Consider the following 288,358-nt stretch of genomic DNA (forward strand, 5'->3'; position numbering starts at 1 on the left):
ATAAATATTAGTCTCTTATAATTTTCCATTATGCCGGGGGTCTTGTTTTACAATTAACTAATAAAAACTGAAGAAAAATAACATTTCCCTTTGCTCTTGACCTGGTATATCAGGTAATCAGACTCAGCAGTCATCATTTGAAGTTATACTTATCAGTGCTGAATCTGCAGACAGGCATCGCAGCTCTCTGGGTAACTCCCAGCTCTGCCCTAGACCTTCTGCCTAGACTGTTTGGATAGCGCCAATATAGTTGGGATCAGGGTGACAGCACCTGAAAGCCAGAGAAGTACCACTGGAGATCAGGCTCTAACCTTTCACCAGATTTTCACTGTTCAGTGGTTTAAAATCATTCATTAGGCTCCAACCTGACAGTAGAAGCGCTTCCACATAACCACACACTGAAAGGCAATGCCCATTTTTATTGAATATGCAGGAGCTGAAATCACCTTTGAAAAGAAAACTTTACAAGTAAGGCCCTAGCTATATCTTTGTAGGGAGTGTCCGAGTCATATTTGATCCTTGGTATACGGCATATATGGCGAATAGTTGGCGAACGTAGCAGCAGGTTGTGTCCTAAGCCCACGCAGCTGGAGGAGACCCAGTACAGAGCCATAGACTACAAAGGAAAGAAAAACACAGTCAGTTATTCAGCTGCACTGGTAAGGCGGCTCAAGCCCATGGACTTTCTTCCTCCTCAGTGAACCAAAGGATAATAGGCTGCCAAGTCTTCAAAAGCATCCAAGAGACATGATTGTGTCCCTGAAGGAAGGAAAAGGCCCCAGCGCTCGTTTCTGCTCTTGACCCTGAAGCTATCTATGATCAGAATGAGCTCAGAAAAGAACACAGTGAAATGAGGATAAAACGTGTGTGTGTACACGGTGGAGGGGGGTTTACATAAATGATAAGAAATGGCACTACCACACCTGGGACAGGGGCAATCTATTATTTAAATTACTCTTACTGTGTTATCACTTCCTCCATACTGTGCTATTGTCTGCATGCAGCGTGTGACATTTTCACTGAAGTTAAGCGTCAAGGCCAAATCATTTAGGCCTAGATTCTTTAAAAAAACCCTGTTATAAAATCACGGGCTGCAATCTCAGCCATTCTGGTAGCGAATTTAAAAAAGTGAGTCATTCTCAAAAAAACACTCATGTAAATAAGATTGGCGGAGAGTAGTGAAGACTCACTAAATTTGCATGTGTCCATCACTAGTGATAGTGATGGGCACATGAGCAGAAAAAAATGCAACTCCCCCCCCCCCAAACGCAATAAAAGTGGAAGAGATGTTCAATCTCTCCCGCTGCCAACCAACACCCCCCCTTTGCTGCAGGAGAGATGCCCACTCCCATTGCCAAGCGAAACCTCCCTCTGCCTCTGACCCCTCTTCCCCGTACTTTTAATTAGATGGCTGACCAGAGGGATGCCTACTCCCTCCGGCCAGCTGGCCTGCCTCTTCCAAAATGGGCCTTCCCCTCCCTGGTGAACCAGGAAGGGGCCTAAGGCTCTGATTGGGTTGGACACCTAAGGCCCCTCCTATGGGGTGTACAGGGGAGGTGTCATTCGGCAGAAGGAGAGAGTTGGCAGGGGGGAATTGTGTGGCAGTGGGAGAGAATAGGCATCAGTCCCGCTGCTTGGAGGGGGGGAGAGGAGCGCTTCTCAAAACGGCTTTTCTAGCAGTCTCCAACACTGCTATGCTGGGGTTTTAAACAGTGCTGTCACTGAAAAAATCAGTATAGCTTGCCGGGCCTATGTTTCCAGACAGATTTCTAAGGGCATCAGGCCGCCAAGTGGTACAAATTAATATCTTGAGTATTTAAATAAAAACCCAAAGATATTTGGAGCATTGAGATAAAGCAGCAGATTTCTGCTACTCAGTGGCCACGGATTTGGATTTGGAGGATGAGATCTACAGCGCCAATATCTATGAGAAAAACCTGGTTCTTTTTGTTACATAGAATTTTTTGGACCCCAGTTCATTTGCAAAAGTTGGACAGTTCAAAGTCTAATAGATGCTGCCACTGTCATCTTGAAATAGGGACACTGGATCATTTGTTGTTCTATTGTCCCTTGATACTCAATTTTTGGAAATCAATATGGGGACAAATTAATTTGATACTGGAATCTTCGATTCCGTTGTCCTATGAGGTGGTCATCTGTGGGACATTGTTGTCAACTAAACCTTCGTCATTATAACTGGGATAGCCATAGAACTGGAAAAATTGGGACAGACTTAATTTTTCCTTTTGATGGGAAACTTCATGGTATAAATATGAAAAAATGAATTCAGAAATATCGTGTCATCATAAACTATTTAAATTAACATGGGGTCCATTGACAAATTTTGTTAACTCTGATTAGTTGGATTAGGCCTTTATTTCCTATTTGATTTGCACATTCAGGGAGGGGGGTAATATATTTTGTGGTATTCATTAATCGAATCCAAGTGTTGTTTTATGATATTAATTGTATGCATAATTTAAAGCACTTTGCTTTTGTTCTCGAATTAGGGGGGGGGAAATTTTTATAGTATTCTTTGATCGATTGTAAGTGCTGTCTATGACGTTAATTGTATGTCTATATTTAATGCACTGTTCTCAAATTGAAAATTAATAAAGATTTATAAAAAAACAAAAGACCCAAAACAGTGCTGTCACTGTACCAGCACTCCTGGACCATTTTGTCGCCCAAAGCTGACGTTGTTCTTGGAGAATGGCTCGGTGATTTTAAAGAATCCACCGGAGTGCTCATTTTGATGTTGAAGAGCCCATTTGCATGTCAGTGTTGGAGACGACCAGAAACCTCGCTAAAAACAGACAAATCCGTCGCTAAAATGCGTGCAGGCTAAACCGTCGGAAAACAGTTTAGCGACAGCGTTCAACTTTTGAGAATCTAGGCCTTAGACTTCTATTTAGAGAAGCTTCTCTCAAAACTGAGGTGCAACAAAGCAAGAGATGGAAAATGTGCCATGTTCAGAGATGCAAGCCAGTGTTCTCTCTGAGGTATTCAAACAGCGGAGCACATCTGCCCTGCACACACTCCCATTGCCCTTGCATGTGCAAACCACATCTGCCCTGTGCACTCTCTCAAGGCATTCGCAAGTGCAAATCACATCTCCTGCCCTTACACATAAAGCATATCTCCTGCCACAGTTAAGTAACTAGGACTGTAGAAGTAGATTTAAAACATTTCTTCACTCAACATGTAATTAAACTCTGGAATTCATTGCCAGAGAATGTGGTGAAAGGAATTAGCTTAGCAGGGTTTAATAAACAGATAATTCCTAAAAAGAAAACATCCAAAAGTCATTATTAAGATGGATTTGGAGAAATCCACTGCTTATTCCTAGGGTAAGCAGCATAAAATGTATTTCATTCTTTGGGATCTTGCTTGGTACCTGTGACCTGGGTTGGCCAATGCTGGAGAAACAGGATATGGGGGTTTGAGAGATCTTTACCCCCTCTTCTACGAAACTGTGCTAGTGGTTTCTAGCATGGGGAGCCACATTGAATGGCCCACGCTGCTCCCGACACTCATAGGAACTCTATGAGCATGAGGAGCAGCGCGGCTCTAGCGCGGTTTCATAGAAGAGGGTGTTAGTCTGTCCCAGTATGGCAATTCTTATGTTATATTACGTTAGGACTGAATGGGCCTGGGGGGAGAGGGGAAATTAAGATAGACCCTCCCTATAATACCAAGGAGAATGGAGGAAGGGGGGTGGAAGAAGAAACCCCTTCAGATCTAGTATTCAAACCCTGCAAAAAGCAAACACATTCCAGACCTCTACAGACAACCTGACACAGTAATACAGACTGAAATCCAAAAGAGATGCACATTTCCCAACATTACTACTACTATTAATTATTTCTACAGCGCTACTAGATGTACGCAGCACTGTACAGAGTTACGAAGGACACTATCCCTGCTCGAAAGAGCTTACAATATAAACAGACAAAACAGATAAATGCGGCATTCGACTTAGTGGATCACAACATCCTTCTACAGATCTTAGATGCAATAGGCATCTCAGATAAAGTATACTCTTGGTTTGAAGGATTCCTAAAACTCAGAACCTACAGCGTAAAATCAAACAAAGAAAAGTCAGAATCCTGGTCAAACCCCTGCGGCGTACCACAAGGATCTCCACTATCCCCCACCCTCTTCAATCTCTACACTGCTTCTCTAGGAACGCATCTGGACAATATGGGCATAACCACCTATAGTTATGCTGATGACATCACCATCCTCATCCCATACGATCACTCTAAACCTACCATGACAGACAAACTTCACCAAACACTTGAAACAGTCACAAACTGGATGAAAAATCACAAACTTAAACTCAACCAAGACAAAACCAAATTCATCCTTCTCGAAAATGACAAGATCCAAACCACAACCAACTTAGACATAAACACAATCAAATATCCCATCCAAACCACCATAAAACTACTTGGCATGACCATAGACAGATGCTGCACTATGCAACCGCAAATAAATAAAACAATTCAGAAATCATTCGCAATCATGAGAAATCTGAGACAAGTCCGAAAATTCTTTGAAAGAACACAATTCCAACTTATAGTACAATCCCTAATACTAGGGATATTGGACTACTGCAACATCCTCTTCCTTCCTTGCCCTGCAACTACGATTAGACAACTCCAAACGATCCAAAATACAGCTTTGAGACTCATCTACTCATTGAAAAAACATGACCACATCACTGAAGCCTTCATCAACTCACATTGGCTTCCAATCCAAGAAAGAATCCAATTCAAATTCTACTGCATACTATTCAAAACACTACACGGAGACAGTCCATCATACTTGAACAATCGCCTCATACAAGCACCCACTACAAGACAAAGAAAAACGCACGCCCCATTCATACCCCCCCCAATCAAGGAAGTAAAAAGAACAAAACTACACGACGGCCTCCTAGCCACCCAAGCCGCAAGGCTGGACAACCAGATCTCCAACCTCTTGATGACCACCCCAGACTATAGGACGTTCAGAAAAGAAATAAAAACCACACTTTTCAAGAAATTCCTGAAGCAGCAATAACATCACGACCGCTTATTAACTCTAAAACTGACACTTGATCTACCCACTACTGCACTAATAATAACAAAAGAACTCCCACTATGACCACCTATTAACTCTTTTACAAACCACCTCACCCTCAACAACCTGCTAAATGTTTATAAGATCTACAACTTACCTCTCTAGCTAATCATTGTAACTCTGTTTTTTTTAAACTAACCTTTTGTAATCCGCCTTGAACCGCAAGGTAATGGCGGAATAGAAATCCCTAATGTAATGTAATGTAATGTAATAAATGGGATGCCAGGGTGGGGGTGTGAATCTGCTTGTTAGGGTGGTGAAAAGAGGGGAGTGGGGAGTAGGGTTATAGATTGAAGGCTAAATCAAAAAGGTGGGTTTTCAGTCTGCTTTTAAACAAGGTAAAGGAAGGGATGTGTCGGAGGAACTCGAGTAGTTTATTCCAAGCATAGGGGGCAGCTAGATGAAAGGAACAAAGTCTGGAATTGGCAGTGGAGGAGAAGGGTACAGATAAAAAAAGCTTATCTGAGCAACAGAATTCCCGGGGAGGCGTATAGGGAGAGAGAAGAGGAGAGATACTGAGGGGCTGTGGCATGAACACACTTGTAGGTTAGTAATAGGAGTTTGAACTGTATGCAGAGTCAGTGATGTGATTTAAGGAGAGGGGTAAGGTGAGTGTTTGGCAGAAGATAAGTCGTTTAACTGAGTTTTGTCTGAGCCTTGCTTTGGGCCCAGTATCTCTTTTCTGCTTCTCTGTTTTTCCTTAACTTTCTTTCCAGGATTTTCTGTCCTGACATTTCATCTCTGTCTACCATCCATCTGCTTCTTGTGTACTTCATCCATCCTATTCTGCATTTCCCCTTCTAGTTTTTGTCCTTATTTTTCCTCCTATGTCCAGCAATGCCCCTCTGTGTCCTTTTCCCTGTCCTGTGCTCCCTTCCTCCTCCCTGCAGATCCAGCAATACCCCTCTATGGCCCTATGCTTTCTCCATACCCATCATCTCCTCTGTGTCTCTTTTCCTCCTATGTCCAACTTATCCCTTCTCTCCCTTTCCTCCTGCCCCTGTCAGCATCTCTCTCCCACAACTTCTGTCCTCCCTTGCCACAAACACAGGGCTAGTATCTTTCCTTGTCACACCCTGATCCCCCCCTCCCTCTGCAGTCCAGCATCTATTGCCCCTTCACCCCCTCCTTTTGGTCTGATTGGCATCTATCTTTCTCTCTCTCCATTGCTCCCCCCCCCAGATCTCACCCTCTCTCTTCCTTCCCTTTTGGACCTGGTCTCACTCTGTCTTCCCTTCACTTCTCCACAGGTCCAGCATCTCTTCTCCTCCTCTCTCCACTTCCACCTCCATGTGGGTGCATTATCTCCCTGATCCCCTGCATGTAGGTCTGACATCTGTCTCTGCTGTTCTTACAACCCCCTTCCCCTGTGCAGACCAGCATCTCGTTCTGCCCCCCATCCCACCTGCTTGAGAATCACCTCTTCCCCCAGCTCCCTTACCAGTTCTCCATTTTGCTTTCTCCTGCTCCCCCTCCCCTCCATAGGTCTGGCATCTCTTTTTCCCTTCCACCTGGCAGTCCCTCCACAGTTCGAGCAGGTGACAAATGAAGGCAACAATGTAAACAGGCTACCTGTGGCCAGCCCTGCCAGTTCTTTGTAGCACCTAGCCACAGGAAATTTCATCAGCAGGAAAAGCCCTGGCAGTCTGTTTACATCATGGCCAGTGCAAATCATCAGCTGGGATTCTGGAAGATTGCTATGGAGGTGAGGGAGATAAAGAGATGCTGGACAAATGGTGGGGGGAAGAGATAGGAGAAAAAGAAATGGGGAACAAAATCTGTATGTGTGGTGGGTGGAAGCAGCGGAAAGCGACACCAGACCCACATGGCTGTAGAGAGTGGAAAGAGTGTGTGGGGGTGGGGTGCAAGAGTAGGAAGGAAGACATAGATGACTCATAGCAGGAACAGAGAGTACCAGGTGGCCCCTACCATTCGGCGGCCCTAGGTATTTTGCTGGATTCACTTGCGGGGAATTCATCAACTGACACTAAACATCAAGACACTCATCAAAATATAATGGAGCTTCTTGGCATTTAGCACGTGCTAACATGATTAACGTACGCTAAATCGCTTAGCACCCATTGGTGAATTCCCCCCTCAATGACAGCTCTGCCTTTGCTTGTTCAACTGACCTACACACACTCCTACAGCCCTCACGCATGCAAAGCACATCTCCTGCCCTGCATTTGTTTCCAAAGCCTTATAGACTTACAGAGGGGACTGTTGCAGCAATGGGGATCATCAGGACAGAAATCACTCTGATTCCGTTGGTCACGTACTTCTGGAATCTTGACAGTTTAACCTTTCGCACAGCAAAAATCTGGTGAAGGACGAAAAAGCATGAAGACAAAATTTCAACCCCTCATGGCCAGCAATATACTTCATCACACATCAAGTTTCTAAGTTTAATCAATATTTGATATACTGCCCATTCGAGAATCCATTCTGGGCAGTTTACATTATTCTAATTTAGAAAGCAGAGAGAGGACAAGAAGTTACATCATGGATATATGAAAGTGAGGTCTTAGCTACCCACCAGTGGGTGGCAAAAGTGAGGATAATCAATGTTAGCAAGCTATATTACATTATACTCCTTAGGCTTCCTAGAATAAAAATGTAAGGCACCATCTGAGATAAATACCAAGTTATTCCCATCTACACTATTTGATGAAGGAGTGATGTTACTTTGTACTGAAGAGAACAAAGTGCAATCATAATACAGGTTTTGGACAAGTTAGTTCAAACTCTGATGGACTCTAAAGTGCCCCGCCTGCCTGAAGACTGTGCTTGCCAAGCTGTTTGAAGTGGCACTGCTCGGTGGTGTCTGCGAAATTTCCACAGGTACCGCCCTGGGCATGGGACTGCTCCCTACCCAACCTCTGATTTTGCCCAGGGTTATTTCTTTAAGTGAATGCAGTCCTATCAAGGGGCCTGTCGGGGAGTTGGGAATCCCTCCGCTGGTTCCCCCGCTGTCCATCCTGTCCAATGACTTTGTGGCCGTGCCCCCTCTGGTTCTGATGGGTGCTCGGCTGAAGGTGATTCGGCACAATTTCTGCTCTGCAGTTGGCCCACTCCCTGCAAGATCATTTTCTTGTTTCTCCTTGTCAGGCAGCATGGAAGATGCAGGTTTTTCACCAGATCCTTCAAAGATTGCTAGATCTCTAAGCTGCTGTTCTGGTTCCCCCTCAAGAGTGTAGCACCGTCAGGTACTCGATTTATTTTGTGGTGCCCAAATTACAGTGGTCCTTTCAGCTCATCTTAGTTTTGAAGGGGGTCAACGGGGCTCTCAGTGTTCCATCTTTTCACAGGGAAACACTGCAATCTGTGATTCTGGCGGTTCAGCCGGGGGATTATTTAATCTCTCTCACCCAGTCGGAGGCCTACTTGCATGTTCCAATTCAGGCCTCCTATCAGCACTTCAGTTCTGTGCGCATTTGGGCGAAGTCGTCTCAGTAGGGCACCCAGGTCATGGCTCGGGTGGTGGAGTTTCTGCAGTCGCTGGGATGGGTGGTCAACTTTTCCAAGAGTCAGTTGGCCCATCTCAGCACCTGGAGTACCTTGGGGTTCTGTACGACACCTTCTTGGGGAAAGTTTTCCTCCCAGAGACCCGGCTAAGCAAATTGCAATCTCAGATTCGCCTGCTTATGGCATCCCGGTGTCCTCGGGTGCATGATTTCCTCCAAGTCTTGGGGTCGATGGCGGCTTCCCTAGACATAGTGAGGTAGGCTTGGGCCCACATGCGTCCTCTCCAGTATGCTCTGCTTTGGAGGTGGTCGCCCCAGAGGCGCAATCTGGATCTCCCTGTTCCTCTGAGGGGCTTGGTTCGCTACATTCTTCGTTGGTGGCTCCAGACCTCCCATCTTGTTCAAGGGACGAGTCTGGATCAGCCACAGTGGACGGTGCTTCTCACGGATTCCAGTCTCCTCGGTTGGGGAGCTCAGTATCTAGGTCATTCAGCTCAGGGCACCTGGTCCACAGAGGAGGTGTCCTGGTCGATCAATGTTCTGGAGACCAGTGCTGTCCATCTGGCGCTGTTAGCCTTCCGCTCCTTCTTGATGAGAATGTCAGTCTGGGTTCTGTCGGACAATGCCACGGCGGTGGCCTATTTCAATTGTCAGGGGGACACCAAGTGCACTCAGGTGGCACAGGAGGTGGCTCTGCTCATGGTCTGGGCAGAATCTCATCTTCAGGACATCTCGGCCTCCCACATAGCCAGAGTGGAGAATGTTCAAGCAGACTTCCTCAGTCATCACGTGCTAGATCCCGGAGAGTGCAATCTAAGCCACATGGCCTTTCATTTGATTGTGCAGTCTTGGGCTCAGCCCCTCATGGACCTGATGGCCACAAGTGTCATCACCAAAACACCCCGCTTCTTCAGTCATCACAGAGTCGGTCAAGCCGAGGGCCTGGATGCTCTAGTTCAACCATGGCCAATGAAGGGGCTGCTATATGTGTTCCCTCCATGGCTATTAGTGGGCAGAGTACTACTCCGCATTGTTCATCAGGCCTGGTGGTTCTGGTGGCTCCAGATTGGCCCCGACGTCCATGGTATGTGGATTTGGTAAGGCATCTAGTGTCGGATTCTCTTCCTCTGCCTCTTTCCGCCGATCTTCTGATCGGCCCCATTCCCCTGTTCAATCCGGCTCCCTTTTTTGTCTTAAGGCTTGGCTCTTGAAAGGGAATACCTAGGTAAGAAGGGGTATTCAGATAAAGTGATCTCCACTCTTTTGGGGTCCTACAGACTTTCCGCTTCTCAGGCTCATGTGTGGGTTTGGCGTATATTTGAGGAGTGGTATACAGCACGGGGAGTGGTCTCTTCTCTCGTTTCCCTGCCTAACATCTTAGAGTTCTTACAGCATGACCTGGACAGGGGCCTGGCTTAGTCTTCTCTCCGGGTTCAACTTGCGGCCCTGTCAGCCTTTCGTGGGTTAATATGGGGTCAGCGTCTGACTGCCATTCCTGATGTCATTTGCTTCTTGTGGGCGGCCAAGTTGCTCAATCCTCCCTTGCAATCATCTGTTCCCTCTTGGGATTTGAATCTGGTTCTGTCCGGGCTAGTGTGCCCCCCATTTGAGCTTCTGGGTGCCTCTTCATTGAAGGACCTTACTCTTAAGGCGGTCTTCTTGGTGGCTGTTACTTCTGCTAGATATATTTCAGAGCTGCAGGCTCTCTTGTAGGTCTCCCTTCCTGGAGTTTTCTAGGGAGCAGGTTGTATTAAGGCCTGTTCCTTCCTTTCTGCCAAAGGTAAACATAGAAACATAGAAATAGATGGCAGATAAGGGCCACGGCCCATCTAGTCTGCCCACCCTAATGTCCCTCCCCTACCTTCGCCCTGTGAATAGATCCCTCCCCTACCTTCGCCCTGTGAATAGATCCCATGTGACGATCCCATTTGGCCTTAAAATCAGGCACGCTGTTGGCCTCGATCACATAGAGTGGAAGACTATTCCAGCGATCAACCATCCTTTCTGTGAAAAAGAATTTCCTGGTGTCAGCTCGTAGTTTCCCTCCCCTAATTTTCCACGGATGCCCTCTTGTTGTCGTGGGACCCTTGAAAAGGAAGATATCTTCCTCCGCCTCTATGCGGCCCGTGAGATACTTGAACGTCTCGATCATGTCCCCCCTCTCTCTGCGCTCCTCGAGTGAGTATAACTGCAATTTGTCTAGCCGTTCCTCGTATGGGAGATCCTTGAGTCCCGAGACCAACCAGGTGGCCATTCTCTGAACCGACTCCAGTCTCAACACATCCTTGCGATAATGCGGCCTCCAGAATTGCACACAGTATTCCAGATGGGGCCTCACCATGGATCTATACAATGGCATAATGACTTCTGGCTTACGGCTGACGAAACCCCTGCGTATGCAACCTATGACTTGTCTTGCTTTGGATGAAGCTTGCTCCACTTGATTGGCAGCCTTCATGTCCTTGCTGACGATCACCCCTAAGTCGCGTTCTGCTACCGTTCTTGTAAGGATCTCGCCATTAAGGGTATAAGTTTTGCATGGATTTTGGTTGCCCAGGTGCATAACTTTGCATTTTTTGGCATTGAAGCTGAGTTGCCAGGACCTAGACCAGCGCTCCAGTAGGAGTAGGTCGTGCATCATGTTGTCGGGCATTGAAACATCATCTATTGTGCATTTGCCCACTACATTACTTAGTTTGGTGTCATCGGCGAATAATGTTATTTTACCCCGAAGCCCTTCTGCCAAGTCCCTTATAAAGATGTTGAATAGGATTGGGCCCAAGACCGAGCCCTGTGGCACTCCACTGATCACCTCCGTCATTTCAGAGGGTGTGCTGTTCACCACCACCCTTTGAAGCCTACCTCCAAGCCAGTTCCCAACCCATTTCATCAATGTGTTGCCCAATCCTATAGAACTCATCTTGCTCAGCAACCTGCGGTGTGGTACGCTATCGAATGCTTTGCTAAAGTCCAGGTACACGATGTCCAGGGACTCCCCAATATCTAGCTTCCTCGTCACCCAGTCAAAGAAACTGATCAGGTTGGATTGGCACGATCTCCCTTTAGTAAATCCATGTTGACGGGGATCCCGTAGATTCTCCTCATCCAGGATCTTATCCAATTGGTGTTTGATTAAAGTTTCCATTAGTTTGCTCACTATCGATGTTAGACTCACTGGTCTGTAGTTTGCTGTCTCCATCTTGGAGCCTTTCTTGTGGAGTGGAATGACGTTAGCCGTCCGACGGGACGCTGCCTTTCCTTAGGGAGAGGTTGAAGAGCTTGGACAGTGGCTCCGCCAGGACATCACACAGCTCCCTTAGCACCCTGGGGTGTGGTTGTCAGGCCCCATTGCCTTGTTAACCTTGAGCCTTGATAGCTCACTGTAGACACTGCTGGGCGTAAACTCGAAGTTACTAAACGGGTCAACTGAGTCAACCCTTGTCTGTAGCTGAGGGCCAAGCCCCGGCGCTTCTCGGGTGAAGACTGAGCTGAAGTATTCATTTAATAGTTGGGCTTTTTCCGAATCCTTTTCCACATAGTCTCCATCTGGTTTCCTAAGATGTACAATCCCGCCTGAGTTTTTACTTCTGTCACTGATATACTTAAAGAAGGATTTATCTCCCTTCTTGATGTTTTTTGCCAGAGACCCTCCATGTGGAACTTAGCCTCCCTGACTGCCGTTTTGACGGCTTTTGATTTGGTCAAGTAGTCTGCTCTAGAGACCTGTTTCCCCGATTGTTTGTAAGCGATGAATGCTTTTTTCTTCTCCTTGATAAGGGCTGAGATCTCCACAGTGAACCACTTCGGCTTATTGTTCCTTCACCGTTTACTTACTAATTTAACATAGCGGTTTGTCGCTTCCTGTATGGTGGCTTTCAAAGTCGACCACATTTCTTCCACACTATCGGTTTCTGCTTGTCCTTGTAGCGCCTGGTGAACAAAGGATCCCATGTCCTGGAAGTTTGTGTCCTTGAATTTGAGGACCTTGGTCAGTGTGGTAGGTTTAGTGAAACCTTTCCTAAGATTGAATCATACCATGTTGTAGTCACTGGAGGCCAATGTGTCGCCCACTGAGACCTCTGTGACACTTTCTCCATTGGTAAGTAATAGGTCCAGTATTGCCTGATCCCTTGTTGGGTCCAATACCAGTTGCTCGAGACCAGCTCCCTTCATAGAATTTAATAGCCTCCTGCTGCTGCCGGAAGCAGAGGTAAGTGTATCCCAATTCACATCAGACATGTTGAAGTCACCTAACACTACTGTGTCCCCACTCAAGGTGATATTTTCTATATCACTGATTATTTCCATATCCAGGTCATCATTTTGTCTTGGGGGGTCTGTAAATTACGCCAAGATACAAACATTTGTCCTTCCCTCTGGCCAAATTAACCCAAAGGGATTCCCCAGTGTACTGGACATCTGAGATTCTTGTGACCATAATGTCATCTTTAGTATATAATGCTACACCTCCCCCTATTCTGCCCTCCCTGTCCCGGCGAAGCAAGTTGTAACCTGGTAAGACCATGTCCCACCCGTGGGAGTCTGTGAGCCAGGTCTCAGATATTGCCACCACATCCAGGTCGGCATTCCTTATTTCCGTTTCTAATTCCAGGATCTTGTTTCCCAAACTGTATGCGTTTACGTACATAGCCCTCCATGTTGTATTTTTGTTATGTCTCAGTGGGGATATTCCTGCTTGAGCTACTTGAACACCTTTAGCATTGTTTGTACTCTCCCTAGACTCAGAACTACAATGTGTACTCCCCATGGACCCAGAATTACAATGTGTGCTCCCTCTAGACTCAAAATTACAATGTGACCCATAATTGTCATATGAACCTACCCCTGGTTTTGAAAGTGTGCGTACTCGCCCCTGACCCAGACCCAGAATTACAGTGACTACTTTCCTCTGCCCCAAAAAAGTATTGGCAGTTTAGTTCGCCAGGTATGTTGTGTGTGCCTGTACCCTCCCCCGACTTACCTAGTTTAAAGCCCTGTGAAGTAGGCGGGCTAGACGGTGTTCAAGGACATTCTTTCCTCTTCCGGTCAGGTGTAGCCCATCGTGTCCCTGTATTCCTTGCAAAGCTTCTCCATGGTGCAGGAACCCGAAGTTCATCTCCTTGCACCATCCTCGCAGCCAGTCGTTCGCCCTCTGTATTCGATCCTCTCTGGCTCTGCCCTTGCCCCTCACTGGGAGAATCGAGGAGAAGACTACCTGTGCATCCATCCTCCTCAGCTTCTCCCCCAGGGCTTTGAAGTCTTCAGATATGCTGTCTGGGGTGCTCCTGGCAGTGTTGTTGGTTCCAATGTGGATTAGAATCATGGGGAAGTGGTCTCGGGGCTTGATGAGTCTGTCAAGGCAAGCGGTTACATCCCGGATCCTGGCCTCTGGCAAACAGCAGACCTCTCTTGATTGTAGGTCTGATCTGCAAATTGGTCCCTCGGTGCCCCTCAGCAGCGAATCTCCGATGACCACTACTCTGTACTTCTTAGGGGTGGGCCTTACTGTTGATTCCGGAGCTGGAACCGTCTGCCGAACAACTTCTTGAACAACTTCTTGTACTTCGTTCTCAGGAAGTTGTTCAAGAAGTTGTTCGGCAGACGGTTCCAGCTCCGGAATCAACAGTAAGGCCCACCCCTTAGAAGCGCAGAGTAGTGGTCATCGGAGATTCGCTGCTGAGGGACACCGAGGGACCAATTTGCAGATCAGACCTACAATCAAGAGAGGTCTGCTGTTTGCCAGGGGCCAGGATCCGGGATGTAACCACTTGCCTTGACAGACTCTTCTTTTTATGTCACTCAATCGGTGGTCCTCTCGGAGCTAGGTAGTTGAGAGGGTTCTTCTGAGCAGAAACAGTTGCGCAAATTGGATGTTGGGCGGGTCCTTCGGGCCTACGTGCGGAGGACCCAGGAGATCAGAAAATCAGATCATCTTTTTGTCATTCTAGCGGGTCTTCATAAGGGGGATGGTGCTTCCAAGGTTCCCAGTGCGTGCTAGGTTAAGGAGACTATTACTTCCGCTTACCTTCTTCAGAAAAAAGACAGTTCCAGAATTTCTCAAGGCTCATTCCACTTGGGGTCAGGCTGCTTCTTGGGCTAAGTCTTTGCTGGTGCCTCCAGTGGATATTTGTAACGCTGCTGTTTAGTCTTCATAAGAACATAAGATTTGCTGCTGCTGGGTCAGACCAGTGGTCCATCGTACCCAGCAGTCCGCTCAAGCGGCGGCCCTTAAGTCAAAGACCAGTGCTCTATCTGAGTCTATCCTTACTTGCATATGTTCTGTTCCAATAGGAACTTATCCATCCTTGTCTTGAATCCCTGAAGGGTGCTTTCCAGATTTCTACCACTCTGGATGAAGAAGACCTTCCTTACATTTGTACAGAATCTTTTCTCTCCTAACTTTAGCGAGTGCCCTCTCGTTCTCTTCACTTTGGAGAGGGTGAACAGTCTCTCTCTACTAAGTCAATTCCCTTCAATATCTTGAATGTTTCGATCATGTCCCCTCTCAGTCTTCTCTTAAGAAGAAGAGGCCCGGTTTCTCTAGCCTCTCGTTACGGCAACTCCCCCAGTCCCTTATCCATTTTTGTCGCTCTTATCTGGACCCTTTCAAGTAGTACTATGTCCTTTTTCATGTACGTCGACCAGTGTTGGATGGAGTATTTCAGGTGGGGGCATACCATGGACCGGTATAACGGCATGATAACCTTTTCAGATCTGTTTGTGATCCCCTTCTTAATCATTCCTAGCATTCTGTTTGCCCTTTTCGCCACTGCCGCGCATTGTGCGGACGGTTTCATTGACTTGTCTACAAGTACTCCCAAGTCTCTTTCCTGGGGGCTCTCTCCGAGTATAGCACTGGACATTCTGTATTTGTGCATATGATTTTTGTTACCGACATGCATCACCTTGCACTTATCCATGCTGAACCTCACTTGCCATTTCGCAGCCCATTCCTCAAGCGCATTTATGTCTCTTTGTAGGTGTTCGAAATCTTTCTGTGTCCTCACTACTCTGAATAACTTTGTATCGTCCACAAATTTAATCACCTCACTTGTCATGCCAATTTCTAGGTCGTTTATAAATATGTTGAAGAGCACAGGCCCGAGCACCGAACCCTGTGGCACTCCACTCGTGATGCTTTTCCAGTCCGAGTATTGTCCATTCACCCCCACTCTTTGTTTCCTATCCACCAACCAGTTTTTAATCCATGTGAGTATATCACCCTCAATTCCATGGATCATAATTTTTCGAAGTAGACGTTCATGCGGAACCTTGTCGAACACCTTCTTAAAATCTAGATATATGATGTCAACCGGGTCACCCTTGTCTGTCTGCCCATTTACTCCTTCGAAGAAGTACATTCCTTTGTCAGACACTACCATATGGACGTTCAGGCATGTCGGGATGCGGTGTTCGCTGAGCGTGTTCTGATGTCGGTCATTCGGGAGTCCCACACATGATGGAGACTGCTTTGGTACGTCCTGCTTGTAAGATTAACCTATGCTGGTCTGGAGAGTTGCTAAAGAAGGAGAAATTAGGTTCTTACCTGCTAATTTACTTTCTTTTAGCCTCTCCAGTCCGGCATAGGACCCCACCCTGTATCTTGTTATGTTGTTCTTGTGGGTGTTGCGTGTGCAGATTTTGTTTTTTTCTACAGGTTCTAGTATTTTTCTAGGGCCGGGGAGATTAAGAACAGTGGTTGTGGCTTGGCTGGCGTAGCTAGCGAGCTGTGGGGACCTTTGCTATTTGCATTTGCTCCTTTGCATTTTCTAACAGCATTCCAGGCGGTTCACAGCAAGAAAACTGAGACATATCAGCGAAGAAACAAAATACAGTAGAATTCAGTGGATTACAATACAGTGAAATACAATATGATGCAGTACAATGTAATATAATATAAAATCATCGCATAAATTTACCAAACAAATAGGTTTTTATCGATTTTCTGAACTCAAGGTATGATTGGGATTGGGCAATTAGAGGACACAGCCAAGAGTTCATTTTTCCCGCTTGAAAAGCCAGAGTTTTGTCTAAGAAACTTTTAAAACGACAGGCTTTCAGAGCAGGATACATAAACATACTCGAGTTTCTTGTGTTCTTATTTGAGGAGAATAATTTTAGTTGGGTGGATAAGTATGATGGTAGTAGTCTGAAGAGTGCTTTATAACAAACTAGTTGTTTAGCCTGTTACATTAATGGGTGCTAGCAGCCCTTCTCCCTTACTTTTACCTCCTCCCTGTCCATCAGCACCCCCCCCTATTCCCTGCTCCCACTATATAGCAGTAGCTCTTCTCCTTTCTCCCTTACTTGTACGTTCCCCACTGTCCATTAGGAACCCTTCTCCCTTATCTGTAAACCATGCAGGTTTACAGATAAGGGAGAAGGGTTCCTAATGGACAGTGGGGAACGTACAAGTAAGGGAGAAAGGAGAAGAGCTACTGCTATATATTACATTTTAGAAGTCCCCCACCCCATTCTGACCAGCTCCCTTGCAAAATTTCAAAGCCGCAGGCAGCGGCGGCTCCTCACCCGATCCCCGCTTACAGCGGCCCCACACTCGCGGTCTGGTTGGCTCCCTTGCTGGAGCTTTAGAAACATAGAAGATGACGGCAGAAAAGGGCTACAGCCCATCAAGTCTGCCCACTCTGCTTACCCACCCCCTGTCTATGCCCTAATGACCCAATTTCCTTATCTTGACCCTCTTAGGGATCCCACATGGGTATCCCATTTATTCTTAAAGTCTGGCATGCTGTCTGCCTCGATCACCTGCACTGGAAGCTTGTTCCAATGATCAACCACTCTCTCTGTGAAGAAATACTTTCTGGTGTCGCCATGAAATTTTTCGCCCCTGAGTTTGAGCGGGTGCCCTCTTGTGGCCGAGGGTCCCTTGAGAAAGAAAATATCATCTTCCACTTCGACACGTCCCGTGAGGTACTTAAATGTTTCGATCATGTCTCCCCTCTCCCTACGTTCCTCAAGAGTGTAGAGCTGCAATTTGTTCAGTCTCTCTTCGTACGAGAGACCCTTGAGCCCCGAGATCATCCTGGTGGCCGTCCGTTGAACCGATTCAATTCTGCGCACATCTTTACTGTAATGTGGCCTCCAGAATTGCACACAGTACTCCAGATGAGGTCTCACCATGGCCCTGTACAACGGCATTATGACTTCAGGCTTTCGGCTGACGAAACTTCTATTGATACAACCCAATATCTGCCTTGCCTTAGATGAAGCCTTCTCCACTTGATTGGCAGTTTTCATGTCTGCACTGATGATTACTCCTAAATCTCGTTCTGCTGAAGTCCTAGTTAAAGTTTCTCCGTTCAAGAAGTACGTCCTGCATGGATTTCCGCTTCCGAGGTGCATGACCTTACATTTCTTAGCATTGAAGCCTAGCTGCCAGGTTGAGGACCAACTTTCCAATGTAAGCAGGTCCTGCGCCATATAATTCTGTAAACTGCATTCACTTACTATATTACATAGTTTGGCGTCATCGGCGAATAGTGTTATTTTACCTTGAAGCCCTTGAGTCAGATCCCCTATGAATATGTTGAAAAGGAGTGGACCCAGGACCAAGCCCTGCGGCACTCCACTGGTCACCTCCGATGTTTTAGAGAGGGTACCATTAACCACCACCCTCTGAAGTCTGCCACTCAGCCAATCATTGACCCATGCAGTTAGTGTCTCTCCTAACCCCATCGATTCCATCTTGCTTAGCAGCCTGCAGTGTGGGACACTGTCAAAAGCTTTACTGAAGTCCAGGTACACGACATCCAAAGACTCTCCCAAGTCCAACTTTCTTGTTACCCAGTCAAAGAAGCTGATGAGATTGGATTGGTGAATCCATGCTGACTGGGATCCCGAAGATTCCCTTCATTCAAGATCGTGTCCAATTTGCTTTTAATTAGTGTTTCCATGAGTTTGCACACTAACGACATTAGCTAATTTCCAGTCCAGGGGAACTTTCCCCTTACTTAGGGAGAGATTGAATAGCTCAGCCAACGGTTTCGCCAGGACATCGCTCAATTCTCTGAGCATTCTTGGGTGCAAATTGTCTGGTCCCATGGCTTTGTTCACCTTGAGTCTTGCCAGTTCACTGTAAACTTCACCTGGTGTGAACTCAAAATTCTGAAACGGGTCTTCTGTGCTTTGTGTTGCCTTCAACTGGGGACCGTGTCCCGGTGCCTCACAGGTGAAGACTGAGAAGAAGTATTCATTCAGTAGTTCGGCTTTTTGCGGTGTTGTCTCCTCTTGGGCTTCTCCAAGGGCTGGCTCCCATGAAAATGTTGTGTTGCTGTTCGGGGCCACGACAGCGGCTTCTCTCTGGAGGCGCACCGGCGTCGGAAGCCTTGTCTCTGACGTTGTGACATCGGAGGGGTTTCCGACACTGGTGCGGCTCTTGGGGGGCTGCCGCTGCGGCTTTGAACAGAAGGGTAGCATTTTCATGGGAGCCAGCCTTCAGGGAGGCTTTGGATGCGGGGCCGGATGCGGGATGCAGGAGGAGCAGCCATCGTGGGGGGCTTTGGTGGGAGAGCCAGCCGGACGCATGGACCGAGCAGCTCGGGCCTCGATGACCTCAGAGGCGTCCTCCGAGCCCCGGGAAGAGACGCAGCGGGGCGACTTGTCCGGTCGGTAGAAGGGGCGGATTTTAACCCTCCATTCGCCGCTCCCCCTTCCTCACTCGCTCCACCATTTGCTGGGAAGGACTAAAGATCCTTGTAAGCGCGCATGCGCATTCTTGTGGCCACATCCCGACAGATCAGGACTCAGGGAACACGGGATAAGAGTGCGCATGTGCGCTTAGCATTTTATTAGTATAGATGCAGCCAAATTTAAAAATAACTCTAGTTTTGAAAGGGAGCCAATGAAGTTGCACGTAAAAAGGGCTTACATGGTCAAACTGTTTTAATCCACAGTTCAGACAAACAACCGCATTTTGAACCAGGCGAAATCTTCGCAATATTTTCTTGGTTGACCCTAGGTATGTGATATTACAGTAGTCTTAGATAGATAGGATGGTGGATTGAACTCGGATCCTAAAGGACTCCATGTCAAAATATTTTTTTATGGTTCTTAGTTTCCATAAAATAGAGAAGCATTTTTTAGTCAAGTTGGTCCAAAGTTTTGTCTCAGTCTCTACCTGCTGGTCATGATGAGATATAACCCGCTTGTAAGATTAACCTAGGCCAGTCTGGAGAGGCTAAAAGAAAGTAAATTAGCAGGTAAGAACCTAATTTCTCCTTCTTCCTTACTTTCAGTTTTCAGTACGTTACATAGTGCAGCAAGAATGTTTAAAAGACCCCAAAATCACCTTACCTCTACAATGAGCAGATTGAGGAGTCCCAGAAAGATAGGTAGAATCCATGTTGAGTCTGGCAGAGTCAGGTCTGGAAACCACAGCAGTCCACCTGTCGCCATCTGCATGTGCACAGCAGAAACTGCCCCCATACCCCCCAAATAATGCATTCATTATTCACTCGCAAAACAACTATAATTTCATAATCACAGGCACAGATTAGCTAGAAACTGCCTCAACCGCTATACAGGCTCTTACTGTGCTCAGTTTGGCTCTTGTACAGCATCATCTTCAAACCTGTTAACATAAGAACATAAGAATAACCTTACTGCATCAGACCAATGGTCCATCAAGCACAGTAGCCCGTTCTCAGGGGGGGCCACTAGTACCTGACCAAAACCCAAGGAGTAGCAACATTCCATGCTACAGATCCATAGAAACACAGAAATATGATGGCAGATAAAGGCCAAATGGCCCATTAAGAGTCAATGCACCTAATCTCACCAGATGCTGCTTAGTGTATATGTTTTATTGTCATGTCTATATTGTAAATTATGTCATCTCTGTCCTGTCTCAATTATATTGTGGATGTACTTTGTAACCCGTTCTGGGCTCCTTTGGGAGGACGGGTTAAATAATTGAATGAATGAATGAATAAATAAATAGTCTGCCCATCCGCAGTAACCATTCTCTCTTTCTCTCTCTGAGAGATCCCACATGCCTATCCCAGGCCCTCTTTAATTCAGACACAGTCTCTGTCTCCACTACCTCTTCCGGGAGACTGTTCCAGGCAAAACAGTGGCTTCCCCCATGACTTTTCCTCCAGGAAATTGTCCAAACCTTTCCTAAAACCAGCTACGCTATCCACTCTTACCACAACCTCTGGCAAAGCATTCTAGAGCTTAACTATTCTCTGAGTGAAAAAAAATTTCCTCTTATTGGTCTAAAAGTACAGTATTTCCCTGTAACTTTATCGAGTGTCCCCTAGTCTTTGTACCGTATTTTTCACTCCATAAGATGCACCCTAGATTTAGAGGAGGAAAACAAGAAAAAAACATTCTGAACCAAACTGTGCACCCAGCCTCCCTCACTCCCTGCCAGGCTCTGCACTCAACCCCTCACTCAGGCTCTGCACCCTGTCCTCCCTTCCCTGCCAGGCTCTGCACCCTGTTCCCCCTCCCTACCAGGCTCTGTACCCTGTCCCCCCATTCCTTTCCTGGCTCTGCAACCTGTCCCCCCCTCCCTGTCAGGCTCTGCACCCTGTCCCCCCCTTCTCTGTCAGGCTCTGCACCCTGTCCTCCCATTCTTTTCTTGGCTCTGCACCCTGTCCCTCCCTTCCCTGTCAGGTTCTGTACCTTGTCCCCCCATTTCTTTCTTGGCTCTGCATCCTGTCCCCCCTTCCCTGTCAGGCTCTGCACCCTGTCCCTCCATTCCTTTCTTGGCTTTGCACCCTGTCCCCTCCTTCCCTGCCAGGCTCTGCACCCTGTCCCACTGCCCTGAAATGTAACCTGCCCCCCCCCTCACCTCTGGTGGTCTAATGGTGGGTTGGGACAGGAGGGATCCATCCTAACTGACTAACAATTTTTTCCTCCTCCCCCCCCCCCCCGGTACCTTTTTAAAACACCCAGATCGTCCTTTTAAAACACCCCCGCCCCCATAGTACCTTTTTTTTGAAATGCAAGATATCAGAGATGTTTATTTCCAAAAGCTAACATTTAAATTAATAAATGCAAAATAAAATACTTTTTTCTACCTTTGTTGTTTGAACACTTTTTTTGGGGTAAGTGACTCCATGTGTCACTTTTCTGTTTTTATCTGTTTCTTCTGTTTGTGCAGGGTCTCCTGTCTCTCTGACATTTCTTCTATTCCCAGGTCCACCATCCTTGTTCCTTCTGCACCCCTATTTGCCCTATCGAGCAACTTCCTTCTCTGTCCCTATCCTACCTTCCTGTCCCCATCTGCCCCTTTTCCAGGACTGTCCCTCAGTGTCCTAATCTCCTCCCTTTTCCAGCATTGCTTCTATGTTCCACTGTTCCTACCTTCTCCTAATTGTCTACCATTGACAGTCAAATTTATAGGTTATATCGCTTTATATAAGTGAAAGTTTGTAACCTCTTACTTCAATTATAAACACATCTATTTAACATTTAATAACATTGCAAAAACTGCTATATTTCTTCAATACCATTGACAGTCTGCATCCCTGAACCTGTAATCCCTCCTTGCCAGTGACGCTTCACCGGCAGGAGAAAGCCGCGAAGCAGCCAACGCTACTGGAGGGAGGTTTGCTGCTCTCGCTGGGAGGGTTGGAAAGATTCACTTGGGGGGGGAGTGGAGAGATAGGAGGGTCAGCGGGGGTTTGGCTGGGAGGGGGGGAGAAGCGGTCTGCCTCGGTGCTCCATTACCTTCTTTGGGCAGCAGCAGCTTTTACAATTTGCTGCTGTTGCCGGCTTCAGGCCTTCCTCTCTGCCGGGTCCTGCCTACTTCCTGTTTTCATGAAGACAGGACCCGACAGAGAGGAAGGCCTGAAGCCGGCAACAGCAGTGAATTGTGAATGCTGTGCTGCCCGATGAAGTTCAGGACACCACGCTTTGGGTGACAAAAGGAGGAAAGGGAGCAGAGGGGGAGAGAATTGGGGAGAGTGTTGCTGTACCCAACTGCAGGGAATGAAAGGAGATGTCAGAGCTTGGAGGGAAGACGAGACGCCAGGGCATGGAGGGAAGGAGGAAGGTATGCCAGATCAAGGGAAAAGGAAGGGGGAAAGGAAGGAGGAGATGTCAGAGCATGGAGGGGGAGGGAGAGATGGAAGAAAAGGAAAGGAGAGAGATGCCGGGAATCAGGGAAGGGATGATGCCAGACCATGAGGTGGGAAAGAAAGAAAGGAGAAGAGAGAGATGCCAGAGCATAGGGGAGAGGGTGGTGACAGAGAGAGAAAAACGGAGAGATGACAGAGTTGAAATCAATCATGTACAAAGGAGAGAAGGGGCACGGGATAGATAGTTTATGGAAGGAGCATAGAAAGAGGGAAGATGCCATATGGAAGAGAGAGAGAGGGCGCACACTGGATACAAAGAGCACAGAGAGCAGTGAATGGAAGGGGCAAGATAGAGGATGAACAGTAGATGGAAGGGGTAGAGAGAGGGAAACAGACACTGAATGGAAGTGTGGGGGAGAGGAAGGACAGCTGCTGAATGGAAGTGTGAGGGAAAGGGGGAGCAGATGCTGGAAGGAAGTGGGGAGGAAAAAGAAAAAAAGGGCACATGCAGGATTGAGGGAAGAGGATAGAGTTAGTTACTGGAAGGGGTGAGGGAAAGAGGTGGCAAGCTATAGGTAGACACAGTGAAAGAGGGAAATTGAGGACTGAATAGTAAAAAAGAATTTAGACAGAGGCAGAAAATAAATTGAGAAGGAAGACCAGGGAAGAACAGGAGGAAGGGAGCGGAGAAAGAGATGCCAGAGCAGGGGGGAAGGAGAGGAGACAGATACCAGACCAATGGGGGTGAAAGGAGAGATGGAAGGGGGAGGCATACAGTTTCTGGAAGGGGCATAGAAGGAGAGAAGATGCCATATAGGGGCAGAGATGGCAGACAGTGGATGGAAGGAAGAGAGTAACAAGAAGATGAGGAAAGCAGAAACTAGAGAAGACAAAGGTAGAACAAAAATTTTCTATTTCTTTATTGCTTTGGGAGACATATAAGAACATAAGAACATAAGAACTGCCATCTCCGGATCAGACCTTCGGTCCATCAAGTCCGGCGATCCGCACACGCGGAGGCCCTGCCAGGTGTACACCTGGCGTAATTTATAGTCCACCATATCTTTATATGCCTCTCTTAAGGAGATATGCATCTAGTTTGCTCTTGAAGCCTAGGACGGTCGATTCCTCACTGTTTATGTGGTATTGCATTGTATGCAGAGTCCAGGTTCTTGCTGGTTCAATTTAACCTTTGTCTATGTATTTCTATTTTATCCCCTCTTTTACAAAACTGTGGAGCGTTTTTTAGTGCCAGCCGTGGTGGTAGCAGCTCTGATGCTCAGAATTCTATGAGCGTCAGAGCTGTTACCACCGTGGCTAAAATCCACATTACAGTTTTGTAAAAGGGGGAGGGGTAAGTTTGTGATAACATTCCATACTAGACGAAGGTGTTTTCTGTGTTCTGTGTGTTCGAAAGACATGGTTTTCTGTTAGGATTGACTGCAGGATTGATCTGTACTAGTCTGGCTTGTTTAGTTTTACAATGGGTGTATTGCTGTTGTACTTCTCACTGCAGTATGTAAGATGCTGCCTTTTCCTAGGTACTCATGTGTGGTGTGTGGCTTGTTACTAAAAATCATGTTTTTCGTACAGATGGGGGGGGGGGGGTGCCAAAAAATGATGGGCCCTGGGTATCACACATGCTAGGTATACCACTGCTCCTTGCTCAGCATCTCTCTTCTATGTTCTTATCTCTCCCCATGTTATAAGAACATAAGCAATGCCTCTTCTGGGTCAGACCTGAGGTCCATCGTGCCCAGCAGTCTGCTCATGCGGCGGCCCAACAGGTCCAGGACCTGTGTAGTAATCCTCTATCTATACCCGACCGCACTTAGAATACTGTGTCCAACACTGGTCTCCATACCTTAAAAAAGATATAACTCTGCTGGAAAAAGTGCAGAGGCGAGCCACGAAACTTATCAAAGGAATGGAAAATTTGACCTACAAAGATCGACTCAGGAAGCTGGGGCTGTTTACCCTTGAGAAGAGAAGACTAAGAGGGGATTTGATAGAGACTTTTAAAAATATTAAAAGGATTTGATAAAATAGACCAAAAAGAAGCATTACTGAAATATTCTGATGTGACGAGGACAAGAGGACATAGACTGAAACTGAGTGGCAGCAGGTTTAGGACAAATGTCAGGAAATTCTGTTTCACACAGCGCATGGTGGGTGCTTGGAATGCACTCCCGGAGGAGGTTGTGGAGGAGACTACTGTTCTGGGATTCAAACGCAAGCTGGATGCACACCTTCTTGCATATCATATTGAGGGATACGGTAAATCCGGGTCTCCAAAAAGGAGTACCTAAATGGGCCGCCGCGTGCTGCTGTTGCCAGCTTCAGGCCTTCCTCTCTGCCGGGTCCTGCCTACTTCCTGTTTTCATGAAGACAGGACCCGACAGAGAGGAAGGCCTGAAGCCGGCAACAGCAGTGAATTGTGAATGCTGTGCTGCCCGATGAAGTTCAGGACACCACGCTTTGGGTGACAAAAGGAGGAAAGGGAGCAGAGGGGGAGAGAATTGGGGAGAGTGTTGCTGTACCCAACTGCAGGGAATGAAAGGAGATGTCAGAGCTTGGAGGGAAGACGAGACGCCAGGGCATGGAGGGAAGGAGGAAGGTATGCCAGATCAAGGGAAAAGGAAGGGGGAAAGGAAGGAGGAGATGTCAGAGCATGGAGGGGGAGGGAGAGATGGAAGAAAAGGAAAGGAGAGAGATGCCGGGAATCAGGGAAGGGATGATGCCAGACCATGAGGTGGGAAAGAAAGAAAGGAGAAGAGAGAGATGCCAGAGCATAGGGGAGAGGGTGGTGACAGAGAGAGAAAAACGGAGAGATGACAGAGTTGAAATCAATCATGTACAAAGGAGAGAAGGGGCACGGGATAGATAGTTTATGGAAGGAGCATAGAAAGAGGGAAGATGCCATATGGAAGAGAGAGAGAGGGCGCACACTGGATACAAAGAGCACAGAGAGCAGTGAATGGAAGGGGCAAGATAGAGGATGAACAGTAGATGGAAGGGGTAGAGAGAGGGAAACAGACACTGAATGGAAGTGTGGGGGAGAGGAAGGACAGCTGCTGAATGGAAGTGTGAGGGAAAGGGGGAGCAGATGCTGGAAGGAAGTGGGGAGGAAAAAGAAAAAAAGGGCACATGCAGGATTGAGGGAAGAGGATAGAGTTAGTTACTGGAAGGGGTGAGGGAAAGAGGTGGCAAGCTATAGGTAGACACAGTGAAAGAGGGAAATTGAGGACTGAATAGTAAAAAAGAATTTAGACAGAGGCAGAAAATAAATTGAGAAGGAAGACCAGGGAAGAACAGGAGGAAGGGAGCGGAGAAAGAGATGCCAGAGCAGGGGGGAAGGAGAGGAGACAGATACCAGACCAATGGGGGTGAAAGGAGAGATGGAAGGGGGAGGCATACAGTTTCTGGAAGGGGCATAGAAGGAGAGAAGATGCCATATAGGGGCAGAGATGGCAGACAGTGGATGGAAGGAAGAGAGTAACAAGAAGATGAGGAAAGCAGAAACTAGAGAAGACAAAGGTAGAACAAAAATTTTCTATTTCTTTATTGCTTTGGGAGACATATAAGAACATAAGAACATAAGAACTGCCATCTCCGGATCAGACCTTCGGTCCATCAAGTCCGGCGATCCGCACACGCGGAGGCCCTGCCAGGTGTACACCTGGCGTAATTTATAGTCCACCATATCTTTATATGCCTCTCTTAAGGAGATATGCATCTAGTTTGCTCTTGAAGCCTAGGACGGTCGATTCCTCACTGTTTATGTGGTATTGCATTGTATGCAGAGTCCAGGTTCTTGCTGGTTCAATTTAACCTTTGTCTATGTATTTCTATTTTATCCCCTCTTTTACAAAACTGTGGAGCGTTTTTTAGTGCCAGCCGTGGTGGTAGCAGCTCTGATGCTCAGAATTCTATGAGCGTCAGAGCTGTTACCACCGTGGCTAAAATCCACATTACAGTTTTGTAAAAGGGGGAGGGGTAAGTTTGTGATAACATTCCATACTAGACGAAGGTGTTTTCTGTGTTCTGTGTGTTCGAAAGACATGGTTTTCTGTTAGGATTGACTGCAGGATTGATCTGTACTAGTCTGGCTTGTTTAGTTTTACAATGGGTGTATTGCTGTTGTACTTCTCACTGCAGTATGTAAGATGCTGCCTTTTCCTAGGTACTCATGTGTGGTGTGTGGCTTGTTACTAAAAATCATGTTTTTCGTACAGATGGGGGGGGGGGGTGCCAAAAAATGATGGGCCCTGGGTATCACACATGCTAGGTATACCACTGCTCCTTGCTCAGCATCTCTCTTCTATGTTCTTATCTCTCCCCATGTTATAAGAACATAAGCAATGCCTCTTCTGGGTCAGACCTGAGGTCCATCGTGCCCAGCAGTCTGCTCATGCGGCGGCCCAACAGGTCCAGGACCTGTGTAGTAATCCTCTATCTATACCCGACCGCACTTAGAATACTGTGTCCAACACTGGTCTCCATACCTTAAAAAAGATATAACTCTGCTGGAAAAAGTGCAGAGGCGAGCCACGAAACTTATCAAAGGAATGGAAAATTTGACCTACAAAGATCGACTCAGGAAGCTGGGGCTGTTTACCCTTGAGAAGAGAAGACTAAGAGGGGATTTGATAGAGACTTTTAAAAATATTAAAAGGATTTGATAAAATAGACCAAAAAGAAGCATTACTGAAATATTCTGATGTGACGAGGACAAGAGGACATAGACTGAAACTGAGTGGCAGCAGGTTTAGGACAAATGTCAGGAAATTCTGTTTCACACAGCGGGTGGTGGGTGCTTGGAATGCACTCCCGGAGGAGGTTGTGGAGGAGACTACTGTTCTGGGATTCAAACGCAAGCTGGATGCACACCTTCTTGCATATCATATTGAGGGATACGGTAAATCCGGGTCTCCAAAAAGGAGTACCTAAATGGGCCGCCGCGTGCTGCTGTTGCCGGCTTCAGGCCTTCCTCTCTGCCGGGTCCTGCCTACTTCCTGTTTTCATGAAGACAGGACCCGACAGAGAGGAAGGCCTGAAGCCGGCAACAGCAGTGAATTGTGAATGCTGTGCTGCCCGATGAAGTTCAGGACTTTTTAATGGCATTCGAAATAATGGCGGTAGCGGCTGGCTGGCCGGAGCAACAATGGGCAATGAGGCTGATTCCGTGTCTCGTTGGAGGTGCGTTAGCGGCATATCAGACTCTCAGCCCTGAGTTAGCTAATAACTACCGAGCCATTAAGAACCATGTCCTCGATTACTTAGGGTACACAAGGGAACACTACCGTCAGGAGTTCAGGGGTGCCCAGTTGAGGGACAAAGAGAGGCCCAAAGCACTTCTTCATAGGCTTAGGAAGCTAGTGGAAAGGTGGCTACAGCCCTGTCTCTTGGACCCACAGGCCATGCTCGCTGAAATTCTATTGGAGCAGTTTTTGGAGGCTCTTCCGAAGAACCTCAGAGCCTGGATTCAGAGACAGGGAAGCCGTCCACTAGGACATGTGATAGAGCTTGCAGAAGCTTATATTGATTCCTCTACTTCCGTAGGACCTGAAGGGAGCACCCATGGGGGTAACTTTGGCTATAAGGGACCTATAACTCAGACGGGAGGTGGCCGCAGATCCCAGGAGACTATTCCCAAGCCTACAAATGGGGCTTTGGATTCAGAAACACCTGGGAAGAAACCTGTATCTTGTTTTAGGTGTGGTAAACCCGAACACATGCAGAAACAGTGTAGGGTTAAGCTGACACTTACTACTTTTCGGGAGGAGGGTAAGAACTCTACCAAGCCTTATGAGATAGCGGTTCACATAAATGGCTATAGGGTTAAAGCCCTGCTTGATACAGGGGCAGAACAGTCGGTTATGTCCCGACCTTGTTGGGACCGAGTGAAACAATCTGGCTACTTTCCCAAGAGCTCACAGAAAGTCCCTATAGTTTGTGTACATGGAGACAAGAACCCTTATCCTCAATATAGGATCCCTATAAGATCTAAGGGGAAGGTAAGGTGCCTGGATGTGGCAGTGATTCCCAATGCTCCTGTTTCCCTTATTTTAGGGCGTGATTGGGCAGGCCTTGGGGAGGGCATCCAGGAAAAGAAACCCCTTAGAACCCAGGGTAAAGAAGGAGGATACAGATGTGCCCTTATGGCAAAGGAAGGTTCGAGTTGGAGGCGCAGGAGAAATAAGTCCAACAACTGTTATCCTCAGCAGGAGGGAAGGGCTTATTCTCATTGGCGTCCTACAATTCGATGGGCCCCTTTATCTGAAAATGCCCATGCTCTGACACAGGCCTATGATAAGGCAGCGGGATGCGATATCTACGCAGCTATGGATATAGTAGTGCAGAGTGGGGGAAGAGTATTGGTCCCCACTGATATCCAAGTATCTCCGCCACCGGGGTCTTATCTTTGGGTGGCCTCACGTTCAGGGCTAGCTTTACAACATTCCCTGGACGTAGGTGCTGGAGTTATTGATCCTGATTTCCGGGGAAATGTTTCTGTTCTTTTAATAAATAGCGCAGAAACGGACTACCAGGTTAAGAAAGGGGACTGAATAGCGCAACTCATTTGTGAACGAATCTACATAGTAACATAGTAACATAGTAGATGACGGCAGATAAAGACCCGAATGGTCCATCCAGTCTGCCCAACCTGATTCAATTTAAATTTTTTTTTTTTCTTCTTAGCTATTTCTGGGCGAGAATCCAAAGCTTTTCCCGGTACTGTGCTTGGGTTCCAACTGCCGAAATCTCTGTTAAGACTTACTCCAGCCCATCTACACTCTCCCAGCCATTGAAGCCCTCCCCTGCCCATCCTCCTCCAAACGGCCATGCACAGACACAGACCGTACAAGTCTGCCCAGTAACTGGCCTAGTTCAATCTTTAATATTATTTTCTGATTCTAAATCTTCTGTGTTCATCCCACGCTTCTTTGAACTCAGTCACAGTTTTACTCTCCACCACCTCTCTCGGGAGCGCATTCCAGGCATCCACCACCCTCTCCGTAAAGTAGAATTTCCTAACATTGCCCCTGAATTTACCACCCCTCAACCTCAAATTATGTCCTCTGGTTTTACCATTTTCCTTTCTCTGGAAAAGATTTTGTTCTACGTTAATACCCTTTAAGTATTTGAACGTCTGAATCATATCTCCCCTGTCTCTCCTTTCCTCTAGGGTATACATATTCAGGGCTTCCAGTCTCTCCTCATACGTCTTCTGGCGCAAGCCTCCTATCATTTTCGTCGCCCTCCTCTGGACCGCCTCAAGTCTTCTTACGTCTTTCGCCAGATACGGTCTCCAAAACTGAACACAATACTCCAAGTGGGGCCTCACCAATGACCTGTACAGGGGCATCAACACCTTCTTCCTTCTACTGACTACGCCTCTCTTTATACCCAGAATCCTTCTGGCAGCAGCCACTGCCTTGTCACACTGTTTTTTCGCCTTTAGATCTTCGGACACTATCACCCCAAGGTCCCTCTCCCCGTCCGTGCATATCAGCTTCTCTCCTCCCAGCATATACGGTTCCTTCCTATTATTAATCCCCAAATGCATTACTCTGCATTTCTTTGCATTGAATTTTAGTTGCCAGGCATTAGACCATTCCTCTAACTTTTGCAGATCCTTTTTCATATTTTCCACTCCCTCTACGGTGTCTACTCTGTTACAAATCTTGGTATCATCTGCAAAAAGGCACACTTTTCCTTCTAACCCTTCAGCAATGTCACTTACATACATATTGAACAGGATTGGCCCCAGCACCGAACCCTGAGGGACTCCACTAGTCACCTTTCCTTCCTTCGAGCGACTTCCATTAACCACCACCCTCTGGCGTCTGTCCGACAGCCAGTTTCTGACCCAGTTCACCACTTTGGGTCCTAACTTCAGCCCTTCAAGTTTGTTCAACAGCCTCCTATGAGGAACTGTATCAAAGGCTTTGCTGAAATCCAAGTAAATTACATCTAGCATATGTCCTCGATCCAGCTCTCTGGTCACCCAATCAATAAATTCAATCAGGTTCGTTTGGCACGATTTACCTTTTGTAAAGCCATGTTGCCTCAGATCCTGTAACCCATTAGATTCAAGGAAGTACACTATCCTTTCTTTCAGCAACACTTCCATTATTTTTCCAACAACTGAAGTGAGGCTCACCGGCCTGTAGTTTCCTGCTTCATCCTTGTGACCACTTTTATGAATAGGGACCACATCCGCTCTCCTCCAATCCCCAGGAATCACTCCCGTCTCCAGAGATTTGTTGAACAAGCCCAGCGCCATTTTTTATGTGCAGACGAACACTAAGTCGCACTTTTTCAATGACATGACCCCTGAAGAAGCCATTGTATGTGGTGAAACGGGTCCCGTAGGGCGTTCAGCCATGTATTACTACCTTTGCTAACCACAAACCAGCTTTCACAAGATAAGTGCAAAGAATTTTTTGATATACATTTTAAACATTTATTACATTTAGCACTTTATAAGAGCTTGTAGAAAGTTTGCAGTTTCTGCATTGATTAATACCGGCTCAATGAAAGATACCATTTACCTGTCAGAGTGGTTTTAAAACACTGCTGTGTTCTACCATCACAGGTCTCTGAGAGCGGTATTACAATAAGAACAAGAATTTTGTTTGAGTTGGTCTTCTATTTTGGATAGTTGATTTTGATTTTTGTAAGAAGACTTTGCCAAATATAGTGATTCAGTTCTTTCAATTTCACCCTGTAGTCCTTTCTGCTCTCCTCTTCTTTGGTTTTTTTATATTTCATGAACGCCAACTCTTTCGCCTTTATTTTCTCAGCCACTAGGTTGGAGAACCATATCGGCTTCCTTTTTCTCTTGTTTTTATTGATTTTCTTCACATAAAGGTCCGTAGCCATTTTTATCGCTCCTTTCAGCTTAGACCACTGTCTTTCCACTTCTCTTATGTCCTCCCATCCTAACTGCTCTTTCTTCAGGTACTTTCCCATTGCATTAAAGTCCGTACGTTTGAAATCTAGGACTTTAAGTATCGTGCAGCCGCTCTCCACTTTAGCCGTTATATCAAACCAAACCGTTTGATGATCGCTACTACCCAGGTGAGCACCCACTCGAACATTAGAGATACTCTCTCCATTTGTGAGGACCAGATCCAATATCGCTTTTTCCCTTGTGGGTTCCGTCACCATTTGTCTGAGCAGAGCCTCTTGAAAGGCATCCACAATCTCCCTACTTCTTTCCGATTCCGCAGACGGAACATTCCAGTCCGCATCCGGCAGGTTGAAATCTCCCAACAGCAGAACCTCCTCTTTCCTTCCAAACTTTTGGATATCCACAATCAGATCCTTATCAATTTGCTGCGATTGAGTCGGAGGTCTGTAGACTACACCCACGTAGATAGAAGTTCCATCTTCTCTTTTCAGAGCAATCTTTTTATTTATTTATTTATTTAGATTTTTATCCCGTCCTCCCAATAGCTCAGAACGGTTTACAAATGAACATACACAGTGGGGAGCAACTAGACATATAAGTGGTACAACAGGTTTAGTGATTGGATTTAGTTTTTGGAGAGAATTTAAATACAGGGAGAGTAAGCAGAGAGAGAGAAGGGGGAAATACAGTAGTTTGGTTTAAGGAAAGTTATAAGCGTATAGGTTGAATTTGTTAGTGGATAGAGTAAGAGAGGGTCATACTGGAATTTCGGGAAGGTGGTAGGAGAGTGGAGGGTGGGGCCTAAGGGGGGGAGAAGACAGAGGAGATCTTTAATTGAAGAGGAGGGTCTTTACCGATTTACGGAATGTTAATAATGAGTTCTGTTGTCTAAGTTGGGGGGGGAGTTGGTTCCAGAGGTGTGGAATGAAGTGGCTGTAGGATCGTTTGTGGGCAGTTTCTGTGAGCAGGGATCTTCCCGGGGGGGTGCATAGGCGTATCTCTGACTTTGAGCGGAGGGTGCGAGTGGGGTTATAGATGGGAAGTTTGGATTTTATGTAGGAGGGGGTGGTGGAGTAGATTCTCTTGTGGGCAATTGTCAGGGCTTTGAAAGTACAGCGTTGGCTAATTGGGAGCCAGTGTTCAGCATGGAGTGCCGGGGAGATGGAATCGTGGTAGTTGAGGTTGTGTAGGAGGCGGATGGCTGCATTTTGGACCCGTTGGAGGCGTTTGATATTATTTTTGGTTAGTCCATTAAATAGGGAGTTACAATAATCCATTCTGGAGAGGACATATGCGTATAGGAGTTGGGCGAGGTCTGGTGTGGAGATGTAGGGTTTGATCCTTTTCAGTTGGCGAAGGTAGTAGAAGGAGGTGGAGACTACTTGGGATATGTGGTTGGATAAGGATAGGTGTCCGTCTAGGGTTACTCCCAGGCTGCGAACTTGATCTGCTGCCGTTAGTAGAGTGGAATCCCATGTTAGTGTAGGTCGTAGGTATTTGGTGTTTTTGTTTCTGATCCATAGGAGTTCGGTTTTGGAGGCATTGAGTTGAAGCTTGTTGTTTGACATCCAAGTCTTCATGTCAGTGAGGCAGAGTTCGAGGTTAGCAATTTGGGATGGCCGGTTTTCGCCTAAGGGGAGGAGCAGCTGGATGTCATCTGCATAAGAGTGGATTTTGATTTTATATTTTTGCGCTATATCGATGACGGGTTTGATGTAGAGATTGAATAGGAGGGGGGATAGAAGGGCGCCTTGAGGAACGCCATATTTGATGGGCTTAGGGTTAGATTTATGTGTCCCTAGTAGGACAGTTTGGGTCCTTTGGTGAAGGAAGGAGGTGATCCATTGGAGGGCTGTGTCTTTGATTCCGAGGTCTTGGAGTCTAGATGTGAGTAGGTGGTGGTCAACTGTGTCGAAGGCAGCGCTAAGGTCAAGTAGGACTAGTAGGGCGTCATTGCCTTTGTCAAGTATTGACCAGCTGTCGTCGATGATATCAAGGAGAACTGATTCTGTGCTGTGGCCCTTACGGAAGCCGGATTGGGCTGGGGATAGGGCAGCTTGTTCTTCAATGAAAGGGTGTAGGCGGTGGAGTACAATTCGTTCAAGGAGTTTGGAGACAATTGGGAGGTTGGAGACTGGGCGATAGTTGCCAGGTTCATTAGGATCAAGGGAGGGTTTTTTGAGAGTGGGCTTGATAATAGCTGATTTCCAGCTGAGGGGGACAGTTCCAGTAGTTAGAGAGGTGTTAATGATGGGGAGGATGGATTCTGCCATGGCGTCTCCGGCAGATAGCAGGAGGCTGGACGGGCAGGGGTCGAGGATGGTGTTGGAGGGTTTGAGTTCTCTCAGGGTTTCGAGGACCTCCGCATGAGTAGCTAAATGAAATTGGGAGAGAGTGGCGGAAGGGGGGGTATATGGAGTTGGTTGGAGCTGAGTAGGAGTGTGTTTGGTGTTGAGGTCGAGGTTAGCTCGGATGTTTTGTACTTTGGACTGGAAGAAGTCCGAGAGAGTTTCGCTATCGAGTTCTGTTTGGTTGATTTGATTATTCCTTTGGGCATTGGTGAAGCTTCTTCCTCTCCCCAGGTCCCTTGCATTTCGGTCGCTTGGATATTGATCTGGCAACCAAAGTTGGAGAAATGGAAGCAGTTACTACCCACACGTAGAGGGACAAAAGGGTTTGGTTCCTCTGATGTTCTTTTGGAAAGGAGCATAGTATCTCTAGGCCCAACGATTTCCCAGTCTGACCAAGACTCTCTGTCAGTCATAGAAAAGGCTGTTGAACAACAATTCTGTAGACTGCAGCGAGAATTAGCTCAGGGTCAGGAGGGCCACAAACAACAATGGCAACAAGCCGTCCAGGAGGTGGAGGGGAGTTTGGGTGATAAATTACAGCAGGCTCTTTTACTCCAGGACCAATTATTAAGGTCTACTCTGGAGGAGAATTTCCAGCAGTGTCAAGAAGATCTGCAATCTCTAAAAGAGAATACTCGAGATATAAAAAAACAGATTGAGCATGGTGAATGCCACGTAGTAGAACAGCAAGATCCTAACTCAGGGATATATGACATTGCCTGTGCGGTTAGCCAAGTGTGTGAGGAAGTTAGAAAGGTCCAAACACAAGTGAAACAGATAAGTGGTGAAAATCTTAAAAAAGTGAGTGAGCTTATCTCAAGTTTTGGTACCAGAATAAACTCCTTAGAAGAAGGGTTAATTCTGTTAACTGATCCAGAGGCCATAGCTCAGGCCCAGGAGATACAACGGAATGGAGGTTTTTACACTACAGAACCAAGTCCTTCTTTGGAGAGGAAAGACTACAGGAATAGGAAACGTTAACCTATGTTTGCTGACGCTTTATCCCGTGTTGGGGAAAAGGACCCGGAGAGGCCTAGGTCCATCCCTAGCAGTCAGTTAAGGGGAGGGGTATGTGGTAAGCAGACTATGCCTGCTAGGAATGTCCCAAGAGCAGTGCACAAGTCAGGTTTAGGCTCCACACAATTACCTACTTTTAAAACCCAATTTCAGTCAGTGAATGAGTTTCCTTCTGTGTCCTGTAGAGGGAGTAGGAGGGAAGAACTGCAGGATTCCCATCCCCCACACAAGCCTAGGGTGATTAACAAGAAATCACTTCCTCCTGAGGGTTTGGGGCGGGGCTGCAGACTCCTTAACTTGAAGTACCAGTTTCTTGAGAATCAGAAGCAGCAGACACTTGGAGAGGACAGGTTCCAGCGCTCAGGGCTGAGAGCGCTGAATGTCAGCCAAACTCCAGAAGCTATGGAGCTAACAGAGGCTGGTGAGGACATGTCTCTTAATCTACTGCAGGAGCCTCAGGATATGGAACTGGAAGCCAATGCTGAGTCAATTATTGAATTGCCTGGTGAAGATATGGAGATATACTGTGTGAGAGGCAAGTGACTGACTATTGCATGTTTTTTTGAAAGTTTGTTTTGTTAATGGCTTGCCTGTGCTGGCTACTTTAAGTCAGCTGAAGAACAAGAGAAATTATCTTTTGAACTTGGTGAAGGACTGAATTTTTGGAACTTGTTTTCCTTGTTTTTCTTTGGGAGAAGTGATCTGTTCCCAGTCCCAGACAGAGGGGTTAGCCCTGTGTTCATAGTGGTGGGATAGAGGGCCAATTTTCATGGCAGATTAACACCACACGGAGCACTCTGTCTGGCCAGCACTCTGATGCTGAAGAAGCCAGTGTAATTACACTGACTTATTTGGAATTGAGATAACTCTGAAGATTGTGTATTTTGAGGTTTTTTTTTTCTTTTCCTTTGGATACATGTTGATGGACTATGAGTTTGTGGACTTTGGCAACTTATTTAGTTTTGCCTTATGGATATTGAGTCTGAGTGATAAACAGAATCATCCTGACAAAGCTTGATATTTATTTTTACTTTAAAGATTAAAGCTAAAGTTTATTTTGAAAAGAACTTACCTGGTGTGGTGGTGTCCTTAGCTAAACGCTATATTATTTTCCTTGTGCTGTCCGTAGCGGCTCACAAGAAGTTTTTCTTGTACCGGTGGCCCAAGACACCTTGCCCTGAGGCTGCCGGTTACAACACTCCTCCTGAAACGCCCCCGTTTAGCTTTGGTCGTTCAGCAGCACTATGAAGGCCTAGGTCATTTAGAAATATGTCCAAAACCCATTTTTATTATCGGCACTTGGACATATTTGGACAATGTTCGTCCAAGTCCCGACTTAGGCCGGTTTTTGGATGTTTTTCTCTTTCGATTATGAGCCCCCTATTATTTTTCTTTCACATTCGGCTCATAGTTCAATAGTCATGGGCAACAACAGAGCATGATTACTTTCTTATCCCATACCTTATTTGTAATTATCCCTTTTCCCCAAACTGAGATGAAATTGTAACCAATCCATTTTTTCTTTCCTTAAGTTTCTTGATATGTTTGTACAGTCATAATTTGTTAACTTGTTTGTGCTTGTTTCTTCTCTTTCTTATAATTTTATATTGTAAACCGTTTAGGTTTTATATTTGCAGTATATCAAATAAATTAAACTTGAACTTACAAAGTCTAGGGGACACTCAATGAAGTTACTTTTAAAACCAATAGGAGGAAATATTTTTTCATTCAGAGAATAGTTAAGCTCTGGAACACATTGCCAGAGGATGTGGTAAGAGTGGTTAATGGAGCTGATTTCCTGGAGGAAAAGTCCATAGTCTGTTTTTGAGAAAGACATGGGGAAGCCACTGCTTGCCCTGGATTGGTAGCATGGAATGTTGCTACTTTTTGGGTTTTGGTCAGGTACTGGTGACCTAGATTTGCCACCGTGAAGACGGGTACTGGGCTTGATGGACCATTGGCCTGACCCAGTAAGGATATTCTTATATTCATACTGAGTTGTTTTTGGGTTTGCTTGTTTTTTATGGGGGGGGGGGTAACCAAAACCAAATCTATGACCGCAATTTCTCACTCTGTTTCAGTCAAAACAAACCTATCTCCCTCACCTAACTCTCACTGGTTCTCTAGAGGTGCCATCAGGATATAAGTGATTCTCAGTCACTCCTGCCCATATGGCTGTGTTGTCAATGGCTGCCACAATCTCTGCTTGCAGTCTCAAAAGTCTACTGCTTGAGGTTGAGCAGCCATTTGACAGCGGAGCAACTGGAGATCAACACCACCATGAGGAGTCTTGGAATAGGGGGAAGAGGTGAAGGAGTTAGGGAGCTAGGGGACACAGCACAAAGTTTTGGTTCCAGCTGAAAACACACTGGGATTTTCAGCCTAAACCAAAACAAGACCAAATACAGATTTTGGGCCAGGTTTGTCACCAAAAAACAAAACCAGAAAATTCAGTCGGTTTCAAGTCTTGGGCAGAGCCACATATGGCTCCCAAGCATTTTTGTCACTTTGGAAGTGCAACCACATCTCAGCAATAACATTTTGTCAAATTTATTCATAAGTACTTTCTCACTGAAAGCTCAAAATAATGGTTATTTTTAATGGTAATTTAAGAGAGAAATTCTCCATTCTCCAGAGGAAGAGGTCTGGCAGTGTACTGCTTCTTACCCAGACTCCTGCTAAATGGGGCAGTAACAGGCAGTGCCAAGCTCTGTGTCACAGGATATCCACACCAAAAAATCATTGGACATTATTGACATATTTTGCAATGCCAACCAGTCTGTGATTTTGAAAGAACCTGGAAAGTGTAGCTTAGTGGTTAGAGCTACAGCCTCAGCATTCTGAGGTTCTATGTTCAAACCCTGCACAGCGTCTTGTGAGCTCCAGATCAAGTCACTTAATCCTCCACTGCCCCAGGTACATTAGATAGGGAAAATGCTTGAGCACCTGATTTGTAACCCATTCTGAGCTCCTTTGGGAAGACAGGCTAAAAAAAGAAATCGAATAAATCAATTCATTCCAAAGAACTGCATTTTTGGCAGAGCGGAGCAACCAAAATTTCCATTATTACCATCTCCTGAATGGAGCGTCCCCATACTCAAGTTACGCAGAGCCATGGACATGAAGATCCACATGGGAATCTGAATCCACATCAGCAGGCTGGCCTTGAAGGGATGGCAGTTATCTCGCACGTACAACCCAGAAATGATTCTCTTCAGATTTTTTCTGAAATGGAATCTAGGGCAAGAGAGAAACAAATTTACAAAGACTCCAAGTAAGGGTAACAATTCCTTACTGCCTGAAGCCAAATGTATGTGAAGCATCCAATGTCCTCTGGCTCTAATTTGAGGAAACTTTTTTCCAACGTGTGAAACCTCTTTTTAATGCAGAAAAGAGATTTTAGGTAATTGTGTAGTTGTATACATGTGTGCAAATACGTATGCTGACAAGACGACATGAACTTAAATATGTGACATGCATAAACATTCTCGACGTAATGTGGGTACAGAAAGGTTCAAAGAAGAGCGACCAAGATAAAGGGGATGTAATTCCTCTTGTATGAAGAAAGGCTAAAAGGTTAGGGCTCTTCATCTTGGAAAAGAGACAGCTGAGGGGAGATATAATTCAGGTTTGAACAAGTTCCTGGAGGAAAAGTTCATAATCTGTTGTTGAGACTGACATGGGGGAAGCCACTACCCGCCCTGGATCGGTAGCATGGAATGTTGCTACTTAACATAGTAACATAGTAGATGACGGCAGATAAAGACCTGAATGGTCCATCCAGTCTGCCCAACCTGATTCAATTTAAATTTTTTTTTTTAAATTTAATTTTTTTAAATTTTTTTTCTTAGCTATTTCTGGGCAAGAATCCAAAGCTTTACCCGGTACTGTGCTTGGGTTCCAAATGCCAAAATCTCTGTTAAGACTTACTCCAGCCCATCTACACCCTCCCAGCCATTGAAGCCCTCCCCTGCCCATCCTCCACCAAACGGCCATACACAGACTGTGCAAGTCTGTCCAGTGTTCTTGTGGTTTTTGTCAGGTACTGGTGCTGAATTGGCCACTGTGAGGATGGGCTACTGGGCTGACCCAGTAAGGCTATTCTTATGTTCTTGTATCAATTTCAGTCCTGGCCCTCCAAATCAACTCTCACCTATCTGTGCAAGTCCAACCATAACCTCTCCAATTCTATCTCCATTCTTCTCCTTCCTCCCTCTTCTCTCCCTTTCACATCTATTCTGTCTCCTAAAGCTTGCTTACATTCACAGCCTCTTTCTCTCTCATGTTCTCCATCTTTTTGCTTTCAGACTTGGCTTCTCCCTGAAGACGGTGTCACAGAGGTTACCTCTCCCCCCCCCCCAAACACCTTCCACAGTTGGCTGTGGTGGTGGTGGTGGACTGCTACTCACACCTTTTCTTCTGCCTCAGTCTCACTGCTTTGCTTCCTTTTAAGTCCACTCAATTTGCCTATTCACTCCACTACATCTCCAGGTAGTGGCCATTTATCAATCCCCTTACAAGTCTCCCTTTTCTTTTCTCACTGATTAATGGCTTAAGCAGAAAAACAAAGCACACACTCACCTGGCAACTCTTTCAGACCATCCTTTCTGCCTGCCATAAACAGAAACTTCATACCGGAGCCTTTTCACAAGGGTTTCAATTTCAGGCTGTAAATTCTCTACCTGAGTAAAGAAAAGGAAGAGGCTGAAAAATACCCAGCTGATTCCAAACTCTGCTGCCACTCCTCTTCTCTCTGCTCAACTCGCACATCCCTTGCCCCTCCCACCTCTTCATCCTCTTGATTCCATGCATCATTCTGTCCCCCTTCACTGTTCTGATCTTGCACCTCAATCAGCCCCCCTCTTCGCTTTCTAATCCCATACCTCAGTCCTCCCCCTTTGTTTTCTAATCCTATCCCCTATCTGTCCACCCCACACTTCAGTCTGCCCCCCATGTTCTCCTCATCCTGCACCTGTCTGCCTCCTCACGCACCTCAGTTTGCCTCCCTCTTCACTCTCTATTCTATTCTCTTCTGCTGTCTCATATTCTGCCCTTAACCCAAGCTGCAGAGTGGCTTACAACAAGATGACCTTTTCAATTAGAAGGGATGTCACAATAAATTGGTCGTTTGGAAGTATTAATTTTAAAACAGGTAAGCTTTTAAAGCTTTTCTAAATTGAATGTAAGAAGGAATTTGCCAAATATAGGTAGTACATATAGTTGCACTCTGAAAAGTACAAGATTGTTCCCAACTATATTTTAACCACACAAGCTTAATTGACAGAAAATTTAAATCCCTCTTGTGCCAATCTCTGGTAGTATGCCTGTGTGCAGTAAATGACGTGCTCTGTAAACTAAACAGGCATTAACCCAAGGGTACTCAAGGAACTAAAAGACGTAATAGCGGAGCCACTTGACAGATATACAACCTATCCTTAAAAACCGGAGAGATCCCGGAGGATTGGAAAATAGCAAATGTCACGCCCATCTTCAAGAAGGGCGCAAGGGGGGACCCAGGAAACTACAGGCCGGTGAGCCTGACCTCAGTCCCGGGAAAGATGATGGAGGCACTGATTAAAGACGGCATCTGTGAGCACATCGAAAAAAATGGGCAGCTAAAACCAAGTCAACATGGCTTCTGTAAGGGTAGGTCATGCCTCACAAACTTATTGCACTTCTTTGAGGGAGTGAACAGCCAGGTGGATAAAGGGGAATCTATAGACATCATTTACCTTGACTTCCAAAAAGCCTTCGACAAGGTGCCACACGAGAGACTGCTTAAAAAGATATGGAACCACGGGGTACAAGGGGAGGTCCACCGATGGATCAAAAACTGGCTGGCAAACAGGAAGCAGAGGGTTGGCGTAAAGGGCCACTACTCAGACTGGAAAGGGGTCACGAGCGGAGTTCCGCAGGGGTCGGTGCTGGGACCGCTCTTGTTCAATATCTACATAAATGACCTAGAGGCGGGAACTAAGTGTGAAGTCATTAAATTTGCAGATGACACCAAACTATACAGCAGGGCTCAAACCAAGGAAGACTGCGAGGATCTCCAAAAGGATCTAACGCAGCTGGAAAAGTGGGCCGAAAAATGGCAGATGAGCTTCAACGTGGGGAAATGCAAGGTCATGCACGTGGGGAAAAAGAACCCGATGTTCACATACAAAATGGGGGGAACACCACTAGGGGTTAGTAACCTGGAGAGAGACCTGGGAGTGATGGTAGACGCAACACTGAAGGCATCGGCGCAATGCACCACAGCCTCTAGGAAAGCAAACAGAATGCTGGGTATCATTAAGAAGGGTATTACGACCAGGACAAAGGAAGTTATCATGCCGCTGTATCGTGCAATGGTACGGCCGCATCTGGAGTACTGTGTCCAGTACTGGTCGCCGTACCTCAAGAAAGACATGGCGGTACTTGAGGGAGTACAAAGAAGAGCAACCAAACTGATAAAGGGAATGGAAAATCTCCCATATACCGACAGATTGAAGCAGTTAGGACTTTTCTCCCTGGAGAAGCGAAGACTTAGAGAAGACATGATAGAAACCTTCAAGATCCTGAAGGGCATAGAAAAAGTAGACAAGGACAGATTTTTCAAATTAAGGGGCACCACAAGCACAAGGGGGCATTGGGGGAAATTGAAAGGGGACAGGTTTAGAACAAACGCTAGGAAGTACTTTTTCACTCAGAGGGTGGTAGATACATGGAACGCGCTTCCAGAGGCTGTTGTAGACAAGAAAACACTAAATGGTTTCAAAGAAGGTTTGGATAGATTCCTAGAAGAAAAAGGGATTGGGGGGTATAGATAGGTATAGACCATTGCTCAGGCAATGGGCCTGATGGGCCGCCGCGGGAGCGGACCGCTGAGCAGGATGGACCTATGGCCTGCCTCAGCGGAGGCAACTTCTTATGTTCTTATCTTGCACCTCAATCTGCCACCCCTCTTTGCTCTCCTGATCCCTGTCCTTACTTTGCCTCCCTCCTCCCCACCTTCCCTCTCTTGGTCATACTCTTCATTCTACTGGTTTGTCCTTCTCATATCCATGATGAATTGCCAGCAGTCATGATGTCTCAAACCAGTCTGGTCTTTGAGGAAATCCATGATGAATATGTATGAGATGGCTCTGCCTTTCATCTGATCATGGGGGGAAGAGGAAGAACCACATGCCTCAAGCCCTCTGGAGGTCCAGACACAGGACAGGAGGGGCACAGAAGGTACCAATAGAAGAAAACTATTTGCACAAGAGGACAACTGAACCCAATAGAATTTTGAACACATTATAGCTTAATATTTAACTCAGTTTTTGATCCAAATTTCATTTTAGGATGGAAAAACTTTAGCAATCAGGTCTTAAATGATATTACACCTCTGAAAGAATGCAGGAAAAGACATTATCAGACAGCTGGTATGATACTGATTTAATGGTTTTAAAGTGAGAATTACATAAATTGGAAAGAATATGGTATAAGATGAGGACAGACTTATTTGGCGACTAAAGGTTAAAGAATACAAAAGAATGATCAAAGAAAAGCGTTGCAAACATTACTCTCAAAAAATTAATTCTCCTACTTTAAATAGTAAGGAACTTTTCAGAATAGTCAACTCTTTGTTTGATATTGATTTACATAAACATTCTAATACAGATGTTCTACCTTCTGCTATGAATTTAGCCAACTATTTTGCTACAAAAATTCTTAATTTGAGATCGTCTCTTGTAGGTTCAAACTCAGATTTACCAATCTCTCTAATTCCTTTAGGAAAAAAGTTCAGCTGTTGATATGATCTGGAATCATTTTGAAAATCCAGACTGGAACCAATTCCTCAAGCTGTATTCAAAATATGTAAAATCAAATTGTCCACTGTATAACTGTCCACCGACTATTATGAAATCAGCCCCTATCTCCTTCAAGGCAAATTTCTGGCGGAACTTGGTCATATCCCCTTGTGACTCCTATTATTAAAAATTCTAAGGAGTCTGTTTCCTTGTCTGCCAACTCCAGACCTATTGCCAACATACCATTTTTTCTTAAACTAATGGAAAGATTGGTTAACATCGATCTCATGAAATACTTAGAGAAGTTCAACATCCTACACAACTCTCAGTCTGGTTTTCGCACTTCTTTGAGGGAGAAAACAGGCAGATAGACAAGGGCGACCTGGTCGACATTGTATATCTGGACTTTCAGAAGGCATTCGACAAAGTTCCGCATGAACGACTACTTCGGAAAATTGCGAGCCATGGAACTGAGGGTGAAATACTCACCTGGATTAAAAACTGGCTGGAGCATAGGAAACAGAGAGTGGGGGTAAATGGACAATACTCGGACTGGAAGAGTGTCACCAGTGGGGTGCCGCAGGGCTCAGTGCTTGGACCTGTGCTCAACATCTTTATAAATGATCTGGACATAGGTACGACAAGCGAGGTGATTAACTTTGCGGGCAATACGAAGTTATTCAGAGTAGTGAAGATGCAGGGGGATTGCAAAGATCTGCAACATGACATAATCAGGCTCGAGGAATGGGCATCAACATGGCAGATGAGGTTCAACGTGGATAAGTGTAAAGTGATGCATGTCGGTAACAAAAATCTCATGCACGAATACAGAATGTCCGAGGCAGTACTTGGAGAGACCTCCCAGGAAAGGGACTTGGGAGTTCTGATCAACAAGTTGATGAAGCCATCCACGTAATGTGCAGCGGCGGCGAAAAGGGCGAACAGAATGCTAGGAATGATAAAGAAGGGGATCATGAACAGATCAGAAAAGGTTATCATGCTGGTCCCGGAGACTTCGTGAGCTTCAACTTCTTGATCCCCTGATGAATTTCCTCCAGAAATATAGGACCATTCAGCTGATCTGCCTGTGCCTCGGAGAGTCGTGGTACAAAAATATCCCCAAAAAAGTGATCCCTGTCCGCCTCCGAGAAATCCCTCTGCGCATAGAGAGCACTATAAAACTCTACAAATTGTTCCCGTATTTGGGCCTCTTTGATAAAACACTCAACCCTAGTATTCTTCACCAATTTAATGAGTTGTTTTTTTCCAAAAAGGCCGTACCAAATTAGCAAGAAGTTTGCCTGCCTTACCACCCCACCGATAGAGACAAAATTTCTGATAGAAAATATCCTGGCGAGCATGGAGATCCAAGATCTCATCAATCTGAAGCCTGAGAGTTTTAATTTGCTGACCATCCTCCCTCTCAAGACCCACCCTATGACGCCGACGCAGGGCTGCCAGCTGCTCAGAGAGAGACAAAAGCTTCTCCCCCTGCTGTTTCCGTTTAGTGGCAACATACTGGATGATGTGACCCCTCAACACCGCTTTAGAGGTGTCCCAAAATATGGCAGGGTCTACTTCAGGAGTGTTATTGTATGAGGCATACTCCAGCCAGCGGGCCTGTAAATATGCCTGAAAATCCTTATCAGAATATAAAGCAGTGGGAAATCGCCAAATCTTATCTCCCCCCTGATCCGTAACTCACAACTAGCATCACAGCTGAATGATCTGAGAGAGGGGTTTTTTCAATAGTAACTTTGTCTACCCGCGCAAAGATCGTGGAGGACACCAAATCATAGTCTAGTCTGGAATACAGAGAACGAGGGTTAGAGTAGAACGTGTATTCCCGTTCAAATGGGTGGAGAGTCCGCCACGCATCTACCACTGCTAGATGGTCACACAAGAAGTTAACCCCCAGTCGAATAGAATTCCGGGACAGCGGCTTGGCAGGAGAAAAGTCAACAGTAGGGTCAGCTGTGATATTAAAATCCCCCCCACAATCAATTGATATGTAGGGTATTGCGCTACAATGCCTAACAGCCCAGAGTAGAATCTGTGACTATACACATTTGGGGCATAAAGGTTACAAAAAAGGTATTGGGATCCCCAAAACTCTCCCAAAATTATAATGAAGCAACCTTCCTTGTCCTGAATGGTCTTATGAATGCAGAGAGGGATCTGTTTATGTATTAAAATGGCCACTCCTCGCTGTCGACCATTGTAAGAGGAGTAGCGCACGTCTCCTACCCATTCTCTGCGCAGCTTCTCATGTTCAGCATTAGTCAAGTGGGTTTCCTGTAGGAAGGCAATGCCAACCTGTTGTTTCCTAAGCCAAGTAAGGATTTTCTTACGCTTGATTGGAGAGTGGATACCATCGACATTGAGAGTGAGCGCAGTTAAGTTAACCATAGCTGCTAAGCAAAAACAGCCACCACTGTGCCCAAAAGATGAAAAAGAAAAAACAAACCAGAGACCAGGACCCCCAGCTAGGCCCGTCTCCAGGAAACAGTAGCACTCCCACAGTCCCCCTGGCCCACCTTCTACTAGAGCCCTCCCCCCCACCCTGCTGCTGAACAAACCCCCTCACATTCATCCACATCCACACTACAAACATACTCCCAAACTTACTCCCCCTCCTTCCCATCCCGGAAAGTCCTCCCCAAACCTTCCAATTCCCCGTACCCAAGAAGGATTGCATACACTCAGCCCCCGAGCCTCTCTCCTAAACCCGGGTGTAGGAAAATGAGACCAAGGGATCCCACCGAACCCTAGTGCCCCCTCCACCCAGTACCTAGTCAAATCAAAGACTACTGGGTCAGAGATAGAAAGTGACCCCAACCCGAATACAGCCCTCAACAACCAACAGCCTCACAACAAATCCCAACTAATCCCCCCCACCCCCAGCTCCCCAAGCCACCCACTGTCCCCCCACCCCTGCCGTGGCTCTATCACTCCCGTACCTAACCTGGAAATCTCCCTCCCACCGGGACTATGCAAATGAAAACCCACAGCACTAAGAACCAGGCCCCCCCATCTCCCCTACAAACCCAATAGGGGGGTGATACAGTGAAACCGGGGCAGATGCAGAAACCTGCTGATAAAGTATCCAGAGTTGCCATAGAGCAGGGCAAATAACCAACAGAACAATATAGATCTACTGTACACATAGGGAACCTGAACGAACAGACCCCGCAATAATAAGGGGAGACCATCCATAGCTGGAATGAGGAGCTCGCCCGTGTCTCACTACAACCCACACACCCACCCATCCCCCCTCTGAGAACTGAAGCCAGTGTAGAGAAAGGGGAGAAGAGAAGGGGAGAGCTGAGAAGAAATCCGGAGTGCCGGACCATAAAAGTCCCCGGTACGATCGCAGCTGAAAGTAATAGCGAGCCCCATGTGCTGCGGATCCTGGTGAAGAGAAGAGAATACCCCCAGAATGAGGGAAACAATAAAGAGCAAAGAGCAGAGCAAACAAGGCCCACATACAGGGCAGGGCGCCAGAAGGCTAGAGAGAGGAAGCAAAAGGGAGAGGAGAGAACGAGAAAGCATAAGAAATAAAACAGCAGCCAAGAAAGAAAGATAAAAGAGGTAAACCAGCTGAACAGAGAGCCGCTGGGGTGCATTCCAAATCAGGAGTCACGCTCATCGGGAGGTCTCCCGATCGGGCTCAGGGCCTGAATTGCGGCATGCGGAAGGCGCCCAACGTGGCTCTTTTCGGCAGAATGGCATGAGGCCCCTCCCATATGTTTGCAAGCGGAAGTCCCTCGCTCGGGGGGCTGCTTCAGGGCTCCAGATTGGAAAAGTTAGAAAAGAGGGAATAGACTGCAAAGTACAAGGGCTAGGCAGGCCCCGCAGGTACCCTATTCAATATGTCAGCATGCTGGGGTAGGGAGGAGAAGGGAGAGTAAAGAAAGAACAACGAGATATAAAAGTCTCTATTCCAAGTCCCAGCAGGCAGAGTACTCAGCAGTTACTAGATGAAGGCAGGTCCAGGCGCTCTCGGGTCCAGTATGGGGGTGGCGGTCCACGGATTTCCCAAGCGCTGCATGCGTAAGGCAGTCAGCCCGGCAAGCCCTCCAGAAAGGTGCGTACCTCCGCCGGGGTGGAGAAATAGAGTGCTTTGTTGTTGTGGTGCACTCAAAGCTTAGCAGGATATTGCAGAGCAAAGCGAAGCTGGTGCTGGTGGAGTTGGGTGCAATACGGGGCCATCGCTCGTCTCAGCTCTGATACTTGCGGAGAATAGTCCTGGAACAAAAGTATTCTATGTCCCTCGTAGGAAACAAAGCTCTTCGATTTGTATCTGGCCATGAGCTGTTGCTTATCGACAAAGTTAAGAAACTGAGCAATCACCGGGCGCGGTCTTTGGTCTCCCTCCCGGCGGATCCCCAGTCTATGCGCCCTCTCAACCAGCAACGGGAGGCCTCCAGCGTCCATACCCATCTCCTTAAGCAGCCAAGTGGAGACCAAACAGGGCAGCTCCGCAGAGATGATAGACTCCGGCAGGCTTATAAGCCGAATATTGTTCCGATGGCTCCGGTTCTCCAGGTCTTCTGCTCGTTCCTCCAGCCGACAGCACTTCTCCTCGAGTGACTGGGCCCCTGCCTCCAAAGCCACAGTTCGGTCTTCTTGCGTTGACACCCGATCTTCCATGTGCTGCAGACGGGTGGCTTGCCTCTCCACCATGTCTTTTTATACCATCAACTGTAGATTGCAGCCGGGTAAGTTTATCATCCAAAAAAGCCGTTAGGTACTTTTTCAGCTCTTTAAAGACATCGGCAGGCAGGGTAATCGTCGGGCTGAGTTGTACTCATGTGGAGGAGGGCGCCGTCGCCATCTTGGCAGGAGTCGATGGGCCTCTAAGATTTTTAGCAGCCTTCGAGATTTAAGTCGGCATAACGGGTCGCCCCCGCAGAAAACAGGAAGAGCAGACAGCCTGCAACTCTACCTAGCCGACAAAAGCAATTTCAGGTCTCCAGTGCTGGGTTAGGCAGGATAAAGCAGATAATACAGCTCTAAGGTTGGGAGAGGTGGCTAGAGACGTCCATTCAGGCTGAGTGTATCAAGTGACGCCCCCTGTCATTCTCTAATAACAAGTTCATTCCCAATTTATCCGATCATTTTGAATTTCCAGGCACAACTTGTACACGTAGCACCTACTTGTTCGCCTTTCCATCCTTGAAGGGCTGAACCTACAAGAGATTTCTTGATAGATCATTATCATTCCAAGAAGGCAAATGGAATAAATGTTTAACCAACTTTATCTCAAACGCACTTTCTTACCAAACTTTTAGGAAGTCAATCAAAACTTATCTCTTTGATAAATTTATCTGATTCCACTTCTGCCTTGATGTACTTCTAAAACACTTCCAGGAAAAATGTGATTAATCTTACCATGCTAATGTAATTTTGAAAGTTTTTTGTAATATCGCTGTCTGTATACAGTCTCTTCCTCTGTAAACTGCTCTGAACTGTTTATGGTATTGCGGTATATTAAAATAAAGTTATTATTATTAACTATACAGTAACGTACCACTCCCCTATCTTATTTTACACCCCGAACACCCCCAGAGTGCAACTTCATCACTCAGAAAGCAGTGCTTAGGCCCTCATAAGGGCCCTCTCAGTCTAAGAGCCATACAAAGAAAGTGAGCAGCGTGTACCTGCATTAGACACCTCCACTTTACTGTGTGTGTGTTTCCAACCCACCTTGGCTACGATGTACATCTGATACACAGCTAGAGGTAAGGTAATAGCTGTCCTCAGTGCCACTGTGGCACAGATAATATTTGCCCACCAGGGCAACCCAGATGCATCCTGCAGACTGGTCAGCAAGTTCTCTGCCAGGTGAATTGGAGCCGAATCAGCAATGCTCTCGTACCAACCAGGCCTAATGCTGTTGTCAGGAACCGATGCTGCTGAGCAAAAGGCCAACATCCCAGTGTTTCTCTGCCATGATATTGGCATGCAAAGCCCAGTCGGGCTTTTATTAAAGGCTTTAAAAGGAAGAGTGGATGAGCTAGACAAAGGGTTCTCCTTTCCCCGAGTGGCAAAGACTGCAGATAAAGTTGAAGCGTTCCAAAGCACACGTCTCTGTAAAATGATGCCAAGTGCATGTGGACGACAGACATTGCGGAGTGGAAGGGCCACCAGTCTTCCAGACTTCCAGTACATCCTAGGAAACCTGACAAGCAAATTGTAAACTAGTTACAGAATGCACAGCAGAACAAAGCTGCAAATATCTTTCAAGTGGTTAATTCTGTTCAGACAGACATAAAACAAAAGCAGAGAAAACACTTTTACTGAAATCACAGATTTAATAGCACATCATTTTCTGAACTGTGTAATTAGATGCTTTGTGAGCTCCCAGGGATTGCCTGGTTTTCTTGATGTATGTAATCCACACTGAATTTGTAAGGTATTGTGGCAGGGTCCACACCCACCAGCAGGCCAAAGCCCAGCCCTAGCCATTAGCGCAGGGGTAGGCAATTCCAGTCCTTGAGAGGCACTGGCAGGTCAGGTTTTCAGGATAGCCACTAAGAATACATACGAGATGGATTTGCATGCACTGCCTCCTTGAGATGCAAATCTATCTCATGCATATTTATTGTGGATATCCTAAAAACCTGACCTGCCTGTGGCTCTCGAGGACTGGAATTGCCGACCTCTGGACTAGCGTCTTTGAGGTGCCAGTGGAAGTTATGCAAGTATTTTGACTGAATTTCAAATAGCCACTGAGCCTTTCATTCACGCAAAAAGAAATCAGCAATTTCATGTCAATAATATCAACTTGGTCTCGGGGTTCCGCAGGGATCACCACTTTAAATGACGCTCTTTAATATCTATTTCTCTTCTCTCGGGCCAAGATTGTCAAATTGAGGTGCTAAATTGTTCAGTTATGCTGATGATATTACAATAGTTCCCTGTAAAACATCATTGAGTAGTATAATCCACATTATTGAGGCTATCTGAGACTATAGAAACTAGGATGTCGGAGTTCAAATTAAAGTTGAACCCCGACAAGACTAAATTCTTTTTTGCCTCTCCTCAACAACTACCCCACGATTCATCTATATTCGTCAAATCTTTGCAATATACAATCCATTTCACAATCAAAATTCTGCGTGTTACCCTTGATTACAATCTAACTGTGAAACATCAAGTTGATACTGTGATTCAGAAGAGTTTCTCCATGCTGTGGAAATTGCGTATACCGAGATCCTATTTTGAAGCCCCAGTATTCAGATTTCTGGTTGTCTTTAATTCTAAGCCAACTCAATTACTGCAACATAGTAGATCTTGTAGAAACCAAGAAAAATGCTAGGAAATACGATCATGTCTCACCATTGTTAATAGATGCTCACTGGCTTCCAATTGGTCATAGAATCACCTTTAAAATAATGCTGCTCATCTTTAAAACTCTAGCCTCCAACGAACCTCAATTTATATCTAGACTATTAATACCTCACAGTTCTCAACGCTCACTCTGCTCTTCTGGTCAAAATCTCCTTACAGTCCCCTCTCTGAAAATTATTGGAACAAGAAGAGCTGACATATTCTCTGTGATAGGACCTCAATGGTGGAACGCCCTGCCACAATACATTAGAAATGAAAAAGACGTTACAACATTCAAAAAACTTTTAAAATCTTATTTATTTAGAGATGCTTTCAATATTTAAATGTTTAGTGAGATTCCAAATCATGCTGTGGTTTAACTTCCCCTTCCCCTTTTGTTTTTGCCATTCCTTCTACCCTAAATTGAAAATTGTAACTTTTATTCTTTCCCTCCCAACTCATGTTTGTTTTTGATGAAAGTATATTGTTAAATGTTTGTTTCTTTTTATTATACTCTATTTTGATTTTGTACAGCGCTTAGTGATTCTAATAGGCGATTTATCAAATTTATTAATAAACTTGAAAAACATCCTAAGAATGTGAATTATTCAGAAACTTATATATAATCAAAGGAAGTAGGTCCGAATTACTCCACTGTATCAAGAGCTGCATTGGCTCCCAGTGGAGGCGCGTACTGTATTTAAGCTGGGCTGTTTCTATTATAAAGTCGCTACTGGTCAAGCTCCACAATATTTGTCTTTTCAACTCAGAAAAATCCAAGAAAAACTCACACTTGATTTGTTTTCTCTTAAGTACAAAAAATTTCATGAGCGACAACTTTCAAGTTTTATTAAGAATTTGTTATCCCGCCTTTTTAAATTACAAAGCGGCTTTACAATAAATAAAAAACTGAAAACAGGGCGTACAGATATAGTAAAATTAGTAACTAATTTTTATCCAATAAAGACATCTACAAAGTCTCACAAATCAAACTCACACGAGAGGAAAAAGGGTAGAACGACAATAAACAGAAAGAAAAGAACAGTTAAAGGCAAAAAAACAGAAGGTAAGGGGTAAAAATTTAACCTGTATTGCTATAATTGCCACAAAAGCTGGGCTAAATATCAATTTAAATGTCCTTCAAAGGACAGTCATAATACAAACGCATCATTAAAAAGTTGCATTGCATGATAGTAACTTTAAGAATCTGTTCAATTTAGAAAGCATTTGAAAACTCATCTTTTCAAAAAATTCATAGGCAACTAATTCTTTAACTATTCATCCTGTACAAATTATTAATCTTTTGTAAACTGCATTGAACAACCTGGTTCTGTGGTCTAGAAATGGATTTATTGTATTGTATTATTTTCTTTACATAACATCTTGCATAAGGCCATTAGCTCCTTATTTCACCTTTCTGTACACTTTCAGTGTCTGCGACTTAGGAAATCAGCTTTCACATTGTCCACTGATACTCGTATTCCTGTTTACAGGAAAGAAGATTAGCAAAGATAGAACCTAATCTTCCCATCTAATGCAACAAGAATATCAGTCTTGGCTAGTGGGATATACCAAAGTAGTCTCCAGTGCCTAGGGAGGGACAAGTGGACCTGCTGCTAGTACCACAGAACTAAACGCCTACTGAAGAAACTGTGGAGTCACGGGGTGGAAGGGGACGTGCACAGATGGATCAAAAATTGGCTGGCGGACAGGAAGCAGAGGGTAGGAGTAAAGGGGCACTACTCTGACTGGATAGGGGTCACAAGTGGTGTTCCGCAGGGGTCAGTGCTGGGACCACTGTTGTTCAATATATTTATCAATGATCTAGAAACGGGGACAAAGTGCGAAGTTATCAAGTTCGTGGATGACACAAAACTCTCCAGAACAGTCAGAAATGTTGAAGAATGCAAAGACCTGCAGAGCGACCTGAACAAACTGAGTGAGTGGGCAAAAAAATGGCAGATGAGCTTCAATGTGGAGAAATGTAAGGTCTTGCACATAGGGAAGGGGAACTCCAGGTACAGCTATACGATGGGAGGGAGGGTACTCGGGGAAGGCAGCCAAGAAAAAGATCTGGGGGTATTGGTGGATAACACAATGAAGCCGGAGGCGCAATGTGCAGCGGCCTCAAAAAAAGCGAGCAGAATGCTGGGCATTATCAAAAAGGGTATTACTACCAGAACGAAGGAAGTTATCCTGCCACTGTATCGAGCAATGGTGCGCCCACATCTGGAATACTGCGTCCAATACTGGTCACCATACCTCAAGAAGGACATGGCAATACTCGAGAGGGTCCAGAGGAGAGCAACGAGGATGATAAAGGGTATGGAGAACCTCTCATATGCCGAAAGGTTAGACAGGCTGGGGCTCTTTACCCTGGAAAAGCGGAGACTGAGAGGGGACATGATACAGACTTATAAAATTATGAAAGGCATAGAGAAGGTGGAGAGGGACAGATTCTTTAAACTAGCAGGGGCAACTAAAACAAGAGGTCACTCAGAAAAGCTGAGAGGAGACAGATTCAAAACAAATGCAAGAAAGTTCTTCTTCACTCAACGGGTGGTAGACACCTGGAACGCGCTTCCCGGAGAGGTGATAAGCCAGAGTACAATTCTGGGGTTCAAAAAGGGACTGGATGACTTCCTGGAAGTGAAGGGAATAACGGGGTACAGATAGAGGTTTACCTCACAGGACATTGAGCAAATAGGATATGGACTTTTTAGGTTAGGTAGGGAACATTTTCAGGTCATGGACCTGGAGGGCCGCCGCGGGAGCGGACTGCCGGGCGCGATGGACCCCTGGTCTGACCCGGCGGAGGCAATGCTTATGTTCTTATGTTAAACTCTGCATCCCATATGGCTGTTACATCCACCCTGTAAAACTTACTAAAAGTGTGTAGTCAAGACCTCATAGCTGCTCTACAAATTTCTTCAAGCGAGACAGTTCTAGCCTCCACCCAGGACGACATCACCCCTCTGGTGGAAATGTGCTCTTACTCCCATGGAAAACTGTTTTCCACTCCCAATATAGGCCAAAGAAATTTTCGGATGAATCCATCTTGAAATGGTCACCTTTAATGCTGACTGCCCCATTGTGCTGCACCCAGGAGCACAAAGAGATGATCGAACAAGTGACAGTCATTCGTCATCTCTAAATAGCGAAGATCTTAACTTCCTCCTTTGCTCCGAAGGGCAAAAGGCCAGGAAATACACTTTCTGTTTTTTGTGAAAACTAGGAACTACCTTCAGTAAGAAGGAAAGTACTGTTTGAAATGAGACACCAGTCTCCGAAATCTTGAGGAAAGGTTCCCTGCAGAACAGAGTTTGCAATTAAACTAAAACTTAGTTTTATAGACTAGGTCATCAACCAAAAGGAGCTTGACTCAGTTAACAGTAATGTAATACATAATACATAAACTTGACAAGGAAAAGTAGACTAGAATAGTTAGTTTCCAAAATATTTAGCAAACAAAAAGGTTTTCAGAGCTTTCCGGTATAAAGGAAAAGAACCTAAACTTAATATAAGCGGTAAAGCATTCCAGAATTCGGTTAATTTAAAAGCAAAAGAATGACTAAATCTCTTGAAGGTTCTAGCAAGATAAGACCTATGCACATTCCAGTCTAAAGGAATCAAAGTGATGAAAATGCCAAATAAGATCTTAAATGCAATACAAATGCACTTGAATTGAATTCTGAGATACACTGGGAGCCAATGTAATTCCTTGAGCAGAGGGGTTACGTGATGGAATTTACTCTTACTGAAAATAAGCTTAGCTGCAGTATTTTGTATTAGTTGAAGTCTCTGCAGACTAGCCTTTGAAAGGCCCAAATACATTGAGTTACAATAATCCAACCTTGACAAAATGATTGATTGAACCAATACTGAGAAATGTTGCTGATGAAAGAGTGCTCTCACTCTTCTCAGAACACGGAGGCTGAAAAACTACTTTTTTACAAGCGAACTTAATTGTTCTTTGAATGTAAGTGATGAATCGATGACAGTACCCAATATTAGCAAGGAAAACTCAATTTTCAAAGATTCTCCTCAGTCTAAGATCACAGCAGAAGGAAGAGAGTCTAACTTTAGGCCAAGCCATAAAAGCTTAATCTTGGCAGCATTTAATTTCATCTGGACCATCGTCACCCAGGACCAAAGTTTGGCAATACAGTAGTTAATATTGAGTATCAGATCATCGAGCTGTGGGGTCAACCTCAAGTAATATAAAAATATCATCAGCGTATGTTAGTAAAGTTTTTCGGGAATTCAAATCGTAATATTTCAATGTGCTCATGTAAATATTAAATAAAATTGGAGACAATGGAGAGCCCCTGGGGAAACCACAAAGGGCCCTCCACGATTTTGAGTTGGAACCTTCCATATTAACTGAATAAGAACGGGAGGATAAAAATTTAATGAATCAATTTAAGACAGTTTGGTTAAGGCCGATTTCTGAAAGCAGGTAGTGCAGAATATTATGATTAACTATGTCAAAAGCTGAAGAGAGATCAAACTGAAGTAAGATAGCATGTTTCTTACTGGACTGTAACTGTTGGATCTTAGAAAGGAGAGGAACCAGAAGAATTTCTATACTGAAGTTTAGGTGAAACCCATGCTGAAAAGGCAAGAGATTAGAAAATTTCTCCAGATAACTTGAGAGTTGGGTGGCAGCAATTGATTCCATAAGTTTAGTTAAGAGGGTTATGTTAGCAATCAGTCTATAGTGGGAGGTGACAGTTGGATCGAGATCTGATTTTTTCAGAAGGAGAGTAAGACTTATTATACCCATCATATGATGTGAGAAAAATCCTGTTTCCAAAGCATAATTTAATAGTATAGTCAACCAATTGATCGCTTAAAGAGGAATATTGGCAAAAAGATAAGAGGGAAAAGGATCAAGAATACATTTACATCATCAATTTTGCACAAAGTTTTGAGACTCAGATACTGAGTCAAATGAATACAAAAAGTGATCAGCTGGCGTCAGCATTGGAGTCCCTTAGAGTCCCTTAAAAAGAGACCAAGGTTCACTACAGAAAAAGAATTCCTAATAGTAACAACTTTATCTTCAAAAAAAGAAGCAAGAGTGTTTGCTGTGAATAATGAAGCCTGAGAAGATGTATGATCATAATTGGTCAATGTATGCCAGAGTCTAAATAAGGTACAACTTTGATGATTAGAATTAGCAATTTTACCTCCATAGTAGTTTTTTCTTGCTTTCCTCAACTCAGTTACATTTTCTTACAGTAAGCCTCCAATTAAGTTTATCTAAGTCTGAAGTAGATTTCTTCCATTTTCGTTCAAGTTTCCTACATGTTTGCTTACGTTCTCTATGATACCCTTCTGGCCAAAGTCACAGCCACTAAAAACACAGTCTTGACTGTTAAGTCCATGAGCAAGGCCTCCTCCATGGGCTCATATGGAGCCCAAGTTAGTGCCTGCAGGACGGGATTAAGATTCCATGATGGAAAAGGGTGGCGCACAAGAGGGTGAAGATGCAATGCTCCCTTTAAAATCCTGGACATATCTGGATGAGAAGCCAAGGTTCGCTACTTGGTCTGCCTTCTAAAGCAGGAAAGACATTACATTACATTAGAGATTTCTATTCCGCCATTACCTTGCGGTTCAAGGCGGATTACAAAAGAGATTAAAAAACAGAGGGTTACAATGGAAGAACATTTGTCCTTTCTAGAGAGGTAAAGAGTAGGTTATGTAGTTTCTGTGTGGCGGGAAGTATGAAGTTATGCTTGTTTCAGGAATTTCTTAAAGAATGTAGTTTTTATTTCTTTTCTGAAGTTATGCCTGTTTCAGGAATTTCTTGAAAGACTCATTATCTGTACCTTGAGTGAACCTAATACAAGGCCTTTATTGAGCCTTCCTGAAGACAGGCTAAGACCATGGCAATTGGGGCCTTGGTCAGATCTGCATCAGCTCTGGAAACACTTCCAAACCTTTTTATAGGCTGCTAAAGTGGATTGCTTCTTAGATCTTAGCACGGTGATTATCACCAAGTCTGAATAGCCTTTGCACACTAAAACTTCACACTCAAGAGCCAAGCCGTAAAAACAAAGTGATCTGGATCCTCCAGGGCAATGAGCCTTGCAAGATAAGTTCCAGATGACAGGGAAGCCTGAGCCCCTTGCCCCTCTGTAGATGCACTAGGTCTGCTTACCACGGCCATCTCAGCCAGTCAGGGAGAGTGTAGCATCGTGCTTAAAGCTATAGCCTCAGCACCCAAAACATAGCAACAGCACGCAATCAGTCCTCCTATAATTCCACATCTCAGCAGCATTCGATGCCATAGGCCATTCACTCCTAATATTCAGACTCAGTGAGTTAGGCATACGAGGTACTGTTATGAAATGGTTCATAGTACAGTATTCTTCTTTACCAGAACCCATGAAGTTAGAAAAGGTAATGACATGTCTCAGACATGGAAGGCATCCTGTGGAGTTCTGTGGTATTCACCTCTGTCCCCTGCCCTATTCAACATATATTTATTTATTTATTTCTAAACCACCTATAACTAAGTGGTTACTAATTAAAACATTCACAATTGTTCAAGTACAATACAGTTACATCATAATCACATAGTAATTTAGTCCACTTTAAGTTATGTCAAAAGCTCAACAAATATACATATTATCCATCCCAACTAAATAAGGTGCAGTAATAACAATTCAGGATTCTTAACAAATATGCCTACTAGCAAAGTTTCAGAGGAAAGCCTCCACATACAGTTGTGTCTTCAACATCTTTCTAAACTGTAAATGGTCAGAACAAGTCCTCAGAATGCCTAGGTAGGAAGCTCTCAAATCCTCAAGTTCACCTATGCAGAGGACATCTTCCTACTGTGCCCAGCTAAAGACACCTTCAATGACACCACAGCACATATAGGAAGATTAATCAAAGAACACCGTGCACAGGCCATGATGAACTTTCTCGACCTGGTGCTGACAACTGGAGAAAAACTTAAAATAGAGAGGTGCTCAAAAGTACTGAGAGTAATCCTAAATTAGATCTCATCTCCATGGACCAAATTAACACACTAGTCAAGAAATTCTTCCGACTCAGGCAATTAAGAGCTACCAGATCTGTACTAAGCCAACAGAACTTCAGAACAACTAGAGAAGTGGTCCTCCTCCCCTACCTGGACTACTGTGACTCCTTTTACAGTGGTATTGCAGAAAAAGATTGAAACTCTTCCAAAACACAGTAACCAGACTAATTTCCAATGAAGCAAATTCGGCAGCGCCTCCCCACTCCAGAAAGATTTACATCGGCTCCCCCCCAAAAAAGATGGTACAATACAAGATAGCTTGCAGTCCGCAAGGCCATCTCCACAGGATTAATCACAAAACTCACAGTCACTCGTTCCTTCTTCACTGCCAGATCACAACAATGGGTCAAACTAGCATTCCCCCATCCTGCACGAGTATTTTGGAAAAAGCTGTATGAATCCATGTTTGCATACCAGGGACCCAAGGTATGGAACAACCTCCCACTTCACCTGTGACAAACATGCAAAGACTGTATCTCCTTGAACCAATAACATTACCACACTCTTCTCAACCAACCTTCAACCAGTGTTCATGTCCTCTAATCAAAAATCTTTTAGAAAGAGATAATGGTTACTGCGGATGGGCAAACTATTTGGGCCATTTGGTCTTTATCTGCCATCATATTTCTATCTTATCAGGAACCACATTACATCCTATTGTAAATCACAAATCTTATTGTGAACCGCATCAAATCTTAGTCAAAAATTGCAGTATAGAAGAAAAATGTATGGTATGGTTTCCTTATAATTCCTGATATTCTATTTGCTTTCTTAGTAGCTACCACACATTGAGCTGAGGGTTTCAACGTATCAACAATGACACCTAGATCCTATTCCTGGGCAGTGACTCCTAACATAGAACCCAGCGTCACATAGCTAAAGTTCGGGTTCCTCTCTTAAATGTATTGTTAGAGACTGGCTGGGTCGGGGAGGGGTAATTAACTGTGAAAGTTATCAGATGATGGTCAGAGAGAGGAAGAACTGTGGTGGAAAAAATTGTGATGGGACAAAGTTTGTACATCACAGGCCTTTCTAAATCCATATTGAGAAGGATCCATTCCCTAAACTTGATATACTCTTCCACTGTTGTTAAATACAGCCTTTTCAACAAGTTTCCCAGCCATAAGCAACATAGAAACTGGCCTATAATTACCCAGCACCTGTGGGTCAAGCTGACCAGCTTTGAAAATCGTCTATACTGTACCTAGTTTCAAAATATCTAAAATAATACCTATAATTAAAGAAGCATTAGACAATATTAAAGGCAGAGCCTCTGATCCACCTATAGCACTATTAAGCGTATTTTGGTTTGATATAACATATAACTAACGAGTGGCAGTCCAATATGAGAAGTTCTGTCTGAACTTAATGGTTTGTTACACTAGTTTATAAAAAGGGAAGAAACACGTGTTGCAATAAAAATAAAGTTAGTTTATTATTGAGTTGTTCTTTATATTGACAGCCATCAAAGAAGCATACTGCCATCACCCCATTGACGCTTGCTGGGCCGCCATTCTGTTTTACGTCATCTTTAAGCGTCCGACGTCACCGATGCGCTGGTAGTAACTTGAGATAGGGAGAAATAAAGTGATACCTTTGCATTGAGCTAACTAGAGCATTGCAGGATTAGCCTTCTTCAGATCTCAGATGAAACGGGGAAGGCCGGAGCATCGGTTCAAAGCGAGGAAGCCGTCTGAGGTCAGAGAGAGGCTTGGAACGCAGAAGTTTTGGGTCCAGAGCGAGGCTCGGAAGTAGTAAAGCGAGAAGAGTTGAGGGGCGGGAGTGGAAAGGTCCAGAGCGAGGCTCGGAACGCACTGTGAGGCGATGGAGAAGGGCCGCCCGAGGCGCGTTAGTAAGAAGCGTCGGGTGCGGGCGGCCGCTCGCTCGGCGTCGGGGCCCGGCTACTGGGTGCAGGAGACGGACGCGGACATGCTGCTGGTGGTGCGCAGCGGCAGCCCTGAGCGCGAGAGTCGGCCCCGGAGCAGCAGGACGCGGCTCGAGGCCCGGAAGCCAGCGGCGCCCAGAGGGGAGCCCGGGCCCTGGGGGGAGAGGCTGCCGCCGGAGCTGCTGCGCCGCGTCTTCCAGCTGCTCGTCGCCTCCCAGGGGGCCGTGCCCGTCCTCTGCAGGTACCGCCGGGGAAGGGGCTTTAGAGAATCGTGTCGCTCCGAACCCTCAAGATTCTTTAAACTGCGTCCATAGAATTGGGCTGATGGCAGCAGGAACCCCCAAAGCCCCCGCTGCCCCCTTAGGTCCCAGATTCACCTCCCCCTCTGGTCCTCTGTCAAAATCAGCCCTTTTCAAGCAATGTCCTATGTCTAGCTGTACATTTATGCCCCTCTCTCCCTATCAAGCATTCTGTGTCCCTCTATTTACACTCAGTCCCCATCTAAAATTTCTTCTCTCTTAGGTTCTTCTTGGTGTGTTGCATCTTCCGCTCCTGAGCCAGCATCTCTCCTTTACCCCATCATCTGCATCTCTCACTCATCCCTGAACCCCCCAGTCAGCATCTCATCCCTAGATCCCCAACCAGCATCTCTCATATCCCTCCAGCCAACATTTCTTACACTCTTTCCTATCTATCCCCCCTGAGCCAGCATCTCTCCTTTACCCCATCATCTGCATCTCTCACTCATCCCTGAACCTCCCCAGTCAGCATCTCATCCCTAGATCCCCAACCGGCATCTCTCATATCCCTGTCTCCTTCCAGCCAACATTTCTTACACTCTTTCCTATCTATCCCCCCTGAGCCAGCATCTCTCCTTTACCCCATCATCTGCATCTCTCACTCATCCCTGAACCCCCCAGTCAGCATCTCATCCCTAGATCCCCAACCAGCATCTCTCATATCCCTCCAGCCAACATTTCTTACACTCTTTCCTATCTATCTCCCCTGAGCCAGCATCTCTCCTTTACCCCATCATCTGCATCTCTCACTCATCCCTGAACCCCCCAGTCAGCATCTCATCCCTAGATCCCCAACCAGCATCTCTCATATCCCTCCAGCCAACATTTCTTACACTCTTTCCTATCTATCCCCCCTGAGCCAGCATCTCTCCTTTACCCCATCATCTGCATCTCTCACTCATCCCTGAACCCCCCAGTCAGCATCTCATCCCTAGATCCCCAACCAGCATCTCTCATATCCCTCCAGCCAACATTTCTTACACTCTTTCCTATCTATCCCCCCTGAGCCAGCATCTCTCCTTTACCCCATCATCTGCATCTCTCACTCATCCCTGAACCCCCCAGTCAGCATCTCATCCCTAGATCCCCAACCAGCATCTCTCATATCCCTGTCTCCTTCCAGCCAACATTTCTTACACTCTTTCCTATCTATCCCCCCTGAGCCAGCATCTCTCCTTTACCCCATCATCTGCATCTCTCACTCATCCCTGAACCCCCCAGTCAGCATCTCATCCCTAGATCCCCAACCAGCATCTCTCATATCCCTGTCTCCTTCCAGCCAACATTTCTTACACTCTTTCCTATCTATCCCCCCTGAGCCAGCATCTCTCCTTTACCCCATCATCTGCATCTCTCACTCATCCCTGAACCCCCCAGTCAGCATCTCATCCCTAGATCCCCAACCAGCATCTCTCATATCCCTCCAGCCAACATTTCTTACACTCTTTCCTATCTATCCCCCCTGAGCCAGCATCTCTCCTTTACCCCATCATCTGCATCTCTCACTCATCCCTGAACCCCCCCAGTCAGCATCTCATCCCTAGATCCCCAACCAGCATCTCTCATATCCCTCCAGCCAACATTTCTTACACTCTTTCCTATCTATCCCCCCTGAGCCAGCATCTCTCCTTTACCCCATCATCTGCATCTCTCACTCATCCCTGAACCACCCAGTCAGCATCTCATCCCTAGATCCCCAACCAGCATCTCTCATATCCCTCCAGCCAACATTTCTTACACTCTTTCCTATCTATCCCCCCTGAGCCAGCATCTCTCCTTTACCCCATCATCTGCATCTCTCACTCATCCCTGAACCCCCCAGTCAGCATCTCATCCCTAGATCCCCAACCAGCATCTCTCATATCCCTGTCTCCTTCCAGCCAACATTTCTTACACTCTTTCCTATCTATCCCCCCTGAGCCAGCATCTCTCCTTTACCCCATCATCTGCATCTCTCACTCATCCCTGAACCTCCCCAGTCAGCATCTCATCCCTAGATCCCCAACCGGCATCTCTCATATCCCTGTCTCCTTCCAGCCAACATTTCTTACACTCTTTCCTATCTATCCCCCCTGAGCCAGCATCTCTCCTTTACCCCATCATCTGCATCTCTCACTCATCCCTGAACCCCCCAGTCAGCATCTCATCCCTAGATCCCCAACCAGCATCTCTCATATCCCTCCAGCCAGCATTTCTTACACTCTTTCCTATCTATCCCCCCTGAGCCAGCATCTCTCCTTTACCCCATCATCTGCATCTCTCACTCATCCCTGAACCCCCCAGTCAGCATCTCATCCCTAGATCCCCAACCGGCATCTCTCATATCCCTCCAGCCAACATTTCTTACACTCTTTCCTATCTATCCCCCCTGAGCCAGCATCTCTCCTTTACCCCATCATCTGCATCTCTCACTCATCCCTGAACCCCCCAGTCAGCATCTCATCCCTAGATCCCCAACCAGCATCTCTCATATCCCTGTCTCCTTCCAGCCAACATTTCTTACACTCTTTCCTATCTATCCCCCCTGAGCCAGCATCTCTCCTTTACCCCATCATCTGCATCTCTCACTCATCCCTGAACCCCCCAGTCAGCATCTCATCCCTAGATCCCCAACCAGCATCTCTCATATCCCTGTCTCCTTCCAGCCAACATTTCTTACACTCTTTCCTATCTATCCCCCCTGAGCCAGCATCTCTCCTTTACCCCATCATCTGCATCTCTCACTCATCCCTGAACCTCCCCAGTCAGCATCTCATCCCTAGATCCCCAACCGGCATCTCTCATATCCCTGTCTCCTTCCAGCCAACATTTCTTACACTCTTTCCTATCTATCCCCCCTGAGCCAGCATCTCTCCTTTACCCCATCATCTGCATCTCTCACTCATCCCTGAACCCCCCAGTCAGCATCTCATCCCTAGATCCCCAACCAGCATCTCTCATATCCCTGTCTCCTTCCAGCCAACATTTCTTACACTCTTTCCTATCTATCCCCCCTGAGCCAGCATCTCTCCTTTACCCCATCATCTGCATCTCTCACTCACCCCTGAACCCCCCAGTCAGCATCTCATCCATAGAATCCCAACCAGCATCTCTCATATCCCTGTCTCCTTCCAGCCAACATTTCTTACACTCTTTCCTATCTATCCCCCCTGAGCCAGCATCTCTCCTTTACCCCATCATCTGCATCTCTCACTCATCCCTGAACCCCCCAGTCAGCATCTCATCCCTAGATCCCCAACCAGCATCTCTCATATCCCTCCAGCCAACATTTCTTACACTCTTTCCTATCTATCCCCCCTGAGCCAGCATCTCTCCTTTACCCCATCATCTGCATCTCTCACTCACCCCTGAACCCCCCAGTCAGCATCTCATCCCTAGATCCCCAACCAGCATCTCTCATATCCCTCCAGCCAACATTTCTTACACTCTTTCCTATCTATCCCCCCTGAGCCAGCATCTCTCCTTTACCCCATCATCTGCATCTCTCACTCATCCCTGAACCACCCAGTCAGCATCTCATCCCTAGATCCCCAACCAGCATCTCTCATATCCCTCCAGCCAACATTTCTTACACTCTTTCCTATCTATCCCCCCTGAGCCAGCATCTCTCCTTTACCCCATCATCTGCATCTCTCACTCATCCCTGAACCCCCCAGTCAGCATCTCATCCCTAGATCCCCAACCAGCATCTCTCATATCCCTGTCTCCTTCCAGCCAACATTTCTTACACTCTTTCCTATCTATCCCCCCTGAGCCAGCATCTCTCCTTTACCCCATCATCTGCATCTCTCACTCATCCCTGAACCTCCCCAGTCAGCATCTCATCCCTAGATCCCCAACCGGCATCTCTCATATCCCTGTCTCCTTCCAGCCAACATTTCTTACACTCTTTCCTATCTATCCCCCCTGAGCCAGCATCTCTCCTTTACCCCATCATCTGCATCTCTCACTCATCCCTGAACCCCCCAGTCAGCATCTCATCCCTAGATCCCCAACCAGCATCTCTCATATCCCTCCAGCCAACATTTCTTACACTCTTTCCTATCTATCCCCCCTGAGCCAGCCTCTCTCCTTTACCCCCTCATCTGCATCTCTCACTCATCCCTGAACCCCCCAGTCAGCATCTCATCCCTAGATCCCCAACCAGCATCTCTCATATCCCTCCAGCCAACATTTCTTACACTCTTTCCTATCTATCCCCCCTGAGCCAGCATCTCTCCTTTACCCCATCATCTGCATCTCTCACTCACCCCTGAACCCCCCAGTCAGCATCTCATCCCTAGATCCCCAACCAGCATCTCTCATATCCCTGTCTCCTTCCAGCCAACATTTCTTACACTCTTTCCTATCTATCCCCCCTGAGCCAGCATCTCTCCTTTACCCCATCATCTGCATCTCTCACTCATCCCTGAACCCCCCCAGTCAGCATCTCATCCCTAGATCCCCAACCAGCATCTCTCATATCCCTGTCTCCTTCCAGCCAACATTTCTTACACTCTTTCCTATCTATCCCCCCTGAGCCAGCATCTCTCCTTTACCCCATCATCTGCATCTCTCACTCATCCCTGAACCCCCCCAGTCAGCATCTCATCCCTAGATCCCCAACCAGCATCTCTCATATCCCTCCAGCCAACATTTCTTACACTCTTTCCTATCTATCCCCCCTGAGCTAGCTTCTCCTACTGTCTTTCCATAGAGCGATGCCGATTTCACTGGCAACCTGCTACCAGTTCTTCAGCTTTCCCTCCAGCCCACACTCGAAGCTGAAACAGCCACAGAGTAACAACATTCCACAATCTCAAAGGAGAAGCAAATGGTAGCAATATTCTTTACAGAATTCCCAAAGAGAAGTAGCAAGATTGCATGGTTCCAATCCCAGGGCAAGCAGTGGCTTTCCCCATGACTGTGCAGCGCTGCGTATGTCTGGTAGTGGTCTAGAAATATTAATACTAGTAGTAGCATCTCAGTAGCAGACTGTGTTAACCAGTGAACTGCTGCTGCACTTTTCATTCATGCAATGGTCTATGGTTTAATTCTTGTTAATAGACCACCTTTCATATGGACAGTGGCAAAGCAGTTTACAACAATTAAAACAGAAAGTGAGAGGAACGTCGTATATTAGATAGGACAGCGTACAACTCAGAAAGCAGAGGATACAGAACAGAGTGAAAAATACAAAACAACTGCGCTCCTTGCTATGTGATAGAAGGTTTAGAAAAAAAAGGTGTTTTCAGTTAACTTTTAAATTAAAGGAACAAGCAGATGTGTTGGAAGAGAATTCTAAAGAAGGGGTGCAGTATAGTCGTAGCCAGCCATATGTGTAGACATAAGTTGGGGACCCCCTGATGCAGTAGATGTCTGTTAATTAAGTGAACAGAGATCTCTAGGAGTAATGTAAAGGGTGAGGGATGCAGAATTCTTAGAAATGAATAACTACGCTGTTCTGACATTGAGAACGGTTGTTGATATTTGTTGGCTAATTTTGTTCTGAATTAACCTGTATTGACAACAAAACATTAGACAATCCAAAACTGATTTATTCACTAAACAAATCAAACAGGAGGATATTCTCTTATTTTTTTTACAATCATAATGGTTACCTGTTGAAACAAGAATGCTTAATTTTTACTGTTATCTTTATATAGTCTTTTTTGGATTAACTCCAATTTATTTTCATGATCAGTTTAAATTAAAGAGGGAAGATTGAGCTTCAAGGAAATTAAATAAAAACATTTTTCTGCTATCCTTCACCTAGAGCAGGGGTGCCCACACTTTTTGGGCTTGCGAGCTACTTTTAAAATGACCAAGTCAAAATGATCTACCAACAATAAAAAATTTTTAAAACCCCCACAAAGCACACTGAAAGGCAGAGAAAATGTTAATTATCATTCATATTCCGGGTTTTTTTCAAAGAGGTCAAGGCAGATGACTCTATGCAATGTCATCTCAATAACAACCATACAAAAATAGACAAATATAGCTCCTCCCTTTTTACTAAACCACATAGCAGTTTTTAGCGCAGGGAGTTGCGCTGAATGCCCCACGCTGCTCTCGACGCTCATAGGCTCCCTGCACTAAAAACCGCTATTGTGGTTTAGTAAAAGGGAGCCATAGTGCAAAATATAGACAGCAGATATAAATTCTCAAAACAGACACATTTTGATCACTAAATTGAAAATAAAATCATTTTTCCTACTTTTGTTTGATGATTTCATGAGTCTCTGGTTGCACTTTCTTCTTCTGACTTCTTCTCACTTCACTCTGGCTGCACTTCTTCTGACATCTTCTGATTTCAGCCCACTCCTTCTTTCAGCCTCCTATATGCTTTCTCTCTTCCATACCTCATTCTCTCCCCCAACTTTTTCTTTCTTTCTCCCTGCCTCCTGTTCTTTCTTTCTCTCTCTCTCTCCATGCCCACTTTCTTTCTGTCTCCCTGCTTGCCCCCTTTGTTTCTTTCTCCCTGCCCTCCCTCAAGCCACTAGGTTTGCCGTCGCCACCGGGGAACAGGCCTCCAAGCCACCGCCCCCCAAGCTCTGCATGCAGAAGCCTTGCACTGACCAGCATTCTGCTCCCCTTCAATTCTGATGTCGGAGAGGAAGTTCCGGGCCAGCCAGGCAGCGATTGGCTGGCCCAGAAATTCCTCTCCGATGTAAGAATTGATGTCGGGGAGAGGAATGCTGGTCAGCGTTAGGCTTCTGCAGGCCCAAATCTCTGGATCCCCAGGGCCGAAGAAAAGAAAAAAAGCCAGTCTTCCATGAGAGCCGTTCCAGTCTCTTTTTAGCAGGACACTCAACTTCACATTTTCAGGCTCAAGACGTCAGAGCAGCAGCAGCAGCTCCGGCATTTTTGGGCAGAGCACCTCCTGCTCCCGACCGCCTTTCTCCAGTCTGGCTTGTCAATTCCACCAGGGGCAGCCGGCGCTCAGCTCTCAAGGGTCGTGACTTCCCTAGACCTCCCTCCCGCCTTCTCCCGAAGGAAGTGACTTCATCCCCCAGTCGGAAGACGCAGTCGGGCAGGAAGGGCGCAGCAAGAATGAGTGTGCGTGGGGAACCTTGGGGAGATTCCGGTGGGGAACCTTGGGGAGAGGAAGGCTGATCGGCCGGCCGATTGGAACGGCAACACGAGATCGACTGGCGTTGCCTTCCCGATCGACCGGTCGATCGCGATCGACGTGTTGGGCACCCCTGACCTAGAGGCATGAAAAGATTAAAACATTTTGCACAACTATTATCCTACAAGACAGCTAAATTAAGTACTGAAATCACTGCCATAATTTGAGTCATCTTTGTCCTATTAGGTGTCATAGGAATATTAAAATCTATTTGTTTTAAGAAATTTGTTCTTTCACAATGATCTCATGTTAAAATTGTAGATCTTATGACTAATAATGCTGCATTTTAGATTTACATAGTTGTCACATTATTATAACTACCTGCTAATATCCAGCATGGACAGCAACTAGACGCCATGGGAGTGATTTGCGATTCTCGGTCAGCATTATCAGTTTCGGGCACTGCCCTTCGGCTTGGCCACAGCACGCGCATGTTTTCAAAAGTGATGGCAGTGGTAGCAGCATTCCTTTCCAGGGAAGGCATTCGGGTTCACCCCTACTTGGACGATTGGTTGATTCGGGCATCTTCGCGTCAGGAGAGCTTAAGGGTCATGCAGAGGGTGATTTCCCTGCTTCAGTCCCTGTGATGAGTCATCAATTTTCCAATTTTTCAAGATGGCCTGAAGATTTTGAACGATTCTGGTCCCAGCTAGCCAGTATCAGTGTCCCTCCCCGACGAAGGAGACGAAACTCGAGTCAGGGGGACGGAAAACGATGAGGACAAAGATAAAAGTTTTTGGATTTTAAACAACATTATTTTTGTTAGAGCACAGTCACCATTGAGACTTAACAAGACCAAATTCAACAAAAACCTCTCTATCCAGATAAGTACAAATACAATCGATGAACTGGTTTAAGAGCAATTAGGGAGGGTCGGGGACAGGTGGTTGCAATGATGGTCCCCTGTTAAACTCAAGATAGTGACTTCACTATTTATTGGGTTAATGGTCTGAGCACATCACCATAATATATTTATTTATTAAACGAAAAAGATATAAGAAATAGCAACTGTGAAATTAAGTAGTCATATAATTGAAAGTTGTTCACAGAATATCACTGCATATCTTCCTATTATTATCTAATATAGAGTCACTAACTATCTTGAGAAATTTTCAATACTTCAACCATTTCAACATGGATTTCATTCAAATTTCAGCACCAAAACCTTGCTGATCTCCCTACTTTCAAAAATTCAATAATTAAGATTACAAAACAAATATGCTATTTTGCTTCAGTTTGATCTATCTGCGGCGTGCTTTATTTACTTTTAGACATTGGTCTTAATCTAGCTGTTTTTTACTGGTTCGCCAAATTCTTATCGTCTCGTTCCTATTCAGTTAACATTAAAGGTGACATCTCAAAATCTGGCGGCCCCCTTGCGGGGTCCCTCAGGGTTCTTCGCTCTCCTCAATCCTGTTTAATCTCTATATGACTGTTGAAATAAACATTTTCACCAAAACAATAGAATGGATGTCACAAAAATCAGTGCTGCTGCAGTTTCAATAAAGGAAGTTTCAAATGAATGGAGGAAAAAGCCTCAGATTGGAACCCTTCCACCACCACAATGGTGGTCCAAGGTGGTTAACCTCCAGACCGACTCCCAGTAGTTGTAAACTTGAAGCAGGGCTGCTGTGCAAAAGGTATGTCTCTGTGGCTTCTTCTTTAGTTCTTTTTTGAAGCCGTGCAACTGTCCAGTTTATTAATTTAAGTTTTGCTTTATTATCCCAGGACAAGCAGGCAGCATATTCTTGACTGATGGGTGACGGCACCAACGGAGCCCCGGTACGGACAATTTTAGAGTGATTGCACTCTAAGAACTTTAGAAAGTTCTAGCTAGGCCGCACCGCGCGTGCGCGAGTGCCTTCCCGCCTGACGGAGGCGCGCGGTCCCCAGTTTCTTAGTTTCTGCGGAGCTAAGAAGACGCGTGTTTCCAACGGCTGTTGGAAATTTTTTTCACAGTTTTTCGCCTTCCCGCTTGCGCGTTTTTTCTCTTCGAGAATTTTTCTATTCCTTATTTTATTTTGTTCATGTTAAAAAAAAAAAAAAAGACTTTATTTTTGTTTTTTTGCGATCGGCCCTAGCGGGGCCTGTTGGCACCATCGAAGCCTCGGGCTTCGATTTTGCTACAGCCATTTTTCCATTCATGCCCCCGTCACCGGGTTTTAAAAAGTGCCAGCGGTGTGCGCGCCTTATATCTCTTTCCGACCCGCACAAGTGGTGCTTAGTGTCTGGGTCCGGACCACAGGGCTGAAACCTGCACCCGCTGTAGTTCTCTTCAAAAGAGAACTTTGAAAAACCGGCAAATACAACAGCGGATCCTGTTCGGTACCGCTATGGAAGTTCCTCCGGTATCGACGTCGGCAACTTCCTCCAAACCGACACCGATAGTTTTGGCACCACAAACTACATCTCCGGTGTCGCAACCAGTAGGTAAGCCGGCTAAGAAGCCTTCCCCTACTGTCCTTGGGCCGCCAGTCGAGCAAGCAGTGAGCCAAGTCCTGCAGACTGCGTGCCGGCTCCGTAAGCACTCCGCTCCCATTGAAGTTACTGCCTCATCATCGGCATCGACTTCACCCGAGCGTCGAGCTGCACCGCAGGTACCGAGCAAGAAAAAAGCGGTACCGGTGCCATCGGGACCAACGTTGGATGAGCGTATTGCCTCTATCCTTCAGGCCCAACTTAAGGAGCAACTGCAACAATTGCTCCTGGCTCTATTGACTCCGAGCCTTCCAGTGTCGGTACCTACTGAGCCTTCGGTGCCGATTGTCGATCAGCCTCTATTATCGGCATTATCGGCACCGCAGAAATCTTTATCCATGCCTATTCTATCAGCAGAACCAAAGTCTCATCGACGCACTGTTCCCTCAGCTTCTGATCCGGTACCGGTCTCTGAAACCTGTACCACTGTGCACTCACCAGGTACCGTATCGACCCGTTCGGGGAAATCGGTACGCAAGACCAAACATACTGAGACATCCACTCCACTCTCTCAGGGCCATCTTCAATTGATACGGGACCCTGACTTGTGGGACGACTCTGATGATCCCCTCGGTACCGAGGAAGATTATTCGTCTGATGAGGATGATCCATCGGTGCAGGATCCTGCTACTAAACCAGAGCACTCCTCCTTCACCAAATTCTTAAAGAAGATGTCAGACACTCTTTCTATTCCTCTAGAGTCTGACTCTAAAAAATCCAAAGCATTTCTCGATGCTTTGGATTTTGACCAACCTCCCAAAGAGTTTTTAAAGTTGCCCCTCCATGACATCTTGAGGGAAACTTTCTATAAAAATTTGGAAACTCCTTTGACAATACCAGGAGCCCCGAGAAAACTAGAATCTCTTTATAAAGTGATTCCTATTCCAGGGTTTGACAAACACCAACTTCCCCATGAGTCTCTGCTGGTGGAGTCGACCCTGAAGAAATCTACGGGAGCTAGTGTTTACGCCTCTGTCCCTCCTGGCAGAGAGGGCAAGGCCATGGATAAATTTGGGAAACGCCTTTACCAAAATGCGATGTTGGCCAACCGTTCAGGTAACTACGCGTTTCACTTCTCTTTTTACCTCAAACATCTCATCCAACAGGTGACCTCTTTTCAAAAGTATATTCCGGACCGTAAGCTTTCTGCTTTTCAGCAATGCACCTCTAGCCTTTTGCAACTCAGAAAGTTTATGGTCCGTTCAATTTATGATACTTTTGAACTGACCTCACGGGCCACTGCTATGTCTGTGGCAATAAGAAGGTTGGCATGGCTCCGAGTCTCAGACCTGGATGTGAACCACCAGGACCGACTTGCCAATGCACCCTGCCTAGGGAATGAGCTGTTTGGGGAGTCCATGGATACCACCACCCAAAAGCTATCTGCCCATGAAACTAGGTGGGACACCTTGCTAAAAAACAAGAAAAAACCTCCTCCTCCTCGTCCATTTAGACAACAATCTTCGTATCAGAGGAGATTTTCGGCTTGGCCGGCTCAGCCTCATCCTCCCCAACCTCGGAGGCAACGCCAACAGCACCAACAGGCTCGTCAGCAGCAACAGCCTAACGTTAAACCTGCTCCTCAACCTAAGCCGACACAGCCCTTTTGACTCCCTTCTCCAGGGCATTGCCAGTCTTCCTCCCTCCTGTTCTCTTCCTCAGCCCATAGGAGGTCGACTTCGAATTTTTCTCTCTCGCTGGGAAGTAATCACCTCCAACCAGTGGGTTCTTTCAATCATAGCCCACGGCTACTCCCTAAACTTCCAGACTCCTCCACCATTAGGCCTACCAAAAGAGTCTGCTTCCACCCACTCTCAGTCCCTCCTACTGGCTCAGGAGGTTCACTCCCTCCTTCTTCTCAATGCCATCGAACCAGTTCCTCAAGACCAACGAGGCCTGGGATTTTACTCCCGGTACTTTCTAGTACCCAAAAAGACCGGAGACCTCAGACCAATATTAGATCTCAGAGATCTCAACAAGTGTCTGGTCAAGGAGAAGTTCAAAATGTTATCTCTTACAACCCTATATCCTCTTCTCTCTCAGGGCGACTGGCTATGCTCTCTCGATCTCAAGGAGGCGTACACTCACATTCCTATCCATCTAACGTCCAGGCAATATCTATCATTCCTCGTCAACCAGCATCATTACCAGTACAAGATATTACCCTTCGGCCTAGCCTCCTCTCCCAGGGTATTCACCAAATGTCTGATTGTGGTCGTGGCTTATCTCCGCTCTCACAATTTTCAAGTCTTCCCTTATCTGGACGACTGGCTGATCAAGGCTTATTCTCCTCAGGCCGTTCAACTTGCCACCAATCAGACCATTCTCTTCCTTCAACTGTTAGGGTTCGAAATCAATCTACCCAAGTCGCATCTAATTCCAATTCAGCGACTTCAATTCATTGGAGCCATTCTGGACACACTTCAGATGAGGGCATTTCTTCCAACAAATCGCCTTCACAACATTCTTCATCTCTGTCAACGGGTGTTGCAGCAAACGTCCATCTCTGCAAATCACATGATGGTGCTCTTGGGGCACATGGCCTCCACAGTGCATGTCACCCCCTTCGCACTTCTCCACCTACGTACTCCTCAATGGACCTTATTGAACCAGTGGTCCCAAGCGACGGATCCTTGTTCACAACTCGTATCTGTGACCTCGTCTCTTCGGCAGTCGCTTCTTTGGTGGTTGACATCTTCAAATCTATCCAGAGGTCTGCTGTTCCATCTACCTCCTCATCAACTGGTCATCACCACGGATTCCTCCCTCTATGCATGGGGAGCTCACTTGAACGAGTTCCAAACTCAGGGGTTTTGGACCACCCAGGAAAAGAAACACCACATCAATTTCCTGGAACTCCGAGCGATGTTTTACGCCCTCAAGGCTTTTCAACATCTTCTTTTTCCTCAGGTACTACTCATTTGCACAGACAACCAAGTTGCAATGTACTACATCAACAAACAGGGAGGGACGGGATCCCGTCTCTTGTGTCAGGAAGCTCAAAGGATTTGGACCTGGGCGACAGCTCGTCACTTATTCCTGAAGGCGGTCTACATCCAAGGGGAACGGAATTGCTTAGCAGACAATCTCAGCAGAATTCTTCAGCCTCACGAATGGACTCTCGATCCCTTGACCCTCCAGTCCATTTTCTCTCAGTGGGGCACACCGCAAGTGGATCTTTTTGCAGCTCCCCACAACCATCAACTGCCCCTGTTTTGCTCCAGACTTTACTCTCCTCACCGTCTGGAACCCGATGCATTTCTCCTGGATTGGACCAATCTCTTCCTTTATGCATTTCCTCCTCTTCCACTCATGCTGCGCACATTGTTCAAACTCAAGAGGGAACAAGCCACCATGATTCTCATCGCTCCACGGTGGCCCAGACAGCATTGGTTCTCCCTTCTACTTCAACTCAGTTCCAGGTAACCCATACCTCTTCCACTGTTTCCTTCACTACTTACGCAGCATCAGCAAACTCTACTTCATCCCAGCTTACAGTCTCTGCACCTGACAGCTTGGTATCTCTCGGGCTGACTTCGGCTCACTCTCTCCTTTCTCAGCCTGTCCGTTCTATTATTGATGCCTCCAGGAAACCGGCTACTCTTCAATGTTACCAACAAAAGTGGTATCGGTTTTCTTCCTGGTGCCTCTTGCATCACCATAATCCCATGTCGATAGCAGTAGGACTGGTGTTAGACTATCTTCTGTCCTTATCTGACTCTGGTCTTAAATCCTCTTCGATAAGAGTTCACCTTAGTGCTATTGCAGCTTTTCATGAGCCGATTCATGGAAAACCCCTCTCAGCTCATCCCTTGGTTTCTAGGTTCATGAAGGGCCTTTTTAATGTGAAGCCACCTCTTAGGGCCCCTCCTGTTGTATGGGATCTTAATGTGGTTCTTTCTGCGTTAATGAAACCTCCTTTCGAGCCTTTGGCCACAGCGCATTTTAAATTTCTAACTTGGAAAGTGGTCTTTCTTATAGCTCTCACTTCTGCCAGGAGGGTCAGTGAGCTCCATGCACTGGTGGCTGATCCACCTTGCACTGTTTTTCACCATGATAAGGTCGTCCTCCGTACACATCCAAAATTCCTTCCTAAGGTTGTGTCTGAGTTTCATCTTAACCAATCCATCGTCCTACCTGTTTTTTTCCCAAAGCCTCATTCTAATCCAGGTGAACAGGCTTTGCATACCTTGGATTGTAAACGTGCTTTGGCTTACTATCTTGAACGCACCAAACCTCACAGATCATCTCCTCAACTGTTTTTGTCCTTTGATCCTAACAAGTTGGGTCATCCTGTATCTAACGCACCCTGTCCAATTGGCTTGCTGCTTGCGTTTCATTCTGTTATGCTCAGTCGGGCCTGACACTGGAAGGTTCTGTCACGGGCCACAAGATTAGAGCTATGGCAGCGTCTGTAGCTTTCCTCCGTTCCACTTCCATTGAGGAAATCTGCAAGGCTGCTACTTGGTCCTCAGTTCATACTTTTACATCTCACTATTGTCTGGATGCATTCTCCAGACGGGATGGACACTTCGGCCAATCTGTTTTACAAAATTTGTTTTCCTAATGGCCAACCTTCCCTCCGTCCCTCTTTTTGTTAGCTTGGAGGTCACCCATCAGTCAAGAATATGCTGCCTGCTTGTCCTGGGATAAAGCACAGTTACTTACCGTAACAGGTGTTATCCAGGGACAGCAGGCAGATATTCTTGCATCCCTCCCACCTCCCTGGGTTGGCTTCTTAGCTGGCTTATCCTAACTGGGGACTGTGCGCCTCCGTCGGGCGGGAAGGCACTCGCGCACGCGCGGTGCGGCCTAGCTAGAACTTTCTAAAGTTCTTAGAGTGCAATCACTCTAAAATTGTCCGTACCGGGGCTCCGTCGGTGCCGTCACCCATCAGTCAAGAATATCTGCCTGCTGTCCCTGGATAACACCTGTTACGGTAAGTAACTGTGCTTTCTGGTTCCAGTTTGATCGGATCGCTTTACACCCTGAGGCAGCAGATATGTGAAACGCTGGCCATCGTTGGTGTACCGATCAACTAATTAGATAAGTGGATATTTCCTCTATCTTTTGCACAACAGCCCTGCTTCAAGTTTACAACTACTGGGAGTCGGTCTGGAGGTTAACCACCTTGGACCACCATTGTGGTGGTGGAAGGGTTCCAATCTGAGGCTTTTTCCTCCATTCATTTGAAACTTCCTTTATTGAAACTGCAGCAGCACTGATTTTTGTGACATCCATTCTATTGTTTTGGTGAAAATGTTTATTTCAATATAATCTCTATATGTCTACATTGAACCTTTACAAGTTGTCAGCTTGGGAAACACTGTTCACCTATGCAGATGACATCTTTATATTAATTGAGATTGACTCAGATCTCACCAACCCAGCCTTTAAAATAAATCATTGTATCTTCAAACTCCAAACCTGGGCTATGTCTGTCCAGATGAAGCTAAATACTGCAAAACAAAACATTTATGGCTAGGCCCAAAATTGGACTGTCTTCCTCCAACTGTAACTTTGGATTCCGGGGTCTCCCTGCAGATCGAGTTCTCTTCCAAGATATTGGGAGTTCTCAAAGACTATTGTCTTATCTTTAAGGATCAAATAAACTCTCTTGTCAAGAAGTGCTTTTTTAGCCTTTGAATGTTGAGAAAGGTCAGAAATCTTTTCCTCCAACAACACTTCTCTGTTCTGGTCCAATCTATCATATTATCCCAGCTAGATTACTGTAACGCTATCTATCTCGGCATAACAAAGACCTGCCTTCAAAGACTCTAACTGATACAAAATAGCACTGCAAAATTAATTTTTGGAAAAAGTAAATTTGACCATGTCTCTCCTTTGCTTTTAAACCTTCATTGGCTTCTGGAGTATCTCAGGATTCACTTTAAATGTGCATGTATTACTTTTAAAATTTGATATGGTATCTTCATCCCTCTTGTCCCTTTATAGATTCTCCTATGCAAGAGGCACCCAACAATTCAAACTCTCCCTTCCTCCAGTGAAAGGAATCAAAGGAGTCAAGAATTTCAGTCAATCCTTAGTTTTCAAATTTTCTCAATTAAACACTTTGTAAACTAGTCATATTAATATTTTCTGATATTTACTTTTTAAAGTATTTTTTTAGTTACTGTTAACCGAGTCGAGCTCCTTTTTGGCTGAAGACCCGGTATATAAAGTTAAGTTTTAGTTTAGTTTATGTCACTGCTAGACATACACAGCGCTGTACATTAAAACATTCTAGAGATGGTCCCTGTTCAGTAGAGCTTACAATCTAATCAAACAGGACAATTAGGGGGATAGGGACTTTCTCAGACATGGGTGCTTTACAAGTGAGTGGAAATTAGGAGTTACATTACATTATATTAGTGATTTCTATTCCGCTTGTACCTTGCGGTTCAAAGCGGATTATATAAGAAGAGAGCTGGACATTTCCAGGAGGGTACATTACATTGGAGAATTTCTGGTACAGGTACAAATTGAGGATATAGATTAAATTACATTGGAAATTATTTCAGGTTACGTTACATAGAAAAGTATTCTACTTCCTTACATTGGTAGATAGTTGGTTTTGGTAGGAGATATTAAGTTCCAAGTGTGCCTGTGTAATGACTGATCACTGTGTATACCACAGGGTATCCCAGGTGTGTCGGCTATGGCACACGGCTGCTGCTGATCCGTCGCTGTGGCATGATGTGTCCCTTGGCTTTTGTTGGTTGGAACCTGGAAGAAAGCAACTGCCACAGTTTGAGAAGAAAGTGCGCAGCACAGCACAGTGGCTCATGGAGAACCGGTGAGGACTGGGTTTTCACATCCTATTTACATTTTTCTATTTCCTTCCAGACAATCTTGTGAAAGGCAGCAAGTGTTTCATTTTATGGCTGCAGGTGAATATACAGGAGTGTCATGCAAAAACTCCGTGTTTTACCAGGGGTTAAACCTTGGCTACTTCAGTGTCCCGACAAAGCAACCTCTTTGTCTCGCCTGCGCATGTGCCTCTACCTTAGCAGGACCTGGGATTATCCAGTGGTCATTCATCTAAAGTTTCAAACAGTGTTTTTAACAAAATGCATTAACAAGGAAAACAGCCAGTGCAAAGATTTAAAAACTGCAGAACTAAAAAAAGGTGGATTTTTACAGTTAATACTAATGCATTTTATGCTGCTGATTCTGCACAGGACTACTGGAATTGGAGCCCGACTTTGCGGGGTTTTTCCTGTTCTGACTGGCTGTGAGTGGAGAATGGGGCTACTACCAGTTCCAGGCTCCCAGTTGCTCCGTGGGTGAACATCTTCTCTAATCTAATCTAATTCTTAGTCTTATTTACCGAGTCATATCCTAAAAATGGGAGCTTGATTTGGTTTACATCTTCACCTTATAAGGAAACGTCCTGTGGTTTTTCCCAAGGAGAATGACCAAGCCTGTTTGTCATGGGGAGGATAGCACACCTTGAGCTCAGTTTGTATCAGAGATTGACTTAGCATGTGGTGTGCCAGAGATTTGGGTTCAATTCCTAGCTGTAGATGGAGGGGAGCCATCGGGGATATTTTGCAATTGAGAAAGGGGTGTCTGACAAAAGTGAGAGCAGTGCTATGAGTTGTGCTGTGATGAAGTGAAGAAGGAAGGAGGTGTTGAATGGAACAGCTGGTGCTGGGAATTCTCATCACTCCCCTTCCCTTTTTCTTCCTGCTCTTTGAGAGCTGAGAGCGAGGGAGGCTGTAGCAGCCTAAGATCATGCATTTTCTGCAGCTGCCAGTGAGGAGGGGAGGAACGGCAGATAGAGACCTAGAAAGGGGTTATTGCCAGGGGGGCAACAGAGAAAGCTACTCGGCTCCAGGGCATCCTTATCTGCTCATTAATGGCCACTGTGTGGTGGCATGGAGCTTGTACTGCCATGATAGACATCAGCATATTGAAATGCTTACTAAATAATTGATTAACCTATCCTGCCACATGCAGGGCTGTGCACTGAAATCTACCACGAGGGCTTAATGCCAAAACTACCGCCAGGTCTGAAGCTGGCGTAGAGCCCTCATCGTTGACCCCATTCCTGTCCCATTTGACCAAACTGGTTCCCTCCACCTCTCTCCTGTGATTAGGAAAAGAAAATTCCCCTGTGGCACCTCCTGACATGACCACCACCCTAGTGGCATACCCTGGTTTATTTGACACCCAGGACTGATCATTTTTAACACCCTGACTTCCTCCTACTCCCTTGAAGACAGTACAAAGCAGAGAGGACGGTCCGAAGCTGGCATGATTCCATCTATTCTCTACATTTAAGTGTGGTCGGGTCCGTTGAGCCTTTTACCTAGCATGCTTTCTTTTTCTTTATTGGACATGGGTAATTGGCATTGAAGACTCAGTTTGAACTTGTTTTATTTGGGGGGGAGGGTGGTGTGGGGAATGGGTTATATTGATGAAGTGTGAGGGCAGCAGGTAACTAATTTTACATGTTTGTATTTTGTTTTCCTCAGGTTTTCTCTTCTCCGGAGCTTTACTCTTAATCACTGGAAGAATAATGTTTCTTTTGTAGTGAAGGTGAGAAGGCTGCTGGTTTCACTGGAGTTATGGGAAAGAGTAAAGCTTAGACTTGATTAAAAGAGAAGAGGATTAGAGTTGAATGAATTATGAAACAAGCTTTGTTCTAAGTTAGAGAATGACACAGGGACAAATTTTCCCCCATCCCCACAGGAACTCATTTTCCTGTCCTGATGAGTTATTTGCCTGGGCCTGCCCCTGCCAGCTCTGTCCTCATCTGCACAAGCCTCAAACACTTCAAAAATCATAAGTGTTTGAAGCTTGTGCGGTTAAGGCAGAGCGTACAGAAATGGGATGGAAAACATGCGAAGGGATGGGATGGAGAAATTGAGTTCCTGCGGGGACGGGGGGAAAAATTTGTCCCCTTCACACTCTGTGTGCACAGGGTATGACAATTCATAACGAATGTGGTTTCCAGAGGATGCATCAAATGGACTGGAAACTGAAGGGTTCATCTGAATGAGCAAAGCACCAGGGTCATTGAGAACAGGTGGGAGAGTTTGGATAGAGGCTCTGAACAAAGAGAGTTGAGGATTTTGTATAAAGTGAACATAAGCAATGCCTCCACTGGGTCAGACCTGAGGTCCATCGTGCCCAGCAGTCTGCTCACGCGGCGGCCCAACAGGTTCAGGACCTGTGCAGTAATCCTCTATCTATACCCCTCTATCCCCTTTTCCAGCAGGAAATTGTCCAATCCTTTCTTGAACCTCAGTACCGTACTCTGCCCTATTACGTCCTCTGGAAGCTCATTCCAGGTGTCCACCACACGCTGTGTAAAGAAGAACTTCCTCGCATTTGTTCTGAATCTGTCCCCTTTCAGTTTTTCCGAATGCCCTCTTGTTGTTATATTTTTTGAAAGTTTGAAGAATCTGTCTCTCTCTACTCTCTCTATGCCCCTCATGATCTTATAAGTCTCTATCATATCTCCTCTAAGTTTCCTCTTCTCCAGGAAAAGAGACCCAGTTTCTCCAATCTCTCAGCGTATGAAAGGTTTTCCATCCCTTTTATCAACGTGTCACTCTTTTCTGAACCCTCTTGAGTAACGCCATATCCTTCTTAAGGTACGGCGACCAATATTGGACGCAGTACTCCAGATGCGGACGCACCATCGCCTGATACAGCGGCAGGATAACTTTCGTTCTGGTTGTAATACCCTTCTTGATTATGCCTAGCATTCTATTCGCTCTCTTAGCGGCCGCTGCGCACTGTGCCGTCAGCTTCATTGTCATGTCCACCATTACCCCTAAGTCCCTTTCTTGGGTACTTTCATTCAATAACCTCAGGTGGGTTGAATGGGAAGAGTTAGTGTGCTAAAGATGACTTTAGCTATATTTTTAAGATAGACATGAAGAGGTTACTAAGAGAGAACACCCACTCCTATTCATTATGCAGCTTCACGATCCTTTATCCGAAATGCTTGGGACTAGAGACTTTGTGAATTTTTCACTTTTTGAAATGATGGCCATAGCTGTATTTATTGATTGCTGAGGCCCTGCAGACTTCTCTCTGCTCTGCCTTGCCTTGTCGACATCACTTCCCCTTTCCTTCCTGGCTGGACGTGACAGAGAAGCCTATGGGATTGAGTGGGCAGCAAATATGAATCACTGTGGCCACCATTAGTGTGAGCTGAGATGAACAATTGAACTAATATCATCAGTTCTTTAAGATGACTTTGGGAGCAGATTTTACTTTTATGTTTAAATATTTTTATTAAATTTTCAATAAGAACAAACTAGAACATAAATGTACAGCAGAACAGATCAAATGCGTGGAGTGGTTCCTTTTCACGCTTCTTTGTCCAACATCTTGGAGTTCTTGCAGGATGGCCTGGACAGGGGCCTGACCTGGTCTTCTCTCAGCTTGAGAGAGTTCAGCTTGAGGCCTTGTCTGCTTTTTGTGGGTTGCTGCAGGGTCAGCGCTTGACCTCTCTGCCGGACGTGGTTTGCTTTTTGAGGGCAGCCAAATTGCTTTGGTCTCCGGTGCGGCCTTCAGTTCTGTCTTGGGATCTTAATCTGGTCCTGTCCGTGCTTTTACGACCTCCTTTTGAGTCCTTAGGTTCCTGCTCATTGAAGGACCTTACTCTTAAAGTGGTCTTTTTGGTGGCTATTACTTCCGCGAGACGTGTTTCAGAGCTGCAGGCTTTCTCTTGTAGACCAAGTTTCCTAGAGTTTTCTAGGGAGCGGGTTGTGTTGCGGCTTGTTCCTTCCTTTCTGCCGAAGATGGTTTTGCCTTTTCATGTCAATCAATCTGAAGTCCTCCCTATGTTGGGTAGTTGGGAGGGCCTTCGGGGTAGAAGCAGTTGAGCAAGTTGGATGTCTGCCGGATCCTTCGCTCATGTTCAGCGGACCCAGGATTTATGGAAATCTGATTATCTTTGTCATCTTAGCGGGTCCTCATGAGGGGAATGGCGCTTCCAAGGCTACCATTGCGTGCTGGATCAAGGAGACTATTGCTTCCGCATACCTTCTTCAGAAACAGTCTGTTCCGGAATTTCCCAAGGCTCATTCCACTTGGGTCAGGCAGCTTCTTGGGCTGAGTCTTCCCTTGTGCCTCCGGTGGATATTTGTAAAGCTGTGGTTTTGTCATCTCTGCATTCTTTTGTGCAGGCTCCGTGATAGACCCGCATTGCCTTTGCGTTCTACCTGCTTCCCGACACCGTAAAGAGAAACATAGAAGATGACTGCAGATAAGGGCCATAGCCCATCAGGTCTGCCCACTCTACTGACCCACCCCCAAGTCTACTATCCTAGGGATCCCAGTCCTGGTGACAGATTCCCTTGGCTTAACCCTCTAAGGGATCCCACATGGGTATCCCATTTGCTCTTAAATTCTTGCACGCTGTTTGCCTCGATCACCTGCACCGGAACTCGTTCCAAGGATCAACCACTCTCTCGGTAAAGAAATATTTCCTGATGTCGCCATGAAATTTCCCGCCCCTGAGTTTGAGCGGATGCCCTTTTGTGGCTGAGGGTCCTTTTGATAAAGAGAATCTCTTCTTCCATCTTGATACGGCCGGTAATATACTTAAACGTCTCGATCATGTCTCCTCCCTACGTTCCTCGAGTTAGTACAGCCGCAAATTTTTCAGCCTTTCCTCATACGATAGATCCTTGATCCCCGAGACCATTCTGGTGGCCATCCGTTGCACCGACTCTACTCTCAGCACATCTTTTCGGTAGTGTGGCCTCCAGAATTGCACACAGTATTCCAAATGAGGTCTCACCATGGTTCTGTATAATGGCATTATGACTTCAGGCTTCCGGCTGACGAAACTCCTGCGGATGCAACCTAACAACTGTCTTTCCTTAGATGAAGCCTTCTCCACATGATCAGCAGTTTTCATGTCTGCGCTGATGATCACTCCCAAGTCTCGTTCCTCACCCGATGTCAATTCTAACGTCGAAGAGGAAGTTGCGGGCCAGACAGGAAGCGATTTGCTGGCCCGGAACTTCCTCTCCAGCGTCAGAATTGACGTCAAGTGAGGAAGGTTGGTCGGCCGGGCGCTTCAGCGTCCTCTTTACGACGTCAGGAAGCGGGTAGAACGCAAAGGCAACACGAGTCTATCACGGAGCCTGGGATGGACTCCGCGATTGACTCGTGTTGCCTTCGCGATCGACCTTTTGGGCACCCCTGGTGTAGATGTTCAGGCGGGTTGGGATGTGGTGTTCAGTGAGCGTGTTCTGGTGTTGGCCCTTCGGGGGTTCCACCCATGATGATTACTGCTTTGGTATGTCCTATCAGTGTAGCTGTACCTATTGACAAAAAAGGAGAAATTAGGTTCTTTCCTGCTAATTTTCTTTCATTTAGACCCTCTAGACCAGTGGTCTCAAACTCAAACCCTTTGCAGAGCCACATTTTGGATTTGTAGGTACTTGGAGGGCCTCAGAAAAATAGTTAATGTCTTATTAAAGAAATGACAATTTTGCATGAGGTAAAACTTTTTATAGTTTATAAATCTTTCCTTTTGGCTAAGTCTTAATATTAATATTGTAATTTATAGCTAAAGAGACATATGATCAAGAAATTGTTTTATTTTTACTTTTGTGATTATGATGAACATACCGAGGGCCTCAAAATAGTACCTGGCGGGCTGCGGGTTTGAGACCACTGCTCTAGACCGGTTCAGCACCCCACCCTATCTGTTGTTGTGTTGTTCTTGTGGGTGTTGCGCCTGAAGATTTTGCTTTTTCTGTGGGTTCTAGTATTTTTCTAGGACCGGGGAGATCAAACAACAGCAGCTGTGGCTCGGCTGGCGTAGCTGGTGAGCTGTGGGGACATTTTACTGCAGGGGCCTATCCTATGCATTTTCCAACAGCATTCCTATATATTAGTTGTTACTCCTGTTAGTACTGTTGATAATTAACTTTTCTTAGTTCTGCTTGGCTATTCAGCAGACTGTGTAATATAGGGAGGGTCAGCTATTATGTACTATACCAAAGGTTTGGTCTCAGTCTCAGCTATTACCCATCAGTGAAGCTGTACTGGTCTAGAGAGTATAAAAGAAAGAAAGTTAGCAGGTAAAAACCTAATTGCTCCATTTTTTATTGAGCGCAAAGTTAGCTACAAGTTGTTACCAGAGAATGATAAAAGCAGTTAGTGTAGTGTACTTTAAAAGGATTTAGACTAATTCCCAGAAGAAATTGTTGTTAAAGTAGTCTTGGGGAAAGTAACTTATTTCTAGGAATAAATAATATGTAATCTTGCTATTTGGGGGGATTCTGCCAGGTATTTCTCACCTGGCTTGGTCTCCTATTAGAATTAAGTTACTGGGCTAGCAGGACCTTTGGTCTGACCCAGTATGGAAATTCTTATATCTCAGCCTTCCTCATACTAATCTCTGTCAATGATGGGATAAAAATGGAATCTCATGTGAGTGAGTGGCCTGGACTGTCTGGGATTGGTAACAGCAGGACAGCTGCATTTATTGAAGGTAAGGGAAAGGGAACTTGTATACCGCCTTTTTGTGGCTTTGGCATTTCAAAGTTGACGTGGTTGTGTGGGTTATGTGGTGCATCGGGGTTGTGCACTGTCATGTTCCATTTTGTTGTAGGCGAGTGCACAGTGTTTAAATAAAGAATTACAAACAAAAAAACAAAGTAGTGGGCACTGGAGGATTAAGAGCAATACTGGAATTTGATCTCTCAACCTCTGGATGCAGAGGCAGCAGCTCAACCACTCACCTACAGCCCTTTCTCAAGTTGGAAAGTGAACAGTTGGCTTGAAGGCAAACTTTGGGATGGAGGAGAAAGGTTGAGGAGAATGTGTAGGGGAGGTCTTGGGTTAGAAGGGATGGGTTCTAAAATCACAGAAGAGTAAACCGCTCATCTTCACTCCTCCAAACTCCATTTTCCTACCCATCTTCTCAATCCTCTCTCTCCTTCTGCCATTCCTTTTGTCATTGCCTCAATCTAACACGTTGCACTGCAGCTGTTTTGATGCCCTCAAACATATTGTAGTTACATCACTATTCGACAAGTAAATTAATGCAAATGCTACTAAAAGAATTCAGTGGCTGGCAGGATAGTGTTACTAGAGGCAAAAAAATCTAATTAATTTGATTGAAGGAGAGGACTAGATGTGGTGTATTTAGATTTTAGCAAAGCCTTTGACACTGTTCTACAAAGCCATCTTATAGATAAACTTGAGTGTCCTAACATAGTAACATAGTAGATGACGGCAGATAAAAACCCGAATGGTCTATCCAGTCTGCCCAACCTGATTCAATTTAAATTTTTTAATTTTTTCTTCTTAGCTAATTCTGAGCAAGAATCCAAAGCTTTACCCAGTACTGTGCATGGGTTCCAACTGCCGAAATCTCTGTTAAGACTTACTCTAGCCCATCTACACCCTCCCAGCCATTGAAGCCCTCCCCAGCCCATCCTCCACCAAACGGCCATATACAGACACAGACCGTGCAAGTCTGCCCAGTCCTGGCCTTAGTTCAATATTTAATCTTATTTTCTGATTCTAGATCCTTTGTGTTCATCCCACGCTTCTTTGAACTCAGTCATAATTTTACTCTCCACCACCTCTCTCGGGAGCGCATTCCAGGCATCCACCACCCTCTCCGTAAAGTAGAATTTCCTAACATTAACTTTGAATCTACCACCCCTCAACCTCAAATTATGTCCTCTGGTTTTACCATTTTCCTTTCTCTGAAAAAGATTTTGTTCTACGTTAATACCCTTCAAGTATTTGAATGTCTGAATCGTATCTCCCCTGTCTCTCCTTTCCTCTAGGGTATACATATTCAGGGCTTCCAGTCTCTCCTTATACGTCTTCTGGCGCAAGCCTCCTATCATTTTCGTCGCCCTCCTCTGGACCGCCTCAAGTCTTCTTACGTCCTTCGCCAGATACGGTCTCCAAAATTGAACACAATACTCCAAGGGGGGCCTTACCAATGACCTGTTCAGGGGCATCAACACCTTCTACCGACTACGCCTCTCTTTATACAGCCCAGCATCCTTCTGGCAGCAGCCACTGCCTTGTCACACTGTTTTTTTACCTTTAGATCTTCGGACACTATCACCCCAAGGTCTCTCTTCCCGTCCGTGCATATCAGCTTCTCTCCTCCCAGCATATACGGTTCCTTCCTATTATTAATCCCCAAATGCATTACTCTGCATTTCTTTGCATTGAATTTTAGTTGCCAGGCATTAGACCATTCCTCTAACTTTTGCAGATCCTTTTTCATATTTTCCACTCCCTCTTCGGTGTCTACTCTGTTACAAATCTTGGTATCATCTGCAAAAAGGCACACTTTTCCTTCTAACCCTTCAGCAATGTCACTCATAAACATATTGAACAGGATTGGCCCCAGCACCGATCCCTGAGGGACTCCACTACTCTCACCTTTCCTTCCTTCGAGCAACTTCCATTAACCACCACCCTCTGGCGTCTGTCAGACAGCCAGTTTCTGACCCAGTTCACCACTTTGGGTCCTAACTTCAGCCCTTCAAGTTTGTTCAACAGCCTCCTATGAGGAACTGTATCAAAGGCTTTGCTGAAATCCAAGTAAATTACATCTAGCATATGTCCTCGATCCAGCTCTCTGGTCACCCAATCAAAAAATTCAATCGGGTTCGTTTGGCACGATTTACCTTTTGTAAAGCCATGTTGCCTCGGATCCTGTAACCCATTAGATTCAAGGAAGTACACTATCCTTTCTTTCAGCAAAACTTCCATTATTTTTCCAACAACTGAAGTGAGGCTCACCGGCCTGTAGTTTCCTGCTTCATCCCTGTGACCACTTTTATGAATAGGGACCACATCCGCTCTCCTCTAATCCCCAGGAATCACTCCCGTCTCCAGAGATTTGTTGAACAAGTCTTTAATAGGACTCGCCAGAACCTCTCTGAGCTCCCTTAGTATCCTGGGATGAATCCCTTCTGGTCCCATCACTTTGTCCACCTTCAGTTTTTCAAGTTGCTCATCAACACCCTCCTCCGTGAACGGCGCAGAATCTACTCCATTTTCTCGTGTAACTTTGCTAGACAATCTCGGTCCTTCTCCAGGATTTTCTTCTGTGAACACAGAACAAAAGTATTTGTTTAGCACATTGGCTTTCTCCTCATCACTTTCCACATATTGGTTCCCAGTATCTTTTAGCCTAGCAATTCCATTTTTCATCTTCCTCCTTTCACTAATATATCTGAAAAAATTTTTGTCTCCCTTTTTTACATTTTTAGCCATTTGTTCTTCCGCCTGTGCTTTCACCAGACGTATCTCTCTCTTGGCTTCTTTCAGTTTCACCCTGTAGTCCTTTCTGCTCTCCTCTTCTTGGTTTTTTTTATATTTCACGAATGCCAACTCTTTCGCCTTTATTTTCTCAGCCACTAGGTTGGAGAACCATATCGGTTTCCTTTTTCTCTTGTTTTTATTGATTTTCTTCACATAAAGGTCCATAGCCATTTTTATCGCTCCTTTCAGTTTAGACCACTATCTTTTTCCACTTCTCTTATGTCCTCCCATCCTAAAAGCTCTTTCTTCAGGTACTCTCCAATAGCATTAAAGTCCGTACGTTTGAAATCTAGGACTTTAAGTATCTTGCGGCCGCTCTCCACTTTAGCCGTTATATCAAACCAAACCGTTTGATGATCGCTACTTTCCAGGTGAGCATCCACTCGAACATTAGAGATACTCTCTCCATTTGTGAGGTTCCGTTACCATTTGTCTGGGCAGAGCCTCTTGAAAGGCATCCACAATCTCCCTACTTCTTTCCGATTCTGCAGACGGAACATTCCAGTCCGCATCCGGCAGGTTGAAATCTCCCAACAGCAGAACCTCCTCTTTCCTTCCAAACTTTTGGATATCCACAATCAGATCCTTATCAATTTGCTGCAATTGAGTCAGAGGTCTGTAGACTACACCCACATAGATAGAAGTTCCATCTTCTCTTTTCAGAGCAATCCATATCGCTTCTTCCTCTCCCCAGGTCCCTTGCATTTCGGTCGCTTGGATATTGATCTTTACATATAGAGCTACTCCTCCACCTTTTTGACCATCTCTGTCCTTCCTAAAAAGATTATATCCCGGTATGTTTGCATCCCATCCATGTGATTCACTGAACCATGTCTCTGTGATAGCGACAATATCTAGATCTGCCTCTAACATCAGGGCTTTCAGATCATGAACTTTGTTGCTTAGACTGTGAGCATTTGTGGTCATCGCTTTTCAGCTATTTTTCAGCGATAATCTCCTTTTTCGTATGGATTTTTGTTTCATTTCACTTTCCGTTGCAATACTAAGAAATTAGTTGCTGATATTGCTTATGTTGCAGTCTTTACTACTATCACATCTTTTCTTTTGTCTGGGGTGGTCTCTATAAGTGTCCTTCGTACATACACCACCCCCACCTTCTAGTTTAAATGCCTAGAAAAATATTGTCTAAATTTCTCTGCTAGGTTTCTTTTTCCTGCTGTAGTAATATGTAGCCCATCAGTGCAATATAGCTTCTTGTCCTTCCATGTATTTCCCCATCCTCCTATGTACCTGAAGCCTTCTTGATGACACCAGGCTCTGAGCCATCTATTAAAGTCCTCTGTGTTTTTCACTCTTTGCTCTCCCTTTCCATATGCAGGCAGTATTTCAGAAAAAGCTAAAGTCTTTACAAAAGGTTTCACGCCCTCACCAAGCTCCCGAAAAGCTTTCTGTGCTGCAAGTGTGGAGTTGTTGGCCAGGTCATTTGTTCCCAGATGGATAACAACATCAGTGTTAAAATCCTTAGTTTCTTCCTTAATTATAGTCAGTATTTGCCTGGAACTCCTCGTAGCTGAGGATCCTGGAAGACATTTCACTATTTTGTTCTCCTCGCCCTGTGTTCCAAGGTTAATGCCTCTGATGATGGAATCCCCCAACAGTAATAGTTTTCTGTTTTTGGCTTTTTTATTTGTACTTAGGGTGCGCTTGTTCTCTTGAGTTACCTTCATTGGTTCCAGTCCCACCTCCCTTCTGTTTTCCTGAGTATCGCAGTGCACTAGTGGAGCGAAGGAATTCTGTAGAGGTAATATTTGTGAAGGTGGATGTTTCTGTGTTACATGTCGCAGTCTTCTTGAGCCTACTGTGACCCATTTATTCCTGGGCTGTTTTATTCTTTGAGGTAGAGGTGGTAAGTTGGTATGATTTTGTGGAGTGATGGAAGCTGCTTTAATTGTATTCAATTCCTGTTTAAGTTTGCAGAGCTCCTCCTTAATACTGGCAAGTTGAAGACAGATGGGGCAAGCCTTAAGCCTCCAAATAGTATGTCTTGGAATTAAAGCACCACAGTGATTGCATAGAATAAAGGTCATCTTGATTGGTTGTGAAGTGACTTGATTTGAGTAGTCCTGATTATTTGGGTCTCTATATATGGTGGGACTATAAGTCTTACCCTTATTCCTATGAAGAGGAAGAGGAAATAAGATTTAACAGAGGAAAGAGAAGGATTTATTTTTTTGTGCTTTTTTTGTTTTTTTTAAGTAAGAAACAGGGAGGAGAAGAGAAATTAAGCAGATATAATGCTCAAAACCAGTGAAAAGAGCAGAATATGAAATGCTGAGCAACTTATCTTATTGAAGTTCACAGGGCAGCCTTGTTCACAGCAATATCCCAAAGATAATGCAGTTAACCTTAGAAGTAAATCAGAGCCCCTCCCTTCTCCACCTAATCAGACACAATGGCTAAAAACTAGTAAGTCAGAAATATAGGCTCTATACCACCTAAAACACAGTATTTTAAACAGAAATGCAGGTTCTATAACAAATCAGTGGCTACCCTAAAACACAGGATTTATAACAGGATTTTCCCTACTTTAGTCACCCTGAGCCACAGGCACCAGGATTTAATTAGAGTTAATAAAGTCTTACCCTTATTCCTATGAAGAGGAAGATGAAATAAGTTTTAACAGAGGAAAGAGAAGTGTTTATTTTTTGTGCTTTTTTTGTTTTTTTTAAGTAAGAAACAGGGAGGAGAAGATAAATTTAGCAGATATAATGCTGAAAACCAGTGAAAAGAGCAGAATATGAAATGTTGAGCAACTTATCTTATTGAAGTTCACAGGGCAGCCTTATGTCCTCAATGTGGACTGACTGGTTTAGAAACTAGTTGCATGAAAGGCAACCAAGTGTAGTAGCAAATGAAGCTCACTGAACAAAGGGATGTTACAAGTGGTGAGCCCCAAGAATCACTTCTTGTGTGGTCTTCTTAAACATTTTTGTAAGTGATATTGTTGAAGGTCTGTCTGGTAAGATACCAAAATCTGCAATAGGGTAGACATCCCTACTGGTGTGGATAGCATGAGAAGGGAACCTCCCCATCCCATTGTCCAGCATCTCTCCCATCTTTCTTCCCATCCAATTAATCATGTGATTAATCAAGATTAAAAAGGAACCTTAGTTGAAATAGGTGACCGAACAAGGAAGGTAATATGATAAGGGTTGACATAAATCTGAGGATTTCAATTGTTTCACAGGCCCTCGGTGAGAAGTGCCGTCACCTCAGTTCACTGAAGCTGTTGCATTGCTCTGGTGTTACCACGGATTGTCTGCTTGCTGTTGCTTTGCATTGCCCACAGCTGGAGAGCCTTAATCTACAGAACTCCCAGGTACAAGGCCACATCTATACTCTGGTAGAGTCAGGTGCCTAAGCAGACAGTAGTGTCTGTAGATAGGGCTTGGGAGAGTAGGGTAAGGATTATTGCTTATTTATTACAAATTTAAAATAAGCAACAAAATACTGAACATTAACATTTTTACTCACTTTACAATCTTTTTCTTTTGTGCTATTTTATTTGAAGCAATTAAATTTGCTCCTTATACTCCTAATTTCAATAAGGTCAAAATGGAAGAAACATTCTCTACTATTCCAGTATTCTGGGGTCACAGACCTACTATTTTTGAATCTAAATCAAAGCTACCACAGTTTAATCAATTTACAACAACTAACTTACAGAATAATCAATCTAATCTAAAATTAATCTCTACTGAAAGATTACTTACTAATAATTCAAAATTATTTCAAAAGCTTAGATATAAAACTTTAAATATTGGATTAATTAACACTCGCTCAATTAAAACCAAATATCATCTTATTAAAGATCTTATTTCATATCAGTCTTTAGACATACTATTCTTAATTGAAACTTGGCTATCAGAAGGCGAAGAAGCATACCTTTCATATGCTTGTCCAAATTGTTTCTCTTTTCTATTTAATCATCGTTCTACAAAAAGAGGTGGAGGTCTGGCAGTAATATTCAGGGATTCATTACTAATACAGGTTGATAAATCTACAGGTTACGCTCCAATTGAATATCTCCAACTTACTATACAAACTAAACCCAAAATAGATGTATTACTAATTTATCTTCCCCCTCCAGTAAATTCAGAGAATATTACTCTTCTACAATCCTTGCTTTTTGAATTTGGTAGCTCATCCTTAAATCCACTAATTTTGGGTGATTTTAATATTCACTTCGATGATCAACTGAACAACTTCACTAATACCATTCTTTCTTATATCAATCAACTAGACTTAAGTTCATTAATAAACCAGGCAACTCACCAAGCAGGACATACTATAGACACAGTATTAATTCCTATTTCAGAAAAGAGTAATTTCACGGCAAACCACTGTCTTCCAGTTCCATGGTCAGATCATTTTCTGATCTCTGTAACTTATAATACTCATAGTATTGAACATAAAACTAAACGTCAAACAATTAGTTATAGGAATTTTAAGGATCTCTCATCAGAATCTCTACAAGCAACATGGAATCTTGATTTTTCCGAATTTTCTACTAGTTCAATAGATGATCTAACCAATATGTGGAATATGGCTATTCAAGCCACCTTAGATAATTTGATTCCAACTCAAACTAAAATCATTTCGGATCGAAAATTTTGTAATCCATGGTTCTCTGCAGAACTTTTACTTCTTAAAAGACAATTAAGAGCCCTTGAACGAAGATGGAGGAATAATAAAACACAAACTAATCTTACATCTTACAAAGAACACTCAGAACTCTATAAATCAAAAATAAATCAAACTAAAATGAAATATTACTCTGAGAAAATAGTCAAAGCCAAAAACCCCTCTATCTTATATTCCATCCTCAATAATATTATACCTAACAAAAAAAAATCACTTGATTTAAACAGCAAAATTCCTACTGCTCAGGAACTCTCCGACTATTTTAACGAAAAAATTGCTACTATAAGAAAATCTTTTAAAAACTCTAACATCCAAACTGAATTAGATCAAAATAATCAAGATATATTATTATTTTCAAAATGTTCAAAATTTAAAATACCTAGCCTTAAGGAGATTGAAATTACTCTTCAAACTCTGAATATCAGAAGTTCAAAAGCAGACCAAATACCACCGTTTCTTCTCAAAAAATACTTTGACATCTTTGGACCTTGGATTCAGGTATTAATCACAGAAAGTTTAAAACAACAAACTGTTCCACTAGATTGGAAACAATCATTTATTCGACCCATTATGAAAGATAAAAATGCTAATCATTCTGATTTATCCAACTATAGACCAATATCCAACATTCCATTTTTAGCAAAGTTAACTGAAAAAATTGTCTTCCACCAGATTTCAGAGTTTGTTGAGCAAACAAATGTGTTACATCCCAATCAAACTGGTTTTAGACAACACCATAGTACAGAACATTCACTAATTGGTATGACAACTTCAATTCAATATTTCTTGGACCATCATCAATCGGTGCTTTTAACACCACTGGATCTTTCAGCAGCGTTTGATACGATTGATCACCAATTACTCCTTGCTAGACTTCAATCTATTGGGGTTACAGATGATGTTCTAGCATGGTTTACATCTTATTTTAGTAATCGCACATCTACAGTAATTTTTAATGATACATCATCTTTACCTTCACAAATAGCGCATGGGGTTCCACAAGGATCTATACTTTCCCCTTTACTTTTTAATATATTTTTGGCACCACTATTGACTTTATGTCAATCTATAGGATTTCATGTTTTTGCCTATGCTGATGATATACAGTTATTGTACCCCTTAAACAATAACAATTTAAATGAAATCTTGACAATTAATGGAAAACTTGATCAAATTCATCATTGGCTAGACAAAAACAGATTGGCCCTCAATATTAAAAAAACAAATATTATGCTTTTCCCTTGGAAGGAAAGTTTTTCTCTAGTTGCTCCTATTCTGATTCAAAATGTTCCTCTTCAATTAGTCAAAAATACTAAAATCCTAGGAGTAATTTTTGATAATAAACTTAATTATCATGATCACATTAGTAGTATTGTTAAAACTACCTTCTATAGGTTGCGTAAAATTCGATCTATTTCCAAATTCCTTTGTCCCAAAGCACTTAATATTCTTATTCACTCTCTGGTGATGTCTAAAATCGATTATTGCAATTCACTTTTTACAGGAATTGCTTTTCAAGAAATTAAACGATTACAAATAATTCAAAATGCTTCAATTAAATTAATAACAAAATCTAAAAAATTCGATCATGTGACACCACTCCTTAAAAAGGCTCATTGGCTACCAGTCATTCATAGAATAACTCATAAACTATGTACAATTATCTTTAAAACGTTAGAAAATAAGACTCCAGCATTTTTATTTAGATTACTCATCCCCTATTCACTTCAAAGAATTTTACGATCGAGTGAACGGAATCTTTTGTCAATTCCTTCGCTTAAAATTATTAGTACAAGAAGACAATTTATCTTCTCATGTACAGCACCTCAGACTTGGAATGCGCTTCCCATGTTTTTACGGGAAGAGAAGGTGTTTGGCAAATTTAAAAGCGAGTTAAAAACCTTCTTGTTTAAAGATGCGTTTGCAAAGTAACTATATATTTTATTTTATTGAGTTATTTTAGTGAATTTTCATTTTTTTTTTTTTTTTTTGCTTTTACTTGTCTACCAACTTCCTTTTGTATTTTCCTTATATGTCCTCTCTTTACTATAAAAAATGTATTTCACCCCCTCATACCTTCTGTTTATATTATAATGAATTAAGTGTATGTTTTGTTTTTGTTTCCTTAAGAATGTATATTGCTGTACATCGCTTAGAAATTTGATTAAGCGATTCAATAAGCCAATTAATAAACTTGAAACTTATGAACAGCAGTAGCTAGCGTTGTATTTGTTTTGTACTTAGCTGAATAAGAGTTTCTTTGTCTCTGCATCTTGTGCAGCTCTTCTGTGCTTTGTTCCCTTGTTTCCTTATACAAGAGGGAATTTGACTTTAGCAGTCTTGAATTAATATTTTTCATTCTTTCTCACTTTTCTGGTACCTCTTCAGGTAGATCCCTCAGCAGTAGGCAGCTTCTTGGAGGTTGCTGGTTCTCGGCTCAAACATCTCTGGTTGACCTACAACAGCCGTATGAATTCTATTCTCAGCCTGATCACGGTGAGTCCTTGTAAAACAGTGTATCTCAAACTGTGCCGAGGCACACTAGTGTGCCTCCTGAGATTTCAAGTATGCCGTGGCACACTGTGGAGGCCAGCTGACTTCCCTACACGGTGGAGCACCAGCACTGCCCAATTTGCCAAAGGGCTGCATGTTTTCCCCCTTCTCTCTAGCGTCCTACGGCTTCCACCCTGGTCTCACCTTTAAAGCTAATTACAGCAGCCTGCAGAGGATTGCAGGTAGATAAAATGATTTTATTTTCAATATAGTGATTGAAATATGTTATTTTTGAGAATTTATATCTGCTGTGTATGTGAAAAATGAATGAAAAGAATTGCATTACAATTAGTAAAGGGGAAGGGATCTGGGGCAGAGCTTGGGTGGGCCTAGGGAGGTCTGTGGTTGGGGTACTCAGTTGATATTTGTTAGACTTAGGAGGTACTTAGCTTGAAGTAGTTGAGAAACACTGCTGTAGGCAATCAGCTGGTGCTAGTGCCTCTCCTCTCTGGCCCTCTTCCCTGCTGGCACTCCCTACTGGCGTCTCGGGGCCCATCTGGAGGGCTTCTGCACATGCGTGGATGTCGACGTGATGATGTCACGCATATCTGTGCACTTCTGGGTGCCTCAAGTTGTGGCCACTACCTTTAGTGTGCCCCGGCTCAAGAAAATTACAGACACTTGTAAAATTATGGTTTAGCTGTATTTAGAGAAAGGAGGTGGACCTGGAAGAACATGGGGCTAGGAGGGGGATTCAGAGCTCAAAATACAGATGGCAGATGAAGTTCAATGTAGAGAAATGCAAAGTCTTGAACTTAGGAAATAGAAAACCGAGATACAGCTACACGATGGGAGGGTTATTACTGAGTGAGGGTACCCAAGAAAGGGACTTGGGGGTAATAGTCGACAAGACAACGAAGCCGTCGACACAGTGCGCAGTGGCCACTAAGAAAGCGAATAGCATGCTAGGTATAATCAAGAAGGGTATTACAACCAGAATGAAAGAAGTTATCCTGCCGTTGTATCGGGTGATGGTGCGCCCGCATCTGGAGTACTGCGTCCAATATTGGTCGCCGTACCTAAAGAAGGATATGGCGATACTCGAGAGGGTCCAGAAGAGAGCGACACGTTTGATAAAAGGTATGGAAAACCTTTCATATGCTGAAAGACTGGAGAAACTGGGGTTCTTTTCCCTTGAGAAGAGGAGACTTAAAGGGGATATGATAGAGACTTATAAGGTCATGAAGGGCATAGAGAGAGTAGAGAGGGACAGATTCTTCAAACTTTCGAAATCTGAAAGAGCAAGAGGGCATTCGGCAAAATTAAAAGAGGACCGATTTAGAACCAACGCTAGGAAGTTATTCTTTACCCAGCAGATGTTGGACATCTGGAATGCACTTCCAGAGGGCGTGATAGGACAAGGTACGGTATTGGAGTTCAAGAAGGGATTGGACAATTTTCTGAAAGAAAAGGGGATAGAGGGGTATAGATAGAGGACTCCTACACAGGCCCTGAATCTGTGGGGCCACCGCGCGAGCGGACTGCTGGGCACGATGGACCTCTGGTCTGACTCAGCAGAGGCACTTCTTATGTTCTTAAAACTCAATTAGCAACATTCCATGCTACCGATCCAAGGCAAGCAGTGGCTTCCCCCCATGCCTTTCTCAATAGCAGACTATATAGACTTTTCCTCCAGAAGCTTGTCCAAATCTTTTTTAAACCCATCTACGTTAAGCTTCAAATGGAAGAAACTCTAGTGAAGAACATTAAGAAAGGGGACAAATCCTTCTTCAGGTACATTAGCGACAGGAAAAAGAACACAAACGGGATAACACGCCTTAGAACGCCAGACGGGGATTATGTGGAAACAGATTCCGATAAAGCCAAACTACTGAATGATTACTTCTGTTCAGTCTTTACCTGTGAGGCACCAGGGCACGGGCCACGGCTGGAAACAAAGCAAAGCATGGAAGACCCATTTCAGAATTTTGAGTTCACAACTGCTGATGTTTACAGAGAACTGTCAAGACTCAAGGTGAACAAAGCCATGGGACCGGACAATTTGCACCCAAGAGTGCTCAGAGAGCTATGCGATGTTCTGGCAAAACCGTTTGCCATGCTCTTCAATCTCTCCCTAAGTACGGGGAGAGTCCCCCTGGACTGGAAAACAGCTAACGTCGTTCCTCTGCACAAAAAGGGTTGCAGAGCAGAGCCTGCGAATTACAGACCGGTGAGTCTCACATCAATAGTGTGTAAACTCATGGAAACTCTACTTAAAGGTAAATTAGACACGGTATTGGATGAGGGGAATCTAAGGGATCCCTGCCAACATGGATTCACTAGGGGCAGGTCATGCCAATCCAATCTTATCAGTTTCTTTGATTGGGTGACAGGAAAGCTAGACTCGGGAGAGTCTCTGGACATAGTGTACTTGGATTTCAGTAAAGCTTTTGACAGTGTCCCACACCGTAGACTATTAAACAAGATGAAATCGATGGGTTTAGGTGGGAAACTAACTGCATGTGTCAACGATTGGCTGAGTGGAAGACTTCAGAAAGTGGTGGTCAATGGCACCCTCTCTGAGACTTCGGAGGTGACCAGCGGAGTGCCGCAGGGCTCAGTCCTGGGACCATCCCTTTTCAACATATTCATAAGGGACTTGACCCGAGGGCTTCAGGGTAAAGTAGCACTGTTTGCCGACGATGCCAAACTGTGTAATACAGTAAGCGAAAGCAATCTCAAGGATAGCATGACGCATGATCTGATCACGTTGGAAAACTGGTCCTCGATATGGCAGCTGGGCTTCAATGCTAAGAAGTGTAAGGTCATGCATCTCGGCAGCAGAAATCCATGCAGAACATACACCTTGAATGGAGAAACACTAGCTAGGACTTCAGAAGAACGGGACTTGGGAGTAATCATCAGTGCAGACATGAAGGCTGCCAAACAGGTAGAGAAGGCCTCATCCAAGGCAAGGCAAATGATGGGATGTATCAATAGAAGCTTCGTTAGCCGCAAACCTGAAGTCATAATGCCACTTTACAGAACCATGGTGAGACCTCATCTGGAATACTGTGTGCAATTCTGGAGGCCACATTACCGTAAAGATGTGCTTCGAGCTGAGTCAGTCCAGCGGATGGCCACTAGGATGGTCTCCGGACTCAAGGGTCTCTCATACGAAGAAAGACTGGGCAAATTGCAGCTCTATACTCTCGAAGAGCGCAGGGAAAGGGGTGACATGATAGAGACATTTAAGTACGTCACAGGTCGTGTCGAGGTGGAAAATGACATATTCTTTCCCAAGGGACCCTCGGTCACAAGGGGGCACCCGCTCAAACTCAGAGGAGGGAAATTTAGTGGTGACACCAGGAAGTATTTCTTCACAGAAAGGGTGGTGGATCAGTGGAACAAACTTCCGGAGCAGGTGATCAGAGCCACCAGCGTGCTCGACTTTAAGAATAAATGGGACATCCACGTGGGATCCCTGCGAGGGTCGAGTTAAGGAGCTGGGTCATTAGCACTCAGACTTAATGGGGTGGGTCAGTAGAGTGGGCAGACTTGGTGGGCTGTAGCCCTTTTCTACCGTCATCTTTCTATGTTTCTAACTGCTTTTTCCACATCCTCTAGGAATATGTTCCAGAACTTTAACTATTCTTTGAATGAAAAAATATTTCCTCCTATTGGTTTTAAAAGTATTTCCCTGTAACTTCGAGTGTCCCCCTAAACTTTGTAATTTTTGATGGTGCTTCACTTGTTTCCTCACCTTACCGTAAAGAAAAGCACCACACAGTAAAACAGTAGGAACACCAGTTGACTTAATCTGCCATCTTGTTTTCCTGCTGCTGTGCTACAGATCCAATTCTGTGTGACTATAGGCTTCCTGAGATTATTCATAGAAACATAGAAATAAGATGGCAGATAAAGGCCAAATAGCCCATCCAGTCTGCACATCCGCAACATCCACTATCTCCTCCTCTCTCTAAGCAATTGCATGTGCCTGTCTCACGCTTTCTTGAATTCAGACACAGTTTCTGTCTCTGTCACCTCTTTCGGGAGACTATTTAACACATCTACCACCCTTTCTGTAAAAAAAAAGTATTTTCGTAGATTACTCCTGAGACTATCATCTTTTAACTTCATCCTGTGCCTTCTTATTCTGGAGTTTCCTGTTAATTCTATCTCCACCATAAGAACATAAGAATAGCCTTACTGGGTCAGACCAATCGTCCATCAAGCCCAGTAGCCTGTTCTCACGGTGACCAATCCAGGTCACTAGTACCTGGCAAAAACCCAAGGAATAGCAATATTCCATGCTACCGATCCAGGGCAAGCAGTGGCTTCCCCCATGTCTTTCTCAATAACAAACTATGGACTTTTCCTTGAGAAACTAGTCCAAACCTTTCTTTAAACCAGCTACGCTATCCGCTCTAACCACATCTTCTGGCAATGCGTTCCAGAGTTTAACTATTCTCTGAGTGAAAAAAAATTTCCTCCTATTGGTTTTAAAAGTATTTCCCTGTAACTTTGAGTGTTCCTTAGTCTTTGTAATTTATGATGGAGTGAAAATCGATCCACTTGTACCCGTTCTAACCCACTCAGGATTTCGTAAACTTCGATCATATCTCCCCTCAGCCGTCTCTTTTCCAAGCTGGAGAGCCCTAAACTTTTTAGTTTTTCCTCATACGAGAGGAATTCCATCACCTTTACCATCTTGGTTGCTCTTCTTTGAACGTTTTCTAGCATCACTATATCTTTCTTGAGATAAGGAGACAGAATTGAATGCAATACTCTAGATGAGGTTGCACCATGGAGCGATACAGGGGCATTAGAACATAAGAACATAAGCAATACCTCTGCTGGGTCAGACCTGAGGTCCATTGTGCCCAGCAGTCCGCTCACGCGGCAGCCCAACAGGTCCAGGACCTGTGCAGTAATCCTCTATCTACACCCCTCTATTCCCTTTTCCAGCAGGAAATTGTCCAATCCTTTCTTGAACCCCAGTACTGTACTTTGCCCTATTACGCCCTCTGGAAGCGCATTCCAGGTGTCCACCACACATTGGGTAACGAAGAACTTCCTAGCATTCGTTTTGAATCTGTCCCCTTTCAACTTTTCCGAACGCCCTCTCGTTCTTTTATTTTTCGAAAGTTTGAAAAATCTGTCCCTCTCTACTCTCTCTATGCCCTTCATGATCTTGTAAGTCTCTATCATATCCCCTCTAAGTCTTCTCTTCTTCAGGGAAAAAAGTCCCAGTTTTCCCAATCTCTCAGCGTATGAAAGGTTTTCCAAACCTTTTATCAGACGTGTCGCTCTCCTTTGAACCCTCTCGAGTATCGCCATATCCTTCTTAAGGTACGGCGACCAATATTGGATGCAGTACTCCAGATGCGGACGCACCATCGCCCGATACAACAGCATGATAACTTCTTTCGTTCTGGTTGTAATACCCTTCTTGATTATACCTAGCATTCTATTCGCTCTCTTAGCGGCCGCTGCGCACTGTGCCGTCGGCTTCATTGTTATGTCCACCATTACCCCCAAGTCCCTTTCTTGGGTACTCTCGTTCAATAACATCCCTCCCATCTTATAGTTGTACCTCGGATTTCTGTTTCCTACATGTAATACTTTACATTTCTCAACGTTGAATTTCATCTGCCATCTCGTTGCCTATTCCCCTAGTTTGTTCAAGTCCCTTTGCAATTCTTCGCAATGCTCTGTAGTCCGAGCTCCACTAAATAGTTTGGTGTCGTCCGCAAATTTTATTATCTCACACTTCGTCCCTGTTTCTAGATCATTTATGAATATATTAAATAGCAGCGGCCCAAGCACCGAGCCCTGCGGGACCCCACTCGTGACCCTCCTCCAGTCCAAGTAGTGGCCCTTCACTCCTACCCGCCAACCAGTTTCTGATCCATCTATGTACGTTTCCTTCCAACCCATGGTTCTTCAGTTTCTGGAGTAGGCTCTAGATATATGATGTCTATGGGGTCTCCTTTGTCCATCCATTTGTTAATTCCTTCAAAGAAGTGCATTAAGTTCGTTAGGCACAATCTTCCCTTGCAGAAACCATGTTGGCTGGTTATCAGAAGTTTGTTTCTTTCCAAAATGTTCCTCGATGTTTTCTTTTATCAGTGCTTCCGCCATTTTCCCCGGAACCGAGGTCAGACTCACTGGTCTGAAACATTCTTAGTCTTGTTAGCCATCCCTTTATTAATAATTCCTAGTATCCTGTTTTTTTGGCCACCGCCGCACATTGGGCAGAAAGTTTCATCGTATTGTCTACGATGATACCCAGATCCTTTTTTTCATCCCTTATTCTGTGAAATAATCTCTGATGTTAGATTCAAATCTATTGCCTTTCACTCTTATATCTTGTGCTCTTATTTTAAAACATTTTTGTTGAAAAACATTCACCTGTACCTTATCTACATGAGGTATTTCCCCCATGTTCCTCTCCTCTATAGTTTACATGATTAAGTTCATAGGGTGAAAGGCATGTCAGCATAAGGGGGAAGTGGATGGGACTTGTATATCACCTTTTTGTAGTTACACGTTTAAAGCAGTTGACATATATCCAGATACTTATATTTGAACCTGGGCCACTCCTTACTCCAGGGGGTCCTTGGGAATCCGGGCTTCCCACTTTGATAGAAAATATGCTTGGGGAGTGCCGCGTCGAGCTTCCTTTGGTTGAAGACCCGGTATATGAGGTTTAGTATTAGTTTAGTTTAGCTTCAGAAGCTGGAAGCAGACTACTGTCTTCCTCGCTCCTGAGCTAGTATGAGAAGGGGTGACGAGACAGCGGGTTTCTTAGTCTGACAGGGCTTCAGATATCCCAGCAGCCATTAAGACAATGCCAACATGTATTTGGTAAGGAAAGACTCCCCTTGACTAAGTGACTACATTTGTTTGTTTATACCCCGCCCTTATCCAGGGTGAGTTACACATTTACATACAAAATACAACAGTACAGTTTACATTCAATACAACATCAACAAAAACATCACCAACAAACAAGTACACCCATACATATCTAATATAATAAAATGCTAGGCCGCGCATGCGCACTCAAAAGTCGTGTTCCCTGATCCGTCGCGGAAACACGAGTGCGCAAGCGCGCCCACGGCTCTCTCGCGCTTATGCTCAAGCCGCCGCCATGGCTCCTCTATCGAATCGCACCAGGATCGAGAGAGGAGCTGCAGCGATGGCTTTCAAATTAAAAAAAAAAAAGTTACACAGCTGGGGGTAGCCGCGAGGTTGCGGCGGCCTTCCTCACCCCCGACTCTCACTGTGCACGGAGCCGCGACGATGGTTTGGAAAAAAAAAAGGGAGCCGTTAGCCTTTAAGCAGCTCCCTCTTAATTTAAGGTAAATCGGCGGCTTTCAATTGAAACACGGGCGGGCGGGCGGCCCGCAGACAGAAGGCTGCCGAAGCCGATACGAAGCTTCCCGGGGGGGGGAGGGGGGAGGACGGCACAGCAAGCGACGGCACGGCAAGCGACGGCGAGGAGGGAGTGGGAGCAGGCCGCAGAGGCTGTCGGTGCCTGCAGGCCGCGGCAGCTTTAGGCAGATGTCGGCATGGGAAGAAGTGCTGATGGACCGGGGGGGGCAAAAAAAAAAAAGGAAGGGAGGCCTACTGCTGGACAGGGGAAACAGAAAAGAGGTACTGCTGGACAGGGGAAGAGGTGCTGATGGAGGAGGGGTGCAAAAAAAGGAAGGGAAGCCTACTGCTAGACAGGGGAAACAGAAAAGAGGTACTGCTGGACAGGGGAAGAGGTGCTGATGGAAGGGGGGGCAAAAAAAAGGAAGGGAAGCCTGCTGGACAGGGGAAACAGAAAAGAGGTACTGCTGGACAGGGGAAGAGGTGCTGATGGAAGGGGGGCAAAAAAAAGGAAGGGAAGCCTACTGCTGGACAGGGGAAACAGAAAAGAGGTACTGCTGGACAGGGGAAGAGGTGCTGATGGACAGGGGGGGCAAAAAAAGGAAGGGAGGCCTACTGCTGGACAGGGGAAACTGAAAAGAGGTACTGCTGGACAGGGGAAGAGGTGCTGATGGAAGGGGGGGCAAAAAAAAGGAAGGGAAGCCTACTGCTGGACAGGGGAAACAGAAAAGAGGTACTGCTGGATAGGGGAAGAGGTGCTGATGGACAGGGGGGGCAAAAAAAGGAATGGAGGCCTACTGCTGGACAGGGGAAACTGAAAAGAGGTACTGCTGGACAGGGGAAGAGGTGCTGATGGAAGGGGGGGCAAAAAAAAGGAAGGGAAGCCTACTGCTGGACAGGGGAAACAGAAAAGAGGTACTGCTGGACAGGGGAAGAGGTGCTGATGGACAGTGGGGGGGGCAAAAAAAGGAATGGAGGCCTACTGCTGGACAGGGGAAACAGAAAAGAGGTACTGCTGGACAGGGGAAGAGGTGCTGATGGGGGGGGGAAGGAACGGAGGACTAATGCTGGACAGGGGGAGCAGGAAACAGGTACTGCGTGGTGGACAGCCGAGGAAAAAGAAAGACAGAAAGAAAGAAATACAGAAACAGGCTAAGGAGAGAGAGAGAGAGAAAGAAAGAAATACACACACACACACATATTCTAGCACCCGTTAATGTAACGGGCTTAAAGACTAGTAAGATATGTTTCAAGTTTAATAAGTTTAATAAAATTTTGATTAATTGCTTAATCATAATTCTAAGCGATGTACATACTGATAAAATTACAAGGTTTTAGGAAACAATACAACGCATAAAAAGAACTAAGTCTTACAAGACTATTGACAAACTTTACAAACCTAAAAACAAGGAAAGGAAGGGAAAAGAACTACAAATTATTTGAAAGTAAGCAAGATGTTTAAGGAAAATACATGAGGAAAGGGAAGTTAAAATGCTTCAATAAGGTTATGTAGTAAAATTAAAATTAGCTAGGAAACTAGCTAGCTAATTATCAAAGAAAGCTCTTTAATTTACTCTTAAATTTCTCCAAGTTACGTTCTTCCCTCAAATAAATAGGAAGCAAATTCCATGTTTGGGGGGCTGTAATAGAAAAAAATAAATTGCCGTCTTGTGCTAATAATTTTAAGTGAAGGGATTGTGGGCAAGTGTTGTTCATTAGATCTCAGCGTTCTATTAGAAGTACAGTGGTACCTCGGTTTACGAGTGCACCGGTTTGCGAGTGTTTTGCAAGACGAGCAAAACATTTGCAAACTTGGTGCCTCGTAAACCGAGCGCGCCTTGATTTGCGAGCGCCCCCCCCCCCCCCGTGAACCGGCACCCTCCCCCCCGCGATCCAACACCCTCCCCCCCTCCCCCCGTGATCTGACACCCCCCTGCCGCAACCTGAGGTCCCCCCAACCCACCCAAACCCTCTTCTTGTATCACAACATGATACAAACATGTTCAAACATGAACTCTCAGGCCTTGAGCATGCGCATATGCTCAAGGCCCAGCACAGGAGACAGATCTTCAGGCACCAGCACAGGACATGCTGGTGCCGGTGCGGAGGCTACATCAAAGTAAGAAGAGGGTTCGGGTGGGTTGGGGGGACCTCAGGTTGCGGCGGAGGGGTGCTGGATCGCGGGGGGAGGGTTCCGGTTCGCCGGGAGAGCAGCGCTGCTGGCTTCGGGGGGGTGGAGGGTGGGAACCTATCAAAGCGAGTTTCCATTATTTCCTATGGGGAAACTCGCTTTGATAAACGAGCATTTTGGATTACGAGCATGCTCCTGGAACAGATTATGCTCGTAATCCAAAGGTATATGGAATTAGTAATTTATAGATGAAAGCAGGAGTTTATAAAGTAGGGATTTGAATGTAAGCAGACATAATTTATATGTTATCCGGTGAGCTACTGGAAGCCAGTGTGCTTTCTTAAGAAGAGGTGTCACGTGATCAAAAAATTCATCAACCATGCAAGTCACTTCAATGACAAACATCATTGTAGCCTAAAGAACTAGCCAGATCGTAAAGTACATTAAAATATAAAATTGCATGCCATATTTAAGTTACCTTTTAAAATAGACCAGATCATGAAATATATTAATAATAATAATAATAACAGTTTATATACCGCAGGACCGTGAAGTTCTATGCGGTTTACAAAGATTAAAAGATGGTTCAAATTGATTGAACTTAACAGGGTGGATGCTAGTGATTAACAGCTCAAGGGATCAGTTATTGAGGAGAAAGAGTTGTAAGGGTCAGCTGCCTAGATACTTCATGATTAGTGACCAGCACACTGCAATCAACAGTCACCACTCATCCTCCGTCAGCCAATCTCAAACCTTATATTCAGTATCGCCTGATAGACTGGTATAGTCCTTACAAATGGGTTATATACCTCATTGCTACCAGCAGGAACAGACTGAAAACAAACTTGTATATCAGTATAGCTTCCCCTCTTGCAATTCAGTCTTCTTCAGTCTCCATTAAAGCAGGTAGGAAGACTAATTCGGCTCCCCTCTTAATACTTTTGGAATTTTGTTTTGGACTCCTGGGTTCCCCTTTTGTGCCGGATAGAGCTTGGATGGGGTCCTGTTTGGTCTGAGAAGTCATCTTTCTCTAAGTTTCTGCGTGAGATGTCAGAAACTTTGCCTATCCTTCTTGAAGCTGACTCCAAACGTTCCAAGCAGTTCCTAGAAGCGCTAGATTACGATCAACCACCTAAGGAACTCCTCAAGTTCCCCTTAATGACATCTTAAGGGAAACTTTTTCTACAAAAATCTGCAGACGCCACTTACCATCCCTCTAGCTCCTCGCAAGCTGGATGCCTTATATAGAATGATACCTGTTCCTAGGTTTGACTTGACAAACCCCAACTTCCACACAAGTCTCTTCTTGTAGAGTCCACGTTGAAGAAATCCTTGGGAGCTAGCGTATATGCCTCTGTACCTCCTGGCGGAATCGGAGGAGAGGCTCGTCTTGCAAAACACTCGCAAACACACCCAAGCTGCCTGCTTGTCCTGGGATAAAGCACAGTTACTTACCATAACAGGTGTTATCCAGGGACAGCAGGCAAATATTCTCACAACCCACCCACCTCCCCGGGTTGGCTTCTTAGCTGGCTTATCCTAACTGAGGGACCGTGCGCTTATATCAGGCGGAAAGGCACTTGCGCTTTCGCATGCGGGCTATCATGAACTTTCTAAAGACTTAAAGTGGCGATACACTTTTAAATTAGTCCGTACTGGGGCTCCATCGGTGATATCAGCCATATGTGAGAATATCTGCCTGCTGTCGCTGGATAACACCTATGCATTTCCCAATAAGTCTTTCTTCCTTTCTCGCTGTCTTTCTCAAACCATCTCTTTCTGGGTGATTTTAAGATTTATGCTAATGATCCTCTGACTATTATGCTTCAATTTCTCACTTTAACATCCTCATTCAGTCTTCAGCTGTACTGTGCTCCACTACCCCCCTCTGCCTTGATCTTCAAAAAGATATAAAAAGGATGGAGTCAGTCCAGAGAAAGGCTACTAAAATGGTGTGTGGTCTTCATCATAGGGCGTATGGGGACAGACTTAAAGATAGAAATATGATGGCAGATAAAAGCCAAATGGCCCTTCCGCAGTAACCATTATCTCTTTCTCTCTCCGAGACATCCCACGTGCCTATCCTAGGCCCTTTTGAATTCAGACAGTCTCTGTCTCCACCACCTCTTCTACCACCCTTTCTGTAAAAAAGTATTTCCTTAGATTACTCCGGAGCCTATCGCCTCTTAACTTCATCCTATGCCCTCTCATTGCAGAAGGGATATAACATTGGGGAAGTCTACATATGAGTTATCAGTTACAAAGTGTGCCTGGTGGTTAGAGCAGCAGACTGTGTACCAGAATGACCAGGGTTTGAATCCTATTGACACTGCTTGTGGCCTTGGACAAGTCACTTAACCCTCCATTGCCTCAGGTACAAACTAACTGTAAATTGTAAGCTCTCTGGGGACAGGGGAATAACTATTGTACCTGAACTATACTTGTTCTAGCACTGGAAAGGCATAAGCTAAATCCAAGAAGCCCAGGGGTGGGATAAACATAGCTAAGGGGCCTGGGCAAACCAACAGGAGTGGGAGGGAATTTTTGAGAGGACAGCAGAGCTGTTTGTTTTGAGTCAGATAGTGGAGGATGGATGTAAGGTGTGCTGCTGTATGACCTTGAGAACCAAGCAAGTGCATAGGATGGGGATGGCAAATGGTAGAGAAGGTGTGGTAAACCAGATAGCTGGGGATGTAACATAGTAACATAGTAGATGACGGCAGATAAAGACCCGAATGGTCCATCCAGTCTGCCCAACCTGATTCAATTTAAATTTTTTTATTTTTTCCTCTTAGCTATATCTGGGCAAGATTCCAAAGCTCTACCCGGTACTGTGCTTGGGTTCCTACTACTGAAATCTCCTTTAAAACCTACTCCAGCCAATCTACACCCTCCCATCCATTGAAGCCCTCCCCAGCCCATCCTCCACCAAATGGCTATATACAGACACAGACCGTGCAAGTCTGCCCAGTACTGGCCTTAGTTCAATTTTTAATATTATTTTCTGATTCTAGATCCTCTGTGTTCATCTCACGCTTCTTTGAACTCTTGTCACCGTTTTCTACTCCACCACCTCTCTCGGGAGCAAATTCCAGGCATCCACCACCCTCTCCGTAAAGTAGAATTTCCTAACATTGCCTTTGAATCTACCACCCCTCAACCTCAAATTATGTCCCCTGGTTTTACCATTTTCCTTTCTCTGGAAAAGATTATGTTCTACGTTAATACCCTTCAAGTATTTGGAACGTCTGAATCATATCTCCCCTGTCTCTCCTTTCCTCTATGGTATACATAGAAACATAGAAGATGACAGCAGATAAGGGCCATAGCCCATCAGGTCTGCCCACTCTACTGACCCACCCCCAAGTCTACTATCCTAGGGATCCCACTCCTGGTGACAGGTTCCCTTGGCTTAACCCTCTAAGGGATCCCACATGGGCATCCCATTTGCTCTTAAATTCTTGCACGCTATTTGCCTCGATCACCTGCACCGGGAGCTCATTCCAAGGATCAACCACTCTCTCGATGAAGAAATATTTCCTGGTGTCGCCATGAAATTTCCCGCCCCTGAGTTTGAGCGGATGCCCTTTTGTGGCTGAGGGTCCTTTGATAAAGAGAATCTCTTCTTCCATCTCGATACGGCCGGTAATATACTTAAACGTCTTGATCATGTCTCCTCTCTCCCTACGTTCCTTTAGTGAGTACAGCCGCAAATTTTTCAGCCTTTCCTCGTACGATAGATCCTTGATCCCCGAGACCATCCTGGTGGCCATCCGTTGCACCGACTCTACTCTCAGCACATCTTTTCGGTAGTGTGGCCTCCAGAATTGCACACAGTATTCTAAATGAGGTCTCACCATGGTTCTGTATAATGGCATTATGACTTCAGGCTTCCGGCTGACGAAACTCCTGCGGATGCAACCTAACAACTGTCTTTCCTTAGATGAAGCCTTCTCCACATGATCAGCAGTTTTCATGTCTGCGCTGATGATCACTCCCAAGTCTCGTTATGTTGAAGTTCTAGCTAAGGTCTCACCATTCAAGGTGTAAGTTCTGCATGGATTTCTGCTGCCGAGGTGCATGATCTTGCATTTCTTAGCGTTGAAGCCCAGCTGCCAGGTCGAGGACCAAAGCTCCAACAAATGTAGGTCCTGTGTCATACTATCGGGTGAATTGCCGTCTCTCACTATATTGCATAGTTTGGCGTCGTCGGCGAATAACGTTATCTTACCTTGAAGCCCCTGAGGTCCCCTATGAATATGTTGAAAAGGAGCGGGCCCAAGACTGAGCCCTGCGGTACTCCACTGGTCACCTCCGATGTTTTAGAGAGGGTACCGTTAACTATCACTCTCTGAAGTCTGCCACTCAGCCAGTAATTGACCCATGTAGTTAGTGTTTCTCCCAGCCCCATTGATTTCATCTTGCTCAACAGCCTGCGATGCGGGACACTATCGAAAGCTTTGCTGAAGTCTAGGTATACGACGTCCATGGATTCTCCCAAGTCTAGCTGTTTTGTTATCCAGTCAAAGAAGCTGATGAGATTGGATTGGCAGGACCTACCCTTGGTGAATCCGTGTTGACTGGGATCCCGTAGATTCTCCTTATCCAAGATTGCGTCAATTTACATTTGATTAGTGTTTCCATGAGTTTGCATACTATTGATGTGAGACTCACCAGTCGGTAGTTTGCAGCCTCTGCCCTGCAACCCTTTTTGTGCAGTGGAACGACGTTAGCTGTTTTCCAGTCTATGGGGACTCTCCCCGAACTTAGGGAGAGATTGAAGAGTCCTGATAGCGGTTCTGCCAGGATATCACGCAGCTCACTGAGCACCCTGGGGTGTAGATTGTCTGGTCCCATGGCTTTGTTCACCTTGAGTCTTTCCAGTTCGTAGTAGACGTCGCTAGGTGTGAACTCGAAATTCTGAAACGGGTCTTCCACGCTAGGCCTTGCCTGCAACTGCGGACCATGCCCAGTGCCTCGCAGGTGAAGACCGAGCAGAAGTATTCATTCAATAGTTCTGCTTTATAGGAATCTGATTCTGCGCAGTTCCCATCTGGTTTTCTAAGGCGTACTATCCCGTCTGTCTTCTTTTTCCTATCACTAATATACCTGAAGAAGGATTTGTCCCCTTTCTTCATGTTCTTTGCCAGAGTCTCTTCCACTTGAAGTTTGGCCTCCCTGACTGCCGTTTTGACCGCTGCAGACCTCGCCCTATGTTCTAGTTTAGCTTCCCTAGTCTCCGTTCGTTTGTAGGAAATAAATGCTTTTATCCCAGGACAAGCAGGCAGCATATTCTTGACTGATGGGTGACGGCACCGACGGAGCCCCGGTACGGACAATTTTAGAGTGATTGCACTCTAAGAACTTGGAAAGTTCTAGCAGGCCGCACCGTGCACGTTCCTTCCTGCCCGACGGAGGCGCGCGGTTCCCAGTTTCTTAGTTTCCGCTGAGCTAAGAAGACGCGTTCTTTTCAACGGCTGTTGAAAAGCTCTTTTTTCGCCTTCCCGCTCACTTAATTTTGGTATCGGAAAAGTTTATTCCTTCTGTTCTTTTTATTTCCTTCAATTAGTAAAAAAAAAACAAAAAAACTTTTCTCTTTTTTTCATTCGGGTTCGTCCCAGCGGGGCCTATTGCTACCATTGAAGCCTCGGCTTTCGATTTGGCAGAAGCCGTTTTTACGTTCATGCCCCCTCAGCCAGGGTTCAAAAAGTGCCAACGGTGTGCACAGCCCATATCTTTGACCGACCCGCACAACTGGTGCTTACAGTGCTTGGGTCCTGATCATAGGGCTTCCATCTGCACCCGTTGTGCCACCTTGAAAAAGAGAACGTTGAAAAACCGTCAAATTCAACAGAAATTACTTTCGGTGCCGAGATGGCTGACTCTGCGGCATCGACACCGGCATCGGCTCCTTCACAATCGGCACCCACTTCTTTGACGCCGTGTGACACTGCGCAGGCGTTGCATCAGTCAGGTAAGCCGGCTAAGAAGCCTTCCCCGCTCGAGCGCCCTCCGGTTGCTGTGGCAGCGAGTCCAGTTCTGCCGACCATGAGGCGCCCGCGCAAACGCTCCGCCCCCATAGACGATGAGTGCATCGTCATCGGCCTCCTCATCCTCTGGGCGTCGAGCGGCACCACAGGTACCGCAGAAAAAGAAAGCGGTACCAGTGCCTTCACTGGACGAGCGAATTGCAGCCGTCCTCCAGGTGCAGTTTAAAGAGCAGTTGCAGCAGCTCCTCCCTGCTCTATTGGCACCGAACCTTCCAGTCCCGGTCCGATCTGAGCCACCGGTACCAACAGTGGGGCAGCCCCTATTGTCCGCTTCCACTTTATCGGTACCGGTCCATTCAGCGTCCTCGACTTCCATGCCGGTACTGGCACCGGAACCGAGAGCTCTTCATCAGGCTGTCCAAACTTCGGCACCATTACAGCCTCTTACTTCTCCCGGTACCGCTTCTTTGAGGTCAGGTAAGTCAATACATAAATCTCGACACCTTGAGCCCTCGACACCGGATTCCCGGGATCGAAGTTTTCAAATCAGGGATCCTGATCTGTGGGGCGATTCTGAAGAGCCACTTCTCTCGGAAGGTAACATAAGAAATGCCTTCACCGGATCAGACCGAGGTCCATCTTGTCCGGCGATATGTGCACGCGGCGGCCCATTTAAGTACACCTTATAGGAGACCCGGATTTCCCGTATCCCTCAATATGGTTTCCAAGAAGATGTGCATCCAACTTGCGCTTGAAACTCGGAACAGTAGTCTCCGCCACAACCTCCTCCGGGAGAGCATTCCAAGCGCCAACCACTCGCTGTGTGAAACAGAATTTCCTAACATTTGTCCTAAACCTGCTGCTACTCAGTTTCAGGCTATGACCCCGTGTCTGTGTCACCTCCGAAAATGTTAGTAATGCTCTTTCCTGGTCTATTTTATCAAATCCTTTTAATATTTTAAAAGTCTCTATCAAATCCCCTCGCAATCTTCTCTTCTCGAGGGTGAACAGTCCCAGTTTTCTGAGTCGTTCTTTGTAGCTCAAATTTTCCATACCTTTGACAAGTTTCGTTGCTCGCCTCTGCACCCTCTCCAGCAGAGTTATATCCTTCTTAAGGTATGGAGACCAGTGTTGGGCACAGTATTCCAAGTGAGGTCTTACCATTGCTCTGTAAAGTGGCATTATGACCTCTTCCGATCTACTCGTGATCCCCTTCTTAATCATGCCCAACATCCTGTTTGCTTTCTTCGCCGCCGCCGCCACACATTGAGCCAAAGGCTTTAGGGTTCTGTCTATCAGTACCCCCAAATCCCTTTCTTGTTCGCATTTGGCTAATGTCACCCCCAACATCTTATATTCATGTTCTTTGTTTTTCTTTCCTAGATGCATCACCTTGCATTTGTCTATGTTAAAATTCATTTGCCACTTTTTCGCCCAAATTTCCAGTTGGTTTAGATCCTTCTGGAGATCCTCGCAGTCCCCTAGAGAGCCAACCACCCAACATAGTTTTGTATCATCTGCAAACTTCGTTTTATTGCATGTTGTTTCCTCTTCAAGGTCATTTATAAAAATATTAAACAAAATAGGCCCAAGAACCGAACCCTGGGGCACGCCGCTAGTCATTCTCTCCCAGTCCGAAAATTGCCCATTTATGCTCACCCTTTGCCTTCTGTTCTCTAGCCATTTGCCAATCCATCTGTGCACTTCTCTTCCTATTCCATGGCTCAGTAGTTTTCTCATAAGCTTTTCATGCGGAACCTTGTCGAATGCTTTCTGGAAATCCAAGTAAACTAGGTCCACTGGATCTCCACTATCCAATTGTTTGTTCACCTTGTCGAAGAATTGAAGCAAATTTGTCAGACATGACTTCCCTTTCCTAAAGCCGTGTTGACTAGCCCTTATTAAGTTGTGATCTTCCAAGTGTTGTACAATGTTGTCTTTAATTAGTGCTTCAATTATCTTCCCAGGAACTGATGTGAGGCTCACAGGTCTGTAATTTCCTGGTTCACCTCTTGATCCTTTTTTGAATATTGGTATGACGTTTGCTATCCTCCAGTCCTCTGGTATTTGCCCGGTTTTAATTGACATGTTAGCTAAGGATTGCAATAATTTGCCAATTTCTACCTTAAGTTCCTTTAATACTCTCGGGTGAATTCCATCCGGTCCAGGGGATTTATCACTTTAATTTATCAATCTGAAAGTATATCATGTCCAACTCCACATTTATTGTTGTGAGGCTTTCCTCTATGCCTCCGGTGAATATCTTCCCTGTGTCTGGCATTGCTGTTGTGTCCTCATTTGTGAAGACAGAGGCAAAGAATGCATTTAACTTATCGGCAACTTGTTTGTCTTCTTTGATTGACCCTTTCCTTCCTTGGTCATTGAGAGGGCCCACTGCCTCTCTTGCTGATTTCTTTCCTTTTATGTATCTAAAAAAGGGCTTGAAGTTTTTGGCTTCTTGTGCTATCTTTTCTTCATAGACTTTTTTGGCATCTCTTACCACTTTGACACTTTTTATGATCGATTTTGTGACAGTTCCAGGCCTCCACTGTTTTTTCCCGTTTCCATTTTTTAAACGAGTTCCTCTTTTCCCTTACTGCATCCTTAACCTCTTTGGATAACCAAGCTGGTTCTCCTTTTTTCTTTTTTCACCTTCCTTTGGATATCTTTGGTATGTGGATATTCTGTGCTTCTGTGATGGTGTTTTTCAGTAGAGACCATGCTTGCTCAACTGTTTGGATTTCTGCTTTGCCCTTCTTGAGCCGTTTTCTAACCATGGTTCTCATACTGTCGTAATTCCCTTTTTTGAAGTTGAAGGTCGTGGCTTTAGTCTTGATTGGTTTCCCCCTTCCAATGCCAATGGTAAATTTGATCATATTGTGATCACTTGTCCCCAGCGGGGACGTAACTTCTACATCTTCTGTCCTCCCAGTAAATGTTCATCTGGTGAGGAGGATCCTTCTGTTCAAGATCCATCCTCTAAACCTGACAATGCCTCCTTCACGACTTTTCTGAAGGAGATGTGTGAGTCTCTGTCCATCCCCTTGGAGGCTGAGTCCAAGAAATCCAAAGCGTTCCTTGATGCTTTGGACTTCGACCAGCCTCCAAGGGAATTTTTGAAGTTGCCCCTCCATGATATTTTAAGGGAAACTTTCTATAAAAATCTAGAAACTCCCTTGACTATTCCAGGGGCTCCTCGTAAATTAGACTCCTTATACAAAGTCATCCCCATACCTGGCTTTGACAAACCCCAGCTTCCACATGAGTCTTTATTGGTGGAATCTACTCTCAAAAAGTCTGCGGGAGCTAGTGTGTACGCCTCAGTCCCTCCTGGCAGAGAAGGGAAGGCCATGGACAAATTTGGTAAGAGGTTATACCAAAATGCTATGTTGGCTAACCGATCTGGTAATTATGCCTTTCATTTCTCTTTTTATTTGAAGCACCTCATTCAGAATCTGGCTTCTTTTGAGAAATACCTTCCTGACAGCAAGAGATCTGCTTTTCGTCAATGTTCTTCCTCCCTTCTCCAGCTTTGGAAGTTCATGGTACGTTCTATCTATGACACATTTGAACTTACCTCAAGAGCCACGGCCATGTCTGTTGTCATGCGTCGTCTGGCTTGGCTGAGAGTGTCAGAACTTGATTTCAACCATCAAGATCGCCTGGCTAATGCCCCATGCCTAGGGGATGAACTTTTTGGTGACTCTATGGACTCCACCACACAAAAGTTATCGGCACATGAGACTTGATGGGACACTCTTCTCAAAACCAAGAAGAAAACTCCACCTGTCCGGCCTTTTCGGCAACAATCAGCCTATCAACGCCTATCAACGTTATGTGGCTAGACCTTTACCACAGGCTCCTCAGCAGCCCAGGCGTCAGCAACAGCGTCAACCTCCTCGAACGCAACAGCAGCAACAGGTGAAACCTCCTCCACAGCAGAAGTCCACGCAACCCTTTTGACTTAATTCTCCAGGGCATAGCCAGTGTTCTACAATCCGCCCATCTGACCTCAACCCATAGGAGGAAGTCTTTCTCTGTACATCAGCCGTTGGGAGATCATCACCTCAGACCAGTGGGTCCTCAACATCATCCGCCACGGCTATTCTCTCAACTTTCAGACTCTTCCTGCCCAAAGTCTGCCAAGAGAGTCTGCTTTGAACACTCCTCAGTCCTCCCTCCTCCTTCAAGAGGTCCAATCCCTCCTTCTTCTGAACGCCATAGAGGAGGTTCCTCTCAATCAGAAGGGGCAGGGATTCTACTCCCGTTATTTTCTAGTTCCCAAAAAAACAGGAGATCTCAGACCCATATTAGATCTTCGAGATCTCAACAAATGCTTGGTCAAAGAAAAATTCAAGATGCTTTCTCTGGCCACTCTTTACCCTCTTCTCAATCAAGGCGACTGGCTATGCTCCCTCGATCTCAAAGAAGCATACACTCACATTCCGGTCACTCTGGCCTCCAGACAGTACCTCCGCTTCATGATCAATCACTGTCATTACCAGTACAAGGTGTTACCCTTCGGTCTTGCCTCCTCTCCCAGGGTGTTCACCAAATGTCTCATTGTGGTGGCCGCTTTTCTCCGCTCTCATCATCTTCAGGTCTTCCCTTACCTGGACGACTGGTTAATCAAAGCCACTTCCTCTCAGGCAGTGCTCCTTGCCACCAACCAGACTATCCTTTGTCTCCAACTTCTGGGATTCGAGATCAATCTACCCAAATCACATCTCACTCCTACTCAGAGACTTCAGTTCATAGGAGCGGTCCTGGACACGGTCCTCATGAGATCGTTCCTGCCGTCCAACCGTCTTCAGACTCTTCAATATCTCCAATGCTTTACATCCCAACCAAACCGGTTTCAGAAAACACCATAACACTGAATACTCAATGCTAGGTCTTATCAATAATATTCATTATTTTCTTGATCACCATAAATCGGTTGCCTTATTCTCCTTGGATCTTTCCGCAGCCTTTGACACTATAGATCACACTCTGTTACTTTTCCGTCTGGAATCTTTTGGTATTAGTGGACAAATCTTAAACTGGTTTAAATCTTTTCTCTCTGACCGCTCATCTACTGTTGTCACTAACAACGTTCACTCTGCTCCTTATACTACATCTTTTGGAATACCCCAAGGTTCTATTCTATCACCTCTCCTATTTAATATCTTTCTCTCCCCATTACTCACCATCTGCCAATCTTTAGGTTTCACTCCATTCTCATATGCAGATGATATCCAACTCCTTCACCCACTTGACCCAGAAAAGGACGACGAATTTACTGAAATTAACACTAAACTAGAAAAAATCAAAATCTGGCTTAGCTCCAATAAGCTTTCTCTGAACATACAGAAAACACAATCAATGATTTTTACCTGGAGAAAAGACATCGTTCCAATATCCTCATTTTTACTTGATAATTCTCCAATTGCATCAGTAACATCATTAAAAATTTTAGGTGTAACTATTGACTCTGACTTAAACTTCCATAACCACATCAATCAAATTGTCAAATCTTGTTTCTATAAACTCCGACTTATACGCTCTATTTCCTCTTTTTTAGAACCCAAATCTATTAATATACTTATCCATTCTATGATAATATCAAAACTAGACTATTGCAACTCTCTACTCTTCAATATACCACAAAAGGATAAAAAGAGGCTCCAAATTATCCAAAACACCGCAATAAAACTAATCCATAAAGCAAAAAAATATGACCATGTAACTCCTTTACTGATAAAATCCCATTGGTTACCCATTAATCATCGAATCACTTTTAAAATAGCACTACTAATCTTTAAAACTATGGCATCTAAGGAACCACAATTTATCTCCAAAATGATTATTCCTTATCATGCTTCTCGTTCCCTTCGATCTATTTCTCAAGATCTATTATCGGTCCCTTCTTTAAAAACAGTAGGCACAAGAAGAAACGAAATGTTCTCTGTTTTAGGACCTCACACTTGGAATTCCCTGCCCTTTTACATAAGAAAAGATAAAGACCTCAATTCTTTTAAAAAATCTTTGAAAACTTTTTTATTTAAAGATGCTTTTACCATTTAATTTTATACTCGGTTTATATATTCCTTGTTTTTCAAGCTCAATTTTTAATCTCTTAATTTTATTTTTGCCCCTTCCTTATGTATGTAACTTTAATGTTTTTCCCATATTAGATTGAGAATATTGTAACTTTTTCCCTTTTTTTCCCTAATGTATCAAGTTTGTGATGTAACTCCTTAAAGTTCTAACATTGTATGTTATAAATTTTTGCCTTTCAAAAATTTTAAGAAGTTTTGTTTTAACACTATTTGTTATCATTTATGATATTTTATTGTACATCGCTTAGAAATTGTTATAGGCGATACATCAAATAAAATTGAACTTGAACTTGAACTTGTCAGCAGGTGCTTCCACAATGCTCCATCTCTGCCAAGCAAATGATGATACTCTTGGGCCACATGGCCTCGACAGTTCATGTCACCCCCTTCGCCCGTCTTCACCTGCGCACTCCTCAATGGACTCTAGCTACCCAGTGGTCCCAAGCGACGGATCCTTGCTCACGACACATATTTGTGACATCATCTCTTCGTCAATCTCTACAATGGTGGTTGATATCTTACAATCTCTCCAGAGGTCTTCTATTCCATCTACCTCCTCATCAACTAGTCATCACCACCGACACCTCCCCTTATGCCTGGGGGGCTCACTTGAATGAGTTTCAAACTCAGGGCCTTTGGACGGCTCAGGAAAAGAAGCATCGCATCAATTTCCTGGAACTCCGGGCGATGTTTTATGCCCTCAAGGCTTTCCAACATCTTCTCTTTCCTCAGGTTCTGCTACTTTGCACAGACAATCAAGTTGCAATGTACTACATCAACAAACAGGGTGGGACAGGCTCTCGCCTCTTTGTGTCAGGAAGCCCAAAAGATTTGGTCTTGGGCGACAGATCACCAATTATTCCTGAAGGCTGTCTACATTCAGGGAGAGCAGAATTCCTTAGCAGACAATCTCAGCAGAATTCTCCAGCCCCACGAATGGACTCTCGATCCTTTAACTCTCCTGTCCATTTTCGCTCAATGGGGCACTCCTCAGATAGACCTCTTTGCAGCTCCTCACAATCATCAGCTGACCCTCTTCTGCTCCAGACTCTACTCTCCTCACCGTCTGGCAGCGGATGCATTTCTCCTGGATTGGTCCAATCTGTTCCTCTATGCTTTCCCTCCTCTGCCTCTCATGTTACGAACCTTGTTCAAGCTCAAGAGGGAACAAGCCACCATGATTCTCGTCGCTCCACGGTGGCCCAGGCAGCATTGGTTCTCCCTTCTCCTTCAACTCAGTTCCAGGGAGCCCATTCTTCTTCCACTGTTTCCTTCTCTGCTTACCCAGCATCAGCAGACCCTTCTGCATCCCAACCTCCAGTCTCTGCACCTGACAGCTTGGTATCTCTCGGGCTGACCTCAGCTTATTCTCTTTTGTCTCAGCCCGTTCGTTCTATTCTGGATGCTTCCAGGAAACCGGCCACTCTTCAATGCTACCAACAGAAGTGGACACGGTTTTCTTCCTGGTGTCTTCTTCATCATCATGATCCCACTTCGCTTGCAGTGGAGACTTTGTTAGATTATCTTCTTTCTTTGTCTGACTCTGGTCTCAAGTCTACTTCCATCAGAGTCCATCTCAGTGCTATTGCTGCTTTTCATGAGCCAGTTCATGGGAAACTTCTCTCAGCTCATCCTTTGGTTTCCAGATTCATGCGGGGTCTTTTCAACATGAAACCACCTCTTAAGCCCCCTCCTGTAGTCTGGGATCTTAATGTGGTTCTTTCCGCCTTAATGAAGCCTCTGTTTGAACCTTTGGCTACAGCTCCTCTCAAGTTTCTCACTTGGAAAGTGGTCTTCGTTATTGCTCTCACCTCTGCCAGGAGGGTTAGTGAGTTGCATGCACTAGTTGCTGATCCACCTTTTACAGTCTTTCATCATGACAAGGTGGTTCTGGGTGGGACTATAAGTCTTACCCTTAGTCCTATGAAAAGGAAGAGGAAATAAGATGTCCCAATTATCCAGTACTATTGTCAATTCTGTGGTACAGGGGAGTAATACAGAGACCAGCATTAGTATCGGGAGCCCCTCTCCAGCAGGGCACCTGATCACAGTTACACCCCTCCCTCGATCCAGCAGGAGAGAACACTTTGAAAGAAGCGGTGCTAACAGCTCACCGAGACCAGCAGCAGTATCGGGAGCCCTTCTCCAGCAGGGCACCTGATCACAGTTTCACCCCTCCCCCGATCCAGCAGGGGAGAACACTTTAAATATATATTTTTTATTTCTCTTGATACTTATTTTTTATCTCTATTTTTTTATTTATTTATTTTTAATTCTATCTTTAAATTTATTTATTCATTACTTGGTGGAATATTCATTTCTATCTCTATCTTTATATTTTATCTTTATTTTTCATAAATTGTCTCTTCAGGTACTTTAGTTAGATTGTGAACCTTTGGGACAGTTAGGGAATTTCTAAGTACCTATATTATTTATTTTTATTTATTGTATCTTTTAATACATTCATTTTTGTAAACCGCTTAGAAACCTCATGGTTATTAGCGGTATATAAGAATTAAATTAAATTAATTCTAGGTCAATTTAAAATAGCTCTGCTTAATGCAAGAGCTCCTGAACTGGAGGGACCCAGGGTTAAGCTGGAGTGTTTGAAGATGACCACTGCCCAAGTGGTCTTAGCAGCAAATTAGAAATCACCCCAGATGCCTGTGATTTCAGAGGGTACCTGAAAAATGGGGTTTGCAGAGCTGAACCACATAGCATTATATTACTGTTTGGCAAAATATGAACAATGGGCATTGAGCCCATATAAAAAAAGCAATGTGAAGTCTGAGATCAAGTGTTTATTACAGTAGAGTCCCAAGGTATTAAAATTTAAATTGATATTCTGCTGAATTGAATCTAAGGACTTCTAAGGTCAATGGCCCAGAATTAATAAAGAAAACAGATCCTTTAAATTAATCATGAAATTGAATGAATGTAATTATAGGGCAGACTGGATGGACCATTCAAGTCTATATCTGCTGTCATTTACTGTGTTACTATTTATTTTTTGGGATTTATTAACTTCCTTTTCATGAAGAAATTCGCCCAGTGGTTTATAGTACATTGAATCAGATACTCTTAAGTGGGAACGAGCGACCACAACATGATCAACTTCAAACTCGATGTCGGGAAAGGTACTAAAACTTCAACCACGACTTTAAACTTTAAAAGGGGAAGATACGATAGCATGAGAGCTATGGTGGAACAACGGATCAAGAAAAAAATGGGCAAAGTGAAAACGGTAGAACAGGCATGGTCCCTCCTGAAAAATACTATCACGGAAGCACAAAGCCTCTACATTCCGCGGATGTCCAAAGCAAAGAAAACCAAAGGCAAAAGAGAGCCGGCGTGGTTTACTAAAGAGGTGAAGGAAGCCATAAAATAAGAAAAGGATTCCTTTAAAGCATGGAAACGCACAAAAACAACCGAAACTTGGAACAAACACAAGGATGATCAGAAGTGTCACAGGGCGGTGAGGGATGCCAAAAAGGACTAAAATAGCACAGGAGGCCAAAAACTTCAAGCCTTTCTTCAGGTATGTGAAAGTGAGAAAACCCGCAAAAGAGGCAGTGGGACCGCTGGACAACCAGGGAAGTAAAGGGTAAATCAAGGAAGACAAACAAATCGCAGACAGACTAAATTCCTTCTTTGCGTCTGTCTTTACAAAGGAAGACACTGCAAAAATTCCAGAAGCAGTAAAAGTGTTCAAAGGAGTAACAGAGGACAGCCTTACCACAGTAGAAGTGGACTTGGACCAGATTTACCGCCAGATCAACAAACTCAAAAGTGACAAATCTCCTGGACCGGACAGAATTCATCTGAGAGTCTTGAAAGAGCTAAAAGTGGAAATCGGAGAATTATTGCAAAAACTTGCCAACCTGGCAATCAAAACAGGACAGATACTGGACGACTGGAAAATAGCGAACGTCACGCCGATATTTAAAAAAGGATCGAGAGGAGTACCGGGCAATTATAGACCTGTGAGTCTCACGTCGGTCCCTGGGAAGATGGTGGAGGTGCTGATCAAGGATAGCATAACCCGGCACTTAGACACACATGACCTGATGAGAGCCAGCCAACATGGATTCAGGAAAGGGAAGTCATGTTTGACGAACCTACTTCAATTTTTTGAGACAGTGAACAGACAAATTAATAATGGAGAACCAGTGAATATTAAATACTTGGATTTTCAGAAAGCGTTCGAAAAGGTTCCCCATGTAAGACTCCTCAGGAAACTGCAAGGCCATGGAATAGAAGGAGATATACTAAGATGGATAGGCAAATGGCTGGAGAACAGAAGGCAGAGAGTGGACATAAATGGGAAGTTCTCATACTGGGAGAATGCGACTAGCGGTGTGCCCAAGGTCTCGGTACTTGGGCCCATCTTATTTAATATTTCCATCAACGACCTAGAGGATGGAACATCCAGTGAGACCATCAAGTTTGCAGATGACACAAAGCTATGCCGGGCAATCAACTCGCAGAAGGACAGTGAGGAACTCCAGAGCGACTTGAGCCGATTGGAGAAATGGGCAGATAAATGGCAGATGAAATTTAATGTGGAAAAATGCAGTGATGCACTTAGGCAGAAAAAATAAGGAACATAAGTATAGTATGTCAGGTGCAACTCTGGGAAGAACCGAACAGGAAAAGGACCTGGGTGTATTAATCGATAGGACCCTGAAGCCGTTGGTGCAATGCGCGGCGGCAGCGAAGAACACAAACAGAATGCTGGGCATGATAAAGAAAGGAATCACGAGTAGATCGGAGAAAGTAATAATGCCGCTTTATAGAGCGATGGTCAGACCACACTTGGAATACTGCGTCCAACATTGGTCTCCATACCTAAAGAAGGATATAAAAATGTTCGAGAGGGTGCAGAGACGAGCAACAAAGCTAATAAAGGGCATGGAGAACTTGGAATACGAGGAACGACTTAAGAGACTGGGATTGTTCTCCCTTGAGAAGAGGAGACTGCGAGGGATTATGATCGAGACTTTCAAAATACTGAAAGGAATCGACAAATAGAGCTGGAAAAAAAAATATTTACAATGTCCAATGTGACACGGAAAAGAGAACATGGACTGAAGCTAAGGGGGGACAAGTTCAGGACAAATATCAGGAAGTTCTGCTTCACACAACGAGTGGTGGACACCTGGAATGCTCTCCCAGAAGAGGTAATTGCGGAATCCACCGTTCTAGGATTTAAGGGTAAGTTAGAAGTGTATCTCCTTATGAGTGGCATAAAGTGACATGGGTAAGGGTAAGCTAGATACACATCTCCTTATGAGAAGCTTAGAGTGATATGGGGACTAAAACTATGCCAGGGAACACCTGGTGGGACCTCCGCGTGTGCGGATCGGCCGACTTGATGGACCTAGGGTCTGTTCCGGAGATGACACTTCTTATGTTATATTGGAGAATTGTATAGAATATTACCTGGGAAAAGTTTGTGGATTTTTTTTTTTTTTTTTGGGGGGGGGGGGTGGGTCAGCTTCATACAGGCTGATTAGATTTATTAGGGAGATCTTGCATTTTGAAAAAGAGAACTAAGTTTTAAACCTCATTTGGGAGAGGGGTGAATGAATCTGAAATTGTATTTCTTATCAAAATCATAATTATATTCATACCTTAAGCTAAGGATAATAGACCCAAGATATGGTTCATAATTTTATTGTAGATGTTTGTCTTTTTTTTCTTTGTCTCTTTCTCCTTGGACGCTGTCTGTCTGTCATTCTTTCTTTCTGTCTCTCTCTCTCTCCCTGGCCCCCTGTCTGTCTTTCTTTCTGTCTGTCTCCCTGGTCCCCTGCCTACCTGCATTTCTCTGTTGTGCCATGCCCTTCTGTCTCACCCTGGCCCCCTTCTGTTCCCCCCACAAAGCAAAGCATGATTTCTGTCTGCCCCCCAGCACACCCCTCCCCCAAAGCAGCCTCCTACGTCTGCCCCCTGTTGTACCATGCCTGCTTGCTCCATGGCTCCCTCCTGTTCCCCCCTCCCAGAGCAAAGCATGATTGCTGACTGCCCCCAGCACCCCCCCCCCAAAGCAGCCCCCTTTCCCTCTCCCCCCTGTTGTGCCATGCCTGCCTGCTCCGTGGCCCCCTTCTTTTCTCCCCCTCTCAGAACAAAGCATGATTGCTGCCTGCCCCAACACACCCTCCCCCCCAAAGCAGCCCCCTTTCCCTCTCCACCTGCCCCCTATTGTGCCATGCCTGCCCCTGTTGTGCATGCCTGTTTTTACCCTCTCTCCATCCCGGCTTCCTGGTGTCTTCTGGCCCATTGGCACGAACAGCTGCCGCCGCTGTCATTCCTCTTCAAAGCAGCCTGCTGAGGTTCGCCGGCCAGCTGTAGCGAACCTCGCAGGCCGCTCTCCACCTCGGTAGCACGTTCCCTCTGACACGATCGCGTCAGAGGGAACGTGCTACTGAGGTGGAGAGCGCCCTGCGAGGTTTGCTACAGCCGGCCGGCGAACCTCAGCAGGCTGCTTTGAAGAGGAGTGGCAGTGGTTGGTGAGTAAGGGCGAGAGGCGGGAGTTGCCGGCGTGTTCCCTGCCTCCGTGTTCGAAAATGGAATTCGGCATGGACCCAGACACCACAGTTGCAGAGAACACGCCGTCCTAAGTGCGCATGTGCGCTTAGGCTTCTATTATAGAGAATAAATGTTGCAATTTTTAAAATGAAAATAAAAAGAATGAAAATGTACTCATAGCTTAGTGTTAATAGTAAAATACCCTTTACAAAACACAGCAAGGACAGGAAAAGGGCACTTCCTAAGTTTTTGTGCTGGGCTGGTCATGTTTCTGGCCTAGTGGCAAGATGCAACATATTTTGCTGAACTGTCTGGGAAGACGATGATATTTTTTTCTTGCACTTCTGGGGAATGTGCATGTCTGCTTTCCACATTCCACAGCACAGATGCTCCCTGACTTTGGCTCCTGTTATGCCCTTTGTCTTTGCAGAGCGGGAGTTCTTCAATGCTGCAGCTGCTGGAGGTAACAACAGATATTAGCCAAGATGTACCATCTATGCAGTTATGTATTGAAGCTCTGCAGGCGGGCTGTCCCCAATTGCAGGTATCTCAGCAACCCCACCCCACCTTACTTTCATGCATCATAGCACCTTGCCTCTCCTTATCTTAAAGTAGTGCAGCAACCCCCCATTCAAATACATATTTCTTTAGTGTCCTTCCAGACCGGCAGAGAAATGGATGGGTTTACGCTCCTAAACTAAACTAAAATTTAGCTTTGTATACCAGGTCTTCAGCCAGAAAGGAGCTTGACTTGATTAACAGTAACTAAAAAAATACTGAAAAAAGTAACAATCGGAAAATATTAATGACTGGTTTCCGAAGTGTTTGGCAAATAAAATAGTTTTTAAAGATTTACAAAAAAGTTGAAAAGGACCAGGACCCCTTAAAATAAGAGGAAGTTGGTTCCATAGTTGAGAAAATTTGAAAACCAAGGATTGACTGAAATTCTTGACATGGGGGAAGCCACTGCTTGCCTTGTATTGGTAGCATAGAATGTTGCTACTACTAGTAACCTGGATTGGCCACTGTGAGAATAGGCTACTGGGCTTGATGGACCATTGGTCTGACCCAGTAAGGCTATTCTTATGTTCTTACAGTACAAGTGGGCTGTACAGTCCCTCTTATAATCGGTCTTTTCTCAGTCTCCAGCAGATGGAGTGTAAGATTGTGCAGTCTGTGCTGAGGTTTGTTTTGGGCATGTTAGATCTGGTTAGGGAATTTTTCTGGTCCTTTTTGCTGTCCAAATAGAGCTTGGGGCACCCTTTTGCGGGTCCTACCGATCTCAGGGATACCACACTCGAAAGGGTCAAGTCCCTCCCCCACCTCTCTAGGTTTTCTGTGTTTCAAGGAGCCTCAACTGTACACCTGGCCACCTATACCAGCACAGACTGCAGTTTAGAGTGCCTTATAGGGCCTGCTCTAACTTGAGACAGTTGGTGAGCATAAAGTAGTCCTACTGATCTTGTATGGCATTGTTGTGCGTGGGTTTTTGGCGCATTCAGTATGAGTGATTCAAAGAACCAGCACAAGTGCATTTTATATAGGCGCCGAGCATTCGATGCGGCTGGCAGATGCACAAAATGTTCTGGCCGCCTCAAGAGGGACCCAGCTTCAAGGGTCGGTGTATCAGGCTCTCTCGTTGCGGATCCTTCCCCTAGTTTCATTCTGAGCCCAGTTGTGGGAGTTTTACCGGGGACTGGCCAAGATCACAACGGATCAGTGGGTCCTGGAGGTGATTTGGGACTTTATGCTCTGAAGTTTTCATGATCTTTGCCAGATCGTTTCCTCTCCTCTCCTCTCCTTGTCAGGCAACTTGGAAGAGAAGGGGTTTTTCAGCAGACACTGCTCAAGAGATTCGCACTGGCAAGTACTCCATTTACTTCGTGGTGCCCAAGAAAGATGGACCTTTTCAGACCATTTTGGATCTCAAAGGTGTCAATGTATTAATGCTCAAAAATAATGTTATGTAGAAGCAACGTCATACTCAGTTGATCACATCAGTGATAAACTAAACAGCAATTGACAGTCTCCCAAGATAAATTGGCATCTTCAATAACAAGTAAAAAATAATCCCTTTATTAATTTTGTTGAACTTGTTACACAAATTAAAGGAAAATGTCTTTTCATGATGGTGATTAAACTATGTAAATAATGAAAATCCAACTTTATTTTTATTCACGGATAATCAAAATACAGGTTAGATGGAAGGGAGTGCACTGGATGGGACTATACTATGCTATGCTTTGCTAATGGTGTCCATGCCACTCCTTGAGACCCTGGGCGGGTCACTTGCTCCCACATTGCCCCAGGTATATTAGATAGACTGTGAGCCCACCAGGATAGACAGGGAATTATGCTTTGGGTTTTGGCCAGGTACTAGTGACCTAGATTGGCCACCGTGAAAAAGGGCTACTGAGCTTGATGGACCTTTGGTCTGACCCAGTAAGGTTATTAGCTCTATGGGTTCCATCTTTTCGCAGGGAAACCCTGAAATCTGTAATTCTGGCTGTTCAGCCTGGGGAATTTCTGACTTCTAAAACACAAAATATGTTGAAGATAGAAAGTGAGGTAAATTGGAAAACTCCGCAGCACAGAAATTCCTTCACTTGTTAGGGTTCAAACATCAAACTTCCAGAAAAGCAACATTGGCTCCTGCCCCGTATTTGAGAAGATGCCAGAAACCAGTGCTCCCTGGAACCCTTGAGAAAGCCCGTTAGGGCGAAACGGGTCCTGTTGGGAATGAAATCGTTGGGGCAAGCAATCTATACTGCGAATAAAGGGTGAGTAAAATATGATGGACTGATTGCCATTTATTGAAAGAAAATTTTTTTTGTATATTGAGCCAATGTTGCTTTTCTGGAAGTTTGATGTTTGAACCCTAACAAGTGAAGGAATTTCTGTGCTGCGGAATTTCTGACTTCTCTCAACCTGACGGAGGCCTATCTACATGTTCCCATTCGGACCTCTCATCAACTATTCCTACGCTTTGCGATATTGGGAGAGAAATATTAGTTTTGTGTGCAACCCTTTGGTCTAGCTACGGCGCCACGCACCTTCACTAAGAACATAAGAATAGCTTTACTGGGTCAGACCTATAATAATAATAATAATTTTATTTCTTATATACTGCTATACCATAAGTTCAAAGCGGTTTACAACAAGATACATACAGTGAGTATGTGAAGTGAGGAGAAAAAACAGTTTGAACTGGGATACAAATTACAAGTGGAAGAGAACCAAGTTGTTTTGAATCTAAGGATGTGAATAGTCGAAGATTGATACAGGGAAAAACTATTTGGGTTAGAATACAATTACTAAGGGAAGAGCATGAGTAATCTAAAATCTAGAGAGAAGGGGATTGAGAAGAGGAAAGTTGGAGGGATTGGACATGAATTGGGATTAGAATTTGTTAAATAGAGGGTCTTCAGAGATTTTCTGAAGTCAGCCTATGAGGTGGCCTCGAGTATGGGTTTTACGAGCCATGTGTTCAGTTTGGTTGCCTGGAATGATAACATTCTGTCTAGGAACTTTTTGTAACGGCATGATGTAACGGGAGGATCTAGAAGAGTACCTCTCCTGCATTCTATTTTATGTCCCGCCAAAAAGCTGGTCAAAGGCCAGAGAAGACTTCTACGAATTCATCTTACACAACTCAATTACTCCATCTTACAATATTATAGCAGGAGACATAAATCTACACTTAGAGAACGAGGACAATCCTGACACAAAAGATTTCAAAAACTTCCTATCCTCACTCAACTACAATCTCCCTTCATCCACACAAACTCATGAGAAAGGCCATCAGTTAGACTTGGTATCTATGTCCTCAAAAGAAATCCTAAACCCCACTATTTCCATATCCGACGGCATCTGGTACCACGACATCTGGTCCGATCATTTCACCTACTACTTTAACTTAATCTGGAATCAACCAAAAGAAAAAACTCACCCAAAGATAAAAATAAAAGAACATCTCACAAGGGGCCACATCAACCCAGAGGAATTCTGGGCACACTATGAATCGCTTGAGGAGATAAATGAAGGGGATGAGTTCTTGGAACAGTGGACAAAAACAAGCACATCCATCTTAGATAAAATAGCCCCTAAACGAAACAGAACAAAATGCTCAAATAAATATAATAAATGGTTCGACTCTGAACTATTAAAAATGAAACAATCAGTAAGACGACTAGAAAGGATCTGGAATAAAACGGGAGAAACACCAGACCGGAACAACTGGAGATCCAACATAAAGGACTACAAACAACTGATAAAAGAAAAACGAAAAACATTCTACTCATCCAAAATACACACATCCAACACGAATTCAAAAGGAATCAACACTAAAGAACTGTTTAACCTGGTCACAAATTTATTTGATACCACACGCCACAATCAATCCATGCACGACACAAAACTCCCATCAGCAGACGATCTAGCACAACACTTTGACTCAAAAATTGTGAACCTAAGGAACACGTGCCCAACAATCAACACACAAGCACATCAAATAGCCAACACACATGGAAATGAAATACCAGTGGATATGTTTTGGAACTCATTTCAAGATCCAGAATGGAATAACTTCATAAAACTCTATAATAAATATACTAAATCACACTGCATTCTAGATCTCTGTTCCCCCAACATTATGAAAGCAGCTCCTTTAGACTTTAAACTAACACTATGGAGCTGTATGACCAATAAGTTCAAAAATGGGAAATTCCTAACGAATAACGGTCACATTATAATCACCCCAATTCCAAAAAATCGCAAACACTCCCTAACATCAGTAACCAATTACAGACCGGTAGCGTCCATTCCATTCTTCGTAAAAATAATGGAAGGTTTAGTACATACCCAATTGATGGACTACCTTGACCAGTTTTCTCTACTACACGAAACCCAGTCCGGCTTCAGACCTCTGTTTAGCACTGAGACGGTGATAGCAGCGATCCTAGATCACTTACGCAACCTATTCACCAAGGGCCATAACGCCTTAATCATGCAATTTGACATGAGCTCGGCCTTCGACTTAGTGGACCACAAAAAATTACTACAATGTTTAGACGCGATCGGCATTGGAGGTGAGGTACTTGACTGGTTCCGAGGATTCCTTACGGCCCGCACCTATCAGGTACGCTTCAACTGCAACCTCTCTAAAACATGGAGAAACCCATCAGGCGTTCCACAGGGGTCCCCATTATCCCCTCTACTCTTCAACGTCTATATATCATCACTAGGCATGCAGCTGGCCCAGCGAGGTATAAAAGTATTCAGTTATGCGGATGACTTTACAATCATTATCCCGTTTACTACGTCTCCCTCCGAAATCACCCCCACAGCAACAGAAGCACTAAACCTGATGGAACAATGGACCACAGAATTCAAACTCAAGCTCAATTCAGATAAAACTAAATTCTTTATAGCCTCGCCACACCCACATAACACGACAGAATCACTACGCATTAACAAACTCAATTACCCTATTCAACCAACAATGAAGGTTCTAGGGGTAATACTGGACCAAGGTCTAACTATGAAAGACCATGTAGACCTAGTCAGAAAAGGATTTTTTACCCTCTGGAAACTTAGGTCCATTAGAGCATACTTCGACACCTCAGCATTCAGAATTCTGGTACAATCCCTAATACTAAGCCACCTTGATTATTGCAACATTACCCATCTGGCAATCTCTCGGAAGCAAATGCAGAGACTACAACTTATACAAAATGCAGCAGTCAGGTTGATCTTCGGGTTGAAGAAGTCCGATCACATAACCCCTTCCTACCGACTCCTGCACTGGCTGCCAATGGAGGCTCGCACGAAGTTCAAGCTAGGATGTCTCTGCTTTAAGGTATTATCAGGTCTAGCCCCTAAATATATAATAGACCTCTTCTCATTCCCAACTAACAGACATGAGAGAAGCACACACCTGAAATTTGTTTCCCCACCGGCTAGAGGATGCAGATATAAGAGACATCATCAACAACTTTTATCGTACCAAGCAGCCTTATGGGGCAAAGACCTAGGAAAACTAATCACACACTCAAACAACTATAGAGAATTTAGGAGACACCTAAAAACATACCTGTTCTTGAATTACATAGGTAACGAACAAGGACAATAGCCCCCTTCGTAATTCCACCCATATCTGATCTTGCAAACTGTTAACCTCTAATCTCTAAACTATGAATGTCCCAATCAATTAATGAAACTTTTCTAACTCATTGTAAATAGCACGGAACTTCCCGGTCCGGCAATATATAAACTGTTGTTATTATTAATGTTGTTAATATCAGATGGTCACTGTTATACTCTGTAATTTGCTGACTGTACAGTTTCACCTCACTGTAAACCGCCTAGAAGTCGCAAGATTGTTGGCGGTATATAAGAATAAAGTTATTATTATTATTATTAAAGAGATTTATTCTGCGGGAGCTCTTATTAGAGATGTTGAGGATGAATTGAGAGGCGAGGTAAGTTGGTAGCATCTGCTGGTGGCCAATCCAGGTCACTAGTACCTGATCAAACCCAAGGAATAGCAATATTACATGCTACCTATCCAGGGCAAGCAGTGGCTTTTCTCATGTCTTTCTCAATAACACACTATGGACTTTTCCTCCCAGGAAATTGTCTAAACCTTTTTTAAACCTTTTCTAAACCTTTTTTTAAAACCAGCTACTGGCATGTGGGCCACGTGATCCTGGTAGCTCTGAATTCGCCCAGCGCCCGTGGTATTTGGATCTGGTTTGTCTGCTGGTGGTAGATCTCTCCCACTGCCATTCTTGCCTGATCTGACTCAGGGTCCCATTCCAATGTTCGATCTGGGTCCCTTTTGTCTTACGGCTTGGCTCTTGAAAGGGCTCGCCTAAGGAAGAAGGACTATTTGGATAAGGTGATCCCCACTCTCTTAGGGTCTTGGAGACTTTCCACCTCTTGGGCTTATGTCCGTGTTTGGTGTCTTTATGAAGAATGGTGTTCCGCGCGTAGCGTGGTTCCCCTTCATGCTGCTTTGCCTCCCATCTTGGAGTTTCTGCAGGATGGCCTGGAGCGTGGCCTTGCCTGGTCCTCCCTTGGGTGCAGATTTCCGTTTTGTCTTCCTTTCGCGGTCTCTTGCATGGTAAATGATTGGCCTCCTCTCCGGATGTAATTCGGTTCTTGACAGCTGCAAAATTGCTCCAGCTCCCAGTTCGGCCGTCGATTCCTGCCTGGAATCTCAATCTAGTTCTCTCTGTGCTTGTTTGTCCTTCGTTTGAGCCCCTCAACGCCTGTATGTTGAAAGACTTTACTCTGAAAGCGGTTTTCTTGGTGACCATTACTTCCGCGAGATGCGTTTCAGAACTGCAGGCCTTCCTTCCTGGAGTTCTCTGAGGAGTGGGTCGTGCTGTGGCCTGTTACCTGCTTTCTTCCGAAGGTGGTCTTGCCATTTCATGTCAAACCAGTCTGTGGTCCTCCCAGTCTTGTGTAGTCGGGAGGGCTCGTTGGAGCAGAGACAGTTGTACAAGCTGAATTTCTGTAGAGTCCTTCGTGCTTATTTTCAGCAGACCCAGGAGGTCCGTATGTTGGATCATCTTTTTGTCCTCTTAGCAGGTCCTCGTAAGGGGTATGGTGCTTCCAAGGCTACCATTGCACACTGGATCAAGGAGGCTATCGCTTTGGCGTACCTTCTCCAACAGAAGCCTGTTACGGAATTTCTCAAAACTCATTCCACTCGGGGTCAAGCAGCTTCTTGGGCAGAATCTCCTCTTGTGCCTCCAGTGGATATCTGTAAAGCTTCGGTTTGTCTTCTTTCCATTCCTTTGTTCGACACTACCGTGTGGATGTTCAGGCGCATCAGGATGCAGTGTTTGGTGAGCGTGTTCTTGTGGCGGTTCTTTGGTGGTCCCATCCATGATGGGTACTGTTTTGGTACGTCCCATCCATTTCTGTGTCAGTCTGGAGGGACGCTAAAGGAGAAATTAGGTCCTTACCTGCTAACTTTCTTTCTTTTAGTCTCTCCAGACCGGCACTGACCCCACCCTGTCATTTTGTTCGGTATTTTCGTGAAGAGTACAAGTTTTCTGTGGGATATGGTTGTTTGGGGAGTTTAAAGAACAGCAGTATTTGGTTCAGCTGGTTTAGCTAGCAAACTGTGGGGCATTTCTGAAAGGTTCTGGTTCTAATCGGTATCTAACAGTGTTTTCCCTTGGTCTTCTCCTTGTAAGTGGGGAGTTAGGATACTGTTTTGAGCCTTGTTGTTTTCTGCTTGGCTATTCATTAAGACTGATTGTAATAGGGACTGCACAGCCCACTTGTACTGTAGTCTGTCTCCACCTGCTGGTAGAACAGCGTAAACTCATCCATTTCTGTGCTGGTCTGGAGGGACTAAAAGAAAGAAAATTAGCAGGTAAGGACCTAATGTTTCCTTTTTCAGCTTTAGCAGCCACCTCTTTCCTTATCCTCCCCTTCTCAGTAGCAGGTGATGCAGCACTTGTCTTTCCATTTGCCTCTTCTGTCCCAACACAGACACTGAAATGTTCCCTTGCAGTTCTGACCCCCTACATATAGCTAGAAATTGCACAGCATACCCCCACTTTGAAATGAAAGATGGGAAGCATTGGTGAAGGAGAGAAGCAGATAAGATATCAGATAAGAGGGTTGTCACTAGGTTGCTGGGAGTTTGGGGAGGGACAGGGACAGGATGGTCATAGCTGAACGCAGTACTGTGTTACTGTGTTTCAGGTGCTTCGGCTACTGAACGTGATCTGGTCTCCTAAGGGTAGTGCAAAGGCCCTTCAAAGCTCCCTTGGCTTCCCAGACCTTCTGGAGCTCAGCTTGGCTACTTCTTCCTATTCTTTTGTTGATGATGATATATGTTTGCGGATCCTCCGGACTTCCTCCAAGCTCTCTGTCCTGGACTTGCGTGGGTGTTATCGTGTTACACCAGCTGGGCTTCTGCGACTCCCCTGCACTGGTGAGCTGGGATGCAGAAGGGTACTCTTTCTGATTTTATACTGCACAATATCCTATTCTTCTACCCAACTCAGTACTTCTTACCCTGTCCTGGAGGCAAATCTAACTAACTGGGCTTCAGAGTATGAGATTTTTATACATTGGGCATTTTGCATACAATTCATTATTCATTACAGTTATTTTTCCTCCAAGAGAGGACCTACCATTTCTTGTAAGAAAGCTGCACTTTTAAGTATTGACCTGCTGGGAAATTGTCTTAACTTGGGGAGAAGAGAGATTGTGGGTTAAATATATTCTGTGTTCTTCCTTAACATCCACACCAGACCTGTAGGATTATGTCCATCAACCAGTGGATGGAGACAGAACTAAAATAGTTCTGTGTGATTCACTCATTAAGGACACTGTGAGGGCCCAGACATTGTGTTTCTGACTCCAGGAGATGATGCAGGATCACAATGCATAGGCCGCTTAAGCTCCCAATCCAGTTGTCCCTAGTTAAGTTAAGCTCTCTTCATTGGCGCATTTGTTAAGACTGGAAGAGAAAGAAATAACCTAGGAAATACTTAGGGGGGGGGGGGATCCAAGTCCCTTTCCTCTCAATTTTCTCCTTTCTCTAGGAAGGAGTTTTGGGGTTGAAATGCCTTTCAAGATTGTCAGAAGCTTATCTGAGACTGGTTCCTGGTCCAATTTAATACTGAAATCCAGTTGAGCAAGGTGAGCTCCACAATTGCAAAATGAGGCCATAGAGGAATATTCCGAGGGATCTGAATCCCATCCCTCCTCTGCTTCCCTGTCAGCCTGAATATGTTACATATTAACATACATGGAGTGGAACGTGCCAGAGGAATTACAGATTTGGTTGTTTATACATATGGGTTAAAGTTGGACGACATAGAGTGAGGCAGTTGAGAGGAGTTGCAAACTTGGTTATTAATATAGACTTATGTTTTGGATAGTATTACTGCTGTATAATGCATTTGAACACTTTTATATACGTTTGGAAAGGATTCTGAGTTAAAGTCCTGGGCAAGTAGGTGGGAAGGGAAGGAAGGGGGGATTTGTTCACTGGTATGGTAATCTTTGTTTTGAATTTTATAATAAAAGAAAAAAAAGAAATACAAGTGGAAATAAAGAAGTAAGAAAACAGGCAAATAAATGGGGCGGGGCATGGGCAGGGCACAGCTAGGGTCCCAGTGTACTTGTGTGCCTAGGGGCCATCAAAGAATTAATCCTGCCCTGCCACTACCCTCTGTTGCCTTCCAGTCAACCAGTTCTTGACGCAGCCGATCACGGAACCCATCCGGAGGGCAAACTATCAAAGGCTTTGCTAAAATCTAAATACACCACATCTAGCACACATCCTCTATTCAATTCTCTGGTCAGATTTGTCTGACAAGACCTCCCTCTAGTGAATCCATGTTGTCTCTGGTCCTGTAATCCACAGGATTACAGAAACTTCACTATTCTCTGTTTTAAAAGCGTTTCCATTAATTTGCTTACCACATAAGTCAGACTTACTGGCCTATAATTCCCTACTACTTGAGCCACATCCACCTTTTCTCCAGTACTCCAGTACCACTGCCGACTCTAAAGACTCATTAAAAAAGTCAGTCAGCGGAGCCACCTAAACTTCCCTAAGTTCCTTCAGCACCCTCAGATGTATACCATCCGGCCCCATCGCTTTGTCTCACTTTATTTTAGCTAGCTTTTTAGATATATTCTGAATATCTACTATTAAGTTACAAGTTACATGGCTTCAAAGAAGGTTTGGATAGGTTCCTAGAGAACAAGGGAATTGAGGGGTACAGATAAGAATTAAGGATAGGGATAGGAATAGAGATAGATTATAAAAATAGTCAAGGACCACTGCTCAGGCAATGGGCCTGATGGGCCGCCGCGGGAGCGGACCGCTGGGTGCGATGGACCTCAGGTCCATGGTCTGACTCAGCGGAGGCAACTTCTTATGTTCTTAAATATCTGTCCACTTCTGTCTGTGAAAAAGGCCTGTAAATCACACCAATGTAAATTTCTTGTACAATCCCTCTGGAGGCTGAACTCTCGGATAGTGCATCTATTCCAGCCTTGGCTGCAGAACTTAGAAATAAAACCAACTCTCTCTGCGATGTCACCTGTGCGGACACTCCCCTTGAAGTTCAGTTTGTTTCTGCGGCCTTGCTGAGAACTTCTAGTTTCTTCTGCTTGTGATTTTATTTCTCAATTCCTAGTCTTTTATTTTCTTCGGTGCCGTGGGTATTGCCCAAGTGCTGCGGATTCACTCTGAGAGTGTTCCTTCGGCGGGAGATCGCAGACTTTTCCTTAATGATTGTCTGCTTCTGGAGGGTGCTCTGTAAGCTTAAACTACAGTAAGCCCTCTGGACAGCCTGCAGATTGAATCGGGTCACTGAACATAGTTTCAGACCATGCGGTTCCGGCAGAATGTATCATTCTGAGTTCTGAGCCTCCGCTGTCTGCCTCCTTGTTGGACAAGGTGGTTTTGGCGGAAGTGCTGTTAGAGGTCTGGGAGTCCATGGAGTGTTCCCTTATCCTTGGACATGCAAAGTTGTATCCCATGGCATCAGATTTCAACAAGAGACTGGTCCCGCTGACGTTGGATTCAGCTGTGGCTCAGGTCCCCAAGCGTACCTCTTTATCCTCAGTTGGAGGGATTGTCCTGTAGGATGTTCAGGACTGAAGAGTGCATTTTGATCTCCAGTTTCTTTCTTTTTCTGCTACGGCGGGAGTGTGAGCTGCGGTGGCCACTTCCTTGTGGCCTGGGCATATCTGAATTTTTTGACAGACGCACTCTATAGCTCTTGAACTAAGCTGGGAGCTTCTTTAGGCTCCGCTCGGTGAATGACTTGGATTCACCAGTGGTTGGGTGCTACTTCAGCTAAAGGCTACACTGAGCAGGTTCCCTTTTAAAGGTTTACATAGAAACATAGAGTATGATGGCAGAAAAGGGCCAACGGCCCAACAAGTCTGCCCACTCAAGAACGCTCCCTCCTTCGAGGATCCAACTTTTAAGCATTCCTCTGAAGCGACCCCACCTGTCTGTCCCATCATTCCTTGAAGTCGAGCGTGGTACTAGCCTCGACTACCTGACGTGGAAGACCATTCAAGTTTTAATAATAATTTGATTAATCGCTTAATCTAAATTCTAAGCGATGTACATGTTAATAAAATTACAATGTAAGGGGGATAATACAATAAATAAGACCTTTTCGATGAAGAAATACTTTCTGGTGTCTCTGTGAAATCTTCCACCCCTGAGTTTTAGCGGATGCCCTCTTATCGCCGTGGGACCCATAAGACGAAAGACTTCTTCCTCCACATCAATGCGGCCCGTGATGTATTTGAATGTTTCTATCTTATCCCCCCTTTCTCTGCGCTCTTTGAGAGAATATAAGCGCAGCCTGCTCAAACGTTCTTCATATGGAATATTTTTTAGTCCTGAGACCAACCTAGTGGCCATTTGCTGAATCAACTCCATTCTCTTCACATCCTTTTGATAATGCGGTCTCCAAAACTGAACACAGTACTCCAGGTGAGGTCTCACCATCGATCTGTACAACGGCAGTATAACTTCAGGCTTTCGACTGATAAAGCTCCTTCTGATGCAGCCCAGCATCTGTCTAGCTTTTGCTGTAGCTTTCTCCACCTGATTCACAGCTTTCATATCTTCCCGGGTGATTACTCCCAAGTCCCGTTCTGCTACAGTTCTGGTAGGTTTTCACCATTCAGGGTGTATGTTCTGCAAGGATTTCTGCTACCGAGGTGCATTACCTTATATTTTTTGGCATTAAAATTCAATTTCCAAGTACTGGACCATTGTTCTAGTAAAAGTAGGTCCTGCTCAATAGTGTCGGGCATGGTTGCGCTATCAGGTTCTGCTGCGCTGCCCACAACGTTGCATAGTTTAGCGTCATCAGCGAATAATGTAATTTTACCTTGAAGTCCCTGCGGTACTCCACTGGTCACTTCCGACATTTTTGAGGGAATGCCGTTTACCATTACCCTTTGAAGTCTAAGCCAGTCTTTTACCCATGCCGTCAGTGTTTCTCCTAGGCCCATCCCGTTCATCTTGTTCAATAACCTACGGTGTGGGACACTATCAGAAGCCTTACTGAAGTCTAAATACACGATGTCCAGGGACTCTCCCTTATCCAGTTTCTTTGTTACCCAGTCGAAGAAGTTTATCAGATTGGATTGACAAGACCTTCCTTTTGTAAAGCCATGCTGGTGGGGATCCCTTAGTCCTTCGTCATCCAGAATCGTGTCTAATCTGTTTTTGATCAACGTTTCCATAAGTTTACATACTATTGATGTGAGACTCACAGGCATGTAATTTTCGGCCTCTGACCTGCATCCCTTTTTGTGAAGCGGAATAACGTTGGCAGTTTTCCAGTCATGGGGAACTTTTCCCTTGTTTAGGGAAAGATTAAAAAGCTCAGCCAGCGGTTCTGCCAGAACATCTCTCAATTCCCAAAGTACTCTAGGGTGTAGGTTATCCGGGCCCATGGCTTTGTTCACCTTTAGCTTTGATAGTTCGTGGTAGACATTGTCCGCGGTAAATGCAAAGTCCCAGAATGGGTCCTCCGAGCACCCTTTTGTCTGTGGCTGAGGTCCAGATCCTGGCGTTTCACAGGTGAAGACTGAGCAGAAGTAGTTATTGAGTAGTTCTGCTTTGTCTGCGTCCGAGTCAATGAAGTTGCCGTCTGGTCTCTTTAGGCGCACAATACTGCTTGCGTTCTTCTTCCTGTCGCTAACGTACTTAAAAAGGATTTATCCCCCTTTTTGACTTGTCTTGCTAAATTTTCTTCCATCCGGAGTTTGGCCTCCCTGACTGCCGTTTTAACATTTCTAGATTTTGCCAGATAGGTTTCTTTAGCTTCCGGCTGTTGCGATTGTTTGTAGGTTACGAATGCTTTTTTCTTTTGCTTTACTAGTTCTGAGATCTCCGCTGAGAACCACTTCGGTCTATTTTTTCTGTGTCGCTTGCTTACAGTTTTTATGTATATGTTGGTTGTTTCTTGCAGGGTTGATTTCAGAGCCGACCATAGTACTTCCACACTATCCGTCGTGCTCTGGTTTTGCAGTGCTTTGTAGACATAGTCCCCAATGCACTGAAAGTCAGTCCCTTTAAAATTTAGGACCTTAGTTGATGTATTTGACCTAGTGATTCCTTTCTTCAGGTGGAACCACACCATGTTGTGGTCGCTGGAGGCCAAAGCTTCTCCTACTGACACCTCTGTGATACTGTCCCCGTTGGTGAGCAGCAGGTCCAGGATCGCCTGATCCCTGGTGGGTTCTAGTACCATCTGTTTGAGGTGTGCTCCTCGTATGGAGGCTAGTAGCTTCTTGCTGTCACTGGTTGTAGCTGAAAGTTTGTTCCAGTCCACATCGGGCATATTGAAGTTTCCCAGTAGCACTGTGTCTCGTCGTAATGTAATGGTCTCAATGTCTTCAATTAGTTCTTGGTCCACATTGTCCTTTTGTCTTGATGGTCTTAGCATTGTTCGTGCGATTTCTTACCCAAGTCTCCAGGGTGGAGTCTCTGTCTCCTTCTTTGTTGACGTGAGTACTTACCCAAGTCTCCCGGGTGGAGTCTCTTTCTCCTTCGTGGTTGACGCGAGTACTTACCACAGATTCCAAGGTTGAATCTCTGCCTCTTGCACTGTCTCCCTCTATACTACCGCGAGATGTTTTGCCCTCCTTAATCTTGCCTTTGTATCCCTTGATATTGCCTCTGTCCCCTTTAGTATTTGCGCAATTACTTACCTGAGGCTCCAAGATGGAGTTACTTACCCAACTAGAACATAGAAACATAGAAAGGTGACGGCAGAAAAGGGCTACAGCCCATCAAGTCTGCCCACTCTACTGACCCACCCCATTAAGTCTGAGTGCTGCTCGACCCACGTAGGGATCCCACGTGGATGTCCCATTTATTCTTAAAGTCGAGCACGCTTGTGGCCTTGATTACCTGCGTCGGAAGTTTGTTCCAGTGATCCACCACTCTTTCTGTGAAGAAATACTTCCTGATGTCACCTCTAAATTTCCCTCCCCTGAGTTTGAGCGGGTGTCCCCTTGTGACCGAGGGTCCCTTGGGAAGGAATATATCGTTTTCTACCTCGACACGACCTGTGACGTACTTAAAAGTCTCAATCATGTCACCCCTTTCCCTGCGCTCTTCTAGAGAGTACAGCTGCAATTTGCCCAGTCTTTCCTCGTATGAGAGACCTTTGAGTCCAGAGACCTTCCTAGTGGCCATTCGCTGGACCGACTCAGCTCGAAGCACATCTTTACGGTAATGTGGCCTCCAGAATTGCACACAGTACTCTAGATGAGGTCTCACCATGGTTCTATACAGTGGCATTATGACTTCAGGTTTGCGGCTGACGAAGCTTCTATTGATACATCCCATCATTTGCCTCGCCTTGGATGAGGCCTTTTCCACCTGTTTGGCAGCCTTCATGTCTGCACTGATGATCACTCCCAAGTCCCGTTCCTCTGAAGTCTTAGCTAGTGTTTCTCCATTCAAGTTGTATGTTCTGCATGGATTTCTGCTGCTGAGATGCATGACCTTACACTTTTTAGCGTTGAAGCCCAGCTGCCATGTCGTGGACCATTTTTCCAACTTGATCAGATCCTGCGTCATACCATCCGTGGGATTGCTTCCACCCACTATATTACACAGTTTGGCGTCGTCGGCGAACAGCGCTACTTTACCCTGAAGCCCTCGGGTCAAGTCCCTTATGAATATGTTAAAAAGGGATGGTCCCAGGACTGAGCCCTGCGGCACACCGCTAGTCACCTCCGATGTCTCAGAGAGGGTGCCATTGACCACCACTTTCTGAAGTCTTCCACTCAGCCAATCGTTGACCCACGCCGTTAGTTTCTCACCTAACCCCATCGATTTCATCTTGTTTAATAGTCTACGGCAGGGGTGCCCAACGCGTCGATCGCGATCGACCAGTAGCTCAGGAAGGCAACGCGAGTCGATCGCGGAGCCTATCCCGGGCTTTGTGATAGACTCGTGTTGCCGTCCTGATCTACGGGCCGATCAGCCTTCCTCTCCAGTTTTCTTTCTCCCTAGGGCCTTTTAGCTGGGCGATCCGCCCAGCTGTCATCTGCCGCTGCTGAAAAAAAAACCGGGTCCTGCCTTCGCGGAAACAGAAAGTAGGCAGGACCCGGCAGGAAGAACAAATGCTTGTCTCCCGCATTAGCCCGTAGCGAACGCTTGCTTCAGGGCTCTCAACATGTGCGTGCCGGCTTCTCTTCTCTTCCCTCCGAAACCGGAAGTTATGTCCGGGGGGGGGGAGGGGAGAAGGGAAGCCGGCGCGCACATGTTGAGAGCCCTGAAGCAAGCGTTCGCTACGGGCTAATGCGGGAGACAAGCATTTGTTCTTCTTCCTGCCGGGTCCTGCCTACTTTCTGTTTCCGCGAAGGCAGGACCCGGCAGCATTTCCCCTAATAGGTCGATCGCGATCTTGGGCTGATCAGCCTTCCTCTTCCCGATGGCAGAATTGACGTCAGGGAGAGGAATGCTGGTTGGCCGAAGCAGGGAGAGCTTGGGGCCTGTTATTGGTGGCGTTTGGGTCCTGGTCCCCGATGGCAATGGCAGTAGCAGTGGCTTGGGGGAGGGCAGGGAGAAAGAAAGAAAAAGGGCAGGCAGGGAGACAGAAGGAAAGAAGAGAAACAGAAAAAAATGAAAGGGAGGCAGAGAGAAAGAAAGGGCAGGGAAGAGGAAGGAAAAGTTGGAAGAAATGAGGTCTGGAGGAGAAGAAGCATACAGGCTAAAAGAAGGGAAGAAAGATTGTATGCACAGTCAGAAGAAGAAAGTGCAACCAGAGACTCATGAAATCACCAGACAAGGTAGGGAAAATGATTTTATTTTAAATTTTGTGATCAAAATGTGTCTGAATTTATATCTGCTGTCTATATTTTACACTAAGGTCCCCTTTTACTAAACCGCAATAGAGGTTTTTAGCGCAGGGAGCCTATGAGTGTCGAGAGCAGCGCTGGGCATTCAGCGCAGCTCCCTGCACTAAAAACTGCTAATGTGGTTTAGTAAAAAGGGAGGGAATATATTTGTCTATTTTTGTATGGTTGTTACTGAAGTGATAGTGCATAGAGTCATCTGCTTTGACCTCTTTGAAAACCCTGGAATAGGAATGATGATTAACATTTTCTATGCGTACAGTGTGCGTTGTGTTTTTTTTAAATTTTATTGTTGGTAGATCATTGTGACTTGGTCATTTAAAAAGTAGCTCGCAAGCCCAAAAAGTGTGGGCACCCCTGGTCTACGGTGTGGGACACTGTCAAAAGCTTTACTAAAATCCAAGTATACTATGTCCAGAGACTCTCCCGAGTCCAGCTTTCCTGTCACCCAATCAAAGAAGCTGATGAGATTGGACTGGCATGACCTGCCCTTAGTGAATCCATGTTGACAGGGATCCCTCAGATTCCCATCATCCAATATTGCGTCTAATTTCTCTTTAAGTAGAGTTTCCATGAGTTTACACACTATTGATGTGAGACTTACTGGTCTGTAATTTGCGGCCTCCGCTCTGCAACCCTTTTTGTGCAGAGGAACCACGTTGGCAGTTTTCCAGTCCAGGGGGACTCTCCCCATGCTTAGGGAGAGATTGAAGAGTATTGCTAATGGTTCCGCCAAAATATCGCATAGCTCTCTGAGCACTCTTGGGTGCAGATTGTCCGGTCCCATGGCTTTGTTCACCTTGAGTCTTGACAGTTCTTTGTAAACATCAGCTGGTGTGAACTCAAACTTCTGAAATGGGTCTTCCATGCCTTGCTTTGCTGCTAGCCGAGGCCCGTGCCCTGGTGCTTCGCAGGTAAAGACTGAACAGAAGTAATCATTCAGTAGTTTGGCTTTATCGGAGTCTGTTTCTACATAATTCCCGTCTGGTGTTCCAAGGCGTACTATCCCGTTTGCGTTCTTTTTCCTGTCGCTAATGTATCTGAAGAAGGATTTGTCCCCTTTCTTGATGTTCTTTGCTAGAGTTTCTTCCATACGAGTCCCCTCCCCCGGCTCACCTAGTTTAAAGCCTTCCCTCTTCTGGTTAAGTGTAGCCCATCTGGTCTCTGCAGTCCCAGAAGTGTCTCTCCGTGATTCAGGAAGCCAAAGTTAATCTCTTTGCACCATCCCCGTAGCCATTCGTTTGTCTTCTGGATTCTTTCTTCTCTAGCTCTTCCCTTATTTCTCACTGGTAGGATGGAGGAGAAAACCACCTGCGCTTCCATCTGCTTCAGCTTCGCACCTAAGGCTCTAAAGTCTTCCGGTATCTTCTCCGATGAGTTCCTGGTTGTGTCATTCATTCCAACGTGGATGAGGAGCATTGGGTGGTGGTCTTGGGGCTTGATTATTTTTCCTACACATGTACCCACATCCCGGATCCTGGCTCCTGGTAGACAGCAAACCTCTCTTGATTGTAGATCTGGTCTGCATACCGGTCCCTCGGTTCCCTACAGCAGAGAGTCCCCAATAACAACCACTCTGCGCTTCTTGGGGGGGAGGGGGGTGTGCTGATTTATGCTGAACAAGAGGGCATTCGGAAAAGTTGAAAGGGGACAGATTCAAAACAAATGCTAGGAAGTTCTTCTTTACCCAACGAGTGGTGGACACCTGGAATGCGCTTCCAGAGGAAGTAATAGGGCAGAGTACGTTACTAGGGTTTAAGAAAGGATTGGACAATTTCCTGCTGGAAAAGGGGATAGAAGGGTATAGATAGAGAATTACTGCACAGGTCCTGGATCTGTTGGGCCGCGGCGTGAGCGGGCTGCTGGGTATGATGGACCTCAGGTCTGACCCAGCGGAGACATTGCTTATGTTCTTATGCTTCTTGAGTTGGGGTCATCTGCTGGGTTTCAAAAATACACTCCTGAATATCCTCCTGAGTTCCGCTGTGGGGTCCTTCTTGTAGGAGTTGAAATCTGTTGCTCAGGGTGATCTGTGGTATCGGTGTTGGGTTGTTGTGCCTGCATGAAGATAACAAAAAGGAGGACCACCTTCTGTGCTTGCTTGCAGTGGTGACTAGTTGCCAGGTGTCATCGTCTCAAGTCTCTTCTTGCACCCCAGTCATTGCTTCCAATACTGCAAGTTTGGGCGATTCAGGTGCCTCAAAGATGGACCCGTCTTCGTACACTTGCTCGGAGTTTTGGGACAGTTCTTGGAGGACTTCATCGATGAATGCCTCACCCTCCCGATACTTCTTAGCCGTCGTACTTCTTCCTTCAGACTTGTCAGTTCTTGTAGGATGTCTCCGATGGGCTGATGCTGGGTGTCCTCATCAGTTTGCATGGAGACCGAAGTCTTCAGCTGGATCTCTTCGGCAGCAAGAGCGGTGATCTTGATTGCAGTCTTGGTGCTTCTAGTCTTCCCTGCCATTCCTGAACTCGTCTTTGTTGGTTTGGCTGTGTGTGTGTTTCTGCTGGGTGCTGTCTGTTGCTGGCTATGTGTCTCTGTTGGCTGTTGTTATCTTGCTGGTTGGCCAGGGTTTGGATGACCTTATGGCCAGTGTTCAGGTCCATAAGCCTGAGGTGCTCCCTGGCTCTAATCCTCTGGTGTGGGCCGACCGGATTTTCATTCCTTCCGGCGCACTTCTCAGTTCGCCGGACCCCCAGCGGCAGGACAGCATTTCGGAGCTTCCTCCAGTCCTCGCTTTGGAGGTGTAGTTTGCCAACAGTTTTCCTACTCCCGGCCTTCTGGCACCCATATTTGTTTTCAGTTTTTCACACCATTGAGTGAATACTGACCTGGACTCCTGAAGAAGGTTCTTGCTGAAATACGCACCATATTGGGTCCGCATTACATCATATGTCAGTCGTTCATGAAGAAGAGACTTTTTTATTTCTTTTATTTTGTTAATTGACTTGTCTTAATAAATGCCTTGTCAAGCTCATTGCATTCCACAGTCCTTTCTTCTTTTGTGTCTGGACTTCCATTTTTTGACTGTGGAATACCAGGGCCCTTCTTTTGTTTGGTCTTGTTGTATTAAACCCTAATAGAGACTAAAGGCTACACTATTACCTAACTGATTTTGCTGAGCAAAAAAGAGAATTACAATGATATAACCTGCTGAAACCCGTTTACCTTTCCCAGACAGTAGTTCACAGGTTGCTGTGAAAAACTATCTTTAATGCTGAGCCTCTACAACCTCTCTCTTAGAACTAGGCTTACTGAAGGTTAGGCACTAGGCCAGAATTCCTCCCCTCAAGGATCACCTGTGGAGTCTGATCACTTAAAGTTCTCAGAGTTCAGGCTAAGAATGTTATAATGCCTCTTTATTGCTCCATGGTGCAACCTCATTTTGAGTATTGCATTTGGTTCTAGTCTACTTATCAAAAAAAATATATATATAGCGGAACTAGAAAAGGTTTCAAAGAAGAGTGTCCAAGAAGTGAAGGGTCTTCAGCTTGGAAAAGAGGCGACTGAGGGGAGATGTGATTGAAGTGTACAAAATCCTGAGTAGTATAGCATGGGTAATGTTTACTCCATCAAAAATACAAAGACTAGGGTACCCCTGAAGTTACAGGGGGATACTTTTAAACCCAATAAGAGGAAATATTTTTTCACTCAGAATAGCTAAGCTCTGGAATGCATTACCAGAGGATGTGGTGAGAGAGGTTAATGTAGCTAGTTTTGAAAAAGGTTGGACAAGTTCCTGGAGGAAAAGCCCATATGTTGTTGAGACAGGAATGGGGGAAGCTACTGCTTGCCCTGGAGTGGTAACATGGAATGTTGCTACTCTTTGGATTTTTGCCAGGTATTTGTGACCTGGATTGGTCACCATAAAGACCGGATACTGGGCTAGATGGACCATTGGTCTGACCCATTAAGGCTATTCTTATGTTAGTCTCTCTTTCTAAAATTACGATCTGACTAAAGTGATAAAGAGAGCATTGTTGAGATCTAAATGTAATCCCCGAGACTGACAACGGGAATACAGGTCATCTGAAGTGGATGGAAATGTTATTGGGGTTGGGATTTGATATACCACTTAGACAAGGGGAAAGGGATTGGAACTGGCATTGTATACTGCCTTTTTGTAGTTTTACATTAGAGAATGATATGGGGACAAATTTGTCCACGTCCCCTCAGGAACTCAGTTTCCCTGTCCTTTCGTTTCCCTGCGAGTTTTGTCGCTGTCCCTGTCCCATTCCTGTAAGCCAGGGGTGTCAAAGTCCCTCCTTGAGGTCCGCAATCCAGTCAGGTTTTCAGGATTTCCCCATGAATATGCTAAGATCTATTAGTATACATTGAAAGCAGTGTATGCAAATAGATCTCATGCATATTCATTGGGGAAATCCTGAAAACCCGACTGGATTGCAGCCCTCCAAGTCTCTCAACACCCCTGCTGTAAGCTCTGCCTTAACTGTACAAGTCTTGAACACTTATGATTTAAAGTGTGTGAGGCTTGTTGCAGATGAGGACAGAGCTGGCAGGGATAGGAAAAGAACTTACCAGAATGGGAAAATGAGTTCCAGCGGAGACAGGGAAAAATTTGTCACAGTGTCATTCTCTAGTTTAGATGTGGGTACTTCAAGCATGTTCCATATCTGTATATGCTGGGAGGAGAAAAGCTGATATGCACGGACGGGGAGAGGGACCTTGGGGTGATAGTGTCCGAAGATCTAAAGGCGAAAAAACAGTGTGACAAGGCAGTGGCTGCTGCCAGAAGGATTCTGGGCTGTATAAAGAGAGGCGTAGTCAGTAGAAGGAAGAAGGTGTTGATGCCCCTGTACAGGTCATTGGTGAGGCCCCACTTGGAGTATTGTGTTCAGTTTTGGAGACCGTATCTGGCGAAAGACGTAAGAAGACTTGAGGCGGTCCAGAGGAGGGCGACGAAAATGATAGGAGGCTTGCGCCAGAAGACGTATGAGGAGAGACTGGAAGCCCTGAATATGTATATCCTAGAGGAAAGGAGAGACAGGGGAGATATGATTCAGACGTTCAAATACTTAAAGGGTATTAACGTAGAACAAAATCTTTTCCAGAGAAAGGAAAATGGTAAAACCAGAGGACATAATTTGAGGTTGAGGGGTGGTAGATTCAGGGGCAATGTTAGGAAATTCTACTTTACGGAGAGGGTGGTGGATGCCTGGAATGCGCTCCCGAGAGAGGTGGTGGAGAGTAAAACTGTGACTGAGTTCAAAGAAGCGTGGGATGAACACAGAAGATTTAGAATCAGAAAATAATATTAAAGATTGAACTAGGCCAGTTACTGGGCAGACTTGTACGGTCTGTGTCTGTATATGGCCGTTTGGAGGAGGATGGGCAGGGGAGGGCTTCAATGGCTGGGAGGGTGTAGATGGGCTGGAGTAAGTCTTAACAGAGATTTCGGCAGTTGGAACCCAAGCACAGTACCGGGTAAAGCTTTGGATTCTCGCCCAGAAATAGCTAAGAAGAAAAAAATAAAAATAAAAAAATAATTTAAATTGAATCAGATTGGGCAGACTGGATGGACCATTCGGGTCTTTATCTGCCGTCATCTACTATGTTACTATGTTACTGTCCTGGTGGGCTCACAATCTATCTAATGTCAGTAGATGATTAAGAGCTAGATTCACTAACCTTTTTTCAGGGGTGATCTGTGGCCAATTCCACCAGGCCCGATTGATTCATATTGTGAACAAATTCAAATTAGGGCGATCAAAGGAATGCCCCCATCCGATCGCAAGTTTGCGACCCTGACGCATGCGCAGATCATCTGCTTTCCCTGCAGATGGTCTGCGCATGCGTTTTGGGTCTGGGTTTTTAAAATTTTTATTGCTGGTTTGTTTGTTTTTTGTTGCACCGACTCTCCTGCTCTCCCCTTCCAGCTGCTCTTGCCACCTAGACTCTCCTGCTCTATGTCTCCCCACATTTTTCCCTACAGACTCAGCAGGCTTGCTGTTTGAACGGACCCCGACTCTCCTGCTCTCCCCACTCCAGCGGCAGCAGCCTCTTCCCTTTCACCAACTGTCAGCTGGTCATGCCCTGCTCTCTGCCACCTTCCCTGTAGTGCGAGCCCATAGGTTTAAAGCAGGGCTGCACTGCGGTTTGCAGCCCCGCTTTAAACCCGTGGGCTCGCACTGCAGTGAATGCGGCAGAGAGGACATGGGGGAGAAAGCAGGGCTGGAAGATCGGGATTGTTGCTTGCAGGAAGAAAAACCTGAATATCAGGGCAGAGTTCAGGGTGACAATGGAGCAGGAGAGTCGGAATGCCGTTTGCGACTGGTCCCCAGCAATCACTTTTTGGGTTGATCGGCCAGCCCAGTCGGATCGGGAACTTTTTTTTAGTGAATCGCGTCCCTGCCTACTTTGCGTGCAGTTCCCCTCATTTGCATGCACAGATTGGAATCGGATCGCTACACAGGTTAGTGAATAGTGGTGCAGGAGGGAAATCGGGTCGCAAAGGTCTCGCAAACCTATTGGTTCACGATCGGTTTGCTTAGTGAATAGGGAGCAACGTGGGGTTTGGAGTTGGGGAGGTTAGGTAGGAAAGAAAACTGAACTAAGCCATGCTGTGACTTCTAGAGGCTATCTGTTAATGCTGTAGACTGTGACAGTTACTTTTTTACCTCTAGAACAGGGGTGTCCAATGTCGGTCCTCGAGGGCCGCAGTCCAGTCGGGTTTTCTGGATTTCCCCAATGAATATGCATGAGATCTATTTGCATGCACTGCTTTCAATGCATATTCATTGAGGAAATCCTGAAAACCCGACTGGATTGCGGCCCTCAAGGACCGACATTGGACACCCCTGCTCTAGAAGTAAGTTCAAGTTTAAAACTATGCCGAAAAGCCTTTATTTTATAGAAACTAGTAAAGTTTTTCTTTTTAAAAACAAGAACTGTGGATTCAGATGTTCTGGAGATAATATATTAAACACTGACATAAAAAAACCATGAAAATTCAATTAAAAAAGTACAATGATAAAAAATACTGTGATAAAAATCCAACCAGACTCTACACGGTCCGTGTTTCGGTGAACACGCCTTCCTCAGGGGTCCACAATGGTTTGCAAACTCACATATAAAGAATTGGACTGAAAACAGTCGATTGTCTTTAAACATGTGAGAAAAGAACACTGCAGACAAGCTTTCTCACATGTTTAAAGACAATCGACTGTTTTCAGTCCAATTCTTTATATGTGAGTTTGCAAACCATTGGACCCCTGAGGAAGGCGTGTTCACCGAAACACGGACCGTGTAGGGTCTGGTTGGATTTTTATCACAGTATTTTTTATCATTGTACTTTTTTAATTGAATTTTCATGGTTTTATATGTCAGTGTTTAATAAATTATCTCCAGAACATCTGTATCCACAGTTTTTGTTTTCATCGGTGGATTGTTTTCACTGTGGATCATTGGGTCTCCCCATTTTTCTTTCTTTTTAAAAAGCAATTTATCTTTTATCCCAAAATTATCCCTGAGCAAAATATCCTGTTCTCTCCTCTCAGAACTTTTCAGAAGAGAATAGGACAGACTAAGGGCTGTGATCAAGTTATATTAATATCTGAAGACTATTAATGCACAAGGAGTGTACTTTTTAATAGAAAGGAAGCTGTATAATTTGGAGTCATGATACAAAACTCTTAAGGGGATAGATCCAAGAAGTTTTATTTTGGGGTTCGTTTTTTGGGGGCAGGGGGAGACGGTAGAGGATTTCTGAAATGGCCAGTTAGGGCCAGCTACATTAAGTTACAAGAGAAAAATCTCTGGTACTATTTATTTAGATTTCTATCCCGTCCTCCCAACAGCTCAGAACAGGTTACAAAAGGACATTCACAATGTAGGAGGAGGACATGAAGTTAAGGACAGGGACGACAGAGGGCAAAAGTATTAGAAAAGGAAGAGGCATACAAGGAGACAGTTTCTTAACTATATAGGGGCGAGAGGATGCAAATAGAAGCATCCACTTTATGGAATTCCATGCCTAACTACCTACGGGCTCAATTCTAATCCAATTTAAAAACTTTTCTGTTCATAATAACTGCCTTTTCTTTTCTGGTTAAGTTTAAGTTTAAGTTTATTAGGATTTTATATACCGCCTATCAAGGTTTTCTAAGCGGTTTTACAATCAGGTACTCAAGCATTTTCCCTATCTGTCCCGGTGGGCTCACAATCTATCTAACGTACCTGGGGTTATGGAGGATTAAGTGACTTGCCCATGGTCACAAGGAGCAGCGCGGGGTTTGAACCCACAACCCCAGGGTGCTGAGGCTGTAGCTTCAACCACCGCGCCACACACTCCTCCACACACTGGTCTTTGCCCTCCCTATCGTTCTTCCCTTTTTATGTTCTTTTTGCAAATATTGTAGTTATTGCCCATCTCCTTATGTCTGGTGTAGGTCTGTAAGTCAAGTAATTTGGTGTCCAGCTCTGTTAATTTTATAATTTTGGTTTTAATGTATCTTTTCTATGTATTATTAGTATTTGTACACCGCCTTGATTAGGCGGTATAAAAATTTTTTAGTAAACTTGAAACTTTCCAAGGAGTCAGTTTACAAAGATCCAATATCTTTGGTAAAGGCCATTAGGTAGTTGGTTCCACAGGCGAGGGATAAAGTGGCTGTATGAGCGTTTGCTTGCCCTTTCTAGATTGAGAGATCTTTCTGCGGGGATACAAAGCCAGAGCGGAGGGAGCGATTGTTAAAGTACGGTTGTAGTTTGGCTGCTATGTAGCTTGGGGTTTTGTGGTGGATATTACTAGGGCTTTGAAGGCACAACGTTTCTTGACTGGTAACCTGTGCACATTACAGAACACTGGAGTAATGGGGTCATGGAAGTTGAGATTGTATAGGAGGCAGATTGCTAAGTTGTCGACATAGGAGTGGATAGTGATCTTATATTTGTGGGCGATGTCGATAACTGGCTTGATGTACAGGTTAAAGAGGAGTGAAGAGAACATGTAAAGTACAAATCAAAGAATCTGTTAAGCATGTGAGCCAGTTTCAAAGGCTATAGAAAGAAGACATTTCCCAAGGAGGAAGGAGCATTGGTGTGATTTGAACTAGCGAATGACACAGGGTTGTTACCCGCGGCTGGCTGCAAGTAGTCGCGGGTAACCCGCCGAAACGGGGAAAGAAAAATAGTAGTCGCGATAGGGACAAGGCCATTCACTGCCCCGTGGAGCAGTGAATGATCTTGTCTCTGCAGTGAGGCAATCAAAGATTGTGCGGTCCAGCAGCCCCCACCCGCCCAATCTCAGCATTTAGCCAGTTCCCTCCCTCCACCTCACCTTATATTCTGAGTTTGCCTGCTTTCTATTTCGCCGAGCCGCATGCTTTCAAAAAGCCGCACACACGCGGCTGCTGGAGTTGTTCAATCTTCTCTGCTGCAACTTCCTGTTTTCGGTTGCATCAGAGCAGAAGATTGAACAACTGAGCAGCTGCGCTTGGGCGGCTTTTTGAAAGCGTGCAGCTCGGCGAAAAAGAAAGCCGGCAAACTCGAAATATAAGGTGAAGTGGAGGGAGGGAGCTGTCTGAATGTTGCGATCGGGCGGGTGGGGGCTGCTGGACCTCGCGCGTGTTCCCGGCTCACACTAGGAAGGAGGGAGTGAAAGGGAAAAAGATTCTGGGCCAAGTGGATGAAGAGAGAAAGAAAGAAACCCACAGCAGGAAAGAAAGGGGAGGACAGGGAGGTGAGCCAGATGCTGGAAGCAGGGGGGGGAAGAAAGAAGGAAAGAAGCTAGATGGGGTTGAAAAGAAGAGACACACTGATATGGAAGAGGAAGATAGGGGAAATCTGGACACAGGAAGGTAATCAGAAAGAGGGGAAATTATGTGCATGGGGGCATAGGGACAGAGGCATAAAGGGGACATGCCATGGGGATGGTATATGGACACAGGAGGGGGGGGCAATGCCAGATAAATAGGGGAGATATTAGAAATGGGGAAAATAGGAACACAGAAGCGAGATGGTTTGTGGGAATGGGACAGGGACCGAGCTCGCAGGCTCCAGCAGCTTGCACAAATTACATTGTAACGTGCCACGAAAATAAGAGGGAAGGAGGTAGATAGATAGGCCACGCAAAAGGAGCTGAAGGGTGGTAGAAAGGAACAGATGGTAAAGGAGGGAGGGAAGGGTGGTGGTGGAAAGGAATAGAACAGACATTGAAAGAGGGTAGAGAGGAACAGACCCTGAAGGGAAATGTGGAAGACAGAGTGGGGAGAAGACGCTGGAAGGGAAGAAGACAGATGCCAGACTATGGGGAAGCGGAGGGAAGAAGATGGGTGCTAGACCAATTGGGGGGGTGAAGGGATAGGCACAGTAACAGCAAATGGAAGACGCAGAGAGAAGACACACAGTGGATGGAAGGAATTGAATGAGAAGATGTGGAAAGCAGAAACCAGACAACAAAGGTAGAAAAAAAAATTATATTTATTTATTTATTTTTTGCTTTAGGATAAAGTAGTATATTAGTTGTGTTGATAAAAGTTTATAAACAAAGCCCTGCCAGCTGAACATCTCTTTATCAAGTTCAGCATTATAAGGAAGGAATGAGCTAAATATTGCAGTACTAAGGCTTATATGGATGCTGCGGGGACGGTGACGAGGCGGTGAATGGGATGGCGATGACGGTGACGGGGCGGTGAAGGGGACGGTGGGCCGGGAACAGGGCAGTGACGGGGACAGATTTTTTCCCTGTGTCATTCTCTAATTTGAACCCTTCTTTCTCAGATTCTCAGCCTATTGGTCTAACCACTAGGCCAGCGATGGCGAACCTATGGCACGCGTGCCAGCTGTGGCACGCGAAGGCCTTGCAGCTGGCACGTGGGAAGGTCCGCAATAGAGAGCTGCACGGGTCGCGGGGATCCCGTGGGGACGCCTCCGAGGGTCGCGGGGTTCCTGCGGGGCTGGATGTACTAAGTCGCGCGGCTTTTCTCCCTACCTGCTCTGCTTGCAGCACAGAGCCGAACGGAAGTCTTCCCAACGTCAGCGCTGACGTCGGTAAACAAAGCCCTCCCTCCCTCCGACGTCTGCGCTGACGTTGGGAAGACTTCCGTTCGGCTCTGTGCTGCAGGCAGGGTAGGTAAGGAGGAGTAGCCTCAAGGCTCGAGTGGCTACCAAGGGAGGGGGCGGTCTGCCCCGCCCCGCCCCGTGTGTAGCACAACCGGCCAGGTCCCCTTACTTTTGTGGAGCTAACCCGACCGACCAATAACAGCCCTGGTCCGACAAACCTCCCTGCCCTTAACCGCGAATCTAAATTATCTTCTTACAGCAGCTGTAAGAAGGAAATTTAGATTCGCGGTTAAGGGCAGGGAGGTTTGTCAGACCGGGGCTGTTGTCGGTCTGTCGGTCGCGGAAGCGCCACAAAAGTAAGGGGACCTGGCCGGCTGTGCTGCACCCGGGGCGGGAGAGAAGGAGGGGGGAGAAGGACGCTGAAAGGCCATGGGGAAGACGGGGTGGGGGGAGGGAAGGACACTGAAAGCATTTGTGGAAGACAGAAGGGGGAGAAGGACGCTGACAGGACATGGGGAAGACGGAGGGGGGAGAAGGACGCTGAAAGCACATGGGGAAGACAGAGGGGGAGAAGGACGCTGAAAGGCCATGGGGAAGACGGGGTGGGGGGGAAGGACACTGAAAGCATTTGTGGAAGACAGAAGGGGGAGAAGGACGCTGAAAGCACATGGGGAAGACAAAGGGGTGGAGAAGGACGCTGAAAGCACATGGGGAAGATGGGGGGTGGGGTGGAGAAGGACGCTGAAAGCACATGGGGAAGACAGATGGGGGGAGAAGGAGGCTGAAAGCACATGGGGAAGACAGAGGGGAGAAGGACGCTGAAAGGCCAGGGGAAGACGGGGTGGGGGGGGGAAGGACACTGAAAGCATTTGTGGAAGACAGAAGGGGGAGAAGGACGCTGAAAGCACATGGGGAAGACAAAGGGGTGGAGAAGGACCCTGAAAGGACATGGGGAAGATGGGGGGTGGGGTGGAGAAGGACGCTGAAAGGAAATGGGGAAGAGAGAGTGGGGAGAAGACGCTGGCAGGGAAGAAGACAGAGATGCCAGACTATGGGGGGAGCGGAGGGAAGAAGATGGGTGCCAGACCAATTTGGAAGGGGGAGAAAGGGAGAGGCACAGTAACAGAGCAAATGGAAGATGCAAAAGGAAAAGAGACAGTGGATGGAAGGAACTGAATGAGAACATGAGGAAAGCAGAAACCAGGCAACAAAGGTAGGAAAAGAATTCTATTTCTTTTTTTCTTTTTTTTTTGCTTCAGGATAAAGTAGTATATTAGTTGTGTTGATAAAAATTTATAAACAAAAGAGGCTCTGGTAGAAACCCGTTTACAAAGTGTGTATTCTTCCCAATTAATATTTCCAAATTAATAAAGTCTTTTTGCTTATTTGTAAATGGGTTTCTACCAGAGCCTTTAATTCAGTAGCATAATTAAATGAAATAACTATTTCTGAAGTTTATAGGGATGGGCGGGGACGGAGGGGATTCCTCACGGGGACGGGCGGGGACGGAGGACATTCCTCGCGGGGACGGGTGGGGACGGGTGAGACTTAGGCGGGGACGGGTGGGATTTCTGTCCCCGTGCAACTCTCTAGTCCGCAATTAAGATATGCGGCGGGAGGCGAGTGTGCCAGTGTCTGCTTTGCAGCTCACCTGGCAACAGGGCCGGACTGGCCCTTGGGAGGACCGGGCATTGTCCCGGTGGGCCGCGGCCCATCCTCCTGTGCTGGCTGCAGTCCTGTGAGTGGATGTTTAGCCTGCCTGTCTTCCCCTTAGTATCCTATGAGCCAGGCAATGTGTGAGGGGGAAGTGGGGGGAGGAAGAGAAGCTTCACACTTGAGTCTGTCACAGGAACTCAGTGAGGCTGTAGTGTGACTCCACATGTGACATCTGTAATCAGGAACAGTTCCTAGTGCTCCAATGCTAGAGAGGTGAGGATATGGGGGGAAGTTAATGTGTCTAATAATGTGCTCCTCTGTAAAAACCTCTGTATCTTCCATGGGGGACATGCTAAATTTGAGGAAATAAAAAAGCTGCTTATGATGATTGCATAGAGAAGTTCAGTAAGCTGAGAGGAGGGCTGGGCTCTCTGTGAACAACCAACACACTAATCCTCTGCGCTGTACCTTATGGAAAACTCAATATAGCAAAAAACAGTAAAGTGTATATGTGGCCCTTCACAGTGCTTTTGTAAACATCATAATAAAATAACAAAGGCTCCAATAATGAAAAATAAAAGTCCTTTTCCCATACACTCAGGTTGCACAAGGCCGATTTTCACCCGGACAGTATATTTTTTGACCAAAACGGATGTCTACAATTAGTAAAATTCCCCAATCACATATTTTTTTATGGGGACGGATTTGTATACAGCACTTCATTAGATTTTTTTTATTATACAAATTTTATCTTTTTGTAGACTTGAAGTCTTGAACAAAGAAAATGAGTACAGCAAAAAAAGCAAAAACAGATAGTGGAAGACCATTCCAAGAGGCCTGGACAGAGTACATATGGAGTGATTGAACGCAGTGGGAAAGCATTGTGTATTATGTGTAATGAAAGTGTTGTGTCTCGCACATCAAGTGTCAAACGTCACTTTGAGACCAACCATAACAGTGTTGCTGAACTTGGTTTAGCTCAAAGAAAAGAGTTCCTTGTAGGAAAATTAAAGAAATATCACTCCCAGTCTCTTAGTTTTAGCAACTATCTTTCAAAAACTAATCATCTTACAGTTGCCAGCTTTCAAATTTCACTGTGCATGGCAAAACATGGTAAGCCCCTCTCTGATGGAGATTTTATCAAAAAGGCAATTTTGGCCGGGAGTAATTCACTCTTCCATGATTTCCAAAACAAGGATAAAATTGTGCAGCGCATCTCTGAGATGCTGCTAAGCAGAAATACTGCAAAAGATAGGGTTCTGCGAATGGCAGCTGATGTTAGTCAACAGCTTACTTGCGACTTACAAAAAGCACCCTTCTACTCCATGTGCTTGGATGAAAGTACAGATATTACTAACCATGCAAGACTAGCGCTCATTTTGCGTTATGCTACTGGTGACATCATGAGAGAAGAGCTGGTAAAACTGCTGTCTTTGCCTGGAAGAACACAAGGGATAGATATCCACAATGCTGTGATGGAGGCTTTTTCATCACTAGACATAAGTCCAGAAAAAGTAGTTTCAGTTACTAGCGATGGAGCACCTAGCATGGTGGGGACAACATCAGGATTCATTCATTTCTTTGCTAAGGAAGCAAAACATCCACTGATTCAATTTCACTGCATAATACATCAAGAGGCGCTCTGCGCCAAAGAAAGCAGCAAAAAACTTGACGATGTCCTCAAAGATGTAACAAAAATGGTGAACTTCATTATGGCGCGTGCTCTTAATTTTTGACAATTTCAAGCCCTTCTTGATGAGGTTCAGGCACAATATAACACTTTACTGATGTACAATAATGTCCGGTGGCTGAGCAGAGGACGAGTGTTAGAGAGATTTGTGGCCTGCTTGGAAGAAGTTAGGCTATTTATGAACGAAAAGGGGGAAGACTATCCTCAACTCACCAACATGGCCTGGCTTACCAACCTCATGTTCTTTACAGATTTTACTAACCACTTTAATGTACTAAACAAAAAATTACAAGGCATGGGAAAAACAGCAGAAAGCATGTTTAGTGACATCAAAGCTTTTGAGAGAAAATTGCATGTTTTTGAAAAAGACCTTGAGAGTGGACAGCTAAAATATTTTCCCAACCTAAAAATACATTTGGATAATTCTACAACATTTGTGGACAGTCATAAAAAACACCAGGAAATCCACAAAGCATATTCCACCATTGTAGCCGAAGCAAAGGAGAATTTTAGTAAAAGATTTTCTCAGTTCCGTAAGATGGAGACAACCCTTTCATTTATAACTTCCCCAGAAAAGTCCACATTTGAAGATCTTGATCTTTCCTGCTTACAGTGGTTGGATATTCAAAATTTGGAAATGGAGCTACTGGAATTTCAAGAAAGCTCTATCTGGAAAAGTAAATTCAATGACCTGCGTGCGGCTCTTGAACGTATTGAGTGTGAAAGGGTGACAAATGAAATCACTGCTAGCAGTTCTGAAAATGAAATCCTAAAAGCGTGGAATTCTCTGCCAGACAATTTTAAGTCCATGAAAGCACTTGGGATTGCTCTTCTTACTTTGTTTGGGTCATCCTATGCTTGTGAGCAGCTGTTTTCGGCTTTGAATCATATAAAATCTGATGCTAGAAACAGATTAACGGATAACATGAGTGCTGCATGTGTTGCTCTGAAATTAATGCACTATGAGCCAAGGATTGACAAGTTATCAGCATGCATGCAACAACAAAAATCACATTAATTTTTTTCAGAGCATGCCCAATGCATATGTTTACATGAAGCAGTGTTTTCAGTTTGCAGTTAAGACACTTTCTAAGTTATTTAAACATTATTTAAAGATGTTATTTAAAAAAGGGACTTTACATGGCCCTGTTGTATTCCAATCTGGAATTTCCAATAAAAACGGTTGGTTTAATTGAAAGCTCTTTTGTTTTCTTTACATCATATTATTAGAAATGTAATGATTTAACTAATTTCTAATTTGATTGTAAATTTTACAAAAAAACATGTATAGACTCTTTGGGAATACTCACCGAGTCTTGATACAGTTAACAGTTTTAAGAAGTTTATCTTTTTTTTTACTCAGGATACATTTGACATGTTATGTGAATAATACATTTAAAATATATTGTGTAACTGAATCAAATTCTTCCTAAATTCATTAAATTGAATGAAATCATTAAAACATTATAAATTGCCAATAAATTGAAATGAAAACCAAAGGATTGTGAATCAAATTGATTCTCTTACAATACAAAGATCCCAACCTTTAAAAATGATGTTACATAGTTCAGGCAACTTTATAAAGAGTTTTTAGATACTAAAATCTTGTTATTAAGGTTTAATTGACGTGCTGGCACTTTGAGGAAATTCTTTGGTTTTGTGCGGCAGTTTGGGCACTCGGGCTCAAAAAGGTTAGCCATCACTGCACTAGGCTGTCCCCCTCCCCTCTCCATTCAAAGATGCTGGTGAAATACACAGTAATGTGCACAAATAGTGTATAACAGGAGTAGGGAAAATGAAGTGACCTGCACTGAGCAGGGTCTGTAACAGATTTGGTCTTTCAAGAAGGTTGTTGTAACCTCTTGTTGGAACAGTAGTTAAAATCCAAACTTAGTAAGTAGAGGAAGGCTGGTTTTTATTTTTATAAGAGCCTCACAAACCTTGCTGGCTGTGTGCTTTAGTACAAAACTCGGTAATGAGACACAAAAGGACCAGCAGTGCTGACTTAGGTATTTTTCTTAAGGAGAAATGTTGAAAATGGCAAGGCTTGAAGTGGTGAAGGCCTGGGATCTGTTCAGGGGAAATACGGTGGTTGGTGGTGAAAATATCATACCGTACCATATTATTTCTTCTACCTTGCAGTTGTCAACAAGGATTCATTGGGTTTAACAATAAGATTTGGGATCAATCAGTACAATTGCAGTAAGTTTTAAGAGAACATTGGAGAATAGCGGTCAGACAGTTACAAGGGAAAGGGATAGGTTTTCAACGTTTTCCTGAGTTGTAGCATGAAGGGGCATGACATAGATTGTGGTTGGCTATTCTAGACTTTAGGACCCTGGAATTTGAAGTTTTTTCCATTGAACTCAGCTTGAGGTGTTGTCTGTCTTGAGTTATGGAAGGGGCATGGAACCTTGATGCCCGATACTAGTCCATTAGAGGTACCTTCATAAATTGCTTTGTAGGTCATGCAGGCGATCTTGAAAGGAACACTTTTTCATTGGCAGCCAGTGTAACTCTCCCAATAGCAGGCTGGCCTTCTCAAATTTGCCTACTCCAAAAATTAATCTAGCCGCAGTACTCTGGAACAAACTGCTCTCACCTTGGGTTCTGCATCCCCAACCCTATATAAGAACATAAGCAGTGCCTCTACCGGGTCAGACCAGAGGTCCATCCCGCCCAGCAGTCCGCCCCCCCGGCGGCCCAACAGGTCATGACCTGCCTTAATCACTAGAAGGGGCCCCCTTGCCCCCTAGGTTTCTCATCGAAGTCCTATCTTCCCAACAATGTCCTAACCCTCCGGCCTTGCACCTGCACGACCTGATGAGCTGTCTATACTTATGCAACACCCCATCACCTCCCTCAGTACCCCACGATCCCCTTTTCCCTCAGGAATCTGTCCAATCCCTGTTTGAATCCCTGTACTGTACGTCTGTTCAAGTTAGATTATAAGCTCTTCCAAGCATGGATCGTCTATTAAATGTCAAAATGTATAGCTCTGTATAAGTGATTTAGTAGTAGAAGGATGTGGTGGTTTTGGAGGCAATTTCTGGAAATGCTAAATGTGTTTTGAATGTGCTGTGTTTGAGGAGGTTTTCCTGGTAAATTTAGATGTAAAAAGTCCTGGGTTTTTGTTTTTGTTTTTTTCTCCCTGCCAGACTTGCACCAGCTTTACCTGGGTTTGTACTGCAGCACTCAGAACCTGACCCTTTGTAAAGTGGGAAGTCACCTGCTCACGGAGGCTTGGCGCCATAGCTTGCAGGAACTGGACCTGACTGGTCAGTGCTATGGCGAAGTGGACCTAGAGTTGGCATTAGCAATTTTAGTTGAAGGAGGAAATAAGCTTCTGAGCTCCATTAACCTGGCAGGAACAAAAGTCACCTTAAACTCAGTCAGGTAAGTACTACAGGAAATTCAGAGCTCTAGAGACACCTTACGTTGCATGAGTAGACAGAGACAGGTAACTGCAGCTCTAGAGACATCTCAGACTCTGTTACCACTTCTCCTTTTATGGTAATTCTATGGAATATTCTTAATTCTTATTTCCCCCTATATATCTCCTATACTACAGGTTTTCATACTATTCTTAGCCTTTCTGTACTCACTAATTGTAACCCAAACTCTCACGAAGGTAACATCATCTTTCTCTGCCTATATCTTCAACTGTGAGGCAAAGGCACTTGTTTGCAACTAATGAATAGGTTCTGCTCCTTTTGCACTCCTTAGGACACTGCCAGGGGAATCTTAGTAACATAGTAGATGACGGCAGATAAAGACCCGAATGGTCCATCCAGTCTGCCCAACCTGATTCAATTAAAATTTTTTAATTTTTTCTTCTTAGCTTTACCCAGTACTGTGCTTGGGTTCCAACTGCCGAAATCTCTGTTAAGACTTACTCCAGCCCATCTACACCCTCCCAGCCATTGAAGCCCTCCCCTGCCCATCCTCCACGGCCATATAGAGACACAGACCGTGCTTAATGCTAGTTCTAGTTCAATAGGTGTGTCATTTTGGACAAGCGGGTAATTTTCCTATAGCCACAGAAGCAATCCATTTCTGATTTTTTTCTGTGTTCCTCCTGCTTCACAGAGGGCTCTGCTTCCCCCTACAATTTTTTTACTTCTGAACGCGTTCCTGAAGGAGTGAATTTTCTTGGTTTATGCTTGTGCTCATGTGTTCTCCCATCTCTAAAATCATAAAATTGCTGCTTTTTATTTTTACTTTTGGTGTTTGTGTTTTTTGGCACCAAACACTGCCAGTGGCCATCTTGGATTTTTCCAGATCTTTTTTCAAAGTTCTCCAGAAGCTTCAAAACACAATGTTTTGCCTCAAAACTGACAGGGATGGAACTCTCAGACTCCTTTGTTCCTAATTCAAGCCAGGATTGCACCCGTTGCATGCTCGAGGAGCGACCTTGTGCTACCTGCTGTGCAACACATGAAAGGGGGCGGGAGCATCCAACTTAGCCTCTCCTTTATGCTCTAAGGCCGAGTTATGAGCGGGAAGCCCATTGGTTTGGACCATTTTTCGTTCTGGTTCCAGGTACAGCGGTCGTTTTGCGCGTAAGCTGCGGAACCCAGGAGATGCAACCTGGAGTCATCCACTGGAGACTCGGCACTGCCTAGTACTTTCTTCCCCAAATTTATTAATTTCAGGTGAAAAGCCTTTCCAGAGAGCCATCCTTCCATAGAGAAGTCTGGCAGCGCTTTGGACACCGCATGAGGGGGCAGGAGTTCCCAGTGTGCCGTGCTGCCCGCATCTAGCCAAGGTCTAGGGGACCTTTCAGAAGGAGTTCAGGCGATAATGGATCTCTTCCTATATCATTCGTGGTCTCAGGACGTACCATTCCTGTCGAGGTTGCAGTCAGATGCTTTGGTGCCTATATTGACTCTTGATCTCAGGGATGATCCCAAGGTTCTGCGCTTATTAAACCCTCAGCTCTTGGTCCGCATCTCTGATTCACTCCTTCCAACAGGTCCCTTCCGATTCCTCCTTTATCTTGGATGGAGTTAGAGCTCAATATGACATCCTGACATTCCCGTTTTAATACTGGAGCATTATCCCTTATGGTAGCATGGACTATGGCTTGGCTGTATCCTCTGGCACTGAAGTGTCACCAGTTCACTCAACCCAAGGTGAATTCTTAGTAGCGCAGGATACTAAACACACCTCCCTTCCGTGCAAAGGTGGAGTGTTGCTACAGGATATGCAGGATCACCAAGTAGATATGTTTCTCAAGAGGCTTTCTGGGCTTTGGCTTTGGGAGTCAAAGCATTCACTGCGGCATTCCTTCTGACTTGTGCCTGCCATACCCGGCTGTGACCTCTTGAACATGACAGCCTGTGCTGCAGCTTCTTCTGTCAGCAGTGGATTTTGTGGCGGCTGCTCTATGCGACATCTTCAGGGCCATGTACAAGTTTTCACTGTGCTCAATCTCAGCCCTCAGAATTCTCTGCATTGGGCAATGGATTAGTGATTCCATGTCCAAAGCTACCCTCAGCAGGCTTCCTTTCAAAAAACCATTGTTTTCAGAAAGGGGTCTGAGTGATCTTAAAACAAGTGTGGTGAATCGTTGTCCAAAATCTTTACCCAATAGCGGACCTAGAACTTCTGACCAGGAGGGGGAAGAACGTCCTTGGACACCGTCTAGCCCGCCTACTACACAGGGCTTTAAACTAGGTAAGTTGGGGGAGGGTACGGGCACAAACAACCCGCCTGACGAGCTAAGCTACCAATACTCTTTAGAGACTGAGCTAAGTAAACACTATATTTCTGAGGCACACTACATTTATGGGGTCCTAGTTGATAAAGAGGGATCGTCCCCACTGAGATACAACAAACACACAACGTGGAGGGCTATGTACGTCAACGCCCACAGTCTGGGAAATAAGATCCTAGACTTGGAAACAGAAATGAGGAATGCCGACCTGGATGTAGTGGCGATATCTGAGACCTGGCTCACAGACTCCCACGGGTGGGACATGGTCATACCAGGTTACAACTTGCTTCGCCGGGACAGGGAGGGTAAAATGGGAGGTGGTGTAGCATTATATACTAAAGATGACATTAAGGTCACCAGAATCACGGATGTACAGTACACTGGGGAATCCCTTTGGGTAAATTTGGCCAGAGGGAAGGACAAATGCCTGTATCTTGGCGTAGTATACAGACCCCCAAGACATCAAGATGACCTAGATAAGGAATTAATCGGAGATATAGAGAATATCACCTTGCAGGGTGACACAGTATTGGTAGGTGACTTCAACATGCCTGATGTGGATTGGGTCACACTTTCCTCTGCTTCCGGCAGCAGCAGGAAGCTATTAAACTCTTTGAATGGAGCAAGACTCAGGCAACTGGTATCTGAACCAACAAGGGATCAGGCAATACTGGACCTAGTACTTACCAATGGGGAAAGTATCACAGAGGTCTCGGTGGGTGAAACTGTAGTTGATCGCTGGAATAGTCTTCCAATCCAGGTTATTGAGGCCAGCAGCGTGCCAGATTTTAAGGCCAGATGGGATAGAAATGTGGGATCTATCCGCAAAGATAAATAGGGAGGGTCATTAGAGTGGGCAGACTTGATGGGCCGTGGCCCTTTTCTGTCGTATGTTTCTATGTTCTGTGCGCCCTAATTCTTGTGGCTCCAGGAGGTCTTGGCAGTATTCAGGAGCCTTGTCTCAGAATTGCAGACAGAGGTTTGCCAGATCCAGATGCAACCAGGCCCTCCAGTTCATGTGCTTCATCTTCCTCCGAGAAGACACAGTGATGCCAGGTCCAGAGCTGCCCCTCTCAAGATAGGGGACAGGCACTCAGATTCTCTGCTGGCTTGGGCCCAGATTTCTTCATTCCACTGGGTTCTAGCATTCATCCAGAACGGTTCAAATCTATTCACTCAGCTTTTATCGGTTTACTGACTCCTGCAGGGCGTCCGGACGAAGTGAACGGAGTGATGGCCCCTTTGTGCAGGTTACTGGACATTCAAGCCATAGAGCTTGTATCGCCTGGAGACTTGGGCAGATGCTCCATATTCTTCATCTTGCCAGAGTGCAATTCTCTGTGATTGGAGGCCCATTTTAGACCTTTCAGAAGTCAAGGCAGCACTTGAGGTTTTGCGTTTCCGCATGGAGACAGTTCACTCTGTCACAGTGGCTCCAGGAGAGTTCCTAGCCTCTGTAGAGGCTCTGGACTATAGGAGGGTTCTACACTTTCATGTTCTTGTAAACCAGAGGTGTCCAATCTGAGGCCCAGTGAAGTATTTTGTGCAGCCCCAGTCGAGGGCGATGCAGTGTTTTCCTCTGCTGCCCCCGGGTGTTTACCGTCTTGCCGGCTCCCTCCTCTGTCTTGCTGCAGCGTTTGTGCATTTGTGCAGCCCCAGAAACATTTTTTTTCGGCCAATGCAGCCCAGGGAAGCCAAAAGGTTGGACATCCTGTTGTAAACCATTACCAGTTTTTGTCCCTTCCCTTTGGACTGGCAACCACTCCTCGCACATTCACTAAAGTAATGGTGGCAGTGATGGCTCATCTGCAAAAGATGGGCTTGCAGGTGCATCCCTTCCTGGCTGACTGGTTGATCAGGGCTCCTTGTTTTCTAAAAGGCAGCTCACAGTAGCTCAGGTGCTCCAGGTCCTGGTGTTTTCCATATATAGACGATTGGTTGGTAAAAGCTTCATTGCCTCAAGCAGTGCACTCAGCTACACAAGTGACCATAACTTTTCTCCAGCTACTAGGCTTCGAAATAAATTTTCCAAAGTCTCATCTTCAAGTGTTAGAGTTCATAGGAGCCATGCTCAACACATCTCTTACAACTCTCAACGACGACTAAGAGGAAGACAGGCAAAAATATCTGGAAAAGTTAAGAGAGGCTGATCTTGTAGTCAGGAAAGCAAAGATGCAAATGGAAGAAAAAATAGCTGACATGGTAAAATGAGGAGACAAGACATTTTTTAGATATATTAGTGATATGAAGAAGTTCAAAAGTGGCATTGTGAGACTCTGGAGGGGAGGAATATGTAGAAGCTGATAAAGGCCGAATTGCTAATCAGATATTTTTGTTCTGTGTTCACAGCTGAAGCGCCAGGAGCGGGACCAGAGAAGACAAGCATGACTAGGGATGGAGGAGTAATAGATCCTGATCGATTTTCAGAGGATTGTGTTTGAGGAGCTAGCTAAAATAAAGGAAGACAAAGCAATGGGGCCGGATGGTGTACGTCCTAGGGTGCTGAAGGAACTTAGGGAAGCTCTGATAGCTCCGCTGACTGACCTTTTCAACAAGTCTCTAGAGTCAGGAGTGGTACCGGAGGACTGGATATGGTCCCTTTCCACAAAAGTGGAAGTAAGGAAGAAGTAGGGAATTACAGGCCAGTAAGTCTGACTTCTGTTGTAAGCAAATTATTGGAAACACTTTTAAAACGGAGAATGGTGAAGTTTCTAGAATTTTGTGGATTACAGGACTGGAGGCAACATGGATTCACTAGAGGTAGGTCTTGTTAGACAAATCTGATCAATTTCTTTGACTGGGTGACCAGAGAATTGGATAGAGGATGTGATCTAGATGTGGTGTATTTAGATTTTAGTAAAGCCTTTGACAGTGTTCCAAACAGATGTCTTACAAATAAACTGAGTGCTCTCAGGATGGACCCCAAAGTGAAGGGCTGGGTTAAGAACTGGTTGAGTGGAAGGCAACAGAGGTTAGTGATCAATAGAGATCGCTCTGAGGAAAGGGATGTTACCAGTAGTGTGCCTCAAGATTCTGTTCTTGGGCCTGTTCTTTTTAACATTTTTATAAATGATATTGCTGAAGGGTTGTCAGCAGTGTTCCCTCTAAGCGGGCGGGTGTTGTGAGCAAACTTTTTTCACCGTGAGCCAAAAATATCGGGCGCCAGCAAGTTATGAGCCAACTCGCCCGATTCTCCTCTCGCCGCCCTGCCATCTGCCGTACGCCTCTTCCGATTGTGCGCTGTGACGAGAAACGTGTGCGCTGCGATGTAATATTTTGTGCGCCAGCGCAGCTTAGCGGGAACACTGGTTCAAATGGTTTTATTTATTTCCCCAAATTTATTTTTGTTATACGCATTGAAAATATTTGATATTGCGTTTAAATCAAAATCTCAATAAACTTGAAACGAGTGCCCGTGAGATTGTGGGAGGGTTAAATACTCAAAACTTAGAAGTTTTTGCTACGCCAGCTTTCTGGTATCTTTACATACAGTGGCGTACCTAGCATATGTAACATCCGGGGCCCATCATTTTTTGGCACCCCCCCCATCTGTAAGAAAAACATGATTTTTAGTAACAAACCACACGTCACACATGAGTACCTAGGAAAAGGCAGCATCTTACATATTGCAGTGAGCAGTACATCAATACACCCATTGTAAAACTAAACAAGCCAGACCAGCACAGATCAATCCTACACCGTCAATCCTAACAGAAAACACACAGAACACAGAAAACACCTTCGCCTAGTAAGGAATATGTAATCACAAACTAACCCCTCCCTCTTTTACAAAACTGTAGTGTGGATTTTAGCTACGGAGGTAACAGCTCTGATGCTCATAAAATTCTGAGCATCAGAGCTGCTACCACCAAGGCTGGTGCTAAAAACGCTTCACAGTTTTGTAAAAGGGGGGATAAAATAAAAATACATAGACAAAGGTTAAATTGAACCAGCAAGAAGCTGGACTCTGCATACAATGCTTCACAGAAACAGTGACACATGTCTCCTAAAGCAATAAATAAATAGAAATTTTTTTCTACCTTTGTCTTCTGTGGTTTCTCCTTTCCTCATCTTCTTGTAACTCTCTTCCTTCCATCCACTGTCTGCCGTCTCTCTTCCCCTATATGGCATCTTCTCTCCTTCTATGCCCCTTCCAGAAATTGTATGCCTCCCCCTTCCATCTCTCCTTTCACCCCATTGGTCTGGCATCTCTCTCCTCGCCTTCCCTCTCCCACACCTCTCCTCATAGTCTGGTATCTCCCCTTCCCTGATTCTCTGGCATCTCTCTCCTTTCCTTTTCTTCCATCTTTCGTTCCCCCTCCATGCTCTCACATCTCCCCCTTCCTTTTCCCTTAGACTGGCATACCTTCCTCCTATGCTCCAAGCCCTGGCATCTCCTTTAATTCCCTCCCTCATCTTCCTTCTCCCTCCAGCTGGGTACCGCAACACTCTTCCCTGCAGCTCTGCACTTCCCCACAATTGCCATGCTTCGGTTCCTCTTCTTCCTTCCTTCCTCCCCCCCCCCCCCCGCGGGACCCTGCGGCACCATCAACTCTTACTCCCTCTAATGTCGGCCCTGCAGCTCCAGACTTCCTCGCACCTTCTCCCCTCCCCCTTTGGATCGCTATTATTTTAAATGTTATAGCCGCAGAGCTGTATCCATCAGTGGAGATGTCTAACCTCGGCCTGCCCCGGAACTCTTACTGCAGCAGCCGCCCGTCTAGGCAGGAACAGGAAGTCACTGTTGCAGTAAGAGTTCCGGGGCAGGCCGAGGTTAGACATCTCCACTGATGGATACAGCTCTGCGGCTATAACATTTAAAATAATAGCGATCCAAAGGGGGAGGGGAGAAGGTGCGAGGAAGTCTGGAGCTGCAGGGCCGACATTAGAGGGAGTAAGAGTTGATGGTGCCGCAGGGTCCCGCGGGGGGGGGGGGGGAGGAAGGAAGGAAGAAGAGGAACCGAAGCATGGCAATTGTGGGGAAGTGCAGAGCTGCAGGAGCTGTTATAGCCTCCCCTTACCTTTGCGACGCGTGTGTGCGCTGTGAAGAGAAACTTGTGCGCTGCGATATAATATTTTGTGCGTGAGCGCAGGCCAACGCAGCTTAGCGGGAACACTGGTTGTCAGGTAAGATTTGCCTCTTTGCGGATGATATGAAAATCTGCAATAGAGCAGACATGCCAGATGGTGTGAATAACATGAAAAACGACCTGGCAAAGCTTGAAGAATGGTCTGAAATTTGGCAGCTAAAATTTAATGCTAAGAAATGCAAGGTCTTGCATTTGGGCTGCAAAAACCTAAGAGATCGGTACAGATTAGGGAGTGAAGAGCTTATGTGCATGACAGAAGAGCGGGACTTGGGTGTGATTATATGTGATGATCTTAAGGTGGCCAAACAGGTTGAAAAGGTGACAGCGAAAGCTAGAAGGATGCTAGGTTGCATAGGGAGAGGTATGGATAGTAGGAAAAAGGAGGTATTGATGTCCCTATATAAGACTTTGGTGAGACCTCATTTAGAATATTGTGACCAATTCTGGAAGCTGCACCTTTAAAAAGATATAAAAAGGATGGAGTCGGTCCAGAGGAAGGCTACTAAAATGATGTGTGGTCTTTATCATAAGGCGTATGGGGGACAGATTTAAAGATCTCAATCTGTATACTTTGGAGGAAAGGCAGGAGAGGGGAGATATGATAGCGACGTTTAAATACCTACGTAATGTAAATGCGCATGAGTCAAGTCTCTTTAATTTGAAAGGAAACTCTGCAATGAGAAGGCATAGGATGAAGTTAAGAGGTGATAGGCTCTGGAGTAATCCTACATGAAGCAACAAGTCGCTATATAAAAACAGTAAGCAAACGACGGAGAAATAACAGACCCCAGTGGTTCACTACAGAAATCTCAGACCTCGTTAAGAAAAAGAAAAAAGCATTTGTTTCCTACAAACAATCAGGAAGAGGAGAGGCAAAAGAAGACTATCTGGCCAGGTCCAAAGCTGTCAAAACGGCAGTCAGAGAGGCCAAGCTTCGAATAGAAGAGAATCTAGCAAAGGACATTAAGAAAGGGGATAAATCCTTGTTCAGGTACATCAGTGATAGGAAAAGAAACACAGATGGGATAATACGCCTTAGGAAAGCAGACAGAACTTATGCAGAATCAGATTCCGATAAAGCCGAACTACTAAATGAATACTTCTGCTCAGTCTTTACCTGCGAGGCGCCGGGGTCTGGTCCACAGTTGCAAGCAAGGCAAAGCTCAGAAGACCCGTTCTGGAATTTCAAGTTTACTCCCAGCAGCGTCTACTGTGAACTATCAAGACTCAAAGTAAACAAAGCCATGGGACCGGACAATCTACACCCCAGGGTGCTTAGAGAGCTGTGTGATGTTCTGGCAGAGCCGTTATCGGTGCTCTTCAATCTTTCCTTGAGTACGGGAAGAGTCCCCTTGGACTGGAAAACAGCCAATGTAATCTCACTCCACAAAAAGGGCTGCAGGACAGAGGCTGAGAATTACAGACCGGTGAGTCTCGCATCCATAGTGAGTAAACTCATGGAAACGCTAAGCATAAATTAGATACGATCCTGGACGAGAAGAATCTACAGGATTCTCGCCAACATGGATTTACCAAGGGCAGGTCCTGCCAATCCAATCTAATTAGTTTCTTTGACTGGGTAACAAGGAAACTGGACGTGGGGGAGTCCCTAGACGTCGTGTACTTGGACTTTAGTAAAGCTTTTGATAGCGTCCCACACCGCAGACTATTGAGCAAGATGAAATCAATGGGACTGGGAAAAACATTAACTGCATGGGTCAATGATTGGCTAAACGATAGACTTCAGAGAGTGGTGGTGAATGGTGCCCCTTCAAAAACATCAGAGGTGATCAGTGGCGTGCCGCAGGGCTCGGTCTTGGGCCCGATCCTCTTCAATATATTTGTAGGAGATCTGACTCAGGGGCTTCAGGGTAAAATCACATTATTCGCCAATGACGCCAGACTATACAACATAGTAAGTAAGAGCACTTTGCCAAACAGTATGACGCAGGACCTACTTCTATTGGAACATTGGTCCTCGACTTGGCAGCTAAGCTTCAATGCTAAAAAATGTAAGGTCATGCACCTTGGCAGCGGGAATCCGTGCAGAACTTACACACTAAATGGTGAGACCTTAGCTAGGACCAGGGCGGAATGTGATTTGGGGGTGATCATTAGCGAAGACATGAAGACTGCCAATCAAGTGGAGAAGGCTTCATCAAAGGCAAGACAAATGATGGATTGTATCTGTAGAAGTTTTATCAGCAGTAAGTCCGAAGTTATAATGCCGTGTACAGATCCATGGTGATCCATCTGGAATATTGTGTACAATTCTGGAGACCACATTACCAAAAAGATGTGCTGAGAGTTGAGTTGGTTCAACGAATGGCCATCAGGATGGTCTCAGGACTAAGATTTCCCGTATGAGGAAAGGCTGAATAAATTGCAGCTATACTCACTCGAGGAACATAGAGAGAGAGGAGACATGATAGAGACGTTTAAATATATCACGGGCCATATTGAGGTGGAGGATGATATTTTCTTTCTTAAAGGTCCCTCGGCCACAAGAGGACATCCGCTGAAAATCAGGGGTGGGAAATTTCATGGCGACACCAGGAAGTTCTTCTTCACCAAAAGGGTGGTTGATCATTGGAATGAACTTCCACTTCAGGTGATTGAGGCCAGCAGCGTGCCAGATTTTAAAAGGAAATGGGATACACATGTGGGATCTCTAGGGGGGTAAAATCAAGGGGGGTGGGTCATTAGAGTGGGCAGACTTGATGGGCTATTGCCCTCTTCTGCCGTCATCTTCTATGTTTCTATGTTTCTCCCAGAAGAGATGGTGGAGACAGAGACTGTGTCTGAATTCAAAAGGGCCTGGGATAGACACATGGGATCTCTCGGAGAGAGATAGAGATAATGATTACTGCAGATGGACAGACTAGCTGGGCCATTTGGCCTTTATCTACCATCATGTTTCTATCTATCCACTCATAAATTTCAAAAGTGGTTTCCTTCTCCTCCTTCACTCTGCGACAGATCCGTTCAATTAGATCTTTTCTTCAAATGAGTTCATTCTGTATCTTAATTCATTCCTTGGTAATCTCTAAGTTGGACTATTGCAATTACATCCTCATCAGATTCCAAAGTATCAGCTTCAATGGCTTCAGCTAGTTCAAAATACGGCTGTAAGGCTACTTTATCGTCAGCCAAAGTTTGATCATGCAACCCCTCTTCTAAAAGCTGAACATATTTTGCCCATTTCATAACGTTTTCCTTTCAAATACAATGTTCTTTCTTACCAGATACTATCCTGTGGTTTTCCTTCATTCCTATTCAGTGTTCTGGGTAATCATCAGTGAAGACATGAAGACTGCTACTAAAGTGGAGAAAGCATCATCTAAGGCCAGACAAATCATGGGTTGCATACGTAGGAGTTTCGTTAGCCGTAAGCCCGAAGTCATAATGCCATTATATAGGTCCATGGTGAGACCCCATCTGGAATATTGTGTGCAATTCTGGAGACCACATTACTGCAAAGATGTGCTGAGACTTGAGTCGGTCCAGCGAATGGCCACACGGATGGTCACAGGGCTCAGGGAGCTCCCGTATGAGGAACGGCTGAATAAATCGCAGCTCTACTCCCTAGAGGAACGCAGGGAGAGGGGGGACATGATTGAAACATTCAAATACCTCACGCGCCGTATTGAGGTAGGGGAGGATATCTTCTTCTTCAAGGAACCCACGTCAACACGAGGGCATCCGTGAAAAATCAGGGGAGGGACATTGCATGGCGACACCAGGAAATACTTCTTCACCGAGAGGGTGGTAGATCGATGGAATGGTCTTCCGATACAGGTAATTGAGGCCAGCAGTGTGCCTGATTTTAAAGCTAAATGGGATCGAAAGGTGGGATCTCTTCACAAAGGGAGGTAGGGGTGGGTCATTGGTGTGGGCAGACTTGATGGGCCTTGGCCCTTATCTGCCCTCACTTTCTATGTTTCTATAAAGGGAGCCCTCCGAGCCTCACAACAATTACTAACTGTTCCATTATTTAGACAGCTATTTCTTGACGTCCACAGGAATTCTTCTTTCTCGGTCATGGCATCTACTCTTTGAAACTCATTACCACACTACAACTGCAATGAAAGTTTGGTTTCAAAATTCAAGGCACAGTTAAAATCTTACTACTTTTCACAGGCTTTCTGTTCAGAATCTGATAGATTAAAGAAACCCCCCCCCAAGGGATTTCCTTTTATTTCCTAGCCCTATGTTTTATCCTCACCCTTTTTTCCATACCCTAGATTTCATTGTAACCAACCATTTTGTTCTCTCCTTATGTTCCTACTGATGTTTGTTGACCTTGTCCTTGTAATTGGTCTTAGTTTGTTCCCCCACCTTCCTTTTTTATATGACTCTGTAAACTGCTTAGATTTTAAACCTGGTTTTATATTTGCGGTATATTAAATAAATTGAACTTGAACTTTTACACCCTTTTCATATCCCAACAAAGACAAAATGCTTTGCACTCATGTCCTCTCTACAAAACATCTCAGCAAGAAGCATGATGCATCTCATGGGTCACATGGCATCCACAATTCATAACACCCTTCGCTCGACTTCATCTCAGATCAGCTCAGTGGAGCCTGGCATCTCGGTGGTCTCAGGTCACAGATTCCTTATCCCAACGGATCAGTCTCCTTGCCTCTTCTTCAATCTCTTCAGTGGTGGGTGAATCCAGCAAGTTTCTCCAGAGGTTTGCTATTTCAGAACTCTGCTGTACACTTTGTATTCTGCCAATGTTCCTAAGCCCACATTACACCTCTCCTCAAGTCCCTTCATTGGCTCCCTATCCGTTTTCACATACATTTCAAGATAATATGTAGAAATAAAACCAAAGGAAAAAAACATACCCTTTTTATTGGACTAACTTAATGTAGTATACTGTGTACTACTGCCTACAGCCTCTGGCTGGATCATGATTCTCTAAGGACAAGGTTAAAACCGCCTGAGCCTGGCTTTTGTAAATACATCCTCCCTGACTTCTGAAGTAGGACTGAAGACTGACACCTTCTCATTTCATTGGAAGACTTGTCTCCAAAGCTTGGGTGCATCTAATTTTTTTGGCTTTGCGCTTGCATATAGGTCTGAGTGATGTACTGGTATCGAATGTTTTTTCTTAAGATAAATCTTCTACAAAGTCAGCTGTTTTTATGATGCTAAAACTAACTGTAAAATTCCTTAAGAACCAGAATTACCCTTCAGGTAGTCTTCCTTCGATAACATGGAATGGTCTCCCTTAAGCTTCCTCACAACATGGAGCATTTACTTACCTACATGAAAGTCCAGACTGCAGCTGTGGATTTTCAAATGTGCAGGGTGTTACTGCAGACGATACGAAGTTGTTCAGAGTAGTGAAGACACAGGGGGATTGCAAAGATCTGCAACGTGACATAATCAGGCTCGAGGAATGGACATCGACATGGCAGATGAGGTTCAACGTGGATAAGTGTAAAGTGATGCATGTCGGTAACAAAAATCTCATGCACGAATACAGGATGTCCGGGGCAGTACTTGGAGAGTCCTCCCAGGAAAGAGACTTGGGAGTTCTCATCGACAAGTCGATGAAGCCGTCCGCGCAATGTGTGGCGGCGGTGGCAAAAAGGGTGAACAGAATGCTAGGAATGATAAAGAAGGGGATCACAAACAGATTGGAGAAGGTTATCATGCCGCTGTACCGGGCCATGGTGTGCTCTCACCTGAAGTACTGCATCCAGCAATCGTCGCTATACATGAAGAAGGACACGGTACTACTCGAAAGGGTCCAGAAAAGAGCGACTAAGATGGTTAAGGGGCTGGAGGAGTTGCCGTACAGCAAAAGATTAAAGAAACTCGGCCTCTTCTCCCTCAAACTGAGGAGATTGAAACATTCAAGGTACTGAAGGGAATAGACTTGGTGGAAAAGGACAGGTTGTTCACTCTGTCCAAGGTAGGGAGAACGAGAAGGCACTCTCTAAAATTGAAAGGGGATAGATTCCATACGAACGTAAGGAAGTTCTTCACCCAGAGAGTGGTAGAAAACTGAAACGCTCTTCCGGAGTCTGTTATAGGGGAAAACATCCTCCAGGGATTCAAGACAAAGTTGGACAAGTTCCTGCTAAACTGGAATGTACGCAGGTGAGGCTGGATTCATTTAAAGCACTAGTCTTTGACCTGAGGACTTCCACGTGAGCGGACTGCTGGGCATGATGGACCACTGGTCTGACTTAGCAGCGGCAATTCTTTTGTTCTTATGTTCATCAGGAAGATGCCAGCAATTATTGACACTAAGCTGCTTACCGGAACTTTGTCTTCTGCCCTTTCCCTCATTCCATCTGTAACATGTTCTCTCATCCTATTCCTGAGTGCCTTAGATACCCTGATGCCTAAAGAACATAAGCGTTCCCATCTTAGGTTGGACCAAAGGTCCGTCAAGCCCAGTATCTTGTTCTAAACTGTGGCCAATACAGGTCACAAATATCTGGCACAATCCCAAAAAGTAGCAAGATATACACTTCATACCCTCAGGGATAAGCTGTGGTTTTTCTCAAATCTGTCTTAATGGATCATGGACCCTTCCTCCAGCAGCATTCCCACTGGGCTTAGCCTAGAGCTCATAGTGCAGTGGCCTGGGAATTTTGGGAACTGGTTTCCATCCCCACTGCAGCTCTTGTGTCTCTGGGCAAGTCACTTAACCCTCCATTACCCCAGGTACAAAGTAAGGACCTGTATATAATATGTAAACTACTTTGATCATAGCCATAGAAAAGCGCTATATCAAGTTCAATCCCTTTCCCCCTCTTCCCCTACTTTTACCACAGCTTTTGGTAGTAAATGCCAGAGTTTAATTGTTGAGTGAAAAAACCAATTTGTACTTATTTCAGCTATACTATTTCATAGACTGTTTGTCCTGTAGTTTTTGTGCTTTTTAAAAGAGTAAACAATCCATGTTTATCTATTCCGCTCCACTCAGGATTTTGTAGATCTCTGTCATATTCCTCTTGGTCATCTCTTCTCCAAGCTCAAAAGCCTAAACCTCTAGCCTTTCCTGATAGGGAATCGATTCATCCCTTTTATCATTTTGATTTCCTTTCTCTGTACCTTTTCTAATTGTGCTATATCTTGTCTCATAAGGTCTCCAGAATTGTACACTTTTTCCTTTTCTTCCTCCATGCTTTAAACTTTGCCTTCTGCTTATCTTGAGTTGAAAGTATGCAGGATTTTAGGCTGAAAATTTCTCTCCTCTCTTTCAGAGATCTAATCAGAAACAGCACTACCCTGACCTATCTCAACCTGGTTTCTTGCCGTAACCTTCCGCGGGGGATGAAGAGAGTGTATCGGGGCCAGGAGGACATCCAGCAATGTCTGCAGCTGCTACTAACAAGTCATGAAGGTTCAGTGGCACCACAGAACTGCTCATAGTGCTGATCCTGGATTGAGCTGTAATCCTTCAGATAGATCATGGTGCTGACCCTTCCTTTTGTGATCATAGTGGTGTCTGTCCCATTAAATTATACACATACATGTCTCCAAATCTGGTTCTGAAAAGGCTTTAGATAATAGAGAGGGGAGTTGTGTATAGAACAAAAAAAGGTTCTACTCTAATGATGGGCTTCATCTCTTTCTGTGTTAATGAGAGGATAATGGATGGAAGCCAATGAATTAACAAAAGGTATGTGCAGAAAATCACAAAAGGACGCTCACTTGCCTACCTCTGATGAAGGCAGCATGTAAGAGTCGGGGAAAGTACTGGAATGCCATATGTATAAATCTTCATAACCTTAGGCAATAAGATACCAGGTCTTCAGCCTAAAAGGTGGAGGCAGACCTTGATCTTGTTGCTGTTCCTTGAACAGGATCATGGCCATATTAGCCTAGAATTTGCTAGGGGATGGCAGAAAAGGGTCCAAATGTATTAAAGTAGTTAAAATGCAGGCAGCTTTGGGAAAGGAGAGCACTTTTGTCCACACTATTATGCCTACAGGGTGGGAGGAACTAAGCAGATCTGAATGACGGGGTTACTAGTATTGGTAGCGTGAAATTTTAACATGTCAGAAAGTGCTTAAAAATTGTACAGGAAATTGGTGGATTTCCTGCTTATCTTTGTGGCCAAACTAATAGAACAGGCTGTACGACTTTGAAGATGCATCAAGTACTAGACAGATCTGGCTATTGCCCAGAAGCCTTGTTCACTATCTTGGATAGACAGTTGCGAGGATTAGATGAGAAGACAGTGTATGCTTTATTAATTGACAAGCTTATTGCCTTTGACACAGATCTGCCAAACATTTTATTAAGTTGTTTTTTTTGCAGGTATGGCAATCGGAGGTGGACTGTTACATTGTTTCTATCCAAATAGATACAGCTAATTAAGATTCAGAATAATATTTGGGCTTGGCTAGGGCTAAAGCGAGGCATTCCAAAGGATTTTTATCATCTTTGACTCTCTAGATTAATTTCACTTTTATGCAGATTATGTCCTGTTATTTCAGCTCTTCTCCATAGAGAGGGTTGTGCTATTGATTAGCCTTAATAAAACTATTCCATCAACTATTCCATTAATATGATTCCAAGCTGTTTTTAAGAAACTTTTAAAAACTGAACTTTTTGTAACAACATTTATGTGAAATTAAAAATTGTAGCAGCAAAGGTATGGTTGGCAGTTTGACAGCTTTTGATGTTTGTGACACATTTTGTATGTGTAGGTTTATACAATGTAAACTGCTTAGATATAGGCAGTCGATAAGTTTTATAAATAAATACTATTCCTTATCCCAGGATAAGGAGGCAGCATTTCTCAACATATGGGTGACATCATCCACGGAGCCCCGATGTGGACAGCTTCACAAGCAGACTTTGCTTGAAGAACTTTTAGAAAGTTCGTGACTGCCACACCGCGCATGCGCAAGTGCCTTCCCACCCAAGGTAGGGCGCGCATCTCCTCAGTTCTAAGTTTTCCACGGAGCAGAGAAGCCCTCGTTTCAAGGCTGTCCACGAGAGTTAGTTCTAAACTTGAGCCTTCTCTCACCATAGCTTGTGTATTTTATTTACAGGGTTGCTGTGTTATTTGCATGTTTGATTTTTTTTTAAAGTTTTGTTTGTTTGTTTTTTTGATCATGTCACGGCGGGGCCTACTTCATGGCTCAGCCTGCAGGCTTCGATTTTGCCGCAGCCGTGTTTCACTTCTTGTCCTGGCTGATCACAGGGTTCAAGAAGTGTAGCCAGTATTAATGCGCGATCTCCATCACTGACCCACACAAGCGGTGTGTACAGTGTTTAGGACCTGATCATCGTCTGTAGTCATGCGACCGCTGTGCTACACTTCAAAATTGAGCCCTTAAACGTCGTTGAGTCCAGATTGAAAAAATATTCAGAGGAATGGATTGGCCTCTACCTAAGGCCTTGACCCCGATTCTGGCCCCGACCTTGACTCCAGCAAAGTCTTTTATGGGGCAAAAACCTTTAACCTCGACCTCGCTCAAACCTTCCTCAATGGGAAAGTCTTCATCTTTGGGGAAATCAGCTAAATCTTCTCCTGAGGTGCTGTTATCCTAACTGTCTCCCTCAGGTAAGATAGCTAAGCCAACCCCTCCGGACATGCCACCCTTAGAACAGGTGGGTCCGAGGCTACCCAAGAAACGTGTCTCAAAATTGAGGCAACATTCTTCCTCGAAGCCCATAACCACACCAATTGTACCAGATCCAGTGGTCTCGGTGCCGGCTTTGCAGAATATGTTGGAAACTATTTTGCATCAGGAGTTTGGTAACATGCTTGCCAAATTAACTCTTGCCTCAACTCTGCTTCCTGCAGTCCAGCCTGAGCACTCAGCAGTATTACAAGGAGTCGAGTCCTTGAGAGTGCCTCGAGCTCAATCTACACGCTCTATGTAAGGAGTTGAGTCCTTGAGAGTGCCTCGAGATCATTCTACACACTCTAAACAAGGAGTCGAGTGCTTCAGAGTGCCTCGAGATACCTTTACACAAGGAGCTGAATCCTTATCAGTGTCTCGACATCGATCTCCGACTTCCAGTCCTACCTCTCACATAAGGCCTTTTCGAGGCACAGGACGAGGACTCCTCGACATTCATCTTTGAGGCTGGATCCGACTCAATCACGGGAGCGTGATTCAAGGCATGGTTCTCCACATCATTTGTCGAGGCATTCATCGAGGCCCAGGTCTTCTCGAGTCAGGTCTCATTTATCGAAGCATCGAGACTCTTCGAGACCACCAATTCCTTTGTCAAGGAGATCTGTTGTAGAGCCTCACCATTCTCGTCAGTTGAGTTCTTCTCCTGCGAGGTTTTCTTCACATTCCAGAAGTGGGTCATCTTTGCCATCAGGTATCAATACTCCAGAGAGGCTTCACCATCCTTCTCTTCTATGAGAGGTACCTCGAGGGGTTCCCATTCACCTTCTCCTCAACGGGGTCATACCTCTTCAGATCCAGTGTCCTTCACCAAGTTTCTATGCCAAATGAGTAAAGATCTTTACATCACTTTGGAATCTGACTCAAAATACTATAAGGCAGGGGTGCTCACGCTTTTTTGGCTTGCAAGCTACTTTTAAAATGACCAAGTCAAAATGATCTAAAAACAATAAAATTTTAAAAAACATAAAGCACACTGTACGCAGAGAAAATGTTAATTATCATTTGTATTTGGGGTTTTTTAAGAACATAAGAATTGCCGCTGCTGGGTCATACCAGTGATCCATCGTGCACAGCAGTCCGCTCACGCAGCGGCCCTCTGATCAAAGATCAGTGCCCTGAGACTAGCCCTACCTATGTTCTGGTTCAGCAGGAGCTTGTCTAACTTTGTCTTGAATCCCTGGAGGGTGTTTTCCCCTATGACAGACTCCGGAAGAGTGTTCCAGTTTTCTACCACACTGGGTGAAGAAGAACTTCCTTACGTTCGTATGGAATCTATCCCCTTTCAATTTTAGAGAGTTCCCTCTTGTTCTCCCTACCTTGGAGAGGGTGAATAACCTGTCTTTATCTACTAAGAAATCACAGACTGTGGAGCAAGCCTGGTCTTTATTTAAAGACACGATGAACACTGCGCAAAATCTGTATATCCCCAGATTTAGAAAAGGTAGCAAAAAGGACCGAAGAAACGAGCCGGCATGGATAACTAAGGAAGTGAAGAAAGCGATAGGAGATAAGAAAAAATCATTCCGGCTATGGGGAAAACTGAAAAGAGGAGCACAGGAAGCATCAAAAAGAATGCCACCGCGTGGTTAGAAAAGCAAAAGGAGAATATGAAGAGAGGCTAGCCAAGGAGGCCTGAAATTTCAAACCATTCTTCAAATATGTTAAAGGGAAGCAGCCGGCGAGAGAGGAGGTGGGACCGCTGGATGATGGAAATAGGAAAGGAGTAGTGAAGGAAGAAAAAGAAGTGGAGAACAGATTAAACATGTTCTTTTCATCAGTTTTTACAAGAGAGGACACATCCAGCGTGCCAGAACCTGAAAAGATCTTTAAAGGTGATCAAGCAGAAAAGTTAATATCCATAGAGGTAAGCCTCGAGGACTTGCTCAAGCAGATAGACAGATTAAAAGCTGACAAATCTCCGGGCCCGGACAGAATCCACCCTAGGGTATTGAAAGAGCTAAAAGTGGAAATAGCGGAGTTACTGCAACAAGTTTGTAACCTATCCCTGAAAACAGGGGTGATCCCGGAGGATTGGAAGATAGCAAATGTTACACCCATCTTTAAAAAAGGTTTGAGAGGTGACCCAGGGAACTACAGACCAGTAAGTCTGACATCGGTCCCGGGGAAGATGGTGGAAGCACTGATAAAGGACAGCATCGATGAGCATCTAGAAAGGAATAAACTGATGAACACAACCCAACATGGCTTCAGCAAAGGAAGATTGTTGCTGATGAACTTATTATACTTCTTCGAAAGAGTAAACAAGCAAATGGATGAAGGAGCCCCCATAGACATTTGTATACTTGGATTTCCAAAAAACCTTCGACAAAGTACCCCATGAACGCCTGCTAAGAAAACTAAAGAGCCATGGGTTGGAAGGAGATGTACACAGATGGATCAAAAACTGGTTGGTGGGTAGGAAGCAAGGGTAGGAGTGAAGGGCCAATACTCGGACTGGAGAGGGGTCATGAGTGATGTCCCGCAAGGATCGGTACTCGGACCGCTGCTATTCAATGTTTTCATAAATGACATAGAAACAGGGCTGAAGTGCAAAGTTATAAAATTCGCAAACGACACAAAACTTTTTAGTGAGGTTAGGAACAAAGCAGACTGTGAAGATTTACAAAGGGACCTGGTCAAACTGGGAGAGTGGGCGAATAAATGGCAGATGAAGTTTAATGTAGAGAAATGCAAAGTCTTGCATGTAGGACACAGAAACCCGATGTACAGCTATACGATGGGTGGGCTGGTAATGGGTGAGAGTAGCCTTGAGAAAGACTTAAGGGTAATGGTGGACAGATCAATGAAGCTGTCGGCACAGTGCAAGGCGGCCTCAAAGAAGGCGAACAGACTGCTAGGTATTATCAAGAAAGGTATTACAACCAGAACGGCAGAAGTTATCCTGCCGCTATATCGGGCAAGGTGCGCCCGCATCTGGAGTACTGCGTCCAATTCTGGTCGCCGTACCTTAAGAAGGATATAGCGATACTCGAGAGGGTTCAGAGGAGAGCGATGAGACTGATAAAGGGTATGGAAAACCTAACATATGCCAAAAGATTGGAGAATCTGGGCCTCTTTTCCTTGGAGAAGCGGAAGCTTAGAGGGGACATGATAGAGACTTACAAGATCATGAAGGGCTTGGAGAAAGTGGAGAGGGACAGATTTTTCAAAATTTTGAAAAATACAAGAACGAGGGGACATTCTGAAAAGTTAAGAGGGGACAGATTCAGGACCAATGCTAGGAAGTTCTTCAACTAGAGGTTGGTGGACACCTGGAATGCGCTTCCAGAGGGTGTGATATGACAGAGTACGCTACTGGGTTTCAAGAAGGGTTTGGATGAATTCCTGAAGGATAAGGAGATTGAAGGGTATAGATAGAGGATTGGATGATTTCCGGAAGGAAAAGGGGATTGAGGGATACTGATAGAGAATTACTATGCAGGTCCTTGACCTGATGGGCCGCCACACGAGCAGACTGCTGGGCAGGATGGACCTCTGGTCTGACCCAGCAGAGGCACTGCTTATGTCCTTACCAAAGTCAGACTCACCGGTCTGTAGTAGTTTTCCAGATCTCCCCTGGAACCTTTCTTGATGATCGGTGTAACATTCGCCACCTTCCAGTCTTCCGGAATCTTTCCCAATTCGATCGACAGATTGGCTATTAGTTGAAGCAGTTCAGCTATGGTCCCTTTCAGTTCCTTGATGACCCTCGGATGGATGCCATCCAGTCCCGGGGATTTATCGCTCTTAAGCCTATCAATCTGCTTACACATCTCCTCTAGACTGACCGTCAATCCTGTTAGCTTTCCGTCTTCATTTCCAGCATATAGCCTGATGGGTTCCGATATGCTGTGTAGATCTTCGGTAAATACAGACGCAAAAAATGTGTTCAGTTTGTCGGCAATTGCTTTGTCCTCCTTTAGCGCTCCTTTTATTCCATAGTCATCCAATGGTCCCACTGCTTCCTTCACGGGTCGTTTCCCGTTAACATATCGAAAGAATGGCTTGAAGTTCTTTGCCTCCTTGGCTATTTTTTCCTCATAGTCTCTTTTGGCCCCTTTTACCGCTTTATGGCATCTGCGTTGATGTTGTTTGTGCTTGTTCCAGTTTTCGTCCGTTTTTGACATTTTCCATTCCTTAAACGAAGCTTTCTTGTCTCTGATCGCTTCCTTCAACTCTACAGTGAGCCACACCGGTTCTTTGTTCCTTTTCCTCTTTGATCCCTTGTTGATGCGCAGTATATATAGATTTTGCTCCTCGGTGACCGTGTCCTTAAAAAGGGACCAAGCTTGCTCTAGCATTTTTACATTGCTTATCCTCTTCTTAATCTTCTTCCCTACCAGGAGGTCAAGGCAGATGACTATAAAATATGCAATGTCATCTCAGTAACAACTATACAAAAATGGACAAATATACCCCCTCCCCTTTTACTAAACCATGATAGCAGTTTTTAGCGCAGGGAGCTGCACTGAATGCCCCTCACAGCTCCCAATGCTAAAAAACACTTGTGGTTTAGTAAAATGGGTATTTTTTCCCGTTTAGGACCTCAGCGGTGCAAGCTGTGAGAGCATTTCATTCACAGAGTTGTTTGCACTAAATTCTTCATCGGTCTTATTTTATATATTTTTTTATAAATTATTTTTCTTATTTAAATATTTTAATTATAGAAAAATTAGAAAAGTACTCATCTCTTTTAGAGAAGCATAGCACCCCTGCTATGCTTCTCTAAAAGAGATGAGTACTTTTCTAATTTTTCTATAATTAAAATATTTAAATAAGAAAAATAATTTATAAAAAAATATATAAAATAAGACCGATGAAGACTTTAGTGCAAACAACTCTGTGAATGAAATGCTCTCACAGCTTGCACCGCTGAGGTCCTAAACGGGAAAAAATATGTGTATCTAAGGTTATATATGTGATATTAATTGAACCTAACCTTGGAAAAGAAATATACTCTTTCTTGCCTTATTTGCTTGTATTAGTAAAATGGGGCCATAGTGCAAAATATAAATATAAATTCTCAAAACAGACACATTTTGATCACTAAATTGAAAATAAAATCATTTTTCCTACCTTTTTGTCTGGTGATTTCATGAGTCTCTAGTTGCACTTCCTTCTTCTGTAAATCCAATCTTTCTTTTTTTTTTGTCTCTTTCTTTCTCTCTCCCCCTATCCCCCTTTATTTCTGTCTTTCTCTTTCCCCCTGCCCGCCTTTCTTTCTCTTTCCCCTGCCCACACCTCCAAGCCATCGTGCCGATTTCTCCTCTTCCCCTATTCTTTTTCTCTCCCTGGCATCCCCCCCCCCCCAAGCCACCACGCCAATTTCTTCCTTCCTCCCTCCACAAGCCAGGCCAGACACGTTCAAGCACCGGGCCCACAAGACTTCACCTCAGACCAGCAATTCAGACGTCTGAGAGGAAGTTCCAGGCCAGCCATGCAGCGATTGGCTGGCCCCAGAACTTCCTCTCCAATGTCAGAATTGACGTCGGAGGTGAAATCTTGTGGGTCCAGCACTTGTAGGCGCCTGGCTTGGCTCGGGGAGGAAGGAAGAAGATCACAAAGACAACGCGATCGACTCGCATTGCCTTTGCGATCTACTGGTCGATCTCGATCAACCATTTGGGCACCTCTGCTCTAAGAAGTATTTGGAAGAACTGAGTATGCCTCATCCTCATAGGGAATCTCTCAAGTTACCCATAAATGGCATTCTTTCTCAAACTTTCAAAAGAAATCTTGATACACCATATTCCGTTCTTGCTGTGCCAGCAAAGTTGGAATCTCGATATAAGATGGTCCATTGTAAGGGATTTGAGAAGTCTCAATTATCCCATCAGTCTCTTCTCATGGAGTCTTTAAAAAGAACCAATCCTGCCAAAGTTTATGCCACCATCCCTCCTGGCTGAGAGGGCAGGACCATGGACACGTTTGGTCGTCGGCTGTATCAAAATTCGATGATGACAAACCAAATTTTGAATTATAACTTTGTCTTCACATCTTACCTGAAGTATTTGGTCAATGCCAATGCCTGATTTTTTTTCAGATATCATTACATTACATTTGTGATTTCTATTCCGCCTGTGCCTTGCGGTTCTAAGCGGATTACAGTTAAAAGAGATCAGGGCATTACCGAGAGAATAACATAACAACAATCAAGTAAATTACATGCTGTGGTATAGAAATACAGGTATAAGAAATCTGGATTTCTCAATAGAATAACTCGACAGGGATCAAGTAGATTACAAGGTTCAGTGGGGAAAATAGTATAGGCAACTGAGGAAAGGTACCTAACTTTGAAGGAATCAATTAAACGGATACCTAAGGGAGATGCTTATTTAGGAGAAGGTTAAATGGATACCTTTAGGAGATGCATATTTAGGAGTCTGGATATTTTTGGTAAGTAAGGTTCGAGGGGATGACTAGAGTGTTATTTGCTGGGAGGAGTGCTTGTGCGATTGGGGAGGAGAATATTAAGTAAGGACGTGTTTTTTGAAAAGGAATGTTTTGATTTCTTTTCAAAATATTTTGATGTCTATTGTGTTGATCATCAGTTTGGTGATGGTGGGGTAAATTTTCGCTGCCTGTGTTGCTAGAAGGCTGTCGTAGAGTTTCTTACGTCGGGTGCCATTATGAGGGGGGAAGGTGAACATGTTCTGAGTTCTTCTTGATCTGGGTAGTCGGTATATCTTCCTCAACATCGACTTCCAGAGTTTCAACACATACATCACACTTAGCATGTATATGGTTCAAGCTGCATATGATACGTTTGAAATATCCTCTAGAGTCACTGCGTTCTCGGTGGATGCGCCTGCTGGCCTGGCTCCGCACCGTAGATATGGACCTGAATCTACAAGATCAACTGGCTAACATCCCATGCCAGGGCAATGAGTTGTTTGATGACTCTATTGAGGCAGCTACAACGCGTTTATCTGAACATGAGAAGTCGTTTGCTTCCATAATCAGGCCAAAGCCAAAGCCTTCCACTGTTAAGGGTTATAGGTCTACTCCATCTTACCAGAGGCATTAAACTCAAAAGTCAGCACCTTATTCAAGGCCGCTTCCTAAGAAAAAACAGCAGTGGCTGCAAAAACCTCAGACTTCTGCTGCATCCAAGGCCTCTCAGTCTCATCTAACACAGAGCACTTCATCATTTTTACCTCTGGGTCCTCACTATCATAAGGGAAGGTTACTCTCTTCACTTCATCCAGATTCCACCAGATCTTCCCCCAAGAGAGTATCCTTCCAATACGTTGCAGACCACCCTTCTTCAGGAAGCTAAAGCTCTGCTTCGTCTCCATGCCATCGAGGAAGTTCCCTTGGAACAGCAGAGCAGGGGGTTTTACTCCCGTTACTTCCTTGTCCCGAAAGATAGGAGATCTGCAGCCTATTATGGATCTCAGAGCTCTCAACAAATTTCTTGTCAGAAAAATTTCAGATGCTGTCTCTAGCATCCTTGTATCCCCTTCTAGATCACAACGATTGGTTATGCTCTCTGGATCTTAAAGAGGCTTGCACTCACATTCCCATTCATCCAGCCTCTCGCCAGTTTCTCAGATTTCGGGTGGAAAATTATAATTTTCAATACTGAGTGCTACCCTTCGGCCTGGCATCATCTCCCAGAGTTTTTACAAAGTGCCTAGTAGTAGTAGAAGCAACTCTGTGCAACTATGGCCTTCAGGTTTTCCCGTACCTGGACGACTGGCTCATTAAAGATTCAACATCTCAGGGGGTTATTGTAGTGACCCAACGGACTATTTGGTTATTCCAAAGTTTGGGGTTCGAAATAAACTTTCCAAAATCCCAGCTACAGCCCTCTCAGACTCTACAGTTCATCGGAGCTGTACTGGACACTGTGTAACTCAGAGAATTCCTTCCTCAACAACGTCAGGATGCTCTCATTTAACTGTGTCAAACAATATCATCCCTCACTTCACTCTCAGCAAGACACACAATGGTTCTGCTAGGTCATATGACCTCTACAGTTCACATGACTCCTTTTGCCAGTCTTCACTTCAGAATTCCTCAGTGGACCCTGGCATCTTAGTGGGCGCAGGCTATCAACTAGAGGTCTGCACGGGAACGGGGATCCCGCGGGTTCCCCCCCGGCCCACGGGACTCCCAAGGGGAAGCCCCCTGGCCCACGGGACTCCCATGGGGATGCCCCCCTGACCCACGGGACTCCCACGGGGATGAAAACAGCCTACCTAAATTCTGGCGATGCAGGCGTGCAGCTTACAAGTCCGGCGTCGCGGCGGGAAATAGCCATGCTGAGCAGTGAGCTCAGCACGTACACAGATGAAAGCCTTGCTTGCTGATTGGTCCCGCGGCCCCACCCCGCTGTGCCGCCGGACCAATCAGCAAGCAAGGCTTTCATCTGTGTACGTGCTGAGCTCACTGCTCAGCATGGCTATTTCCCGCCGCGACGCCGGACTTGTAAGCTGCACGCCTGAAAAAGAAATCATCCTGGCCGGGGTCGGTGTCATGCTCCGGAGCTTCTACAGGCTGTAGAAGCTCCGGAGCATGACACCGACCCCGGCCAGGATGATTTATTTTTCAGGCATGCAGCTTCCTATCTCCCTCTCCCTTCTACCTGCACGTTCCTATCTCCCTCTCCCTTCTACCTGCTTCCGGCCACACCCCCTGCTCCGCGGCTCTCTTCGGCAACTCAGCAGCAGCGATCGACACAAGCTTCTGATGTCGGGGCCTACCCTTTGCGAGTCCCGCTTGTTTCAACTTCCTTTTTCCACAAAGGCGGGACTCGTAGAGGGAAGGCCTCGATGCCGGCAGCTTGTCTTGATCACCGCTGCTGACGAGTTGCTGAAGAGAGCCACGGAGCAGGGGGGTGTTGCCAGGTGCAGGTAGAAGGGAGAGGGCCAGATGCAGGACTCGTGGGTGAGGGAGCAGAAGAGAGAGAGAAAGAGAGAGGGGAGGGAAACAAAAGGAAATATTTCATACTGGGCTGGGCCGGAGTGGAGGGAGGGTGGAAAGATTCTGGCTACCGGGTGCAGTAACAAAGGAAAAGGGGGGAAAGCTGAAAATGGAGATAGTGACACAAAGAAGAGAAAGAGTAAGCAGGACCTACTGAATAAGGATAGAGATACAGAGGGGACATGAAGAGGAGGTGAAATAGAGACATATAAGTAATGCTGAAAAAGTGGGGGGGGGGGGGTTGGGGGAGATAAAGACATTGAAAGGGCAAATGGTGAACATGGGGTAAAGACAAGGACAGAGACAAATGAAGATTCTGAAAAAGTGGTGAGATAGGGATATAGGTGAGATGGACACAAAGAAGGGTGATGCTGGAAAATAGGTGGAATGGTAATTCTGACAAACACAGAAGGGAAATGCTGGATCAAGGAGAGATGGGGCTCAGGCTGGATGGAATGAGGAGAAATGCCTTGTTGGCCCGGAACTTCCTCTCCTACGTCAGAATTGACGTCAGGGAGCGGAATGCTGGTCAGCGCGACGCTTCTGCAGGGAAAGCTTGGGACAGCGGTGGCTTGGGGGCTATTCCCCGATGGCGGCAGCAAACCGAGTGGCTTGGGGGAGGACACGGAGAAAGAAAGAAAGGGGGCAGACAGGGAGACAGAAAGAAGGGTGAACAGGGACACAGAAAGAAAAAGTTGGGGGAGAGAATGAGGTCTGGAGGAGAGGAAACATACAGGAGGCTGAAAGAAAGGAAGAAAGATTGGATGCACAGTCAGAAGAAGAAAGTGCAACCAGAGACTCATGAAATCACCAAACAGCAAAGGTAGGAAAAATGATTTTATTTTCAATTTAGTGATCAAAATGTGTCTGTTTTGAGAATTTATATCTGCTGTCTATATTTTGCACTATGGCTCCCTTTTACTAAACCGCAATATTGTTTTTTAGCGCAGGGAGCCTATGAGCATTGAGAGCAGCGCGAGGCATTCAGCGTAACTCCCTGTGCTAAAACCTACTATTGTGGTTTAGTAAAAAGGGAGGGAGTGTATTTGTCTATTTTTGTATTTTGTTACCGAGGTGACATTGCATAGAGTCATCTGCCGTGACCTCTTTGAAAAAACCCGGAATATGAATAATTAACATTTTCTCTGCCTTTCATTGTGCTTTGTGTTTTTTTAAAATTTTATTGTTGGTAGATCATTTTGACTTAGTCATTATAAAGTAGCTCGCAAGCCCATAAAGTGTGGGCACCCCTGCTCTTACTCTGGGGCACCAGACCTCCCTCACGGCACACACACGGCAAATGGAAGAAAGAGGAGAATTTTTGGTCATAGGGAGGAAGGTACAGAATGTGATAGGGAAGAAAAAGATGAGAGTGAGAAATGTGGCAAGGGAACAATGGGACAGATTGAAAGGGATGCAAGAGGGAGGAATATTGGACAGTGGTGAAGGGAATGGAGGGAGAGATGTGGCATAGTGTTGGAGAGGGGTGATAGAAGGAGAAATGTTGGGCATGGGGCTGGTGGGCAGGCACGAAAGATGAGAAAGAGATAAATGCTGGACCATGGTAGGGGGAACCAATGGACAGCAACAGAAGAATTTACAGAAGATGGGAAAGCGGAAAAAAGAAACTGGGACCAACTTTATGGAAAAATAAGTCTCCAGACAACGAAGGTAAAAAACAGAATTTATTGACTAAAATATGTTAGCTTTGGGAAATGTATATGGCAGATGTCAAGTTTCAAGTTTATTAATTTTAATATACCGACCATCAAACAAATATCTGGCCGGTTAACAATAAAATTTAAAAGATAGGAAGACTAAAAAATTAAAGATAAAATAAATTGGTATATTAAATATATAGTGTGAACATAAATAATATTAACAAGACAAACTTGAGAGTGAGGGTAGATGGGCGAGGAGGGGAAAAGTTACATATTTAAGAAGAAAAAGGAGATAGTGGGGTTGGGATAAAACATACAGGGTGGGGTCGCTTTATTAAAGCGGTTGGTTGCTGGAATGAAAAGGAAAGATGATGAGTCTAAGCACTAGGAAATGCGTCACAGAATAAGAAGGTTTTTAGGCCTGTCTTAAATTTATCTAAACGTTCATCGTGAAGTTGTTGTGGTAGGAGGTTCCATAAGGTTGGAGCAGTTACTGCAAAATTTACTTTTCGTGTATAATAAAAATCTTTTACGGAGGGAATAAAAAGAAGTTTTTGATCAGTTGACCTTAGGGTGCGTGGGGAGCATTGGGGTATGAGAAGTTTATCAAGGAAAGAGGGCTGGTGAGAGAGTTTTATTTTAAAGGAAAGTAAAATGATTTTATAGGTAATAAGGTGAGTGATGGGGAGCCAATGTGCTTTTTTTAGAAGAGGAGTGACATGGTCGTATTTGCCTATTTTATAAATAAGTTTTATTGCAGTGTTTTGTATTAGTTGTAGGCGTCGAATTTCTTTTTGAGGGAGACCATTGAGAAGTGAGTTGCAATAATCTAAATGGGAGATAACTAAAGAGTGTATCAGAATAGTGATTGAATCGGTCTCTAGGACAGAAATTAAGGACCGGATGATACGTAGTTTGAAAAAACAGATTTTTGCGACTGTACTTATATGATCGTGGAAAGTAAGATCCCTATCACAGAAATTAAGGACCGGATGATACGTAGTTTGAAAAAACAGATTTTTGCGACTGAACTTATATGATCGTGGAAAGTAAGATCCCTATCAATGATAACGCCTAATAGTTTTATTTTTGTATCCATTTGAATTGGAGTAGATTTGATTGAAATATTATTCAATAAGGATTCTGAAGTTTTGATTGGAAGTAGGAGGCCTCGGGATTTATCTAAGTTGAGGGAAAGTTTATTTGTAAACAGCCAATCGTTTATAATGTCCAGTTTGTTATTTATGTCTTTTATGTCAGGTATGTTTGATGTATTGACTGGGTGAAGAAGTTGTATGTCGTCTGCGTATGCGAAGATTGTAAATCCGATAGATGGGGCTAATGTAAGAAGAGGAGAAAGAAAGATATTAAATAGTAATGGGGATAGGATCGAACCTTGAGGGACACCATAAGATTGTGTCGTAGCAGAGGAGGTGACATTGTTTGCATGGACTATACTGTAGCGTTCGTTAAAGAAGGATGTGAACCATGAAAGAGCTGCACCTGTGATACCACAGTCTTTGAGTCTGTTGATGAGAAGAGAATGATCGATGGTATCAAAGGCTGCTGCTAGGTCAAGGGAAATAAGAATGACAGATTTTTGATGGTCATGGTAATATTGAATAGTTGTAATAAGGCCTAATAGTGACAGTTCTGTTGAATGAGAAGAGCGGAATCCAGTTTGGCAAGGGTGTAAAGCGTGGGTTTTTTCAATAAACTCTGTAAGTTGGGAATGGATGATTTTTTCAATTAATTTTGAGATCATAGGTAAATTAGCGATAGGGCGGTAATTTCTAGGTAGAGAGGGATCTAAGTTGTGTTGTTTGAGTTTTGGAAAAATAAGGGCTGTTTTCCAGGCAGTAGGTACGATACAGTCGGAGAGAGATTTGGATATCATTTCTGAGATGAATGGGCCGAAGAAGGAGAAAACTTTTTGAGAATGGAAGGGGGAATACTTTCCAAGAGATTATTGGAAGTGTTTAAGGATTGTAAAATAAGGTGGAGATTTGTTAGAGAGGGCATTTTAAAGTTGGAGAGAGTGCTGAATGAAAGATGTGAAGAGTCATTGGGGTTTTGAGAAGAGGATGTCTTTGTTTTGTATTCAAAAGAAAAGGAAATGCATTTCTGGTTTTATTTCTACAGTGTTGAAGTACTTGTTGACCCTTGCTGTGACTGGTGGGGATCCCCAAGCACCGCCAGCAGAGGACCTCCTCTAGAGATGGCCAGAACTCCCCTCCACCAAGCGCAGCAGTCGCTGGCAGCATCCATGAGCCACTGAGGTGCCAGCATCTGTGACTCAGGGACGCTACTGCTGCCTGCCAAGCTTGGCAAAAGGGACCCCCGGCCAACTGCAAAGGAAGTCCTCAGCTGACAGTTTGTGGGTTCTCATCAGCTGAGTATTTATATTTTATATTTACATTAGAGGTTCTGGTAGAAACCCATTTACAAAGTATGCTTCCCAATTAATATTTCCAAATTAATAAAGTCTCTTTGCTTATTTGTAAATGGGTCTATACCAGAGCCTTTAATTCAGTAGCATAATTAAATAAAATAACTATTTCTGAAGTTTATAGGGAAGGATGGTGACGGAGGGGATTCCTCGTGGGGACGGAGGGGATTCCTCGCAGGGACGGGTGGGGACGGAGGGGATTCCTCGTGGGGACGGGTGGGGACGGAGGGATTCCTCACGGGGACGGGTGGGATTTTTGCGGGGACGGGTGGGATTTCTGTCCCCGCGCAACTCTCTACTTTCAACCCACTTTCTCAATACATTACAGTGACTCATTTGTTGAGAGTGTCTCTCCAGAGGTTTACTGTTTCAAATGCCCTCCTCATCAGAAGGTCTTCATAACAGATTCCTCGACCTACGTTTGGGGGGCTCATCTCGATGGTCTCCGTACTCAAGGGCATTGGTCCAGCACAGATCATCGGTGTCACATCAATCTGTTGGAACTCAGAGCGATCTTCAATGCTCTCAAAGCTTTTCAGCATCTTCTTCACGATCAAGTAGTCCTCATTCGTACAGACAATCAAGTAGCCATGTACTACGTTAACAAGCAGGGAGGAACAGGATCTCTCCTTCTTTGCCAGGAAGCTCTGAAGGTTTGGAATTGGGCAATTCTTCACAACACCTTTCTGAAAGCAGTATACATTCAAGGAGAGAAAAACTGTCTGGCAGACAAATTGAGTCATCTTCTGCAACCTCACGAATCGACGCTCAACTCGTCGCCTCTCCATCACATTTTTTCTCAGTGGGGAACCCCTCAAGTAGATCTCTTTGCGTCTCCCCACAACAACAAACTGCCTCCAGTTCTGCTTCCAGATGCTTTTCTTCTGGAAAGGATGAATAAGTTTCTGTACGCATTTCCTCCATTTCCTCTCATTCTCAAGACACTTGTCAAACTCAAACATGAATATACCACCATGATTCTCATAGCTCCTCGGTGGCCCAGACAATCGTGGTTCTCCCTTCTACTTCAACTCAGCAGCAGGGAGCCAGTTCTTCTACCAGTTTTTCCATCTCTGCTTACACAGTCAGGGGTCTCTGCTTCATCCCAACCTGCAGTCTCTACCTGACAGCTTGGCACCTTTCAACATAACTGCCAATTTCCTGTTCTCTCAATCTGTCAAGGACATTTTAGAGGCTTCTAGGAAGCCTACCACTAGGCAATGTTACAACCAGAAATGGACTAGATTTTCTGCTTGGTGCACCATTCATCACAAGGAGCCTCAATCTACCTCCTTGTCTTCAGTTCTGGATTACCTGTTGCATTTATCTCAATCAGGCCTCAAATGCACATCTATTCGAGTTCATCTCAGTGCAATTGCTGCTTTCCATCAACCTATAAGAACATAAGAATTGCCGTTGCTGGATCAGAGCAGTGGTCCATCGCGCCCAACAGTCTGCTCACGCGGCGGCCCCCAGGTCAAAGACCAGTGCCGTAACCGAGACCAGCCTCACCTGTGTACATTCCGGTTCAGCAGAAACATAAGAAAGGGAAACCCCTCTCTACTCATCCTGTGGTTTCCAGATTTATGAAAGGACTTTTCAATGGTAAGCCACCTCTCAAACCGCCTCCAGTGGTTTGGGATCTCAGTGTTGTTCTTGCTCAGTTGATGAAGCCTCCATTTGAACCAATGTCTTCGGCTCATCTGAAATATCTCACTTGGAAGTGGTTTTTCTCATTGCTTTCACGTCTGCTTGCAGAGTCAATGAGCTACAAGCTTTAGCAACGGACCCACCTTTCATAGTATTCCATCATGACAAGGTGGTCCTCCGTACTCATCCTAAATTCTTACCTAAAGTGGTTTCAGAATTTCATCTCAATCAATCCATTGTTCTTCCAGTGTTTTTTTTCCAAAGCCTCATTCTCATCCTGGAGAAACAGCTCTTCATACTCTGGACTATAAGCGTGCTTTGGCTTTCTACTTGCAAAGGACTACAACACAGTGATCTTCTCCTCAACTTTTTGTCCCCTTTGATCCAAACAAGTTGGGACATCCAGTTTCCAAGCGCACCATCTCCAACTAGTTGGCTGCTTGCATCTCTTTCTGCTATGCTCAGGCTGGATTGCATCTAGAAGGTCGAGTCACAGCCCATAAAGTTAGAGCAATGGCGGCATCTGTAGCTTTCCTTAGATCTACTCCTATTGAGGAAATCTGCAAAGCTGCCACTTGGTCCTCGGTTCATACTTTCACCTTTCATTATTGTCTGGATTCTTTTTCCAGATGGGATGGCCACTTTGGCCAGGCAGTATTACAAAATTTATTCTCCTGAATTGCCAACATTCCCACCATCCCATTCTGGTTAGCTTGGAGGTCATTCATATGTTGAGAATATGCTGCCTGCTTGTCATGGGATAAAGCACAGTTACTTACTGTAACAGGTGTTATCCAGGGACAGCAGGCAGATATTCTCACAACCCACCTACCTCCCCTGGTTGGCTTCTTAGCTAGCTATCTGAACTGAGGAAACGCGTGCCCTACCTCGGGAGGGAAGGCACTCGCACATGCGCGGTATGGCAGTTGTGAACTTTCTAAAAGTTCTTCAAGCAAAGTCTGCTTGTGAAGCTGTCCGCAATGGGGCTCTGTGGATGACGTCACCCATATATTGAGAATATCTGCCTGCTGTCCCTGGATAACACCTGTTACGGTAAGTAACTGTGCTTTGTTAACTTTCAGCCTCATTTTTAAAAGTACAAACTAAATTTTTAAAGCTTCATTTGGTATACTGACTAAAGGCTTTGTTAGATGTTTCTGATTTAAATGAGATGTGCAGTTAGTTATGTTTCATGTAGACTACTGTAATATACTCTATGTTGGATTTCCAGACTTGGCAGTTATATGCTTAATTAATGCAAAATGGGCTGTGTATGTCCTAAAGTGATATTAAGATATATAAACACATTCCTTCAGTTTTTTGTTTGCCAGTTAAGTATTAAGTTTCTGAGTTTTAAATTGCTTTGTTCTGTATCAGTTAATGATGTGGTATTACTGTACTTTAAAGTCTTATAATGCCACTTGTCCTCTGTTCTCCCCCAGTTTTTGAAAAAATAAAGTGATGTGATCTTGAGTTTTTTTGGGTAAAGGGAATATTTTACCTTCTGCCCCATTCAGAATCTTTTGACCTTCCTTGAGAAGAAGACATTTTTTTCCACTCAGCTTATTTTTACAATGTCCATTAGTTGTGAAATTTTTGTATAATTATATTTTGTAGTTTTTGAGCCTTGTGTGTTTTAAGTGTGTAACTGCCTAGAAGTGTATCAATTAGTGGTTTGTAAAAAAAAAAAAAAAAAAAAAGAAGTTTCCATCAGTGAGCAGTAGAGAGATCTTGGGCTCCCTTCAAGGGCATCTCCTGTGCAATATAACCCATGAGGAAAGAGGTGATATTGGACCGATACTGAGAGAAAGCATTTCTAGTGTCCAGGTAGATGCATGCTTGACTGCCAGTTCTTATTAGATGGTATAGCTCAGGGGTCTCAAAGTCCCTCCTTGAGGGCCGCAATCCAGTCGGGTTTTCAGGATTTCCCCAATGAATATGCATTGAAAGCAGTGCATGCACATAGATCTCAGGCATATTCATTGGGGAAATCCTGAAAACCCGACTGGATTGCGGCCCTCAAGGAGGGACTTTGAGACCCCTGGTATAACTTGATAGAACGGCTAAGCAGGAGAGGAGGAACACAATGGCACATGCCAAAGGCTATGATAAATGCATATCAGCCAGTCTAGTAATTTCAGGAAGTTTGGAAATGATTGTTTTCTTAGACTTCCGTGGCTGGCATCATGATTGTCACTGTTGTCTGGGTAGGCAGAACTAATGTTTCAGCCTTTGTACTGTGGCTTTCTTTAGGTTGAAACATCGGTTCTACCTACCCAGATGCAATGAGACCCAGACAATAGCAGCAGTCATTGGAACTAATTAACCTTTTTCAGCCTTTTTTTTTTTTTTTGTATCGGCATAACTGTTTAGTTTAGCTTATTTAAGTATATTCAGCCTATATTTAAGTGGAGCACAAAAAAACATACAAAATAAAATGGATAATAAACATTATACATAAAGAAAACATGTACATTAAAGGAGGTGAATATTAACTCTTGTTTTGAAAAAAGTTTAGTTCACTAGCTTGCTGCACTGTTTACCAGGAAACACTTAATTCCGAGCATCTGAGAAGCATCATCTGTCCCCCTCATGCATCTCCTATATTTCTTTAGGTTCTAAGAATAACATAACAAAAATTTATTTACATAACGTAGTACCTTAGGAGTTCTATGCGGTTTACAAAAGAAAATTGAAACAGTGACAATAAAAACAAATGATCTAAAAATTACAAAAATGTCTTAAATAAATAGATTGTCAATTTCCGGAACTGCTTGCTTGTAAGACACAGAGCTAACTAACACATTTACAAACTCTTTATCACAAGAATTTGCCTGAAAAGATAGGAGTCGTTGAAAATAGCTCTTGTATAAATGACCTTTTACCAATGGAAAAGCAAACAAATGACAATTACGTCTTGGGCGTTGTGAATTAATGAATAAAAAATGAAATGCAAACCATGTAAGACTTTATAGCAGGGGTCTCAGTCCCTCCTTGAGGGCCGTGATCCAGTCGGGTTTTATTGAATATGCATGAGATCTATGTGCATGCACTGCTTTCAATGCATATTCGTTGGGGAAATCCTGAAAACCCGACTGGATTGCGGCCCTCAAGGAAGGACTTTGAGATCCCTGCTTTATAGCATATACAACCACACTTAAATCTGACTCTGGCCTCAACTGGTAACCAATATAGTCTTTGGTAATAAGGTATGACATGAGCTGATATTTTCAGATTGAAAATTAATCAGATTGCTGTGTTTTGTATGATGCGGAGACTATGAAGATTTTTCTGATAACCCAAGTAACCTATATTACATTAATCCAAAAATATTTAGAATTAAGAAGAAACATGTTACAAAACATTTGGCTGATCTCTTTCCTAACTTGCTGCCTAACTGTATCTACCTACTCATACTTGAATTTTGTATCCCCACCGGTTAGAGCAGGGGTAGGCAATTCCAGGTCTCGAGAGCCGGAGCCAGGTCAGGTTTTCAGGATATCCACAATGAATATGTATGAGATGGATTTGCATCCTTGAGATGCAAATCTATCTCATGCATATTTATTGTGGAGATCCTGAAAACCTGACCTGGCTCCGGCTCTCGAGGACCGGAATTGCCTACCCCTGGGTTAGAGGATGTAAATTGAAAAAACATCATCAACATCTCGCACATCAGGCAGCATTATGGGGTAAAGACCTGGAACAACTGCTTATGCCTACTACTTATGGGGAATTTAGGAAAAACCTAAAAACATCTGTTCCCGAAGTATTTAGGTAACTGACCTGTACAATCTTAGTCCACAATATCTGATCTCTAGAGCTGTTAACTTTGTTAATTCTACTCAATCTGTAGCATCTTTTAATCATTGTAAACCGCATAGAACTTCACAGTCCTGCGGTATAGAAACTGTTATTATTATTATTATTACTCCCTGCCATGTCCAAGAAACCTGGCTGGGCCCCAGATAGTTAACTAGTGGAGAACTACAATTCCCAGCATGCTTGCAGGAGTATTTATAATTCAGGCCTGAATCAGTGTCCCTGATAGCTTTGATGGTTGAATGTAGTAGCTCAGAAAGCATGATCAGTACAGAACCAACCAGTGACATGTATAAAAGCAACTTTTATTTGAGAGCAACCTTTCCGTAATGGTGCAGGTCAAACTTTCCAGTTGTTCAGATCTTAAACAGTAGGTATGCCCGATGTATTTTGACATTTATAGTGTAATGCCTGTATCAGGGTCACACCTTCACAGAAACTGCTTAATATCCAAAGGCTGCCTACAGAAAACTCTTTGAGGACATTAGAAGATCACCAAAATAGTTCATTTTAACCAAATATGTGGGCAGGCTTTTAGAGTATTGAGCAGTTTCTGCAAAGGTGTGAATCCTTGTCCTACAGGTATTAGTGTGCTGAAACACTGTTTAAAATCTGAACGATTGGATACTTTGACCTGCACCATTATATGGCTTCAAATGAAAGTTGCTTTTATCTTTGTATGGCCACTAGTTATATTGTGCTGATCTTGATTTCTATTGTCTCTTTTTGCTGATTGTAGCAGTTTTCATTGAAGGGCTACTTTTGGCTAAAGTGATTTTATCTCTTGATTTATTTCTTGTCTTGCTGCTTCTGCTACTGGATTATTTGGCTTTTTCAGTTTTGTCTGGGATTTACCTCAGGGTCTTGTTAATGATTTATTGAAGCCAGTTGTGTTAGGCTTATTCTGAATATAGGGTGGTTTAATTCTACTCTGATTTATTTCTGGAAAAAGTTTGGGTTTAGTCCTATCTGAGTCTGAAAGGAATACTCCTTCCTTTAAAAAGTTTATAAAAAAACAGGTTGGGTTGTTTTTTTTAATGATTTATATATTTTGCTACTTTTAATTAAAAAAAAAAATTGCAAATAAAAAATTACAATACTAAGAATTGTGTGATTTTTTTTTTTCTTTCTTTGAAAATTCTTTTTTGACTTGTTTGAGCTCCAGTATTTATTTTCTGGGTCACAGCTATATTGCTTGGATTTTGTCAGAAAAACTGAACTTTTCTGTGATAGTAAATTGAGCCCCAGCTGATCCTGATATCATAGTAGGTAATCATTTGGTATCTAATGATAATTGCATGGTGTGGTTCAAAATTAAGATGCATGTGGACAGGGCTTATTCGAAACTGAAGGTTCTAGACATCAAAACAACCAACTTTGTCAAGATGGGGGAATAACGTCAAGTAGGAAAAGAAGTATTGATGCCCCTTTATAAGACCCTAGTTTGTGTAGTATAACATTATGTAAAAGTTAGTTTTGTTTTTAAACTCTGTTTTTAATTTTGTAAAACGCTTTGTAATTGGAAAAGCGTTTAATCAAACAATTTAATAAACTTGAAACTTGAAACTGGTGAGACCTCATTTAAAATGTGTACAATTCTGGTGGCTGCACCTTCAAAAAGATATAGACAGGATGGAGTCAGTCCAGAGGAAAGCTACTAAGATGGCCAGTGGTCTACATCATAAGGCATATGGGGACAGACAAAGATCTTAATATGTATTCTTTGGTGGAAAGGCAGGAGAGGGGAGATAGAGACATTTAAATATGTATATGGCATAAATTTGCTTGAGGGGAGTCTTTCAGGGCATAGAATGAGGTTAAGAGGTGCTATATTTTATAGTACACCGCTTAGATTTTCATTGATAAGTACCTGAATGTAAACCACTTAGGTTATAAGTGGTGTATAAATACTAAAATCAAAACTTAATACTTGATAGGCTCAGGAGTAATCTAAGGAAATACTTATTTTATAGAAAGGGTGGTAGATGTGTGGAACAGTTTCCCGGTAGAGGTGGTGGAAACAAAGACTGAATTCAAGAAAGTGTGGGATGGGAAAGGAGGTGATAGTGGATGGTAAGACTGGGTGGCTGCTTCTAGTTGTTAACTGTATGGGGGAAGCAGAACAGCAGTAGACAAAACCTTTAAAGAAAGTGAATAAAATTGAGGCAAAGAATGCTGGTTTGGTTTTAAAAATAACTATAAAGGTAAAGGAAAAAAGATGAGCCTTTTTAAATTACAAGGCATCACAGAAGAAGAGCAGCTTATAAAGTAGTTGGGCAAGTAAATATGTAAATGGAAGAAAACTAATAAGGTGAAATTGGGGACAGCGCTTTAACCCCTGGACCACCACGTCAACATAACTCTGAGGAGCAGAACTACAGTATGCTACCTCTGAGCAACTGGAAAATGTAACCTGAGAAAATCCTCAGCTTCTTTAGAAATAGCTTCTCTCTCTTCCATGTGATTTCACCAGGCAAACCATTATTTGTGGCATGTTAGGCAGGCAGGCACGGGAGCACTTGTTCCTGGTTACTCACAAAAATACTGACCTGACTTTAAAACTAAATCAATTATCATATGTGTGATGGCTTTTTGTGCTATCTATAGAAATGCATTGGTAATATTGGAATAAAAAATTGTTGCTTTTTAGAATTTGTTGCTCTCACAAAATTATTTTGCATATACCTGGACATTCCTTAGAGCGGGGGTGTCAAATGTTGGTCCTCGAGGGCTGCAATCCAGTTGGGTTTTCAGGATTTCCCCAATGAATATGCATGAGATCTATTTGCATGTACTGCTTTTATTGTATGCTAATAGATCTTATGCATATCCATTGGGGAAATCCTGAAAACCCAACTGGATTGTGGCCCCTAAGGACCGACATTTGACACCCCTGCCTTGGAGCATTATTGAGGCTTAAGCACACTGTGAGCTGTGACTCTGGTGCTGCAATGTTTGAAGGGGGTCAGAGCCCTTGAGGCCATGCCACTGGATTAGAGGTATTGAAAATGAGAGCAATTGTGGACCAAAGACCAATAGGTTTACCCATTGCTGAGGTAGAATCATATTTGTCACTGATCTTTGATTTTGTCATTGCACCTAAGGATCCTCGGCCCCTATATCCTTGTTGCTTTTGAATTCTATTTTTACATGCATTTTCTCCAAGAGGCTCTTGTGTATCTACCACCCATGTTTGTATTTACTCATATGTTAATTCAGGACTTTGTATACTGCCTTTAGTAAAAACTATCACAAAGTTGTTTAAATATATAGTGGAAGGAATGACAGGAGAAAAGCAGAGTGTAATGTTCCTATTACAATTACACTCTTCTCTCTGCTCTATCCTTCTAAGTCAATCATCAAAACCACACTTGATAAGGAAGGCTAGATCAAAAAGATGAGTTTTCAAATTCTCCTTGAACTTTATGAAGGAGGATTCAGTTTGAAGAATAGTAAAAGTTCCATATAGCTTGGGCAGAGCTATGTGGACATCCAGGCATGCCTGTGAGCAAGTGAGAAAAGAGAAAGCATTATACTATACAGTCCTGCACAAGATGAGCCAACAAATAGGCTGGATAATTACTGTAACGGGCTTTGTGTTGATTTTAAACTGATTTTGAAATTGTACTAGGAGCCACTGGTGTTGGTAGAGTAAAGGAGGTCCCCAATTGTTGCATTTTCAATGGTATAGAGTCTTGAGGATGGATGGGCCAAGACCCACATAAACACAACTGTAGTAATTTAATCATGAGGTCATCAGAGCATGGAAAAACCAGTCGAGCAGAGTGATCGGTACCTTACAAAGAGATCTAAATTGGTGCAGAGCAAAGAAACAACGTTTTACTACTGAGGTAAATGTGAGTTCTTAATCAAGAATTAACCCTAGGTACCTAAATAAGGGTACCAGAGTTATTAAAGTCCCAGATAAACTTGGAAAGAGAGACAGAGAAAGTCTTCAACTAGTGCATAGGTTATGGTAGTCATTCATGAATGTAGAACAAGCCTATTATCCTGTAGCCATCATAAGACATTGATTTAATGGTGTAAGATCATGGTTGTAGGGATCTGGGTAGAATATAAGAAGGATTAAGAACTGGTTAAAAGATAGAAAGCAGGAGAGTAGAGTTAAATGGTCAAAATTTTCAATTGGGAATGGTAAATAGTGGGGCTCCTCAGGAGTCTATGCTTGGTCTGCTACGTTTTAACAAGAGTATGTATCAATGTTCTAGAAATGGGAATAACTAATGTAATGAGATAATTAAATTTGCTGCTGACACAGAAGTCGCTAAATCACAAAATGATTGTGAAAAAGTGCAAGAGAACCTTGGGAGACTGGGCAACAAAATGGCAAATGATGTTTAATACGAGCAAGTGCAAAATGATGCATGTGGAAAAGAGGAACCCAAACTATGGCTATGTGATGCTGGGTTCTGTGTTAGGAGTCACCACCAAGGAAAAGGATCTAGGTGCCATCATTGATACATTGAAAACCTCAGCTCGGTGTGCAGTGGCAGATAAGAAAGCAAATAGGATATAAGGAATTATGATGAAAGGATTGGTAAACAAAAAGAATGTTATAATGCCCTTGTATTGCTCCATGGTACGGCCGTACCTCAAATACTGTGCAATTCTGGTTTCTGCTTCTGTCCATTCCTTTGTTTGCCACTACCATGTGGATGTTCAGATGTGTCAGGACATGGTGTTTTGTGAGTGTGTTCTTGAAAAGAGGAGATTGAGAGGAGACATGATAATGAAGGGAATAGACTTAATAGATAGAGACAGATTGTTCACCCTTTCCAAGGTAGAGAGAACGAGAGGGCACTCTCTAAAGTTAAAAGGGGATCGATTTCGTACAAACGTAAGAAGGTTCTTCACCCAGAGAGTGGTAGAAAACTGGAACGCTCTTCCGGAGGCTGTTATAGGGGAAAATACCCTCCAGGGATTCAAGATAAAGTTAGACAAGACAAGTTCCTGATGAACCAGAACATACACAGGTAAAGCTAGTCTCAGTTAGGACACTGGTCTTTGACCAAAGGGCCAGTGCGTGAGCGAACTGCAGGCCATGATGGACCACTGGTCTGATCCAGCAGCGGCAATTCTTATGTTCTTATGACTAAATGAAAGAAAATTAGCAGAACCTAATTTCTCCTTGGTTTAGTTTGGTCTACATTCTAGTTTGTTCATCTGTTTGCTTTTCTGGATCTTGTGGATTGACTGCCTTCCTATTTTGGGGGACACTACCAAGACAGCCACAGCTACATCCCACTTCACTTTGCCGCCTCAGAGAAAAGCAACAACCATGGTAAAGAGGTTTGTGTCACACAATGGATGAGGAGAGACTTGATAACCTGAAGATGTATTGTACATCCTGGGTGACAGGAGAAATGGGTGATATGATAGACATTGAAATATTTGAAAGTATTAATGAAGCTTTTCCAGAAGAGGGAAGGTGGTAGAACTACAAGATATGAATTTAGATGGCAGTGGATCTGACTCAGGAATAATGTCATGAAGTACTTTTCCACAGAGAGGGTAGTAAATGCCTGTAATGCCCTCCTGCAGAAGGTGATGGATGATGCAAACAATAATAATAATAACTTTATTTTTGTATCCCGCCATACCCGGAAGAGTTCTAGGCGGTTCACATCAATTAAACAAGGTTACAAGTGGTTTACATCAGTTGAGCGGGGTTACAAGTGGTTCAATAACAAATTGATCAAAGTTGCCGGGGGGGGTGAGGGAAGGATGTAGAGGGGAGAGGGGTTGTTAGATAGAAGGGGCGTTGGGATCCTGGTCTTGGAAGAGGCGGGTTTTGAGTAGTTTTCTAAAGCCGAGGTAGTTGGGGGCCTTGAGGGCCATTTGGGATAACCATGGGTTTAGCTTAGTGGCTTGGAAGGCGAGGGTTTTGTCGAGGAATTTTTTAGAGTGGCAAAGTTTAAGGGAGGGGTAGGCGAATAGTTGGATTCTGCGGGAGTCCTTGATGCTGTGATTCAGGGCGAAGTGAGGGATGATGTAGCTTGGGGATAAACCAAATACTGTTTTATAGCAGAAGCAGGCGAATTTGAATAGGACTCTGGATTCTAATGGCAGCCAATGGAGTTTGTGGTAGAAAGGGGTGATGTGTTCCCATTTTTTCAGGCCGAATATGAGGCGGACAGCAGTGTTCTGGATCATTTTGAGTCTCCTGATGGTTTTTTTTGTGGAGCTTAAGTAAATGATATTGCAGTAGTCCAATATGCTAAGGATGGAGGATTGTACTAGCAGGCGGAATGAAGTGTCGTCAAAGTATTTTTTTATGGTGCGGAGTTTCCAAAGCACCGAGATACTTTTTCTGACGGTATTGTCCGTATGTTTGTCAAGGGATAGATGTTTGTCTAGTGTGACACCCAGTATTTTTAGGTTTTATTCAAGGGGGAAAACGGATCCTTTTACTTGAATTGTGGTGTCTTTGATTTTATCTTTGGGGGTTGCTAGGAAGAATTTTGTTTTATCCGGGTTTAGTTTTAGTCTGTATGATAACATCCAGTGTTCTATCTGATTGAGTATGCTTGAAAGGAAGGTAAGGAGCTCTGATGTGAAACTGGTTAGCGGGATGATTATAGTGATGTCATCTGCGTAGATAAAAAATTTGAGCTTGAGGTTTTGCAGAAGGTTTCCTAGGGAGGCGAGGTAGACGTTGAACAGGGTGGGAGACAGGGGGGAGCCCTGTGGCACGCCACAGGAGTTCTCCCAGCTATATGAGAAGGTGTCGTTTTTGAATACCCTGTATGATCTGTTCCGTAAGAACCCGTGGAACCAGTTAAGGACCTGGCCCGAGATGCCTATGTAGGTGAGGCAGTCAAGGAGAATGTTGTGGTCGACCAGGTCATAGAAACATAGAAATAGACGGCAGATAAGGGCCACGGCCCATCAAGTCTGCCCACTCCAATGACCCTCCGTATCTATCTTTGCGGATAGATCCCACATGTTTGTCCCATTTGGCCTTAAAATCTGGCACGCTTCTGGCCTCAATAACCTGAAGTGGAAGACTATTCCAGCGATCAACCACCCTTTCGGTGGAGAAGAACTTCCTAGTGTCACCGTGCAGTTTCCCACCCCTGATTTTCCACTGATGTCCCCTTGTTGCCGCGGGACCCTTGAAAAAGAAGATATCTTCTTCCACTTCGATGCGACCCATGAGGTACTTGAATGTCTCGATCATATCTCCCCTCTCTCTACGTTCCTCGAGTGAGTAGAGCTGCAACTTCCCTAACCGCTCCTCGTATGGGAGCTCCTTGAGTCCCGAGACCATCCTGGTGGCCATTCTCTGGACCGATTCCAGTCTCAGTACATTCTTGCGGTAATGTAGCTTCCAAAATTGCACACAGTACTCCAGGTGTGGTCTCACCATGGATCTATATAGTGGCATAATGACTTCAGGTTTACGGCTGACGAAACTCCTGCATATGCAACCTATGATTTGCCTTGCTTTGGATGAAGCTTGCTCAACTTGATTTGCAGACTTCATGTCTTCCCTGACAATCACCCCTAAGTCTCTTTCTGCTTCAGTTTTTGTCAAGATCTCGCCATTTAGGGTGTAAATCTTGCATGGATTTCGGCTTCCCAGGTGCATGACTTTGCATTTTTTGGCATTGAAACTGAGTTGCCAGGACCTAGACCAGTGCTCCAGTAGAAGTAGGTCATGCATCATATCATCTGCCATTGAATTATTGTCTGTTGTGCTCTTGTTCACTACATTGCTTAGCTTGGCATCATCGACGAATAATGTTATTCTTCCTCGGAACCCTTCTGTCAAGTCTCTTATGTAGATGTTGAACAAGATCGGGCCCAGGACGGAGCCCTGTGGCACTCCACTTATCACCTCCGACATTTCGGAGGGGGTGCCATTCACCACCACCCTCTGAAGCCTACCTCCAAGCCAGTTCCCCACCCAATTTGTCAATGTGTCGCCCAAACCTAAAGAACTCATCTTGCTTAGCAACCTGCGGTGTGGTACGCTATCAAATGCCTTGCTGAAATCTAGGTAGACAATGTCCAGGGACTCACCAGCATCCAGCTTCCTCGTCACCCAGTCAAAGAAGCTGATCAGGTTGGATTGGCAGGACCTCCCCTTAGTAAATCCATGTTGGCGGGGATCCCGTAGTTTCTCCTCGTCCATGATTCTATCCAATTGGTGTTTGATTAGGGTTTCCATTAGTTTGCTCACTATTGATGTGAGACTCACTGGTCTGTAATTTGCCATCTCCATCTTGGAGCCTTTCTTGTGGAGTGGGATGACGTTAGCTGTCTTCCAGTCCATCGGGACGTTACCTGTACTAAGGGAGAGATTGAAGAGCGCGGACAGCGGTTCCGCTAGGACATCACCCAACTCCCTGAACACCCTAGGGTGTAGGTTGTCAGGCCCCATTGCCTTGTTGACCTTGATTTTTGACAGCTCGCAATAGACGCTGCTGGGTGTAAACTTGAAATTACTAAACGGGTCAACTGATTTAACCCTTGTCTGTGGCTGAGGGCCGATTCCCGGCGCCTCGCGGGTGAAGACTGAGCAGAAGTATTCATTTAACAGTTGAGCTTTTTCCGAGTCCGTTTCTACATAGTCTCCGTCTGGTTTTCTGAGACGTACTATCCCTCCCGAGTTCTTATTTCTGTCACTGATATACCTGAAGAAAGATTTATCTCCTTTCTGGATGTTCTTTGCTAGAGACTCCTCCATGCGGAATTTGGCCTCCCTAACTGCTGCTTTGACGGCCCTTGACTTGGCCAGATATTTTACTCTAGAGTCCTGTGTCCCTGATTGTTTGTAAGAGATGAATGCTTTTTTCTTCTCTTTGATGATGTCCGAGATCTCCATAGAGAACCACTGTGGCTTGTTGTTCCTATTCCGTTTGCTTACTGATTTAACATAGCGGGTTGTTGCTTCCTGTATGGTGGCTTTCAGAATTGACCACATTTCTTCCACGCTGTCGGTGTCTGCTTGGCTTTGTAGCGCCTGGTGAACGAAGTCTCCCATGTCTTGGAAGTTTGTGTCTTTGAATTTGAGAACCTTGGTCATTGAGGTAGATTTCGTGAAGCCTTTCCTGAGATTGAACCATATCATATTGTGGTCACTGGAGGCCAAAGTTTCACCCACCGAGACCTCTGTGATACTTTCCCCATTGGTAAGTACTAGGTCCAGTATTGCCTGATCCCTTGTTGGTTCAGATACCAGTTGCCTGAGTCTTGCTCCATTCAAAGTGTTTAATAGCTTCCTGCTGTTGCCGGAAGCAGAGGAAAGTGTGACCCAATCCACATCAGGCATGTTGAAGTCACCTACCAATACTGTGTCACCCCGCAAGGTGATATTCTCTATATCTCCGATTAATTCCTTATCTAGGTCATCTTGATGTCTTGGGGTTCTGTATACTATGCCAAGATACAGGTATTTGTCCTTCCCTCTGGCCAAATTTACCCAAAGGGATTCCCCAGTGTACTGTACATCCGTGATTCTGGTAACCTTAATGTCATCTTTAGTATATAATGCTACACCACCTCCCATTTTACCCTCCCTGTCCCTGCGAAGCAAGTTGTAACCTGGTATGACCATGTCCCACCCGTGGGAGTCTGTGAGCCAGGTCTCAGATATCGCCACTACATCCAGGTCAGCATTCCTCATTTCTTTTCCAAGTCTAGGATCTTATTTCCCAGACTGTGGGCGTTGACGTACATAGCCCTCCACGTTGTGTGTTTGTTGTATCTCAGTGGGGACGATCCCTCTTTATCAACTAGGACCCCATTAGCATTATTCGCATGTCTCTTACACTCCCTAACATTATTTGCCTGTCTCTTACACTCCATAGACCCAGAGCTAAAGCTTGAACCTGTCTCGGACTCCCCATGACTATAGTGTGCTCCTATCTCAGACTCGGTAATGTGTGTACCCTGTGGGGGTATTCCCGTTTGGGCTACTCGATCTCCTTTAGTGCAATTTGCAACTTGTGCACTCTCTCTGGTCCCAGAATTATAATGTGTACCCCCTCTAGACCCAGAATTGCTATGTATCCTCCCCCTAGACCCAAAATTGTAATGAGTCCCAGAAATATAGTAATTACTTAGCTCAGTCTCAAAAGAGTATTGGTAGCTTAGCTCGTCAGGTGGGTTGTTTGTGCCCGTACCCTCCCCCAACTTACCTAGTTTAAAGCCCTGTGTAGTAGGCGGGCTAGACGGTGTCCAAGGACGTTCTTCCCCCTCCTGGTCAGGTGTAACCCGTCTGGTCCCAGCAGTCCTTGCAGTGCCTCTCCGTGGTGTAGGAACCCAAAGTTCATCTCCTTGCACCATCCCTGCAGCCAGTCGTTCGCCCTCCGGACTCGATCCTCTCTGGCACTGCCCTTGCCCCTCACAGGTCGAATGCACTGCTCAGGTCGAGTTGTACAATCAAGGCGCTGGAGCCTTGGCTGAAGAGTGTGTGAAGGTGGTCTAGGAGAAAGGCTATAATGGTTTCGGTGCTGTGGTTGGAGCGAAAGCCTGATTGATTGTCATTTAGGATATTGAATTTATCAAGGTATGTGGTAAGTTCGGCATTAACCAGCCCTTCTGCTATTTTGGTGAATAGTGGGATGCTTGCGATCGGTCTGTAGTTGGACGGGATATTGGGTGGTTCTTTTGTGTTTTTTATGATTGGGGTGATCGAGATGTGGCCTTGTTCTGCTGGGAAGCTTCCGGTAGATAGTAGGAGGTTAACCCATGCCAGCATATTTGCTTTGAAGTGGATTGGAGCCGTTTTCATAATGTTAGGGGGGCAGGTGTCTAGTCTACAGAAGGAGTTGGTATATTTGTTATAGAATTTGTTGAAGGATTGCCAATCGATAGTAGTGAATTGATCCCAGTTTAGGTCTGCTCTGGACCCCGGGTCTGGTTTGGAACTGTTGTTGTCTTGGAGGGTTGGAAAGTCCCCGTGGAGATTGGCAGGGACAGTTATCTTTTTCAGTCTGTCAGTGTATGTAAGGTTTTCCATACCCTTAATCAGTTTAGTTGCTCTTCTCTGGACTCCCTCAAGCATTGCCATGTCCTACTGGTCACCGTACCTCAAAAAGGACATGGCAATGCTTGAGGGAGTCCAGAGAAGAGCAACTAAACTGATTAAGGGTATGGAAAACCTTACATACACTGACAGACTGAAAAAGCTGGGGCTGTTCTCCCTGGAGAAGCGGAGACTCAGAGGAGACATGATAGAGACCTTCAAGATCCTGAGGGGCATCGAAAAGGTTGACAAGGACAGATTTTTCAATTTGAAAGAAACCACAAAAACAAGGGGCCACTCGATGAAATTGAAGGGGGACAGGTTTAGAACAAACGCAAGGAAATTTTTTTTCACACAGAGGGTGGTGGACACATGGAACACCCTTCCGGAAGCCGTGATAGGAAATAGCACAGTACAGGGTTTCAAGGAAGACCTGGATAGGTTCCTGGAGGACAAAGGGATTGAGGGGTACAGATAAGAGCAGTGGAAGGTTTAGAGATAAATGAAGAGGTAGGTATAAAATTAGTCAGGGACTGCTGCTCAGGCAATATGCCTGATGGGCCGCCGTGTGAGCGGACCGCTGGGCGGGATGGACCTCTGGTCTGCCCTGGCGGAGGCGACTACTTATGTTCTTATGTTCTTACTTATCTTAGTTTCAGTATTTTGGAGTTGAAGAAGTCGGCTAGGGAGTTGGCGGTTAGTGTGGGTTCTTCGTCCCGGTTGTCGGTAACTGTCTCGAGATTGTAAAGATCGTTGACCAGTTTGAAGAGGTTACTACTGTTGATTGTGACATTTCCAATTTTTTGGGCATAGAAGTTTTTTCGTTTATCCTTGGTTAGGGTTTTGTAGTTTTTTAGTTTGAGTCTCCATTCTATTCTGTGCTCTTGGGTTCCAGATTTGGTCCATTGTCTCTCCGATTTTCTGAGGTCTTTTTTTGCCTGTAGTAGCTCTAGGTCAAACCAGCCCTCCTGGTTTGAGGATCTAATTCTGATGGTTTTTAAGGGGGCTATTTCGTTTAGAATGTTTGTGCTGTCTTTGATCCAGGTGGTCATGATTTGGTCCGTTTCTTCGTTTTGTTTTGTGATAGTTTTGTAGCGGGACCAGAATTCGTTCGGGTCGATCTTGCCTCTAGTGGTGTGGGTTTTGGTGTTTCTTGCTTTTCTGTTTATGGTGGTTTTTTGTTGGTAGTGAATGGAGAAGCTACAAAGTTTGTGGTCGGACCATAGGGAGTCTGTCCAGTTGTCTTGTTTCCACACGAATTTGGGAGTGATTGGTTCTTTGGCGGAGAAGGTCACCAGGTCTAACTGGTGACCTCTTTGGTGGGTTACGATGGGTGGGGGTTTGAAGTAACCTAGCTGTGAGATTAGTGACCAGAGGTCGGATATATCTGGCTGATCTGTTTGCTCTAGGTGAATGTTGATGTCACCGCATAAAAGGTTGTATGGGCTTGCTAAAGAGTTGGTTAATAAAAATTCAGCGAAGTCCTCCCTGGCTACCGTCCATTTTTTGGGGGGGATATAAAAGAGAGTGATTGTTAGGGAGGAGGCAAAGGCTTTGAAGTTAGTGAGGCGGCTAGTATTTCTAGGTTGGGGGAGGATTTGGTGTTGAGTGTGGTGCAGTTTAGATGGTCTTTGAAGATTATTGCTAGGCCTCCTCCCCTTCCCCTGGTTCTGGCTAGGGACAAAATCTTGAAGCCTGGAGGGAGACAGTCTTTGATGATGATGTCTGTGTCTGATAGTAACCAGGTTTCAGCAAGTAAGACAAAGTCGAGATTGGTTTCGGTCAGCCAGTCTTTAATCAGGATGGATTTATTCCTCATCGATCTTATGTTTAGGTAGTAACCTTGAAGGTTCTGGTAGTTGGTGGGGTCCGTTGGGGAATTGTGGGAGTAGGCTAGTTTTTTCAGTGTTCTTTGTTTTTTCATGCAGTGCTTGGTTGGTTTGTGGTTTGGTTGGTTCATGCGGTGCTTGGTTGGTTTGTGGGGGGTGGGAGGATTGAGGGATGGGAAAGGACCTGTGTTTAGTTGGTCGTGTGGTGTGAGAGGTGTAAGTGTGTGAGATCTGGGTTTTGCCAGACGGTATGAGGAATAGTGAACTGGGATGGGGCAGAGTGTATTGGGTCGGCTGTGCAGATCTTGGTGGTGAGTAGGTAGAGTAGGAGTAGTATAGCGCATTGGTGAGAGTTAGACCAGGCCATAGTGGCGCACTTGGAGGGGAAAGGGATTGTTGATGGAAGATTGTGAAGGTTTTTTTTTTTTTGTTGTTGTTGTTGTGTCTTAACGGGTTGAAATGCTATTTGGATGGTGATCAGGCAGTGGTGTCTATATGACTGACGTGTGAGGAGAGGGGGGTTTGGCAGCTGTACTATTGTATGGGGCTAAAGGCAACTATGGTAGTTATGGGTTGGAGGATGCTACAAAGGTGCTATAATGTTACATATTTGCGGGTTAGAGGTTATTACATAATAGCAGGTTGGAGGTTGTTACACAGTTAAACAATTACAAGGCTATTGATCATATAGTTGTAGGGTTACACAGTTACAAGTTGAGTTAACAGCTATGCAATTATGAGACTATTGTCTATTGACACAGTTACAGGTTAAGTTAAAGGTTATACAATTACGAGACTGTTGACTATAGGGAGATATTTCAGTTTCAATGATACTTATCGGGTAGGAGTTCTTGGTCCGGATTCGTAGTGCAGGTGTCCGGTCAGTTAGGGGTCTGTTCAGTTTTTGTGGGTTTTTTTGGATTTTTTTTTTTTTTTCGGAGCTTGTCGGGTGGGTCTGCCTGGTTTAGATCCGTGGTTCCAGGGGACCAGTTGTGGAAGTAGGTCACTGCCTCTGTGTTCAGGATGGGAGGTTTGGTTGAGTGGTTCCTGAATGTGAGTCTAGCGTTTCCATGCAGGCACCTCTCGCCGGCACTTCGCAAAGGCGCGTGCTAAGGCGCACGTGCCTTAGTCGTGCGCCTTCGTCAGCACACCGAACGGCGGCGCGCCGTTGGTGCGACCTGCTTTAAGGTCGGGGCTCTCCTGTAGTTTCGGGAGGGGGGCAGAGCAGTGCTCCCACACTCCTCTCCCCTTGGCAACGGCGAGGGCTCGGCTGCCAGCAAGAAAAACAGTGCTGGGGCCGAGGGAAATGCCGGGCTCTGTAGGTGCGACCTGCTTTAAGGTCGGGGCTCTCCTGTAGTTTCGAGAGGGGGGCGGAGCAGTTTTCCCACGCTCCTCTCCCCTTGGCAACGGCGAGGGCTCGGCGGCCAGCAAGAAAAACAGTGCTGGGGCCGAGGGAAATGCCGGGCTCTGTAGGTGCGATCTGCTTTAAGGTCGGGGCTCTCCTGTAGTTTCGGGAGGGGGCGGAGCAGTGCTCCCACGCTCCTCTCCCCTTGGCAACGGCGAGGGCTCGGCGGCCAACAAGAAAAACAGTGCTGGGGCCGAGGGAAATGCCGGGCTCTGTAGGTGCGACCTGCTTTAAGGTCGGGGCTCTCCTGTAGTTTCGGGAGGGGGGCGGAGCAGTGCTCCCACGCTCCTCTCACCTTGGCAACGGCGAGGGCTCGGCGGCCAGCAAGAAAAACAGTGCTGGGGCCGAGGGAAATGACGGGCTCTTAGGTGCGACCTGCTTTAAGGTCGGGGCTCTCCTGTAGTTTCGGGAGGGGGGCGGAGCAGTGCTCCCACGCTCCTCTCCCCTTGGCAACGGCGAGGGCTTGGCGGCCAGCAAGAAAAACAGTGCTGGGGCCGAGGGAAATGCCGGACTCTGTAGGTGCGACCTGCTTTAAGGTCGGGGCTCTCCTGTAGTTTCGAGAGGGGGGCGGAGCAGTGCTCCCACGCTCCTCTCCCCTTGGCAACGGCGAGGGCTCGGCGGCCAGCAAGAAAAACAGTGCTGGGGCCGAGGGAAATGCCAGGCTCTGTAGGTGCGACCTGCTTTAAGGTCGGGGCTCTCCTGTAGTTTCGGGAGGGGGGCGGAGCAGTGCTCCCACGCTCCTCTCGCCTTGGCAACGGCGAGGGCTCGGCGGCCAGCAAGAAAAACAGTGCTGGGGCCGAGGGAAATGCCGGGCTCTGTAGGTGCGACCTGCTTTAAGGTCGGGGCTCTCCTGTAGTTTCGGGAGGGGGGCGGAGCAGTGCTCCCACGCTCCTCTCCCCTTGGCAACGGTGAGGGCTTGGCGGCCAGCAAAAAAAACAGTGCTGGGGCCGAGGGAAATGCCGGACTCTGTAGGTGCGACCTGCTTTAAGGTCGGGGCTCTCCTGTAGTTTCGGGAGTGGGGCGGAGCAGTGCTCCCACGCTCCTCTCCCCTTGGCAACCTCGAGGGCTCGGCGGCCAGCAAGAAAAACAGTGCTGGGGCCGAGGGAAATAACTGACTTAAAAAATGTGTGGGATAAACATAAAGGAATCCTGTATGAAAAACATGGTGCCAAACAAGCTGAGAGGTGATTAGATGGCAATGCTAGTGGTTCGGGGGTGGGGACAGGGAAGGGATGGTGCTGGGCAGACTTCTATGGTCTGTGCCCTGAAAATTGCAAGGATAAATCAAGTATGCTTATGTAGTATCACATACTTTATGAGTATCTTGGGCAGATCGTACCAGTCTTTATCTGCCATTATCTACTACATTACTATGTTGTATGCCCATCGATACCCACCCCCACTCACTCGGTACATAGTATGCCTTGCTTGCATTCCTATATACTTCCACCTTCTTTTTTTTTTTTTTTTGTTTTGAATATAATTTTTATTGAAAATGCAGTCAAATACACACAACAGTGGTCCAGCAGACGACCACAGAACAGGTATAATAACAATGCAAAACAGATAGAAATACAAATGCCTCGGAGCAGAGGAGGTGCTGTCGTAACAGCCGACATGTAAGCACACACGCTCGATGAGATGAACAATAAAAGAAAAGGCTTGCCAAAAACAAGTCTCAAAAGATGCCCCAAACGCACCCTCCTCAAGATAAGAAAGACTGCAAGAACAATTTTGTCTGTAGAAGAAACCCCACCCCCTACAATCATCCTCTCATCCAACATACAAAACTATCCCGCACAAACAATCCACTCAATCCACAACAGCCACCCACCTAGCACTCCACAGACATACCACAATCAACCGAGTTCGAGAGTCGCCTGTTCGGTTACACGGTGGAAGCCTCACCAGGGGGCCGTCCATACCCTTAATGGGACCCAGTTAAAGCTGGGCTGTGGGGGGCCGAGGAGTCGGCCTCAGCTTGAAATTTTCTCCACAGGGAAACGTACACTACCCTGTCGCGTCCAGTAGATGCCGCTTGGGTTTGAATTTCAAAAGCAGCTAGCTCCCGCATGTGATGGAGCCAGTGAGTGAAGGAGGCGGGCTCAGGCCCCACCCAACGGAAAAGTAACAGCTTTTTCACCACTAAGAGTGCAGTGTACAAAAACTTCTGATATGGTGTGGTGAAACCTGCAGCGGATACCGCCCCCATGTTACCCAACAGTAAGAGGCCATAAGACCGGGGAATGGTCTGGCCAAGAAGGCCCTCAAGAAACAGGAGAACCCGGAGCCATAAAGCCGCATGGGGGCACTCCAAAAACATGTGCAGTAGTGTGCCCTTCGCTCTCTGACAATGAGAGCAGGTGTCATCATCCCATAAACCCATGGCACATCCCCGAGCCCTAGAGATGTAAGTCCGATGCAAGATTTTATATTGCATTTCCCTAAGGTCCATTGATCCCGTAAATTGAGTAAGGTTAGTAAAAAGGTCCAAAATTTGGGTCTCGGTTATGTCAATAGCCAAATCTCGAGACCACCGGGCCGCAAGCCCAGGCAGATAGGAGGGAGAGAGAGCAGTTTTAAGGAGCCTATACCATGTGGACAATGTATTTGTCTGAGAAGGTAAGAGGGCCAAGTAAGAGTCCAATTTCCCCATTGTTCAATGCTCTCCCCACCTTCTAGTCAGGGAAAAATAGTAATGTCTGGCTTGCAAATAAGCCCAAAAATGCGTGTTCGGGAGGTCCCAACGATTCTGAAGTTATGAAAAGGTGGGGAAAGTCCCTGTGCCCTCATCAGAGAGATGTCGCAGGCTGACACAGCCCCGGGAATTCCACAGTTGAAACCCCAAGGTACCCATCCCCGGGAGGAAATCTATATTACCCACCAGGGGCAAGAAAGGAGATGCCTGTGGGGCTCGCCCCTGCGTTTTCCGCCACCACCGCCAGGCCTGACGTAGTGGTCTCAGAAAGAGGTATCGAGGATCCACCCCAGGAAAAGACCGGGGGGACAAATGCAATAAAGAAACAAATGAATGAGGAGCGCACCACTCGCGGATCCAACCCGAAGGAGAGAACCTAAAATGGCCAGAGATGCCCTCATGAATAAAGCGCATCAGGGAAGCAACGTTGTACCTGCAAATATCGGGGAGATTCAAGCCTCCCTGCCTAGTATCCAGGGACAAGGTATCACAACTGATTCGAGCCCGCTTGTTTCGCCATAAAAAATAAATAAGAATAGACCGAAAGATGTGGACATCTCTATTCAGAATCCACAGCGGAATCGTTTGAAGCGGATATAAAAGTTTCGGGAGAAGCACCATTTTGAATAACGCCGTGCAGCCCCAAAGGGAAAGGGGCAAGTCCTTCCATTTCTCGCAAAGTTTACGAATAGTCTCAATATGATGGAGAACATTGTACTGATAAAGGAGATGAGATTGGGTGCTCAAATAAACCCCCAGGTAGCGCATAGGTTTCCGAACTGGTGGAATCAGTAATGTATCATGCCATGGCTCATGTCTATGAGAAGCCAGAGGCAGGAGTTCTGATTTGGCGCAATTAACCCGAAGGCCGGAGACTGTGCCAAAGTCTTGAACCAACGAGAGAGCCTCCGGTAAGTGTAAAGGCGCGTGGTCCAAATATAACAGAATATCGTCTGCGAAGAGATTAATGCGGCTTTCCTTAGCTCCGACTTTAATACCAAGAATGAACGGATGAGATCGAACTTTAATCGCCAGCGGTTCAATAGCCAGAAGAAATAGTAGCGGGGACAGGGGGCACCCCTGGCGAGTACCTCGTTCAAGCGGGAAGGGTGAAGTAAGTTATCCATTAATAAGAAGCTTAGCCTGAGGCAAAAAATAAAGACCACGCACCCAGTCCAAAAACATGCCCTCCAACCCATATTGCCCCATGACCCAAAAAAGGTAAGACCAAGAGATGCTATCAAACGCCTTCTCCATATCTAGGCCTACAATAGCCGCATGGCTATCTCCCCCCTCTGTGAGAGTAAATAGCCATCAAAGCTCTCGTAAGATTCATGGAGGCATATCTGCCAGGCACGAACCCCCCTGATCTTCATGGATAAGGAGATGAAGGTATACATTCAGACGTTTGGCAAGTAAAGCTGCGAGTAATTTTGCATCTTGGTTAAGAAGTGATATGGGCCTGTAAGAGCCCACCTGAGATGGGTCCTTGCCCGGCTTGGGCAACAGAACAACATGTGCCAAATTATAGCGGTCCACACCTTTTTGGGAGTGTAAAGAATTAAAGGCCTCCGCCAGAGGGTGAGATATAACGTCAGACAAAATTTTGTAGTATTCCGGCCCATAACCATCTGGCCCAGGTGATTTAGTCAATTTAAGCTCTTTTATACCCATTTCCATTTCAAGATTAGTAATGGGAGCATTTAGCGCTTGGATCTGGGTCGGGAGGAGTTTTGGAAGGATAATATCTCGGAAAAAGCTGTCCCTATCTGTATCCGTCGAGGGCCGCTCAGCATACAGATCCTTATAATACGTCACGAATTGTTGGTGAATGTGTGTTTCTGTCGTATGAGTGCGACCCTGTGTATCAGTAATAGCAGTGATGATTTGTCGCTTACGATGAGGGCGGACCAAACGGGCCAACAACCGTCCAGCTCCCCCCCCCCCACCGATGGAGATTATAGTGACGAAAATACAAATCCCTTTCCGCTCGTTGTGTTAGAATCGCATCTATCTGCAGTCAGAGTGTACGTAAGCGTATACGATCGGCCTCCTGCAAGGTCCCCTGATGACGCCTTCGCAGCTGTTGGAACTCGCCCGACAGCAGCATCAATTCCGCTTCCAGTTTCTTTTTCTTTCCTGCGACATAAGCGATAACAAATCCCCGTAGTACTGCCTTGGATGCCTCCCAGAATAGCCCCGGATCAAGGTCGGGGGTAGAATTGGTACTACAATAATCCAGCCACTTTTCCCTAAGGTATCTACGGAAGGCAAGATCTTTAAATAGGTATCCCAGAAAGCGCCACGTCCGAGTCGAAGAGTCAGCGGTAATTTGAAGGGATAATGTCACAGGGGAATGATCAGAAAGAGGAACTTCCATTATCTCTACAGCACTAACCATGGGGAGCAGCGCGGGAGAGAGCAATATGTAGTCAAGACGTGTATAGAGATTATGGGGATTGGAGTAAAACGTATAAGTGCATTCCGTGGGATGGAATAGACGCCAAATATCTAGGAGCCCCAGCTGCGTGGTCAGAAAGTTAACTCCTTTACCCATGTGATCCTTAGGGAAGCGCTTGGCGGGGGCACAGTCTTGAGAAGGATCCGCTGTGATGTTAAAGTCGCCCCCCATAAGGATGTGGTATCCCGGGTACGCCAGCCGCGACATCAACCCCGAAAAATAGCTGTGATTATAGATGTTAGGGGCGTAAACATTACAAAGTAGATAAAGCCATCCCCAAAGCTCTCCCAGCACTATGACATATCGGCCCTCTTTGTCCTGTATAACCTTATGCAATTGAAACGGGAGTTGCTTATGGACCAAAACTGCTACCCCCCTTTGACGAGTGTTATAGGAAGAATAGTATACCTCCCCCACCCAGTCCCTCCTAAGTTTCTCATGTTCTATAGATGTGAGATGGGTCTCTTGTAGGAAGGCAATGTCAATATGTTCCCTGCGAAACCAGGAGAGTATTTTTGTCCATTTGACCGGGGAATGGATCCCATCCACATTAAGGGAGGAAAGTTTTTAATTAAACATGGTCCACCCACCAAGGAACAATTGGAGCAGAAATGTCAGTCAAATAAGAAAAGAGGAAGAGCCCCCCAGCAAGGCCCTCTCTCAGTAAACCACCAAAGATGGTATATACCGGCAAATTAGAAAAAACTGGTGCTCTCGAAACTCCATTCATACTTCCCCTTACATACCCCTCCCGACACACTCCCCCCCACCCCCCTTCTTCCCGACCACCCTCCCTCAAAATACTCCAACCTTCCATTACCCAACCCAACCAGAAAACCATGGTGTAACCAGAACCCCTTACCCCCTCCCCCCCCAGAAAACAAAGTGCAGCATGATGTCCGTACAGTCAGCACAAGAATAATAAATGTAAACAAACACGCTCCAGCAGGTATAGGGCAAACATAAAACCTAGCAAGGACTCCCCAGCAAGCTGCAGAGCAAGAGAGTCAGACCCTTTGCAATGTGGGAACAAATCCGGAGCCCACTTAGAGGACTCCCCATGAACAGGCAACAGGAAGATAGCCGCTGGTGTGGTTCTGTCCATAAGCCCGGAGCAAGGAGCGAAGAGAAACCTCCATCAGCCAGCACTCCGCAAGCTCAACTCAAAGGAGTCCATCTCTCTCTGTCCCAGCAGCAGGTATAGAGCCCGCAGTCTCCCACAGGTTCGAGGCGACAGATCATTCAGGCCTACAACGCCCCATTCCCCTCAAGGGCTGGCAGTCCCTCCAAATAAGAACGGAGCGCTGCTGGAGTGTCCATCAGGACTACACCGGTGTTGGTTTGGATGCGCACCTTAGCAGGATATTGGAGAGTGAATTTAATCCCTCTGGCATGAAGCTGTGTGCAGTAGGGCGCCAAAGCCCTTCTCTTCTCCAAGAGCCTGATGGAGAAATCCTGAAAAAGCAAGATCTTAGTACCATTGTAATCCAGAGAGCGGGCTCGCCGGTACGCCTCCAGAATGCGAGCCTTAACAGCATAATTGAGGAAGCGAGCTATAACTGGACGTGGCCGGTTTCCTTCAGCGCGTGATGCCCCTATCCTATGTACCCTTTCCACGTGCACTGGGCCTATTGAGGATGGAAGTCCGAGGGTTTGAGGCAGCCACGTGGCCACCAAATCTCCCAGCTCAGCATCACGGACTGACTCCGGTACCCCTATTAGCCGCAAGTTGTTTCGGCGGCTGCGGTTCTCTGCCTCCTCAGCCCGATCGTCCAGCTGCTGAATTTTTGTTTCTAAGGCCGCCAGACGTCCGTCCGCTGTTTCTGCCCTGTCCTCCTGTGCTGAGATCCGTTCCTCTGCCTGCTGGAGGCACGCAGCGTGTCCCGCAATGCTGTCCTTCACCTCCTCCAGAACTGCGTGTAATTTGGATAGTTTTTCATCCAATAGTTTTGAGAGGTGGCAGACCGAAACCTGCATGTCTGCATCGTGCTGGGCCGTACCTGCATGGATCGGGCTGGGGGCCGCCATTTTAGGGGCTGAGCAGACTTCGCAGACTTCACTTTGCCAGGCCTCGGGGTCCGAATCGGCATACCGGCCGTCCCCAGCAAATCTGCACTCTTCCGAGACGCCCCAGAGAAGCAGGTGAGAACCCGACACCGGAGGAAGCAAAATTAAGGGCGGACTGCGCCGACTGTAAGTTTGTTCGGGGGTATTTCTGCGGGGTAAAGCGGAGCTCGGCTCACCGGCATCTGATCAGCGCGCGAGCATCACGTAACCCCCCATACTTCCACCTTCTAATACCCCCAAATAACCCCCACGTATACTTTTTATACTAATCTGTAAGAAGCTATATTTGATCTGTTGTCTACTAGCCTCTTTTATTTTTATCACAGAAAAATGGATATTATAATCTATTAATAAATCTGCTTGGGGGATAGGCTCTGATATAAAATAATTTTACCAACAATATAGACATAAAGCATAAATCCTGTGGAAAATATTGTTCTAGCTCTAAAACAGGGGTGTAGCCACCCAACAGCAGAGGACTTTGTCAAGACTGGTTTCAGGGGACAGGCTGGGCTCCCATGGTCCCTGTATCTCCCTCCCTTTCTTCTCTGGTTTCAATGGTTCAACGGCAGTGATTTCTACAGAAGCTTGTCCTCTGCTGCATCCTGCCCCCTTTGTCACAACTTCCTGTTTCTGCTGGGGCAGGACATGGCAGAGGACAGGCTTCTGGGTTAGTGGCAGGCAGTCTGTAGGACTTGCTGTTGCTGAGCCATTGAAGCCAGAGAGTGAAGGAAGAAAGATGCAGGGACTGCAGAAGCCCAGCATGTTCCTCCAATGCCGGCAAGAGAGAGAACTAGTTGTTTGTGTGGTGGAAGGAAGGAAAGATGCCTCACATGGGTTGAGGGGCAAGAGAAGGAGGATTGTAGGACAGAGGGGAGGAAGGGAGATGCAAAGAGGTATAGAGGAGTGAGAAAGAGAAAATGTTACATAAGGTGGGGAGGAAGAGATACTGCAAGGAGAGGGACAAAAGATGGAGAAATGTTAAGCATTATGGTTGAAGGGAGAGATGTTTGACCCAGGGTACAAAGGAGGGGGGGAGAGAGATGGTGGATAGGAGGAAAGAGGCAGAAATATTGGATATGAGAGAGAAAAAAAGAGAATGCTGCATGGGGGGAGGGCAAAGAGGTTAGACCTAGGGTACAAGGGAGGGAGCCAGAGAGAAATGTTGGATATAGGGGTGTTGGAGAGAGGTAGAGAAACATAACATAGAGGGGGAGAAAGGGATACATAGAATCCAGGAGCAGAAGGGAATGATGGAGAGATGCTAGACAATGGGAGTACGGGATGAGAGAAGGAGAAATGCTGGACCATGTGGAGAGGGCAGGAGGGAATAGAAGGTACAGGGAGAGATCAGGTTATGAGGGAGGGGCTAGAAAGGGGAGGGAGGAAGATAGAGAGGCTGGGAGGGGGGAGGAGAGGGATGACAATGAAATGAATAAGGATAGGGATGAGGAGCAGGTGAAAGGGGAATGGAGGTTTGAGGAAAGTGAGATGGGGAATGGGAGAGCTAGTGGGTGAAAGAAGATGGAAATTTGATATGTAGCTGAAAAGTAAAAAGAAGGGTGAGAGGCAGAAAAGAACTAAAAAGGAATGATCAATATGTCAGAGGCAGGTGTAGGAAGAAAATAGACAGGAGAGAGGAGAAAAGACAAATGAAGAATTAGCAGATGAAAGAACAACAGAAAAGAGAAACTGGAACCAACATTTTGCAAAAATAAAATGTCCAGACAACAAAGGTAGAAAAAAATCATTTTATTTTGAATGTTTTAAATGGAATGAGCTCCAGAGAATGTGATAATAGTGGTTAGCATATCTGGGTTTAAGAAAAGGTTTGGAAAAATCCTTAGTCTGCTATTGAGACAGACATGGGGGAATCCACTGCTTGCCCTGCTTGTTGCTATTTGGGTTTCTGCCAGATATTTGTGACCCAGATTGACCATCGTGGAAACAGGATGCTGGATTAAATGGACCATTGGTCTGACCCAGTATGACTATTCTTATGTGGAATATGTTAGTTTTGGGAAATGTCTTTGTATTGTGTTGAGTAGAAAAGGAAATGTTTTTCTAGTTTTATGTCTGCAGTGTTGCAGTACATGCTAAGTTAAACTTCTTGGGGGTCACCTAATTAAATTTTTGTCTAAATATTTGTATTTCTAATTTGTGATCCCTTGTTCTGTATTTGGTGAGGTTCTTTTGGTGTAATAGTAATGGCAGGTGGAAAAATCAGAGGGAAGGCAGAGAGGAGAGATCATGAAGGGGAATCCTCCTTTATTTTCGGACCTGGGCCCTAGCAGGTCCAACACTGATCCTGCCTTTGTTGGTAGTGATCCCCAAGCATCCTCAGCTGAGGACCTTCTCTCAAAATGGCCAGAACTCTCTTCTATCAACCTCTGCAGTTGGTGACAGCATCCTTGAGCCACCGACAACTAAGTATGTATGGGTTGCTGACATCAGTGGCTTAGGGGCATTGCTTCTGCCTGCCAAGCTTGATGAAAGGGAGCTCAGACTACTTTCAGAGAAAGTCTTCAGCTTGGGGATCCTCATTAGCTGAAGTATTTGTATTTTGAGGTGGGGGTCGGGCAGGCCAGAGAGAACTTTGGGCTCAGGCCCGCCCAAAATTAGCTGTCTGGTTACACCACTGCTCTAAAAGTGAATGTAACTGGTAATCCTATTCACAATCTTCTGAACGCAGAGCTCCATTCTCACATGAAACATACCTGGAGTGGTGGAGTAACCTATTGGCCTGAGAATCAGGGGAACTGGGTTCAACTTCCATTGCATCTCATTGTGACTCTGGACAAGTCACTTAACCTTCCACTGCCCCAGGTGAATATAACTGCTTTGAGCAGGAGAAAAGCAGTTGCAGAGGCAGAGGGAGAGAGAAGCCAAAGGGAGGAAAAAAGCAGGAGAGAGAATCAGCGGCAGGAGACCAAGAGGGTAATTGGCGAGAGTTAGCTCCGCCCACCCCCGACATCATAGAAACATAGAAAGATGACGGCAGAAAAGGGCTACAGCCCATCAAGTCTGCCCACTCTACTGACCCACCCCATTAAGTCTGAGTGCATATGACTTAGTTCCTTAGCTCAACCTTCGTAGGGATCCCACGTCCCATTTATTCTTAAAGTCGAGCATGCTGGTGGCCTTGATCACCTGCACCGGAAGTTTGTTCCAATGATCCACCACCCTTTCTGTGAAGAAGTACTTCCTGGTATCACTGCTAAATTTCCCTCCTCTAAGTTTAAGCGGGTGCCCCCTTGTGACCGAGGGTCCCTTGGAAACGAATATGTCGTCTTCCAGCTCTACATAACCTGTGACGTATTTAAATGTCTCAATCATGTCACCCCTTTCCCTGCGTTCCTCTAGAGCAGCGATGGCGAACATATGGCACGTGTGCCAACTGTGGCATGCAAAGGCCTTGCAGCTGGCACGCGCAGGGCCGCCATCAGGGCAGTACTACCAGGGGGTGCACAGGAGAGAGAGCTGAACGGGGATGATGGGGGACCCACGGGGTTAAATATAACTCGAGCCGCGAGGCTCGTCTTCTACTCCGACTGCCCTGCCGCTCACACAGCCGATCGGAAATCTTCCCCGACGTCAGCACTGACGTCGGAGGGAGGGCTTAAGCAAAGCCCGCCTTCCGACGTCAGCACTGAAGTCGGGGAAGATTTCCGATCGGCTATGTGTGCGCGGCAGGACAGGCAGGAAATAGAAGACAAGCCTACGCGGCTCGAGCTTCATTTTGCTGAGAAGGTTGCTAAGATGGGCTGGGAGACAAATGGGGAACACAAAAGGGGGAGGGAGTGCGTTTTGGACACAAGGCATGAACTTGGGATAGAGGAAGGGAGGGAAAGAGATGCTGAGGTGGGGGATGGAATGGGTTTTTGGACACAGAAAGCATGAACTTGGGAGAGAGGAAAGGAGGGAAAGAGATGCTGAGGTGGGGGAGGGAATGGGTTTTTGGACACAGAAAGCATAAACTTGGGAGAGAGGAAAGGAGGGAAAGAGATGCTGAGGTGGGGGAGGGAATGGGTTTTTGCACACAGAAGGCATGGACTTGGGAGAGAGGAAAGGAGGGAAAGAGATGCTGAGGTGGGGGAGGGAATGGGTTTTTGGACACAGAAGGCATGGACTTGGGATAGAGGAAGGGAGGGAAATAGATGCTGAGGTGGGGGAGGGAATGGGTTTTTGGACACAAGGCATGAACTTGGGAGAGAGGAAGGGAGGGAAAGAGATGCTGAGGTGGGGGAGGGAATGGGTTTTTGGACACAAGGCATGGACTTGGGAGAGAGGAAGGGAGGGAAATAGATGCTGAGGTGGGGGAGGGAATGTGTTTTTGGACACAGAAGGCATGGACTTGGGAGAGAGGAAGGGAGGGAAAGAGATGCTGAGGTGGGGGAGGGAATGTGTTTGTGGACACAGAAGGCAAGGACTTGGGAAAGAGGAAGGGAGGGAAAGAGATGGTTGTGTACACGGGGAATAGAAGAAAGGAGAATTTTTGGTCATAGGGAAGGAGTGAGGTACAGACAGTGGCATACCAAGGTGGGGGTGGGGGCGGTCTGCCCCGGTTTTACGCCCCAAGGAGGTGCACAGCTGGCCACCCTCCAGTGTTCTCCCTAGGCTGGCAAACTGCGTCTCTTTAGCCACTTGAGTGCCACCGCCACCATTGGGAACAGGCCGGTGCCAAGTTCTCCCTGCTTTTCCCTGTGGGGCCGACCAACTCTTGCCACCCGTGTCAATTCTGATGTCGGAGAGGACGTTCTGGGCCATCCAATCGCTGCCTGGCTGGCCCAGAACGTCCTCTCCGATGTTAAAATTGACGTCGAGTGGCGAGAGTTGGTCGGCCCCGTGGGGAAGAGAAGCAGGGCGAACTTGGCGCCGGCCTGTTCCCGATAGCGGCAGTGGCAGCCTATTCCCCAGTGGCGGTGGCAGCATTTTCCCAATGGTGGTGGCATAGGGGAGAGCAAGGAGAAAGAAAGAAAGGGGGGGACAGGGAGCCAAAAAAAAAAAAAGAAAGAGGGCTGGGTGAAACAAAGAAAAATGGGGCACGGAGAGAGAGAGAAAGACAGACATACAGAATGAAAGGGGGTATGGAGAGAGAGAAAAAGAAAGAAGGGGGCAGGGTGAAACAAAGAAAAAGTTTGGGGAGGGAATGAGGTCTGGACTCTGGAGGAGAGAAAGCATACAGGAGGCTGAAAAAAGGGAAGAAATATTGGATGCACAGTCAGAAGAATAAAGTGCAACCAGAGACTGATGAAATTACCAAAGGTAGGAAAATGATTTTATTTTCAATTTAGTGGTCAAAATGTGTCCGTTTTGAGAATTTATATATGCTGTCTATATTTTGCACTATGGCCCCCTTTTACTAAACCGCAATAGCGTTTTTTAGCGCAGGGAGCCTATGAGCTTCAAGAGCAGCGTGGGGCATTCAGCGCAGGTCCCTGTGCTAAAAACCGCTATCGCGGTTTAGTAAAAAGGGAGGGGGAATATTTGTCTATTTTTGTATAGTTGTTACTGAGGTGACATTGCATAAAGTCATCTGCCTTGACCTCTTTGAAAACCCGTGGAATATAAATGATAATTAACATTTTCTCTGCGTACAGCGTGCTTTGTGTTTTTAAAATTTTATTGTTGGTAGATCATTTTGACTTGGCCACAAAGGTAAGGGGGAGGGAGGGGAGCTGCTGAAAGAGTCTACCTTGACGTGGTTGCAGGCTTACAAATCTTTTGGTCAAAGAGTGCGGCGACAGAGAAAAGTATGTGTGTATTCGGCTCATGAATGAAATCATTAAAACATTATAAATTGCCAATAAATTGAAATGAAAACCAAAGGATTGTGAATCAAATTGATTCTCTGACAATACAAAGATTCCAACCTTTAAAAATGATGTTACATAGTTCAGGCAACTTTATAAAGAGTTTTTAGATACTAAAATCTTGTTATTAAGGTTTAATTGACGTGCTGGCACTTTGAGGAAATTCTTTGGTTTTGTGCGGCAGTTTGGGCACTCGGGCTCAAAAAGGTTAGCCATCACTGCTCTAGAGTATAGAGTTGCAATTTGCCCAGTCTTTCTTCGTATGAGAGACCCTTGAGTCCGGAGACCATTCAGCTCGAAGTACATCTTTACGGTAATGTGGCCTCCAGAATTGCACACAGTATTCCAGATGAGGTCTCACCATGGCTCTGTAAAGTGACATCAACCACTAAAGCTCCACCTTAAAAGGGGAGGGGCCAATGGAGCAGAGTTGATCTGAGCAGGAGAAAAGCAGTTGCAGAGAGGCAGAGGGAGAGAGAAGCCAAAGGGGAAAAAACATAAGAACATAAGAAATGCCCTCACCAAATCAGACCTTTGGTCCATCCAGTCCGGTGACCTGCACACGCGGAGGCCAATCTAGGTGTTCCTTGATGGAGACCTAGGTGTTCCCTGATGAAGACCTTATTTTCCCGTATCCCTCAATGTGATTTGCAAGGAGGTGTGCATCCAACTTGCACTTGAATCCCATAATGGAGGTTTCCATCACAACCTCCTCCGGGAGAGCATTCCAAACGTCCACCACTCGCTGTGTGAAACAGAACTTCCTGACATTCGTCCTGGGCCTGTCACCCCTCAATTTCAGCCCATGCCCTCTTGTCCGAGTCTCATTTGACAACGTGAATAACGATGCTTCCTGTTCTATTTTGTCGAGTCCTTTTAGTATTTTGAAAGTCTCTATCATATCCCCTCACAGTCTTCTCTTCTCAAGGGTGAACAAGCTTAGTTTTCCGAGGCATTCTTTGTAGCTCAAATTTCCCATACCTTTTACTAGCTTCGTGGCTCGCCTCTGCACCCTCTCCAGCAGGGTTATATCCTTCTTTAGGTGAGGAGACCAGTGTTGGACAAAGCAGGAGAGAGAAGCAGAGGCAGGAGACCAAGAGGGGAATCGGTGAGAGTTAGCTTCGCCCACCCCCGACATCAACCACTGAAGCTCAGCCTTAAAAGGGAAGGGGCCAACATCGCTCAGGCGCTTGGCGCACGTCGAAGGTGAGCGTTAAAGGTGCTTGCCTTAGCGAGAGCGCCTTTGCGAAGGGCCTTGAGAAGGGATGAACCACCGCTAAAGCAGAGCTGAAATAGACCACAGCAGGCGCTGAGGGCACACAACCAGGCAGACACAGCAGGTGCAGAGGGCACACAACCAGGCAGACACAGCAGGTACAGAGGACATACAACCACACACTGCTAAAGGAGAGCAGAAGGAGGATACAGCAGGTGCAGAGGACACAGCAGATGCAGAGGACAACCACAGCAGACACAGAAGGCATCCACAGCAGACCGGCAAGCAAGCAGCAATGGAAGCAGCAGATGGAAGCAAAATGTTGAGCTACCCAGTTTTCTGCACCATCTGCCATATGTATGACTACCTCCCCTCTGGGAGGCAGTCTTATGTATGCGCTCGATACGGAGAACTGGAGAGCCTGAAGAGACAATTCAGACTCATGGAGGGTAGAATACTGGAACTGGAGGCACTTCAAGCAGTGGAGGAGGGAGACAGAGATGCAGAGAACGTCAAGATAGAGAACAAGACAGAGGACACAATCGAGGAAGAAATCAGAGAACTGGAGAAGTTCATAGAGGAGGCATACAGGGAGGCTGTGGAAAGCCACCAGCAACAGTGGAACTGCTGAGAGTGTAGACCACCTGACGGACAACTACGACAAAGAAATGGGTGACACAGCAGCGAGAACGAAGGATAAGGACCTGCAGCAAGAGAGATGGACATACACCAGGGACACAGACCTACGGCTAGAGAATCAAGAGAAGATAGAGAAGACAGCAGTAGTTGTGGGGGATTCCATCATCAGACAAGTCAACAGCCATATAGCGGGAAGAAGATTAGATTGGTGACCTGCCTACCAGGTGCCAAGGTAGAAGATATAGTGAACCGCATCGACAGGATCATCGACAATGTGGAAGAAGATACGGAGGTGGTGATCTATGTGGGGACGAACAACGTGAGCAACAGGAACTACAACAGGGAAGTACTGAAGGACCAGTTCCGGATGCTGGGAAGGAAGCTGAAGACCAGAACGCAGAGGATAGCATTCTCGGAGATCCTGCCTGTACCCAGGGCTGATGAAGAAGAGGCAGATGGAGCTGCAAGCAGTCAACGTGTGGATGTGCTGGTGTGAGGAAGAAGGATTCCACTTCGTGCACAACTGGATGATGTTCTGAGGGAAGAGCAAGCTATACAGGAAGGACGGACTTCACCTCAGCAGAGACGGAATGAGGCTACTTGCAAGCAACATCAAGAGAGAAGTTGAGAAGTTTTTAAACTAGGAAGAAGGGGAAAACCGACAGTCGACCAAGAGAGAGAGTCGATGGTTTGGGAACTGGTATACTCAAATGATACCATGTAAGAAGATAGAGGGAAAGACTCACCAGATCATAAGCAAGACAGATCGAAAAGGACACAAGAGGGAAGGAAATGCAAGAAAGGAACAGGCCACAAACTCAAATGTATGTACACAAATGCAAGGAGCCTTAGAAATAAGATGGGTGAAGTTTCAAGTTTCAAGTTTAATAATTCTCTTGATTAATCGCTTAATCATACTTCAAAGCGATGAACAATTTAAAATACATTCAATAAAACACAATACAGTACATACTTGAAATAATAACATTGGGTTAAAAACTAACACATCATTTTGGGAACATAGGGTAAAAAGGGGATTGTGAAATACAATTCAATATAGAAAAGCAAAATACAAAGGAAAAGTACAAAAGGAAGACAGGTAAAAACATAGTTTAATACAATAAAATCTTTGGCCTAAGGATTAGTATATTAAGCACCAAAGGCATCTTTAAAAAGAAATGTTTTTAGATTACTTTTAAATTTTCCTAGATCCTGCTCCTGTCACAAATAAATTGGGAGAGAGTTCCAAGTCTGTGGGGCAGTTACTGAAAAAATAAGCTGTCGTCTAGTATTGATAATCTTAAGCGAGGGAATAGTTAATAAATTTTGTTCATTGGATCTTAAGGTTCTGTTTGGATGATACGGAATTAATAATTTATATATAAATGCTGGAGTTTTATTGAGAAGAGTTTTAAAGGTAAGCAGACAAAGTTTATATGTAATCCGATGAATAACTGGAAGCCAATTCGCATTTTTTAGAAGAGGTGTAACGTGGTCAAATTTTCTAGATTTGGTTATGAGTTTAATAGAAACATTTTGAATAATTTGAAGACGTTTAATTTCATTCAAAGATATTCCTTTAAAGAGAGCATTGCAATAGTCTATCTTTGAAATTAAAAGCTATGGCACAAAAAGATAACGTTGACATCATAGGCATCACGGAAACATGGTGGACTGAGGAAAACGTCTGGGACACTGTGCTACCGGGATACAAACTATACCACAGAGACAGAGTGGCTCAAAAAGGTGGGGGCATTGCCATATACGTCAAAGAGGGAATTGAATCTACTGGAGAGAACACACCTCAACTGACGGATAAGTTAGAATGTCTATGGGTCAAAATTCCACAAATAAATGGCCTGGAAACGAAGGTTGGCATCTACTACCGACCCCCAGGGCAGTCCAAAGAAATTGATGGAGAAATAACGGATGAGATTACAAGCAACTGCAAGGATGGCAATGCAGTTATCATGGGTGACTTCAACTGTCTGGGAATAGACTGGAACCAAGGCATCTCCGGCTGCATTAGAGAAACCAAGTTCTTGGATGCTGTAGGCGATTGCTTCCTGGAACAACTTGCCAAGGAAAACACTAGAGGAAATGCAATTCTGGACTTAATTCTAAATGGCCTACGAGGACCGGCACAAGATGTAGAAGTAGAAGGGACGCTGAGAAACAGCGATCACAATATGATCCGTTTCGATCAGGACACAGGGGAGAAACATCAGTCAAAAACGACAGCCATGGCACTGAACTTCCAAAAAGGGAATTACGAAGGGATGAGACTCATGGTAGGGAAGAAGATTAAGAAGAAGTTAAGCACTGTAAAAACGCTAGAGTAAGCTTGGTCCCTTTTTAAGGACACAGTCACCGTGGTGCAAAATCTATATATACCACGTATCAACAAGGGATCAAAGAGGAAAAAGAACTAAGAACCAGCGTGGCTCACTGTAGAAGTGAAGGAAGCGATAAGAGACAAGATAACTTTGAATTGGAAAGATCAAAAACAGACGAAAACTGGAACAAGCACAAACAACATCAACGCAGGTGCCATAAGGCGGTAAAAGGGGCCAAAAGAGACTATGAGGAAAAAATAGCCAAGGAGGCAAAGAACTTCAAGCTGTTCTTTCGATATATTAAGGGGAAACGACCCGCGAAGGAAGCGGTGGGACCGTTGGATGACCATGGAATAAAGGGAACGCTAAAGGAGGACAAAGCAATTGCCGACAAACTGAACACGTTTTTTACGTCTGTATTTACCATAGAAGATGTACACAGCATACCGTAACCCATCAGGCTATATGCTGGAAACGAAGACGGAAAGCTGACAGTCTAGAGGTCTAGACTAGAGGAGGTATGCAGGCAGATTGATAGGCTCAAGAGCGATAAATCCCCAGGACCGGATGGCATCCATCTGAGGGTCATCAAGGAACTGAAAGGGGCCATAGCTGAACTGCTTCAACTAATAGCCAATCTGTCGATCAAAACGGGAAGATTCCGGATGACTGGAAGGTGGCAAATCTTACGCTGATCTTCAAAAAAGGTTGGAGGGGAGACCCGGGAAACTACAGACCAGTGAGTCTGACCTTGGTACCGGGAAAGATGGTAGAGTCGCTGATAAAGGACCGCATTATTGATCACCTTGACGGACACGGGCTGATGAGGACCAGTCGGCACGGTTTGGTGTCAGGTCAAAACCGCAGAAGACAAAGGCACGCGCCGAAGAAAATAACTGTTTTTAGGGGCTCCGACGGAGGATGTGGGGGGGAACCCCCCACTTTACTTTATACAGATCGCGCCGCATTGTGTGGGCATTGTGGGGGATTTGGGGGGTTGTAACCCCCACATTTTACTGAAAACTTCACTTTTTCCCTAAAAACCACCCATAATGCTGTCGCGATCTGTATTAAGTAAAGTGGGGGGGCTCCCCAACAAAAACCCCCGTCGGAGCCCCTAAAAACTGTCATTTTCTTCAGCGCGCGCCTCCGTCTTGCGCTCAGTTGTCGGCGCGTGCCTTTGTCTTCCGTGGTTTTGTCTATGAACCCACGGTTTTAGCAAAGGCAGATCGTGTTTGACGAACTTGCTGCACTTCTTTGAGGGAGTAAACAGACAGAAAGACAAGGGCGACCTGGTTGACATTGTATATCTGGATTTTTTTTTTTATTTTTTATTATTATATTTCTTTATTGAGCAAAACCAACATCACACAAGTACAAGAAAAAGAGCAACATTACATAAACATATCTGCTAAATAATGGCACCCGCCCGTCCACATGAAGCAGACAGCAGACACAAAATACAGATGGTACATGCCCAATAGAGGATTTTACCATTACCCTCCCCACCCCTCCCCCACCAGCACAAAAAGCATAAACCAAAGGAAAAGGCGAAAAATCCCAATTCCCCAACCCACCCCACCCCCAGACCAGTGTGGTTAATAACAGCTAGAAGCAGAACCATAGAGAAAAACTCAGTATAAGAGGAGACAGAAACAGACCCAGTCCCACAAGAGCAAACCCCACTAAGGGAAGGTGAACCTCCAGGTCCCTGAAGGAGAGCTTAACGGACACGTCAGCAATTCAACAATAGGCTCCGCTCCCTATGCGGAAGAGTCAGCCAGTACCCCTCCCAAATATCTTGAAATTTGATCCAAAGGCTCTCAACCTGTGTCCCTGCTGCTCTGCGTTCCAGCAGAGCTAAATCAAAAAGTGACCCATGCCACTGGGATAAGGACGGGGCTTGTTGTGACCGCCAAAAGACCAAAATGAACCTCTTAGCCAATAGGAGAGCCTTAGAGATCAACAACCTCTGTGCTACCGAGCAAAGTGGAAGAGCCTCAGTATTGTAAAAAAGGGCAGAAGCAGGGGTGCATGCAGGCAACGAAAACAAATGGAGGACAAGAAAGCCCACACCTCCAGCCAAAAAGGCTGGATCAACGGACACGCCCAAAACATGTGCCCCAGAGTAGCAGGGCTCAAGGAACACTTGGGACAGCAAGCATGTGCCGCAAAACCAGCACGATGAGCTCTCTGCGGGGAAATAAACATTCTATGCAAAAATTTATATTCCTGCTCTCTATGAAGCATGTTCTGAGAGAGGAAACGCAAGAAAACAAAACAGTGAGAAATCAGAGTGGGTAGAATAGTACAGCCCAAATCAGCGCTCCACGCCCCAGCCAGCATATCAGCCCGTGCATTAGACAAAGAAGACTGCAAGGCACTGACAAAGAGACAGAGACGCGGAACCGAGTCCTCCCACCCCGCCAAACTCTGACCCAAACTCCGTGCCACCGAAACACTTAAGGGATCCCGAGCAAGACTCCGAATGTAATGATGAAGTTGTAAATAGCTGAAGGCATCCACACTGTCCAACCCATATAAAGACGCCAGCTCAACAGATGACAAGAGAGTCCCTCTTTCAGAAAGGACATCTCCCACCCTACGAATCCCATGATCATGCCAAACCTGAAAAACTCGGGATTCACTAAAATGTGGATTTCCCAATAGAGGCAACATAGGAGAGACAGTAAAGTTAAGACTCAAATGTTTACAAAGCATTTTCCATATAGTCCTCATATAGGACCAGACTACATGCCGCCTCTGAGACGAAGTCAATTGCATGGAGGGGGCATGCAGCAGAAATAGACCAGAAACCGGCGCCAAGAAATCCCTCTCCACCGCAAAGGTCAAAAAAGAGGAACTCTCCAAGCACCAATCCCGCACCTGCCGCAGACCACATGCTAAATTATACGTGCGTAAATCCAATAAACCAAAACCCCCTTGCGCCTCAGGTAACATCAAGATACGAAGGGGCAGACGAGGCCTCCGCCCCCTCCACAGAAAAACCCGCAGAGCTCGATACAACACCTCTAAGTCCCGGCGACGGATCCAGAGGGGCAGAGTCTGTAGCAAATAAAACCATCTAGGAACAATCAGCATATTATAGAGAAATATGCGACCCTCAAGGGATACCGGCAACGCACCCCATAGGCGAAGATTCTCAACAGATTTACAAAGCAAGGGCCTCACATTGAGCTCATAAAGACGCTCTACCAAAGAAGGAATATAGGTTCCTAGATATTTCACCTGTTGAGAAGCCTCTTTCAAGGGGAAATCAGACCATACGAAGGGTATATCGATATTAATGGGCAATGCTTCCGATTTAGATACATTAAGTTTAAGACCCGATAAGGCCCCAAACCTCCAGAACAAGTCAAATAAGAAAGAAAGGTTCGTGACCGGATCAGTTAATACCACCATAATATCATCCGCAAAGGCCATGCAACGTAGGGAAGAAGTTCCCATCTCCACTCCTGATATTCGAGGATGAGTACGTATCTGAAGTAATAAAGGTTCCAGAAATAGAATATAAAGTAAAGGTGACAGGGGACAACCCTGCTGGGTACCCCTCTTCAATGGGAAAACCGGAGAAGCAACCCCATTAACCAATACAGCGGCCGCCGGGTTGGAATAAAGTGCACGAAGAGCCATCGGGTAAAATCCATCCACCCCATATTGTTGTAAGAGTGGGAAAAGAAATGCCCACTCGACCCTATCAAAGGCCTTTTCGGAATCAAAACTAATGGCCAACGCAGGTAATCTCCGAGATGCACAATGAGCCAAAGCTATCAAGAGCTTCCGAACATTATGGCCCACCTGCCGACCTGTCACAAAACCCACCTGGTCTACCCCCACCAAAGAGGGAACGAGCGGCGCTAGCCGATTAGCTAAGATCCTCGCTAAAATTTTAAGATCAACATTAATAAGTGATATAGGCCGATAGGACTCCACCGAAAGAGGGTCTTTACCCGGCTTAGGCAGTACCGTGATCAAAGCCTGATTCGAACTGGAGGGAAAATGACCCCCATCCACCGCCTGCTCATAATACATTCGCAACGGATCAGCCACAAAGCCCTGCAAAAGACGGTAGAATTCACCACTGAACCCGTCCGGACCTGGCGATTTACACAAAAGCAAATGTTTAAGAACCCCCAACACCTCCTCCCTCGTGATAGGAGAGGTAAGGCTCGCGCTGTCAGTGTCTGATAACCGAGACAGGGGCAAAGTGTCCAGATAAGCGTGAATCTGAACGTCCTGGTTCACCACCTCTGCTGTATACAAGGAGCTATAAAAGCGCACAAATAGCTGTTACCAGCCTCCCCCCCGAATCCCGAAGGGATTCTGCCAGGCCTATTATCGAAAAGATGTAATCGATATTTATAATAAAAAAGAGATTTCTGGGCTTGCTCGTGTAGGAGGGCATGGAGCGCTGACCGTGCCACCCGAAAAGCATTCTTATGGGCCAAAGTAGGCAAGTGGAGGGCCAGAATTCTGGCCTCCCGCACCTTTCATTCAAGGAGCATAATCTTAGCTGCCCTCATTTTCTTTCGGCAGGCACAATAAGCCAACACAATCCCTCGGAGTACCACCTTAGCGGTCTCCCAAAAAAGCACCCCATCCCCTGCATGCACCCCATTAAATTCTGCAAAATCCCGCCACTGCCGCTCCAGATACTGTTTGAAATCAGGATCCGAGTAGAGCGCCACTGGAAAACGCCAACGCCCTCCCCCACCAGGGGGCCCTCTTCCCACACTAATATCCATCCATACCATAGTGTGATCCGAGATGACCAAAGTTCCCATTTCAGCCTTATGGACCACATAGAAGGAGGAGCGCGAAAGGAAAATATAGTCTATTCTAGAGGAGGAATCATGCACCTTAGAAGTATGGGTAAAATCCCTCTCCTCAGGATGACATATTCTCCATACATCCACTAGATCTAAAGCAGTCAGCCAAGCCTGTAGCCCATTATCCGACCTCCCAGAAGAACCAGAGGACCCCCTGGTGGAATCCAATACAGGATCCAAGATAGAATTAAAGTCCCCCAGCAAAATAGTCTGGGTCACAGAGATCTGGGTCAGTGACATCAAGACCCCCAAAAGCTTTTTATAGAAGGATCTTTGAGAGCTATTAGGAGCATACCCAGACATCAGGATAACAGGTTGTTGATACAAAGTGCCCTGCACAAGTACATAATGCCCCTCCGGGTCCGAGATAACTCTGGACTTAATAAAAGGTACAGATTTATGTATGAGCAAGGCCACTCCGGCCTTAGCCTTAGAAGCAGAGGCAGAATAGCATTGGCCCACCCATGACTGTCGCAATTTACCATGTTCTTTCTCAGTAAGCTTAGTCTCTTGCAGGCCCACAATATCAGCCTGATGCCTAGCTAAATATTGCAAAATCTTAGTCCTCTTAATGGGGGAATTAATACCAGACACATTCCACGTCACACAGCGCACCCCCTTTTTAGGTGACATCCAGTGAATAGAACCAGCGATACCAACGCACCCAAAAAACCAAAATCTCCTGCCAGAGATCCCAGCCCTCCCCCCGGAAGCCACACTTCCAAAGAACACACATACTATACCCAGCAAGCACCACACTGATCCAGAACCCCCTCCCCTCCCCACTTCCCCCAAATCCCCCTCCCCTCCCAACTCCCCCCTCCCAATCCCCCGACAACCACCACTCCTTCATGGAGGGACTCTATGTAACCCAAGCCCCCCCCTCCAGCCTCCCACACAGAAACCCCGCCCCCAAGATGAAAAAAGAATCAAAGACAAGGGCTAGAAAAGTGGCATCAGACAGACGTGCTGCAGAAAGGAAAAGAACTACACAGGTCAAAGCGTAGTAAAACAAGTAGCACAAACAAAACAAACAAGTGCTATAAAAACATCTTCAAACCGGAACAAAATACTGTCCTCATGAATTGGGTATAACAAGTGTAAATGCAAAGTGGCATAGACATCATGTCCCTGCAGAAAGGCCACCCTTGCTCCTTTTGGTCCTCCACTGAGGCTATAGAAGAAGGCACAGGAAAGAAGCACAGCCTTCAAGTGCCAGGTGCCAGGTCAGGAAACCATTGTAAAACTTGGGCCCGAGCCGCATCACTAGAGTCAAACATAAATGGCTGCCCATTATAGAGCACCCGGAGCTTGGCGGGAAATTGCAGCGTAAAACGCAACTTGCACTCGGTGAGCTGTTTGCAGACTGAAGAGAAGCTCCGACGGAGAGAAGCCACCTGTGCAGAGTAATCCTGGAATAGCAGAACCCGCTGATTCTGGAACTGCAGATCTTTTCTTTGGCGGTAATTCTTGAAAATCAGATCTTTGTGGGCAAAGTTAAGAATACGCACAATCACCACACGAGGCCTGGGCATACCTTCCTGTTTCCTGCCCAACCGGTGCGCTCTTTCTATTCTCAAGGGGCCCAAGCCATGTGCAGCCAGCAACTCAGATGCCATCCATTTTTCCAGGGTAGGAAGCAGCTCCACATCCGATATTGTCTCAGGGATACCCACCAAACGCAGATTGTTCCGCCTAGAACGGTTCTCCTGGTCCTCCAATTTTTCCTCACAACTGAGAACTTTGCTACGCAGTTAGTTCAGCTCCTCCTGTACTGCAATGATAGAGTCCTCCGCTGAGCTGACCCTGTTCTCAACCTCAGCCACTCTACCATTAAAATCAGCCACTGTGGTGGAAAGTGTCGCCAGATTTGCATTCATTTCGTCCAAACGGGAGCCCAGGGCAGTAACAACTGCTTCAGTGAGGCGGCTAATTAATTCGTCACCCACCAGATCCGCCGCATCCGCAGAGCCCGCCATTTTCCCTTCAGATCCAGGCCCCGACTTCAGTCGCTCACGCTCCTTTTTGCCTGTTTTCGCTGCCATCTCCACTCCGGTTTTGTGCACAAACCTGTCCATAAGCCCCAACAAAACCGAAGGAAGCTCTCAGGGTGAAATATAGTCACCGAATAGTGCAGGGAGGCTAGATCAAGGGGAGAACCGCGGAGCTCAAGGGAAACGCGTCTTCCCTGCGCTCTGCACGGCCACGCCCCCGTATATCTGGATTTTAAGAAGGCATTTGACAAGGTTCCGCATGAACGCCTACTTCAGAAAATTGAGAGCCATGGAATCGAGGGTGAAATACTTATGTGGTTTAAAAACTGGCTGAATCATAGGAAACAGAGAGTGGGGGTAAATGGACAATACTCGGACTGGAAGAGCATCACCAGTGGGGTGCCGCAGGGCTTGGTGCTTGGACCTGTGCTCTTCAACATCTTTATAAATGATTTAGACATTGGTACGACGAGTGAGGTGATTAAATTTGCGAACGATATGAAGTTATTCAGACTAGTGAAGACACAGGGATTGCGAAGATCTGCAATGTGACATAATCAGGCTTGAGGAATGGGTATCAACATGGCAGATGAGGTTCAACGTGGATAAGTGTAAAGTGATGCATGTCGGTAAGAAAAATCTCATGCATGAATACAGGATGTCTGGGGTGGTACTTGGAGAGACTTTCCAGGAAAGAGACTTGGGAGTTATGATCGACAAGTCGATGAAGCCATCCACGCAATGTGCGGTGGCGGCGAAAAGGGCAAACAGAATGCTAGGAATGGTAAAAAAGGGGATCACGAACAGATCAGGTTATCATGCTGCTGTACTGGGCTATGATGCGCTTTCACCTGGAGTACTCTGTCCAGCACTGGTCGCCGTACATGAAGAAGAACACAGTACTACTCGAAAGGGTCCAGAGAAGAGCGATTAAGATGGTTAAGGGGCTGGAGGAGTTGCCATACAGTGAAAGATTAGAGTAATTGGGCCTTTTGTCCCTCGAACAGAGGAGATTGAGAGGGGACATGATCGAAACATTCAAGATACTGAAGGGAATAGACTTAGTAGATAAGGACAGGTTGTACACCCTCTCTAAGGTAGGGAGAATGAGAGGGCACTCTAAAATTGAAAGGGGATAGATTCCGTACAAACGTAAGGAAGTTCTTCTTCACTCAGAGAATGGTAGAAAACTGGAACGCTCTTCCGGAGTCTGTCGTAGGGGAAAACACCCTCCAGAGATTCAAGACAAAGTTAGACAAGTTCCTGCTGAACAAGGATGTACGCTGGTAGGGCTAGTGTCCGTTAGGGTGCTGGTCTTTGACCAGAGCGCCGCAGCGTGAGCGGATTGCTGGGCATGATGGACCACTGGTCTGACCCAACAGTGGCAATTCTTATGTTCTTATCCCGTCCCCTCATGATATTGGCAGTTTGTGCCCACCTAGTTCTTGCAGCAGCTCCAGCCTGCCAGTCCCATTAGCATTTGCCATATTTGTCTGTGCTTGTCGTTTGATGATATTCCAAAAAATAATTGAAAAAAAATCAAATATAGTAAATTAATGCAGAAATAGTAGAATCAATTAAATAAACATAAAACAATCATGGTTTAAACAAAATGGAAAATTCAAAACACTATTGAGCCTGGTGCAAGCTGATGTGGTTGGTGCGTAGCCACTTTTCTGAAGGTCAGGGGATTGCACTTCACTTAATTTGTTTTCCACCTAGTTTTCTGAGATACACATATCATAGAGGGGGGGGGCAGTAAAAAGACTTATTAAAATGATCTTGGGGCTCTTTTCAGAGCAATCCTTAAGATGTCAAGTATTGGACTGTGTCTGCTCTGAACTATTTTGGACATAAGAACATAAGAAACGCCTTCACCGGATCAGACCTAGGTCCATCTAGTCCAGCGATCCGCACATGCGGAAGCCCAGTTAGGTGCTCCCTGTTGGAGACCTGGATTTCCCGTATCACCGGATATGATTTGCAAGAAGGTGTGCATCCAACTTGCGCTTGAAACCCTGAACACTGGTCTCTGCGACAAGCTCCTCTGGGAGAGCATTCCAAGCGCTCACCACTCACTGTGTGAAACAGAACTTCCTGACATTTGTCCTGAACCTGCTGCCACACAGTAGAGAGTTGCGCAGGGATAGAAATCCCACCCGTCCCCGTGAGGAATCCCACCCATCCCCGTGAGGAATCCCTCCGTCCCCACCCATCCCTGCGAGGAATCCCCTCTGTCCCCGGCCGTCCTCGTGAGGAATCCCCTCCGTCCCCGCCCGTCCCTATAAACTTCAGAAATAGTTATTTCATTTAATTATGCTACTGAATTAAAGGCTCTGGTAGAAACCTATTTACAAATAAGCAAAAAGACTTTATTAATTTGGAAATATTAATTGGGAAGAATACATACTTTGTAAACGGGTTTCTACCAGAGCCTCTTTTGTTTATAAATTTTTATCAACACAACTAATATACTACTTTATCCTGAAGCAAAAAAAAAGAAAAAAAGAAATAGAATTATTTTCCTACCTTTGTTGCCTGGTTTCTGCTTTCCTCATGCTCTCATTCAGTTCCTTCCATCCACTGTCTCTCTTCCTTCTGCGTCTTCCATTTGCTCTGTTACTGTGCCTCTCCCTTTCTCCCCCCTTCCAAATTGGTCTGGCACCCATCTTCTTCCCTCCGCTCCCCCCATAGTCTGGCATCTCTGTCTTCTTCCCTGCCAGCGTCTTCTCCCCACTCTCTCTTCCCCATTTCCTTTCAGCGTCCTTCTCCCCCCCCCCATCTTCCCCATGTCCTGTCAGCGTCCTTCTCCCCCCTCTGTCTTCCCCGTGACCTTTCAGCATCCTTCTCCCCCCCTCTCTCCCCCGTCTTCCCCATGGCCTTTCAGCGTCCTTCTCCACCCCTTTGTCTTCCCCATGTGCTTTCAGTGTCCTCCCCCATGTCCTTTTAGTGTCCTTCTCCCTCTCTGTCTTCCCCATGGCCTTTCAGCGTCCTTCTCCACCCCCCATCTTCCCCATGGCCTTTCAGCATCCTTCTCCACCCCCCCCCGTCTTCCCCATGTCCTGTCAGCGTCCTTCTCCCCCTTCTGTCTTCCACAAATGCTTTCAGTGTCCTTCCCCCCCCCCCGTCTTCCCCCATGGCCTTTCAGCGTCCTTCTCCACCCCTTTGTCTTCCCCAGTGCTTTCAGCGTCCTTCTCCCCCTCCTTCTCTCTCGCCCCGGGTGCAGCACAGCCGGCCAGGTCCCCTTACTTTTATGGCGCTTCCCCGACTGACCGACAACAGCCCCGGTCTGACAAACCTCCCTGTCCTTAACCGCGAATCTAAATTTCCTTCTTACAGCTGCTTAAACAAAGCCCTCCCTCCCCTCCGACGTCAGCGCTGATGTCGGGAAGACTTCCGTTCGGCTCTGTGCTGCAAGCAGAGCAGGTAGGGAGAAAAGCCGCGCGACTTAGTACATCCAGCCCCGCAGGAACCCCGTGACCCTAGGGGGCGTCCCCACGGGATCCCCGTGACCCTAGGGGGCATCCCCACGGGATCCCCGTGACCCGAAGGGGGAACCTGCGGGTCCCGCGGGATTCCCGTCGTCCCCGTTCCCGTGCAGCTCTCTACCACACAGTTTCAGGCTGTGACCTCTTGTCCGTGTCACATCTGAAAATGTCAGTAATGCTTCTTCCTGGTCTATTATGTCAAATCCTTTTAATATTTATATGGGCTGGGACTACTGCAACCTGTCTGAGTTGCAAAGAGGCTGTTTTGCTTTTCCCTGAAATTATTATCACTGTTCTATTCTGTATTACTTCATGTTTTAATGTTTTTGGGTTTGGGTTTTTTGTTTTTTTTTGGGGGGGGGAAGGATAAAGGATAGCAAGGGGCCTATATACAAAGAATTATGGTAACTGACATGTGAGATGACTAATGTTTGCAGGCACTATTTTAAGAATAGCCTGATCTAAAAGGGGCACAGTTGCTATCCAGCAGTAATCTGAGGGTAAATCAAAAAGTAAATCTGAGGGTAAATCAAAAAGTAAAAGAAAAATGCATTTAACAGCTTTAATAAGTTTCAAGTTTCAAGTTTATTAGGTTGCTTGTTAAATCGCTTAATCAGATTTCTAAGCGATGTACAATAAAATATACATATAAGGAAACAACAACATTACATACAATTTCAATTATAACGTAAACAAAGGGTAAGAGGGAAAGAAATACATTTTTTTATAGTAAAGAAAGAACTTACAGGGAAAACACATAAGGAGATTAAAAAATGGGTAAAAAATAATTAACTAGAGTAACACTGTGTAATAAAGTTTAATTAATTTGCAAATGCGTCTTTAAACAAAAAAGTTTTTAATTCGCTTTTAAATTTCCCAAACACTTTCTCCTCCCGTAAAAACATGGGAAGCGCATTCCAGACCTGGGGAGCTGTACAATAGAAGCAACTGTGAGCAATTGAACATATCACTTTTCCACATGGTCTCCAGGCAAGACGACACATTTGTTGTATCGTTCAACTCTGCATTCCTGCAGAAAATAAGTTTTCTGGCTGCTCGTGAAGCCAGGTGAGCATCACTTCCTTTACTTTATCATGCTATGTTTTTTTGCTCTCCGGGTCACAGTGATGCACCCATGTCTTGACACCGGTGACAATTTTCTCTAGAATACTCAGATCTTCTTCATAACGTCCCAGGAACTGGTTCACAACCTCCACACGTTGTTGCTTTTGTAGATCAACAAGCTGTTTGGGAACCCATCATGCACAGACTTTCCTGTATCCCAAGTCATCTTGCGTTATGACATAGCTGATATCCAAATTTGCAGCCAATTGAAACACCATTATCCATCGGTCTTCTCTAATCAAGGCAGCCACCCTGTCAATGTGCTCTTGTGTGCGTGATGTTGTTGGGCAACCAGAACAACATTTGTCAGTTGCACCTGTTCTTCCTGCTTTAAACCTTTTTACTCACTTATAAACCTTTTGTTGATACATGGTGCTATGTCATAAGAACCTAAGACTAGCCTTACTGGGTCAGACCAATGGTCCATCAAACCCAGTAGCCCGTTCTCACAGTGGCCAATCCAGGACCCTAGTACTTGGCCAAAACCCAAGGAGTAGCAATATTCCATGCTACCAATCCAGGGCAAGCAGTGGCTTCCCCTCAATAACAGACTATGGACTTTTCCCCTAGTAAATTGTCCAAACCTTTCTTGTAGAGAATCCAGGATCTCCCTACTTCTAGAAGATCCCGCAATAGGGATACCCAAATCAACATCCGGCATGTTAAAATCACCTATTAGTAAAACTTCCCCTTTTTTAAATATATTCTGAATGTTTGCTATTAAATCTCTGTCCCCTTCTTCCGTCTAGAAAAGAATTAGCAAGATAAGAACCTATTCTTTTTTCTAATGCAATAGGTGTGTCATTCTGGACAAGTGAGACATACAAAACCAGTTCAAGAAAACTAGGGTGGGATGACTGCACCAGCATATAGCGTTGAGGACCCAAAGGCAAAGTCCACCATTGCCACCACATCCATTCAGAAAACCTTGCAAAGGTGTGCAGAGTGGTCTAAGTTGCCGCCCTAAAAATCTCCACCAGGGAGACTGCCCTAGCTTTGGCCCATGACAAAGCCACACTTCTGGTCGAATGTGCCTTAACGGAAATGGGGGACTGTTTCCCCACAATGTATGCTGCTGAAATGGCCCTATGGGTCCACTTGGAAATCACGGCCTTGGAAGCTGGTGCACCTCACCTAGCTGGATTGGTCAGCAAGTCTAAACTCTTTAGTAACTTCAAGATATTTAAGGTGTAACAATTTTTATTGATTTACAATTCAAGCAAAAATCAACAATTACAAAAGGAACCTAGGATTAACTAGAAATACAAAAAGTCCTGAAACAACCGGCGACACTACCCACTCAACCCACCCCCCAACCCAAGAACAAGCAATTGGAGAACCACCCTAGAGGGCTTGTACTCTGATAGCCCTCCAGGGGACACATCACCTAACCCCTTCCCCCATCCCAACCTGAATGAATACAATAATCCAGAAACAGGGACAACAAAAGAAAAGGAGGAAAAAAAGGAGGGGAGAGAAAAAAAGCAACTTGCACCTACATCCCCCCTCCCCCCGCCACGTACCAAAAATATTATAAAGAGTTTAATACGCCACTTTTAGCTCGTGGAGACAGTGAGTTAATATAGGGGTCCCACACACTCAGGAATTGGCGTTTGCATTTACCGCTGATATGAGCTGCCCTACATTCCAAGAGCATGAGATCATGTAATCTATTTCTCCATGCCCAATATGATGGCAAAGTGAGACTAATCCATACCAAGAGAATTATCTTCTTCCCTAAGACCCTTACTTTTCTCGTAAACTGATGGGAACCATGAGAAGGGAGCCAGAAGGCTTCATATTTGTCCAGCAAAAAACTGACCTCTGATAGCAGTAGTGTATGATCTAGAACAGTGTTCTTCAACCACCGGTCCACAGAAATTTCCTTCCGGTTCACAGGCTCTGCACGTGCATCAGGCCCAAAACAGTGTTCTTCAACCGCCGGTCCACGGTGTGATCGATGCGGCGTTATCTTCGAGCCAGCTCCCTTTTCCTCACTGATTCAGTGCACAAAGCCACGGGCAGTGCCTCCTATGCGCATCCTGCGCCTGAACCGGAAGCCTTCTTTCTGATGTTGCAACATCAGAGGGAAGGCTTCCAGATGAGGCACGGGACGCGTAAGGAGCTGCTGCTCGCAGCTTTGTGAACTGCATCAGTGAGGCAGAGGGAGCTGGCCTGAAAATAATACCGGGGGCGGCAAAAAATGGCCAGGCGGGACAGGCCAGAAGGTAAGGCATAGCATTGAGGGAGGGAGGCAACAAAGGTAGAGGGGAATTATTTTATTTTTGAATTTAGTGATTGAATTATGTCAATTTTGAGAATTTACATCTGCTGTCAATGTGCTTTGTGTAGTTTAATTTTGTGGTTAACCATTATGTGTTGATAATAAGATTATATTGTGTATCTGTGAAAAATGAATGGAAAAATAATATTACAATTAGTACTATTATGGGGGCAGGGTCTGGGGTGGAGATTGGGTAGAGATGGGCAGGGTCTGGCCCACGACTTAGCCCAGTGTTCTTCAGCCGCCGGTCCACGGTTCGATGCCGGTCCACAGAATAATTCTTTTATTTCTACCGGTCCATAGGTGTAAAAAGGTTGAAAACCACTGATCTAGAATATAGCTCATGTACTGCACAATAAGTTTCCAAAAGTGGTTGATTTTTGGACAAGACCAAAAATCGTGATACAAAGAATGAGGTTGTTGAGAACATTTCAGACAGGTAGTCATGTAGCTGGAATGATAGAGCTGGCTCCGGGTAAAATAGGCTCGGTGAATAACCCGAAATTGACACTCACAAAGATCTGCGCTAACAACTTCAAGATATTTAAAAAGAACTCTTCTCACATCCAGCTTCTTTTGAATCCTGTCCTGTTTCCTTGGACCCGTGGATAGGAACGCCAGCAATCTAACCTCCTGATTGACATGAAATGTCAAATAACCACCTTAGGAATGCTCCGTTATGAGACTCCAGTGTCTGATTTTAAGGAAATGTTCCTGGCAGGAAAGAGCCTAGAGTTCCGAGACCCGTCTCGTTGAGATCACAGCCACAAGAAAAACCATCTTGAGTTTCAGATCCATCATAATAATAACCTTACTGGGTCAGACCAATGGGCCATCAAGCACAGTAGCCCGTTCTCACGGTGGCCAATCCAGGTCACAAGTACCTGGCCAAAACCCAAGGAGTAGCAATATTCCATGCTACCGATATATGGCAAGCAGGGGCTTCCCCCATGTCTTTCTCAATAACAGACTATAGACTTTTCCTCCAGGAACTTGTCCAAACCTTTCTTAAAACCAGCTACACTATCTGCTCTTACCACAACCTCTGGCAATGCGTTCCAGAGCTTAACTATTCTCTGAGTGAAAAAAAATTTCCTCCTATTGGTATTAAAAGTATTTCCCTGAAAAAATGTATAAATGGACATCATACCGTTTAATATTAGACTCGGAGGCAGCTTGCTTATACAGAATTCTGTGCACAATGAGTGTTGCCACCTTCTCCCAGGTCAACTGAACAGGGCGATCCACACCAGGTTTTGTCGTGTTGCATATATGGAGTCGTAGTTCTCATATTGCTCATGGACTTCCAGAATGTCAGAGCTACAGATCTCTGCATGTCATAGCGCAAAACCAAATCTACCTGCCTGCCCTGTCCTGCCTGCCAACCACTAGGCCTACTTTTCCTGTACCCTGTCCCAGCCTACCATTTGACCACCAGAGGGGGGACAAAGTACACAGCCTGGCAGGGAGGAGGGGACAGGGTGCAGAGCTTGGCAAGGAGTGTGGGGTTGGGTGCAGAGCCTGGCAGGGAGAATTTGGTTCAGAATGTGTTTTTTCTTGTTTTCCTCCTCTAAATCTAGGGTGCGTCTTATGGTCAGGTGCGTCTTATGGAGCAAAACATACGATAATTCTTATTTCATGATGAATTACTTTTGGACTATAATGTATCTTAAATAGAAAACTATCTTTACATAGATTTTTCCTTAAAAAAAATCAATTTTTTTTAAATTAAAAAAGTCTGATTAAAAAAAGAAAATCATTGCTTTTTATCTACCCTCTTTCCCCAAATCACTGTAGTTTTAGTTCCCAAGAAAGATGGTAGCCTGGGATGAGCACTAAAAATTCTTAGCTGTAGGGGTGGGAGAAAGGGGTAAAGTCTGGGATGAGCACAGTGGATCCTTGGCTGAGGGAGTGTGAAGGATGAAACCTGGGATAAGTCTTGAAAGCCTGTTAAGAATAAATATAATGGTTTGGACCTGTGATCTGATTGTTTGCTGATGACTTGTGTATTGGTGTTAAATTTGAATTAAAAAAAAAATTGTATTGAATTTTATTGTTGAAAACCATTTTTATACCATACGTATAAGTAGATCTGATTCCTTTATACCACTTGGTCTGTCCCTGCCAAACATGTTGTCCTATAGATTTGATTCCTTACGCCTCACTTAGGTTGGCTTTTACAAAGCTGTGATGGAGGCTTTGACGCTCATAGAATTCTTCTGAGCATCGTAGCATTGACCTCGCCGGCCCAAAGTAGAAACCTCTACCATGGCTTTGTAAAAGGATCCCTTAGTCTGTTCCTCTCAAATACGTCACCTCACTTGGTCTAATCCTCTCAAACACGTTGTTACTATTTGGGTTTTTGCCATGTGCTTGCGACCTGGATTGGCCACTGGGGGTCATAATGCTGGCTTGATCTGACCCAGTATGAATATTCTTATGTTTTTTTAGATCCGATTCTTCACACCTCACTTGTTCCGATCCTCTCAAAACGTGTCACCCTGTGGATCCAGTTCCTTACACCTCACTCGGTCTATCCCTCTCAAACATGCCCTATAGATCCGATTTCCCACATCTTACCCAGTCCAGCAAGTCAAGGATCACAGGAAGCCACAGGATGTGAGAGAGATGAAATCTGGGAGCAGTTCAGTATAATGTAGACCAGGTTTGGGGGCTGAGCTTGAAGGGGAAGTTGTGTCTGGAGTCTAGTGCACACATTAGCAGCAAGATGCCTACTTATAAAACTTGTTTCATCCTCATGAACTAATAGATCTAACTGCCCCAGAGAAGGGCAGATGGGAAAGCAAGAAGCAATGTCTCCCATGCCACCATGATGGCAATTGCTGCAGGTGTTCCCAGTCCCTCATTAATATAATTAGGTCCGGCATCAGAAGACATCCCTGAGGGCAGACAGAGCATACAGATTCACTCTTGTATTCTTTCTTAATTAACAATTGTACAGGCTGGATCCCTGTGACATAAAATTACCCAAACTGCAGAAATTCTCAGAGGAATAATAGTAAAAGTTATAGAGTCCCCAGCACCCGATGGCCTGATTCATGAGACTGAGGAAGCCAGGCCAGCGCTTGAACCATTTCTGTCTGGTTAGACGTGCACCATCCTCACTCTGCTCTACCTATGGATTTGTCAGACTAATTAGATTCTCTCTACAGTAGCTGAAGAGCATTTAAGAACAGTTGTTCTGTTTTCTTTCATTTCGCTACTGTAACCCTTTATTTGGGATTTACAAATACCTCACTGGCCTGAGAACCAGGGGAAGTGGGTTCAATACCCCTGTGACTCTGGGCAAGTCACTTAACCCTCCATTGCCCCAGCTAAGGACCTGTATATAATGCGTAAAGTGCTTTGATTCAGTATAACGCAACCAAGGTGATTTTAAAAGGCCATAATTTGACCAGGCAATTCATTTGTGATAAAGTGCACTGGCTTCTGTTTTGAGCGAGTTAGGTTCAAACTTTTGTAATTCTGGTCTCACACAGTCTCAGGGCACCAGCTAGCTCTTTGGATCAGGTACAATACGAAAGTCTGAGCTTGAGCTGGGCGTAGGCCGGGTCCAGGCTAAATTCCGGCAGGCCAAAGGATATCTTGTCCTTGGGTTTCAATCACTCTGTGCAGTCTTTCACTTAATTGGAATAAATCAGGCTGAGATTGATGAAAAAATTGATAACTTGTAGATGTGATTTGCAGTTTCAAAACTTTCAAACTATCACAGTTCTAATTCAAAATTCCCCAACCTCTTCACAAAATTCCTTCAGTTTTCGTGGTTGTGTTAAAGAGCAGCACAATTTTAATGAATTTGTGTGTTTTGTATTAGAACACATCCCTATAACATAAGAACATAAGAACTGCCATCTCCGGATCAGACCCATGGTCCATCGAGTCCGGCGATCCGCACACGCGGAGGCCCAGTCAGGTATACACCTGATGTAGTTTTAGTCACCCAAATCCCTCTATGCCTCTCGTAAGGAGATGTGCATCTAATTTGCCTTTGAATCCTAGCACAGTGGATTCCTTAATAACCTCCTTTGGGAGAGCATTCCAGGCATCTACCACTCGCTGCGTGAAGCAGAACTTCCTGACATTTGTCCTGGACTTGTTCCCCCTTAGCTTTAAACCATGTCCTCTTGTCCATGACACGTTAGACAATGTAAATAATTTATTTTCCTGCTCTATTTTATCGATGCCTTTCAGTATTTTGAACGTCTCGATCATGTCCCCTCGCAGCCTCCTCTTCTCAAGGGATAACAGTCCCAGTTTCTTGAGTCGTTCCTCATATTCCAAGTTCTCCATACCTCTTATTAGCTTCGTTGCTCGTCTCTGCACCCTCTCCAGAGGAGAGGAGATCTGAAGCAGACATTGTACCAGCATGAACAACATTGGATAAATTTTCTTGATACACTTTGGCCTAAAGGGTTGAATCAGCGGGTGGAATGGGTAGCATTCTACGGATGATTGACAGCTCCCGGAAATGGATCTTGGGCTTCTTTTTAAGCAGTGTGTCATTCTTGTGCCGGAGGGCAAATTTCAATCCCTGAAGCAGCTGTACTTAAGCGAAACAAGGCACTTGTTGGATTTAGACATGGTTTTTGGACTGAGCATCTGGTAGACGCCACATTTTTCATCAGTTGGGCCATTGAGGACTCAACGGCTGTGATGGCGACTTCCTGGACCATGTTTTTAAGCTAAGTAAAACTTCTTTTTTTCTTTCCCTGTGCACAGTGATGGGTGTAGTGTCCAAGTGATAATTACATTTTGGTGGTGGATGGAGTTTTTTTTGCATTAAATGGTTATTGTGGGAACACAGCCCATCTCTGGCGAGTGACATTTTTTTTGAATTACGGTTATTTAAATGTCTCTATTATATCTCCCATCTCCCGCCTTTCCTCCATGAAGGTTTTTATGAGAGTGTAGCACAGTGGTTAAAGCTATAGCCTCAGCACCCTGAGGTTGTGGGTGTGCTCCTTGTGACTCTGGCAAATTACTTGATCCCCCCATTGCCCCAGGTCCATTAGATAGATTATAAGCATGTTGGGAGTATATAAGAATAGTCTTACTTGGTCAGACCAATGGTCCATCAAGCCCAGTAGCCGTTCTCACAGTGGCCAGTTCAGGTCACTAGTACCTGGCCAAAAACCAAGGAGTATCAATATTCCATGCTACTGATACAGGGCAAGCAGTGGCTTCCCCCATGTCTCTCTCAATAACAGACTATGGACTTTTCCTCCAGGAACTTGTCCAAACTTTCCTTAAAACCAGCTACGCTATCTGCTCTTACCACATCCTCTGGCAACGCATTCCAGAGCTTAACTATTCTCTGAGTGAAAAAAATATTTCCTCCTATTGGTTTTAAAAGTATTTCCCTGTAACTTCATAGAGTGTTCCCTAGTCTTTGTAATTTTTTTTTTTAGTTCAAAAATTTTATTGAATTTTAAGTGAACAATAACAGAAAATATAACATGGTTAAGGCATTCATGGTATAATAAGCTGTATAACTGTATAACTGGTTCAGATGAATACAGATACATCAGTTGACAAACATAATGCTTCCATAACAGTTGGGAAGAAATTTTGATAGATTGTACAATTAGATATAATTAGTCTTTGTAATTTTTGACGGAGTGTAAAATCAATCCACTTGTACCTGTTCTATTCCACTTAGGATTTTGTAGACTTCAATCATGTCTCCTCTCAGCTGTCTCCTTACCAAGCTGAATAGCCTAACCTTTTTAGTTTTTCCTCATACGAGGAGTTCCATCCCCTTTATCAGGGAAAAATGCTCAAGTACCTGAATAAATTCATGTAAACCTTTCTGAATCCCCACCAACAGCCTACACAACCAGACCCAAGCTCTGCAGACAATGCTACCACTGATAATAACAACTTTTTGGCTCCAACTTAACTCCCTCTTTAACTCTTGAAAAGCTTTAAATCATCCCACCCAAAAAAGCTGGTGAACCATATACCCTTCTCCTGCCAACTAGACCAGCTAATTATACTATCCTGTATTCTCTTAATATCAGAATTATTCTAAATAGTAGTTAACTTGGAACCATGCCAGGTCAGAGATTGTTGTGCACCACTTTATTGGCAAGCCGGGACCAAGGACAGTTGATGGAGGCTGTATTGTTGGCTTGCATCGGTGGGGCCTGCCTGGAAGGTGTGCAACGTCGGATGACCTTTCGTGGCCTGCCTCTTCTTCCTGGTTTCTGTGCCTTCTACGCTTGGGCCTAGATTGCAACTGTTGATTCCTTCACCTCTGGCAGGGATGGCCCCACAGCCCACCATCACTTCTCTGTGTCAATCCTTCCTTGCAGATGTGGAGCTCTATTGGACCGGATTGATGATTGGACTTAGCACCAGATTGGAATTTATTTTGCTCAATCTCCAATCGCATACATATTCAGTCTAACATAGAATCATTTGCTCAAAAAATGCTTCAACAAATAGTTGAGTTTTCAACATTTTTCTAAAGGAATTCCTCTCTCCACATTGTCTAATCTGGCCAACAAGGCCATTCCATAACTTGACTCCTGCACATGCAAAAGTCATGGCATTTGTATCTACATGTTTAGGGTTAGCCTTTGTTTTCAACAATGCCGCCCCTACAGAACGTAAGGATCTTTGTGGTTGGTAACAAGACATCATGTTCTTTAAAAGTTCAGGCATCGTACCATATAGAAATTGAGAACATAACATGATTGCTTTGTATTGAATTTGAAACACAACTGGCAACCAATGCAGCTGTTGAAGATATAGAGTAACATGCTCATATCTTGATGTTCCAGTTATCAGTCTGGCCACGGCATTCTGGACCACCTGCAATGCCCTACACTTAGCATTAGTTATTCCAAGGTACAGGACATTGCAGTAGTCCAGCCGTAACAAGATTATAGCCTGCACAACAGCACAGAAGTCAGGTGATGACAGCATAGTTTTCACACGGTACAGTAGATGTATCTGAGCAAAACAAATTTGCACTGTTTTTGCAACTTGACAGTTCATAGTAAGCCCTGGATCCAATTTCACTCCCAGGACTCCCTCACCAATAATACCTCATCTAATACTTTTAATGTTTTTGGCCAGTTAACATGGTCCAGTTTACCCACAAGCATTACCTTCGTCTTGTCTACATTCAATCTTAAACCCTGTTTCTCCATCCATCCAGTAATTTCACTCATACAATTTTTCCAACTCATCTCCCCATACACACACTGGGAAGGAAAAGATGATATCATCCGCATATATGCGGTATTCGACTCCTATAGATTGAAACAACTGGCCGATGGTAGCCATATAGATATGAAAGTGCTGAACCTTGAGGAACTCACCTGGAAATTACTCTGATTTCAGGATGTACATTTTTCTTATCTTTTGTCTGAAATATTTACATTCCTTATCAAACCAGGCTGCCTTAGATGAGTTTAGATGATCTGATTTATTTTTTTATTTTAATGTTGTTTTGACATGCTGTGAAAAATAGCATTTATATCTATTGCTGCGTAGTCGGTGTTCTGTGGGGTATTCTTAATTAGGAAAGTGTATTTTAGTGCTGGATAGTTTTAAACATTACTGATACTTGTCATCACTTTTTTTTTGTCCCTAGAGGTAAAAAGTCTGGGAAGGTTTTGGGGTGGGTCACTGAAATCTGAAGGGACCTGAGGACTGACAGCTTCATGTCCCTGTCCATGGTGCTGAATTATTGAGCCATAGCCACTCCTTGCAGATCAGAGGGCTGGTTTTGTTCTGTCTGTAATCTTGCTGCATGAAGTTTACATTCTGGTTTGGTTGCTACACAGCAGACATGCAGTGATTTCCCAGAATACCACCGTTCACATTTTATGGTTTGAGATAAATGGTACTATTTCTTACTGATGAAATTATGGAAAAGGTGAAAACTATTTAACTAAGAATATAACTGGTTTACCAAACCTGCCTAGAAGCTCCAGTCAGTTGAATTTTAAGGATATCCATTCTGCTTGGAAAAGAGTTGACTGAGGGGAGATATGATTGAAGTCTACAAAATCCTGAGTGGAGTAGAACGGGTACATGTGGATCGATTTTTCACTCCGTCAAAAATTACAAAGACTAGGGAACTCTCAATGAAACTGCAGGAAAATACTTTTTAAAACCAATAGGAGGAAATATTTTTTCACTCAAAGAATATTTAAGCTCTGGAACACATTGCCAGAGGTTGTGGTAAAAGTTGATAGAGTAGCTGGTTTTAAGAAAGGTTTGGACAAATTCCTGGAGGAAAAGTCCATAGTCTGCTTGCCCTGGATAGGTAGCATGGAATATTGCTACTCTTTGGGTTTGGGCCAGGTACTAGTGACCTGGATTGGCCACTGTGAGAACGTGCAATTGGACCTAATAAGGCTATTCTTATGAATATGCATGGGATATGTTTGTGTCTACTGAGCATCTAGTATGTACATATTTATCTCCTGCATATTCATTATGGATATTGTGACAAATATATGTGGTTTAGGGATCCCCAGAAAAAGTAATGGCTCAGAAGAGGTATGGGGTTTGTAACAAAAGACATCTGAGGAAAGTCTTGAAGACCTGAATATGTATATCTTAGAGGAAAGGAGAGACAGGAGATGTAGGGAAGAGACGTTCATCTTTCCCAGAGATGGGGAACCAGTGAAACTAGAAGACCTGAATTGAGGCTGCAGAATGGTAGACACAATATAGGAGCCCTTTGTTACAGAATAGAGCATAGCCAGATCAGCACCCAAATCATAATTAGTGCTAATTACCTTTTAGCGCCAATAATTAAATCATTGGATACCAGTAAGGAATTATTTTAGGTACCAATCTAGGATCCATGTCCAATTCTGGGCAACCTTTATAGAATACAGTCTGCCTTAATTAAATATATTATGGCCCAAGACTAAATACTGCTGTCCAACACAATGCTAAATATACAGGTCTAAGTCAACCTTTCATTCCTTCCATTGCTTTTTAATCAAAAACATGTCTAATTAGAAGGAAAAGACTTTAAGAGCTCCATAATCAACCCCAGGTTGTCTATTCTTCAGAGTTTTTTTAATTTAGTAATTTCAATTATACATATCAAGGGTAGGTATACAACAGAAGAATAACATTTATGAAAGATATTTTACAAGAAATATTACAAAAAGAAAGAAACTATTTCCAAAGTCCACTTCAAAGAGTATTAGGATAAGCGCCCCACCCTATAAGGGGGCAGTGGCGACAAAATGGCCTAGGCCGTTGCCTGGGGAGGGAAGAGAAAGGGGGGGAAGGGGGAAACAGGGGCAAAGAATAGACAGGGTCAGAGGGCCAATTAGGGACAGGAGTGCAGGCATGGGGGTGGGGCAAGTGAGGGTGAGGCAATCCGATCTGAGGCAGAAGTTTCAGTTCAGCCATTGCCATGGGAGTGTCGCGGCGTTTTTACTGGAGGACGCCCCTGCTGCCTGCTTGCCCGTGCCTACCTTGTTTTGGGTATGGCGTGTCAGTTAATTCTTCACTATCTTGAGATTGGACTGGCGCCTTCAAAGAGGAGCACGAGGCAGGTCAGGTAGGAGAAAGGGGGTGTCCTTTCAGGGAGGCTGATCACGCTGTTTTAGTGCTTGAGAAATGGCAGCTCTTCGATGCAATTGCGAGCTGGATTCTGGGTCCGGAGTGCATTGTTTACAGCCTCCTGGAGCTGTTTTCAGCCCACTTTTATCCCGCATAGGTGTTGAGTACTCGCAGTTCACAGGAGGCAGAGGACACCATGCTGCCTGCTGGCCCGTGCTTGCCATGTGCGGCATTGTGGAGCTCCACAGTGGGACTGGTGCATGGGGTAGTTTCTGGTGGGGCAGCAGATTTGCACCTGTCAGAGGTGCGGTGGGGTGGTTCCTCCCTCCTGGGATAAAGTCAGCAGCTCCATTGTGGTGCACGATGAGATCAGGCACCGCTGGAGAGATAAGCATTGGGAAGTTCCAGATGGCAGCGGATAAGGAGGAAGAGGCCAGTGGGACGCGCATCGGGGGATTGGGTGTGTGTTGCTGCTAAGTCAGATCTTTTGCAGTGCGCGATCGGGGATCTTGCTGGTTTAGTGGAGTGCCGTGCTCTGCAGGTTACGGGGGGGGGGGGGAGTGTTGGTCAGTGCTGGGGGACGTGTGCCACCAAACCATCTCTGTTGTCCTTGATTCGTTTTCCTCAGCAGCGGCATGGCTTGGGATTGGCTTTGGGTGGATCAGTTTTCTGTTTGCCCAAAGATGAAAGTGGTGCACAGTCGAAGCACATGGCCCTGTAGTTTGGAGGCCATCTTGGTCCTCCACGTGGCCGGACAGTTGCAAAGGAAGGATATGGCCCTGCTAGAGCAGGACTTAATGCAGGGTGAGGTGGGGTGTGGCTGCACCCTTCTGTGCTTCACGGTGTGGTGTTGTAAGGGAGTAGGGCTGAGGTTTTTTTCTTTGGTAGCTGTGGGCTTGCATGCATGCAACCCGGCGCCATGCCTGTTGGAGCACTGCTGGGTGCCGAAGACAGCTGACATGGCCGTTGCCCTGAAGATGGAAAGCTGAGAGTGGCCCACTGGAGCCTGTAGTTTCCCCCTTTCCCCATGACTAATGCAGCTGGGGGAGGGGGGCGCTGATCACTGAAGTGGGAAGGCTTGGAGCAGTCAACTGGAGGCGGAAGTCTCCCCATGACTGATGCAGTGGGGAGTAGTCTGCTGAAGCCTGCAGTTTTCCTCCTATGACTAATGTGCTGAGAAGGCCAGGAGCAGTCAACTGGAGGCTGAAGCGCGTGCCCCCCCCCCCCCATGAATGATCACTAAGGTGAGCAGGGGAACAGTGGTCTCTTTTTTGCCATGGCTGAACGGGCATCAAGGGGCATGCGCGCTGGTTCCTTTGGACAGGGCAGACAGCCGGACCTCGACATCCATGTGGAGGCAGGCAGGCAAGAGATACCATGCCTCTGAGTAACGCAGTCTATGTTCTCCCCTTCTGGAGACAGAAAAATCTTGGTATGTGTTTACTTCATTGATAAGTACATAAGGCTAAACTTGCCCCCATAGAAAGGCAACATAATTTCATATAATCAAAGGAACTAAATTGATTAGCTGTGGTCTCAAAGAGTTGGGAGCTATTTGCATTAATGTACTGCTGTCATGCTTCTTTTCTGAACTACAATATTATATTAAGTTCTTGATGATTTACCTCTTGAGCAACATTACTGGAAAACTTTATTTAACACTGAGGCAGATTAATTGGTTCAATGGATTTAATCATGTCATGCTTTAATTTAGGACAATAATATAACTGACGGCCATGGCTGCACATTAATAAGTAAGGCCAGAGTTTAAATTGGGGAAGCACCTAAGTTGATAAATAATCCATGTTCTTGCTTCAGGCTAGATCTGATATCCACACAGAGTGACCTTCCAATGGTCATCTCGCACTTAGATGACTAAACGTGTGTGCACCAAGCCAGTCTTTATTTGGAACATAGTTTCCTTGCTGGGGGTTCCCTGTGGCAAACCCTCAGGAAGTTGTTAGGTACTGTTTTGCAGGGGGGATGATTCAAAGCCAATTCCTCCCTATGACGCTATGTGGGTGGCTTCTCGGAAGATATTGCATATCACACACTCTCCCCATATTCGCGATTCAGGCGGGGGTGGACATTTACATAATAGATAGGCATAGGTCTACCATGCGCCCTTGTATGCAGGTATGTTAGTGAGCTTTTTTCCACATCTCTTGTCCGTAAGTACACTAGCAGATACAGCATTGCAAATGCCCAACCAGGCTGGGTTGGTGCTCGGCAAGCGAAGGAGGAGCATGCAAGGAGCGTGGCTGCACAACATATCCTTCACCAGTGGCCTTGGGGACGGTGTGAACAACATAGAACAGCCATGGCCTCACTATTGGGGCTTGGTGACTTGGCCAGTATTGTCCTTGCCTGTTTCATGTTGGTTCTGCCAGTGGTCCATGGCTCACACACAGCACTGCAGCTCAGATGTGTTGATTATATTTGTGTCCGGCAGTACATTAGGGTGGTCAACGAATAAATGTGTGCATGCACCATTTCGATCTTCAGGAGCATGCCGGAAGATATAGGAAAAAGTGATTAAGGAAGTTAAACAAATTTGTCAAATGGGTTTTCAGTGATCTTCTGAATGATTGGTATGAAAAATGGTTAAGGAGTAAGTCACTTAGAGTATTGTGGTCTGATTTTCAGGTCAAAACTAAGTCATATGGCTGTGTTTTGGATTGTTCTTAACCTTTTGATAGTTTTTGTAGGATCCTAGGTAGATGATGTTGCAGTAGTCCAGCGAGCTTTGGATTAGTGATGGCACTAATAGTCTAAATGATGTGAAGTCGAGGTATGGTTTTATCGTATGTAGTTTCCATAGTAGGTAGAAGCAATTTACTAAGATGTCAGTGTGGGCGTCAAATGCCAGTTGCTGATCTAAGGTTACTCCTATGATTTTATGGAAGGGTTAATTGGAAAGTTTCTCCCTTGAAAGCTGATTGATGGTTCTTTGTATCTGTTCGTTGGGATGGCCATAAATATTTTAGTTTCAGGGTTTAGTTTTAGTTTGAAGTTTTGTCCATTGTTCTACTTGAACAATGACGGATGAAATGAAGTGTTTGTTTTGGTCAATGTGATGTCATCATGTATATGTACGTTTGGAAATTTAGTTCATGGCCTTGTGAAGACATGTATAGGGTGAACAGGGTAGGTGATAGTGGGGATTCTTGGGAGTTGGTCCATGATTGGGAGTAGACTTGTTCACTGATGACCTGGTGAAGCCTTCGAACCAATTTTACAAGTGGCCGGAGATGCTAGAGACCTTCAAGATCATGAGGGGCATAGAGAGGGTGGATAGGGACAGATTCTTCAGACTGAAGGGGACAACAAGTACGAAGGGGCATTCGGAGAAACTGAAGGGAGATAGGTTCAAAACAAATGCAAGGAAGTTTTTTTCACCCAAAGGGTCGTGGACACTTGGAATGCGCTACCGGAGGAAGTGATCAGGCAGAGTACGGTACAGGGATTCAAACTAGAGAGCTGCACGGGAACGGGGATGACGGGAATCCCGCGGGACCCGCGGGGATCCCGCGGGTTCCCCCTTTGGGTCACGGGGATCCCGTGGGAACGCCCCCTAGGGTCGCGGGGATCCCGTGGGGACGCCTCCGAGGGTCGCGGGGTTCCTGCGGGGTTGGATCGCAGCGGGGTTGGTCGAGCCGCGAGGGTAGTCTCCTTCTCCTTACCTGCCCTGTCGCAGCACACATCCGAACGGAAATCTTCCCGATGTCAGCGCTGACGTCGGAGGGAGGGCTTAAGCAAAGCCCTCCCTTCCTCCGACGTCAGCGCTGACATCAGGAAGACTTCCGGTCGGCTGTGTGCGGCAGGGCAGGTAGGAAGAAGGCAATGGCGTACGAAAGAAGGGGGAGGGGGCGGACCACCCCGGAGAATGTGCACAGCCGGTCAGATCCCCCGATCGACCGACAACAGGCCCGGCCGACAAATCTCCCTGCCCTGTAGCCGCGAATCTAAATTACCTCTTACAGCAGCTTCACTACTCCAGCTGCTGTAAGAAGGTAATTTAGATTCGCGGCTATAGGACAGGGAGATTTGTCCGACCGGGCCTGTTCTGTTGTCGGTCGGGTGCAAAAGCGCCACAAAGGTGGAGGCAGGGAGGGAGGAAAGGTGGAGTGGAGAAGAAAAGACGCTTAAGGGGGGAGAAGGCCGCTGAAAGGACATGGGGAAGACAGAGGGGGGAGAAGGCCGCTGAAAGGACATGGGGAAGACAGAGGGGGGAGAAGGCCGCTGAAAGGACATGGGGAAGACAGAGGGGGGAGAAGGCCGCTGAAAGGACATGGGGAAGACAGAGGGGGGAGAAGGCCGCTGAAAGGACATGGGGAAGGCAGAGAGGGGAGAAGGATGCTGCCTGACAGGACATGGGAAAGATGGTGGGGGAGAAGGACACTGAAAGGAAATGGGGAAGAGGGAATGGGAAGAAGACGCTGGCAGGGAAGAAGACAGAGGTGCCAGACTATGGGGGGAGCGGAGGGAAAAAGATGGGTGCCAGACCAATTTGGGAGGGGGGAGAAAGGGAGAGGCACAGTAACAGAGCAAATGGAAGACACAGAGAGAAGAGAGGCAGTGGATGGAAGGAATTGAATGAGAACATGAAGAAAGCAGAAACCAGGCAATAAAGGTAGGAAAAAAATTATTATTATTATTTTTTTTTTGCTTAAGGATAAAGTAGTATATTAGTTGTGTTGATAAAAATTTATAAACATTAGAGGCTCTGGTAGAAACCTGTTTACAAAGTATGTATTCTTCCCAATTAATATTTCCAAATTAATAAAGTCTTTTTGCTTATTTTTAAATGGGTTTCTACCAGAGCCTTTAATTCAGTAGCATAATTAAATGAAATAACTATTTCTGTAGTTTATAGGGACAGGCGGGGACGTAGGGGATTCCTCGCGGGGACGGGTGGGGACGGAGGGGATTCCTCGCGGGGACGGGTGGGGACGGAGGGATTCCTCGCGGGGACGGGTGGGGACGGAGGGGATTCCTCGCGGGGACGGGTGGGGACGGAGGGATTCCTCGCGGGGACGGGTGGGGACGGGTGGGAGTCCTCACGGGGACGGGTGGGGACGGGTGGGACTTTGGCGGGGACGGGTGGGGACGGGTGGGATTTCTGTCCCCGCGCAACTCTCTAATTCAAACAGGGATTGGACGGATTCCTGAGGGATAAAGGGATCGTGGGATACTGAGAGAGGTGCTGGGATGTAACACAGGTATAGAAAGCTAACCAGGTAATAATAGAAACCCAACAGGTCGTGCATGTGCAAGACCGGAGGGTTAGGACTACGATGGGAAGATAGGACTTCAATGAGAAACCAAGGTGGCAAGGGAGCCCCTTCTGGTGATTCAGACAGGTCGTGACCTGTTTGGGCCGCCGCGGGAGCGGACTGCCGGGCAGGATGGACCTATGGTCTGACCCGGCGGAGGCACTGCTTATGTTCTTATGTTCTTATGCCTATGGCATCTAGACAGTTTAGTAGTATGTTGTGGTCTACTAGGTCGAATTGGAGGACTAGTGCATGATTCCTAAAACTGAGCACACAGATGAAGTAGTCCACAAGGGAGGTTTTTTCAGTGCGGTAGTTGGATCAGGGTTCATCTCTCTAGCAGCCTACCACATCCCCAATCAAGGCTAAATTGAACCTCCATCTATGATATTTCCATGCGATTCTATTTGGACAATATCCGTTAGATATTGTTCTGCACGTTGCTGAACTGAACACTCGGTTCACCTCAGACACTTAGTTATTGTCATGGGTAGCAGTTTCAGAAATGGACGGAATGTTAGGGGTTAGCTGGATCAGAACGGCAGGATGGCTTTAGGTTATGCTGGCGGCTAAGGTTCTGCTGGTTGAGGTGCAGCATAGGGTGAGGTGAGGCAAGCCAAAGAACGCTGTTCTGGTTGGGGACTGGGTGCTTTACAACCTTCCTGAGGTCTTCACCACACTCCTCGGTGGTACTCTGTGGTGACACCGGCTCCTCCTCCATTCCACTATGGTGACTGGACTTTGAGGCTAGGGTTTCTTCGGGAGGTTGACTTGCTCTGGCAGGATGTTAAGCACGGGTCTGGACTTGGAGGTTTTGATTTGTTCTTGAAGGATGTTGAGCATGGGCACTGTCGCACACTGCATTCTGGAATGGGTAGCACACGTCATATTCTCTCAACAGTTTTTGTTTCTCAAGGTTTTCTTTCTCCATAAATCCTCATAGATAAATGGAAAACTGCAGGATACCACACACATCCTATACCCATCCTCACAACATCACACAGACTGGTTCAACCTAACAGAAAACTCCAATCCCCCAGAACCCTAACTCCATGTCCATCATCCAACCACGAAAACATTCACACAATCTGGGGTAAAAGACCCCCAACCAAACCTAAGACAAGCTCACAAAAACTACAAACACCAACTAGAACACTTATCAATACACTCACTACTCACTCAATCACAAAATTCACATCAATATCATGCGCATACATGAATATTCGATCTATCAGCCCAAAGACAGAATTAATCAAAGACTGGCTGATCAAAGACAATCTAGGCTGCCTCTTTCTAGCCAAACCTGGCTCACCTCCGACACAGACCCTCGCATCACTGAATTCTGCCCAAACGGATACAAACTAGAACTGGTATGTAGAGAAAACAGAAGAGGGGGAGGTCTAGCAATCATCATAAAAAACAAATTCAACATTAAAGTCCTAGCCAAGCACTCCACCCCCCACCTAGACCTTCTAGCCTGCCAACTTTCTGACAACACTCTCACAGGTTCTTTGAACTGCCTTCTTTGTTACGTCACACCAGGAAAATGGAACACCTCCAAACAAGATCTCGAGGAATTTATCTTCCAGAATTCCCTCTCCTCCACTCATAACCTGATCCTAGGAGACATCAATCTCCACTTAGAAGACAACACCTCCAAACAAGTAGCGGACATTCTTTCATACCTCAACACCCTCTCTTACCAAATACTCAATCCTGAACCTACGCATGAAAAGGGCCATCAACTTGATATTGCCGCTTACACATCTCCCAACCTCAATACACAAAACATCCACATCACCAATGGCTCATGGCACCCCACCTTATGGTCTGATCACTTCAGGTACACCTTCACTATCAACTGGGAGCATAATAACAACAAACCCATCCCACACATAACAAGCTTCAAATCCAGAAAGAAAATCGAACCTACCACATTCTGGGACACAGTTAACCCAGAAATAGATTTAAACAATCCCAAAGAATTCATAAACACCTGGCGCTCTACAAGTGAATCCACTCTGAACAAACTAGCACCACTAAAAACAAAAAACAAAATATGCAGAGCATCAGACAAATGGTTTGACGCCGAACTCCTACACCTAAAAAGGCAATGCAGACAACTAGAACGGTCATGGAAAAAAAAGAAACAAGACAACAACAAAACAGAATGGAGATCCCTAATCAAACAATACAACATCAAACTGAAGGAAAAACGAACAGAATACTATTCCAAAATCATTGGCACCGAAAAACCGGACACAAGAAAACTTTTCAACCTTGTCAGAAATCTCACTGATACCAAACCCCACCTTGCCACCCAAGGAAACCAGACCCCAACAGCCTCCCAACAAGCGAACCACTTCAAAAATAAAATTATCACAATCAGATCCACATTCAACAACTCTCGAAACATCTTAGAAGAGATACTAACAACACCCACAATAGAAGAAGCCATCTCAGCAGATAGGATTTGGACCAACTTCCCAACGATACAATGGGCGGACCTAGACCGGCTGTTTAAAAAATACTGCAAATCTTCATGTGACCTGAATAACTGCCCTCCTTATCTACTAGCTACAGCATCCACTAAATTCAAAGCTGGTCTCATGCTATGGTTGCAAACCACCCTCAGAGAAGGTCGGTTCCCTCCGGAACTTGGCGAAATCATAATCACCCCCATACTAAAAGACCCTAAAGGCCCAATTGACAACCCAACAAATTATAGACCAATCGCTTCTATCCCACTATACGTCAAACTCATAGAGGGTCTAGCAGCACAATATCTCACCAACTATCTAGAAGACCACAACATTCTGCAGCCAACTCAATCGGGATTCAGAACAAATCACAGCACTGAAATATTACTGGCATCCCTACTAGATATAGCCCGACAGCACCTCAGTAAAGGAAACAAGTTACTAATCATCCAACTCGACCTTTCAGCAGCATTTGACTTAGTAGACCATTCCATACTACTCCAGATACTCGACGCCATAGGAATATCAGGTAAAGTTCACAACTGGTTCCAAGGTTTCCTTAAAACAAGATCATACAGAGTCAAGTCAAAAGATCTTACATCCGACCCTTGGACAAACCCCTGCGGAGTACCACAAGGATCCCCACTATCACCCATACTATTCAACCTCTTCATAGCTTCCCTAGGCACCGCCCTAGATGCTCTATGCATAACATCTTTCAGCTACGCGGATGACATAACCATCCTCCTCCCCTTCGACATCCAAGACCCCATCTCCAATGGACTCCTGAAAACTGCACTAGAATCTGTAGAAAAATGGATGATGAACCATAAGCTGAAACTGAATGCGGATAAAACCAAATTCCTACTACTAGAGAAGGACAAAAAACCATCCCAAACAGAACTTGAAGTAAACGCAATCAAATACCCAATCCAGAGCACCCTCAAAATCCTGGGAGTGCACTTAGACAGATGCTGCACAATGCAGACACAAATCCACAAAATCACACAAAAAGCATTCTACACCATGCGAAACCTAAGAAAAATAAGAAAATTCTTCATCAAAGAGCACTACAAGATCATTGTACAATCTCTTATACTTAGTATCTTACATTACTGCAATAGCCTCTACCTACCATGCCCAAATAACATGATAAAACAACTACAGACTGTTCAGAACACAGCCATCAGACTCATCTACTCTCTTAGCAAATTTGACCACATTACTGCCGCCTATGTTGACTCTCACTGGCTACCAATCAAAGCAAGAACTCAATTCAAATTCTACTGTCTTCTATTTAAAGTAACCCATGGTACTGCCCCCAGTTACCTAAACAACCGCCTATACCGCTACAGCACACCTAGAACAAGGAGAACTCAGAACCTTTTCACCTTTCCCCCTCATAATGGCACCCGACGCAAGAAATTGTACGACAACCTTCTAGTGACACAGGCAGCGAAAATTGACCCTGCCATCACCAAACTGATGAGCAAAACAACAGACATTAAAGTGTTTAGAAAAGAAATCAAAACAATTCTATTCAAAAAACACTTCCCTACTTACTAATCTCCTCCCTACTCGCACAGGCTCTCTCCCCCATGTTAACACATTAGTTAACTCCTAGAACCATTCCTACCAATATATATCCAGAAACCCAAATAAACTCCTTCCATCAGTATTTTTTTTGTTACTCGAATATATTATCCTCCACTGTATTCTGCAATTTAAGCGAACCTTTGCTATTTAACTCTCTCGAAAAAATCCAGATACCTTCTACTTGTAACTCTCTACTGTAACATGTAACCTACACGAATCTTTGCTATGTAATTTCTCCTGGAAATGTCCAGATCTCTTCTAATTTTGTAATCCGCTTAGAACCGCAAGGCACAGGCGGAATAGAAATCACTAATGTAATGTAATGTAATGTAATAGAGGATGCGTGTTCTTTGGCTATCAGGTAATTTCCTTAGGCTATTTGGACAAGCATGAGGTTGGGCAGTGGTGCTGTACTTATTGATTACCTTCCTCTTTCCTGGAGGTAACTTGATTTTCCAGGATCGTGTCCGTTGTATTGAACTAGGACCATTTTCTTCGTTTTGCCAGTTGCTGGGGACATCAATAAAGACTCGGTGGTATTTGCCTGGCAGGGGTACTATACTTATTGATTACCTTTCTCTTTCCTGGAAGTAACTTTTCCAGGATCAGGTTCGTCATCATGAACTAGGACCATTTTCTTTGGTTTGCCAGTTACTGAGGACATCAATCCAGACTCGGTGGCAGCGACATGGCCACTATAGCATCATTCACCACCTGATTAGTGATTGGTCTAGTCCTGGGTGCCAAATGGCAGATTTTATTCTAGGCAATTGTAGTTGTTTGATCTTGAACTTGGCCATGGAGAGAGGCCCACATGACTGGGCGGCGTTCATAGGGTGCTTTTCCCTAGGCTCTATCACATGCTATGATTTTACCATATAATTAATAATTATAATAATAATAATTTTTATTCTTATGTACTACCAAAGCCATAGAAGTTTGAGGCGGTTTACAGCAAGAAGCGCTGGACAATCAGCGAAGAGGTTACAGTCAAAGTCAGTGAAGAGATTACAATCAAAGTCAGCAATACAATCTTACATAATGAAGGAATATGAGAGTTATATAATCTTACAGGACATTGAGTGAACAGGGTATGGGTATTTTAAGTTAGGTAGGGAACACTTTCAGGTCATGGACCTGGGGGGCCGCCGCGGGAGCGGACTGCCGGGCACGATGGACCCCTGGTCTGACCCGGCAGAGGCAACGCTTATGTTCTTACATAAAGAAGGAATATGAAAGCTGATTAGATCATTAGGGATACTGGTTGATTAAGCAGAGCTGAGAAGATTCTTAGTTAACAAATCGGTTGAACAAGCTTGTTTTTGCCTGTTTTCTAAAATTGAAGTAGGATGATGAGAGCGCGAAAACGTTACTAAGCCAATCGTTCCATTTACCTGCCTGGAAGGCAAGAGTTCTGTCCAAGAATCTTTTTTAGTGGCAGGCTTTTATTGTCGGATAGGAGAACAGATGTATTCTTCGTGTGGGTCTGAGATAACTGGCCAGATTGAAGTGGGAAACGAGGTAAGTGGGGGCTAGGCCAAATATTGATTTGTAACAAAGACAGGAGAACTTAAACAGGATCTGCGCCTCTATTTCCTTCAGTTTCACCAATTCTTACCAGGTACAATGTGATATACAGCATGGTATCCAACTAGGTGGATGGACGGTTGCCTGTGGCTTGCCCACAGCAGGCGCCTCCTTTTGTACAGAAAGGGTGGTAGATGTGTGAAACAGTCTTCCGGAAGAGGTGGTGGAGTCAAAGACTGAGTCTGAATTCAAGAAAGCCTGGGATAGGCATGTGGGATCTCTTAGAGAGAGGAAGAGATAATGGTTACATAGAAACATAGAAACATGATGGCAGATAAAGGCCAAATGGCCCATCCAGTCTGCCCATCCACAGTAACCTTATCTCTTCCTCTCTCCCAGAGATCCCACGTGCCTATCCCAGGCCCTTTTGAATTCAGACACAGTCTCTGTCTCTACCACCTCTTCTGGGAGACTGTTCCATGCATCCACCACCCTTTCTGTAAAAAAGTATTTCCTCAGATTACTCCGGAGCCTATCACCTCTTAACTTCATCCTACGCCCTCTTATTGCAGAGCTTCCTTTCAAATGAAAGAGACTCGACTCATGGGCATTTACATTACATATCTCTCTTCTCCTGCCTTTCCTCCAAAGTATACAGATTGAGATCTTTAAGTCTGTCCCCATGCCCCTTATGACGAAGACCATGCATCATTTTAGTAGTGGATGGGCAAACTGGCAGGCCATTTGGCAATCATCATGTTTCTATGATTTGTTGTTATTTAAAAAAAAAAAAAAAAAAAGTACAAATAAACAAAAGGCAGACTTAACATGGCCAATAGGGAACTTTTACAAATATAAACTTTCTTCCCCCTTTCTATCTTCATGAATAATAGTTTTACATTCCCAATCCTTCCAACCTATAACTCCTGCTGCTAAAGGAAGTCTTTTATTTCTCTATTCTGTTGTCAAAATCCTTCCCTTCCTTTCTGAACATACCAATGAAATACTCTTAAAATTTCTCATCACCTCTCACTGGGAGTACAGGAAACTGCCCACTCTGTTCAAAATTCAGCTGCATGATTGGTCTTTCAGCAGCACCGTTACATTGGTTCCCCGTCCACTTTCACACACTTCCAACTTCTCTTACTGACCTACAAATGCACCTTATGCCCTCTTCTCTCTTCCTCTACTCCTCTTTGGGAACTCCCAGCTGAGCCGAGTGAGGGGATATGATAGAGACATTTAAATATCTCGGTAGCATTAATGTATACATGGCAAGTCTGTTTTAATTGAAATAAATTTCAGGTATGAGCTGGATAAAGAAGGGAAAGGAAGGTATAGAGAGACGGGGAGAAAGGGAATCACTAAGCTGGATAGAGAGAGAAGGAAAAGGAAGGGACAGAGAGAAAGGGAATAACCTACTAGATAGAGAGAGAGAGAGAGAAGGAAAAGGACGGTACAGAGAGAGAAAGGGAATAACCATACTGGATAGAGAGAGAGAGAGAGAAGGAAAAGGACGGTACAGAGAGAGAAAGGGAATAACCATGCTGGATAGAGAGAGAGAGATAGAGAAGGGAAAGGACGGTACAGAGAGAGAGAAAGGGAATAACTATGCTGGATAGAGAGAGAGAAAAAAAAAGGAAGGTACAGGGAGATGATGAGAAAGGGAGTCACTGAGAAGGGAATGGAAGGTACAAAGATGGGGAGAATCGCTGAGCTGGATAGAGATAGGGGGTTACCCATGAGGTTTCCTCTTTTGTTTTGCAGATAATTTGAAAGTGGAGCACACTATATAATCAGCCCCCACAGATGCCCTCCAATAAGCAGAGACGGCGATTATTTTTCATGCTATTCCTCTTTTCATGGTCCACAGGACTCATCCATCATTGTCTCAGGGGACAAAGGAGACCTGTGGAGCTGAGAGAGACCCAGGAACAAAAGAAGTCAAGGGGAGGGGAGGGTGGGCGGGCGGGCAGCAGAACTGTGCTGTCATCTCTCTTCCTCCCAGTCTCTGTCCATGTATCTCACTCATTCCAGGTCTGTCTCTTATCACTCTGACTGTCATCACTCTTACCCCCTCCCCAAATGTTTTGCTCTCTGATTCACTTTACTCCCTCTCTCCCCTCCCGGGCCCAGCCGATATTTGCCACTTACTTTTCTCTACATTTTGCTATTTTCTCTCCCACTCACTTTTCACCCCCTGTTGCATTTCTCTGCTTTAAGTCTAGGACATACTTTTTAAACATGAAACAAAAGCAATGTCACCGCAAGTGGTCCAGAAGAAAACCAAAATATTTTCCCCAGTATCATCCATGTACCCCCTTTATTTACCACCTCCTCCTCTCTCATCTTGACTGTGTCTAGTATTATTGGAGGGGGGCTATTGATCAGAAGTCCCCCCTCTCTCTTTGATAAAGGGCTCTGCGTATTATTGGGAGACTTCTGATCAGGAGTCTTTGATTAAAGGCTATATAAATAGGGAGGGAAAGTTATTGATCAAGACTCCCCAGCTCTTTCTAGTAAAAGGTTGTAAGTTTTATTGGTGTGTGGGGGGGTTGTTATTGATCAGGACTCCTCATCACTCTCTGCCAAAAGGATTGTGAATAGTATTGGGGGATATTATTGATCAGGACTCCCCCCCCCCTTTGGTAAAGGACTGTGAGTATTTTTGAGGGGGGCTATACTGCTTTATTTCATTCTCTTTCCTTCTGCCCCCTCCCTCAAAGTCTTATATGAGTTATGGGAGCATTTCAGAGAAGGGATGCAGCCGAATCCTCTCCTAGGCACTAGTAAATCCCTTTTGACAAAGCATCAATGTTTCCCTTCTAATTCCCTCCACCTTCTAGCATTTCTAATCATGTATGTATGTGTATAGGGGGGGGGGGGGAACTGGCCCAGGCCTTATCAGGATGGCCCAGGCCTGAGGACCTGCCATCCTGTTCAGGCCTGATAGAGGCTCCTGGAAGTAAATGAACAGGCTGCTTTTTTACACGGCTTAATTGTCTCTGTTTGCTTAGCAATAGAAAAGCCCTGAACTTGAAACTCTTACCTAATCAAGGCCTCCTACCAACTAGAAAAGCTTGATTAAAAGACCATTATCTGACATTCCTTCCATCCCCAGGGGAGATGGCAGACTGAGAGCTGGGTACCTGATGACATGGCTGTGGAGGAAGAAGGGCAGGAGATCCCCCAACACTTTCACTGATGATGTAACATCCCAAGAAAACAATTAACACAGCATGGAGAATCTGAGAAGAGCAGAAATACTTGAAAGCAATTGCTCCTGAGAGCTCTTCAGAGCTGGACGGGTAGGAGGTGACTGACTCCTTTTGTCCTATCACATTCCCTCTTTTCCAAGAGACCCCAATACTGAAAGCAATGGGCTGTAACACAGGCAACCACAAATGTAAAAGCTGAAAAAGAACTACTCTGTTGAGCAATTAAGAAAAAAGAATTCAATATTCAGAATCAGAATCCAGATCATGGATCCAGAAGGATTGCTAACTGGGGACATTAACCAGGTAGCAGTGATATTCCATGTCCTGTCTGGATCATTTCAGACACCTGAATATTCCCAGGCTCTGGCAACTCGGAGGCATTCATGCAGCAGGATCCAGATCATACTAGAAACCTTTCTCTGCATAATGGGTGCTGCTCTCAAGAGAGGAATAGAGAGAGGGTCACCTGTTAAGACACTTCACGCATTAGGCGTAAGAACACCTTATATCTGAACAAATATTCAGCAATAGCATCTGATGATCCCTACACATTGCCTGTCTGTGCACCATGAGGCTCATTTTCAAAAGAGAAAATCGTCCACAAAATGGCATATGGATTCCGGAACTTGGAGACATGGTAGATGGCTGGTTAGCTGTTGTGCTCCCTCCTCTAGGCATCAATTGCTGGATTTCAGAGTCATCATTTTTCTTCTACTCATCTGAAAAATGGCTTCTAGCAAGCAGAAGTTACAAGAAAATTCTACAAAGTCTGCAGGAAAAACAAAAAGGTTAAAAGAGGATCCACATACTTCTAATGAGACCCTTTAACCAATGGACACTTTGGATATGATTGAGGTAATGGAGGAATTAAGGAACATCAGTTTAACTTTGACTGGGTTGAAGAAAGAAATGGAGATTATGAATAAAGTAGAAGACAGAGTGGAGAAAATTGAACAAATGCAGAAGGATTACAAAGAAGATCATAAGATCCTTAAAGAAATGAAAAAGAAGATGACAGATATTGAGAACCACTCAAGAAGGCAGAATAAAAGAATCATTGGCTTAAAGGAAGGGACTGAAGGAAGAAACATAATATCTTTCCTTGAAGAATTAATACCAAAAGTACTACCCATCAAGGTAAAAATGCCAATTGAAATAGAAAGAGCTCACAGGATCCCAGGAAGTTGACCTCAAAATCAGGACAAACCCAGGCCAATAATATTATGTTTACTGCATTTTCAACATGTACTAGAGATCTTAAAAGTGGCAAAGGAAACAAAAACATTGACTTATAAAGACTCAAAGTTAATGTTTGTCCCAGACTTCGTCAAAGAGACTGTACAGCAGCGCAATAAATTTATGCTATTAAGACAACCATAAGAACATAAGAAATGCCTCTGCTGGGTCAGACCCGAGGTCCATCGTGCCCAGCAGTCCGCTCACGCGGTGGCCCAACAGGTCCAGGACCTGTGCAGTAATCCTCTATCTATACCCCTCTATCCCCTTTTCCAGTAGGAAATTGTCCAATCCTTTCTTAAACCCCTGTACCGTACTCTGCCCTATCACGTCCTCTGGAAGCGCATTCCAGGTGTCCACCACACGTTGGGTAAAAAAGAACTTCCTAGTATTCGTTTTTAATCTGTCCCCTATCAACTTTTCCGAGTGCCCTCTTGTTCTTTTATTATTTGAAAGTTTGAAGAGACATAGGGGCCAAGTATGGGCTGTATTATCGTGCATTGATGAGGGTCACGCTAAGAGACAAATATTACCAATTTGATGATCCAGAACAATTAAATGAATTGTTGTCATCTCAAGAAACTCCAATGAATTGAATGAATAACCCTTTAAATGGAAACAGTGCTTTTATTTTTATATTATGTTATTCATTTATTATTAGGCATATATTAGAAAACAAGTTAAAAGACAATTTTCCAATTTGGAACAAAAAATTAAGTTTTTGGAGTCAAAATTGATTGATAAATGGGAATATTCTATGTTACAGGCTCTTTTAAAAGCTAAAGGTAAATAAAATGAGATTTCTTCTAAATTGATAAGAAAAGACTTATTCGCTCATCAAGTTTTGTATTATGGAAATTCAAATAAGGCGGGAAGATTATTGGCAAATTATCGTAAAGCAAAAAAAAAAAAAGAAAAACAAAAATAATTGCAGTAAAGGATGAAAAAGGTGATACTTATTCTCAAATTGGACTTATTTTAAAACAATTTTTGGAATTTTATAAATCTTTATATTTTTCTGAGCCTTATTTAGATAAAGAAAAGGATAATTTAGAATTTTTAAACCTATTTAAGAGACAAAAAATTCCTGAACATATAAAAGAAAGTTTAGAAAAGCCAATATCACTAAAAGAATTACAAACAGTCTCTTAGAGTTGGATCCACTCCAGGTGGGGATGGTTTCATGATAGAGTTTCATAAATCATTTCAAAATACCCTGTTACCATATTTGTTAAATTTATATCAGGTTCAACTAACTAAAGGTTGCATCACAGGTACTATGGCAGAATCGTTAACTATAGTTTTACCAAAGCCAAATAAAGATCCCACATTGGTTTCAAACTATAGGCCTATTTCTTTAATCAATGTAGATGGAAAACTTTTGGCTAAGAGACATTCTTCTAATAATACCTGGTTGGCTTTACATATGTTAAATTTATCAAAAGCCATGAAAGACACGGCCTTTTCTGTATCTTTTGATCGAGTTGAGTGGACCTTCATGTATCAAGCAATGGAATGGTTTGGTATAGGTTTAGGATTTATACAAATGATTCAAATCTTATATAGCTCCCCTGCTGCTAGATTGTATATTAATAATAATTTCTCGGAAAGTTTTAGTCTACAGAGGGGGGTTAGACATGGCTGTCCCTTATCTCCTCTGCTTTTTGATATTGTATTAGAACCCTTGTTATTAGCTATTCAGCAAGTGAAAGAGATACAGGGTATTCCTTATTCAGATCGGGAATATAAGGTTTCTGCTTTTGTAGATGATATGCTGCTTCATTTGAGAAATCCGGAAACAACCATTCCAAGCTTACTAGAATTGATAGAGAAATTTGGAAAATTTTCAGGATACAAGATAAATTGGAGTAAATCAGAAGTTCTTCCACTTAATGTGCATTGTACAAAAGGTTTGTTTGATTCATTCCTCTTTTTATGGAAGGAGGATGGAATAAAATATTTAGGCATTTGGATAAATAGTATGCTGGAAGATACAATGAAAGTGAATGAAAATTTTTTATTACAGAAGATAACAGAAGTGTGTGAGCAATGGAATCCTTTACAGCTTTCGTGGTGGGGGAAGAGTCCAAACTATTAAAATGATGATTTTGCCTGTGGTTTGTTATCAAATGGGTATGTTACCATTTTTTTTTCCAAGGGTCCTTTTATAAAAAATTAAATAGTATTCTTATAAAATTTATTTGGCTAGGTAAAACTCCTAGAGTTGCTTTAGTATCTCTACAAAAGCCAATTACAGAGGGAGGGGTAAATTTTCCCAATTTTTATAGGTATCATGAATCCTATATTTTGCGCCAGGGTATGTATTGGGTCCTCCCAGAGCTCATTGAAAATATCCCAGATTTGTTATGGCTGGAATGGTGACTCATGTTTCCTCTGTGATTGTGCCATGTTCTCAGTATCAAAATGCCTAGATTATATAAAGATAATAGAATATTAATAGACACATGGAAAACATTAAGATATGTGAGTAATTTAACACCTATTTCAATTCACAAATCAACAAATCAAACTATATGGCTGAACTCCAAGATTCAAATTGGTGGATTTAAGGTCATCTGGAAGTAGAAACATAGAAACATAGAAAGATGATGGCAGAAAAGGGCTACAGCCCATCAAGTCTGCCCACTCTACTGACCCACCCAATTTAGTCTGTGTGCTAATGACCCAATTCTTTAACTTGATCTTCGTAGTGATCCTACGTAGGTGTCCCATTTATTCTTAAAGTCAGGTACGCTGGTGGCCTCAACCACTTGCACCGGAAGCTTGTTCCAGCGATCTATCACTCTTTCCGTGAAGAAGTACTTCCTGGTGTCGCCATTAAATTTCCCTCCTCTGAGTTTGAGCGGATGTCCTCTTGTGGCCGAGGGTCCTTTGGGAAAGAAAATGTCATCTTCCACCTCGACACGTCCTGTGATGTACTTAAATGTCTCAATCATGTTCCCCCTCTCCCTACGTTCCTCAAGAGTGTAGAGCTGCAGTTTGTGCAGTCTCTCTTCGTACGAGAGACCCTTGAGCCCCGAGATCGTCCTAGTGGCCATCCGCTGAACCGACTCGACTCTGAGCACGTCTTTATGGTAATGTGGCCTCCAGAATTGCACACAGTATTCCAGATGAGGTCTCACCATGGCTCTGTATAGTGGCATTATGACTTCAGGTTTCCGGCTGACGAAACTTCTTTTGATACAACCCATCATCTGCCTTGCCTTGGATGAGGCTTTCTCCACTTGTTTGGCAGCCTTCATATCTGCACTGATGATTACTCCTAAATCTCATTCTACTGAAGTCCTAGCCAATGTTTCTCCATTCAAGGTGTAAGTTCTGCATGGATTACCGCTACCAAGGTGCATGACCTTACATTTCTTAGCGTTGAAGCCCAGCTGCCAGGTCGAGGACCAGCATTCCAATGTAAGCAGGTCCTGCGCCATACTGTCTTGCAAGTTGCTTTCACTTACTATATTGCATAGTTTGGCGTCGTCGGCGAATAATGTTACTTTACCTTGAAGCCCTCGAGTCAAGTCCCCTATGAATATGTTAAAAAGGAGTGGACCCAGGACCGAGCCCTGCGGCACTCCGCTGGTCACCTCCGAAGTCTCAGAGAGGGTGCCGTTGACCACCACCCTCTGACGTCTGCAACTCAGCCAATCGTTGACCCATGTAGTCAGTGTCTCGCCTAACCCCATCGATTTCATTTTGCTTATCAGCCTGCGATGTGGGACGCTATCAAAAGCCTTACTGAAGTCTAAGTACACGACGTCCAGAGACTCTCCCGAGTCTAGCTTTCCTGTTACCCAGTCAAAGAAGCTTATGAGATTGGATTGGCAGGACCTACCCTTGGTAAAACCATGTTGACTGGGATCCCTTAGGTTCCCCTCATCCAAGATCGTGTCTAATTCACGTTTAAGTAGTGTTTCCATGAGTTTACACACTAATGATGTGAGACTCACCGGCCTGTAATTCGCAGCCTCTGCCCTGCAACCCTTTTTGTGCAGAGGGACGACATTAGCTGTTTTCCAGTCCAGGGGGACTCTCCCCTTACTTAGGGAGAGATTGAAGAGCATGGATAACGGCTCCGCCAGGACATCAGCCAGCTCTCTGAGCACTCTTGGGTGCAAATTGTCCGGTCCCATGGCTTTGTTCACCTTGAGTCTTGACAGTTCGCTGTACACATCAGCTGGTGTGAACTCAAATTTCTGAAACGGGTCTTCTGCGCTTGGTGTTGCTTCCAGCTGTGGCCCATGCCCTGGTTTCTCGCAGGTGAAGACTGAGCAGAAGTATTCATTCAGTAGTTTGGCTTTATCAGAATCTGCTTCCAGATAATTTCCGTCCGGTGTTCTAAGGCGTACTATCCCGTCTGTGTTCTTTTTCCTGTCACTAATATACTTAAAGAAGGATTTGTCACCTTTTTTGATGTTCTTTGCTAAAGTTTCTTCCACTCGAAGTTTGGCCTCCCTAACCGCTGTTTTGACCGCTGCAGACTTGGTCTTATATTCAATGTTAGCAGGATGATAGCAGGTATACGTAGATGATGTTATTTCTAATGGTAAGCTGCTTGATTTTTCACAGTTGCAACATAAATATGGCCTCAATAAATTACAAAGTTTTAAATGGATGCAACTGAAGCAGGCCATTCAGGTGAGGTTCCCTGAATGGAAAAATCTTAATAATCAATATAGTTTAGAGTTCTTATGCTTTCAGGTGGACTTCCTGGGGCACCAGGTCACCCAGTGGTATAAATTGTTAACTGGATTTATTAAAAAGAAACCCAAAACCGGTCTGAGAGACATTTGGAGCATTGAGATTAAGCATCAAATTTCTGCGTCTCAATGGACACGAATATGGACTTAGAGGATGAGATGTACAGTGTCTGCATCTATGAGACAAATGTGTTTTTTTCTGTTACACAGAGCATTATGGACCCCTGTTCGGTTACAAAAGTTAGATAGCTCTAAGTCTAATAGATGTTGGCATTGTCATCTTGAAGCAGGGACTTTAGATCATTTATTGTTCTATTGTCCATTTATTATGGCGTTTTGGAAATCAATTTGGAGCCAAATTAATTGTTTATTAAAAAACCCGGTGGCATTGACCTATGATACTATATTATTTGGCATGTCAATGAGGGCAAAAAGTCAGATATCTTCAAATAATAACAAACTTTTACTTATAATGACAGGGGTTGCCATACAACAAATTACATATAATTGGAAAAACTGGAGTAGATTGAACTATAATTTTTGGTGGAACTCGTTATGCCATATATATAAAATGGAAAGAGCAAAATCTACACAGAAGGGGTATTTAAGGAAGTTTCAAGATGTATGGGAGCCGTTAACAAAATATTGTACTGAATAGATACCATTTTTCCCTTAAATTTACAAGTTCAATACTGGGGGGAGAGGTAATTTTTAGTTTATTATTTAACAATATAAGAATGATAGGGGGAAAAATTTTATCATATGATACTTATGTTTTATATTTGATATGGAAGGGTGGGGAGGGAGGGAGATAAGTTTATTCAAGTTTCAAGTTTATTTAAAATATTTGATATAATCGCAGTATCCAAATCCAATGCGATTTACAAAATTAAAAATAGAAAAAAAAAATTTCCAACAAACAGGACATTAAAGACAATTATGACGTGAAAACACAGATGAAGAGGAAGGGGGAAAAATGGATTAAATACAATTCGAAAATAAATAAAAAGGATGGGTAAGGAAACAAAAGGTTGGGGGACGGTACCCACTTAATTTCTACTTAACAGTGTTCCTTGTCCAGATAAGTTCCAGGGAATGAGATAATGTGATTATGAAAAGAGTCAGTTAAAGGCATCCTTAAACAGCCAACTTTTCAGTAGGCCTTTGAACTTAGTAAGTAATTTTTCTTCTCTTATATTGAGAGGAAGAGAGTTCCAAATTTGGGGAGCTGTAACAGAAAAGATCGAATCCCTCCTTGAATAAATAATTTTTAGTGATGGAGTTACCAGCAGGGATTTTTCTTCAGATCTAAGAGATTTTACAGGAGTGTATGGTATTAAAAATCTTTCTAAAAATGCTGGGGCTTTGTTTACTAATATCTTATATGTCAGTAAGGCAATTTTATAAGTAATTCTGTTCCCTCTAAGCTGAGCAGGAGTCCTCCACCCACAGTCTCACCAATAGAGGGTGCTGTTTTACTGTCACATTTTTCAATTGTGAGGGACATGCAAGTTCTGCAGGACTCCAGGGAACATACCTGTCCTTAGCGACTGAAAATATTCCACCCCCTAGTGGTAGCAATGCAGCTGGAGGACACCTGCTCAGCTTAGAGGGAACTGGGCGGTAACCAGTGATTTTCCTTTAACAATGGGGTTACATGATCAAATTTTTTTCTATTCATAATTTTTATTGCGGTGTTTTGGAGAATCTGTAGTCTACGTGTTTCTTTTAAGGTAATCCCTTTGTATAGTGCGTTACAATAGTTAATTTTAGAGATGACTAAAGTTATAAGATATATGATTTGGATTATTGCTGATTATTAAATATTCTATTTAATGTTAAAATGTTTTAACTCTCTGTCACACTTATAGTAAGTTTTAAAACGAATAAAGATTTTATCAAAAAGTGGCATAAGGAACCAGATGGACGCTTTTCTTGCAAATTCTCAGAAAAAATATAACAGAATGAGAAGAACAGAGATCAAAATGGAGAATTATGATACAGAGGTACAAAACCAATTAATGATGACTGGGAGATGTTGCTATTCTATTGTTGGGCTGGAATGCATGGATAATAAGAAATGATTTTGCTTCTTAACCATCTTTCTAAGGTGGTTGATTTGCTATGGATATTGAGAGAAATGTTTCTTCTGTTGAAGAGTAGAATTATTAAACTCCATTGCTAATGTCATCCTTTCCTAGTTAATCTGAACCTACAATCCCAGCAAATAGAATTTGGGATCAATTTCAACTAGCAACACAACAGGAGGTAAAAAAATGTTCATCAAATACATAAACATAAGAACATAAGAATTGCCACTGCTGGGTCAGACCAGTGGTCCATCGTGCCCAGCAGTCCGCTCACGCGGCGGACCCTGGGTCAAAGACCAGTGCTCTAAAATGAGTCCAGCCTCACCTGTGTATGTCCCAGTTTAGCAGGATCTTGTCCAGCTTAGTCTTGAAACCCTGGAGGGTGTTTTCCCCTACAACAGACTCCGGAAGAGCGTTCCAGCTCTCCACCATCTCTGGGTGAAGAAAAACTTCCTTACGTTTGTACAGAATCTATCCCCTTTCAACTTTAAAGAGTGCCCTCTGGTTCTCCCTACCTTGGAGAGTGTGAACAGTCTGTCTTTATCTATTAAGTCTATTCCAGTATTTTGAATGTTTCGATCATGTCTCCTCTCCGTCTCCTCTTTTCAAGGGAGAAGAAGCCCAGTTTCTCTAATCTCTCGCTGTACGGCAACTCCTCCAGCCCCTTAACCATTTTAGTTGCTCTTTTCTGGACCCTTTCGAGTAGTACCGTGTCTTTCTTCATGTACGGCGACCAGTCTGTTTGCATACTAGATACCTGTCCTAGCTACCTCATACTTTGGGGTTTAACGTTTAAGAAAAAAGATCTGGGTGTCATTGTAGATAATACAATGAAACCTTCCGCCCAATTTGCGACAACGGCCAAAAAAGCCAACAAGATGCTAGTAATTATTATGTTTAAATCTGTTTATTAGTTTTCAAAATATAGAAAAAACATCCACCAAATACAATCATGAGTCCCCAACAGAGTCCCACCCACCCAACTTCCCCCCCCATGGGAACAGCTACTCCAAAGTCCATCATATCAGTTCAATAGTCTGCTGCGCACCGTCGGTGTTAAAGTAGAAAAGGGTAACCAGCATCTGAGATGTAGGGTACCACGTCTAGAGTTCATGTCTGTAATGTCTAGACGTTCACATCCCGCAAGTTGGATCATCTGGGTTCGCCAATGCGAAACAGTAGGTGTGTGAGGCAAAAGCCAGCACTGAAGGATGGTTTTTATGCCCACCAGGATGGCCTTCCGAACAAACACCGCTGCTCCAGGACGAATTGGTTGCAAAGATAACTTCAAGGTGAAAAGGAAAGTGTTCGTAGGTAACCAGGTACAGTTCCAGAAAGTTGCAAGATGTAGACAAAGACGTTTCCAAAATGCCCGAATTCCGGGAATAACCAGAACATATGACCCAATGAAGCTCGAGGAGCCACACACTTAGGGCAAGCATCAGTAAAACAGATGTGTGCATGAAAGGCTCTGACAGGAGCAAAGTAGGCCCGAACTAAAAATTTATTATAACGCTCCCTTTCTGTCGCTGCGACCAAGGATTTCGTCCCCTGCAGGATGCTCCGCTTTACCATATCCGCAGAGATGGGAAACTGTAAGTCCTCGGACCACTTAGTAGCCAAAGCTGCATAGTCCAATTCTCCAGCCATCTCCTGCAGAGAACGATGATGAAAACGCAAAGGGATGAGCACCTGAGCAGTAAGACTGAATGCCTCGGACAGCTTCTCCTGAACATCCTCTCGCAGTGCCGAGCAAGGGAGGGAATGAACATAATGTTGCAATTGTCCATAAGAGAACCAATCCCCAGCCACCAAGGCAGAGGAATCACACAGCGTTTGGAAAGGTTGGAGAGTACCATCAGATTGTAAAACATGAAACAGGTAATGCATTCCCCTCCCCGGTCGCTAGGAATTATTATAAAAAGGGATGGTTAACAAGACTAAGAATGTTATAATGCCTCTGTATTGCTCCCTGGTGCGACCTCATCTGGAGTATTGCGTTCAATTCTGGTCTCTTTATCTCAAGAGCATTGGAAAAGGTTCAAAGAAGAGTGATCAAGATGATAAAGGGGATGGAACTCCTCTCATATGAAGAAAGACTAAAAAGTTTAGTCTTCTTCAGCTTGGAAAAGAGACGGCTGAGGAGAGATATGATTGAAGTCTACAAAATCCTGAGTCAAAAATTGCAAAGACTAGGAGACACTCAATGAAGTTAAAGGGAAATACTTTTAATACCAATAGGAGGAAATATTTTTAACTCAGAGAATAGGTAAGCTCTGGAACGGGTTGCTAGAGGTTGTGGTAAGAGTGGATAGCGTAGCTGGTTTTAAGAAAGGTCTGGACAATTTCCTGGAGGAAAAATTCATAGTCTATTATAGAGAGGGACATGGGGGAAGCCACTGTCTGCCTGGATCAGAAGCATGGAGTGTTGCTGTTTTATGGGGTTTTGATGGGGGCTGGTGACCTGGATTGGTCACCTTGAAAACAGGCTACTGGGCTTGATGGACCACTGGACTGGCCCAGTAAGGTCATAGTAACATAGTAAATGACGGCAGATAAAGACCTGAACGGTCCATCCAGTCTGTCCATAAGTCATTCTTATGTTCTTATGTATTTCATAACCGTCCCTGTTCTTTATTAAAGCAGTTAAGAATTGCAAATGGAAGATCTGATGTTTCAGGAGGAAATATTACAAAATCATAACATGAAAGTTCATATCATCACGATTTATAGCTTCTATCCTACTGCTGACTAAAATAACGGAAGGGTAGGTCACTAGTAAATTGACAGATTTTTGGGATCAGTTTGACTAGTTGCACCTAATTCATTCAGGTTACAGGTCAAGATTTATTACTGAGACCATGATTTGTTCTCTTGTTGCTAGAGGGAAATCATTGAGGTTGTGGGTTCAAATCCCACACTGCTCCTTGTGATCCTGGGCATGTCACTTAATCTCTCATTGCCCCAGGTACGTTAGATAGAGTGTGAGCCTGCCAGGACAGATAGGGGAAAATGCTTGAAGACCTGAATGTAAACCACTTAGACTTTTGCTCTTAATCTTTCCTTTTCTATTTTTAATGGAGTTCTTTTCTTGATGAATATGAACTTGGATCCTTTTAGGCTGTTATGTGGTATATAAATGCTTAAATAAATAAAACTAAATACTTAGTCGTGGTCAAAATGCAATCTTGGTCCAATATGATCTATCAAGTGCATTTGATCTCGTTGTTCATGCTTTGCTTAAACCAATTTTACAGGAGTGAGGGATTTCAGGTCAGGTCTTAAACTGGATAGGTGGCTTTCTCTCACAGCATTCATAAGGAGTTAAAATAAAGTTTATTTTATGCTAGCTGGAGTATATCAATTGCAGCGTTCCTCATGGCTCACCTTATTTCCCTGAGAGAAAATGAGTTAGCCACCCCCCCTCCCCCCCTTTTAGCTGTTAAGAAGCACTTTGTGATCTTTGAAAAGATGGCCTGGTATAAGGAACAAAGCGTCTGCGTGGATAGTACTGCTGGAAAAATTTTGTCCAAGTCCCAAACGCCCAGAACAAGAACTTTTTGGACATGGGAGGGGCCAGCATTGTGATGGACTGGCCACCCAGACATGGCAACAGAGCACTGCTGTGAACTTCACAAAAAAGGTGCCACATAAACATCTCACTTGTGTAAATAGTCAATGTGTTCAACCTGTGTCACGTGACCTCAGTGTTATTCTGACTTGACTGCCAAATCTTAAGTGTGGCAAAGGAGCACGCATAAGGAATATCTCTGGCGAAAGCATAGAACGCCCAAGCTTTATCACAAGTGTAAACTCCACCAGCATTTTCATACATCTGGGCTGAAAAAGACTAAAAAGAATTACTTATCAAATTCTTCCAATTCCATTAAAATGCTATTTTCAACCTTTTCAATCCTTACTCAGTCTCAGCAGAAAGTGGGAGCTTCTGTGGTGCCTTCGTACTTTCTTATGAAAGTTTCCACTTGATGTTCATCCTTCTGTTCAAAGACACCTTCTTTAGAAACTACAGCCCAGTCCTATGCACCTGAATGGAAACCACTTAGACTGATGGAGATAATTGTATTATGCAGAATATAAGGGGGGAGGGGCCCATAACCAATATGTATTAGATACACTTTTAGTTAAGACTTTATAAGACACTAATATGACATGAAAGATATATCTGAATAATAGAAATCATTCCGTATCCTGTGACACAGCAAAGACAGTCCGCAGAGTACATATTTTTCCTTTATAGAACAAAATATTTTGGTTTAATGTCTGGAACAAGATGTTGGAGCTATAGCAATAGGTCTCTGAAAATAAGCTGACCAGGCTGACCTAGAATATCATTAGATGTTTAGATGGTTTAGAGCAGTGGTTCCCAAACCTGTCCTGGGGGACCCCCAGCCAGTCAGGTTTTCAAGATATCCCTAATGAATATGCATGAGAGCGATTTGCATATAATGGAAGTGACAGGTATGCAAATCTCTCTCATGCATATTCATTAGGGATATCTTGAAAACCTGACTGGCTGGGGGTCCCCCAGGACAGGTTTGGGAACCACTGGTTTAGAGAGAAAAACACATCTGTTTATAAAAACATATTTTTAAGGACATAAGGATTGACGCTGTTGGGTCAGACTAGTGGTCCATCGTGCCCAGCAGTCCGCTCTCACGGCGGCCCCTAAGTCAAAGACCAGTGCCCTAACTGAGACTAGCCTTACCTGCATACATTCTGGTTCAGCAGGAACTTGTCTAACTTTGTCTTGAATCCCTGGAGGGTGTTTTCCCCTATAACAGCCTCCGGAAGAGCGTTCCAGTTTTCCATCACTCTTTGGGTGAAGAAGAATTTCCTTATGTTTGTACGGAATCTATCGCCTTTTAACTTCAGAGAGTGCCCCCTCGTTCTCCCTACCTTAGAGAGGGTGAACAACCTGTCTTTATCTACTAAGTCTATTCCCTTCATTATCTTGAATGTTTCGATCATGTCCCCTCAGTCTCCTCTTTTCAAGGGAGAAGAGGCCCAGTTTCTCTAATGTCTCGCTGTACGGCAACTCCTCTAGCCCCTTAATCATTTTAGTTGCTCTTCTCTGAACCCTTTCAAGTAGTACTGTGTCCTTCTTCATGTACGGTGACCACTGCTGGACGCAGTATTCCAGGTGAGGGCGTACCATGGCCTGGTACAGCAGCATGATAACCTTCTCCGATCTGTTCGTGATCCCCTTCTTAATCATTCCTAGCATCCTATTCGCCCTTTTTGCCACTGCCGCACATTGCGCAGATGGCTTCATCGACCTGTCAACCAGCACTCCCAAGTCTTTTTCCTGGGGGGGTCTCTCCAAGCCAAGGACATCCTGTATTCGTGTATAAGATTTTTGTTACTGACATGCATCACCTTACACTTAAGGCAAATATTGATGAGTTGGAGTTATAGAAAATCATGTGATTGTTTCTGTAAACTATTCTGCAATAGTAGAGAACATGTCTGCACGATCAGCGTGACCTCAGTAAACCAATAGCATGTGATGAGTTAAGTCATTGTTGCTAGGGAAGTAAAATTTAACCAGAAACCATGTGACTTCAATTTGTAAATGGACTGTGATTGGAAGATGTACCACCTACGTATGTTTAATAATGAATTAATTAATGATGTCAATTTCCAATAAAATGACTTTCACTGGTAATTTGATGAGACTTTTGGCTGTGAGCTGACCAATTTTAGTAAACAGTCAAATTCTCTTCAAAGTTTTGACTATTTTAACCACACTTGTGTGAGATTTCTCCCCTGGGATAGAATTGAGGACTATATGGAAGAATTAGGGGGCAGGTAGGTAGCCTGTGTTAACTGAGCTTTTCTCCACAAATTTCCATGTTTCCTAGCCTACGTAAACTTAGATCTGTCAATAGTTACTTGGATCTTCCCAACATGCGCACATTTCTAGGTGACTCACTGTGAGGAAAACCGCCTCTCCCAGCAGGAGGTGGTTTTCCTCTCTGAATAGTGGAACAAAGCACACTTTGAAGCAGTTGACTGCCAGGTGCTGTTCTGCAAGGATCTGATCTGGAAAATTGCTAAGTGCCTTTCATTTTATTCTGAAATATCTCAACTGACTGGAAATAGGTTTTTGCTACCCCAAATATTTTTCTCTTGATTTGAGCACTGACTTCAATATTTAAATTATTAGGATTTAAAACTGCTGTGTTCTCTGGGCTTGAGCACAAACTTGATTATTTATTTCATTTTGAGATTTAAAAACTGTTGACTGTGTTTCTCTAGACCTGAGCACAGACTTTATTATTATTTATTTAATTATTGGGAATTAACAGTGTGGTGTAACTCTTCTGTCTTCTGACCTAGCACACCACCCCCCAACTAAACAAAAAAAAACAAGCCTTTCCTCCTTTTCTTTTTCTGCTTAGCTCTCTCATTAGAGGGGATAAACTCTTCTGACTAACTTGTTTTTTCATACTGCAGGCAAGGTTTATTTGATTTTATTTTAAATTGTCAGATCAGAAAGTAGCTTTAAGGCTTAATCTGTAGTTGGAGATCAGAGCACAGAAGCTGCTAGCTAGATTTATTGGGAATATTTAGAAAAAAAGGTAGATTCCAGCAGAATTTGTATCATAGTGTCTCAATTGATAGGACCTCCTATAGAACTGCTGATAGGGATCTTGGTGACTCACTGGGACTTTAGTTCCTCCTTCCCACCCATCTCAGGCTCTGCAACTCATATATAGACAGCCCAATAATCAAGAAGTCTCAGAAAATCCTAATTCCAGCCAATTAAGATGAATTTCATTCAGTGCAATCATTGTGATGCTTTAGTTCTGTCTTCAGTTTGCTAGTATCATAGATGAGTTCTGTAGACTTAAGCAGGAATTGGAGACAATTATAGCAGCTACAATCACCCCACACAAATATACCAATTTACCATCACTCCCCCAAAGAATAAAACAACCCAGGAATAAATGGATCACAGTAGGCTCAGGTAGACTGCGGTATGTGACACAGAAACAGCTACCTTCACAATTGTTGCCCCTAAAGAATCTCTGCTCCATTAGAGCATTATGATGCTCAAGATAAAAGGAGAAACTAGAACCAGTGAAGATAACTTGTGACATGAAGCACCCCCAAAGCAATTTAGGCAATAAAATACTGGAATTAGAGATGGAAATGAGGAGTGCCGACCTAGATGTGGTGGCAATATCTGAAACTTGGTTCATGGATTCCCATGGATGGGATATGGCTATACCAGGTTATAACTTACTCCGCCGAGACAAAGAAGGTAAAATCGGAGGAGGGGTAGCACTATATATCAAGGAAGAAATCAAAGTTACCAGAATCACTGGTGTCAAGTATACAGGGGAGTCCCTCTGGGTAACCTTGCCAGGGGAAGTGGCAAATGCCTGCATCTGGGCATTGTATACAGAACTCCGAAACAGCAAGACGACATAGACAAAGAATTAATTGAAGACATCGAAACCATCACTCTACGTGTAGACACTGTACTGTTAGGGGACTTCAACATGCCAGATATAAACTGGAACAAACTTTCAGCTACGTCCAGCAGCAGCAAAAGGCTACTAACCTCTATACGGGGAGCACGACTCAAACAAATGGTACTGGAGCCCACCAGGGATTAGGCGATTCTGGATCTGATACTCACCAATGGAGATAGAGTCACAGAGGTTTTGGTAGGTGAGGCGTTGGCCTCCAGCGACCACAACATGGTGTGGTTTCAGCTCAGGAAGGGATCCACGAGATTGAACACGTCAACGAAGGTCCTTAACTTTAAGGGTACTGACTTCGAGAGCATGGGAGATTTTGTCTCTGAGGTGCTGCAAAACCAAGACACAACAGATGATGTGGAGGTAATGTGGTCAGCTCTGAAATCTACCCTACAGGAAGCAACCAACCTCTTTTTAAGAACCGTAAGTAAACGGCGGAGAAATAACAAAACCCAATGGTTCTCTGCGGAGATCTCGGAACTCATACAACAGAAGAAAAGAGCATTTGTATCCTACAAACAATCACAATGACCAGAACTAAAGAAGCTTATCTAGCAATCAGAAACGACAAACTCCGGATGGAAGAAAATTTAGCTAGGAATATTAAAAAAGGGGATAAATCCTTCTTCAGGTATGTTAGTGATAGAAAGAGGAATACAGACGGGATAGTGCACCTGAGGAAACCCAACGGCAACTTTTCAGAATCGGACTCCGATAAAGCCGAACTACTGAACAAATACTTCTACTCAGTCTTTACCTGTGAGGCACCGGGATCCGGTCCACAGCTGCAAACAAGGGAGAGCTCAGAAGACCCGTTCAGGAATTTTGAATTTTCCATCAGCAGCATCTACCAAGAATTGTCAAGGCTCAAAGTGAATAAAGCCATGGGACCAGATAAATTGCACCCCAGAGTTCTTAGGAAATTGAGAGATGTCCTGGCAGAGCCATTAGCCGCACTCTTTAATCTTTCTCTGAGCACAGGAAAAGTTCCATTAGACTGGAAAACAGCTAACGTCATTCCACTCCACAAAAAGGGATGCAGGTTTATAATTTGCAGATTAGAGACTGCAAATTATAGACCAGCAAGTCTCAGGTCAATAGTGTGTAAACTTATGGAAACATTGATTAAACACAAATTAGATACAGTTCTGGATGATGAGAGACTGAGGGATCCCCACCAGCATGGATTTACAAGGGGGAGATCCTGCCAATCCAACCTGATCAGCTTCTTTGACTGGGTAACAAAACAACTAGACAAGGGAGAGTCCCTAGATGTAGTGTATCTGGACTTCAGTAAGGCTTTTGATAGCGTCCCACACCGTAGACTTTTGAACAAGATGAGTTCGTTGGGGCTAGGAGAAATATTAACTGCATGGATTAAAGACTGGCTCAGTGGCAGACATCAAAGGGTGGTAGTAAACAGTACTCCCTCTGAAAAGTCAGAAGTGCACAGTGGAGTACTGCAGGGCTCAGTCCTGGGTCCAATCCTATTTAATATCTTCATAGGAGATCTGTCTCAGGAACTTGGGGGTAAAATAGCATTATTTGCCGATGATGCTAAATTATGCAACATAGTGGGCGGAAGTACCGTGCTCCACACTATGACACAAGACATACTACTGGTCTACTATTTGGCAGCTGAATTTTAATGCCAAGAAGTGTAAAGTTGGTAGCAGAAACCCATGCAGAACCTACACTCTGAATGGTGAGACCTTAACTAGAACTGTTACAGAACGGGACCTAGGAGTAATCATTAGTGAAGATATGAAGTGGAGAAATCAAGTGGAGAAAGCCTCATCCAAGGCTAGACAAATCCTGGGTTGCATCCGGAGAAGTTTTGTCAGCCGTAAGCCCGGAGTGGTAATGCCGCTTTACAGGTCGATGGTAAGACCACATCTGGAATACTGTGTGCAAATTTTGAGGCCACATTATCAGAAGGATGTGCTGAGAATAAAATCGGTTCAACGGTTGGCCACCAGGATGGTCTCAGGATTCAAAGATGTCCCATATGAAGAACGTCTAGGTAAGTTGCAGCTATTCTCTCTCGAGGAACGCAGAGAGAGGGGTGACATGATAGAGACGTTCAAATACGTTACTGGCCATATTGATGTGGAAGAAGACATCTTTTTCCTTACAGAACCTACGGTGACGAGAGCATCCGCTAAAAATTAGGGGCGGGAGATTTCATGGTGACACTAGGAAGTACTTCTTCACCGAAAGGGTAGTTGACCGTAGGAATGATCTTCTACTTCAGGTAGTTGAGGCCAATAATGTGACTGATTTTAAGAACAAATGGGATCAACATGGGTTCACTTCAAAGGTGATTAGTGGAGTACCACAGGGCTCAGTCTTGGGCCCAATCCTATTCAACTTCTTTATAAGAGACTTGGCAGAAGGCTTCGAGGTAAAATAACATTATTCGCCGATGACGCCAAACTGAGTAATGTAGTGGGCAAATGCACAACAGACGAAGATTCAGTGCCCGACAACATGATGCACGACCTACTCCTACTGGAGCGATGGTCTAGGACATGGCAACTCAACTTCAATGCCAAAAAATGCAAAGTTATGCACCTGGGCAGCCAGAATCCATGCAAGTCTTATACCCTTAATGGCGAGATCCTAGCAAAAACGGTAGCAGAACGAGACTTGGGGGTAATCGTCAGTGAGGACATGAAGTCTGCCAATCAAGTGGAGCAGGCTTCGTCCAAGGCAAGACAAATCATGGGCTGCATACGAAGGGGTTTCGTCAGTCGTAAGGCGGAAGTCATTATGCCATTGTATAGATCCATGGTGAGGCCCCACCTGGAATACTGTGTGCAATTCTGGAGGCCGCATTATCGCAAGGATGTGCTGAGACTGGAGTCGGTGCAAAGAATGGCCACCCGGATGGTCTCGGGACTCAAGGATCTACCATACGAAAAACGGCTTGACAAATTACAGCTATACTCGCTCGAGGAGCGCAGAGAGAGGGGGGACATGATCGAGACGTTCAAGTATCTTACGGGCCGCATCGAGGCGGAGGAAGATATCTTCTTTTTCAAGGGTCCCACGACAACAAGAGGGCATCCGTTGAAAATCAGGGGCGGGAAACTACGAGGTGACACCAGGAAATTCTTTTTCACTGAAAGAGTGGTTGATCGCTGGAATAGTCTTCCACTACAGGTGATTGAGGCCAGCAGCGTGCCTGATTTTAAGGCCAAATGGGATCGGCACATGGGATCTATTCACAGGGCAAAGGTAGGGGAGGGACATTAAGGTGGGCAGACTAGATGGGCCGTGGGCCCTTATCTGCCGTCTATTTCTATGTTTCTATAAGAAGAACTTAGGGGGGAGGGTTATTTGAGTGGGCAGACTTGTTGGGCCGAAGGCCCTTTTCTGCCGTCATATTCTATGTTTCCATGTTTCTATGTAAAAAGCTCAAACCAGGAAAGTATTACTGTTAGGGGATTCCATCATCAGAGGGATTAACCTTGGAATACAGGACGAGGAACTCAAAATAGTGAAATGCCTTCCAGGATCCTCAGCCACCAGGAATGCCAGACAAATACTGAATGTAATTAGGGAAGAAGCAAAGAATTTGAACTCTGATATTATTATCCACCTCGGAACAAATGACCTGGCCAACAATAACAGACTTGCAGCACAGAAAGCTTTTCAGGAGCTTGGGGAATGGATAAAACCTTTTGTAAACACTGTTGCTTTTTCAGAAGTACTGCCTACTTATGGAAAGGGAGAGGAAAGAGTACAAAACACTGAGAACTTCAATAGGTGGCTCAAAGCCTGGTGTCATCAAGAAGGTTTTAGTACATAGGAGGATGGGGCAATACATGGAAAAAAAACAAGAGACTGTATTGTAATGATGGGCTGCACTTTACCATGGCAGGAAAAAGAATCCTGGCTGAGACATTCAGGCAATATGTTTCTAGGCATTTAAACCAGATGTAACCCCTGGGACTTACTGCCTTTTTGGAATCCTCTCAGGAAGTGGTTACTCTTAGGATTATATTGCAAGACACTGCAAGATGCACAAAACGCAGGAGCCAGATTGATAACAGGAACGTCGAAATATATTCATATTTCACCCGATCTCCAACAATTACATTGGCTGCCAATTATTTTCAGAATTCAGTATAAAGCAGTGATGATTTGTTATCAATTCTTGTATGACATTATACCTGAATTATTCAAGAGCAATAGATCTCTGCGCTCTGAAAATTCAGCCCTATTACAGGCAAATGTTAATCCAAAATATGTTGAGACAAGCGCAATAACACTTAATACTAATAGAAGTATATATAATAATATCTAATATGCTCTTCTAAACATGTGTCTCAATACAGCAGCACATTATTCCAATAAATAATCAATTCAAGATTATTTTTTAAATTGTTAATTATAGTAAAAAGTGCTGTGTTCTTTGTCTCCTACACGATTGGTGCCGCTAAGAGAACAACTTTGGGACCATCCTATCACTTTTCAGTCCCATCAGTTATTTGCTGCTTTTGTTACATGTTACACTACTAAACTTCTCAATGCAATAGAACATGAATATTTGAAGAAACTGATGTATGGCTACAAAGCTATGGTTTTCTCCTTTTTCTATTCTGCTTCAAAGTGACTTGTGCTGATAAAGTGCAATAGATTTGGCTGCTCCTCTACTTAGTCCTAAGTTTCACCCAAACGGGCTTCCTCAGGAAGCCCAAACGGGCTTCTTTTGTTTTCATACTAAAGATGAAAACAAAAGAAAAGCAAAATTAGAAATAAGAATAAAATAAAATTAGAACCACTTCCCCTAATCAAATCTATGAAGTCACCACTTTAACATGGACATTACTAAACGGGTCATCTGCGTCAACCCTTGTCTGTAGCTGAGGGCCGAGTCCTGGCGCCTCGCAGGTGAAGACTGAGCAGAAGTATTCATTTAACAGTTGGGCTTTTTCCGAGTCCGCTTCTACATAGTCTCCGTCTGGTTTCCTAAGACGTACTATCCCGCCTGAGTTCTTATTTCTGTCACTGATATACCTGAAGAAGGATTTATCTCCTTTCTGGATGTTCTTCGCTAGAGACTCCTCCATGCAGAATTTGGCCTCCCTAACTGCTGTTTTGACAGCTTTTGACTTGGCCAGATAGACTTCCCTAGAGTCCTGTTTCCCTGATTGTTTGTAAGAGATGAATGCTTTTTTCTTCTCCTTGATGAGGTCCGAAATCTCCGCAGAGAATCACTGTGGCTTATTGTTCCTTCGCCGTTTACTTACTGATTTAACATAGCGGTTTGTTGCTTCTTGTATGGTGGCTTTCAAAGTCGACCACATTTCTTCTACGTTATCAGTTTCTTCTTGGCTTTGTAGCACCTGGTGAATGAAGTCTCCCATTTCTTTGAAGTTTGTGTCCTTGAATTTGAGGACCTTGGTCAGTGTGGTAGATTTAGTGAAACCTTTCCTGAGATTGAACCATACCATGTTGTGGTCACTGGAGGCCAATGTTTCGCCCACCGAGACCTCTGTGACACTTTCTCCATTGGTAAGTATCAGGTCCAGTATTGCCTGATCCCTTGTTGGTTCCAACACCAGTTGCCTGAGTCTTGCTCCCTTCATAGAGTTTAATAGCCTCCTGCTGCTGTCGGAAGCAGAGGAAAGCATGTCCCAATCCACATCAGGCATGTTGAAGTCACCTAAAAATACTGTGTCCCCACGCAAGGTGATATTCTCTATATCTCCGATTAATTCCATATCTAGGTCACCCTGTTGTCTTGGGGGGTCTGTATATTATGCCAAGATACAGGCATTTGTCCTTCCCTCTGGCCAAATTTACCCAAAGGGATTCCCCAGTGTAGTGGACATTTGTGATTCTGGTGACCTTAATGTTATCTTTAGTATATAATGCTACACCTCCTCCCATTTTGCCCTCCCTGTCCCGGCGAAGCAAGTTGTAACCCGGTATGACCATGTCCCACCCGTGGGAGTCCGTGAGCCAGGTCTTAGATATCGCCACCACATCCAGGTCGGCATTCCTCATTTCTGTTTCTAATTCCATGATCTTGTTTCCCAGACTGTGGGCGTTTACGAACATAGCCCTCCATGTTGTATGTTTGTTACATCTCAGTGGAGATGTTCCCGCTTGAGCTACTTGGACACCTTTAGCATTATTCGCATGTTTTGTACTTTCCCTAGACCCAGAGTTACAACGTGCACCTATCCCGGACTCCCCAGACCCAGAACTACAGTGTGTTCCTATCACAGACTCGGAAATGTGTGTACCCTGTGGGGGTATTCCCGCTTGGGCTACTTGAACTCCTTTAGTACAATTTGCAATGTGTGTTCTCTTGCTGGACCCAGAATTACAATGTGTACTCCCTCTAGACCCAGAATTACAATGTGTACTCCCCTTAGACCCAGAATTACAATGTGACCCAGAATTATAATGTGAGCCAACCCCAGACTCGAAAGTGTGTATACTCTCCCCTGACCCAGATTGGTGTTTACTTACCTTAGTCTCAAAAAAGTATTGGCAGCTTAGCTCGCCAGGTAGGTTGTCTGTGCCCATACCCTCCCCCAACTTACCTAGTTTAAAGCCCTGTGTAGTAGGCGGGCTAGACGGTGTCCAAGGACGTTCTTCCCTCTTCTGGTCAAGTGTAACCCGTCTGGTCCCTGTAGTCCTTGCAATGCCTCTCCATGGTGCAAGAACCCAAAGTTCATTCCTTGCACCATCCCTGCAGCCAGTCGTTTGCCCTCTGGATGCGATCCTCCCTGGCACTGCCCTTGCCCCTTACTGGGAGGATCGAGGAGAAGACCACCTGCACACCTGTTGAAACCCTCGGCTCAATGTGTGGCAATGGCTAAGAAAGCAAATAGAATGTTATGAGTTATCAGAAAAGGAATGGGAAACAAAGATGAAAATATTATAATGCCCTTATATCGCTCTATGGTACTGCCATACCTCGAATACTGTGTGCAATTCTGGTTGCCATATCTCAAAAAAGATATAGCGGAATTAGAAAAGGTACAGAGAAGGGTGACGACAATGATAAAAGGGATGGGAAGACTTCCCTATGTGGAAAGGCTAAAGCGACTAGGGCTCTTCAGCTTGGAGAAGAGACGACTCAGGGACATATAATAGAGGTCTATAAAATGCTGAGTGGAGTGGAAAGGGTAGATGTGAATCGTGCTTTTTCACTCTTCCAAAAATACTTCTTCACACAACATGTAATTAATTTCTGAAATTCATTGCCCGAGAATGTGGTAAAATCAGGTAGCTTAGAGGGGTTTAAAAAAGGTTTGGATAATTTCCTAAAAGAGAAGTCCATAGACCATTATTGAGATGGATTGGGGAAATCCACTGCTTATTCCTAGGATAAGAAGCATAAAATCTGTTTTGCAACTTGGGATCTAGTTAGGTACTTAGGACCTGGGTTGGCCACTGGGCTTGATGGATCTTCGGTCTGTCCCAGTATGGCAATTCTTATGTTCTTATAATTGCTTGCAGAACAAAGAAGAAGGACCAGATGGCGAAGACCCCTACAGGTTATGGCATGAATTGCAATCTTCTCTTAATTAACAAAATGATCCTGAAAATGAAAGTTTATAAAAAACAAAATGAAAGAACGTGCAAATTGTTGAACATGTAGGTTATTGTGTCGATCTAATAGAATGTATGAGGATATGGGGAATATTAGGAGACAGTGCAATCCGCCCTTAACTTTCAATTCTCTAGAAATGAACAGCAGACGATCTCCCTTAAACTCCTGCTGCAATGCCGATTCCAGAAGGTTCTGTGTAAGTATCTAACATAGTAACATAGTAGATGACGGCAGATAAAGACCCGAATGGTCCATCCAGTCTGCCCAACCTGATTCAATTTAAATTTTTTTTTTTTTTCTTCTTAGCTATTTCTGGGCAAGAATCCAAAGCTTTACCCGGTACTATGCTTGGGTTCCAACTGCTGAAATCTCTGTTAAGACTTACTCCAGCCCATCTACACCCTCCCCTGCCCATCCTCCACCAAACGGCCATACCCAGACACAGACCGTGCAAGTCTGCCCAGTAACTGGCCTAGTTCAATATTTAATATTGACAGAAATTGGTACTGAAATCATTTCAAGTAGACCCTGCATTTCTTCCAGGTTTTACCCCTCACTCTTTACATAAGAACATAAAAATTGCCATACTGGGACAGACCGAAGGTCCATCAAACTCAGTATCCTGTTTCCAGCTCAGGTGACAACATAAGAACATAAGAACATAAGCAGTGCCTCCGCCGGGTCAGACCATAGGTCCATCCTGCCCAGCAGTCCGCTCCCGCGGCGGCCCAAACAGGTCACGACCTATCTGAATCACTAGAAGGGGCTCCCTTGCCACCTTGGTTTCCCATTGAGTCCTATCTTCCCATCGAAGTCCTAACCCTTCGGTCTTGCACATGCACGAGCTGGTTGGGTTTCTATACTTATTACCTGGTTAGCTTTCTATACCTGTGTTACATCCCAGCACCTCTCTCAGTATCCCACGATCCCTTTATCCCTCAGGAATCCGTCCAATCCCTGTTTGAATCCCTGTACCGTACTCTGCCTGATCACTTCCTCCGGTAGCGCATTCCAGGTGTCCACGACCCTTTGGGTGAAAAAAAAACTTCCTTGCATTTGTTTTGAACCTATCTCCCTTCAGTTTCTCCGAATGCCCCCTCGTACCTGTTGTCCCTTTCAGCCTGAAGAATCTTTCCCTATCCACCCTCTCTATGCCCCTCATGATCCTGAAGATCTCTATCATATCTCCCCTGAGCCTCCTCTTTTCCAGAGAGAAGAGCCCCAGCCTATCCAACCTCTCAGCGTATGGGCAGTGTACCTAGTTAAATCCCAAAGAGTAGAATATTTCATGCTGCTTATCCTAGGAATAAGCAGTTAATTTCCCTAAGTCCATGTTAATAATGATTTATGTACTTTTCTCTTAGGAAATCATCCAAACCTGTTTTAAACCCTGCTAAACTAACTGCTTTTTCTGGCAACAAATTTCAGAGTTTAATTACCCATTGAATGAAGAAATATTTTCTCTGTTTTGTTTTAAATCTGCTTCTTAGTAGCTTCATTTCATGCCCCCTTTTGGAAAGAGTAAACAAGTGATTCACGTCTGACACTAGAACAGCTGCTTTTTCTATCACAGGTGTTAAACTGTTGAATGCTTTGTTAGACCAGCGGATAGAGGAAAGTTTAAGAAACGATTGAAAATGCAGCTTTTTGTAAAGAATATACCCATTTTAGTCAGGTTGTATGGATTATCTGGATGAAAGAATTGCCTTGCTTTTCTTTTATGTACGTTATGGAAACCGTCCTTTCCACTTCACTCAATCATTTTTTCTCCTGGTTCCTCATAGGAAAGCCATCCCATCTCTTTTATCATTTCCGTTGCCCTTGTACTTTTTCGAATTCTGCTTTATCTTTTAGAGATACGGCGACCAGAACTGCACACAATATTCAAGTGGTGGTGATACCAGTTTCATCTTTGCTTTCCATTCCTTGCCTGATCATTTGTTTTCTTAATTGCCGCTGCATTTATGCCAGACTTTATTCCTTGGTCTGTCTGGTAGATATATTTACTCTGTGCTAATCACGATGTACAACAGGACTGTGCACAGAGCATCATATTGTTGCATATCCAAAGTTCAGGCTCCACAGTTCTTGATGTCTGAGAGTGCCCAGTGTATGGGGTAATTAAGACCGAGACGGGACATGGGGTATCACAGCTGACAGTATAGGCTCGGCCCGGGGGGAATGGTAAGGATCAGTCCAGAAGGGCCCCTGGCTGACAAGGGGATAATTAAAGGTGGGGGGACGCATGTGGGAGTAGCAGTGAGCAGCGGAGAGACCTGATCGAGTGTCAGTCAGCACATCTGCTCCATGCCACCTCTGTGAGAAATGATAAATCATTGCTCCTGCTGGCCTTGTCCATAGCCCCTTCCCCCAACACACACTGCTTTTTAGCATGGAGGGCACATGGTCAGCCCCCCAGATTGCTGGGTAACTCCACAGACACTTTGGGAAGTGGAGCAGGTTTATTGCTGGTGATCAATCAGGCTTTGTTTCAAAGGCTGTCCTCTCTGACGGCAGAGTCTGCCTTCATAGGAATCTCTCAGTGCTGCGAAAGTGGAACTCATGCCACAGACACTTGCCGGGACCTGAGCAGAGGAGAGAGGCTTAGTCCCACTGTGTAGCTGCCACATGGCTCTCGTCTGCAGGGGGGGAGAACAGCCCTCACACTCGGCCTCTATCCATTGCTCTTTCTCTATTCCATGTAAACTTCCAGATACCTGTGTTCAGCGTTGGCAACTCTGGGAAAAAGGATACTGGACTTGATGGACCTTTCTGGTCCTCAAGAGCCACAGGCAGGTCAGGATTTCAGGATATCTACAATGAATATGTATAACTCAAATTCTTAAAACCAGCTATTAAATATTTAATACAAATAAGTATTATCTGAATCTATTCAGTTTTAATCTTATCTCCCACAGTTCATTTCATTACTTTTACAACTTACCAATACTTAATTTATTAATAAATATCAGAATAATTTAGTCAGTGAACCCAATCCCCATCACTCACACTCACACTCACTTCCCTAATTTCACACACATACTACAGTCATTGTGATTACTTTTATCCAAAACTGGATCTTGGTTAGTTCATGAGTTCATTGGTCCATGATCATCTAATCAGAAAGGCTTCAAACTGAGAGTTTCACATGAGAATCACAGTTTCTTAAACACAACCGTCAGGCTTCTCGGTCCTCTTCTTCAATTCATAAAGCATTCAGCTCCAATAGGCAGCTATTTAACTAACTGAAAAAAGTGCCAAGCTTAGGCTTTAGGTCAATGAATATGTATGAGATGGATTTGCATGCACTGCCTCCTTGAGATGCAAATCTATCTCATGCATATTTATTGTGGAGATCCTGAAATCCTGACCTAACCCCTGGTCTATCCCTTTATGTACTTAACCACACTCCACCCATTGCCAGTATTTCAAATATACCTCCCCAAACTGCCAAATGAAAGTCTCCATCCATCACCAACTGCGCTCATTCACCTCCACATGGAACCAATAGCCACACAGGCCTCAACCAGCAGAAAGGAGGAGACGATGATTCCATCACACCGTCTGTTAGTGAGGCTTCACTTGGAGTGCAGCGTTCAGGTTGGGTGCCAAAGCAGACTTGAAGTGGTTCAGAGGAAAGTGATCAAAATGGTATGGAGTCTTCGTCAGAAGAGTCATGAAGACCTGAATATGTATGCTCTAGACCAGTGGTTCCCAACCCTGTCCTGGAGGACCACTAGGCCATTCGTATTTTCAGGCTAGTCATAATAAATATGCAAGAGAGAGATTTGCATATAATGGAAGTGACAGGCATGCAAATCTGCTCCATGCATATTCATTAGGGCTATCCTGAAAACCCGATGGGCCTGGTGGTCCTCCAGGACAGGGTTGGGAACCACTGCTCTAGACCAGTGTTCTTCAACCACCGGTCCATGGACCAGTGCCGGTTCACAGAAATTTCCTGTCGGTCCACAGGGCCAGCACGTGCATCAGGCCCAAAACAGTGTTCTTCAACCGCCGTTCCACGGTGCGATCGATACTGTGTTATCTTTGAGCCAGCTCCCTCTTCCTAACTGATTCAGTACACAAAGCCAGGGACAGCGGCTCCTACGGGCATCCTGCGCCTGAACCGGAAGCCTTCTCTCTGACATTGCAATGTCAGAGGGAAGGCTTCCAGATGAGGCACAGGATGTGCAAGGTGCAATTAGTACTATTATGGGGGGGGTCTGGGGAGGAGATTGGGTAGAGATGGGCGGGGTCTGGCCCACGACAGCCCCATGTTCTTCAACCGCCAGGCCATGGACCGATGCCGGTCCACAGAATAATTATTTTATTTCTGCCGGTCCATAGGTGTAAAAAGGTTGAAAAACACTGCTCTAGACAACAGGAGGGATGGGATGATATGATACAGATGTTTAAGAACCTAAGCACAGCCCTACTGGGGCAGATTGATGGGTCTGCTTCTAACAGTTGCCAATCAAGACACAAGTATGAGGGAGCTTTGAAAAGTTTGGTAAAAAAGCAAGGTAAACAACATAGGCTCCAGCAAGGGCTATACACTTAGTCCAGTGAGTTTCCAGTTTTTTCATAAGCTATTTTTCCTACAATATGGAAAAACTGGACTATGGAGCTCATAATCAAAAAAGTGAAAATGTCCAAAAAAACCACCTAAATTGGCACTTGAACATCCTAAACGCTGGGACAGCCTAAGAGGTGTGTTTTGGGTGGGCTTTGGGCATGCTTAACTTGGACATCTTGCGGCGATGATCAAACCTTTTCCAAGATGTCCTGGACGGAACTTAGATGTTCAGAGCTAGACCTGTTTTAGAAGCATCTAAGTGCCACAAAGGAACCTAAACTGACCATATGACCACTGGATACATTAAGATATGACTCTCCCACACTCCCCACTGCTCACTATTCCTCCTCCTGTACATACCTGTCTCTAGTAATCAGGTGGATGAGTTAATGAATCATAGAGAGGAGGACTCAGGCCCGTAAGCCTCTCTAACCACAAAATTTATGGTGGAAAGTATGAGCCCACCGAAACCCTACTCTATTGCCATATAGGTGCCACCTGTAGCCATGTGGGCTATTGGGGTGGTAGACAAGTGGGTCTAGTAGGTTTAGGGGGAATATTGGAGGACTCAGCATAAATTATAAGGGGTATATGGTGAGATGGACTCCTGGCACTCTTTATGTGAAGTTCATAGCAGTGCCCTCTAAGGTGTCCCACCACTCTGTTGGCATGTCGATGTGGCCAATCCATCATAATGCTGGCCCCTCCAACTTCCAAATGGTCTGGACGTGGACATTTTCAACTTGGACGTTTCTTTGGTCATAAATGGGGTATAAAGTTAGACATATTGTGAGCACAAAACAGAAAATAAAATTATTTTTCTACCTTTTGTTTGGTCATTTTATTATTCAAATCATTTTGGTCCTAGGCTCTGCTTTCTGTTTGTTAACTCGCTCGCCAGGGTCTCCTGCCCATTTGACTTTTCTTTCTTCATGCTCACCATCCATCTTCCATCTCTGCATTATCCAACATTTCTGTTTATTTCCCACTGTCTACCATCCAGCTCTCTCTCTTCTAACCTTGTGCCATGGGTCAAACCTTTCTGTTCCCCTCCATGCAGCATCTTTCCCTTCCTCCTCTCCATTATCATGTGCAACATTTCTTTCTCTCTTCCCATGCACCATCTCTCCC

The 288,358-nt window shown here is 44.8% G+C and overlaps 2 protein-coding genes across 3 annotated transcripts; one reads left to right on the forward strand and one right to left on the reverse strand.

Annotated features, from left to right (window-relative positions):
- Positions 1 to 399: 399 nt before the first annotated feature.
- LOC117355151 (cytochrome c oxidase assembly protein COX18, mitochondrial) lies at positions 400 to 58,820 on the reverse strand. Its single transcript, XM_033933280.1, has 7 exons — positions 58,692 to 58,820; positions 48,415 to 48,889; positions 39,509 to 39,609; positions 37,998 to 38,164; positions 19,905 to 20,026; positions 7,340 to 7,447; positions 400 to 616 (listed from the first exon to the last, which is right to left on the reverse strand). The coding sequence occupies exons 1-7, from the start codon at positions 58,697 to 58,699 to the stop codon at positions 443 to 445; spliced, it is 1,155 nt and encodes a 384-aa protein (XP_033789171.1). The 5' UTR covers positions 58,700 to 58,820; the 3' UTR covers positions 400 to 442.
- Positions 58,721 to 171,117, forward strand: FBXL6 (F-box and leucine rich repeat protein 6). 2 transcript variants are annotated; one of them, XM_033933279.1, is made up of 9 exons: positions 58,721 to 58,795; positions 75,508 to 75,666; positions 77,351 to 77,414; positions 88,363 to 88,494; positions 92,208 to 92,315; positions 120,873 to 120,986; positions 129,167 to 129,398; positions 154,866 to 155,103; positions 169,749 to 171,117. In XM_033933279.1, the coding sequence occupies exons 2-9, from the start codon at positions 75,656 to 75,658 to the stop codon at positions 169,915 to 169,917; spliced, it is 1,068 nt and encodes a 355-aa protein (XP_033789170.1). In that variant the 5' UTR covers positions 58,721 to 58,795; positions 75,508 to 75,655; the 3' UTR covers positions 169,918 to 171,117. The 2 variants fall into 2 exon arrangements, with proteins under 2 accessions (XP_033789170.1, XP_033789169.1); XM_033933278.1 differs by lacking the exon at positions 58,721 to 58,795 and adding an exon at positions 58,892 to 59,223.
- The last annotated feature ends 117,241 nt before the right edge of the window (positions 171,118 to 288,358 follow it).

Source organism: Geotrypetes seraphini, chromosome 2, assembly GCF_902459505.1.
Source record: "Geotrypetes seraphini chromosome 2, aGeoSer1.1, whole genome shotgun sequence".
Taxonomy (NCBI): Eukaryota; Metazoa; Chordata; class Amphibia; order Gymnophiona; family Dermophiidae; genus Geotrypetes; species Geotrypetes seraphini.

Bases quoted from the DNA above. Each gene is read 5' to 3' on its own strand.
- LOC117355151 (XM_033933280.1), bottom strand. The intron at 39,610-48,414 runs GTGGGTTGGAAA...TTCTTTACTCAG, and splicing joins AGATGTACATCGTAGCCAAG to GTAGAGAATTTACAGCCTGA. The intron at 20,027-37,997 runs GTAATAATGGAA...GTATGGGGGCAG, and splicing joins GACGCTCCATTCAGGAGATG to TTTCTGCTGTGCACATGCAG.
- FBXL6 (XM_033933278.1), top strand. From the start codon at position 58,922: ATGGAGAAGGGCCGCCCGAGGCGCGTTAGTAAGAAGCGTCGGGTGCGG. The intron at 75,667-77,350 runs GTGAGGACTGGG...TGTTTTCCTCAG, and splicing joins CAGTGGCTCATGGAGAACCG to GTTTTCTCTTCTCCGGAGCT. The intron at 92,316-120,872 runs GTGAGTCCTTGT...TTGTCTTTGCAG, and splicing joins CTATTCTCAGCCTGATCACG to AGCGGGAGTTCTTCAATGCT.